General features: G+C 44.3%; 1 protein-coding gene across 2 annotated transcripts; it reads left to right on the forward strand.

Annotated features, from left to right (window-relative positions):
- Positions 1 to 40,805: 40,805 nt before the first annotated feature.
- Positions 40,806 to 243,504, forward strand: LOC124619451 (loricrin-like). 2 transcript variants are annotated; one of them, XM_047145841.1, is made up of 3 exons: positions 40,806 to 40,911; positions 121,614 to 121,913; positions 243,324 to 243,496. In XM_047145841.1, exons 2-3 carry the CDS (start codon positions 121,649 to 121,651, stop codon positions 243,359 to 243,361), a joined length of 303 nt encoding a protein of 100 aa, XP_047001797.1. In that variant the 5' UTR covers positions 40,806 to 40,911; positions 121,614 to 121,648; the 3' UTR covers positions 243,362 to 243,496. The 2 variants fall into 2 exon arrangements, with proteins under 2 accessions (XP_047001797.1, XP_047001798.1); XM_047145842.1 differs by lacking the exon at positions 40,806 to 40,911 and adding an exon at positions 67,959 to 68,033 and having other exon boundaries at positions 243,324 to 243,504.
- Positions 243,505 to 260,823: the final 17,319 nt, after the last annotated feature.

Below are 260,823 nucleotides of genomic sequence, written 5' to 3' on the forward strand. Positions count from 1 at the left end.
AACTTGGTTTCCAGCAATGCGAACCCCCGCCCTCCGTGGCTATCGGGGTTATTTTAAGAACCGGGCAACTTACGAAAGGGTGTCTGGTGGCGTCTGCATATATGTCCTGAACTCTCTTCACAGCGAGTTTGTACCTCTACAAACAGCTTTAGAGGCTGTCGCTGTTCGGGTGTGGACGCCACAGGCTATCACCGTCTGCAGTATTTACCTTCCACCTGATGGTACTGTCGCGCAGCATGTCCTGGCTGCTCTGATAGCACAACTGCCGCCACCTTTTTTGCTGCTGGGCGATTTCAATGCCCACAACCCTCTATGGGGTGGGACTGTCTCCGATGATCGTGGTCGGGCCGTGGAGCATGTGTTGGCTCAGCTCGACCTTAGCCTCTTGAACACTGGTGCTCCCACGCATTTCAGTGTGGCCCATGGCTCGTTCTCGGCCATCGATCTCTCTATTTGCAGCCCTGGACTTGTCCCATCCCTCCACTGGAGGGTGCATCCTGACCTGTGTGGCAGTGACCATTTTCCCATCTATTTGTCACTGCCACAGTGTCATTCTTCTGGGCGCTTGCCCCGCTGGGCTCTCCACAGGGCTGACTGGCCAGCTTTTACTTCCGCTGTAACCATTGCGTCTCCCCCACAGGGTGACATTGACGAGGTGGTCCGTGTTTTCACCACGTCCATCATTTCGGCGGCCGAGGCTGCTATCCCCCGTTCCTCTGGCCTCCCTCGGCGGAAGGCTGTCCCCTGGTGGTCGCCGGAGATTGCTGAGGCTATTCGCGACCGTAGGCGGGCTCTCCAGCGTCATAGGCGGCACCCGTCTCTGGAGACCCTCATCGCCTTTAAGAGGCTCCGTGCCTTCGCCCGTTGTCTTATTGCACGGCGTAAGCAGGAGTGCTGGGAGAGGTACGTCTCCTCCCTGGGCTCCCGTGTCTCGTCCTCGCACGTGTGGTCCCGGATCCGGCGGATTTATGGCTCCCAGACCCCTATGGGTGTCCCTGGGCTCTCCTTGGACGGCGCTGTCTGCACGGACGCTGCCGCCATTGCTGAACGGCTAGCCGCGCACTTTGCTCAGAGCTCTGCGACTGCATCCTATCCCCCCGCCTTTCGCTCTCTAAAGGAGCGAGCCGAGCGGACGCAGTTCTCATTCCACACGCGTCGTTCTGAAACATACAATGCACCTTTCAGCGAGAGGGAATTCCTCGCCGCCCTCGCCGATTGCTCTGATACAGCACCAGGCCCAGACTGCATCCACGCGCAGATGCTGAGGCATCTCTCCAGGGACTGCCAGAGACACATTCTCGCGATATTTAATCGCATTTGGAGCGAAGGCGTGTTCCCGTCGCAATGGCGGGAGGGCGTTATTGTCCCCATCTTGAAACCCGGTGCGGACCCACTGGCGGTGGACAGCTATCGTCCCATTACCCTCACCAACGTTTTGTGCAAATTGCTCGAACGTATGGTGGGGCGGCGTTTGTGTTGGGTCCTTGAGTCGCGCGGTCTCCTCGCTCCATCCCAGGGTGGCTTCCGTCGGGGCCGGTCTGCAGTGGACAATTTGGTGCGGCTGGAATCTGCTGTCCGTACGGCTTTTGCCCGACGTCAGCATCTTGTTGCTGTATTTTTCGATCTGCGGAAGGCGTATGACACCACATGGAGGCATCACATCCTCGCCACGTTGCATGGGTGGGGTCTTCGTGGTCGGCTCCCGGCTTTTCTTCAAAACTTTTTATTGCGCCGCTCTTTCCGGGTGCAAGTCGGTGCCACCTCTAGTTCCTCTTATATACAGGAAAATGGGGTCCCGCAGGGCTCGGTGTTGAGCGTCTCCTTATTTTTAGTGGCCATTAATGGTCTGGCAGCAGCAGTGGGGTCGTCGGTGTCTCCTTCTTTGTATGCCGACGACTTCTGCATCTCATTTAGCTCCACGACTACGGGAGTCGCCGAACGCAGGCTGCAAGTCGCCGTTCGCAAGGCAGCATCATGGGCACTGACTCATGGCTTTCAGTTCTCTGCTGCCAAGACTCGAGTAATGCACTTCTGCAGGCGTCGGACGGTCCACCCTCATCCTGCACTTTCCCTCGACGGCCACCTGCTTGACGTGGTGGACACTTGCCGCTTCTTGGGACTCGTGTTTGATGCCCGGCTCACATGGGTTCCTCATGTTACTCAGCTGAAGCAAAAATGCTGGCGGCACCTCAACGCCCTCCGCTGCCTTAGCCACACGTCTTGGGGTGCAGATCGCCGCACGCTGCTGCGGTTGTACAGAGCCCTTGTGCAGTCCCGGCTTGATTATGGGAGCCTGGCCTATGGGTCTGCGTCCCCCTCAGTGTTGAAGTTGTTAGACCCCATACACCACTGTGGGGTTAGGCTTGCCACTGGCGCTTTTCGCACCAGCCCCGTGGATAGTCTACTGGTGGATGCCGGGGTTCCCCCACTGCGGATTCGCCGCCATCGTCTGCTTGTCGACTATGCTGTCCACGTTCATTGCTCGCCAGATCATCCCAATCGTCGCCTGCTTTTCCCTGCTATGGTCCTCCATCTGCCCGAACGGCGCCCTAGGTCTGGGCTTTCCATAGCTGTCCGTGTCCAGTCCCTGCTGTCAGAACTGGGGTCATTCCCTCTTCTGCCTCCCTTCCGGGTCCATACACCTACGCCTCCCTGGTGTTTGTCCCGGCCGTCCGTCCGTCTGGACTTGGCACAGGGACCCAAGGACTCGGTTCCGCCTGTGGCCCTCCGTCGCCGTTTTCTTGCTCTCCTCGCCTCATTTTCGGACTGTGAGACTGTCTACACTGATGGTTCCCTGGTTGATGGTCGCACTGCCTACGCCTTTGCCCACTCTGACCATGTTGAGCAACGCTCCTTGCCGGCTGGCTGCAGTATTTTTACTGCAGAGCTGGTGGCCATCTTGCGCGCTCTTGAGCACATGCGTTTCTGCTCAGGTAGGTCCGTTGTCATCTGCAGTGACTCCCTGAGCAGCCTTCAGGCCATCGACCGCTGCTATCCCTCCTCTCCTCTGGTGTCCTCCATTCAGGAGGCTGTTTCCGCCATTGCCCATTCTGGTGGTTCAGTGGTCCTGGTTTGGACGCCCGGTCATGTTGGCATCCCAGGGAACGAACGTGTAGACAGGCTGGCCAAAGGGGCGATAGACGCCCCAGCTTTGGAGATCGGCCTTACGGCTCGCGACCAGCAGCTGGTGTTGCGCCGTAAGGTACTTGGGTTGTGGGCTGCTGAGTGGCGTGGCATGACAGCCCCGAATAAACTGCGGGCTGTCAAGGAGACGACCGATGTGTGGCGTTCCTCCCTGCGGGCTTCTCGCAGGGACTCGGTAGTCCTGTGTCGGCTGCGCATCGGCCATACGTACCTGACGCACGGCCATCTCTTGCGTCAGGAGGATCCCCCCTTGTGTCAGTGTGGGTCCCGGCTGACGGTCGGCCACATTTTGCTGGAGTGTCCTCGACTGCGCACACTCCGGCAATCTTTTAATCTCCCGGGCACTTTGGCTTTGGTTTTATCTGACGATGCCTCCATGGCTGATGACGTTTTAAATTTTATCCGTGGTAGTCCTTTTTATGGTTCGATTTAGGGAGGTCCTGCGCCTTTCCCTTTCTGTGTCTTTTGTCCTCGTGTCTGTTGCTGTTCTGGTAGGCCGTGAGATGGTTGACTCTTTCCCTTTTTTGATCTCGTGGTCAGTCAACCAGTCTCCGGCCCTCTTCCTTTCTTCTGTTTCTTTCTGTCTGGTGTTCCTCTGTCCTGTTCTTGTCTGTAGTGTTCGTTGCTGCATTTGTGTTCTTTTAGCGCCTGGGGGGACGTCTCCTCCCCTTTGGTTTTTATCTGCTCCGTAGATTTCCGGCTCGCCTGATTTTGGAATGGGGGACTGATGACCTTCGCTGTTTAGTCCCCCTTAAACATCCAACAACCACCACCTAGTCTGTTCACGATGTGTCATTTGTTCTGATCTCTTATTGTGTTTCCTAGGTCTCGTTTATATTCAGTCTTAGGTGTGTTTCTGTGTTGCAGTGGAGAACCACATATTCAACAGTGCCATATTCACCACATTCACAATGTCAGTTTCTTTTAGACCTACACGATGGAGATTGGCAGCATATGGGCCATGCCACGTCAGGAAATGGGTTGTTCCTTTTGTGGTATCAATGTATTTCAGTCTTATGCATTCTCGTATATTATCGAAAAACGAGTAGAGACGCCATCCTTTGTCTGTCTGATCGCATTCCTCCTGCTATCTCTGAGTCCACCATATGTTAAGCTATATTCGATCTGTTATGTTGCGTCCATTTATGTCTTGCGTTTCTTGTCGTCTACCTTTCTTTAACCAGTATGTCGCTGCTCGGTAACGAATAGTGGTATCAACGGAGCACAAACTCATGACCACACTCAGTGCCCCTATGAATAGTGTTCTAAACGCTCCACTTATTCTGATGAGCACGCTCCTTTGTCCGCGTCTTACAATGTTTTTATAGGTTGGCAGCCTGAGGCATTGAGCCATGAAGCTCGCAGCGTTTTTCTGGCTTCTCAACAGATATCCCTCCGTTGTGGTTGGACCTACGGTACGGCTATTTGTCCCCCCTGCGGGTTCGGGGGTAAGAATAGGCCCGCGGTAGTCCTGCCTGTCGTAAGAGGCGACTAAAAGGAGTCTCAAACGTTTCGGCCTTATGTGATGGTCCCCTCTCGGGTTTGACCTCCATCTATCTAAATTATTCCGAAGAGCGAGCCAATTGGGGAAGGGCACCTTACATGGTGCACTGTATCCTTCGTGCAATTAGACCTCTAGCCGTCTTTCTCGTCGTTGCAATGGTGTCCCGCTCGTTTTCGATCTCTTGGGCGATTACCACGCTGCACTCTGCAGTGTTTCTTTTAACTGTGACGACGACCTTGGCCATTTTTGCACCTAAGATCCAGCACGGTAGCCAGTCCGTTGTGGTGGGGTCGCCATGTACCCTCTTGGTTGTAGCCCCCTGACAACACAGGGATCGCTCTACTGATGCCTGCGCCGTTCACTCCCCACGTATGCCAAGGAGTAGATGCCCATCTCCCTGGGGCATCAGGACTCCCGGCAATGGCCATCCTGCCAGGTGGCCTTTGCTGTGGCTGGGTGGCGCCCGTGGGGAGGGCCCTTGGTCGGAGTAGGTGGCATCAGGGCGGATGACCCGCAATGAAGCGTGGTACATCATCTGTCGCTGGCGGCCAGCCGTCAGCAGTCTCTAAGCGTTCGAGAGCCCATTTTAAAGGTAATGTTTATGACCCAAAATCGTTCCCCTCCCTCGCCACACCATGGGAGGAACGACAGGCATTGCGTGACACTGAGACGTATACGCCCAGATATCTTGTCTGTACCAGAGCTGATGGGGAATCTTTTCTATCCGTGAAGCCTCAGTTCTTTGTAGAGCATTTAGAGGACAAGTTTGGGGAGGTGGAGGGCTTGTCCAAGATGCGGTCCGGATCGGTGTTGATAAAAACGGCATCCTCCGCCCAGTCGCGGGCCTTGCTCGCTTGTACTAAGCTGGGGGATGTCTCCGTCACTATCACGCCCCATAAAAGTCTGAACATGGTCCAGGGCATTATCTTTCACAGGGATCTGCTTTTACAGTCCGACGACGAGCTGCGCGCCAACTTGGAGCGCCGAGGTGTCCATTTCGTTCGCCGCGTCCACCGGGGTCCGAGGGATCGTCAAGTTGCCACCGGTGCCTTCATCTTGGCCTTCGAGGGTGACACGTTACCTGAGAAGGTCAAGGTGATGGTGTACCGTTGTGATGTCAAGCCGTATATCCCTCCCCCGATGCGGTGCTTCAAGTGTTGGAAGTTCGGCCACATGTCTTCACGCTGTGCTTCCGACCTCGTCTGTCGCGATTGCGGTCGACCTTCCCATCCTGATCATCCCTGTGCGCCGCCTCCAATCTGTGTGAACTGTGGTGCGCACCATCCGCCTTGCTCGCCAGACTGTCCGATCCTGCAGAAGGAGCGGAAGATCATGGAAATAAAGACTATCGACCGCCTGACGTACACTGAGGCGAAGCGGAAATATGATCGGCTTCATCCGGTGCGCATGCCAGTTTCTTATGCCGCCACTGTCACTCCTTCTCCACTTCCATCCGCTCTGGTCACCTCTCAGAGTCGAAGTCCCACACCTGCCCCCTTTATGGTGGGGGGCACTAAACCTCCTGTTGCTCCTGCTCCATCTACTTCAGGAGCAACACCCCCCCAACCATCGGGGACATCAGTCCCCCCTTCCCAGCCGGAGAAGCGTAAGACTTCTTCGGCTCCTCTCGTACGGAAGGGGTCCCTTGGGGACCTTCCTTCGCACGCTCCAACAGGTTCCAAAACCGACGGCCGCAAGTGGCTCAAACAACCGCCAGTCCCTGGTCGTCGGGACACACGATCATCGTCTGTCCCTGAGACTGACCCTGTGACGCCCTCCAAGCCTGAACCACCAAAGGCACAGCGCGCGAAGCAGCAGAAGAAGAAACTCCCCAAGGCTACCGACGTTGCGGTGGCACCCATTCCACCGCTGCCTACAAGCTCTGCGTCTGAGGACGAGGTGGAGATCCTGGCGTCCGCTGAGGACCTCGATCTCGCCAGTCCCTCCGACGCCATGGAAAGCACTGGCACAGGTGCTCACTTGGAGGCAGCGGGTGACCCAGTGGCGTAATCTGCCTTCCCTGTCCCGTCACGCCTTTCCCAGCAATGGCCAGTACCATCCTCCAGTGGAACTGCAGCGGTTTCTTCCACCATTTAGCTGAGCTCCGCCAACTTATCAGCCGTCATCCTTTCCTTTGCATTGCTCTGCAGGAAACTTGGTTTCCAGCAATGCGAACCCCCGCCCTCCGTGGCTATCGGGGTTATTTTAAGAACCGGGCAACTTACGAAAGGGTGTCTGGTGGCGTCTGCATATATGTCCTGAACTCTCTTCACAGCGAGTTTGTACCTCTACAAACAGCTTTAGAGGCTGTCGCTGTTCGGGTGTGGACGCCACAGGCTATCACCGTCTGCAGTATTTACCTTCCACCTGATGGTACTGTCGCGCAGCATGTCCTGGCTGCTCTGATAGCACAACTGCCGCCACCTTTTTTGCTGCTGGGCGATTTCAATGCCCACAACCCTCTATGGGGTGGGACTGTCTCCAATGATCGTGGTCGGGCCGTGGAGCATGTGTTGGCTCAGCTCGACCTTAGCCTCTTAAACACCGGTGCTCCCACGCATTTCAGTGTGGCCCATGGCTCGTTCTCGGCCATCGATCTCTCTATTTGCAGCCCTGGACTTGTCCCATCCCTCCACTGGAGAGTGCATCCTGACCTGTGTGGTAGTGACCATTTTCCCATCTATTTGTCACTGCCACAGTGTCATTCTTCTGGGCGCTTGCCCCGCTGGGCTTTCCACAGGGCTGACTGGCCAGCTTTTACTTCCGCTGTAACCATTGCGTCTCCCCCACAGGGTGACATTGACGAGGTGGTCCGTGTTTTAACCACGTCCATCGTTTCCGCGGCCGAGGCTACCATCCCCCGTTCCTCTGGCCTCCCTCGGCGGAAGGCTGTCCCCTGGTGGTCGCCGGAGATTGCTGAGGCTATTCGCGACCGTAGGCGGGCTCTCCAGCGTCATAGGCGGCACCCGTCTCTGGAGACCCTCATCGCCTTTAAGAGGCTCCGTGCCTTCGCCCGTCGACTTATTGCACGGCGTAAGCAGGAGTGCTGGGAGAGGTACGTCTCCTCCCTGGGCTCCCGTGTCTCGTCCTCGCACGTGTGGTCCCGTATCCGGCGGATTTATGGCTCCCAGACCCCTGTGGGTGTCCCTGGGCTCTCCTTGGACGGCGCTGTCTGCACGGACGCTGCCGCCATTGCTGAACGGCTAGCCGCGCACTTTGCTCAGAGCTCTGCGACTGCATCCTATCCCCCCGCCTTTCGCTCTCTAAAGGAGCGAGCCGAGCGGACGCCGTTCTCATTCCACACGCGTCATTATGAAACATACAATGCTCCTTTCAGCGAGAGGGAACTCCTCGCTGCCCTCGCCGATTGCCCTGATACAGCACCAGGACCGGACTGCATCCATGCGCAGATGCTGAAGCATCTCTCCAGGGACTGCCAGACACACATCCTCGCCATCTTTAACCGCATTTGGAACGAGGGCGTGTTCCCGTCGCAATGGCGAGAGGGTCTTATTGTCCCCATCGTGAAGCCCGGTGCGGACCCACTGGCGGTGGACAGCTATCGTCCCATTACCCTCACCAACGTTTTGTGCAAATTGCTCGAACGTATGGTGGGGCGGCGTTTGTGTTGGGTCCTTGAGTCGCGCGGTCTCCTCGCTCCATCCCAGGGTGGCTTCCGTCGGGGCCGGTCTGCAGTGGACAATTTGGTGCGGCTGGAATCTGCTGTCCGTACGGCTTTTGCCCGACGTCAGCACCTTGTTGCTGTATTTTTCGATCTGCGGAAGGCGTATGACACCACATGGAGGCATCACATCCTCGCCACGTTGCATGGGTGGGGTCTTCGTGGTCGGCTCCCGGCTTTTCTTCAAAGCTTTTTATTGCGCCGCTCTTTCCGGGTGCAAGTCGGTGCCACCTCTAGTTCCTCTTATATACAGGAAAATGGGGTCCCACAGGGCTCGGTGTTGAGCGTCTCGTTATTTCTAGTGGCCATTAATGGTCTGGCTGCAGCAGTGGGGTCGTCGGTGTCTCCTTCTTTGTATGCCGACGACTTCTGCATCTCATTTAGCTCCACGACTACGGGAGTCGCCGAACGCAGGTTGCAAGTCGCCGTTCGCAAGGCAGCATCATGGGCTCTGGCTCATGGTTTTCAGTTCTCTGCTGCCAAGACTCGGGTTATGCACTTCTGCAGGCGTCGGACGGTCCACCCTCATCCTGAACTTTACCTCGACGGCCACCTGCTTGACGTGGTGGACACTTGCCGCTTCTTGGGACTCGTGTTTGATGCCCGGCTCACATGGGTTCCTCATGTTACTCAGCTGAAGCAAAAATGCTGGCGGCACCTCAACGCCCTCCGCTGCCTTAGCCACACGTCTTGGGGTGCAGATCGCTGCACGCTACTGCAATTGTACAGAGCCCTTGTGCAGTCCCGGCTTGATTATGGGAGCCTGGCCTATGGGTCTGCGTCACCCTCAGTGTTGAAGTTGTTAGACCCCATACACCACTGTGGGGTCCGGCTTGCAACTGGCGCTTTTCGTACGAGCCCCGTGGATAGTTTACTGGTGGAGGCCGGGGTTCCCCCGCTGCGGTTTCGCCGCCATCGACTGCTCGCCGACTATGCTGTCCACGTGCATTGCTCGCCAGGCCATCCCAATCGTCGCCTGCTTTTCCCTGCCCTGGTCCTCCATCTGCCCGAACGGCGACCTAGGTCTGGGCTTTCCGTCGCTGTCCGAGTTCAGTCCCTGCTGTCAGACTTGGGTTCATTCCCTCTTCCGCCTCCCTTCCGGGTCCATGCACCTACGCCTCCCTGGTGTTTGTCCCGGCCGTCCGTCCGTCTGGACTTGGCACAGGGACCCAAGGACTCGGTTCCGCCTGTGGCCCTCCGTCGCCGATTTCTTGCTCTCCTCGCCTCATTTTCGGACTGTGAGACTGTCTACACTGATGGTTCCCTGGCTGATGGTCGCACTGCCTACGCCTTTGCTCATTCTGACCATGTTGAGCAACGCTCCTTGCCGGCTGGCTGCAGTATTTTTACTGCAGAGCTGGTGGCCATCTTGCGCGCTCTTGAGCACATGCGTTTCTGCTCAGGTAGGTCCGTTGTCATCTGCAGTGACTCCCTGAGCAGCCTTCAGGCCATCGACCGCTGCTATCCCTCCTCTCCTCTGGTGTCCTCCATTCAGGAGGCTGTTTCCGCCATTGCCCGTTCTGGTGGTTCAGTGGTCCTGGTTTGGACGCCCGGTCATGTTGGCATCCCAGGGAACGAACGTGTAGACAGGCTGGCCAAAGGGGCGATAGACGCCCCAGCTTTGGATATCGGCCTTACGGCTCGCGACCAGCAGCTGGTGTTGCGCCGTAAGGTACTTGGGATGTGGGCTGCTGAGTGGCGTGGCATGACAGCCCTGAATAAACTACGGGCTGTCAAGGGGACGACCGATGTGTGGCGTTCCTCCCTGCGGGCTTCTCGCAGGGACTCGGTAGTCCTGTGTCGGCTGCGCATCGGCCATACGTACCTGACGCACGGCCATCTCTTGCGTCAGGAGGATCCCCCCTTGTGTCAGTGTGGGTCCCGGCTGACGGTCGGCCACATTTTGCTGGAGTGTCCTCGACTGCGCACACTCCGTCAATCTTTTAATCTCCCGGGCACTTTGGCTTTGGTTTTATCCGACGATGCCTCCATGGCTGATACCGTTTTAAATTTTATCCGTAGTAGTCCGTTTTATGGTTCGATTTAGGGAGGTCCTGCGCCTTTCCCTTTCTGTGTCTATTGTCCTTGTGTCTGTTGCTGTTCTGGTGTGCCGTGAGATGGTTGACTCTTTCCCATTTTTGATCTCGTGGTCAGTCAACCAGTCTCCGGCCATCTTCCTTTCTTCTGTTTCTTTCTGTCTGGTGTTCCTCTGTCCTGTTCTTGATTGTAGTGTTTGTTGCTGCATTTGTGTGCTTTTCGCGCCTGGGGGGACGTCTCCTCCCCCTTTGGTTTTTATCTGCTTCGTACCTTTTCGGCTCGCCTGATTTTGGAATGGGGGACTGATGACCTTCGCTGTTTAGTCCCCCTTAAACATCCAACAACCACCACCACCACCACGGCTATTTGTATCGCTGAGGCACGCAAGCCTCCCCACCATCGGCAAGGTCCATGGTTCATGGGGGGCATTTTCACTACCCTCATTATTAGTTAACTCTACATTTCCAGAGAAATGATTCATGGATACTTCAGAATTTTCAATATGATTATTGATTATTAAATTTGCTACTCGGTATTCATCACCGAAGTTTGAGTTTGCAATTTCGTTTGGGTTACTTGTGACTACATTTGAAATATCACCGAACCCATATCTAGCTTACTTGCCATTTTACTAGTATTTGACCCACCGGATCGCCCCTACAACAGTGAGATTGAACTCCTTCCCTACTTCTAAGACCGTATCTCACTTCCTTTACCCAGACATATTACCAAAACTAACGTTCCATTTACAAATCTTAGACTTCTATAGGCAAGCGCAACACTTAGACTATTTGTTTTCCTCGACGTACAGCTGCTGATTCGTGGCCGAACGGTTCTAGGCGCTTCAGTCTGGAACCGCGCGACCGCTACGGTCGCAGGTTCAAATCCTGCCTCGGGCATGGATGTGTGTGATGTCCTTAGGTTAGTTAGGTTGAAGTAGTTCTAAGTTCTAGGGGACTGATGACCTCAGATGTTAAGTCCCATAGTGCTCAGAGCCATTTGAACCATTTTGAACAGCTGCTGATTCTCGTAGCTGTGGGCTGCACCGCCGGCTGCAGCTCCGCTTTTGTTGTGTGCTGAAGCTGGTCTGGCACTTCAAACAAGCCGTGAAGACTGCTAACTGCACCGACCGCCGCCGCACCTGCTGTCTTTGGCTCTGCACGCTGCGCCGTCTCGTAGCATTAAAGCCTAGTTTACACGACGACATTGGGTTGCGCCACTCGTTGCATCGAATGAGTTGCACGCAGATGGATCCGTATTTGACTGTAGACACGGCGACAACAGTATACACTTCAGTTTCGTCGTTTTGTGGGTCCCTGAGTCGTGTCTGAAATGAAAGTTTTGGCAGCTGCACTTCGCACGAGCTGTGATGGAGTTAAAGCTTGTTGCGTGGAATCGCTGCATAAAAAAAAAAAAAATAGAAACATGTTTCGATTCGTGACTGTATGAAAAAAAAGACGTCAGCTCGGTTGCTCAGCATCCTTTCTCAAATAATTTGTAATGGATGACCGAAGAAATTCTTTTAATTATCTTAGAATGTCACCACAACTGTTCAAGTTTCTTCTAAATAGAGTTTATTATAGGTACTGTAATGCATGAAGCACTGTCGCCAAAACTTAAATTACACATCACATTGAGTGCATTACAATCGCAAACACTCAGCATGCTATAAGATGCAGATTTAGTTGGTTATGACGCTTTTCCATTAACACCAATTATTATTAACATTAACAGTAATAATTATTAACAGTAACAGCAGTAATTATTCGAAACAGGCCGCATTAAGAAGACAATAGTTTGCAAACTGCTCTCTTGAAGTTAGATATGTACAGTGGCAATATTTCACAATTCAAACATATGTGAATGGGGAGCACTGCTGCTACGTTTTAAATAGATGGACATTGAATAAAAACTGCAGCTTCTTGATTTGTCTAGCCTTGCCGCCTGTTAACAACATTCCTTTAAAAAAAAAAAAGAAATGAGTCGGCCTACTCGAACGATGGGATTTTAGTCTTGTAGACAAGAGCATTTCCACAGCTACAATTAAATTTGGTTGTATTTTTCTTAATTCAGTTGTGTATGTGCTTCTAATTCAATAAATTTTGCCCTGCAGCTCAGATATTGTCACACTATCTGTGTTCTGATCGCACGTGAAGGTCTCAGGAGCAGCAATATATTGCTTATTTTTGTAATCAGCATCATTGAAATCCCACACCTACGCAAAGCAGAGATATCCAAAATGCGAACATTATTCTCCGTTCCTCACTGCACATTTCAGTTTGTCTACACTCTACGACCACACATAACATCAAAACTCATGCAACTAGTATCGCCAAAGTTGGAACACGCCGAAAGTGTTTAGTTTCACCGACGAGTTGCGCAAACGCGCGGCGGGCATGAGCAGTGGCCGGTAGCGCAGTTGCCTGCAACCTAGTGTCGTCGTGTAAATTAGGCTTAAGAATCTTGAAGTGATGTGTAATAACGTGATCCCATGGACCGCACAAGCAACGTTAACTTTTATTCCCGTTGCACTTCCGCACTTCCCATTCCTACAATATACTGATACTACTTTCATGGTCACAAAAAACTTGATTTCGCGGCATCAGCTATTACAGTCCAACAAATGATCAAAACCAGCACAAACACATTTCCAAGCCTAAGTATTACAGTTCTTACGCAGCTCTCTGGCCCTTTACAGTTCACATGTATCACAGTTATGTCCGCCTCCGGTAGCTGAGTCGTGCCGGCACGGTAGCTCAGCGTGTTCGGTGAGATAGCCAGTGGCCCCCTGTAATAAAAAATCGGAGTAAAGGAATCAACAATCGACTTGAGCGGCTGTCATGTGACGTCCGCCAAGACCACACGGAACGACCTATAGCGAACAAAACTAAGTTTAAAAAAATAAAAAAAAAGTGGTAAGCGCGACAGAATTTCAAGCCTAAGGACCCAGGTTCGATTCCCGGATGGGGTCGGAGATTTTCTCCGCTCAGGGACTGGGTGATGTGTTGTCCTAATCATCATCATTTCATCCCCATCGACGCGCAAGTCACCGAAGTGGCGACAAATCGAAAGGCCTGCACCGGACGAACGGTCTACCCGACGGGAGGCCCTAGTCACACGACACCACAGTTCTTACACATTTCGCTGGTCGGTTATAGTTCACAGTTCTCGCTAATAAAATTCCAAAGCACTTCGAATTCAAAGATCATCCCCGCAAGGGATGCCATTTACGGCAAGTTCAAAAAGAGAAGCGGAAGAGAGAGATATATCTGTTTCTCTCTTGCGCTTCTTATATCATATGAGAAGCGGAAGACAGAAATATATATATATATATATATATATACAGAAATATATATATATATATATTTCTTTCTTCCGCTTCTCATATATATATGTGTGTGTAGGTGTGCGTATGATAAACTCCTTCTCTCGAAAATTTCTCTCCTTCATGCCTCCTCTGTATTACCACAGATGACGTGTCACTGACCTCATTTGTACTAAGATTGCAGCACACGTGAGATGCCTTTATGCTTCCATCGCCCCGAGTGGAATGCATAGGTTCTAATACATGTTCTCGAAGCTGTAGTCTTCTACAGTTGTCGCCTGCGCAGAAAACATCACGTCGGTCGTGAATCCGTTATCTTGAGGCCGTAAGAAACTCTTAGCGATGGATATATATTCTGTGAATAATGAAATTTCCAATTAGTTTGTTTATATGGGGTGCCACTCGCTTTTTATTGTCAGAACATGAGAACCTGCTCAATTACATTCCATCTTAGAGTCACAAATAATTTCCTTTCTTCAACAAAATAGCGAACTGCGTACTTCCATAATTACTATCGCACTGTTCTCAACTACATGTTCAAATAACCAGAAATTGCTGATAAACTCTTAACTGACACCGATCACGGCAGACAACGTCTGTCTTCCGAGACTGGCGAACCAGTTCTCTTTTACAAACCAGTCATTGCTCATTAAGTCTTGACTGCTAACCGCGGCGGACAACATTTCCGTCCTCCGAGACTGCCGAACCAGCACTCTTCTTACAGCCGACCATTTCGACCCGCCAATCCAAGACAGGCGCGATCCGAAGATCTTCGAAGTGCTTCGTCTGCCTTTTCGTTTAGTAGTTGTTTATTATTCTGCTGGTTATTAATACTTGTGAAGTAATTAAATGATAGCACACTACTGCGAGATGCATTAATATGAAATGCAGGTAAATACACTGCTTAATTTTTCTAATATTAATGACAGAAGACTATCATTTTGACCCGCAACTTCCGAATGCAGCAGCCAGTCGCGGAGAAGGACCACAATTTAGGCGATCTTTCTCACGATTACCCGTATCGAACAAACCGTCTGTCATCGGTACTTCACACCTCATTACGTCAGCTTACCGCTGCTGCCTTGTCAACTGCTCTAAAAAGAGCTTTTAGTAGCTGAATATGATGGTTGTAAAGCCAGAAATATTACGCAGGAAGTGGCTCAGTTTCTTAAAGAACTAATGCTTTCTTTTGTATGGAGCGTCAGTTTATAGTATGAGTGAGAAAACTATGTCGTCTGCGTTGCTGTTCACTGCACACAATTATTTATGTTAATGGAAATGAAATGAAATGAGCGTTTGACGTCATTGGCCGTGAGGCCCCTTGCGGAGCAGGTCCGGCCGCCTTGGTGCAGGTCTTATTACATTCAACCACACACTGGGCGACCTGCGCGCCGGATGGCGATGAAATGATGATGAAGACAACACAAAACCCAGACCCTGAGCGGAGAAAATCTCCGACCCAGCCGGCAATCGAACCCGGACCCTTAGGACGGCAATCCGTCACGCTGACCACTCAGCTATCCGGGTGGACATGTATGTTAATAAAATTGATATTGGTAGAGAATGCATTATTCCGCTAACTAGTTAGTTAAAGTAACAGTTCTGCAATAAGTCACTTTATATTTAAAGCCTCGCCTTTAAGGATTAAGTTTTCCAACTACTCAGAACACGAAAACGTCACGAAATACTTTTCTGCTGTATATTTTCACTAGACATAAATGGCTCACACGAGAACGTACATTTGACAAGGAGCAATGCTAGCAATCGTACCAGTAACCGTGATAGTAACTGTAGCGAAACAGTAACAGTAATAACGGTAGCAACATAGGCTTATACAGTCCTCCAAAGAGTTTTATATTCCATACCCGGTTGTTTTGAACTTCATCAGTTTTGGTGATAGCTGTGTTCTTATCACTAAAATATTACCAAAGTCGTTCAAAAATGAAAATTAAATCAAACGGAGGCCGATGTTTGTTAATAGAAGTCTTCTTTTGACCTAGAATGTCCTCTTTGCCTGTGCTAGTCTGCTTTTTGTGTAATCCTTGCTTCATCTGTTACGGGTTATTTTGCTTCCAAAGTAGTACAGTTCCTTCATTTTATCTACTTCGTGGTCACCAATTTTTATGTTTTTCGATAGTCTAATTTCTGCTATTCCTCATTACTTTCGACCTCCTTCGGTTTATCCTCAGTCCATATTGCGTGCTTATTGGACTCTTAAGCCCATTCATAGGCTTTATAATACTACTTCACTTTAACTGAGGATAGCGATGTCATCAGCGAATCTTATCATTGACATCCTTTCACCTTGAACTTCAATCCACCTCACGCACTTTTGTTTTATTTCTGTCATTGCGTCTTCAGTATACACGTTGGTTTTTGAGTTAACAAGTCGAAACCTAAGTCCACTATGCAAAACTAGTAAACAACCACTGTTGTTTTTCGTTTAACATCATATAGTAATGCTTTAAATATACTTACTCTACTGTAATCTGGATTTTCTTGGGACGGCCACAACCACTCAGATGTGTATTTTTTTAACTCACCGTGGGTAGAAACATTTTGGCTTGTCTGTGACGGCTATACTTTCATAACACAGGTAACAGAAGTTGGAAGAGAGTGATTCACCGACGTATTCGAGTCGAACGTGCAAGCAATATTTCATATTATTATAACCTTTGTACGATAAGTATCAGAAAATGAGAGGAAATTCTCATGAGTTACAAAGATAAAGATTTTACTGTATATGTGACTAGAGGCTGCTAACCCAAGACAATTCTGACAAAAATGTTACAAAATCATTGTTACATAGAGTGGTCCCTTTGTGTCATTTATAGTTTCAGTTACGTATCACAAATGTTTGTTTTGTTTGGCTTCCAATATTTAATGATAAACTTGAGTCTCGTCGTAGTCTGCCCGCAACGAAGATAAGCTGCAGCTCCTCCTTCGTAACGAGGAAGTGCTTTCACATTTCTCTGAGATACTGCCAGCCGCTCATTCATATGATTCCTGGTAGGAAGTCCAGGAAGACATCACGTGAAATTTCGATGAACTGCAACTCACTTGTAATGCCCATGTGCGTACTTTCCACTGGTGACTCAGACCAAAAGATGTGTTTCAACCAGAAGCCCAGTCCCACACTTCGGTGACTAACTGCATCAGTCCGGTATAGATAGGAGAGGGAGACAACTTGTTACTCGTACTTCAGAACCTTCCTTGTGCTTCTAAGAAATACTCGCCTTGGATTTAATACGACTCTTAGTGCCTTGCTCCTTCATTTCACTTGAAATCTTTTTCACTGGAATCCTGATGACGACACGTTGCGCAACTTCTCTCTTCTGCTGTTGCTCTTCAGCTGCTAGAAGAATGCAGCATAGATGCGCCCTCAGCCTCAGACAGTGGCGGGTATCGCCTTTGGAGCCCATTCACACATAGCATCATATTGTTCCATGATATAATTCTTATAAAATGACTTTAATATCCAAGCACGTCGTCGTTCACAACTGAAAAGTACTCTATTCTACAATGCATCTGGTAATCTACTTATATCTTGTTTCAGGTCTAGCTCTGCAAGTGCGACCTGGAGAGTTTAATTTCCGTGGTGCTAGTCGGCGAGAGTAGTGGTGGGGGAACCTCACTCTTAAAAGGCAGGCGCACACAAATCTCAGCTGTGCTCCAGATGCGGAGAAAGTTAGCTGTCTTACAAGAGTAGACGCTGCCTGGAGTTAAAGTGTGTGATATATTTTTTTCAAATCGTATACAACGTGCGTTTGAAAAGTTCGATGAATGCTCGCAGAAAATAAAGGAAACAGGAATTGCAAGCAAGACAACTGTACTGACTTTCGAAGTGAACACCTTCAGCTACAAGACACTTCTGACATCGGCTGTAAGGCTCTTCGAAACGCTCGAAGCTCCCTTTATCACGTGTTGTTGGATATCCGATTATTACAGGAGATGTGATCCGAAGACGAAGTGACAGTTAATGGTATGGTGTTCATGGTCTCCCCTGGAGCTCTCAGGTTGGTTTTATCTCCTGTAATGATGCGGATATCCGACAACGCGTCACCAGGGTGTTTTGAGCGATTCCACAAAAAAACGTTTGCTGACAGTTTCCAACAACTACATAACCGATGTCAAAAGTGCGTTGTAGCAAACAGTGATTGCTCTGAAGAACAGAAAAGTACATTAAAAGGTTTTCCAGCTTTGCTGTCGTAGCAAAAGAGCTATTGAAAGTAATAGCAATATAAAGTAAATAAAAAAAATTTGGTTTATAAATTCCAGCTCTTGAGTGCCCTGATAGCTATTCGAACTATGACAAACAACTTACTGTTCAAATGACGAACAGACAATTAGGTCACACCCATTTCTTGTTGTTGTTGTTGTGGTCTTCAGTCCTGAGACTGGTTTGATGCAGCTCTCCATGCTACTCTATCCTGTGCAAGCTTCTTCATCTCCCAGTACTTACTGCAACCCACATCCTTCTGAATCTGCTTAGTGTATTCATCTCTTGGTCTCCCTCTACGATTTTTACCGTCCACGCTGCCCTCCAATGCTAAATTTGTGATTCCTTGATGCCTCAGAACATGTCCTACTAACCGGTCCCTCCCCCTGCGGGTTCGGGGGTTAGAATAGGCCCGCGGTATTCCTGCCTGTCGTAAGAGGCGACTAAAAGGAGTCTCAAACGTTTCGGCCTTATGTGATGGTCCCCTCTCGGGTTTGACCTCCATCTATCCAAATTATTCCGAAGAGCGAGCCAATTGGGGAAGGGCACCTTACATGGTGCACTGTATCCTTCGTGCAATTAGACCTATTGCCGTCTTTCTCGTCGTTGCGATGGTGTCCCGCTCGTTTTCGATCTCATTGGCGATTACCACGCTGCACTCTGCAGTGTTTCTTTTAACTGTGACGACGACCTTGGCCATTTTTGCACCTAAGATCCAGCACGGTAGCCAGTCCGTTGTGGTGGGGTCGCCATGTACCCTCTTGGTTGTAGCCCCCTGACAACACAGGGATCGCTCTACTGATGCCTGCGCCGTTCACTCCCCACGTATGCCAAGGAGTAGATGCCCATCTCCCTGGGGCATCGGGACTCCCGGCAATGGCCATCCTGCCAGGTGGCCTTTGCTGTGGCTGGGTGGCGCCCGTGGGGAGGGCCCTTGGTCGGAGTAGGTGGCATCAGGGCGGATGACCCGCAATGAAGCGTGGTACATCATCTCTTGCTGGCGGCCAGCCGTCAGCAGTCTCTAAGCGTTCCAAGGCTCAATTCAAGGCTAATGTGTATGACCCCAAATCGTTCCCCTCCCTGGCCACACCATGGGAGGAACGAAGGGCTATGAATGAGAGCGAAAGATACTCGCCCCGGTATCTCGTCTGTACCAGAGCTGACGGGGAATCTTTTATGTCCGTGAAGCCTCAGTTCTTTGTAGAGCATTTAGAGGACAAGTTTGGGGAGGTGGAGGGCTTGTCTAAAATGCGCTCTGGGTCAGTACTGATACAAACGGCATCCTCCGCCCAGTCCCGCAGGTTACTTGCTTGTGACAAGTTGGGGGATGTTAACGTTTCTATTACGCCACATAAGAGATTAAATATGGTCCAGGGTGTTATTTTCCATAGGGATCTCCTTTTGCAGTCTGATGACGAGCTGCGCGCCAACTTAGAACGTAGAGGTGTTCATTTCGTCCGGCGCGTTCATCGGGGTCCGAGGGACAATCAGGTTGCTACCGGTGCCTTCATCTTGGCCTTCGAGGGTGATACGTTACCGGAAAAGGTCAAGGTGATGGTCTACCGATGTGACGTCAAGCCCTATATCCCTCCCCCGATGCGGTGCTTCAAGTGCTGGAAGTTCGGCCATATGTCTTCCCGCTGCACTTCCAGCCTCACATGTCGAGATTGCGGACGCCTGTCTCATCCCGATACTCCATGTGCCCCGCCTCCCATCTGCATCAACTGCGGGGAGCACCATTCACCTTGCTCGCCTGACTGCACAGTCTTTCAGAAAGAGCGCAAAATCATGGAATATAAGACCCTGGACCGGCTGACCTATACTGAGGCCAAACGGAAATATGACAGACTCCATCCTGTGAGAATGACGTCTTCGTATGCAGCTGCTACAACAACTGTGCTAGCTCCATCAGTTGCGAGACTTCCAGCCAGCTCGATAAGCAGTACGACTCCTTCTGCCCCCTTGCCCGTGGGGGGCTCTCCCCAACCGGTTGCTCCTGCACCAACTACCTCAGGAGCAACCTCCTCCCACCCGTCGGGGACGTCCGTCCCCGCTTCTCAGCCAGAGAAGCGTCTAACTTCTTCGGCTACTCTCGCCCGTAAGAGTTCCCTTGGGACGCTCCCTTCCCAGGGTTCCCCCAGCGGGAAGGATGACGGCCACCAGTGGCATAAGTCCTCACCAGCAGCCGGGCGTAGGGCTTCGCGATCCTCCTCTGTCCCGGAGACTGAATCGGTGAAGCCTTCCCAGCCGGTGAAACCCAAGGTTCAGCGAGAGAAGTCCAAGAGAAAGACCTCTAAGGCTAAAGAACTTGCGGTGGCACCAACCCCACCGCACCTTTCGCGCTCTGCGTCTGAGGATGAAGTCGAGATTCTAGCGTCCGCTGAGGACCTTGATCTCGCTGGTCCCTCAGACGCCATGGATGCCTCTCGTCCAGGTACTGAATCGGTGGCAGTGAGTGAACAAGCGGCGTAAATTGCCTTCCCAGTCCTTTCACGCCTTTCTCAGCCATGGACAATACCATCCTCCAGTGGAACTGCGGCGGTTTTTTCCACCATTTAGCTGAGCTCCGCCAACTTCTCAGCCTTCGCCCTTTCTTCTGCATTGCTCTCCAGGAAACTTGGTTTCCGGCGATGCGAACCCCCACCCTCCGTGGCTATCGGGGTTATTACAAGAACCGAGCAGCTTATGAAAGGGTGTCTGGTGGCGTCTGCATATATGTCCTTCACACTCTGCACAGCGAGTCTGTCCCTCTCCAGACGCCTTTAGAGGCTGTCGCTGTACGCGTGTGGACGCCACAGGCTGTTACCGTCTGCAGTCTTTACATTCCACCGGATGGTGATGTCTCGCAGCATGTCCTGGCTGCACTGGTCGCCCAATTGCCGCCACCTTTCTTGCTATTGGGCGACTTCAACGCTCATAACCCTCTGTGGGGTGGGTCAGTGGCAACAGGTCGAGGCGCCATCGTTGAGCATTTATTGTCGCAGCTCGATCTCTCGCTGTTAAATGATGGTGCCTTCACACACTTCAGTGTGGCGCATGGCACCTACTCCGCCATTGACCTTTCAATCTGTAGCCATAGCCTCTTACCGTCTGTCCAATGGAGTGTGCATGACGACCTGTGTGGTAGTGACCATTTTCCGATCTTTTTGTCACTACCACAGCGCCACTCTTCTGGGCGCCCTAGCAGATGGGCTATGAATAAGGCTGACTGGGACTTGTTCTCCTCCACTGCCGCTTTTGAGCCTCTCTCTACCGATGACATTGATGCGGTGGTTCAATCGGTCACCACCGGCATCGTTACTGCCGCCGAATCTGCCATTCCCCATTCCTGTGGGTCCCCTCGGCGGAAGGCTGTGCCTTGGTGGTCGCCTGAAATCGCTGAAGCGATTAAAGATCGCCGGCGGGCGCTCCAGCGTCACAAGCGACACCCCTCCCTCGACCACCTTATCGCCTTCAAACGGCTGCGTGCGCGGGCCCGCCTCCTTATCCGCCAAGGCAAGAAGGAGTGCTGGGAGCGGTATGTGTCCACCATTGGCCTCCATGTCACTCCCTCGCAGGTCTGGGCCAAGATTCGACGCGTCTACGGCTATCGGCCACCTGCCAGCGTCCCTGCGCTCTCACTGAATGGAGCAGTTTGTACTGACTCCGACGTCATTGCCAATCGCTTAGCAGAGCATTTTGCTATGAGTTCCGCTTCTGCGAATTACCCCCAGGGCTTCCGCTCCATTAAAGAGCGGATGGAACGTCGGAGCCTTTCGTTTCGCACCAACCACCCAGAATCTTACAATGCTCCATTTAGTGAGTGGGAATTTCGCAGTGCCCTCGCTGCTTGCCCTGATACCGCTCCTGGGCCAGATGGCATCCACTGTCAGATGCTGAAACACCTTTCAGTGGACTGCCAGCGGCGCCTTCTCGATCTTTACAACCGTCTTTGGGTCGAGGGGGAGTTTCCGTCGCAATGGCGGGAAGGCATTGTCATCCCCGTTTTGAAACCTGGAAAGAACCCTCTGGAGGTGGACAGCTACCGTCCCATTAGCCTCACCAACGTTCTTTGCAAGTTGCTTGAACGGATGGTGAGCCGGCGCTTGCATTGGGTACTGGAGTCTCGGGGCCTTCTGGCTCCGTCTCAGGGTGGGTTCCGTAAAGGCCGCTCCGCCACCGACAATCTGGTGAGCCTGGAGTCGGCCATCCGTACTGCCTTTTCCCGCCGTCAGCACCTGGTCGCTGTCTTTTTCGACATGCGGAAGGCGTACGATACGACGTGGCGTCATCACATTCTTTCTACGCTCCATGGATGGGGTCTTCGGGGTCCTCTGCCGATTTTTATCCGCAATTTTCTGTCGTGTCGTACCTTCCGCGTGCAAGTCGCGTCCTCGTATAGTTCCTCTCACGTCCAGGAGAACGGTGTGCCACAGGGCTCTGTTTTAAGTGTCTGTCTGTTTTTAATAGCCATTAACGGGCTTGCTGCGGCCGTGGGAAATTCTGTCTCCGCCTCCCTGTATGCTGACGACTTCTGCCTTTATTACAGCTCTACTGGCATTGCAGCTGTTGAACGTCAGCTACAGGGGGCTATCCGTAAGGCGCAGTCTTGGGCTGTAGCGCATGGGTTTCAGTTTTCGGCAGCCAAGACCTGCGTTATGCATTTCTGCCGGTGCCGAACAGTCCATCCTGAGCCGCGGCTTTATCTTGCCGACGAACTCCTTGCTGTGGTGGAGACCCACAGGTTTTTGGGGGTGGTTTTCGATGCCCGGTTGACTTGGCTGCCTCATATCCGGCAGCTGAAACAGACGTGTTGGCGGCATCTAAACGCTCTGCGATGCTTGAGCAACACCCACTGGGGCGCCGACCGCTCTACACTGTTGCGGCTCTACCAGGCGTTAATCCAGTCCCGTCTGGATTATGGGAGCCTGGCTTATGGCTCAGCATCCCCATCTGCGTTACGGGTGCTGGACCCGATTCTCCACAGCGGGATACGCCTTGCCACTGGTGCTTTCCGCACCAGCCCTGTGGACAGCGTACTAGTGGAGGCAGGTGTACCTCCACTGCGGTTCCGACGCCAACGTTTGCTGGCCGCTTATGCTGCCCATGTACTAAGCTCGCCCGGGCATCCAAACTATCGCCTCCTGTTCCCGCGGTCGGTCGTCCGTATGCCAGAACGTCGGCCGCGGTCTGGTTGTACAATAGCGGTCCGCGTCAAAGAGCTTCTCTCTGGGCTCCAGGGTTTCACTGTTCCACCTCCTTTCCGGGCTACTTTGCATACACCCCCATGGTGTGTTCGTCGCCCTAGCCTTCGGCTCGACTTGGCACAGGGCCCTAAGGACTCAGTCCCTCCTGAGGCCTTCCGCCGCCGCTTTTATTCCATCCTGGCCACGTATCAGGGCTCTGGTGTTGTTTACACTGACGGTTCGATGGTTGCTGGTCGTGTCGGATATGCGCTCACTCTAGGGGACCATTCCGAACAACGTTCCTTGCCGGATGGCTGCAGCGTTTACACTGCTGAACTGGTCGCCATCCTTCGTGCCCTAGAGTATATCCGCTCCTGCTCAGGTGAGTCCTTCGTTATCTGTAGCGATTCCCTGAGCGGTTTACGAGCTCTCGACCAGTGTTTCCCTCGTTCTCGTCTGGTGATGGCTATCCACGAGTCTCTGCATACTCTCGCCTGTTGCGGCCGCTCTGTGGTCTTTGTGTGGACCCCCGGTCATGTCGGTATCCCGGGTAACGAACATGTTGACCGCCTGGCGAAAGAGGCCACCAGCAAGCCATCTCTGGACGTTGGCCTCCCAGAGACTGATTTGCGGGCAGTCTTCCGCCGCAAAATCTTGGCGCTATGGGACGCTGAATGGCGGGAACTGACAATGCGCAATAAACTCCGTGCTGTCAAGGAGACGACGGCTGTGTGGCGGTCATCCCTGCGAGCCACTCGCAGGGACTCAGTAGTTCTTTGCCGGCTCCGCATTGGCCACTCCCGGCTGACACACAGTTATCTACTGCGCCGGGAGGACCCTCCTCTATGTCGCTGTGGGGCAGCTTTGACAGTGGCCCACATTTTGCTGGCCTGCCCCCTTTTAGCTGTGGTCAGGCAGACATTTGCGCTGCCTGCTACGCTCCCTGCCCTTTTAACAGACGACTCCACTATGGCTGACTCAGTTTTACGTTTTATTCGGGCAGGGGGATTTTATCATTTACTTTGAGTGTTTCTGTTTTCTTTTAATGATTTGTGTTGATTCTGGCCTTTGGCCTATGGTTTTACACTGATTTTTTAATGTGTTTCTCAGTGGTTGGCCTTTCCTTTTTATGTCTATGGTCGGCCAACCACCGTCACACTCTGTGTGGTTTTAGTTTGTTTTGTCTTGTCTTTGTCTCAGTATCTCTTGTTCTGTGTCGTCTGTGATCTCTTCTGTTCCTTGTTTTTATTCTCTGTGGGTGTTCTTTGTCTTTGGAAAAAGGGACCGATGACCATGGCAGTCTGGTCCCTTTAATCCCCCAAACCAACCAACCAACCAACCTAGCCATCTCCCGAGCCTACGTCCATACTTTGCTGCACGTGTGGAAAACCCCTGGTGTGTTCCATATTTGGGACACGTTCCCTCAGAGCAATGACATTGGGTGCGGGAGTCGAATACGCCAAGGATTTTAAATATGCCCAAAGGAAAAAAAAATCAGTTGAATTCAAATATAGCGATCGGGTAGGCCTGGAGCAATCCACTCACTCGGAAACTGGATATCAAAATACTGATGAACTATACCTGTAAAGTGAAGCGGAGGAGCATCTTGTGTAAGACACATTCGTTGGATGACGTCCAAAGGTGCATCATCAAGTAAATGAAGCAACTCATCTCTGAGAAACTGCAAATACGTTTGCCCACGCTGTGGGAAGAGATTACGCCCCATACGCTGGGGCTGAACTTTTATTGATGTCCATGTTGTCACACTGCATGAGGGTTTTCATAAGCACAGACGTGCTTGTTATGACAACTGAAGATTTCATCACGTGAAAACCGAGCCTTATCAGCGGATAAAGTAGATGCTGAGAACTGCAGAAGCACAGCACACTGCGTTAATAGAAAGTTGTTCTTGGAGGAAAGTACGCCGTATTTAATCTTATTTTGGATAAATGGCAGCATCGGTCGTAATTATTGAAATCCTTTATTTACAGAACGATTTTGTTCACTGTGTGACCATCTTCAGTGCAAATTATTCGAACATCGTAGGCCCATATGATAATAGCACAACATTTTCTATGAGGTTATAACAGTACCTCACAAACAGTTATCATGTCGCGCGCTCAAAGTATGATCTTTTTATTGCTCAACTAAAAGGTCTTTAATGTGGCAGGTATTGCTACATCAATTGATTACAGTCACTGAAAAAAATTAACAATAATATCACTTTTCTTGTATTTGCAATCCAATGACGATCTCGCTCTGGCTTTGGCTCGTAATTAAAAATGTTAAAAATGTTGTCTATGTAGTCGCTGTTGGTACGAAAGGCACTCGGGTGTTACTTACGCCAACTTGAAGAACTTACGAAGACAATCTTTCAGGATTAATTTGATGATTTATGTTTTTCATTGCAATGTGCTTCATACTTTTTTAAACAATGGTCACTTGAAAATAATTCTTGACGCTCACTTTTCACAAAAATTCACATTTATTAAACTTTTTATACTTTCGCATGTTCAAAACATCACTTCATCATACAATTTCGCAGCCGTTACTGCTCTTAATAAAACTCACAACATTTTCCGTTGTCCACAACTCCGACTCATCTTTTCATTTCCAACACAAAGTCAAGACTGTTCATAATCAACACAAAAACTTCACTACTCTGTACGCTTCGGTGCCAAAAGTCACAAGCCAAGCTCAAAGATAACAACAAGTACAAAGATATTCACACTAGATATTGCATCGATTTCAACATCTCAAAATATCGACGTACATACATATAAAAATGAAACCGAATTTGAATAGAGTGAAAAATATGAGACATTACGTAGAAAAAATATTCATTAATCTACGGTATCGAAAAATAGGGTTGGCGAGTGGTAATGGTTTCGTAAATAAAGAACCATTACAAGGTGTAACAAGTACTTTGATGATTACTTACAAAGGTATCTTCACTTTTACTGCATACAATAATTTTTAAATTTGCAGAAGAGCCTATTTTGTAACCTTGGCAGTTAACAGTGGCAGTTGCCGATCCAGAGTACAGTCCAAAGTACATCGATCTGTAGATGAAGGATTTCAGTATTCACGACCTATGCTGCCATTTATCCAAAATATGCTGACAATAATACGGCCGTGGAGCACACTGTTCCTAATGGAATTAGACATTAGGAACATTTAATCCTTGCACCCATTGAACGAGATACGGAAAAAGAAGATTTTCATGCAGAATGTTCCAGATCGCCAAGTGATTAACATCTTCCCTTCTCGCATTTCTCCTTGATTCTCAATTGATGGAAGAATCCATCGTGCAAGCTCAGGCGTTCGTACATCATCTGTTCTCCCACCACCTGCAACTCTCTTCTCAAATGAGCATGTCCCTCACACGTGTTGATGGAGTCGTACAAACGTTCTTGAATAAGGTGACTGCCTCCCAGGGTAATGTCCAGCATAAAGTTGTGCTGCGTCCGCTTTCCCGCCTGTTAGGTCGTACATGTAGCGCATTCCGTCTTTTGCGACACGATATACCTAGTTATGTTATGTTGTGATGGAAGGTATTCTTGAATATAACTGTCACTCAAAAAAAGAAAAAAAATCTGTGACCAATTGTGAATAAGAAGTGCGTAAAAATGCACATTTGAGGTACGTTACGCAACCAGGAGTTACTATTTGGAACACCTTTCACACCTCCCTACCGAAGGATTTTTCGAACCTTGTACAAATGAACTTTTTGTGATGTTTTGATGTGAAGAATAAACCAAAGTTCCTGACACATTCTTTGTACGCCATGTATTTTGTAGTGAACTGGGTGTTTCGTATGAACTTTGTGCTAATTTTCATACGTATGAAAGTTTTTGAAGCATCGGAATGCCCATCTGTATCAGTCACTACAGTGGCTGTCATGAAAATAAGCAGGTGACGATCTGATGTGCTCAGACTCGAAGCAGCTTTGTTGCCACACACACACACACACACACACACACACACACACACACACACTGTAGTAGCGAAATAGGTCGGCGCCTGGTTCAGTGATTCCGTCCTATATCATGGGTTCACGTGTGGCTTCAGTCTTCCATGGAAAGCTGCACTGACTTGTGTTTTGTAGTGACCGTAATACAGGAGCAAGAGACTACATGTAGTGCTACATCACCGAACGTGCGTAAAGGGCGTCGAGACATTCGAAAACAAATTAAAATAGTCGTATTAAACGTACTGAACGCTCTTCACTGATCTGGCCTACAGTGAAGAAGGCAGGTATAATATAAATATTACACAACTGCATAAACTTATAGCAAAAACTTGTGTTATTTCCACGGAATTCGATAGTGTTAACAAGAAGTTAAATAGTTAGTAACTAGAAGTGTACTTGGTTGCTACGACAGTGGAGGGTGTCCGACGCCTAGAAAAATACACGGTGATCTCCGTGGTCCATTGATCGTGACCAGGCCAAATATCACGAAATAAGCATCAAACGAAAAAACTACAAAGAACAAAACTTGTCTAGCTTGAAGGGGGAAACCAGATGGCGCTATGGTTGGCCCGCTAGATGGCGCTGCCATAGGTCAAACGGATATCAACTGCGTCTTTTTTCTAGTAGGAACCCCCATTTTTAATTACATATTCGTGTAGTACGTAAAGAAATATGAATGTTTTAGTTGGACCATTTTTTCGCTTTGTGATATATGGCGCTGTAATAGTCACAAACGTATAAGTACGTGGTATCACGTAACATTCCGCCAGTGCGGACGGTATTTGCTTCGTGATACATTACCCGTGTTAAAATGGACCGTTTACCAATTGCGGAAAAGGTCGATATTGTGTTGATGTTTGGCTATTGTGATCAAAATGCACAACGGGCGTGTGCTATGTATGCTGCTCGGTATCCTGGACGACATCATCCAAGTGTCCGGACCGTTCGCCGGACAGTTACGTTATTTAAGGAAACAGGAAGTGTTCAGCCACATGTGAAACATCAACCACGACCTGCAACAAATGATGATGCCCAAGTAGGTGTTTTAGCTGCTGTCGCGGCTAATCCGCACATCAGTAGCAGACAAATTACACGAGAATGGAGAATCTCAAAAACGTCGGTGTTGACAATGCTACATCAACATCGATTGCACTCGTACCATATTTCTATGCACCAGGAATTGCATGGCGACGACTTTGAACGTCGTGTACAGTTCTGCCACTGGGCACAACAGAAATTACGGGACGATGACAGATTTTTTGCACGCGTTCTATTTAGCGACGAAGCGTCATTCACCAACAGCGGTAGCGTAAACCGGCATAATATGCACTATTGAGCAACGGAAAATCCACGATGGCTGCGACAATTGGAACATCAGCGACCTTGGCGGGTTAATGTATGGTGCGGCATTGTGGGAGAAAGGATAATTGGCCCCCATTTTATCGATGGCAATCTAAATGGTGCAATGTATGCTGATTTCCTACATAATGTTCTACCGATGTTACTACAAGATGTTTCTCTACATAACATCCCCCTGCGGGTTCGGGGGTTAGAATAGGCCCGCGGTATTCCTGCCTGTCGTAAGAGGCGACTAAAAGGAGTCTCAAACGTTTCGGCCTTATGTGATGGTCCCCTCTCGGGTTTGACCTCCATCTATCCAAATTATTCCGAAGAGCGAGCCAATTGGGGAAGGGCACCTTACATGGTGCACTGTATCCTTCGTGCAATTAGACCTATTGCCGTCTTTCTCGTCGTTGCGATGGTGTCCCGCTCGTTTTCGATCTCATGGGCGATTACCACGCTGCACTCTGCAGTGTTTCTTTTAACTGTGACGACGACCTTGGCCATTTTTGCACCTAAGATCCAGCACGGTAGCCAGTCCGTTGTGGTGGGGTCGCCATGTACCCTCTTGGTTGTAGCCCCCTGACAACACAGGGATCGCTCTGCTGATGCCTGCGCCGTTCACTCCCCACGTATGCCAAGGAGTAGATGCCCATCTCCCTGGGGCATCGGGACTCCCGGCAATGGCCATCCTGCCAGGTGGCCTTTGCTGTGGCTGGGTGGCGCCCGTGGGGAGGGCCCTTGGTCGGAGTAGGTGGCATCAGGGCGGATGACCCGCAATGAAGCGTGGTACATCATCTGTCGCTGGCGGCCAGCCGTCAGCAGTCTCTAAGCGTTCGAGAGCCCATTTTAAAGGTAACGTTTATGACCCCAAATCGTTCCCCTCCCTCGCCACACCATGGGAGGAACGACAGGCATTGCGTGACACTGAGACGTATTCGCCCAGATATCTTGTCTGTACCAGAGCTGATGGGGAATCTTTTCTATCCGTGAAGCCTCAGTTCTTTGTAGAGCATTTAGAGGACAAGTTCGGTGAGGTGGAGGGCTTGTCCAAGATGCGGTCTGGATCGGTGTTGATAAAAACGGCATCCTCTGCCCAGTCACGGAGGTTGCTCAGTTGTGACAAGTTGGGGGATGTTTCCGTTAGCATCACGCCGCATAAGAGTCTGAACATGGTCCAGGGTATTATATTCCACCGGGATCTTCTTCTGCAGTCCGACGATGAATTACGCGCCAACCTCGAACGACGAGGTGTTCACTTCGTCCGGCGCGTCCATCGGGGTCCGAGGGATAATCAGGTCGCCACCGGTGCCTTCATCTTGGCCTTTGAGGGTGATGTCTTACCCGAAAAGGTTAAGGTGATGGTTTACCGTTGTGATGTGAAACCATATATCCCTCCTCCGATGCGGTGTTTTAAATGCTGGAAGTTCGGGCACATGTCATCTCGCTGTACTTCCAGCATGACGTGTCGGGATTGCGGACGTCCTTCGCATCCCGATACTCCATGTGCCCCGCCTCCTATCTGTGTTAACTGCGGAGAACACCATTCCCCCTGCTCGCCGGACTGTAGGATATTGCAGAAAGAACGGAAGATAATGGAATATAAGACCTTGGACCGGCTGACCTACCCCGAGGCTAGACGGAAATATGAGAGGCTCCATCCTGTGGCAATGCCGTCGACCTACGCCGCTGCTGCAACGACGGTTCTCCCGTCATCACGTATCGGCCCTAAGATCGGTCAGCATCCACCGGCCCCCTTGCTTGTGGGGGGCACTTCACACCCTGTTGCTCCTGCTCCATCTTCTTCAGGAGCAACACCCTCCCAACCTTCGGGGACATCAGCTCCCCCTTCCCAGCCGGAGAAGCGTAAGACTTCTTCGGCTGCTCTCGCCAGGAAGGGATCCCTTGGGGACCTCCCTTCGCAAGTTCCGACCAGTGGCAAGGCGGACGCCCGCAAGTGGTTGAAACAACCGCCAGTCCCTGGTCGTCGGGCCTCGCGGTCGTCGTCTGTCCCAGAGACTGACCCAGTGAAGCCCATGCAGCCTGAAGAGCCGAAGGCACAGCGTGATAAGCAGAAAAGGAAGAAAGTCCCCAAGACCAACGGTAATGCGGTGGCACCGATCCCGCCGCTCCCTACAAGCTCTGCCTCTGAGGACGAGGTGGAGATTCTGGCGTCCGCTGAGGACCTCGCTCTTGCCGGTCCCGCGGACGCAATGGATGGCATTTGCACGGATGCTCCATCGGAGGCAGCAGGTGCCCCAGTGGCGTAATCTGCCTTCCCAGTCCCGTCACGCCTTTCCCAGCCATGGCCAACACCATCCTCCAGTGGAACTGCAGCGGTTTCTTCCACCATCTAGCTGAGCTCCGCCACCTTATCAGCCTTCACCCTTTCTTCTGCATTGCTCTCCAGGAAACTTGGTTTCCAGCAATGCGAACCCCCGCCCTCCGTGGCTATCGGGGTTATTATAAGAACCGAGCAGCTTATGAAAGGGTGTCTGGTGGCGTCTGCATATATGTCCTTCACACTCTGCACAGCGCGTCTGTCCCTCTCCAGACGCCTCTAGAGGCTGTCGCTGTACGCGTGTGGACGCCACAGGCTGTTACCGTCTGCAGTCTTTACATTCCACCGGATGGTGATGTCTCGCAGCATGTCCTGGCTGCACTGGTCGCCCAATTGCCGCCACCTTTCTTGCTATTGGGCGACTTCAACGCTCATAACCCTCTGTGGGGTGGGTCAGTGGCAACAGGTCGAGGCGCCATCGTTGAGCATTTATTGTCGCAGCTCGATCTCTCGCTGTTAAATGATGGTGCCTTCACACACTTCAGTGTGGCGCATGGCACCTACTCAGCCATTGACCTTTCCATCTGTAGCCATAGCCTCTTACCGTCTGTCCAATGGAGTGTGCATGACGACCTGTGTGGTAGTGACCATTTTCCGATCTTTTTGTCACTACCACAGCGCCACTCTTCTGGGCGCCCTAGCAGATGGGCTATGAATAAGGCTGACTGGGACTTGTTCTCCTCCACTGCCGCTTTTGAGCCTCTCTCTACCGATGACATTGATGCGGTGGTTCAATCGGTCACCACCGGCATCGTTACTGCCGCCGAATCTGCCATTCCCCATTCCTGTGGGTCCCCTCGGCGGAAGGCTGTGCCTTGGTGGTCGCCTGCGATCGCTGAAGCGATTAACGATCGCCGGCGGGCGCTCCAGCGTCACAAGCGACACCCCTCCCTCGACCACCTTATCGCCTTCAAACGGCTGCGTGCGCGGGCCCGCCTCCTTATCCGCCAAGGCAAGAAGGAGTGCTGGGAGCGGTATGTGTCCACAATTGGCCTCCATGTCTCTCCATCGCAGGTCTGGGCCAAGATTCGACGCGTCTACGGCTATCGGCCACCTGTCAGCGTCCCTGCGCTCTCACTGAATGGAGCAGTTTGTACTGACTCCGACGTCATTGCAAATCGCTTAGCAGGGCATTTTGCTTTGAGTTCCGCTTCTGCAAATTACCCCCAGGCCTTCCGCTCCATTAAAGAGCGGATGGAACGTCGGAGCCTTTCGTTTCGCACCAACCACCCAGAATCTTACAATGCTCCATTCAGTGAGTGGGAATTTCGCAGTGCCCTCGCTGCTTGCCCTGATACCGCTCCTGGGCCTGATGGCATCCACTGTCAAATGCTGAAACATCTTTCAGTGGACTGCCAGCGGCGCCTTCTCGATCTTTACAACCGTCTTTGGGTCGAGGGGGAGTTTCCGTCGCAATGGCGGGAAGGCATTGTCATCCCCGTTTTGAAACCTGGAAAGACCCCTCTGGAGGTGGACAGCTACCGTCCCATTAGCCTCACCAACGTTATGTGCAAGCTTCTCGAACGGATGGTGAGCCGGCGCTTGCATTGGGTACTGGAGTCTCGGGGCCTTCTGGCTCCGTCTCAGGGTGGGTTCCGTAAAGGCCGCTCCGCCACCGACAATCTGGTGAGCCTGGAGACTGCCATCCGTACTGCCTTTGCCCGCCGTCAGCACCTGGTCGCTGTCTTTTTCGACATGCGGAAGGCGTACGATACGACATGGCGTCATCACATTCTTTCTACGCTTCATGGATGGGGTCTTCGGGGTCCTCTGCCGATTTTTATCCGCAATTTTCTGTTGTGTCGTACCTTCCGCGTGCAAGTCGCGGCCTCGTATAGTTCCTCCCACGTCCAGGAGAACGGTGTGCCACAGGGCTCTGTTTTAAGTGTCTGTCTGTTTTTAATAGCCATTAACGGGCTTGCTGCGGCCGTGGGAAATTCTGTCTCCGCTTCCCTGTATGCTGACGACTTCTGCCTTTATTACAGCTCTACTGGCATTGCAGCTGTTGAACGTCAGCTACAGGGCGCTATCCGTAAGGCGCAGTCTTGGGCTGTAGCGCATGGCTTTCAGTTTTCGGCAGCCAAGACCTGCGTTATGCATTTCTGCCGGCGCCGAACAGTCCATCCTGAGCCGCGGCTTTATCTTGCCGACGAACTCCTTGCTGTGGTGGAGACCCACAGGTTTTTGGGGGTGGTTTTCGATGCCCGGTTGACTTGGCTGCCTCATATCCGGCAGCTCAAACAGACGTGTTGGCGGCATCTCAATGCACTCCGGTGTTTGAGCCACACACGCTGGGGAGCCGACCGCTCTACCCTGCTACGGCTCTACCAGGCGTTAATTCAGTCCCGTCTGGATTATGGGTGCCTGGCATATGGCTCAGCCTCCCCGTCTGCGTTGCGGGTGCTGGACCCAATTCTCCACAGCGGGATACGCCTTGCCACTGGTGCTTTCCGCACCAGCCCTGTGGACAGCTTACTCGTGGAGGCAGGTGTACCTCCGCTGCGGTTCCGACGCCAACGTTTGCTGGCTGCTTATGCTGCCCATGTTCTCAGCTCGCCCGGGCATCCAAATTATCGTCTCCTGTTCCCGCGATCGGTCGTCCATCTGCCAGATGGTCGGCCCCGGTCTGGTTGTACAATAGCGGTCCGCGTCAAGGAGCTTCTCTCTGGGCTTCAGGTTTTCACTGTTCCACCTACTTTCCGGGCTACTTTGCATACACCCCCATGGTGTGTTCGTCGCCCTTGCCTTCGGCTGGACCTGGCACAGGGCCCGAAGGACTCAGTCCCTCCAGAGGCCTTCCGCCGCCGCTTTTATTCTATCCTGGCCACGTATCAGGGCTCTGGTGTTGTCTACACTGACGGTTCGATGGTTGCTGGTCGTGTCGGGTATGCGCTCACTCTAGGGGACCGTTCCGAACAACGTTCCTTGCAGGATGGCTGCAGCGTTTACACTGCTGAATTGGTCGCCATCTTTCGTGCCCTAGAGTTTATCCGCTCCTGCTCAGGTGAGTCCTTCGTTATCTGTAGCGATTCCCTGAGCGGTTTACGAGCTCTCGACCAGTGTTTCCCTCGTTCTCGTCTGGTGATGGCTATCCACGAGTCTCTGCATACTCTTGCCTGTTGCGGCCGCTCTGTGGTCTTTGTGTGGACCCCCGGTCATGTCGGTATCCCGGGTAACGAACATGTTGACCGCCTGGCGAAAGAGGCCACCAGCAAGCCATCTCTGGACCTTGGCCTCCCAGAGACTGATTTGCGGGCAGTCTTCCGCCGCAAAATCTTGGCGCTATGGGACGAGGAATGGCGCGAACTGCCATTGTCCAATAAACTCCGTGCTGTCAAGGAGACGACGGCTGTGTGGCGGTCATCCCTGCGAGCCACTCGCAGGGAATCGGTAGTTCTTTGCCGGCTCCGCATTGGCCACTCCCGGCTGACACACAGTTATTTACTGCGCCGGGAGGACCCTCCTGTATGTCGCTGCGGGGCGGCTTTGACAGTGGCCCACATTCTGTTGGCCTGCCCCCTTTTAGCTGTGGTCAGGCAGACATTTGCGCTGCCTGTTACGCTCCCTGCCCTTTTAACAGACGACTCCACTATGGCTGACTTAGTTTTACGTTTTATTCGGGCAGGGGGATTTTATCATTTAATCTGAGTGTTTCTGTTTTATTTTTGTTTTGTGTCGACTCTGGCCTTTGGCCTATGATTTTACACTGATTTTTTAATGTGTTTCTAAGTGGTTGGCTTTTCCTTTTTTATTTGTATGGTCGGCCAACCACCGTTTATCTCTATGTGGTTTTCGTTCGTTTCGTTTTGTCTTGTCTTTGTCTCAGTCTCTCCTGTTCTGTATCGTCTGTGATCTCTTCTGTTCCTCGTTTTTGTTCTCTGTGGGTGTTCTATGTCTTTGGAAAAAGGGACCGATGACCTTGGCAGTCTGGTCCCTTTAATCCCCCAAACCAACCAACCAACCAACCAACCGGTGTGCCACAGGGCTCTGTTTTAAGTGTCTGTCTGTTTTTAATAGCCATTAACGGGCTTGCTGCGGCCGTGGGAAATTCTGTCTCCGCTTCCCTGTATGCTGACGACTTCTGCCTTTATTACAGCTCTACTGGCATTGCAGCTGTTGAACGTCAGCTACAGGGCGCTATCCGTAAGGCGCAGTCTTGGGCTGTAGCGCATGGCTTTCAGTTTTCGGCAGCCAAGACCTGCGTTATGCATTTCTGCCGGCGCCGAACAGTCCATCCTGAGCCGCGGCTTTATCTTGCCGACGAACCCCTTGCTGTGGTGGAGACCCACAGGTTTTTGGGGGTGGTTTTCGATGCCCGGTTGACTTGGCTGCCTCACATCCGGCAGCTCAAACAGACGTGTTGGCGGCATCTCAATGCACTCCGGTGTTTGAGCCACACCCGCTGGGGAGCCGACCGCTCTACCCTGCTACGGCTCTACCAGGCGTTCATTCAGTCCCGTCTGGATTATGGGTGCCTGGCATATGGCTCAGCCTCCCCGTCTGCGTTGCGGGTGCTGGACCCAATTCTCCACAGCGGGATACGCCTTGCTACTGGTGCTTTCCGCACCAGCCCTGTGGACAGCTTACTCGTGGAGGCGGGTGTCCCTCCCCTGCGGTTCCGACGCCAACGTTTGCTGGCCGCTTATGCTGCCCATGTTCTCAGCTCGCCCGGGCATCCAAATTATCGTCTCCTGTTCCCGCGATCGGTCGTCCATCTGCCAGATGGTCGGCCCAGGTCTGGTTGTACAATAGCGGTCCGCGTCAAGGAGCTTCTCTCTGGGCTTCAGGTTTTCACTGTTCCCCCTACTTTCCGGGCTACTTTGCATACACCCCCATGGTGTGTTCGTCGCCCTTGCCTTCGGCTGGACCTGGCACAGGGCCCGAAGGACTCAGTCCCTCCAGAGGCCTTCCGCCGCCGCTTTTATTCTCTCCTGGCCACGTATCAGGGCTCTGGTATTGTCTACACTGACGGTTCGATGGTTGCTGGTCGTGTCGGGTATGCGCTCACTCTAGGGGACCGTTCCGAACAACGTTCCTTGCAGGATGGCTGCAGCGTTTACACTGCTGAATTGGTCGCCATCTTTCGTGCCCTAGAGTATATCCGCTCCTGCTCAGGTGAGTCCTTCGTTATCTGTAGCGATTCCCTGAGCGGTTTACGAGCTCTCGACCAGTGTTTCCCTCGTTCTCGTCTGGTGATGGCTATCCACGAGTCTCTGCATACTCTTGCCTGTTGCGGCCGCTCAGTGGTCTTTGTGTGGACCCCCGGTCATGTCGGTATCCCGGGTAACGAACATGTTGACCGCCTGGCGAAAGAGGCCACCAGCAAGCCATCTCTGGACCTTGGCCTCCCAGAGACTGATTTGCGGGCAGTCTTCCGCCGCAAAATCTTGGCGCTATGGGACGAGGAATGGCGCGAACTGCCATTGTCCAATAAACTCCGTGCTGTCAAGGAGACGACGGCTGTGTGGCTGTCATCCCTGCGAGCCACTCGCAGGGAATCGGTAGTTCTTTGCCGGCTCCGCATTGGCCACTCCCGGCTGACACACAGTTATTTACTGCGCCGGGAGGACCCTCCTGTATGTCGCTGCGGGGCGGCTTTGACAGTGGCCCACATTCTGTTGGCCTGCCCCCTTTTAGCTGTGGTCAGGCAGACATTTGCGCTGCCTGATACGCTCCCTGCCCTTTTAACAGACGACTCCCCTATGGCTGACTTAGTTTTACGTTTTATTCGGGCAGGGGGTTTTTATTCTTTAATCTGAGTGTTTCTGTTTTTATCTTATTGTTTTGTGTTGATTCTGGCCTTTGGCCTCCGGTTTTAAACTGATTTTTTAATGTGTTTCAAGTGGTTGGCTTTTCCTTTTTATTTCTCTGGTCGGCCAACCACCGTCACACTCTGTGTGCTTTTAGTTCGTTTTGTCTGGTCTTTGTCTCAGTTTCTCTTGTTCCGTGTCGTCTGTGCTCTATTCTGTTACTCGTTTTTTATTCTCTGTGGGTGTTTTTTAGTTCTTGGACAAAGGGACCGATGACCGTAGCAGTCTGGTCCCTTTAATCCCCCAAACCAACCAACCATCTACATAACAGAATGGCGATGTACTTCCATAATGATGGATGTCCGGCACATAGCTCGCGTGCGGTTGAAGGGGTATTGAATAACATATTTCAAGGCAGGTGGATTGGTCGTCGAAGTACCATACCGGATTTCTTTCTGTGGGGAAAGTTGAAGGATATTTGTTACGGTGATCCGCCGACAACGCCTGACAACATGCGTCAGTGCATTGTCAAAGCATGTGCGACCATTACGGAAGGCGAACTACTCGCTGTTCAGAGGAATGTCGTTATACGTATTGCCAAATGCATTGAGGTTGACGGACATCATTTTGAGCATTTGTTGCATTAATGTGGTATTTACAGGTAATCACGCTGTAACAGCATGCGTTCTCAGAAATGATAAGTTCACAAAGGTACATGTATCACATTGAACAACCTAAATAAAATGTTCAAACGTACCTACGTTCTGTATTTTAATTTAAAAAACCCACCTGTTACCAACTGTTCGTCTAAAATTGTGAGTCATATGTTGTGACTATTTCACCGCCGTCTATCATATAGCGAAAAAATTGGTGCAACTAAAACATTCATATTTCTTTACCTACTACACGAATATGCAATAAAAATGGGGGTTCCTATTTAAAAAAAGAAACGCAGTTGATATCCGTTTGACCTATGGCAGCGCCATCTAGCGGGCCAACCATAGCGCCATCTGGTTTCCCCCTTCAAGCTAGACAAGTTTCATTCTTTGTAGTTTTTTCGTTTGACGGTTATTGATATTTGGCCCGGTCACGATCAATGGACCACCATATATATATATATATATTTCTGTCTCAGTGACCTCCGTTCTTCGTCTTCCCTCTCAATCAGTTTTCGGGTTAGAAAGTGTAACGATGGACGAAAATTTTTAATGTAATGTAGAACCAATGCAGTAGCAAGAGCGAAGCTTTTGTCTACAACGCACTTACTGCGTTCTGAGGACGCTTATAGCATACTTAGATAAACTTTTGGGTCACAGAACCATCCGAGCACACAGTTTTTGCTCGACTTCAACAGAAATAGTGGCCTGAACGCAACTATAGTTACTTTTGTATAGCGAGTATCGACGATTTGTGAGATGAGTGCAATAACGAAGGATCTGTAGCAGCTGCAAATAAAAAAAATTATCCGGGGGTATGGAATGTTCTTCCTCGTATTAAGACGAGCCGGCGAAACAATAATTCTGGCGTAGACATACAAATACTTGGGCGCTGCACATACGCATAACTAAAATGCGTTCATAAGTGACACGGTACAATAATGATGTTGCAGATGTTACCAAAATTAATTTAATTTCTTTCTAAACAGGTTTATAGCTGGAAATTTCCACGAGGCCCAACGTAAATTCATCAGCGAGGACATTTTTCGTTACACAAGCAAAACAGTTTCACACTTCTTACGGTATTTTTTTTTTTTTGGTCGGAATGCTTTTATGTTTTCACGATAAAACACGTGTAGCAAGCATCTATGTTCTTTTTTTTTTTTTGTTCAATAGTTCAGAGGTTCTGTTTTTACACGGGTTGAAGTGACAAAATTATTTTTCTTGAAAATTTCTTGTAATTTGGAAATTCGTGGTAAGGTCTTATGGGACCAAACTGTTGAGGTTATCGGTCCCTAAGCGCACACACTTCTTAATCTGACTTAAAGCAGCTTAAGCTATAGACAACACACACACCCATGCCCTAGGGAGGACTTGAACCTCCCACGGGGGGAGCCGCACGGACTGTGACAAGGCGCCCTTAGACCGCGCGGCAACCCCGCGCGGCCAAAATTTCTTGTAACGTTAGTCTTTTTTTCGTAAGAACTGGCAACAATTCTCTTTTTGAAAGTACTGCATCATATTCTAGACTACAAATGAGATGTATGATATTTCTTCGGAAGTTTTAATAACGTTTGAAATTATCAATAATAGGCGCTGCTGTAAGACGGTGCGATGTCCGTCCTTCATTAACCAATCTTCATGCCGTCCGCTGGGTAATCCACGGCTAAAGCGGAAAGAGCGGATTCCGAGAACGTGCTGACAAGGGACTGTGGGCCAGGGTTGTTGCGAGTGCGGAGCTTTCGATTCCAAGAAGGTTATCAGCGCTCGTACTTGTCACACAGTCTCCTGAATTATGTTAAGAGCTAGCAACTAAGCAATAAGGGTCGCAGCTGTTCTACATCTACATCTAAATTTATACTCCGCAAGCCACCCAACGGTGTGTGGCGGAGGGCACTTTACGTGCCACTGTCATTACGTCCCTTTCCTGTTCCAGTCGCGTATGGTTCGCGGGAAGAACGATTGCCGGAAAGCCTCCGTGCCCGCTCGAATCTCTCTATTTTTACATTCGTGATCTCCTCGGGAATTATAAGTAGGGGGACGCGATATGTTCGATACCTCATCCAGAAATGCACCCTCTCGAAACCCGAACAGCAAGCTACACCGCGATGCAGAGCGCCTCTCTTGCAGAGTCTACCACTTGAGTTTGCTAAAGATCTCCGTAACGCTATCACGCTTACCAAATAACCCTGTGACGAAAAGCGCCGCTCTTCTTTGGATCTTCTCTATCTCCTCTGTCAATCCGACCTGGTACGGATCCCACACTGATGAGCAATACTCAAGTATAGGTCGAACGAGCGTTTCATAAGCCACCTCCTTTGTTGATGGACTACATTTTCTAAGGACTCTCCCAATGAATCTCAACCTGGCACCCGCCTTACCAACAATTAATTTTATATGATCATTCCACTTCAAATCGCTCCGTACGCATACTCCCAGATATTTCACTGAAGTAACTGCTACCAGTGTTTTGTTCCACTATCATATAATCATACAATAAAGGATCCTTCTTTCTGTGTATTCGCAATACATTACATTTGTCTATGTTAAGGGTCAGTTGCCACTCCCTGCACCAAGTGCCTATCCGCTGCAGATCTTCCTGCATTTCGCTGCAATTTTCTATTGCTGCAACTTATCTGTATACTACAGCATCATCCGCGAAAAGCCGCATGGCCCCTGTGGCACGTCAGAGGTTACTTTAACGTGTGTAGAAGTCTCTCCATTGAGAACAACATGCTGTGTTCTGTTTGCTAAAAACTCTTCAGTCCAGCCACACAGCTGGTCTGATATTCCGTAGGCTCTTACTTTGTTTATCAGGCGACAGTGCGGAACTGTATCGAACGCCTTCCGGAAGTCAAGGAAAATGGCATCTGCCTGGGAGCCTGTATCTAATATTTTCTGGGTCTCATGAACAAATAAAGCGAGTTGGGTCTCACACGATCGTTGTTTCCGGAATCAATGTTGATTCCTACAGAGTAGATTCTGGGTTTCCAGAAATGACATGATACGCGAGCAGAAAACATGTTCTAAAATTTTACAACAGATAGATGTCAGAGATATAGGCCTATAGTTTTGCACATCTGCTCGACGACCCTTCTTGAAAACTGGAACTACCTGTGCTCTTTTCCAATCATTTGGAACCTTCCGTTCCTCTAGAGACTTGCGGTACACGGCTGTTAGAAGGGGGCCAAGTTCTTTCGCGTACTCTTCGTAGAATCGAATTGGTATCCCGTCAGGTCCAGTGGACTTTCCTCTGTTGAGTGATTTCAGTTGCTTTTCTATTCTTTGGACATTTATTTTGATGTCAGCCATATCTTCGTTCGTGCGAGGATTTAGAGAAGGAACTGCAGTGCGGTCTTCCTCTGTCAAACAGCTTTGGAAAAAGGTGTTTAGAATTTCAGCTTTACGCGTGTCATCGAAGGCCGGACCATGCTGAGGTCATCTGACGCGTCACGTCGCCTCCGTCAGGCGTGGTTTAGGTACCAATATGAGGTACTGTTGTTGTTGTTGTTGTTATGAGGTGGGTGTTGTGATGCGGTCTGCATGCGACGGTTACCTCATACTGGTTCCTAAACCCCGCCTGAGGGAGACGACGTGACGCGTCACATGACCTCAGCACGGCCCGGCCTTGATGCGTGACGTCGCAATCTGTGACATTCCGCTACGCCGACGCCAGCTGGCGCAGCAGCACGGCACAACGCAGTAGCAACCAGGACTGCAGCGCTGCTGGGTCGTGCTGCAACGTGAGAGCCGCCGTGTTTGGGTGCTAGCGAGGCAAGTGTATAAATTATCTTCTGTCTTACTAGCTGCCTGCTACCTCTTTGTGTCGCGTCTCACTGTAGATTGTTGTGTTCTGCGGTGAGGAAAGAGACTCGAAACGCCACGATCAGAATTCATGGTGTGTTGTCGCGCTAGGAACTCGTGCTCGTTCCGGTACTCCGAAAACAGCTCTTGAAACTGTGTGTAAAAAAAAAAATGGGTTCAAATGGCTCTGAGCACTATGGGACTTAACATCTATGGTCATCAGTCCCCTAGAACTTAGAACTACTTCAACCTAACTAACGTATGGACATCACACACATCCATGCCCGAGGCAGGAATCGAACCTGCGACCGTAGAAATCTGAAATTGGTGCAGAGTATGAACATTCAGAAATTCCCGCGATTTGTGATTGGCACGACTCATCTTGTGGAAGGTTTATTATTTGATTGCTCCTTACAGAAGTTGCTCCAGTAGTGGCAGAAAAATATGCTGTTAATTTTGGTAACTTTTCAGTTAATTCCTTCTGAGATACAGCTTTTTTCCTTTTTGCGGATCCACTAGGATATGACCGTTTCGACATTTAGTATTGTAATTCAGTATTTATTTTTACACCGAAAATAGTCGCTAACACAAAACAAATCAGGCAAACGACTATTTAATCAAAGAATAACTCAGAGCACAGTCAGTAATAACTTCAAACAAAACAAACGTCACAACACCGCAAAAATGCTGTAGAATCGTCGAGTCGGTTTATTTAAATCGGTCGGTCACGTTTAATTTTACGTCACTATTCGCTCCGTGCAGAACTGTGCACTGTGCAACGCTAATAAGCAAGTAGGTATTGTAGTCAGTCATTATTCTGCGATTTTCGAAATAAATTTCCTTTTCGATAATAAATATCGGTTATCGTTTGGTGATCCGGCAAGAACTACGGGGCCCCTATCGATCGTGGGGCACTGGACACGTGCCCCTGCCCAGTGGGAAAGAGAGACCTGAGAATGACCTCCTCAATGCCAACCAGCACTGGATACTGAGAACATTGTTTATATGAAACGAGACTTGCGCTTTTCTTACATATATCTTGAAGGGCACAGATCAAAGTAATTGTGTAGATGCAGTATTACTTGATTTCCGAAAAGCGCAGAAGATAATTAAAAAGAAGTATGATCATATGGAGTTTCAGGCTGTTTAAAATATTTTCGCATCTCTGTTACGTTGTGCAGGAACACCGTCGTTTCTGTCTTACAGAAGAGGACAAGTACGAGTTTCTGGTAAACTGTGCGTCCACTGCCAGTGAGCTGATGGATTATAATGATACGTCACAGCGAAAGGAAACATTTCGTGATCGGAAAAACTGTTGCACACCAATACGTCACAACAAGCAACTACTTTATAATGAGTGCAGTATTATTAGTTTCGTGTATGAGGCAAATACTAGCTAATATCGAAGCCGGTCGCTAGTTCTCTTCCGCCCCCTCCCCCCCCCCCCCCCCCCCGTCTCTCTCTCTACAGCCAACACGATATCTCCATTTTACTTGATATCACTGAACACTGTTCAGTGTTGGTAGTGTGTGTGATATGACTAACCTAATTTGTGACTCACTCGTCAGGATGTTAATGATTCGTGAAACACAGAATCTCACATTTCTGTAAATAAAGTACGAATTGCCTCTCTTTGCACGAGGTTGGAAATTTGTACTGACACTATTGGATATTACTACAGTTATTATGATAGATAGATCGATATTCAGCGATCACAGACCCTGCAGACCACGCGCTGCTTCCACAAACTGCCTCCATTCCTTCCTGTTTTGTGCCCGGTTCCTCCAGGTGTCTTCAATTCCCAGGGCTGCTAGGTCCTACGCCAGGTCGTCCATCCAGCGCTGTCTTGGTCTTCCAATGGGGCATTTGGTGTTTGGTTTCCCCGCTAGTGCCATCTTCGCCTGTCTTCCATCTGGCATACGGGCTACATGGCACACCCATTGTATTCTTTTGCTCTTTATCTTCTGTAGGGTAGTTGGTTGTCGCATCAGAAGGTAGATTTCCTCGTTTTTCCTCCTCCTCCATTCTCCATTATCTAAAACTGGTCCCCATATCTTCCTCATTAGTCTTCTTTCAAATATTAATAGTTCGTCCCTTTCTCGCTTAGTCATGCTCCACGTTTCTGAACCGTACATTACTGCTGGGCACTTCACTTTGTGAAGTAGAGACGATATCAAATCTAGACTGGCAATGGCAAGGTGTTCACTGAGATCGATTTAGAACCAAGCGTCTCTCTGAGGGAATGCATGCATTTCGTTCCCACTGCTATTCTTTCCTTGAAGTCTATTTTTATGCTGTTGTCCGTGGTAAACCAAGGTCCCAAGTATATGAACTGGTGTACTCTCTTGAACGTCACCACCTGCGATCAGTTGCCTTGAACAGCCACTGCCGGTCCCAAGCCCGGGTAAAGGAGGAGGGTTGGGCTTTGGGCTAACAACCCAATCCTGTAAAAAACTCTTTGTTACGAAAAACAAACTTGCCTCGGACGTGGTTGGATGCAGTTATTATATGCTTTATTATTTACTTTAACGACGGCGGTGCCTGGATAGTTACATCAAGGAGATATGAGTGGAAACGTTTCTCTTAGGCACCGTCGTAAAGTTACCATCATTAATCGAAGGTAACAAAGTGTAGGACGATACGAATGGACGACTATGTGAGTTCGGATGTTTTCTAACGCAGTGACTCACATCACGTCCAGAGTGGCGAAATCCCTGCTCGGCCGGGCAAATCTTGCGCAATCCGGTCAACCGTGCAGCTGTGTAGTCGGCGCAGGAACGAGAGGAGAACAAAAATATATTCTTTCAGCCGCTGCAGACCGGTTCTGTCAGTCGGCAGCTCAGTGGGGTTCTACTGTCGTAAGGTCGGAGTTCGATCTCTGTCGCTGTCTGAATGTTTTATGAAATGAGACAGACATTCACCAAGGACAGTGGCGAGGCTTCCTGGAGGAAAGGTCACAATGACTAGCATTAAAAATAAAGTGCTAAGTTCGCAACAAGGTAGGAGATTCAAGAATGTGATTTGAACCATTCCTCTCGCAAATAAAATGCTAGGCTTCACTGCAGCTCCACCTCATTGATCTGAATGCATTCGTGATTACCAAATTGTGTAATTCTTCCTGGCCTCGTGTAAGATGCTTAATTTCAGAAAATATATCACATTTTCCGTAGCGGCTCACATTTCTAGAGGAACAGCTTCCGTATAGATGCTCCATGTAAACTCGTAATACACTACTTGCCATTAAAATTGCTAAACCAAGAAGAAACGCAGGTGATAAACGGGTATTCATTGGACAAATATATTATACTAGAAGTGATATGCGATTACATTTTCACAAAATTTGAGTGCATGTTGTTGTTGTGCTCTTCAGTCCTGAGACTGGTTTGATGCACCTCTCCGTGCTACTCTATCCTGTGCAAGCTTCTTCATCTCCCAGTACTTACTGCAGCCTACATCCTTCTGAATCTGCTTAGTGTATTCATCTCTTGGTCTCCCTCTATGATTTTTACACTACACGCTGCCCTCCAATACTAAATTGGTGATCCCCCGATGTCTCAGAACATGTCCTACCAACCGATCCCTTTTTCTAGTCAAGTTGTGCCACAAGCTCCTCTTCTCCCCAATTCTATTCAATACCTCCTCATTAGTTATGTGATCTACCCATCTAACCTTCAGCATTATTCTGTAGCACCACATTTCGAAAGCTTCTATTCTCTTCTTGTCTAAACTATTTATCGTCCAGGTTTAACTTCCATACATGGCTACACTCCATACAAATACTTTCAGAAACGATTTCCTGACATTCAAATCTATACTCGCTGTTAACAAATTTTTCTTCTTCAGAATCGCTTTCCTTGCCATTGCCAGTCTAGATTTGATATCCTCTCTACTTCGACCATCATCAGTTACTTTGCTCCCCAAATAGCAAAACTCCTTTACTACTTCAAGTGTCTCATTTCCTAATCTAATTCCCTCAGCATCACCCGACTTAATTCGACTACATTCCATTATCCTCGTTTTGTTTTTGTTGATGTTCATCTTATACCTTCCCTTCAAGACACTGTCCATTCCGTTCAACTGCTCTTCCAAGTCCTTTGCTGTCTCTGACAGAATTACAATGTCATCGGCGAACCTCAACGTTTTTATTTCTTCCCCATGGATTTTAATACCTACCCCGAACTTTTCTTTTGTTTCCTTTATTGCTTGCTCAATATACAGATTGAATAACATCGGGGAGAGGCTACAACCCTGTCTCACTCCCTTCCCAACCACTGCTTCCCTTTCATGCGCTTCGACTCTTATACTGCCATCTGGTTTCTGTACAAATTGTAAATAGCCTTTCGTTCCCTGTATTTTACCCCTGCCACCTTTAGAATTTGAAAGAGAGTATTCCAGTCAACATTGTCAAAAGCTTTCTCTAAGTCTACAAATGCTAGAAACGTAGGTTTGCCTTTCCTTAATCTTTCTTCCAAGATAAGTCGTAAGGTCAGTATTGCCTCACGTGTTCCAGTGTTTCTACGGAATCCAAACTGATTTTCCCCGAGGTTGGCTTCTACTAGTTTTTCCATTCGTCTGTAAAGAATTCGTGTTAGTATTTTGCAGCTGTGACTTATTAAACTGATAGTTCGGTAATTTTCACATCTGTCAACACCTGCTTTCTTTGGGATTGGAATTATTATATTCTTCTTGAAGTCTGAGGGTATTTCGCCTGTTTCATACATCTTGCTCACCAGATGGTAGAGTTTTGGCAGGACTAGCTTTCCCAAGGCCGTCAGTAGTTCCAATGGAATGTTGTCTACTCCGGGGGCCTTGTTTCGACTCAGGTCTTTCAGCGCTCTGTCAAACTCTTCACGCAGTATCTTATCTCCCATTTCATCTGCATCTACATGCTCTTCCATTTCCATAATATTGTCCTCAAGTACATCGCCCTTGTATAGACCTTCTATATACTCCTTCCACCTTTCTGCTTTCCCTTCTTTGCTTACAACTGGGTTTCCATCAAAGCTCTTGATATTCATTATTCATACAAGTGGTTCTCGTTTCTCCAAATGTCTCTATAATTTTCATGTAAGCAGTATATATACTACCCCTCTACATCCTTACATTTGTCCTCTAGCCATCCCTGCTTAGCCATTTTGCACTTCCTGTCGATCTCATTTTTGAGACCTTTGTATTCCTTTTCGCCTGCTTCATTTACTGCATTTTTATATTTTCTCCTTTCATCAATTAAATTCAATATGTCTTCTGTTACCCAAGGGTTTCTACTAGCCCTCGTCTTTTTACCTATTTGATCCTCTGCTGCCTTCACTATTTCATCCCTCAAAACTACCCATTCTTCTTCTACTGTATTTCTTTCCCCCACTCCTGTCAATTGTTCCCTTATGCTCTCCCTGAAACTCTGTACAACCTCTGGTTCTTTCAGTTTATCCAGGTCCCATCTCCTTAAACTCCCACCTTTTTGCAGTTTCTTCAGTTTTAATCTACAGTTCATAACCAATAGATTGTGGTCAGAGTCCACAGCTGCCCCTGGAAATGTCTTACAATTTAAAACCTGGTTCCTAAATCTCTGTCTTACCATTATATAATCTATCTGATACCTTTTAGTATCTCCAGGGTTCTTCCATGTATACAACCTTCCTTCATGATTCTTGAACCAAGTGTTAGCTATGATTGAGTTATGCTCTGCGCAAAATTCTACCAGACGGCTTCCTCTTTCATTTCTTAGCCCCAATCCATATTCACCTACTATGTTCCCTTCTCTCCCTTTTCTTACTACCGAATTCCAATCACACATGACTATTAAATTTTCGTCTCCCTTCACTACCTGAATAATTTCTTTTATCTCATCATACATCTCTTCAATTTCTTCATCATCTGCAGAGCTAGTTGGCATATAAAGTTGTACTATTGTAGTAGGCGTTGGCTTTGTGTCTATCTTGGCCACAATAATGCGTTCACTATGCTGTTTGTAGTAGCTTACCCGTACTCCTATTTTTTTTATTCATTATTAAACCTACACCTGCATTACCCCTATTTGCTTTTGTATTTATAACCCTGTATTCACCTGACCAAAAGTCTTGTTCCTCCTGCCACCGAACTTCACTGATTCCCACTATATCTAACTTTAACCTATCCATTTCCCTTTTTAAATTCTCTAACCTACGATTAAGGGATCTGACATTCCACGCTCCGATCCGTAGAACGCCAGTTTTCCTTCTCCTGATAACGACGTCCTCCTGAGTAGTCCCCGCCCGGAGATCCGAATGGGGGACTATTTTACCTCCGGAATATTTTACCCAAGAGGACGCCATCATCATTTAATCATACAGTAAAGCTGCATGCCCTCGGGAAAAATTACGGCTGTAGTTCCCCCTTGCTTTCAGCCGTTCGCAGTACCAGAACAGCAAGGCAATTTTGGTTAGTGTTACAAGGCCAGATCAGTCAACCATCCAGACTGTTGCCCTTGCAATTACTGAAAAGGCTGCTGCCCCTCTTCAGGAACCACACGTTTGTCTGGCCTCTCAACAGATACCCCTCCGTTGTGGTTGCACCTACGTTACGGCTATCTGTATCGCTGAGGCACGCAAGCCTCCCCACCAACGGCAAGGTCTATGTTTCATGGGGGGAGGGTTGGGTGCATAGATCCTGAGAAATTAGTACCCAGAACAACCACCTCTGGCCGTAATAACGGCCTTGATACGCCTGGGCATTGAGTCAAACAGAGCTTGGGTGGCATGTACAGGTACAGCTGCCCATGCAGCTTCAACACGGTACCACAGTTCATCGAGAGTAGTGACTGGCGTATTGTGACGAGCTAGTTGCTCGGTCACCATTTTCCAGACGTTTTCAATTGGTGAGAGATCTGGAGATTGTGCTGGCCAGAGCAGCAGTCGAACATTTTCTGTATCCAGAAAGCCCCGTACAGGACCTGCAACATGCGGTCGTGCATTATCCTGCTGAAATGTAGGGTTTCTGAGGAATCGAATGAAGGGTAGAGCCACGGATCGTAACACATCTTAAATGTAACGTCCACTGTTCAAAGTGCCATCAATGCAAAGAAGAGGTGACCGAGACGTGTAAACAATGGCACCCCATACCATCACGCCGGGTGATACGCCAGTATGGCGATGACGAATACAAGCTTCCAATGTGCGTTCACCGCGATGTCACCAAACACGGATGCGAGCATCATGATGCTATAAATAGAACCTGGGTTCATCCGAAAAAATGACGTTTCGCCATTCATGCACTCAGGTTCGTCGTTGATCACACCATCGCAGGCGCTCCTGTCTGTGATGCAGCGTCAAGGGTAACCGCAGCCGTGGTCTCCGAGCTGATAGTCCATGCTGCTGCAAACGTCGTCTAACTGTTCGTGCAGATGGTTGTTGTCTTCCAAACGCCCCCATCTGTTGACTCAGGGATCGAGACGTGGCTGCACGATCCGTTACAGCCATGCGTATAAGATGCCTGTCATCTCGACTGCTAGTGATGCGAGGCGGTTGGGATCCAGCACGGCGTTCCGTATTACCCACCTGAACCCACCGATTCCATACTCTGCTAACAGTCATTGGATCTCAACCAACGCGAGCAGCAATGTCGCCATACGATAAACGGCAATCGCGATAGGCTGCGATCCGACCTTTATCGAAGTCGGAAACGTGATGGTACGCATTTCTCCTCCTTACACGAGGCATCAGAATAATGTTTCACGAGGCAACGCCGGTCAACTGCTGTTTGTGTATGAGAAATCGGTTGGAAACTTTCCTCATGTTAGCACTTTGTAGGTGTCGCCACCGGCGCCAACCTCGTGTGTATGCTCTGAAAAGCTAATTATTTGCATATCACAGCATCTTCTTCGTGTCGGTTTAATTTCGCGTCTGTAGCACGTCATCTTCGTGGTGTAGCAATTTTAATGGCCAGTAGTGTAAGATTCTTCTGTTAATATGAAAGATTCAATTTGCTGTATCTACTACGAAGATTACACTCATGTGCTGTTTTTCACTTCAGGGACTGAATTGCTATTCATACATGTAATCATGTGAAATGAATTAAATGGTGTAGTAATTTGTGTCGATTACATGCCGATACTTTCTGTTAAAGAGAGGAGGAAAGAAACGGGAAGGATAGGAAGCGGGGGTCCCAGCTTCCGCGAAACCGAGGCGAGCGTAACAGGCTGGTGCGTGGCTAACTGCAGACAAAATAGGAAATTGCGACATCGCCTCTTCTTTGAGCGGTGACTGGAAACGGGAAACTCGCCGCTATGCCGATAACTCACAACCTGTTGCGCGATGTTGGCTCGTCACGTGCTTCCTGCCTCTATTGTCACGACCAGTACGGCCACGTGATGCAGCGTTGTGCGAGTTACGCTGTTGGAGTTATGTGCGCTGCGATGCACAACGATCATACTATAGTTTAAAGCTGCGTCGTCAGTATCAGTAATCAGGGAGAGGTACAACAACCTAATTCGAGGGGCAACAGCTACGATTATTTTAAAAGTGTTTTCGGAAGAAAGAAAGAGAAGAACAGAAACAGAGTGCGAATGCTGGCAGCAATGCAGTAAACTCAAAATGCCGCGATGGAAAAGTACTTGTGGGAAGTTTTACCACTAACTGTTAACCACCGATGGCGAGGACATTCGTATGTAAAACTGTACTTTGTATAAAGACATTTTGTATGAAATTCTGAAGACAGACTTCGTCCAAAACGCGTCAAATATAATTTGTTGAACAACGAGTGACTTGTTCATTTCAGTACTCTCGAATCGTAGTCTTTGATTTGCCTTACCTACAGGTGAGTCCAAAGGATGGTTCCACTTGATATTTCTACACGTTTTTACTTCCACATAGTGTATGACTCCACTATTGCTCTTCCTCATTACTAGCATTTCTCGCTCTCGATCCACTAACCTCGTAAGGGATTCATTGATTACATTTTTGTAACTTTGATTTTAACTGTTGTTTCATAGCTTGTAAACTTGACATTGATCACTAGTGTACTCCTTTGTCCCGATTTCATTGCTTTTATCCCGCAGTTGACACAGATGGGAGGCGGGGCACATGAAGTATTGGGATGGGTGGGACATCCACAGTCTCGACAGGCGGCGCTGGAAGTACAGCGGGAAGACATATGACCGACTTTCCAGCACTTAGGGCGCCGCATCGGGGGAGGGATATATGGCTTGACATCACAGCGTTAGACCATCACCTTGACCTTCTCGGGTAATGTGTCACCCTCGAAGGCCAAGATGAAGGCACCGCTGGCAACCTGATTATCCCTCAGACCCCAATGGTTGCGCCGGACGAAGTGAACACCTCGTCGCTCTAAATTGGCGCGCAGCTCTTCATCAGACTGTTAATGAAGGTCCCAATTGAATGTAATACCCTTGACCATATTTAAGCAAACAGAAACATCCCCCAGCTTGTCAGAGACGAGTAGTGCCCGTGACTGGGCAGATGATGCTGTTTTTATTAAGACTGACCCAGAGCGCATTTTGGACAAGCCCTCCACCTCCCCAAACTTGCCCTCTAAGTGCTCCACAAAAAACTGAGGCTTCGTTGACATGAAAGATTCCCCAACTCTCGAACAGACGAGGTACCGGGGTGAATAAGCTTCACTGCCATCCTTAGCCATGTGTTCCTCCCATGGTGTGGCCAGCGAGGGGAACGATTTTGGGCTGTAGTTTCTTGCACTGAAGTTAGACCTCGATCACTTAGAGACTGCTGGTGGAGGTCCACCAGCTGAAGATCACATACTACCCTTCATCGCATGTCATCCGCCCTGATGCCACCCGCTCCGACCAGGAGCCCTTCCCAAGGGCGCCACCCAGCCCCAGTAAGTGCCACCTGGCAGGGTGGGCATTGCCGGGAGTCCCGATGCCCCAGGGTAATGGGCATCTACTAGTTGAAAAACGTGGGGAGTTAACGGCGCAGACATCAGCAGAGCGATCCCTGTGTTGTCAGGGTGCTACAACCAACAGGGTACATGGCGGCCCCACCACAACGGACTGGCTACCGCGCTGGATATTAGGTGCAAATAAGTCCATGGTCATCGTCGGCGCAGAAAACGACACTGCATATTGGATGGAGGAAAACGCACCCAGGAAGGTGTCCTCGCCCAAGAGGTGGAGAATGAGCGGGTCTGCAGTGCCACGACGAGAAATTGGGCTAAAGATCTCAATGCACGATGTACATGATGCACCATGTAATGCGCCCTTCCCCAATTGGCTCACTGTTCGTAAAAATTTGGAAATATGAAGGTCAAAAGCTACAGGGGACCATCGCATAAAGGCCAAAACGTGTGAGACTTCTTTTAGTCGCCTCTTACTACAGGCAGGAATACTTCCGGCCCATTCTAATCCCCGGACCTGCAGGGGGTAACACGTTTGGTTTCCGGTAGCACATATAAGTTACGTTGCTCCCTTTAATTTTTTGCAGGAAGCCTGTGTAAAATCCTAAACAAGGGAGACACGAAAGTGAAGCGGTACTTCTTGATTTGATATTTTAACAGTCGCTGTTGCCAGGATTGTGTATTCCAGAGAAATTTTTCCGGCTTCGCAGACTATCCCTTAACATTGCTTGAATATCCGAATATTATGGATGGACCCCGTAGCAATAAACTGGCAAGCCACTAGTGAATGACAGATTTATCTACAACTACCGACCAGTATAGAGCTTCTGAGTACAATAAGTCTCAGAACCATCTACAGATTTTGTGAACACGAGTAATTGTTAAACCATAGTTTTTAATCAGGACATGAAAAGACACATCTGCATCGAAGATGATACGCAGCCCTGCAGAAACAGATGAAATGATTTTTTCGATTATAGTGAGTATGTTGCATTAAGAAATAAGGTCATGGATACTCTTAAGCGAGGTGGTATTACTGTTATTAAAATATTTCTGGTTATTATATCGTGGAGTATTTTATGGCGCACTAAATGTGACTGTTGCTGCTGGCTGTAGCAGGAAACTGGAATTATTTTATTCGTGGCAGCTTAGTTCCTGCTGGCCGAACTCTGACCCGAGACGACGTCACGTGAGATGCGGTAAACGAAGGGCAATGAGGTCACGCCCACATGGGCTGGCGGCGGCAGAAAAGACACTCGAAAACAGTCGGAGCAGCTTTTCCGTGCGTCAACGAAGTCGGGAAAGACAATGTGTTTGACACATAATAGTATAAATTTCACGGGGACTAAGAGCAGAGAAAAATCTAGTGAACAAATCTTGTTAACTTCGGGATAACAGCCCCTTGAACACTTATGACATAGACTGACTTGCATAATGAGAATGTTTTTAAGAAGCTTACACGAGTTTATGGAGCTAGAAGATAATTTTATTTGGAACAGGATGTCTATGTGTACAGTTTGATGTTTGTTACCTGCTGCGTCAGTCTGATACGCCATCGATTTGATTTGGAGAGGTGAATACTTGTTGTCTGCACATGACAATGCCACAGTACACAAATTCAGAACTGGCATGTGTGTTGTAGTGTAGTTCCGTGTGCCACTAGTCCATTCTTGGGTGGTGCCTTTCAAGGCCGTGTTGGGCTAGTAGAATGACCATAGCGATCACTATGCCGATTCTTTCTTGTCATTTGTACAAAGCTTCTGAAAGCCAAATTGTAAATTTTATTTACTTCTGAGAAAATGTCAGAGTTTCGACACCATAGGCACAAGATACTGCATGTTTAATAGCGTTATTATACACAGGATGTCACAGAATTAAACCGGTAATGTAGTATCGTAAGATGCCTATTCTGAGGTGTGGAATTAATGATAGAAATAAATGTTTAGTTTTTTAACTGATCTTGTGAGAAGAATCTAAGATCAGAGCAACTATTCAAAGTTAAAGCCTCCCGTCTCACTGTATTCATTGCATTGCTAAGCTATGCGATGAATCCATATCGTTCTGCATGTGGTAAAGCGTTAAGAGAGCTTTTTTAAATGCGAGAGAGTTAGCGGTAGACTGGAGACATGTTGAGTCCCAACTTTCGTTACCCAGCTACGTCACAAAGAACACTTACCGCGATGTTTCACAATTTTTAGGGCAAAAATGAAAGACCAAATACTGTCTTTGTGGACTATGTCCATTGTTTTGTACCATAGATGTAGCCTCAAACGAATCAGAGTGATAAGTGTAGAAATACGAAAAATAGTCACTTTCACAGCATCGAGCACACCATAGAAATGTAACATTTTTACATTTGCCATTGTACTATTACGATATGAACCCAACAGAACTGATTTGGACCCAAATTAAGGGATTTTTCAGAGAAATTGTTAAAGCTGCCAGACGTAATGGAACCAATGCACGCAGCTTTTTTACATGCCACTGACGAACGCCGGCCGGTTACAGCATGGCACGTCATAACAGAAGAGGAGAAAGTGTGTTTCGTGGATTCTGATGTTGACCGACTCGTCATCGTAGCAGATGACAGTTCTAGAACTGAAATGTATTTCTCGGATTCGGATGAGGAAGGTGCTAAGATTGCCAGGCGATTGAGTGTAATTAGTACCTGCAGTGGTTCAAATGGCTCTGAGCACTATGGGACTTAACACCTGAGGTCATCAGTCCCCTAGAACTTAGAACTACTTAAACTTAACTAATCTAAGTACATCACACACATCCACGCCCGAGGCAGGATTCGAACCTGCGACCGTAGCAGCAGCGCGGTTCCGGTCTGAAGCGCCTAGAACCGCTCGGCCACTTCGCCCGGCGTACCTTCAGTGGCTTCCGTATTTAACAACACGATGAAATCGTTGCAGTATGCTTCTGCATCGCACATAGCTCGTTCAGAAAAATTACTGTGTTTAAAGTAGGAATTTTCATCACTCTTGTTTGTAACTAGAATACTACGTTAGGTGAGACCAAGAGCATTTTATGCTTTCCGTCTGTTCACCTAAGAAGCGTGCGTTGGCACTGGAGTTTTGTCGAATATTATGTCACGCTCTTTAAAAATTAAATAATTTTCGAAGCTATATTGTTCTCTGCTCGTCTCTTTTTACGTCTCAACTACAACTGCTCACATCATTGCAGGTTAGTTGGACTAGCTAGCTGACCAGTGCTGTTCAAGTTAATGCGCCGGTAAAGCGGTTGCCCCGCATTATCGCTCAGTCTGTGTGCGTGTAACACAGCATAAAACGTATCCTTATGATCGTACTTGACTGTCCTGGTCACAGCTTGGCTTCTGCTCCACGTGAGACGAAATCCAATGATTCAAGCAAACGCGGAAGAATACACGGTGTAATGTCAGGTTCGTTTAAACTGTTGCCAGACAACTTGACGCGCATGCACAGAGAAGCAGATCCTCTTCCCGCGTCTGGCTACTTGGAGTTTGGCTGTTTGGTGTATAAGCGGTGAGAGAAAGCAGCCAGGACCTACTCGGAAAATTTTTCCAGCGCTGACAACCTGCCTTATTCGCGCATGCGCATGGCTCTCTGCGTAGAGTGAGGGTACACTTCACGAAACGCGTGTTTTGTTTGTTGCACGTTTTTCAATCGTTTCGAAGCTATTGCAGGTCCTGCAATCTGCTACTTCACGTTTGCACGTCACTGATTATAGTAAGGTTATCGAATCAGATGTTTATCCACCACTATGGGCGGGAATCTAACCAGAAATGTGACTAGAAGCTTTTATGTAGTGCAAAGAGCAAACACGGATTTCTTTGTCATCTTAGCTGCGCATGCGCACTAAGGCCTGTTTTTTAGCGCTTGAAAGTAGCAAATCTGGCAGCTGCTTAAACTAACCTGTTTACATCAGGTTTATTCTTTTGATGAGCGAAGTATAGAACCGCGTTCCCGAAATCGATATGGAGTATTTACATAACCAACGAGACGCGCAGTTAGGAAATCGCTTTACGAAATGCGGTTTTGGGAGCTACGTGTAAGCATAGTTAATGCGCGGGACATTTGAAAGGGGCAGCTTTATTTGGTGGGTGTTTTGAACTACTGTATGGTAGCATCGGATGCCGCTAGAGATCGACCCTCAACTGCCTTGTTCACTACACTGCCAACCAATGCAACCAACTGCGCAGCAGCCGTTACCGAAAGCTATGTGTTATGTGTTGCTTGTTGTTTTCGTTTCTTATTTGGAAATAAATGAAAAGACTGATCCCAGTCCATCACAGAGTTCCATTACGACCCTCACAAAGCAAGAAGGGGTCCGGCCATCTCTTCTGACGAAACATAATTCTAGGGTTTTTCACTATAGCGACAGGAAAACGAAAGCTATTCCGAGGATCGTTTCAGGTATGCCGCAGATATGGTCTCGATATATCCCAATGCGATTTCCGTATTTCTGGAGCACTGAGGAAGGACACTCGCGGCTGTCGATTTACTTCGGACGAAGAGATGCATGCCTGGATACAATCGTTGTTTCATTGGTAACTGAAAACATTTTTCCATGAAACCACTCACCGCCTTGTCTCACAGTGGAGTAAATATATTAACAGTTGTGGTGATTAATTTTGAAATGATAAGCAGTTTACTTACTTTTTCCCAAATGTTTCGTCTTCAGCTGTCTGACTCTTATGTAATTTCGAGATGTCTAGCAAGTGGAGCAGATTCCGAAGATTGTATCCTTTACTGCAGCTAATACATAGCTCATTAGTGTCAAAATACTTCGCGACACGATATGCAGAGCGCGACAGCTGCTTGAAAAGCGAAGTAAATTTGACAAAAAGACTGATACACCTGCGCACTTATTTGACAAACACTTAGATAGCAAACAGCGAATTTGACTAACAAATCTGATCGTTTATATGAGTCTTTAAGGCTGTTGTCCGTCATGCTATAACAAGGCTAGGCTACAGCACTATAGTGTTTTCCTTAGCGTTCAACTCCCTGTTGACGCCGAAGTCATTAGAAGCAGTGTGCTGCATCAGGACAGTTTGCCATTATGTTTCTGAAGGAACAGTCGAGATATTCTGAACACAGCTCAAATGATTTCGTGTGGAAAGTAGTTATAGGTATCCTCGACCTTCAGTATCAGTCCAGAGTCTAAATTCTGCGCAACCTCGCTTGCAGTTGTGATTTTAATTACTCCTTGAGGCAATGTGAGACGACAGCTTCTAATGTTTGTCTTGAAAATGTATGGAATGCTGTTGGCGGTTGGAAGGATGGCTCTCATGGTGAGAAGAGGAAGTTGCTCAGGTGCCCGCATGTATGACGAAGGGCCGTTGAGTGAACGGCAGCCAGGGAGAAAAGTGTGTGTCCCCGCTGAGAGGCGAGTTAGCCATACGGATTCCAAAATCTTCTGACGTGGTAGCCGACAGTTGTATCAGAGCAGAAGTGTGGAGTAAACGATTACTTTAACTGAGAAACTTGTGCTCATATAAATACGTTCGTAGCTTTTTTATTTTGCGTGTTGGTATTATACGTCAGCTGTGAGCAAGATGTATGAAACAGGCGAAATACCCTCAGATTTCAAGAAGAATATAATAATTCCAGTCCCAAAGAAAGCAGGTGTTGAAAGATGTGAAAATTACCGAACTATCAGTTTAATAAGCCACGGCTGCAAAATACTAACACGAATTGTTTACAGACGAATGGAAAAACTGGTAGACGCCGACCTCGGGGTAGATAATTTTGGATTCCATAGAAATGTTGGAACACGTGAGGCAATACTGACCCTACGACTTATTATAGAAAATATATTAAGGAAAGGCAAACCTACGTTTCTAACATTTGTAGACTTAGAGGAAGCTTTTGGCAATGTTGACTGGAATACTCTCTTTCAAATTCTGAAGGTGGCAGGGGTAAAATACAGTGAGCGAAAGGCTATTTACAATATGTACAGAAACCAGATGGCAGTTATAAGAGTTGGGAAGGGAGTGCGACAGGGTTGTAGCCTATCCCCGATGTTATTCGATCTGTATATTGAGCAAGCAGTCAAGGAAACAAAAGAAAAATTCGGAGTAGGAATTAAAATCCATGGAGAAGAAATTAAAACTTTGAGGTTCGCCGATGACATTGTAATTCTGTCAGAGACAGCAAAGGACCTGGAAGAGCAGCTGAACGGAATGGACAGTGTCTTGAGAGGAGGATATAAAATGAACATCAACATAAGCAAAACGAAGATAATGGAATGTAGTCAAATTAAATCGGGTGATGCTGCGGAAATTAGATTAGGAAATGAGAGGCGTAAAGTAGTAAATGAGTTTTGCTATTTGGGGAACAAAATAACTGATGATCGTCGAAGTAGAGAGGATATAAAATATAGACTGGTGATGGCAAGGAAAGCGCTTCTGAAGAAGAGAAATTTGTTAACATCGAGTATAGATTTAAGTGTCAGGAAGTCGTTTCTGAAAGTCTTTGTATGAAGTGTAGCGTTGTATGGAAGTGAAACGTGGACGATAAATAGTTTGGACAAGGAGAGAATAGAAGCTTTCGAAATGTGGTGCTACAGAAGAATGCTGAAGATTAGATGGGTAGATCACATAACTAATGAGGAGGTATTGAATAGAATTGGAGAGAAGAGAAATTTGTGGCACAACTTGACTAGAAGAAGGGATCGGTTCGTAGGACATATTCTGAGGCATCGAGGAGTCACTAATTTAGTTTTGGTGGGCAACGTGGTGCACAGGATAGAGTAGCATGGAGAGCTGCATCAAACAACAACAACACGTGAGTTTATTTACCGATTGTGATTTTTTATTTGTGATTCTGTGTTGCTATTTGAATTTACATATTGTCATTTAGAGATATTCGAGTAAGAAGAGCTTTGGCAGCAAGAAAATGGAGTACCAATTGCAGAAATCGTAGCATTTCCGACATATTCTTCCGTTTGAGTTCAGTAGAGGGGAGGTAGCCACACTCGTTTGCATCGTGTATGGAGATATTCCATTGCACAGAGGACGGCAAGAAAATGGTTTTCTCGTTTTAAGGAGTGTCATTTTGACATTTGTGAGTCTTCATGTCAGTGGAAGCCTTCGGAGTTTGGTAAAGATCGCTGAAACTCATTAATACACAAATGATCCACGTCAGTGTACTCAAGGCTGCCAAATCTGATTAACTGTGATTACCGCATCATTGTGCGACATTTGCATGCAATGGGAATGGTTCAAAAATCGGGTGTATGGCCACGGCATGCTCCAAGCAAAAATCACAAAAATCATTGGGTGGACATATGTGGATCTCTGCTTGCTTGTCATCAATTGGCAATTGGCTCGTGAACAACATCGATCATTCCTATCCCGTATCGTTACTGATGACGAGAGATTATGTCTTTATGCCAACACAAGAAAACAAATGAATGGTCGAGCACAAACAAAGCAGCATCTCCCCGTACAAAGACCTACGCACGTCCACAAAAGATAACATTTTGCCTCTGGTGGAACAGCGACGCTGTAGTGCAAAACGAATTGCATTCCCGAGGTGTAACCACCACTGCTGACTTGTATTGTCAACATAGATCCGTGCTGAGGAGATCGTTGTGGATGTGGAACATGTCAATTTTTTTTTCTAAGCTGAAATAACAATACCAATAGTATGAGTATATACAACACATCATTTGTTTCTATTAAAAAAATCGTCAATGGAGTAGAAAGAATTGGCCACTAGTAAGTCTTTCAGGCTCCTTTTAAACTGATCTTTATTTGTAACTAAATTTTTTAAGTTTGCTGGCAAATTATTGAAGATGAGTGTTCCTGAGTAGTGGACCCCTTTTTGAACTAAAGTAATTGCTTTTAAGTCCTTGTGCAGATCATTTTTGTTCCTGGTATCGTATATATGAACTGAGCTGTTTGCTGGAAACAGAGATATATTATTTAGGACAAATTTCATTAATGAGTAAATATACTGAGAGGCAGTAGTTAGTATACCCAGTTCTTTGAAGAGGTTTCTACAGGACGTCCGTGAATTTACTCCACAAATAATACGTATTACACGCTTTTGGACTCTGAAAACTTTTGTTTGACTTGAAGAGTTACCCCAAAATATTATACCATATGACATTATGGAATGAAAGTAGGCAAAGCATGCAAGCTATCCGAGAACAACGACCAGGAAGACTGCGTGAAGTGATGCTACCCCACGATAATGTACGCCCGCATTCTGCTAGATTGACAGAATACACTGTACAGGAGTTGGGTTCGGAAGTCATTCCTCATCCACTTCATTCACCTAAACTTGCGCCCCCAGATTTCCATCTTTTCCGCTCTTTATCGGAAAATCTTCAAGAACTTCCATTCCTGATGAAAATGCGCTTCGAACATGGCTCGACGAGTTTTTTCACCTCGTAACCAAATGATTTCTACAGTCGCACAATCGAAAAGCTACTCCAGGTTAGCAGACTGTTCTAAACAGTTACGGAGAACATATTATTGATGACTAAAGTCTCTGTTATGTGTATCTGTCGTGTTTATTAAAATTATAGAAAACAGACGCAAAATCCCCAAGATTGGCCATCTTTTACAGGAGCTCGAAATTTTGCGCAGACTACTGTGCGAGATCCTTATAACAATTTCCACAACGAAACTTTGTCTCGAAATCTGGCAGAAAATCCGAAGAGGTTTTGGTCGTATTTGAAGTATGTTGGCGGCAAGAAACAATTATTGCCTTCTCTGCGCGATAGCAATGGAGATACTATCGAAGACAGTGCTGCCAAAGCAGAGTTACTAACACAGCCTTCCGAAATGCCTTCAGAAAAGAAGACGAAGTAAATATTCCAGAATTCGAATCGAGAACAGCTGCCAACATGAGTAACGTAGAAGTAAATAGCCTCAGAGTAGTGAAGCAACTTAAATCCATTAATAAAAGCAAGTACTCTGGTCCAGACTGTATACCAATTACGTTCCTTTCGGAGAATGCTGATGAATTAGCTCCATACTTAACAATCATATACAACCGTTCGCTCTACGAAAGATCCGTACCCAAAAAGTGGAAAGTTGCACGGGTCACATCAATATTCAAGAAAGGTAGTAGGAGTAATCCACTAAATTACAGGCCCATATCGTTAACGTCGATATGCAGCAGGATTTTGAAACGTATATTGTGTTCAAACATCATGAATTACCTCGAAGAAAACTGTCTGTTGACGCACAGTCAACATGGGTTTAGAAAACATCGTTCCTGTGAAACACAACTAGGTCTTTATTCACATGAAGTGTTGAGTGCTATTGACAAGGGATTTCAGATGAATTCCGTATTTATGGAGTTTCGGAAGGCTTTTGACACTGTACCACACAAGCGGCTTGAAGTGAAATTGCGTGCTTATGGAATATCGTCTCAGTTATGTGACTGGATTTGTGGTTTCCTGTCAGAGGTCACAGTTCGTAGTAATTGACGGAAAGTCGTCGAGTAAAACAGAAGTGATTTCTGGCGTTCCCCAAGGTAGTGTTATAGGCCTTTTGCTGTTCATTATCTATATAAACGATTTAGGAGACAATCTGAGCAGTCATCTTCGGTTGTTTGCAGTCGTTTGCTGTCGTTTATCGACTAATAAAGTCATCAGAAGATCAAAACAAACTGCAAAACGATTTAGAAAAGGTATCTGAATGGTGCGAAAAGTGGCAGTTGACCCTAAATAAGGAAAAGTGTGAGGTCAACCACATGAGTGCTAAAAGGAATTCGTTAAACTTTGTTTACACGATAAATCAGTCTAATTAAAAGCCTAAATTCAACTAAATACCTACGTATTACAATTACGAACAACTTAATTTGGAAGGAACACATAGAAAATGTTGTGGGAAAGGCTAACCAAAAACTGCATTTTATTGGCAGGGCACTTAGAAAATGTAACAGACCTACTAAAGAGACTGCCTACACTACGCTTGTCCGTCCTGTTTTAGAATACTGCTGCACGGTGTGGATCCTTACCAGATACGTCTAACGGAGTACATCAAAAAAGTTTAAAGAAAGGCAGCACGTTTTGTATTATCGCGAAATATGAGAGAGAGTGTCACAGAAATGATACAGGATTTGGGCTGGACATCATTAAAAGAAAACGTTTTTCGTTGCGACAGAATCTTCTCACGAAATTCCAATCACCAACTTTCTCCTCCGAATGCGAAAATATTTTGTTGACACCGACCTACATATGGAGGAACGATCACCACGATAAAATAAGAGATATCAGAGCTTGTACGGAAAGATTTAGGTGTTCATTCTTTCCGCGCGCTATAAGAGATTGGAATAAAAGGGAATTGTGAAGGTGGTTCGATGAACCCTCTGCCAGGCACTTACATGTGTATCCATGTAGATGTAGATGTAGATGTTACGCATCGACCCAGTATCTGGTAGCTGTGTCCGCATGTTGTATTAAAGAGAATTGAAGGTAGTCAATGAGACTATCAGAAGTTATATGAGGATTCGTACTAATACTTACACGACAGGTTTCTCGCAGCGTTTGCTGTGTTGTGATTTCAAGAAGGGAAGCAACATTCTCTTTAGAAACGGAACTTTCGCGCTACAATAAGTGCGTCTTCAAACAGCCTGTTAATGTTTCGTGTATTGCTTGGCGTATCGTATCAATAACCCGCCTCCGTAGCTGAAATCGCTAACGCACGCCTGTAGTGTGGCGCTCGACTCGGACGCACGTAGTTTCTAATCCTGGAGGTGTACGATCTTCTCGCTGCCAGTGCTCGGACAGCAACCGGAAAAGACGTGGTGGCGTGAAGTTCATGCCCATCAGTCTCTGCGCCGACGTCCTGGATTAAATTCCAAACTTATTCGCTTGTGGTGAGATCAAGGGACACGTTTGATGATGATCGTGTGTCGCGAATGGGTACATTAAGCTCGGCGGCTCCCTTGGTGCTATTTGGAAGGAGAACTCAGTGTGCTGGTATTGCGTTTCATCCTCTCCCTTACCTTCGTTCATAGCAATACAGAACTGACTCTACAATCTACAAGCACCCATCACAGTCATTCACAAAATACAGACGCACACTTCCCACTTCGTAACAGGTCAGAGGTAAGCAATGCCAAACCACTTCTACTAGAACCACGACCAGAATGTTGATGCAAGATTCCTGCGGCTGCTACCCTATAGTCATTCCCTGACTATGGGATTGCATGTACGTTATAAATTGATATTGTTAAACTTCAGTAGCTTGTAACCGTAGTGTTCACTAAACGGGTGCGTTATGTGACGATCCATTGTTCATGACTTCTCTTGGGTGGACTACGATTCTCCTCCTGGCTGGTTGATTTCGTCACTGGCGACGCTTCCCCTTTCCCAAGGTCGGCAACCTTTCGAGACGGAAGACTCAGAAACTACAATTTATAAAATTTCAAAGTTTTTAAAGAGCCACAAAGTTTTCTTGCCAACAATAAATAGTACTTGCATTAATAAAGTTTTTTGACGAAAAAAACTAATCTATTCACTCATAAGAAAAATATATATTTATTCACATACTATAAGTAGTGTTTTTCACAACAAATTAGATAATATATAATGCTATTATTACATAATCACTTATTATTTAAGTAAATAGTAAAACAATTAAACATTCACTTACAACACTAACTGCTACTTCAATAACAAACAATTGAGCAAACAAATTCAGTGGGAGCGATGGCTTTGCATGTTTATTCTAGTAGAAAATTTGAACTTTACTAAACAATGTAACATGTACTTAAAAATGAAAAAAAAAGATAACATACATTCGAGCGAACAAATTCAATGGGATCGCTGGCTTTGTATGGTTTTAGAAAGTTTGGATAAATTTGGCTCATAACTTGCTTTAAGTTTCAAACACGACTAAATTTTCATTCGTTAGTTGGCTCCTTACTTTACTTTTAATTGTATTCATGCAAGAGAACGCTTGCTCGCACGAATATGTCGATCCGAAGATAGTCACCACTCCAAATGCCAACTTCTTCACCTCACTGTAGCAATCTGGAAGACTATTCCATGCGTCGAATATAACTGCCTCAACTCGCGGCATTTCTTTTAAAGCTGTCCACTTTTCCTGCGTTACGTACATACGTTTCTGGACTTTAACTCTTCCAACTCCGTGAATTTTCCACTCCACAAAGCTTTACTTTTTAAATCGACCAATTGCATTTCTAGAGATCCACTATCAACTCCTAATGGCTCAATGTGGATTTCGTTACTATTTGTGTCGAGAGGATTTACTATGAATGCTAGAGTGGATTTGTTGGCTTTGAATTGCTGAAATCTGTCAGCAAATTCATCTTTCATTTTTTTAATAACTGTGCTGAAGTAACTCGAGTCAACAGTTGCACTGGTTTTATCGCGATATTGCTTTAGAAATTGAAAATGAAGTAATTTACCCCTCTGAATATCTCCTGCAAAAATAATTAATTTTTCTTCGAAACAAACCAATTCTTCTGCAAAAATATAGGCTAGGTTTCCCTTTCCCTGCAGTTTTAGATTCAGCTCATTTAATTTCGCCGTCATATCCACCACAAAGTAAAATTTTTGCAGCCGTTCGCTGTTCTCTAATTCAGGGTGATTAATGCCTTTTTCATTGAGGAATGTATTTACTTCATTCAAGCACAAAGCAAAACGTTTCAACACCTTACCCTTGGAAAGCCATCGCACTTTATTGTGAAGGAGGAGGTCGGAATATTGAGTCTCCATTTCGTTTAAGAATTCTTTAAACTGACGATGGTAGAGTGCTTTTCATAAGATGCTGTTAAGAATCTTGATTACAAAATTCATGACAACTATTTCGGGCGGAAATGTTTGCGCACAAAGCGCTTCTTGGTGTATTGTGCAGTGAAACGTAAGAATTTAGTGGTTTATTTTGCACTGAATAATCGTTGTTGTCCCTTTATTTTTTTCTGTCATACTTCTGGCTCCATCAGTTGCTATTGAAATGATTTTATTTGAATCAATCTTATTATCGTCGAGGCATTTCTGCACAGCGCTCACTATGTCTTCCCCTCTAGTTTGTCCCAAGAGCGGTAGCAGTCCTAGAAGCTCTTCTTTCGGACCTTGGGAAGACATATACCTCACAAAAAGGGCAACTTGTACCGTGTCTTTTATATCGCAAGACTCATCGATAGCAAGCGATAAGGCAGAAGCCAGTTGAATGTCTTCCACATGCAAATGTGTTACATTTGAAGACATTTTACTTATTCTATCTTGTACTGTTTTGGCGGATAGTGGCAGATCTTTGATTTTTTTCAAGATTTCTGGTTTGTTTTTGAAATCACGAAATGGTTCTTCAGATGCACGTATGAAGCAATCTTTGACATACCCGCCATCTGTGAATGGTTTGCCTTTTTTTGCAATGTCTAGTGAAACCATGAACCTTGCCAGATTAACATTACTTGTAGATTTCTTATTGTGTGCGAGTTTTTCGTGGAAAATGAGTTGCATATGAAAGAGAAAGACTCCTTCCAATCCCGACTGAATTCTCGATGCTCTTCTTCAGTTTTCTCTCTCTCTCTCTCTCTCTCTCTCTCTCTCTCTCTCTCTCCCTCTCTCTTTTTTAGGTGCCATGCTTGCGGTGAACCTGCGATAAGGAATTTTTTAATCATTATTCAGGTATCCAAAACAGCAGATGAGAAGTTTTGCAATTACTTACTATGTCAACGTATACCTACGTAAATGCATACGAAAAGTTGGGCTTTAAAACGTAATGTATCAAAAAACATTTTAGATCGATACTTCCCAATTACAAATACTTACCTTGATAGAATAAATAATTCTCCAATAACTGAATTTTTAAAGTGAATAATTCAGACACGAAACACTGTTTGTCTCAATCTGTGGTCGCCTCCCGTGTGCGGTGATCGCCGACTGGCATTAACGGACACGTCAGAACTCAGAACGTGCTTATCGCGGTGCGACAGTGACGAGTGTCACGGGGGAGGGGTGCGGTAAAAAGCGAGAACAATGAGCTGATTGTAAGGGACAGAAATGGTGCCTAATACTCGTTAATGGATTCAGAACGATTTAATTTTTTTCTTGTAAAATATGCGTATGGAACTAAAGAGCCGCAGCTTCACATCCAAAGAGCCGCATGTGGCTCGCGAGCTGCAGGTTACCGACCTCGGCCCTATCCGAACGCGAGAGCACTGCGACTAATGCTAGGTCGATGACGTAAGCACGACGGAAGTAGGGCGAGCGTCCCCGAGGCCGGCAGGTGGTGTGCCAGTTGGCGCTGTCGCCGCTGTGAGGAAACTGTGGCCGGAGCATGCCCAGCATTTTGCGCTGATTTTGTTTGCCACTGCTATATAGAGGAACAAGGTTCGATCACAGTTAAAGCCAGGAAATTGGCGATTGTCTCGGAATTCGCGTGCTCTAATCGTTCAAGAGCAGAGCAGGGCTGAAGGTGAGCTGTGCTACTAGGCCAATACCTCGCACCCGACTTCTGACAAGGGAACCTCCCCATCGCACCCCCCTCAGATTTAGTTATAAGCTGGCACAGGGGATAGGCCTTGAAAAACTGAACACAGATCAATCGAGAAAACAGGAAGAAGTTGTGTGGAAATATGAAAAAAATAATCAAAATATACAAACTGAGTAGTTGATGTGCAAGATAGCCAACATCAAGGAGACGGTGAGCTCAGGAGCGCCGTGGTCCCGTGGTTAGCGTGAGCAGCTGCGCAACGAGAGGTCCTTGGTTCAAGTCTTCCCTCGAGTGTCAAGTTTAGTTTCTTTATTTTCGCAAAGTTATGATCCGTCCGTTCGTTCATTGACGTCTCTGTTCACTGTAATAACTTTAGTTTCTGTGTTTTGCGACCGCATCCCAAAACCGTGCGATTAGTGGACGAAAGGACGTGCCTCTCCAATGGGAACCGAAAACATTTGATCGCAAGGTCATAGGTCAACCGATTCCTCCACAGGAAAACACGTCTGATATATTCAATACGACACTGGTGACGGCATGTGCGTCACATGACAGGAATATGTTGTCGACCCACCTAACTTGTAAACTTGGCGAATGGGTAAAAAGATTCTTCTACCTTGCCCGACGTGGGTATTCTTGTGGATGTGATAATCACTCCCAAAAAAGTCATGAAAACATAAGAGTTTGTCACATAAACTGCAACAAATGAATGCAACAGTTTCACAGTCGTTAGCAGGATTACTCCCTCGTCCGTGCGCTGTAGTCGACTGACGTCGTGTGTTTCGATGTTTGTTTAGGTGTAGCGTCCCCATACTACGGCGCACTTACCTCACATCGGACGGACGGACGGACAGATAATAATTGTCTGAAAATAAAAAATTAAACTTTTCACTCGGGGGAAGACTTGAACCAAGGACCTCTCGTTGCGCAGCTGCTCACGCTAACCACGTGACCACGGCGCTCCAGAGCTCACGCTATCCTTAATGTTGCCTATCTTGCGCAAGGACTACTCAGTGTGTATATTTTGCTTATTTTTTTCATATTTCCACACAACTTCTTCCTGTTTTCTCGATTGATCTGTGTTCAGTTTTTCAAGGCCTATCCCCCACCGAGCGAGGTGGCGCAGTGGTTAGCACACTAGACTCGCATTCGGAAGGACGACGGTTCAATCCCGCGTCTGGCCATCCTGATTTAGGTTTTCCGTGATTTCCCTATATCACTTCAGGCAAATGCCGGGATGGTTCCTTTGAAAGGGCACGGCTGATTTCCTTCCCCATCCTTCCCTAACCCGAGCTTGTGCTCCGTCTCTAATGACCTCGTTGTCGATGGGACGTTAAACACTAATCTCCTCCTCCTCCTATCCCCTGTGCCAACTTATAACTAAATCTGAGGGGGGTGCGATGGGGAGGTTCCCTTGTGAGTATGCTTGTGGTGCTGCAGACCTGACGCTACACGTTGTACAAGCACCCATCACAATCGTCCACACACTTGACACTTCATAATAGATCAGAGGTAACAGTGTGTGTGTGTTTTTTTTTTTTTTTTTTTTTTAGAAAGGGACGGGGCCCCTCCACGCCCACACCAACGTGGTGACCAAACCAAAAGTTCTACTGTCACCTCCGTATAACATGTTAGTTTTTTTTTTTTTTTTTTTTTTTTTTTTAATCAGGAGTCACAGGATGCGGGCTGTGATGTTATCCATGCGTCTGGGTAAGGTTACTCATTAACATGGTCCATCAGGAGATAGAAGGTGGACGAAAGCGATCGAAGGGTAGCGGTTGTAAGGGCAGAGGAAAAAAAAGTGCCAAGGCAAGCGCCAAGGAAAAAAAAACCTCTGCAACAGTAGGACCGGTAGTAAGGGCAGTAGCGGCTTGCTATCTGCGACAGTGCATGCAAGGTGTGGTTATGTTAGTGCGAGGTATCGTGCATCGTTACCTTTGTCATTGCGGAGGCTCGTCGCGGGGCTTGCTGCAGTTGCTGCGTCCCTGCAACAGTTCAAGGTCGTTGTACATTAGTGGGCGATCGGTCATAGATCGGCTCACAGACAGTGTAGGGGGTATGTATGGCTGGTTTGCGTGCTGTGTACAGTACGGTTTCCATGCGGTTGCCTGTTTTTCGGCGGGTCGAGCATCTGGGGTTACTAGTAGAAGCTGTGTTGCAGGGGCTCGCCAGTACTGTCGTGTTAGCGTGCTATGGACCATAGATGTTTAGTTACTTGCCAGTAGTGTCTTTGGTCTGTTATGCTTTCATCTATGGTTGTGGTCGTAGTCACCCAGAGGAAGGATAAACGGGTTGCGCGAGTGTCTCGTGTTATTGTACAGTCGTGTGGAGAGTTTTTGGAATACCTGCAAGATGGTATCTAGCCGATATTCCCGGTGAAGGTCTGCGATGCGTGTGGTAGCGCGGAGCGTTGCTTATGATTTTGATTACTTTGTTCTGTATGAGCTGCAGACGGCGCAGGCGTATGGGCGCAGCGTATCCCGAGACAGGGGCTGCGTACGTCATCAGGGGTCGAATAAGTGTAATATACACTCCTTGACATAAAACTCGACCGGCGGCCGGCCGCTGCAGAGGCTAAGTCCGCGCCGATCGCGACGTGGGACAAATAAACTGGCCAACTCGCTAATTCTCTAAGTCCGGTTATCTGCACAATCTGGCAACACTGTAGACTGCGGCACTTCCTGGAGGAAGTCTTGTCCCATGTTAGTCAAAAGGTAGCATATATACGCTCGTGGTCTAGCATTCGCTGCTCGGCCGCCGAGCCGGACGGACGTAAGGCGGCAGCGCTAGGAGGGCTGGCGTAAACAGCGGCTTTGTGGCTGTTACGAAGGTCAGTAGAGTGCTTTGTTTACTTTGCATCTTTCAGTGATTTAAAATGACAAAATGAACGAAATTAACTGTGAAAGAAGAGATACGGTTAGATTCACTTTTGATTGGACCTGTAAAAGACCAAAGGCTTTTGAGATCAAAAGGTGGTTTTCAGAAACAGTTAAGATCACAGGAGACGAAATTATTGGCGTTCATCTTTCTTTTGTTTCCAATTCTGTCTTTTTTAAATTGATTTCCTCTGATTTATGCTCCTCGATAGTTGACAAGTGTGGTGGCAAAATGAAATTTAATCATGCAGACGGAACCGTTAGTGACGTTCTTGTTTCCCATGCTGGGCTAGGCACTCGAACAGTGAGAGTTTTCGAACTGCCGTTCGAGGTCCCTGCCGGAGCAATCAATGCCGCTCTTCAGCCCTATGGTAGGGTTATATCTAATATTGCAGAAAAATGGTCGGAGCAATACATGTGTCCGGTTTTGAATGGAGTTAGACAGATTAAGATTGAGCTCTTACGACATATCCCATCTTACTTGAATATTTGTGGCCATCGCGCTCTCATAATTTATGATGGGCAGCCACGGACTTGTGCGTTATGTAACGCCACAGGGCACGTCAGAAGTGAGTGCAGTAGAAGGCGTGTTCCTCAGTTACCGACTAACGAGGCGGCTGTCCCAGGACAGGTTGTTAGCATGCAAGCTAGCAGCTAGCCGGGCCCCCTATCAACAGAATATGGCCGAGCAGGCGGGACCTTCCGACGCGCGCACGGAAACGGGAAGCACCGCGGAGTTGACTAATGATGACAATCAGAATCTGGCCAGTAATGACGTCACTGAGGACGCACTGCGCTTGCCCTCTGAGTCTGACAACTGTTCCAACGAGCGACAAGCTTCATCGATAATACCTGATGTAGACATGGTAGAGTACGAAGCGGTAGTTACACACGAAAGGGCCAGCATCCCAGAGGGAACTACAGTGGATGGACATAAAGAGGAAGTGATACAACAGAAAACTGGCAACCACACAGATGACAGGACACCACAGACAGGTTCAGGAAACGTCAAAGGAAAAGGAGGGGCGCAAGAAGACGAACCAATGACACCACCCGTCTCACGTGTCGTAGAAACAGCAGCAACGGCCGACTGAAATTAATGGAGCTCAAAAATCTTCCGCCACGAAGGCGGGACAGGTGACTTCTCCTCGACCTTCCATGGAGTCGCCAAAAGGTTCACCAAAGGTTTCACCGACGATTTCACCGAAATCATTAAAAAATAAAAAGAGACACAGAGCACATCAAGCTGCAGAGAATTTGGCCCCTCCTTTAAGAGAGCGGCTGAGGAAGATACAGGAGACCGAAAAGGACGAAGATACACAAAAGGAAGCGGTCGGCGAGTCTTCGGATCGGAACAAGGGACAAGGACGGGCTGACACGCCACACGGAACATATGAACCCTTGCATGACAATACGACATCAGATATGGACAATGAAACCAGACTTGGACAAGGACATGGACACGACATCACCGGGCCACGATTTAACTGGGCGGACGAAAAGGAGGATCAGACCGATGCAATGGGGGCGGAAGGGGTTTCTGAGGAAGAATTTTTTTATTAAAAATTGTCACAGCGAACTCTAAGAAGAAAGAAAAAAAGAAAAAAGAAGGAAAACCGCCAATGGAATAAAAGTAAAATAAAATAACACTATATATATCTAACCCGAAGTTACCACCTTAAACATAAACAAAATTCAGACTCAAGCAAAGGTAGCTGCACTGAAGGACTTTCTGTATCAGTCAGATACAGATATCGCCTTCCTGCAGGAAGTTAATGTCAAATTGTATGTTTCAGGGTACAAAGAGGCGTTGAATGTGGCTCCAGAAAACGCGTGTGGAACAGCCATCCTTGCTAAAGAAGGGATCGAGATGACAAACGTGTGCCTTTTGGAGTCGGAGATGGGAATTAGCTGCAAAATTTTTAACACCACTTTTATAAACCTATACGCACCTTCAGGCAACAATGCGAGACGAGAGAGGGCAGCCTTTTTTAAAAGTAACATTTTATTTCCACTCCAAGAAAACCCTGCAGAAATTGTCATTGATGGAGATTTTAATTGCGTTTTAAATAAAAAGGATCAGCGACCAAATTTTAACTTCTCGCAAGAACTGCAGGGATTACAAGTCAAATCACACACTAGGACGACGGTGGAGGCAGAAAACACCTCCATCTACCACTTGATACAACACACAAAAAACAGAAGAAGAAATTTTATTGCCAGCCTCAGAACGGAAGATAACAGAGTCCTGACAGAACAAAGGGATATCTTAACTGAAGCACATAGATTTTTTCAGCAATTATATTCTGGAAATGCTACTGACGACAACTCAGTACAAGAGATTTTACAGAACTCCGGAATAGAGGCAGTTGGTACAGAGGAGGAGAACAGAGGTTTAACGTTAGAAATTACGAATGACGAGGTTTTTGATATACTCATATCTTCACCTTCACGTAAGTCTCCAGGCCCAGACGGCCTGCCTGTGGAGTTTTATAGGACCTTTTGGCACCTAATAGGTTCCCAATTCACGGAAGTAGTTAATGACGTTTTGAGGAGAGAGGAAATTCCTGCTGCTTTCAAGGAAAGTGTAACTGTACCACTTCCAAAGGGAAGGAGTACGGACACGAAAGATATTACTAAAATGAGGCCGATCAGTCTAATGAACTCAGATTACAAGGTAGTTGCACGTGTAATTAAAGAACGAATGATACCGATTTTAGAAAAAGTCATTGGATGCCACCAGACGTGTCTCCCTCGACGTACCATTTTTAAGACTGTATGCGAATATCGAGACATTATTTCTATTTTCTCATCATCGTTAGCGAATGGAGGCATTGCCTTCATTGATTTTGCTAAAGCGTTTGACAAAGTCAACTACGGATATCTGTTCAGAATCTTGAAACACATAGGTTTCAATGATGGCAACTTAGCGGTTTTAATGAACATCGTCAGAGGCATACGAACCAAAATCTCGATCAATGGACAATATACTAATGAAGTATTGATATCTAGTGGAGTTCCTCAGGGAAGTCCCCTGTCCATGTTGTTTTATGTGGTTTCTCTGGAGCCCCTTTTACGGCTTTTGAACACAACCTTAGAAGGCGTGACAATAGCTGGGCTGAAGACGGTTACAAATGCATACGCTGACGATGTGGGAGTTCTAGTAAGGAGCGATGATGACTGTGCCCAGCTAACAGACAAGTTATTGCTTTATAGCACGGCCACTGGTGCGAGGATAAATGAAATGAAAAGTTCCTTTTTAAATTTACAGGGTCTTGACAATGTGCAGCTACCGTGGGCAAACAGGGTGGAGCGTCACACTGCTTTGGGCATAACTTTTTACAGTTGCCCATTAAGAACAACATCTGCTAATTGGAAACAGGCGTTAGGAAAAATCAGAGGCAGCTTAATACTGCATGAAACGAGAGACTTAAATATCAAGGAAAGAATTAAACTAATAAACTGTGCAGTTCTTTCGAAAGCTGCATATGTCGCTCAGATTTTACCAACACCTCCAGACATAGTGAAATCTATAATGAGCACAATCTGTCGATACATATGGAAAGGCCATATTTTTAGAGTAGCAGTAGGAACGACTACATCGAGACCCGAAAACGGAGGCCTAGGGCTGACAGACGTTCGGAGGAAAAACACTGCCCTCTTCATTAAAAGAACGCTACAACTTATAGAGACACAGCTGAACAGCATAACTGCCGCTCTATTTGACCTTCTCAAACCCGGAAGCATGCAGTCGCCAGTAGATGTTCACAACATAAATTACAACCTGAAGCATATTAAGGATTTTTATGCAGAATTAAGCTACTTGACATGCATTTTAACAGACAAAAATAAGAGGACAAGTAAATATATATTAGAGAAGTTACGATCACGCAAAAACCAAAATAAAATGGATCTGAAGTATCCCAACAAAAACTGAGAAAAAATATGGACTAATATAAATAACAAAACACTGACTACGGAAGTGCAAGCGTCATGGTACAGAGTTGTCAACAACATTATTAGTACCAATGAAAAACTGTATTCAATAGGACTACAAGCAACCAATGTGTGCCAAAAATGTCATAATTTGGACTCCTTTAAGCATCGCTTCATCTGTAATGGATACAAGAATATTTGGAATGACATTGTATTGCAAGTCGCTTTTCTCAAACGGACCGATGGAAGAGAAATCACATTAAACGGTATACTCTTCCCAGAAGAAATTCCCTTTCCACCACAAAAAAACAATGTCATCTTGTGGCTATTTGGTAATTCTGTCAATTATGTTGTTAGCAACAAAGGCAATGATAATCTACAAGAATATCGAGAATATATGAAAGACGAATACTTCAAAATATACCGGAACAAAGACCATAAAAAGAAGTTCGGAAATATGATGCAAATTTTGTTTAAGAAACAAGGCATCGGTTAATACCTAAATAATATGAAATCGACCGAACAAGATAGACTGCCAAAGTAGGGGATTGCTGTTGAGGGTGAAGTACAGTGGGGACTTCGTGTGTCCCGGGACCGATACGGTAGCCGTGAAGGCCTCAACAGAACCCCGAAAAAGCAAGTTTTCCCAAGAAGTAACAGGAGCCATGCCACAGCACAAGAATAGTAAGGAAAAACTATTCTCATGCAAGAGATGTGCATCACTGAAGAAGTTTAATTTCCTATCTTACTTTTTATTTTTGCTTCTCTCTCACTTTTGTTTAAATTCTAATGGAAGAATATTTTGCGTTCCGTTAATGCAGTCAATAGTATTATAGAGAGAGTTATTTTCACCGTAATCAATTCGGATTACAGTTTACAATTTTCTAACATTGTCTTCAAGATGCAATTCAGTTTCATAACCCATTAAAAACAAAACAAAAAACAAAAAAGTGGGGCATTGAAGCTCGCCGAAGAAGGCGCATGTTATAGCCTCTTCTCTCTGAATGCTGAAGACGTGAACGTAATGGTAGCGCAGATTCAATCTATTTCACTTTCTGACACACCGATAACAACATTTTATCCAGTAACAATTCTGCGGCATATTTCTGGTCGCCGTATGCGGCAAAGCTCCGGGATCCATTTGCTGGCTACAGGCAGCGGCCGTGGCGACCCGTTCTGTATCGAAAGCGCCTGCTACCGCTCATCGCTTTTGATAATTTAAAACGCTTTATTATTAAATGTTGCTCCACAGAAAATTTCTACGATTTCCATTCTCGCTCGAAAGCAACGGACACAGACGCCCCGATTAGTAGTTGGGTACTATATTACATTAATCTTCAAGATATGCCGCACATAAGGACAACCAGGAAGTCTGCGTCTTCATACGTTTCGTCCTTGAAATATGTATGGCCAGAAATTAATTTTACAGACTGGGTCGAAATCAAATCACCTCACTACATTCGATGGTAGGCGAATGTGAGAATACTATGTCGCGACCGCAAAAGTAACTTGAAAGTTAACGGAATTTGATATTTAGTTTGAGTAATCCGGCGAACGGTAAAGTGTTAGAATTCAATTGTAAGGAAGGTACGACGCAAATAGGATGCTTGTGACGAACCATTATAGCCTAAAGACCTGGCACTGACCACAAAGGCCTGATGAAGAAAATGATGAAGAGTGGATGACTGAGTGCTAGGAACCATTACTTCATAAGTAGGAATGTGTTGATTTACCATAATTCTTTTTAGTAATGGTCAATTTACATTTATGATTTTGGTTAGTTTGTTTCAAAATCTGATCTGGAAGTGTAGGAAAATACTATCTCGTGGCTTTAACTGATCGAGCTGCTAACAGAAATTCATGGTAGAAAGTAATGCTCTTAATTTTGATTTGAAAGAATTAGTTTTCAAAGAAGTCATTTGTAGCTTTCGTGTGTTTCAATTTGTAATTTGACGAGTTTCTGAAATTCATGGATAAAGGCAAGGTTGCTAATTTAACATGAAAGATTAAGAAGTCACCTTTTGTGAAATGAGTCAGTAGAAATTTACGTGTGAAGCTGATTCTTAGAACAACGGGATTTGAAAGATTCGTGGGAATCAGTGAGATCGCTTTCCTGAATTTAATAATGGGGAAACAGCGTAATAGTAATTCGTGTAGTCCTACTACGCACGCTATACAAGAACTGTAAGTATTGTGAAATGTTCTGTGTGTGTATTTAAGTATCTTTTGGACTGGTGGTTCTGGATGGTATATTATTTAATGGTTCAGAGGTATAATTATGAAATCAGTATAGGTAACTCGTGGATGTTTTTTTTTCAGTTGCAATAACGTGCCGCGCACGAATATGAGGGGAACGTAAATTTCGGAGTCGCGACCGCGCGAACTTTCCAACCACACGAGAGTTAGTTAACGTCGAGGCACGTCAATAAATGAGAGGTGTTTTTAGGATCAGACAGTGATTGAAGAAGTTACAGAATACCATCATTGCTTTGCCCAATGGTATTAAGAGTGATAGTGTGTTGCTGTGACGTAATGAATCAAGCATTGTGGGCTATCCTTCATTCCTTCCCGTGGGTGAGTTTATCTTCGTAAGAGACCATAGGAAGTAGAAATATCTTTATATGTGCTGTTACAAGATCAGCTGTTAGGCAATTTTATCCTGTATGTTACTGGTAATACCGTTAGTATGTTTTGAGAGATGAAAGTAAGACAGAATGAAAAAAAAGAGAAGAAATAGCTAACAGAACGGAGGAGGAGTTATTATGCAGGCCCAATTACAATTCCAGTTACTTACGCATTTTCTTGAAAAACAGTCGGGTGATTAGCAGTGTACGAAATTTGGGGTTAACATTTCAAAATCAAAGATTTATCCGTTGCGCATACATTTGTTTATTTCTTTAAGTAAAGAATTTAATTATTAGTTACTATGTGTAACATCCACGCAGTGACACATTTAATGAGAATACACAGGGACCATTTAGCTTCAGTAGGTTTCCGGAACACTTTAGGCCCTCACAACTGGTTTGGCCTTTATTTTTCTTTCTATACCCTACCCATCCTCCCTCGTTTTCTATAATTGTTCGAAGGCGTCGGCGAAGTGAGAGAGATTGTGATGATCATTTATCTCCCACCATGTATTCTCTATATTTTCCCACAGAGTTTCTGAATTCCTTGACCCAGGTGGTAACGAACCCGTAACCGCCGCCCACACATTTTCAATGGGGTTGAGGTCCGGTGATTTTGGCACGGAAGGAAGAAGTTTTATTCTCTGCTGACCTTGGAGCCAGTTCTGCACGGCTCTGCTATTATGAATCGGGCTATGGTCCTGTAAAGAAATGATCATCCATTAACACAGAAATTAAATACTTCCGACTAATACTATGAAAACATAATTTCCGTACTGTGAAAAAATTCGACAACTGCAATGGCTCTGTAGTGTAAGCTACAGGTTTATAAATTATTCGGAGAATTCAACATTCCAAAATACTTTGCTAATAGCTGTTGACAAGAATCTACATTGACAAGGGGAGGATGCTGGGACGGAGATCAGAATACAGAGTGAATGGTAATATAGTTTAAGGCGCCAGTTATAACACGCAGGTAGGCCTTATTTCAGAATATACCGTCCTCCTATGCTTTGGTAATGATGAGGTGGGGTGTAAGTTGATCAATACAGTGCAGCAGTCTGTTGAACTGTTACACTCTGTTGCATGGTTGTAAAGCTAATTTGCTTCGCTTATTCAAAACGATTGCTAGCCTTCACTATGCATTTCTTTTTTATATCTTTCCACTGACAAAGATATATAGAAGAAACAAGTCTGTTTTGTAGCGAGATATTCTCCACGGACTTTACACGTGCTCGTTCGCTCAATGTGTTGCATTTACCGAAGGCGACTGTGCCCGCTGACGTTGTCTGATCACACCTCGTGTCTACGCGGCCCCGCGCTTGGCGTAAACGCCTACAGTTGAGATAAACAGCTGATTTCAGGAATGTAATGAAATAAGTCTTCCCTTCGCATTAGTGAGAACTAAATACGACTACGAGAACGTATCTTCATGTAATGCTCATTGATCAAGGACAATTCGTGTATGCAACGTTGCTGTTATGACTAAGATCATGTTGTTGTTGTTATGGTCTTCAGTCCTGAGACTGGTTTGATGCAGCTCTCCATGCTACTCTATCCTGTGCAAGCTTCTTCATCTCCCAATACCTACTGCAACCTACATCCTTCTGAATCTGCTTAGTGTATTCATCTCTTGGTCTCCCTCTACGATTTTTACCCTCCACGCTGCCCTCCAATGCTAAATTTGTGGTCCCTTGATGCCTCAAAACATGTCCTACCAACCGATCCCTTCTTCTAGTCAAGTTGTGCCACAAACTTCTCTTCTCCCCAATCCTATTCAATACCTCCTCATTAGTAACGTGATCTACCCACCTTATCTTCAGCATTCTTCTGTAGCACCACATTTCGAAAGCTTCTATTCTCTTCTTGTCCATACTAGTTATCGTCCATGTTTCACTTCCATGCATGGCTACACTCCATACAAATACTTTCAGAAACGACTTCCTGACATTTAAATCTATACTCGATGTTAACAAATTTCTCTTCTTCAGAAACGATTTCCTTGCCATTGCCAGTCTACATTTTATATCCTCTCTACTTCGACCATCATCAGTTATTTTACTCCCTAAATAGCAAACCTCCTTTACAACTTTAAGTGTCTCATTTCCTAATCTAATTCCCTCAGCATCACCCGATTTAATTCCACTACCTTCCATTATCCTCGTTTTGCTATTGTTGATGTTCATCTTATATCCTCCTTTCAAGACATTGTCCATTCCGTTCAACTGCTCTTCCAAGTCCTTTGCTGTCTCTGACAGAATTACAATGTCATCGGCGAACCTCAACGTTTTTATTTCTTCTCCATGGATTTTAAAACCTACTCCGAATTTTTCTTTTGTTTCCTTTACTGCTTGATCAATATACAGATTGAATAACTTCGGGGAGAGGCTACAACCCTGTCTCACTCCTTTCCCAACCACTGCTTCCCTTTCATGCCCCTCGACTCTTATAACTGCCATCTGGTTTCTGTACAAATTGTAAATAGCCTTTCGCTCCCTGTAGTTTACCCCTGCCACCTTCAGAATGTGAAAGAGAGTATTCCAGTCGACATTGTCAAAAGCTTTCTCTAAGTCTACAAATGCTAGAAACGTAGGTTTGCCTTTTCTTAATCTTTCTTCTAAGATAAGTCGTAAGGTTAGTATTGCCTCACGTGTACCAACATTTCTACGGAATCCAAACTGATCTTCCCCGAGGTCCGCTTCTACCAGTTTTTCCATTCGTCTGTAAAGAATTCGCGTTAGTATTTTCCAGCTGTGACTTATTAAACTGATAGTTCGGTAATTTTCACATCTGTCAACACCTGCTTTCTTTGGGATTGGAATTATTATATTCTTCTTGAAGTCTGAGGGTATTTCACCTGTCTCATACATCTTGCTCACCAGATGGTAGAGTTTTGTCAGGACTGGCTCTTCCAAGGCCGTCAGTAGTTCTAATGGAATGTTGTCTACTCCCGGGGCCTTGTTTCGACTCAGGTCTTTCAGTGCTCTGTCAAACTCTTCACGCAGTATCGTATCTCCCATTTCATCTTCATCTACATCCTCTTCCATTTCCATAATATTGTCCTGAAGTACATCGCCCTTGTATAAACCCTCTATATACTCCTTCCACCTTTCTGTCTTCCCTTCTTTGCTTAGAACTGGGTTGCCATCTGAGCTCTTGATATTCATACAAGTGGTTCTCTTCTCTCCAAAGGTCTCTTTAATTTTCCTGTAGGCAGTATCTATCTTACCCCTAGTGAGACAAGCCTCTACATCCCTACATTTGTCCTCTAGCCATCCCTGCTTAGCCATTTTGCACTTCCTGTCGATCTCATTTTTGAGACGTTTGTATTCCTTTTCGCCTGCTTCATTTACTGCATTTTTATATTTTCTCCTTTCATCAATTAAATTCAATATTTCTTCTGTTACCCAAGGGTTTCTACTAGCCCTCGTCTTTTTACCTATTTGATCCTCTGCTGCCTTCACTATTTCATCCCTCAAAACTACCCATTCTTCTTCTACTGTATTTCTTTCCCCCACTCCTATCAATTGTTCCCTTATGCTCTCCCTGAAACTCTGTACAACCTCTGGTTCTTTCAGTTTATCCAGGTCCCATCTCCTTAAACTCCCACCTTTTTGCAGTTTCTTCAGTTTTAATCTACAGTTCATAACCAATAGATTGTGGTCAGAGTCCACATCTGCCCCTGGAAATGTCTTACAATTTAAAACCTGGTTCCTAAATCTCTGTCTTACCATTATATAATCTATCTGATACCTTTTAGTATCTCCAGGGTTCTTCCATGTATACAACCTTCCTTCATGACTCTTGAACCAAGTGTTAGCTATGATTGAGTTATGCTCTGCGCAAAATTCTACCAGACGGCTTCCTCTTTCATTTCTTAGCCCCAATCCATATTCACCTACTATGTTCCCTTCTCTTCCTTTTCTTACTACCGAATTCCAATCACCCATGACTATTAAATTTTCGTCTCCCTTCACTACCTGAATAATTTCTTTTATCTCATCATACATCTCTTCAATTTCATCATCATCTGCAGAGCTAGTTTGCATATAAACTTGTACTACTGTAGTAGGCATGGGCTTTGTGTCTATCTTGGCCACAATAATGCTTTCACTATGCTGTTTGTAGTAGGTAACCCGCACTCCCATTTTTTTATTCATTATTAAACCTACTCCTGCATTACCCCTATTTGATTTTGTATTTATAACCCTGTGATCACCTGACCAAAAGTCTTGTTCCTCCTGCCACCGAACTTCACTAATTCCCACTATATCTAACTTTAACCTATTCATTTCCCTTTTTAAATTTTCTAACCTACCTGCCCGATTAAGGGATCTGACATTCCACGCTCCGATCCGTAGAACGCCAGTTTTCTTTCTCCTGATAACGACGTCCTCTTGAGTAGTCCCCTCCCGGAGATCCGAATGGGGGACTATTTTACCTCCGGAATATTTTACCCAACAGGACGCCATCATCATTTAATCATACAGTAAAGCTGCATGTCCTCGGGAAAAATTACGGCTGTAGTTTCCCCTTGCTTTCAGCCGTTCGCAGTACCAGCACAGCAAGGCCGTTTTGGTTAATGTTACAAGGCCAGATCAGTCAATCATCCAGACTGTTGCCCCTGCAACTACTGAAAAGGCTGCTGCCCCTCTTCAGGAACCACATGTTTGTCTGGCCTCTCAACAGATACCCCTCCGTTGTGGTTACACCTACGGTACGGCCATCTGTATCGCTGAGGCACGCAAGCCTCCCCACCAACGGCAAGGTCCATGGTTCATGGGGGGGACTAAGATCATAAAATCTGTAAATCTTAACCCAGTTCATATTTTTGCATGCGCCTATGGAATATTAATCATGAAAACAATTTGTTTCTTTGTCATACAATTTTTAATCAAGGCAATGCAGGCAGTTGTCAGATGATATCAAAATTGTATGTAAATGAGGAATAGAGAAAAAGATATACGAGAAACAAATCTCGAACCCATGAACAACTGTGTACTATCCTGGCAACGTGCTGATGCGGCTATCTCACAATTTCAAAGGATGAGAAAGCCATCCTGTCCACTTTCCGAGGACGATATTTCCTGACAGAAACCACACCAGGGTGAACGGCTTTAGGTTGAGACACGGGGAACCTCAAACTACGTTACCAGTACGTTCATTCTCTGATTCCTTGCCCCGTCATCAAGCACTTCCCACGTCATATCGATCACATATTGAGAGTAATCGCCACAGGAGGAGTGGTTTTGAGTTAGGAAACGTATTTCAGATCAAAATGGTCGCTTCATGCAAAAGGTGGCCATATACGTCAGCTACGATTATGGTGAGGGCAGTGTTTACTCCTGTGCGAACAAGGCACTGCTGCAGTAAAGTGCTCAGTTTATATAACTACAGATGTTTTCTTCATTAGTTCCAGTATTTCTGCAAAAGCTTTATCTTATCAATTCCTTCCGCTACTGCTCTTTTTTAAGTTCTAATGCCTAAGGGACCAAACTGCTAGGGTTGGCGTCTGGCAGCGCAGCTCCACTACGGCTGACACAAACAGGCTGTGGATAGCAGTGAGGCCTTTCTGATCTGTCCAATGTTTTCTTCATATTGCTACTGTTTTTGGTACTTGGAAGACGTTTTGAAAGTGTTTGGCATACCTGTGCTCATTCACTCTCTTTCAGTATTGGTGCCGAGGGACCATGCTCAATTCCCATAACATTAACTTTTCACATTGACGAGTAATCTGGATAGTCGTCACGTTCATGTGCCACCTACATCGCAAATTTAATATTACGGTCCTAGGAACTACCCTGCAATACAATATGTTTTGTGTTTCATAATCGGAACTATCTGCATTAACGGTCATCAGAACAATGTCAGGGAACAGATTGCAGCATTGCCTTGGTAGCTACTTGGGGACCTCTTTGAGTCATGATCTAAGGAAAGGGTAGTTGCTGGTTAACATTATATTGCACTAGCGAGAAGTACCGAATTTTTCTTTTTCTCTGCAAACTTCCAGAACTAAAGCAGCAAAATGCTAAGAAGATATTTGCATTGTGCCAACTCAACGATCAACCTATTTTTATAGGTTTTTATTTTCACAGCCATTCTCATTCTGCATTGCAATAAACTTCATTCATTATTTGCTTGTTCTCGTTGCGATTATAATGGTCATCCTCTCACTCGCAAGAGTTTTCACATCCCTATTTGGTATCGATGCACATGAAGAGTTCCTATGAAAGAAGGGAATACTGAATGTTACGTCATGCAGAATACACTCATTTACTTCGGCACCTCGTGATCAACGCTACAGGAGAAGTGAGATATATAAAGTTGACAATGGGAGGACAGATATGGTGGCACAACTGTGCAACTACTCCTGTTGATTTAACACAGTGTTACCAGATAAACTGATGCTCCGGAATCGAAAATGTAGTACGGACTTTGCCACAGTACCAGAGAGCTGCTAATTTCGGACCATGACAGCGGATTACTCTTGGGTTAGCTGCTTATTAAAGTGTTGCAACTGTAAATGCAAGGCTTTGTTTGATAGTCTTGTGCTGATGCTGACTGAATAAATTATGCCAGTGGATAAAAAACGGTTTAGTTTTGAGACCTAACCCTCAAGTAGGGGGGGGGGGTGGGGGGGGGGGGGGGGGCGGGAGGCACAGCGGTCTGCTTCATGAACTCCAAGCAAAAAAACACAAGAAACAACCCAGGAAGTGTTCGAACAACTACTTTCATGCAGAGACATGCGTTTGGAATCTGTTCATCGTTTAAGGGGCCAAACAAGATGGTAACATTACGGGAACAATGATCAGGCTACTTTAGCATATAATAGAGCATACAGTTTCCAAGGAGGAAAGGTATGAAGACGCAGACTTCTTCATTATCCATATGCGCGGAATATCTTTCGTGTTGACGAAAATAATATCTCGCTTTATTTCTTCTTAAATCTTAAATGAAATGTATGCCATGAGGAATCGAATATTTGTCGATTTCATCTCTTCTTGCTTCCATCCCTACCAACATATTTCTTCATTCTCGTGGTAATCATGACATTCTATATGTATGATGCAAAGGATTGCACGTGGACACATTCGACATCGATGTGCAAAGCGTTTGATATCTTACATTATATTCAATTCGAATAAGCTTTCGATGTATTTTTACTTCCTTTGTATTTTGAGATGATTATGAACGTTACGGAAAATTATCTCACGTGCTTTATGCTGAATGAGAAACAGTGAATCATCCGTTTTGCTTTCCCTACGTTGAAATGATAAAATGTCGGCGTCACAGCCTTCTTCCACGCCAGAAGCAGAAACTTGGATCATTCTGCATTAATGATAATTGAATGCCTCAGATGTATACATAGCCGACAAGGCGACGTCAGAAACTATCAGGGGAGAACGCCGTAAAGAAACCAAACGTGCGCGCGCGTCTCCCCTCTGAAGAACCGTATCGGACAATCACGACAAGCACTTCGCTAAATATCTGTCTCGTAAGAGAGCTGAGAATTGGCAGCGTCTTAGCAAGTATTTGTCAACACTGTGAGAGTGCATTTACTTCCGCCATTGCCCGTTCTGGTCGTTCGGTGGTCTTGGTTTGGACGCCCGGTCATGTTGGCATCCCAGGGAACGAACGTGTAGACAGGCTGGCCAAAGGGGCGATCGACGCCCCGGCTTTGGAGATCGGCCTTACGGCTCGCGACCAGCAGCTGGTGTTGCGCCGTAAGCTGATGGGGATGTGGGCTGCTGAGTGGCGTGGGATGACAGCCCCGAATAAACTGCGGGCTGTCAAGGGGACGACCGATGTGTGGCGTTCCTCCCTGCAGGCTTCTCGCAGGGACTCGGTAGTCCTGTGTCGGCTGCGCATCGGCCATACATACCTGACGCACGGCCATCTGTTGCGTCAGGAGGATCCCCCCTTGTGTCGGTGTGGGTCCCGGCTGACGGTCGGCCACATTTTGCTGGAGTGTCCTCGACTGCGCACACTCCGGCAATCTTTTAATCTCCCGGGCACTTTGGCTTTGGTTTTATCCGACGATGCCTCCATGGCTGACAATGTTTTACATTTTATCCGTAGTAGTCGTTTTTATGGTTCGATTTAGGGAGGTCCTGCGCCTTTCCCTTTCTGTGTCTTTTGTCCTTGTGTCTGTTGCTGTTCTGGTGTGCCGTCAGATGGTTGACTCTTTCCCTTTTTTGTCTCATGGTCAGTCAACCAGTCTCCGGCCATCCTCCTTTCTTCTGTTTCTTTCTGTCTGGTGTTCCTCTGTCCTGTTCTTGTCTGTAGTGTTTCTTGCTGCATTTGTGTTCTTTTAGCGCCTGGGGGGACGTCTCCTCCCCTTTTGGTTTTTATCTGCTCCGTAGATTTTCGGTTCGCCTGATTTTGGAATGGGGGACTGATGACCTTCGCTGTTTAGTCCCCCTTAAACATCCCAACAACCACCACCACCATTTACTTCCGGGTGTAGCCCGGCATTACGTCGCTAAATTCACTTGGCATTAGCTTTTGACATCGAAGACTCATACGATATAATCCACTGGAAGATGAGACTCTAAGAACGGCTTTCTTCACATAAGGAACACCTATTTGTGTGTTTAATGTTGCGTTTTGAGGCTCAGGCAATATCGCAATGACTATAGTCCACCTGTTACCGCCAGTGTGTCGTTAACTCAGTGGTTCCCTTATGAGTTGCGGTGTTAGTGCTATATCAGATGGCAGTTCCAACCTCGGTGAAAGCTGCTGAACGTAACCTTTTATTTTCCATTTTAATTAATGGAGTTGCAAACTGCTAGTAAAAATTCCTTATAAGAAATCTCAAGAATGCCTTTACACATAAATCTTCGTACAATTTCGAATTATGTTAATATCATGGATGTCTGCTTTATAAATGCCAAGGTGCTTTGTTCGTCATATAGGTCTAACATGTCAGGAGGTTGTTTATTAAGTGAACATGTTGAGTAATATAGTTCCTCTCTTCTAAATTTTTGCAATAGCATTTAACTGTAGACGTTTTATGACGCCGGCGTTAGCAATTTCTTTCCGTTTTGTGAAACCTCAAAAACGATAAATTTTTCTGGTTTAAATATGATGGCCTTAACAGTCACTTCTGATCAACGTTAAATACCTTTTGAATCCATACATGGAACTCCAAAGGTTCAGTGTTCCTGCACTGCTACAGAGCATGCATTGCAAGGTATTCACACAGTTTATCGCATAGACTTACCATAAGGAACGAAACAAAAACTGTAATACACTTTACACCACAGACGCTCACTCTGGCTTGACGAAAGCATCCGAATATTGGCCAAAAGTTGCACAAATAATTGACTTTGAAAGGAAAAGAAGCGAGATAGGAAGCATTTATAAATTCATAGAATGTAGTGAGGTGGTTTGATTTCGTCCCAGTCTATAAAATTAATTTCGGGCCATACTCAGCTCTTGCCGATTAATGTAATATAATACCCAACTACTAATCAGGGCGTCTGTATCCGTTGCTTTCGAGCGAGAATGGAAATCGTAGAAATTTTCTGTGGAGCAACATTTAATAATAAAGCGTTTTAAATTATCAAAAGCGATGAGCGGTAGCAGGCGCTTTCGATACAGAACGGGTCACCACGGCCGCTGCCTGTAGCCAGCAAATGGATCCCGGAGCTTTGCCGCATACAGCGACCAGAGGAGAACAGTCTGCAAGAAATATGGCGCAAAATTGTTACTAGATAAAATTTTGTTATCGGTGTGTCAGAAAGTGAAATAGATTGAATCTGCGCTACCATTACATTCACGTCTTCAGCATTCAGAGAGAAGAGGCTATAAAAAATTTGTGCGTCAGCTGGTCTCGATCCACAGACATTGTAGACAGACACAACGGATGCTACCGCTAGACCACGGGCGTATATAGTCTACCCTTTGACTAACATGGGACAAGACTTCCTCCAGGAAGGGCCGCAGTCTACTGTGTTGCCAGATTGTGCAGATAGCCGGACTTAGAAAATTAGCGAGTTGGCCAGTTTATTTGTCCCATGTCGCGATCGGCACGGACTTAGCCTCTGCAGCGGACGGCCGCCGGTCGAGTTTTATGTCAAAGAGTGTACGTGGACCTAGACACCCTCCTATTCAGTGCGCTACGCCTGTTAAGCATAGGGTAGAGCTGTTTGAGCCTCGCGATTGCTTTGTTGGTCACGTGTTGAATGTGGTCTCCCCAGAGTAGTTTCCTGTCCACCCAGACACCGAGGTATTTGACCTTCTCGCTGAAACGTATTGGGCGTGCATGTAGTGTTATTGGGTTGCAGTGCTGATGTTTGCGCAGTAGCTTCGGTCTTCTAGTGAAAAGAACGGCTTCGCATTTGTCGACGTTTACTCTAACACGCCATTTCACCAGCCCTTCTGCCGCTCTGAGTGCAATCTGTAGTCGTGAGTTAATGTTAGACGGCTTCCAATCTTGCGCAAGGATGGCAGTGTCATCCGCGTAGATTGCCACCGTCGTGTTGTGTGTAGCTGGGAGGTCGTTAATGTAGAGGTTAAACAGTGAGGGCCCTGGGATGCTTCCTTGGGGTACTCCTGCCTGGATACCATGTCGTGTCGATTGTTTGCCCTGCACGTCGGTGTTGAAACTCCTGTCCGTGAGATATGGGTGTATGAGACGTACGAGCCCGTCGGGGAACCCTGTGTCGCTGAGTCTGCGTATTAGGCCGTTGTGCCATAGACGATCGAAAGCCTTTTCGATGACCAAGAACACCGCCCCATTTGCTTTGTTTGTGTTGTATCCGTGTGTTATGTATTCAACGACGCGGAGGAGTTGTTGTGTTGTTGAGTGGTGATTCCTGAAACCGAATTGCTCCAGTCTCAGGGTGTCGTTTGTGATATGGTGCCTGGTGAGTCGTTTTAGTACTACCTTCTCAACGATCTTTCTGAGCGCGCTCAGCAGACTGATGGGTCGGTAATTTTGTGGCAGGGAGTGGTCTTTCCCCGGCTTCCTGAACATCAGGACCTTGGCCGTCTTCCAAAAGGCGGGGAAGTGTTGGTGTTTGAGTGTGGCATTCGTTATGTGTGTTAGGTAGTCTACTGCTTTGTCCGTGAACTCCTGGAGGACACGGTTTTGGATGCCAGCGTGACCAGGGGCCTTCCTAGCGGTGGTATGCATGATGGTCCATTTGACTTCAGCTGTACTAGCTTGTCGGATGATGTTGCGCGCTGGTTGCGCCAGGATGCGTGTGACCTCCTGGTCGGTAGCAAGTGTGAACGCTGGGTCTGAGGGATCCAGGTTCGGTGTGAATGACGCTGCGAGTGTGAGGGCCATCAGTTCCGCTTTTTCTTCCGCACAATATGCTGGTCCGTCGGGCCCTTGTAGCGTGGGAGTGTACAGTTTCTCCCTGGTGAAGTGTCAGGCCCTCCGCAGAATATGCTGGTCCGTCGGGCCCTTGTAACTTGGGGGTGTACAGTTTCTCCCTGGTGAAGTGTCAGGCCATCTGCCACACGCCAGGCCGCGTGGTGACCAGCTCTTCGAGTTTCTGGTCCCACTGTTGTGTCTTAAACGTTTGTGTTTTGTCCCGGATTACACCCTGGAGCCTGTTCATGTGCTGTTTGAAGTGCTGGCGCCTGGTACGCTGCCAATGTCTCCTGAGGCGGTTCCTCATTGATATAAGGCCCAGGATCTTCTGGGACAGGGCAGCACTGTGTTGTTGTGGTGTGCGGATCGGTATGGCGTCGGTTATTGCGTCTTGGACGGCGCTGGTGACGGTTTTAACTGCCTCATCAATTTGAGCTGTCTCGTTAATCGTGTGGGTGGGCGGGATGCGACTGTCAAGCGTTTCCTTGAACAGCGTCCAATTCGCGCGCCTGTAGTTCAACATCCTGCGTTGATCCATGTGCTGCAGTGTTTCTTCAATGTACAGTATAACTGGTTGGTGATTTGAGGGCAGATTGTTTTCAACGGTAACGTAGTGTCGTTGTTATGCCCTTGATGAGGGCCATGTCTAACACGTCTGGCCTGTGTCCCCTGCGGTATCACTGCGTATGCGCTACTTAACACATCAAGGATGGTGTCACCATGGGAGGAGGGAGGGGGATTGGGGGGGGGGGGACACACACTGAACATTGTGCTCCAAGGTCGATACCGTAGTGCCTCGCACCAATCCTGTTCACGCAGCGTGTGTAGAGGGAGTTGCTTTGGGCACCTAATGCAGAATGGCCATTTCCGGCCAGCCCATTGTGTTTCGAAGCTTTGCACCTGTTCGTATAGCAGTGCAGAACCTTACTCCTGCGGTGCGATTATTAAATAATTTGGGCACTCATAACCCTCGTGCCTCTAGTAGATCGATGGAGCGTTTTGCAACTTATCCTCTTCACTCTGCCTCATCGTCTGCTCCCCATGCACTTTAATTACGGCTAGTTAAATGACCTAATAGGAGTTCCCTCTCACAGGCCAGAGAGTTAATTGGTTCGTCGTCGTCCTGAATGCAAGTTCAGCTCCATCTCTCACCATCTCGCTAGGCCCCTTCCGACAATAATTCCACTTGAGGTCTGAAGTACAGTCGCAACAATCACAATTAAAATCTGCCTGTAAGTATTAGCTGTTATAATTAAGTCTCTGGTTTATGGACTTGCGCAGAGATTTCGACAATTCTATAAATTTTACGCTGCAGGTTACTACCAAATGAGGTACTATAGTATAGTAGTTAAGGCACTGCAGGGTGGCCAAGCGGTTCTAGGCGCTGCAGTCTGGAACCGCGCGACCGCTACAGTCGCAGGTTCGAATCCTGCTTCGGGCATGGATGTGTGTGATGTCCTTAGTTTAGTTAGGTTTAAGTAGTTCTAAGTTCTAGGGGACTGATGACCGCAGAAGTTAAGTCCCATTGTGCTCAGAGCCATTTGAACCATTTTTTGAAGGCACTGTACTAGCACTCCGGGGGAGTACGTTCAAATACCCCTCCAGGAACACTAGCTTGTCTAGAACAAGTTTCGGTAGCAAAGCAAGGAGTACGAAAGCGGCACTCAGTCCTTTATTTTTCTTTTTTTCCTGGTCTTATCACGCATCTTCAGGAAGTCAGCATGTTAATCTGTTGTCCATGTTTGTTCAGTAAAGCATGCTCTAAGTCCTGTTACATTTTTGCACGCACTTCCGGAAACACCCTGCATACAGATGACGGTAGTATAGCGTACACAAGGTGTAAAAGGGTAGGGCATTGGCGGAGCTGTCGTTTGTTCTCATGTGATTCTTGTGAAAAGGTTTCCAACGTGATTATAGCCGCACGTCGGGAATTAACAGAAAGGGAAATGGTACCTGGAGTTAGACGCATTCAATTTCGGAAATCGTTTGGAAATTCAATATTCCGAGATCCACAGTGTCAAGAGAGTGCAAGCATACCGAATTTCAGGCACTATCTCTGACTACGAACAACGCAGTGGCCGATGGCCTTCACTTAACGACGGAGAGCAGGGGCATCTGCGTAGAGTTTTCGGTGCTGACACACAAGCAACACTGTATGGAATAACCGCAGAAATCAGTGTGGGCCATATGACGAACTTTTCGCTAGGGAACTTCCAGTTAGGCCGGTATTACACTATCAAATTTCTTTGTCAAAGATTTGATCAAAGATGTGATCAAATATTCGTCAAATATATTTGACAAAGATCTTTGACGTGGCGCTAAAAAGGGGTATTACACTGTCATCATATTTTTCGTCAAAGTTCAAGATGGCTGACACAACAACTTGTTATTAACCGCAGCAGTTGCATGTACCACAATTGCACTGTGTGCACATGTGGAAGAGAAGCGGGGAAAAAAAGGAAACGTACCTGTGGGTTTTGCGACGAGACGATAAAAGCATTCAACAAAACTTGTTACGTGAGCTTGTAGTGGAGGACGTCAAGTCGTACATAAATTACTTAAGAATGGATGAGCATATATTTCTGTATGTGCTCAGTGAAGTGTATCCTCATATCACAAAGCACAATACTCACTTAAGAACTGCTATATCTGCAGAAGACAGGCTCACTGTAACACTCAGATTCCTTGTTACAGGAGAGAGTTAGGTTTGACTAGGTTAGGTCAGGTCTCCAATCTTCTTAATCTATTTTTGCATTCAGGGTGCCTCACGTTGCAAAGCGCCTCATCAGCTTCATACATCTCTATGAATGTTGTAGTTGTCGGTGCACACCAACTGTATTTACCAGCGCCGGACGAAGTGGCCGTGCGGTTAAAGGCGCTGCAGTCTGGAACCGCAAGACCGCTACGGTCGCAGGTTCGAATCCTGCCTCGGGCATGGATGTTTGTTATGTCCTTAGGTTAGTTAGGTTTAACTAGTTCTAAGTTCTAGGGGACTAATGACCTCAGCAGTTGAGTCCCATAGTGCTCAGAGCCATTTTTTTTTTTTTTGTATTTACCAGCAATGTTTATAAAAACACTACAGATGACAGAACACTGCAGCGATGCTAGCGCTCCGCGTGGTAACATGTCACACTGCGGGGAACAGAAGACAAGCGACTTCTTTGATCAAATCTACAGCGAGGCCCTAGATTTGATCAAATATTTGACGACATTTGAAAAAGTTCCCCATTACACCATCAAATTTCTTTGAGAAAGATATTTGACAAAGATATTGGACAACGAAATTTGATAGTGTAATACCGGCCTTAGGAAAGTGCTGCGAAATTTGACGTTAATGGGCTTTGGCAACTGACGACCGACGAGAGTGCCTTTGCTAATAGCACAACATCGCCTCTCCAGGGCTCGTGACCATATCGATTGGACCCTAGACGACTGGCAAACCGTGGCCTGATCAGATGAGTCCCGATTTCAGTTGGGAAAGTCTGATAGTGGGGGTGAGTGTGGCGCAGGCTCAACGAAGCCAAGACCCAAGTTGTCAACAAGGCACTGTGCATGCTGAGGGTGGCTACATAATGGTGTGGGCTGTTGCATGAAATTTAATGGGTCCTTTCGTCCACCTGGACCAATCATTGACTGGAAATGGTTATGTTCGGCTACCTGGCGACCATCTGCTGCCATTCATGGACTTCACGTTCCCAAACGGCTATGGAGTTTTAATAGATGACAGTGCACCATGTCACTGGGCCACAATTGTTCATGACTGGTTCGAAGAACATTCTGAACAATTCGAGCAAACGATACGGCCATCCAGATCGCTTGCCATGAATCCGATCGAATATTTAGGAGACTTAATTAGAGGCCAGTTCGTACACCAATTTCTGCACCGGCAATCCTTTCGCAGTTATGGACGACTATAGAGGTAGCACGGCTCACTACTTCTGCAGGGGACTTCCAACGACATGTTGAGTGCATGCCACGTTGAGTTGTTACACTAAGCCGGGCAAGAGGAGGTCCGACGCGATGTAAAGAGGTATCCCACGGTTTTTGTCACTTCAGGACCCAGAGAGGCGATGTCATTCGGCGAAGATTGACAGTTCAAATGACTCTGAGCACTATCAGACTCAACATCTGAAGTCATCAGTCCCCTAGAACTTAGAATTACTTAAACCTAACTAACCTAAGGACATCACACACATCCATCCCCGAGGCAGGATTCGAACCTGCGACCGTAGCAGTCACGCGGTTCCGGAATGAAGTGCCTAGAACCGCACTGCCACGGCGGCCGGCAGATTGACAGTGATGGGGGTTATAAAGGTTGAACGGCTTCGAAAGTTTGTAAATCTGTTTTGATGTCCCAGGTATAGATTCAACGCTCCGAACTCGCGAGCAGTATTATGGCTGCACTCTCTTCTCATTTACCATGCCTAAATGGAGCAGCCAGAGTGCGAAATGATTCTGGTGCACTGTGTACTGTGGTTCGCACGGCAGGGAGAAGTAATTTTCTTGTCGTTCTCACGAGAGTGAAGTAATTTGAGGTGAGGTGTACACTTTTAAAGAATGTTTTGTTTCACTTAATCGAGTAGCACTAGCGTCAGCGCGTCGCTTCCGGGATTCGGGAGGCGTACTGGCCGGATCGAATCTGTCTTTCGGATTTTTAGGTAGTTTCCCACGTCCCGCTACGCGAGTAAACTGCTATTATCCACGTCCCGCCTCAGTTACACCAATCGCAAACATTTCGATAATGTTTCACACCTCTACATGGGACGAGGACGCAAGCAGACGGGGGACACAAATTCCGACCATTGTGGCCGAGCGGTTCTAGGCGCTTCAGTCTGGAACCGCGGGACCGCTATGGTCGCAGGTTCGAATCCTGCCTGGGGCATGGACGTGTGATATCCTTAGGTTTAAGTTGTTATAAGTTATAGGGGACTGATGACCTCAGATGTTAAGTCCCATAGTGCTCACAAGGGAACCCCCCCATCGCACCCCCCTCAGATTTAGTTATAAGTTGGTACAGTGGATAGGCCTTGTAAAACTGAACACAGATCAATCGAGAAAACAGGAAGAAGTTGTGTGGAACTATAAAAAAATGAGCAAAATATACAAACTGAGTAGTCGATGTGCAAGATACGCAAGATCATGGAAAATGTGAGCTCAGGAGCTACGTGGTCCTGTGGTTAGCGTGAGCAGCTTACGGTGTCCAGTAATAATAAAACATAATATTTCCTACAAAAAATTCTAGCTCGAGCAACTACTGAGCAGCAGAGTGACTGAAAGAAAGGAAGAACGAAAGGTCATTGGTTCAAGTCTTCCCTCGAGTGAAAATTTTAGTTTCTTTATTTTCGCAAAGTTATGATCTGTCCGATCGTTCACTGACGTCTCTGTTCACTGTAATAAGTTTAGTGTCTGTGTTTTGCGACCGCACCCCAAAACCGTGCGATTAGTAGACTAAAGGACCGAAAACATTTGATCGCAACCGATTCCTCCACAGGAAAACATGTCTGATATATTCTACACGACACTGGTGACGGCATGTGCGTCACATGACAGGAATATGTTGTCGACCCACCTAACTAGTACACTTGGCGAATGGGTAAAAAGATTCTTCTACCTTGCCCGATTTAGGTTTTCTTGTGGATGTGATAATCGCTCCCAAAAAAGTGATGAAAACATAAGAGTTTGTCACATAAACTGAAAATAAAGAATTAAATTTTTTCACTCGCGGGAAGACTTGAACCAAGGATCTCTCGTTCAGCAGCTGCTCACGCTAAGTACGGGACCACGGCGCTCCTGAGCTGAGAATAACCTGGATGTTGCCTATGTTGCGCATGGACTACTCAGTTTGTATATTTTGCTTATTTTTTTCGTAGTTCCACACAACTTCTTCCTGTTTTCTCGATTGATCTGTGTTCAGTTTTTCAAGGCCTATCTACTGTGCCAACTTACAACTAAATCTGAGGGGGTGCGATGGGGAGGTTCTCTTGTCAGACCCATTTGAACAATTTGAGATAGGGAACCTTGATCAGAGAAGCCAGCTTAAGCAGATAGGGAAGTAAACTCGGTTACCGCTTTGTGTAACGTTACTGTTTTCCAGCTTAAATACAACAAACATGCGTACACGTTTACACGTACTATGTTGTTTATTTACATTGGCATTCTTCGTCTCTCGCAAGGAAACAAGAAGGACGAGCCTGATTACTAGGAAATCATGATGCAGGTTTTCTTTACTTTACTTGTCCGGAAGGGAGCTTTGTTGTATCGCATTTACATCGTAACATGACAGAACATGCTATGAATCAACCACAGACCCATTCATGGAGTAGTACCGGTACATTTTCGCAGAAATAGGTGACGTGCACCTTGTGTATGAGGAAGTACGTTGCAATGGCCTTGCTGCTGAAAGGCTGTGCAGGGAAAGATTTCCTAACGGACATCATCCGTCACGGCGTATGTTTATTTCTCTCGATCATTGTGCCAATGATCGTATTGAAACGTCCCCTTAGAAAAATTAATGAATTACTGTGCTGATAAACCTCTTACATTATTTGATTTTCAAACAGCTGAGCAGAAGTGAACATACTCAAGACATTTCGCTCTTTACCTATTCTGATCAACACTAAATTGACACACAATATTTTTAGCGCAACGCGATCTGACTTTCAATAATCCCTACAAAAAAATGTCCCTGACTAACAATAACCTATACCTTTCATGAATCACTTACCTCACAAAAATCTTCATTACTCGAACTACTGCAATACAGCATTCGCCAATACTGCCAGCTAAATAAAAGATTCTAACTACTGAAGTCAATAACTACTGATAGGCATAGTTAGCAAATGAAAGATTTTGATAGAGAACAAATAATGTATTTACCTTCTTCAAAAGTCATAATATATATATAGCAGTTCATGACATCCAGTCTTACAAATTTACTGTCTCTGATGGACACAAGTCCAGATCATCCGCTCTCAAAACTCCGCCATCTCTCTCCCCACATCCACCACTGCTGGCGGCTCACCTCCAACTGCGCAACGCTACGCGCTGTTCACATCCAGCTGCCCAACACTACAATAGCAAACAACAATGCAAACACAGACTGCACACAGCACAGCCAGTGATTTTCATACAGAGCGCTACGTGGCGTTACCAACATAAAAACCTTAACAGCCTACTTACAGTATTTGCAGTTAACTGTAACTAATGGCCGGCCGGGGTGGCCGAGCGGTTCTAGGCGCTACAGTCTGGGACCGCGCGACCGTTGCGGTCGCAGGTTTGAATCCTGCCTCGGGCGTGGATGTGTGTGATGTCCTTAGGTTAGTTAGATTTAAATAGTTCTAAGTTCTAGGGGACTGATGACCTCAGACGTTTAGGTCCCATTTTTTTGTAACTAATGTAAATAAAAAAGTACGCAGTAATGTGATTTTATGCACGTCATCTCCTTGAGATGGATTCTCCCACCCTCGATCCCCTACCTTAAACTGTTCACTGGAGCTTCCTTTATGTCCTGTTAAATTTTTGCACACTGATACGGAAGCTATCCCATTACTTGTGTGACGTCCAGTGTACACTAAAGACACACGGCGCGCCGTGCCAAAGACTAGATTTCGTGTGGAAAGTTCGCCTGTCACAAGAAGCAGCTTCAGTTTCAGATGGACAAAGCAGTGAGTGCTGCGACTGATCTGTTGGTTCTGATTTTATACCCAATGTAGCTATCAGTCATAGTGACGTGACCATGAATCGATACTGCGAGAGAGATTCAAATACCTGCAGAGCAATTACGTTTGGATTTTCTGTGGTTTCAAAGTTTTAAAAACTCATCAAACATTATTAATGTTCAACAATAGTATTTATTTTACATTTTCTCCAAAGCGACTTTCTAATAAGGAAACAACTTAAGACTGAAGTTTATTTGGTGTTTGGGGAACACGTTTTATATCATAAGAATTGAATTTACTCAGAACAAGCAGATGAAGAATAAGAAAGAATGAATTCACCTGCGTGCTCTATGCTCTGAATGAATGTGTTAATTAACCTTTAGATATACTGATAACTTGCAACACTTAAAAGTAGAAATACATATAGTACACCACTTTTGGAAACCACTTCATATTAAATGAATCACTACTCTACTGACATAAAACGCCAGTAAGCAGTAATAATAATTTGTAGACAACCAATGACAACCTACGACAAAAAAGATCAATTACAGTAGTTATAAGCATATAAAATATTCACTTGAACAAGTTATTTTTTGAGGTTATAATCTATGCCTAAAATTTCCAATAAAGATTTTGTCTATTTGAGATTTCAATCCTCCTCAGGATGCCACAGACTCACTCACAAACTGATCTGAATTTCACAGATTGTCGTCCGAAGTCTGTACATTCTGGAGACAGGATCGGCTGTAGTGTGGCCGCGCACGTAGCGGCGTACTAGTTTGAAAAGATCGGCCGTCTCCGGCCGATGTCGGTCGGCGGCGGAATCCGCCGACATCGTAGCCACTGTGATCGCAGCCTTGGGTGTGCGCAGGATTGCCTGTTCAGCGGCGGCGCTTGCAAGCTCCGCGCTCCATCGTGGCAGGAGCTATTCAAAAAGAAAAACTTGTAGACCCAGAACACGAATGGCCAAATCACTTGCCGTCTTGGCCTCTCTGGCTTCCCATCTCAACTTGGGGCTGTGCTCACGTTCTTCCCTCGCGGTCAGTCGTAGGGCAGCCCCGAAACGCTCTTCCAATTACAGCGAATTACAGTGAACTTTTGCCTCTCACTAGAATGGTGCCGCTGGACCAACCAATCAGCAACTTCTGAACAAAGCAGCAGTCGGGTGGTCCGACTTCCACGGTGCGACGGTGGTTCGGCCTGCTCGTAAGATTTCTGGAAAGAGAAACGGAAAATTTTGACGGTCTTCGTTTACATGGAACGCTCTCAATCGGAATATAGCGGAGTATTGTCGAGGCTACAGTCTTTTGACTAGAGAGTGGTGTACAGCTGCCTTCCAGCAGAGTGTTTGTTTGCTCTTCAGGTCAGCTGTCTCTTACTCCACTTTTGATCTGATTAATCGGGATCGCTCGTTTCGACCGGCCTCGCTATTGTGCGGACCGCATTTCACCGAAACTGGGATCAAAGGTCCACTTTGTTTCCGCTTTTAAGTGGCTTGGCCTTGATCCGGTGAGCGCCAGACTCTTGTGTCTGTCCCGGAGATCACCCGCGAAAGGATGTTATGAAGGTCCACCTGTGTCAGAACCTATCAGAACACAAAGTTCAGAGGTCCCCTCACGGAGCACCAAAAACTGTTCCGTTAAGGAGAAATGTTAGATAGAGGAAAGAATGTAGTACTGAAAACATGTTAAAGAAGGATGTAACCAAGATAAAGCTAAGTACAGCACCTATCGAATTTCACAACCACTCATGTTTCACGTCCTCATTAAAACTGGAATGCAAGATTGAAATATTTACACGTGATGTCGTTCTATGTTGATTAAAAAATTTGAGTAAAAGGCCAACACCAGACCTACGCCTCGACTAATATGATGCTCTTGTGACCGTATTTTCACATCCGATTTAACTACACTCCTGGAAATTGAAATAAGAACACCGTGAATTCATTGTCCCAGGAAGGGGAAACTTTATTGACACATTCCTGGGGTCATATACATCACATGATCACACTGACAGAACCACAGGCACATAGACACAGGCAACAGAGCATGCACAATGTCGGCACTAGTACAGTGTATATCCACCTTTCGCAGCAATGCAGGCTGCTATTCTCCCATGGAGACGATCGTAGAGATGCTGGATGTAGTCCTGTGGAACGGCTTGCCATGCCATTTCCACCTGGCGCCTCAGTTGGACCAGCGTTCGTGCTGGACGTGCAGACCGCGTGAGACGACGCTTCATCCAGTCCCAAACATGCTCAATGGGGGACAGATCCGGAGATCTTGCTGGCCAGAGTAGTTGACTTACACCTTCTAGAGCACGTTGGGTGGCACGGGATGCATGCGGACGTGCATTGTCCTGTTGGAACAGCAAGTTCCCTTGCCGGTCTAGGAATGGTAGAACGATGGGTTCGATGACGGTTTGGATGTACCGTGCACTATTCAGTGTCCCCTCGACGATCACCAGTGGTGTACGGCCAGTGTAGGAGCTCGCTCCCCACACCATGATGCCGGGTGTTGGCCCTGTGTGCCTCGGTCGTATGCAGTCCTGATTGTGGAGCTCACCTGCACGGCGCCTAACACGCATACGACCATCATTGGCACCAAGGCAGAAGCGACTCTCATCGCTGAAGACGACACGTCTCCATTCGTCCCTCCATTCACGCCTGTCGCGACACCACTGGAGGCGGGCTGCACGATGTTGGGGCGTGAGCGGAAGACGGCCTAACGGTGTGTGGGACCGTAGCCCAGCTTCATGGAGACGGTTGCGAATGGTCCTCGCCGATACCCCAGGAGCAACAGTGTCCCTAATTTGCTGGGAAGTGGCGGTGCGGTCCCCTACGGCACTGCGTAGGATCCTACGGTCTTGGCGTGCATCCGTGCGTCGCTGCGGTCCAGTCCCAGGTCGACGGGCACGTGCACCTTCCGCCGACCACTGGCAACAACATCGATGTACTGTGGAGACCTCACGCCCCACGTGTTGAGCAATTCGGCGGTACGTCCACCCGGCCTCCCGCATGCCCACTATACGCCCTCGCTCAAAGTCCGTCAACTGCACATACGGTTCACGTCCACGCTGTCGCGGCATGCTACCAGTGTTAAAGACTGCGATGGAGCTCCGTATGCCACGGCAAACTGGCTGACACTGACGGCGGCGGTGCACAAATGCTGCGCAGCTAGCGCCATTCGACGGCCAACACCGCGGTTCCTGGTGTGTCCGCTGTGCCGTGCGTGTGATCATTGCTTGTACAGCCCTCTCGCAGTGTCCGGAGCAAGTATGGTGGGTCTGACACACCGGTGTCAATGTGTTCTTTTTTCCATTTCCAGGAGTGTATGTTCTTCCAGATATTTGATCCCGTCTAGCTGAAAAATGATGCAACAGTTTCAACACTATTTCAGGCGCTTTCCCTTTCCGTATGAGTGTCAATGCACTTGCCCATAAAAAACCGTTTAAGGAAAGGATGTAATGGTCAATCGAATTTAAATGTATTCTTTTTGGTGTATTTAATCAAATAATGCAATAGCGAGTGCTAAGCTACTTGGATGGATAAAAATTTTGTTTAGGAAGTAAAAACATATAAGTATAAATTAGTACATTTTACTTTCAATATCCTAGCGTGGCCAAATTAAGATTAATCCTAATTTCAGGAAAAGAAAAACGGTGTGTGGTGTCATTTGCCCTTTCCCCCTGTGACGTCGTATACAAAAAATTATTACACATATATATATATATATATATATATATATATATATATATATAATATTTTTATTTTTAATTTTCAGCAAGCTTCTTTTTCTCAGGGATATTGTCTTTTCTTATCACTTTTCCTTACGTGCATAAGTAAATATGAAACGGATTCTTGAAGGGTCTCAGTTATTCATGTACCAACTTTAGATTTTGAAAGTGATGACTAAAATATAGTTGCCGTTAACGGAATTGAATGTAAATTTGTTTCTATTTATTGATTGCAAAGCAAGGCTTGAAAGAATTTCGATTGTTGCCGTGGAGCGGCCAAGATAAAACTTACTGAATTCATGGAATCTGTATAGTTTAAAAGCTTGAACTTTAACGTAAATTAATTATCTGTTGCAATTTAAAAAGTTTCTTATAACGAAATCTCTCGCATTTACAGTTACTGTTAATACTTTGAAAAATAAATTAATACTTCTGCGCGTAATGGCCGACCAGAGGCTGCATCGGAACTCTTTCGATCCTTTTTTTTATTTTCATAGACGTTAAATAAAGATGCTATCGCTGCATATCAGTTGTTTCAAGAACATTAACTATATCTTTTACACTAATTATATTCATAAAATACGTAAACTATGATTTTCAGCCGCTAAAAATGTCAATATTTATGTGACGTACCGGCACACCCCTTAATCGCTTCTTCCATTTTTTCTTTCTCGTATGAAACGCATACGTGTCGATGTTCGTGCTGTTTTGTAATCTTTCTTTCATTCTTCTTTTTTTGTTTTTGTTTTTAGTCTTCAGTCTTGTGAGTGATTTGATGCAGGCCGCCAAGAAATTCAGCTCGGAGTAGCATTTACACCTTACGTCCTCAGTTTCTGTCTTTCTCTACCTGTTTTACCTTCCACAGCTCCCTCTCGTAACAAGAACGTTATTCACTGATGTAACAAACGTCCTATCATCTTGTCCCTTCTTCTTGTCAGTGTTTTCCGAATGTCTTAACCGATTCTGCAGAGAACCTCCTCATTCCCGATCTTATCAGATTACCTAATTTTTGACGTTTTTCTGTAGCATCATATTTCAAATGCTTCGATTCCCTTCTGTTTCGGTTTTTCCACTGTCAAGTTTAAATCCTATAGTCTCTCGCGTGGCGATTCCGTTCTTAATTTTTTGACTTGTGTCAGTATTATCTACACTGCGCACTGTGTGTGTGTGTGTGTGTGTGTGTGTGTGTGTGTCAACTTCAACTTCTGAGTCTTGATCGTAGAGCTCATGCGGAGAACGACCATCGGGTGGGGTGAAGTGAGTGGCATACATTCAGAACGTGAGCTACGCGGTAAATGAACGCACTCCTATGGCGCAAGGGGAGGATGCGGTAGTCCACACAGGGCTGAACGTCTGCGGCTGCGGAATTCCGCCGTTTGTCAGCGCCATCGCCCGTTGCGAGGCGGAAATCGCACAGCGGCAGCCGCAGTGTAGTGGACCACGAGGATCAGTTGGCCAGTTCAAACAGGCGGTGCGGCAAGTGTGCGAAGAGTGGTCAGCGGACAACAGGCAGTCAATGCTGGGACCGGATCGGAGTGGCCGGCTGACAGACAATGGGCAGTGCTGTGTTCTCCGTGGCTTCTGTATGTGTGTGTGAGGGGGGCTACAAAGCGTTTTCCACAACGTGTCCTGTTCATCTACATCTACGTGATTACTCTGCTATTCACAATAAAGTGCCTGGCAGAGGGTTCAATGAACCACCTTCAAGCTGTCTCTCTACCGTTCCAACGGGAAGAACGAGTACTTAAATTTTTCTGTGCGAGCCCCGATTTCTCTATGATAATTTTCTCCCTATGTGGGTGGGTGCCAACAGAATGTTTTCGCAATCGTAGGAGAAAATTTCATGAGAAGATCCCGTCGCAACGAGAAACGCCTTTGTTTTAATGATTGCCACTCCAATTCACGTATCATGTCTGTGACACTATCTCCCCTATTTCGCGATAATACAAAGCGAGCTGCCCTTCTTTGTACTTTATCGATGTCATCCGTCAGTCCCACCTGATGCGGGTCCCACACCGCACAGCAATACTCCAGAATAGGGCGGACAAGCGTGGTGTAAGCAGTCTCTTCAGTAGACCTGTTGCACCTTCTAAGTGTTCTGCCAATGGCCGGCCGGTGTGGCCGAGCGGTTCTAGGTGCTTCAGTCTGGAACCGCGCGACCGCTACGGTCGCAGGTTCGAATACTGCCTCGGGCATGGATGTGTGTGATGTCCTTAGGTTAGTTAGGTTTAAGTAGTTCTAAGTTCTAGGGGACTAATGACCTCAGATGTTAAGTCCCATAGTGCACAGAGCCATTTTTTTTTGTTCTGCCAATCAATCGCAGTCTTTGGTTTGCTCTACCACAATATTATCTATGTGATCAATCCAGTTTAGGTTATTTGTAATTGTAATCCCTAAGTATTTAGCTGAATTTACAGCCTTCAGATTTGTGTGTCTTATCGCTCATACTCATGTGAATAACTTCATACTTTTCTTTATTCAGGGTCAATTGCCACTATTCGCAACATACAGATATTTTATCCAAAGCATTTTGCAAGTCTTTTTGATCATCTGATGACTTTACAAGACAGTAAATGACAGCATCATCTGTAAACAATCTAAGACACTACTCAATAAAATGGTTCAAATGGCTGTGAGCACTATGGGACTTAACTTCTGAGGTCATCAGTCCTCTACAACTTAGAAGTACTTAAACCTAACTAACCTAAGGACATCTCACACATCCATGCTCGAGGCTGGATTCGAACCTGCGTCCGTAGCGGTCGCGCGGTTCCAGACTGTAGCGCCTAGAACCGCTCGGCCACTCCGGCCGGCACGGCTACTCAGATTGCTTCCTATGTTGTTAATATAGGTAAGGAACAATAGAGGGCCTATAACACTTCCTTGGGGAACGCCGGATATTACTTCTATTTTACTCGAGGACTTTCCGTCTATTACTACGAACCGGTGTCGAAAGCCGTCTAGAAATCTAGACACATGGCATCAATTTGACAGCCCCTGTCGATAGCACTTATTACTTCATGAGTATAAAGAGCTAGTTGTGTTTCACACGAACGTTATTTCTGAATCCGTGCTGACTATGTATCAATAAATCGTTTTCTTCGAGGTACTTCATAATGTTCGAATACAGTATATGTTCCAAAACCCTACTGCAAATCGACGTTAGTGATATAGGCCTGCAATTAAGCGGATTACTCCTACTTCCCTTTTTGGGCGTTGGTGTGACTTGAGCAATTTTCCAGTCTTTAGGTACGGATCTTTCTGTGAGCGAGTGTTTGTATATAATTGCTAAATATGGAGCTATTTTATCAACTCACTCTGAGAGGAACCTGACTGGTATACAATCTGGACCGGAGGCCTTGCCTTTATTAAGTGATTTAAGCTGCTTTGTTACACCGAGGATATCTACTTCTATGTTTCTCGTCTTCGCAGTTGTTCTTGATTGGAATTCAGGAATATTTACTTCGTCTTCTTTGGTGAAGGAGTTTCGGAAAACCGTGTTTAATAACTCCGCTTTAGTGGCACTGCCACCGTTGTTGTCGCGCAGTGAAGTTATTGATTGTTACTCTGGGTTATAAAATCAGCCGGAATCACAAAAGAATTAGCGTTATAGTATCCCGAAAAGTGTTACCCATTTACATTTAGAAATTCGTTAAAGTGACAGGTTTTGAGAAACTAAATTTTTCTTGATGCTAGCATGTTACATCTTGCTGCTTCCGACACCATCTAGCAGAAATACTAATCAGCACCAGTTATGATGGAATCCTGTAACGAGATTTAAAAGCAAAGAAATAGAAAACTAAGGGCAATGCAGATAAAATATTCAAATTCGCATTAGTGTTATTTCTGACGCACTGATCGGTGGTTGGATACTGGGAAACATGACTAATATACATATTGTTAGCGTGAAGATACAGGTCTAATTTGTAAATTATTTTATACTAAAAATGCACAATAAATGCAATGAATGAACGTTAATAATCAAGCATGGATGGCAGTATGCATTAGAGTTTCTTAGAAGGTGTGGCAAAGACTACTGTTCCCACTCTTGGTTCGGTCAGCAGTAATGGTATCGATTCCTTTGCCTCTTATAAATTAAGTCACATGATTGTCTTGGAAAATTACGTTATTGGACAGAGTGATACATGACTAAAAATAGAACATGAAACATTCCACTTTTAGTAAACAATGCTCCAAAACGGATTTCTGGAGAGAGTAATAAAGAGCCAACAGTAACAGATTAGTTTTTTTATTATCTCTCAGGTAAATTTACAGGTACAGCTACCGACAATAGCAATCAAATTAATAAAACTGTACGTATAAAGGAAAATGATTACGAATGCTCTTATTCTGTTTCATGTAAAACATCAAATTTTGCTGTTTTGCCAAGTACTTTACCAGCATTTACTAAAGAATTAGCAATTACATCTCTGTTTACTATTGTTGACACATTTGTTGTTCTTACATCTAAGTTTGTGGCAGACTCACATCAAAAATGGTTCAAATGGCTGTAAGCAGTATGGGACTTAGCATCTGAGGTCATCAGTCCCCTAGACTTAGAACTAATTAAACCTAACTAACCTAAGGACATCACACACATCCAAGCCCGAGGCAAGATTCGAACCTGCGACCGGAACAACAGCGCGGCTCCGGACTGAGGCGCCTAGAACCGCTCGGCGCCTACGGCCGGCAGACTCATATCCTTTAACAGTAAATATGTCCTGAATTTGATGCCCATCTCTTAAATATACACAGTTATGCAGAACACGACATGATTTTGTCATGCCAACAGCAAAATGGGATTCCCGTTTATTTGACAATATTCCGAAGGAACATTCACCGTACCTACTAGCCACTGACAAACGGTAGTGAAAATTCTTTTGTCACGCGCAACATTCTACCTACACGTGACAGTAGTAAGTGTTCTGAGAGCCAAAATGCTTCCTCACCAACAAACACATTCGGCGTAATTATCTCACTAGTATTTCGCAAGTCAGAGGTCTCAGTATGTAAAGTGTATTTACGTTCAGACGTTTTCCACAAACAGTCATTTTTTAAACACTGTTCCGTCTGAATCTTTTTCAAACGAACCATTGTTGACAAAAACGAATCTGTAAACTTGGTCACTATTAGAAAAAAAAATGGAAAAGAAGACGTTTTAATTGTAAAGCAATAACCCACTCGTATTTGGTTTCACCAGTCGTATGAGTTTATCCATCGATTGCCCCTACGCAGTTCGGGACATTCGCAGGTTTTGGAATCCGTTTGCAATGCTCTTCCAGTCGTCCTCTGTCGGCTGAGGCAGACACTTTTCACTCACGCAGCCCAAAATCGAACATTACTCGCTTCTCACTATGTCACTGCCTGTGGCCGGGTTGTGTGACCGAGCGGTTCTAGGCGCTTCAGTATGGAACCGCGCGACCGCTACGGTCGCAGGTTCGAATCCTGCCTCAGGCATGGATGTGTGTGATGTCCTTAGGTTAAGTTAGGTTTAAGTAGTTCTAAGTTCTAGGGGGCTGATGGCCTCAGCTGTTAAGCCCCATACTTCTCAGAGCCATTTGAACCACCACTCGCTGTTGACTCGCCAATTCTTTACGTACAGTACAGCTCAACAAAGTAACAACAAGTAGCCAAATAACCTTAAACCAAAGAGATATGTAAAACTTGTGGTCAACATTTATCATTATTTAATGATGTTACAGATTTTGACGTTGATTGTGGTTGGCAGGAGAGCCAACACCGTGTTACTAGAGGAGGCCGAAAGGCACGCGTTTTAGCTCAGGCAGGCTGGCGTGAGGTCTGGAACAGGACAAGGAAATTAGAATTCAGAAAAACGGACGTAGCTGGTGGAATACTTAACATTAATCCATTAATGATGAACGTCGGTCTTGACGGTACATGATTCTCAATATCAATAGTAACTGAATATGGCGCCTTGCTAGGTCGTAGCAAATGACGTAGCTGAAGGCTATGCTAAACTACCGTCTCGGCAAATGAGAGCGTATTTTGTCAGTGAACCATCGCTAGCAAAGTCGGTTGTACAACTGGGGCGAGTGCTATTAAGTCTCTCTAGACCTGCCGTGTGGCGGCGCTCGGTCTGCAATCACTGATAGTGGCGACACGCGCGTCGGACGTATACTACCGGACCGCGGCGGATTTAAAGGCTACCACCTAGCAAGTGTGGTGTCTGGCGGTGACACCACATTGATGTTGATTTTCCGTTTCGTTTTTTTATCCTGTAGGCCAGGAGGTTCAACAAAAGTGACGAAACATTAGGGACTGTTGGCGCAAATACACAAAGAAAGTGAAGATATATTTTTCAGAAGCAGTGACAAGATTGAAGTAGGTGTACGCAACTAACTGGGTTCTTGGCACTTGTTTTAGAAGAGACACAACACCACACGGTAAGTGGCGATAGACTCAAGTGTGGTGCGTCGTAGTCCGTTGCGGCCAAAAACCGTTGGTACGCCGCATTATATAGTCTAAAAAGCACCAAACGTAAATTGGCCAGCGACAACGATTTCAAAATAAGCGCTGTGTCTTATTTTCTTCGACGAATCACAGTAATTATGGGCAATAACGAATAGAAAGCCAGTTTATTATCAAGCTGCGTCGTAAGACTATAAGATTCATAGGAACATAGTTTCCTCACAATGGAACGAGGAAGACTGCATAGCACAGAAAACGCGCTAGTCCAAGAACCTTGCCTTATAATTTTTTACGCGTAAAATAAAGGTTTTAATGAGCAACTGACTACACAGTCTGATACAGCGTTGATATTTTACATAAGACAACTTTTTGAGAGGCACAGCATATGACTCGAAGTTTAGCCATCCGCATTCCATTCTGCAGCCACTCGCGTGGCTGCAGAAACTCCGTCTTGCAAGAACGCAGCGGCCGTGTGGCCCCAGCCTCGTTGGCCTTTGCCGGCTTACACAGAAGTAGGCGAGGCGGTGACGTCACAGGTGTAATCGTACCGGACGTGCTCGGCTGTGTCCCCGTGGAACCACTCGCGTGGAGCACTCTTGTTTTTCCACTTATACGCCTTCTCCGCTTTCTCGCAGTGGACGTACGTGCAATTCGGCACGTAACATCATTTCTCTCTCCCTCCTCGATGAAACAACACTTCTTTCCGTACCACATTTTCTCCAAACTCAGCACCGTCAATGTCAAGATTAAACAGACCCTTCACATTCATATTCACCAGTGATCAGTTATTCGTTCTACTAACTCCAGATTATCCGTAATTTCGTAGTCGGTTTGCGAATTAAAAATTTTATTTTAGAGTTTAATTTGAAATTGCGTCAGTTTTCTAATGTTTTTGTTTCCATCGCTTGACAACCTTCTTCAAATAGATACCAGTTACAAACTACAAACAGTAAATTGCTCCCCTGGATGAATGTTGATCAACTGAATTTCTGACAAGTGCTACACAGCTCCCACTACAATTTTCACTATGCACACTTCCCTCCAATATTAGGTTGATGAAAAATGTTTCAGAATGTGTACTATCAACTGAATTCTTCTTTTAGTCAAGCTATAGCACAAATCTGTTTTCACCCAGTTCTATTCACTACTTTCTCATTAGTTGTGCAATCTACCCATCTAATGTTCAGCGTAATTGCCGTTCCGTTTCTGTACAAATTGTATACAAGGTGTGATTCAGAAGTTTCAAGACTGATTCATTTGTGAGTAGGGGAGCGCGCGCGAACCGGTTCCGCCAGGTGGGGGAAATAGTGGGGGGTCTCAGGGAACGAACTGACGCTGCACCAGTTGCCTCCGGAACCCTAGAGGGTGCGCATCGCTTGCAGCGTGAGTGCGTGTCATTGACCTCGGTCGAAAAGTGGGAGAGGCGAAAATGCAGCAGCGTTATGCGATTAAGTTTTGCGTGTGACTGAACAAAACCGCCACGGAGACTCTCGGTATGATTCAAGGGGCTTTTAAGGAAGAGGCCATGTCCCGTGCAATGGTTTTCATGTGGCACAAACGTTTCAAAGATGGCCGCGGGAATGTTGAAGACGACGACCGCTCTGGGAGGCCATCATCAAGCCGAGCGGATCAAACTGTAGGGAGAGTGCGGGAACTTTTAAACAATGACCGTCGCCTTAGTACTAGATTAATTGCCGACGAACTGGGACTCAGTCAGAGTACGGTAGTTAGGTTTAAGTAGTTCTAAGTTCTAGGGGACTGATGACCATAGCTGTTAAGTCCCATAGTGCTCAGAGCCATTTGAACCATTTTTGAACCATCCTTTCCCAAGTGGCACGAACTATAAACAGAAATTTGGAAAAGGTGGAGGTCAAACCCGAGAGGGAACCATCACTGAAAATCGATAATGTTGGAGACTCCTTTTAGTCACCTCTTATGACCGGCAGGAATACCGCAGGTCAGTTCCAACCCCGAACCCGCAGGGGGGGGGGGGGGGGAGATCTACTTCTTGGCATAGTCAGGGAGTTAACAGTGCAGTCATCAGTAGAGCGATCCTTGTGTGGTCAGGGGTCTAGAACCAACAGGGTACATGGCGGCCCCACCACAAGAGACTGGCTACTGCGCTGGGTATCAGGTGCAAACGAGGTAAGAAGTCCAATATCGTCGTAAGTGCAGAAAGTGATACTGCTCACTGGAAAGAAGAAAACGCTCTCAGGAGGGTGACCTCACTCAACAGCTGGAGAATGAGCGAAAATGCAGAGCCACATCGACGAAGGATGCGAGATGGACACGATGCACCATGTATGCGCCCTTCCCCAGTTGGCTCGCTCTTTGGAAAAATTTGGAAGTGTGGAGGTCAGACCCTACAGGGGACCATCACATAAAGGCCAAAACGTGTGAGACTCCTTTTAGTCGCCTCTTACGACAGGCAGGAATATCTCAGGTCTATTATAACCCCAGGGCCTGCAGGGGGAGAGGAGTGTTCAATAAGTAATGCAACGCATATTTTCGTCTGAAAGAATGTTGGTTTTATTCAGGATTCCAATAACCTTATTATGCGCCACTGTTTTGGTTACAAAACCCTATTTTTCAACATAATCTCCTTTCACTGCAACGATCTAACGCCACCTTACTGGGAGGGCCTATATTCCCTCACGGTACAACTCTACTGGTCGGTGCCAGAGCCATCAATAACCTCCCCTTCATCGACCTACTGCTTCTCCCGGAGTTCATTGAGGCAAAGAGATGGAATCGGAAAGTGCGAGGTCGGTGCCTGTAGAATGGATCAGGAAGAATAGTCCAATGAAGTTTTGTGAGTTCCTCTCGGGTGCGCAGCCTTGTGTGAGGCGTTGCGTTGTCATGGAGTAGAAGTTTGCATTTCGAGGCTTCAGTTTCCGAGGGTAGCGCAATACACTTTACAGTTGATCGTTGCACCAAATGGGAGCATATCAAACAGAATAACCCCTCCAGAGTCCCAGGAGACAGTCGCCGTGACTTCATCGGCTGAAGGTACGGCTTTGAACTTTTCCTTCGGAGGAGAGGTGGTGTAGCGCCACTCCACGAATGATGTTGTTTCCAGTACGAAGTGATGAACCCTTGTTTCTTCGCCTGTGACGATGTTCGACCAAAAATTGTCTCGATCAGCCGCGTAACACGCAAGCGATTCCTCCTTTGCTACAAGAGCGTCACAACTACCAAGAGAGACGTCCAGTTGAGCAGCGAAGTATTAATTTTGATCCGACGATCACCTAAAACGTCAGCGTCCACCCGTTCCAATATTGTAGTAGTCACAGCTGTGGGCGGCCATCCGGCACGTGGGATTTCGGATAGGTTTTCGTGACCTACTTGCTATGATGACAGACGCCTCGCCCAACGACTCACCGTGCTTTTGTTCCCTGCTAGGTGGTCTTAAACGTTCTGCAAGCGGCCATAAATTTCTGCCGTGCTCTGGTCTTCCGACAAAAGAAACTCAGTGGCAACTCTCTGCTTGGAATGCATCTCCGTTACAGACGCATTTTGAAGACTACTTATTGCGCCGGCACCTGTCGGAAATTTATGAAACTATAGAGCAGGGGTCTCCAAACTGCGGCCCACGGACCGAAACCGGCCCGCGAGGGCCGGTAAGCCGTCCTGCGTTAGCTGGCCGGTCAACCCCGGTATCCGGCCCGCCAAATATTTGGCAACAATTGAGTTTTCGAGGTCTATCGCGACCAATACACCGCGACATTGTCGGAGCTCTATCTTGACAAAGCGGAAGGTCATGGTTAAACTTGTGGCTATCCACAATAAACAGACAGACCATTCTCCCTGCGATAGTGAAAAAAAAAGAACGGTTAACAGACTAGTTTGGCGAAAACATTTTAAGTAAAAAAATTCTTTGCATTTTATTCTATTCACGAGTCTGGTGCAGTCTTTCAAATGGACGCCACTTCGGCGACTAGCCTTATTAATCAATCATTATGGAAGATGCTTCTTAAGCGAGGTTTCACTTTCTTTTGATTACGTTGTAAAATACGTACAGAAAGTGCAATGACTTACTTTTCTGTCGGTGAAATTCGCCAGAATAAAATACGCCAGAATTTCTGTCAGGTACGTCCACCAATCAAAATTATGTAATTAAATAAAAATCGTAGTTCGTTTCAGCGCTAGCTATTCCCACAACCTTAGATTTTTGTGATTTCATCTTTCCTCTAGCCTTACATTACGGTGATCATGGAGTGCTTGGGTGCTTTAATCCCACTAGGTAGATCTTGGCCCTTATGACTTCGTGGAGGAGTCAATGTGGCCCGCGGACTAAAAAGTATGGAGACCCTTGCTATAGAGGATGAAGCGGGAAATTTCCACGATGTGCCACAACAAATTCAGTATTTTTTCAACCGACACTGGCCGAGAAAAAATGTTTTGCATTACTTATTGAACGCCCCTAGTATTTATTTGTACTGAAACACCCTTCATCTATAGGCGCATTTTCTTCATTCGTATAGTAGTTTTCTACCCTCATCTATCACTTTTTCCGTAATCTCAATGTTTTTGAAGTGTTGGCAGAAGAGCCAACACTGTGTTGCTAGAGGAGGCCGAAATGCACGCGTTTAATTACACGCAGACTGGCGTGAGGTCTGGAACAGGTCATAGAAATAAGACTAGCAAAGCAGGAGGTAACTGGTATAATACTTAACTTTAATCCATAATCGGTGTACATCGCTCTTGTACAGATATAATCTCCATTTCAATATACACTGGTAATGGCGCCTTGCTAGGTCGTAGCCAATGACTTAGCTGAAGGCTATGCTAACTATCGTCTCGGCAAATGAGAGCGTATTGGTTAGTGAACTGTTGCTAGCTACGTCGGCTGTACAACTGGGGCGAGTGCTAGTAAGTCTCTCTAGACCTGCAGTGTGGTGGCGCTCGGTCTGCTATCACTGACAGTGGCGACACGCGGGTCCGATGTATACTAATGGACCGCGGCCGATTTAAAGGCTACCACCTAGCAAGTGTGGTGTCTGGCGGTGACGCCACAGTTTTCATTGTTATCCATCCGTCATTGTGATTCATCTGCATAAAGTAATTAAAGAAATTGAGGAATGGTTGATCAGTTTTTTCTGTATTGTACCAAATTAAATGATTGGTTATTGTGTCTACTGTCTACCGAACATAACTTCAGATTACAGCGCATTACTGAGACGTTTCTGAAGCTTTGGTATACTAGCGAAGTATTAGTCTCTTTGGTTTTCATTTAAGAGTTTAGAGATAGATGTCCTGAACTATCTTGTTCAATAATTACCACGCTATCGCTCTTTTATGGGGGAACAGAAAGTAGCTGAAGAGTAAGGCAGATAACATATCAGAGAAGACAGAGTTAACATCAAAAGCGGAAGAGTTTTTTTTTTTTTTCTTCCAGCACGGTAAGCAATCCCTGCTGCAGATCTCTCCCTGAGCGCTTTGTGCCCAGCCGATGGGCGTCTGAGACACGTAAAGGGTCTGGAGGCAGACCTCAAAGGCGACGGGAGGCGGTCGATAAGCTCTGTGGAGAGGAGGACAGGATCGGCTGCGGACTAGGGAGTGGGTTTCCGTGTAGCGCAGCAGCTGCCAGTTTCCGACACCTCTCCTCACCTCTTGTAACACAGCGCCGTCTGCTGTATGGACCCCACTGTGTTGTAGCAGCCCCCCCCCCTTTCCCCCCTCCATGCCCGTCACCAATTCCATCTCCCGCAACCCAACTCGGCTGCTTGACTGTCGTAAGCCGTCACACGCGGGACCACGAACGGTTTCCAGATCAGCGACCACACACGGCTGCCACAGCCTGGGATAACAAGATTCCGGCTGACGTGTCTGATGTACTGTCTTGAATTACTTTCATCACTTCCGAAATTCCATTCAATCCTGTGACGGGAAGCCATTTTCAACTCATCGATGCAGACATCAGTCCCTCTTTGTAGGGTACTTCTCGAATGTGATAAATTATTAACACTCTTGAAGTCACGCCCTTTCCAGCGAAGTTCTTATCAGTATGAAGATATCTTTATTCCACTGAGATTCTTTTTGTCTGACCTGCTATAAGACTTACTTCTCCGAATGTAAGAAACAAGGTGGTTATAATTAAACTGTTGCCACTTGAGCCAGTGTAGACGGGAAACTATTTACCACATGGATGTTTATTTATTAATTTCATTAACAGTACAGAGTAACCCACCGCCTTGAAATGTAAGGTGTGTCGGATGCTTATAAATCTAACAGCAAAGACATCTCACTGTTACAAGCTTAATGGTATACAGTTGTTAATGCTTTTTTAAAAATAAAATAGAGAACATAATATATAAATATTTCTCTAAGGTTACTGCGAATTGAATGCTCAGCACTGTTAAAATGGTTCTATATACTTTGTTTCTGTCTAGTTAATGAGAATATAGTTTACATAATGCAAATGTCTAAGAAAAAGAAAAAAAAAGAAAATGTAATAGAATGGGTATCCAACTTTATAGGGATGGTCTTCAGACTGTGCGCTGCAGGATTTGCGTCGTTAGTACACAACTGGGCATTAAAATTGCTATACCAAGAAGAAATGCAGATGATAAACGGGTGTTCATTGGACAAATATATTATACTAGAACTGACATGTGATTACATTTTCACGCAATTTGGGTGCATAGATCCTGAGAAATCAGTACTCAGAACAACCACCTCTGGCCTTAATAACGGCCTTGATACGCCTCGGCATTGATTCAAACACAGCTTGGATGGCGTGTACAGGTACAGCTGCCCATGCAGCTTCAACACGATACCACAGTTCATCAAGGGTAGAGACTGGCGTATTGTGATGAGCCAGTTGCTCGGCCACCGTTGACCAGACGTTTTCAATTGGTGAGAGATCTTGAGAACGTGCTGGCCAGGGCAGCAGTCGAACATTTTCTGTATCCAGAACGGCCCGTACAGGACCTGCAACATGCGGTCGTGCATTATCCTGCTGAAATGTAGGGTTTCGCAGCGATCGAATAATGGAAATGTCGTGTGGCTAGGGCCTCCCGTCGGGTAGACCGTTCGCCTGGTGCAGGTCTTTCGATTTGACGCCACTTCGGCGACCTGCGTGTCGATGGGGATGAAATGATGATGATTTGGACAACACAACACCCAGTCCCTGAGCGGAGAAAATTTCCGACCCAGCCAGGAATCGAACCCGGGCCCTTAGGATTGACAGTCTGTCACGCTGACCACTCAGCTACCGGGGCGGACAGCGATCGAATGAAGGGTAGAGCCACGGGTCGTAACACATCTGAAATGTAACGACCACTGTTCAAAGTGCCGTCAATGCGAACAAGAGGTGACCGAGACGTGTAACCAATGGCACCCCATACCATCACGCTGGGTAATACGCCAGTATGGCGATGACGAATACACGCTTCCAATGTGCGTTCACCGGGATGTCGCCAAACACGGATGCGACCATCATGATGCTGTAAACATAACCTGGATTCATCGGAAAAAATGACGTTTTGCCATTCGTGCACCCAGGTTCGTCGTTGAGTACACCATGGCAGGCGCTCATGTATGTGATGCATCGTCAAAGGTAGCCGCAGCTATGGTCTCCGAGCTGATTGTCCATGCTGCTGCAAACGTCGTCGAACTGTTCGTGCAGATGGTTGTTGTCTTGCAAATGTCCCCATCTGTTGACTCAGGGATAGAGACGTGGCTGCACGATCCGTTACAGCCATGCGGATAAGATATCTGTCATCTCGACTGCTAGTGATACGAGGCCGTTGGGATCCAGCACGGCGTTCCGTATTACCCTCCTGAACCCACCGATTCCATATTCTGCTAACAGTCATCGTATCTCGACCAACGCGAGCAGCAATGTCGCGATACGATAAACCGCAATCGTGATAGGCTACAATCCGACCTTTATCAAAGTCGGAAACGTGATGGTACGCATTTCTCCTCTTACACGAGGCATCACAACAACGTTTCACCAGGCAACGCCGGTCAACTGCTGTTTGTGTATGAGAAATCGGTTGGAAACTTTCCTCATGTCAGCACGCTGTAGGTGTCGCCACAGGTGCCAACCTTGTGTGAAAATGCTCTTAAAAGCTAATCATTTGTATATCACAGCATCTTCTTCCTGTCGGTTAAATTTCGCGTCTGTAGCAAGTCATCTTCGTGGTGTAGCAATTTTAATGGCCAGTAGGGTATTTTAATGTCATAACTTGCCGTTAGGCGCGAGTACTGGAACGGAGACGTAGGGTTGAAAGACATGCATCAGTTCACTGGACACAGGAACAGTGGTGATGGCCCGTGCCGATAGCCACTGCAGGGGCTGGGGCAGTAGGCTTACACACGAAGATAGTGATGGCTTCCAGTGAAATTGTTCCAGTGGTAGCCAGTAGCTAGCGTGTGTGAGGACGTGGTGAGTGCAGCATTGTTCGACGATGTGTGAGATCGTTTAGGAGATTGATGAAGAATCTGTTATTGAGGCTGTGAGTGGAATTGTACATTGTTTAAGTTAAGAGCTTCAGGAAATATTAAGCAAAACTTGGTCGTGCTGCGTTAAAGACTAGGTGTGTGTTAGAGTTCTCCAGGAGCTTTGTCTGCAGTACTTGGGGAACTTGTCGAGGAGGACCCTCTAGAGAATCTATATGAGAATGTGTGGCAATTCAACGAACTGTATAACTTACCTGAACACAAAATATCAAAACCAGATACGCGGATGAGAAAATCAATTCCTGGTCGTTCAAAATAATACGGTGCCTTACGATTTTTAGTCAGTGGAGGCAGTTACGAAACTCACATTCAAGAGGTCACCAGTGTACTTTGAGCTTATACCTTTTATAGGAGCTCCAAAAAAGCACATATTGAGAACTGCGGCTCCTAGTCCCACAGAGTTACTCTCTAAATTCATCACAGAACTCTCCCACTTCACCTTGTTGGCATAATCATAATAAAATATGTTCCATAATAGTTGATAGTTTACGTAAATTTCTAAACATATACGTATATGGTCGGTACGCACTTTTTCGGATGACGCTGCAATGGCAGACTTAGTTTTGAGTTTTATTCGTGCAGGGGGCCTTTGTCGCACAATCTAAGGGTTCGTCTTTTTTTGTGTTGAGTCTGGCCTTTGACCTACGGTTTTAGATTGTGGTTTTTAGTGTGTTTCTTGGTGGTTGGCTTTTCCTTTTTTGTTTCCATGGTCGGCCAACTACTGCCACACACTATGTGCTTTTAATTCCTTATGTCTGATCTTTGTGTCTTTCTTGTTCTGTGTCGCCCTTTGTCATCTCCGTTGCTTGTTTTTTATTCCCTGTAGTATTTTATGGTCGTGGAACAAGGAACCGATGGCCTTAGTAGTCTGGTCCCTTCAACCCCCCACAGACCAACCAACGTATTGTCGGTACTCTATTTTAACTAACAGTTGGTTTTTACTGTACTTCACCAGATACTGAAGACATTTTGCAAGGGAAGTATAATAAGCGCAACAGTAGTTCCTCCATCAACAGTTTAGCACAGCAGAAACTACCGACTTTGTAATTAGGACTCTAAAAACCACTTACAGTTGGTGGGTCTAATGGGCTAATTAACTTTACGAAATTTAATTTGGGAGTGTTGCGTAGACCTATTTGGATTCGTCACATTAAGGGGAGTACGTACGTCCTATACCCACAATGTTAAATTTGCAATATTGATGACCCATTATCTTAGAACCTGTGACAGATAGAGGTCTGAAATGTTTGGAATGTATAGTATCCCTCCTTTTCTGATTACTGAACCAGAATCAAATTGTACAGATAGATAATTAGCAAGTTATGATTTTTTTAAAAGTTGTTCAATATTTTCTTTTAAAAGTCCGTAAGTAAAAAACCGTTAGAGGTAGAGGTGTTTTGGGAGGTTCAGTACCTGCAGTATACTAAGTGGTAACAGTGTAAAATTAGAGATAATGGGTCAAATAATTTTAAAAATGTCATTTCCGGCAAATCAAGTTCAAACATTTTATTTGATATTAACTTACACATGGAGGCATGCCAGCTTCTAGAAACAGCCAGGCCCATAATCAGCATTATCTGGATCCTGTTCTTGACTACCCTGCAAACCTAGAAGCTTCCTTCTTTTCCTGCCTCTTGCTTCTTTAGTCATTTCCTCTGCTGCACGCTGGGCTTTCATGATCCCAAGTCGATCCATTCGCTGAAAGGCTTGCAGTGTGTTGGCACCTGGAGTGATACCAAGTTCCTCTAGTACCCCGATTCTTCCATTTATACCATCATCAAACATTGTCACAGCATCACAAACACCCAAGCATAGAGTTTTCCTTCCTACAAAGACATTCTTTGGTATGCGGGTCCAAATTATATTATTGAAAGACTCATTCGGGTTATGTGTTCGACTATGGAGACATTTTGAAAGAAGGTCAGGATGAGCTATTTCTCTATATATTGGTTTAATATCTTCCATCACTGCAGAAGGTATGCTATTTTTGTGCCTAAATTGTTCCTCGCTACCCGCTGCCTGAGCTTTGCGGTACTTGCACCATGAATCAGCACCCGGTGAACAAAGACCATGTATAGGTGTATCATCAGTGCAAGATTTGTGGAAGAATGTACTCCTACACTGCTCGTTTCATCCCTTGTAGGTCATATGTATTGTTTCTTATTGCCATTCCATAATAATGTTGGAGTTCATCAATGTTTTTGTCTGTAAGTCTTCCTTTACCATTTAGAGTCTCTCCATCTGATAACTTCTCTTTTCCTTTTGTCTGCTTCAATTATCGGACACGTGTTTCCATCCGTTTTTGAACGTGGCCCACACATTCAGTCTTAACAATCTGCTTATTACGATAAGGTTGGCTTCCCACTACTCATTTGTAAGCTTTTGAACCACCACCCCCCAGGTACTCAGTGTAACACACACCTCTCTCCTGTTGTGAACGTCTGAACATAGAAACAACTGCAGTAGCCTCCATACCCCCACTAGTTCCCTCATACTTCTTAGCACAATTTGTTTTATGGCTTTCACTTGTTTCATCAACAGTTTTGCACTGATGACAGCATTTAGTTAGCACTTCATTGTCTAAAACTTTACCAGTGTCAACACTAGTGACAGTTCCAACTGCATTTTTGATGTCTGACCTCTCTTCTGCCACGTGCCATCAACTGCCACAGGTAAGTCTGTTGTGTTATTTAATTCTACTGCTTCTTTAGCAGCAGCTTTCATAGAAGCAACAGCAACAGATTCGACACATTCACCAATTACTTCTGTGTACTTACTTGATCTGGTTGGTGGGTTTGGCAAGTTCAGCGTTGCACATAATACTTCAGCTGCAGTCAATCCTTTCCCAATGAACCTTATTCCATACAGGAATCTAACATTGCTCTCAAACAAGTAATTCTTGCACTTTTCAGAAGCCCAAAATGATGTAGAGAGCGTGCAAACTTCGCACTGACTATCAAGTTTGTTAGCCAGTCCAGTACTCGCAGATGAGTCCTCAGAGATGCTAATTTGCCCACCACAAACCTTACATGACACAGCATCTTGCAAAACTTGTCCTAACACACTCAAATCTAAAACAACATAACCTAAACTATTTTGATCTTTGCCAATAAATAAATCCTCATGGTCTCCAAGTTTTCTCTTCGATGCACTAGCAGGCGTGTCCTTATCACGGGTCCGTGAAAAATTTTTTTCAGGATCAACTTGATATGCTGATTTCTATGGAAACGTCGCTTCTTAAAACAACCCTATCTTTTCGGCATGTTGAAATGAGGTATAAGAGCGTATAATAACACACCAAACCACTATGTTTTCAGTTCAAAACTTATCAAACACGACAACCACAAAATAAATAAACAAAATGCATGTGCTATACCGCCATCTATGTTTACACAGTGCATCCAACCTCTTAACACGAACAGTAACATGATTTCAAGGAATAAATAGCTGAAAACCACAGCCTTCTAGATTGAATAGTTCAAGAGATAGAGATACTTAGGCAAGTCAGTGCAGAACGACCGGATAATTTTACACACTTACTATTAACTTTGAAATGATAACAACTACACTTCCAATTGGAATTTTTCGACAAATAATGCATCAAATTATTCAGGAGAGATCAAATATTAAGAAGAGATAATAATCCGAAAATGTCACTTTTTGATCAATTCCGCCATACGTATTCCCCTTAAGCCTTTTCTTACTGAACTCTGATTCAAATAAGAAATGAGACTCGTTTACATACTTATTAAGGTTATTATTAAACTTATGCAATGGATTATTTGTTACTTCACAAATGCGATCGGATTTCAAAAAATCTAAGGTTTTAAGGTTTTACTGATATTATCTCAATCGTATATCAGCACAATGGGTTCCCGTCCTCAGCCTTAATACCAAATACTTTATTCTCATGTAACTTAACATTAATATTGCTCAGTGTTGCACCAGTAACATTTTGAGTACGATCTCTACACCTGTCTTTTTGGACGACCTACCAAGTCTACGCTGCCGTTTCTGTTTGTAAGAACTTCGAGATGTTTCTTTGTTGATAGGCACTTGTGACTTCAGTTGTTGTTATTGTTACTTCATTGACAATACCACACGTACTTGATGGCAGATCAAAAATAATATCTGAATGTTTCTCTTCCAAACGGTAATCCGACATGTGATCCAAAAACTCAACGCCAATTAAGACTGCAGTATCGAAACCTTCCATTCATAGAGACGAAGCTCAGTGACGAAGAAAATGTGATGAGTACAGGGAATATGGATCACTTACGATTGAGGAAACATAACTTACTACAGCAGCGCGTATTCGCCTATGCAGACTCGTGTTCACTTGCGCATTTCTTAAAGTGGCTTTATAGCTATGGATAAATTTCATTTACTGTCACGCAGACATTGTGGTGGTAGCAGTTACTTTGAACAGCTATAAGCATAAATTCTAGTTGCAGATTTAAGTTGTTTATGTGGATAGAAACCTAAATATTCATTTCCGACAGTTACTTCCTTTCTTAACAGCAGTCAGTATCTGTAATTCTAGTTCTGAATCGTTGGTGCTGATTTGCGTGACGTATGACGTTTTGTGATACTATTCGCGAATGATACTCTTGCATAAAATGCTGTCATAACGCCGAAAAATTGTAGTGAAACGTAGCATACCTGCAGAGGAAGGACACTTGGAGGAACTGGCAGTTGTTCCTCAACAAAAACGAATATAACGTGTCTTGCATAAATAGCAGAAAGGTCGATTACTGTTTGAGTACTCAATTAGTGATAAATCACTGGAAATCGCATTCGTTAAATATCTAGGAGCTTCCAACAGGAACGGCCTGAAGTTGTCCGACGACGTAAATCTAGGTGCAGTAAAGGTAGTTTCCAGTCCGTGATTGATTAATAGTTTGTTAAAGTAATTTATTTCACCTACGAAGTACTTAGCAAACAATTCCACCGATCGACGGATTCTTGAGCCTTGGTCGTCACTCTGGGATCTGGTTCGTCATCATAGCATCACGGAGATATCCATCCAGCTCAAAGGGACAAGAAGAGAGGAACTTTATATTTCGAGAATATCTGCTGTTGAAATTCCCACAGCATAAGTTCCGAGGTCACACAGTAAATTACGTCCTCCAACATACGCCCTACAGAATGATCATGCAGATAAATGAGATCAATTGAGCTATTTCGAATGCTTAACAGAAGTTCACACGAAATACAGTGACACACACAGACACATCAACACTCATACACACATACATACATACAGGGTGCTCCATTGATCATGACCGGACCAAATATCTCATGAAATAAGCGTCAAACGAAAAAAATACCAAGAACGAAACTTGTCTAGCTTGAAGGGGGAAACCAGATGGCGCTATGGTTGGCCCGCTAGATGGCGCTGCCATAGGCCAATCGGATATTAACTGCGTTTTTTTAAATAGGAACCCCCATTTTTATTACATGTTCGTGTAGTACGTGAAGAAATATGAATGTTTTAGTTGGACCACTTTTTTCGCTTTGTGATAGATGGCGCTGTAATAGTCACAAACATATGGGTCACAATTTTAGACGAACAGTTGGTAACAGGTAGGTTTCTTAAATTAAAATACAGAACGTAGGTACGTTTGAACATTTTATTTCGGTTGTTCCAATGTGATACATGTACCTTTGTGAACTTATCATTTCTGAGAACGCATGCTTTTACAGCGTGATTACCTCTAAATACCACATTACTGCAATAAATGCTCAAAATGATGTCCGTCAACCTCAATGCATTTGGCAATACGTGTAACGACATTCCTCTCAACAGCGAGTAGTTCGCCTTCCGTAATGTTCGCACGTGCATTGACAATGCACTGACGCATGTTGTCAGGCGTTGACGGTGGATCACGATAGCAAATATCCTTCAACTTTCCCCACAGAAAGACATCCGCGGACGTCAGATCCGGTGAACGTGCGGGCCATAGTATGGTGCTTCGACGACAAATCCACCTCTCATGAAATATGCTATTCAATACGGCTTCAACCGCACGCGAGCTATGTGCCGGACATCCATCATGTTGGAAGTACATCGCCATTCTGTGATGCAGTGAAACGAAACATCTTGTAGTAACATCGGTACAACTTTACGTAGAAAATCAGCATACATTGCACCATTTAGATTGTGATCGATAAAATGGGGGCCAATTATCCTTCCTCCCATAATGCCGCACCATACATTAACCCGCCAAGGTAGCTGATGTTCCGCTTGTCGCAGCCATCGTGGATTTTTTGTTGCCCAATAGTGCATATTATGCCGGTTTACGTTACCGCTGTTAGTGACTGACGCTTCGTCGCAAAATAGACTGCGTGCAAAAACTCTGTCATTGTCCCCTAATTTCTCTTGTGCCCAGTGGAAGAACTGTACACGACGTTAAAAGTCGTCGCCATGCAATTCCTGGTGCATAGAAATATGCTACGGTTGCAATCGATGTTGATGTAGCATTCTCAACACCGACGTTTTTGAGATTCCCGATTCTCGCGCAATTTGTCTGCTACTGACGTGCGTATTAGTCGCGACAGCAGCTAAAACACCTACTTGTTCATCATCATTTGTTGCACGTTGTGGTTGACGTTTCACATGTGGCTAAACACTTCCTGTTTCCTTAAATAACGTAACTATCCGGCGAACAGTCCGGACACTTGGATGATGTCGTCCAGGATACCGAGCAGCATACATAGCACACACCTGTTGGGCATTTTGACCACAATAGCCATACATCTACACGATATCGACCTTTTCCACAATTGGTAAACGGTCCATTTTAACACGGGTAATGTATCACGAAGCAAATACCGTCCGCACTGGCGGAATGTTACGTGATACCACGTACTTATACGTTTGTGACTATTACAGCGCCATTTACCACAAAGCGAAAAAAGTGGTCCAACTAAAACATTGATATTTCTTTACGTACTACACGAATATGTAATAAAATGGGGGTTCCTGTTTTTAAAAAACGCAGTTTATATCCGTTTGACCTATGGCAGCGCCATCTAGCGGGCCAACCATAGCGCCATCTGGTCTCCCCCTTCAAGCTACACGAGTTTCGTTCTTTGTAGTTTTTTCGTTTGAAGCTTATTTCATGAGATATTTGGGCCACTCACTATCAGTGGACCTCCCTGTATATTCGACGACGGAAAAAATATCGCAACACCAAAAAAAAATTAATTTAGAGTAATGAAATTTCTGGAATGCACTTATTTAAGTCATGCAAGATTACAAGTTTAAATTCGCGGACGACAAGCCATTGTAAATGTGTAATGCTGGTACATTAATAAGCGGTGTAACCGCCAGAACGTTGACTGAAGACATGCAAACGTGCAAGCATTGTGTTTTCAGGCGCCGTTTGCCATTTTGTGGGACTAAGTTCGATGCGTGTTGCTCTTGGTCGGTCAATACAGGCACGGTTAATACTTTCTGTGAATGACGCAGGGTGTGTGTTCCGATGATGTCGCACACATGCTGGACTGTAGACATTTCCGGTGATTGAACAGGCCAAGGCAACATTTTGGCTCACAACAGCGATATGTGGGCGAGGTTAATCTTGTGGGAAATACCCCCTGGAATGCTGCTCATGAATGCCAGCACAACAGGTCGAATCACCAAATTACTGTACGAATTTGCAGTCAGGGTGCGTGGGATAACCCCGAAGTGCTGCTGCTGTCATACAAAGTCACAGCGATTCCATGGGTAGGCCCAGTGCGAGTAACACCCAGACAGATTGGTTGTAGGCCCTCTCCTAACCAACACACGGCCATCACTGGCACCGAGGCAGAACTAGCCTTCATCAGAAAAGACAACAGCTCTCAACCCTGCCCTCCAGTGAGCCCCTGTTTGGCACCACTGTAACCACAAATGGCGGCGTATTGGGGTCAGTGGAATGTACGCTACAGGGCGTATGGCTCGGAGGTGTCCTTGAAGTAACCGATTTTTTAACAGTTCGTTGTGTCTCTGTGGTGTCAACCGCTGCTCAGATTGCTGCTTCAGATGCAGTACGTTGTGCCAGAGCCATACGCCGAACACAATGATCTTCCCTCTCTGTAGTACCGTTTGGGTTGGCTCTGAGCACTATGGGACCCAACATCATAGGTCATAAGTCCCCTAGAACTTAGAACTTCTTAAACCCAACCAACCCAAGGACACCACACACACCCACGCCCGAGGCAGGACTCGAACCTGCGACCGCAGCAGCCCCGCGGCTCCGGACTGCAGCGCCAGAACCGCACGGCCACCGCGGTCGGCACCGTTTGGGCCCAGTCTTATTGCGACCGTACATTTCCGGTACCACCGCTGCAAGAAATCATGTACAGTTCTACAGTCTTGCCAATTCTTTGTGCAATATCACAGAAGGAACATCCAGTTCTCGTAGCCCTATTACACGATCTGGTTCAAACTCAGATGTTGATAATTGCATCTTTGTCTCCTTAAAGGAATTCTTGACTAACATCAACTCATCATGTAGAATCTCAAAGGTATTTAAATCAGACCTGATTTGCGTCCTCATTGTGGACGTATGTTGCAAGTGCTACTCTTAACATGAAGAGGTTGGTACAGTAGAGGAATTCACGGTGGGCCGCACCAAACCAGTCAGAACACCACTCTTATGCAACTGGTGAGAAATTTGGATAGACATCATCTTCCCTATGTAGAAACATGCCTACCAATTTTCGTTTGAGTTGCACAGTTCCTCCTTGGTGTTGCGTTTTTTTTTTTTTCATCAATGTACGTACATACAGGTAAACGTAAGTTTAATTTTTTCTGGGATAATGGACAGTACTGTCGCAGAAATGTATTAAAATAGGTATAGTTCTCCGGATTCGACGAAGATCTTCAGGAGGGTTCTCTGTTTATCAGGTGACTCTGGAACTGGAAATACCCTCACAAATACCACCACTCGGGAACCCCACTTCCAGGCTTGATTGAAAAAAAAGTTCTACAACGTCCCGGCCAGCTCTCGTGTATCGGAAATCAGAGACTTAAAAAAAAGTTTGCTTTTTCTGTTTGCAAATTTTGAATGGGAAGGTAAATTGGACTCGTACACAAAATGCCATTGACAGCACACTTTTCTTTGCTTCTGAATGTAGTCGTAGAATCATTTTATGACGTTGTGCATCCTTTCCAAAAAAAACACTTTGTTGTTGTTGTTGTTGTTGTCTTCAGTCCTGAGACTGGTTTGATGCAGCTCTCCATGCTACTCTATCTTGTGCAAGCTTCTTCATCTCCCAGTACTTACTGCAGCACACATCCTTCTGAATCTGCTTAACTGTATTCATCTTTTGGTCTCTTAAGACTATGTTTTCTGCCCTTTTCAGGTTATTGCTGAGATCACTTTGCAGTCAGCAGCTCGATGAGTGACGGTTGTGACAGTGGCGGTGGGGACACCGGCGGAGGTTGCGACAGTGGGGGTGGCTTCTCCGGAGGCGGAGACTCCTCCTGGAGCGGTGGGGGCGGCGGTGGAGACCACGGCAGCAGCGACAGTCACCACCACTCGTCCAGCCACTGGGGCGGTGGCGACCACAGCTCCAACCACTGGGGCAGCGACAAGACCGAGTCCGGCACCGACAACAACGACTGGTGGAAGTCGTATGGGGCTGCAGCCGGAGCTGACACAGGTGAACTGAGCTGTCTAATGTGCGCGTCATTTATGACGGCGGCCGAGTTTAGGTTCGTTCTGCGCATCTGACGTCACAAAATACAGCCAGCCAATGAACAGAGGACGACGTTGCCAGAGCTCGACTGCAGGGCAGAGCACGGACGAGTGTCTTCAGTTTTAGAAACGTTCAGTCATAAATAAAGTAATTCAACAAAAGCAATGTCTTGATAGCAGACTTTCTTTTATAGAAAGTTTGGAAAAAGCATTCTTTATACCAATTGCTTCATATTCTATTAATTAATTAAACCAAACAAGCAACAAGCCTCCAAATTCAGGCGATAGCAAGGAAAGGTGTTTGTATAATTCTCACTAACCGCTTTTTCGCAATAAAGAAGAGCGGTAATTGTTTATTTCCTATTGTACTTCGATGAAACGTGAATAATTCATAATCATACCAACAGTGTTTGTCGGTGTTTTGCGTAATGTTTTAAAGTCCTCCGGTAGTAATATTGAATGACAAGCTGCATTAGCGTAATGGTTGAAGTGCATGGCTGCGAAGCAAAGGGTTCTGAGTTCAAACCTCGATCAGTGCTTAATATCTTCTTTATTTTAAAAACAATATCGAAGTGTCTTACTCCATGAATTTTATTCGTTTGAATGTAATTTTTTGAAATTTCTAGTGGCAACTAAAATCGACTATACGGAAAGTATACGCTATAGACTTTTGCCTCTGCAAACTCTTCAAAATCTCGTGCAATGGTTTACTACATCTACTGCTGCACAATAACTGCGTTGAACATCGAAACAAAATTAAGTCATTTATGGGGGGAAGGTATCAGTCAAGAAGATGTGTAAAAATCAAATTTTTGGGGCCAAGTAGTTTTTGTGAAATCGAACGATAAAGTGTGTCAAAGCAGTCGGAACACCATGTGTCTGCACAGGCGAGCAGTGCAATGATGACAAAATCGCGCACATCGCGGAATGCGGGGAGCACGTCTCTGTAGCAGCGAAAGGGTTAATGCGGCCGTGGTGGCTTTACTTCATAAACAGCGCGCTCCCCCCTAAACGTAAGTTTGCGAACTATATTATGGCGCTGCTTCTCTTGGCACGTACAACTGGCAACGCAGCAATTTCCCGCGTCTGGGCGAGCATGCGTGAACCGCCAAGATAAAAGAATTGAACTACACTCCTGGAAATTGAAATAAGAACACCGTGAATTCATTGTCCCAGGAAGGGGAAACTTTATTGACACATTCCTGGGGTCAGATACATCACATGATCACACTGACAGAACCACAGGCACATAGACACAGGCAACAGAGCATGCACAATGTCGGCACTAGTACAGTGTATATCCACCTTTCGCAGCAATGCAGGCTGCTATTCTCCCATGGAGACGATCGTAGAGATGCTGGATGTAGTCCTGTGGAACGGCTTGCCATGCCATTTCCACCTGGCGCCTCAGTTGGACCAGCGTTCGTGCTGGACGTGCAGACCGCGTGAGACGACGCTTCATCCAGTCCCAAACATGCTCAATGGGGGACAGATCCGGAGATCTTGCTGGCCAGGGTAGTCGACTTACACCTTCTAGAGCACGTTGGGTGGCACGGGATACATGCGGACGTGCATTGTCCTGTTGGAACAGCACGTTCCCTTGCCGGTCTAGGAATGGTAGAACGATGGGTTCGATGACGTTTTGGATGTACCGTGCACTATTCAGTGTCCCCTCGACGATCACCAGTGGTGTACGGCCAGTGTAGGAGATCGCTCCCCACACCATGATGCCGGGTGTTGGCCCTGTGTGCCTCGGTCGTATGCAGTCCTGATTGTGGCGCTCACCTGCACGGCGCCAAACACGCATACGACCATCATTGGCACCAAGGCAGAAGCGACTCTCATCGCTGAAGACGACACGTCTCCATTCGTCCCTCCATTCACGCCTGTCACGACACCACTGGAGGCGGGCTGCACGATGTTGGGGCGTGAGCGGAAGACGGCCTAACGGTGTGTGGGACCGTAGCCCAGCTTCATGGAGACGGTTGCGAATGGTCCTCGCCGATACCCCAGGAGCAACAGTGTCCCTAATTTGCTGGGAGGTGGCGGTGCGGTCCCCTACGGCACTGCGTAGGATCCTACGGTCTTGGCGTGCATCCGTGCGTCGCTGCGGTCCGGTCCCAGGTCGACGGGCACGTGCACCTTCCGCCGACCACTGGCGACAACATCGATGTACTGTGGAGACCTCACGCCCCACGTGTTGAGCAATTCGGCGGTACGTCCACCCGGCCTCCCGCATGCCCACTATACGCCCTCGCTCAAAGTCCGTCAACTGCACATACGGTTCACGTCCACGCTGTCGCGGCATGCTACCAGTGTTAAAGACTGCGATGGAGCTCCGTATGCCACGGCAAACTGGCTGACACTGACGGCGGCGGTGCACAAATGCTGCGCAGCTAGCGCCATTCGACGGCCAACACCGTGGTTCCTGGTGTGTCCGCTGTGCCGTGCGTGTGATCATTGCTTGTACAGCCCTCTCGCAGTGTCCGGAGCAAGTATGGTGGGTCTGACACACCGGTGTCAATGTGTTCTTTTTTCCATTTCCAGGAGTGTATATTATGGCGCTGCTTCTCTTGGCACGTACAACTGGCAACGCAGCAATTTCCCGCGTCTGGGCGAGCATGCGTGAACCGCCAAGATAAAAAGAATTGAACTATAATAGAATCACGGGAAGGGCGGGGCGGGAGCCACGTGGAAAGCGACCACATCCCACGTGACCTGTGGTCCCTGCTCCACTAGACTGCGGCTGCTAAATACAGAAGGGTCCAAAAAAATGTATCCACTGTTTAAAAGTCCATAACTGGCAAACTAATTGACGAAGTTGCCTCATCTTTAGTAGTGTAATAGTTTGTAGTTCTGGCAATAGCTACACAAGCGTTGTTTTGCGTTGTTTTGTTTTGTCAGATGACACAAGCCAGAGAGTCAGTGTTTTGTTCTTAGTTGCACGTAGCCGGCCGGCCGGTGTGGCCGAGCGGTTCTAGGCGCTTCAGTCTGGAACCGCGCAACCACTACGGTCGCAGGTTCGAATCCTGCCTCGGGTATGGACGTGTGTGTTGTCCTTAGGTTAGTTAGGTGTAAGTAGTTCTAAGTCCAGGGGACTGATGACCTCAGATGTGAAGTCCCATAGTACTCACAGCCAGTTGAACCATTTTTTTGCACATAGTTACTCGAGTAAACATGGCTGGCGCAAGGCTTACATTCGACGGAAGGAAGTCAGTTTTGAAGTGGTGTTTTAAGTACGAAAACATTAATGAGGTTCAACGGCAATGGCGAAATGACTACCAAACAGAGCCACCGACACGTTTAACGATTCATCGCATTCGAGACAAATTTGAAGCCGAAGGCTGTGTTAAAGATGTACACAAACAACGATCTGGACGACCTGTAACAGTAACAACTCCAGCTAACTCCCATCGTGTGTTACAACAATTCACTCGCTCACCACAGATGTCTCTGAGACAATGTGCCTGTAAAACTGGAGTGAGTCGCTCAAGTGTTCGGCAAATTTCGAAGACAGCAAAGTGGAAGTGCCACATCCCACGATTGCTACATGCAATGAACGAGGACGACCCAGATCGTAGAATGGAGCACTGCGAGTGGTTTACTAACATGGTGCTCAAGGATGAAGAGTTTGCAGAGATGATTGTGTGGTCTGATGAGGCACAGTTCAAACTCAGTGGTACAGTAAAGCGCCACAATTGCATCTACTGGGCCGCCGAAAATCCGAACGTCCATGTAGACAAAGCCGTGAAGTTTCCAGTAGTAAATGTGTGGTGTGGGTTGTCTTACCGGGGCTTGATTGGGCCATTCTTCTTTGACGGCACAGTTACCGGTGAGGTGTACCTTCAGAAGCTTCAGACATCCATTTTACCTGCCATCCAAGAGTTGTATGGAGACGGAAGAGTTTACTTTCCACAAGATGGTGCCCCAGCCCACTACCAAAAACGTGTTAGGGCGTATCTCGACGAAAATCTACCAGGAAGATGGATAGGCCGTAGAGGTGCTGTGGAGTATCCACCACATTCCCCAGACCTAACCCATCTGGACTTTTACCTGTGGGGAGCACTAAAGGACGTCGTTTATCGAAAAAAGCCACGCACATGGGATGAACTTCGAGAATCCATCGTACATTCATGTGCAAATATCCAACTGAACACGTTGCAGTCAGTAGTTCGTGCTGCAGTGCGGCGGCATCGTTTGTGTATGGATGTTAATGGTGACCGTTTCGAACACCTACAGTGATATCTTTAAGTTGGCCTTTAAGCTACACTTTCACCAAAAATGAGACAACTCCGTCAATTCGTTTGCAAGTTATGGACTTTTAAACAGTGGATACATTTTTTTAGACCCCTCTGTATTACCTGTAGAGTTAGAAGTTCCTGTACACTCCGCGCTCAGGGGATGTACTACAACCCCCTATGTATCGCTCACACGGGGATCGTGAGGATAAGACTAGAATAATTACTGCACGCACAGAGGCCTTCAATCATTCTTCCCACGCTCCATACATGAATGGAACACGAAGAGAACCTAATAACTCATCCAATGGGACGTATCCTCTGCCATGCACCTCATGGTGGTGTGCAGACTACATGGGAGATGCAAATGTAGATGAAGGGGCAACAGATCCTTCAACTTGGCCAGATCAGCCGTGTTCATATCGATGAAGTGCCGTGGAATGTGTAAAAAAGAAGCATTCATATGGTGTGCTGGATGCTATGAAAATTATTGGTTTTCATGTTTCTATGACGTTTATAACTCTGGCTAGTGTGAGACCACATCTGTGGTATAAAATACCCGATAGTCTAAATAAAGGGTATTTGAAATTCATTTTTGCCCTAATAATTCAATTCGTTATGTTTTATTCACTTAAACAACCTTTACTTACAGTCGATCATTAAGAATTCGTATTTGCAATGAATGCGTGCAGTGCATAATTAGAAACAATGTGAATTTTTCATAACAATGATGCTTAGATATGTGTCAGTTAGCATAAATTTGATGAATTTTATATTTAAAAGGTGTAGGTGTTCCGAAGAGAGCGAAAAAAAGGAAGATCGAAGTGAGATTTGAACCATCGATCCACGGAATGTATCATAACGCTACTGGTTCAGCTACGAATCCTTAACTGTAGTAATGCAGTTGCTTGGGAAGCTTCAAAGCCGAATTCTTCTGTAAACTTGAGAAAAACAATGAGAACTTCCACGCATGTTTTTCACTACGGAGCACGAAGCAGCGTCAACCATTTTCACACAGCGCGACACTCAGAACACAGCAGAACAGAGACTGTGACTGTAAACGATTCTTGAAATAAAAACCACGTAGCTAACGCATGATCGAGAAAAACTTTAATGGCTGTTAATACATTATAATATCTTAAATTTCATTTAGCTTTACTCAGTAATAAGATGTCTAATACATAAGTAGGACCTACTTACAACAGCGTAACAATACCAGTGTACCTGTACTACGGCTGCTGATCAATCATCACGTTTGTGTTTGTTTATGTTATGTTGATTCTTATAATGAACAATGCATAATTCAAAACAGTGTATTGTGTATTGGAGTATTTACATGTAAAAATCACAGATCCAGCGTACCTGTGTGTTCACCAACGTGCGTTTCTCGCAGACCTATTCATCTCCGTGTCCTCCATGACATTGTGCGGAGCATCTGAGGATTTACGATTCCAAAGGCTTTTTCGATGCTTCAGAAATTTGATATGCAAATGGTGTCGTCTAATATTGGCCCCAAAATATAGGAATCTGAAACATACGAATGACTGAAAATGAGGCTCTCCTCTTATGCTCTCAGCCTAATCCTGATCAGACTCGGTGCCTGATGTAGTCTATTTTCCTGACGCTCGGCGCCTGTTGCCTGTGCTAATTGTCTTGTAGAGGTGCGGTCTGTTTAATATTTGGCGATCGGAAAGAGAAGTGCAGAGGGTGCTTAAATATTCGAGCATCGGACCGCGAGGAAGGTCTATTCGACGTGGAAGTTAAACTGTACCTTACACTATCCTCCAGGGCGCTGAAATTCCCGTCATTTCATCTTTCAATTAGCGAGCTCAATTTGTTACCCCCCCCCTCCCCCCCCCCCCAATCACGTTGTGTAACCACGCCTCCCAGTCTTCGTACAGGGTGAAAATTTACGAACTTGCAGCGGCTGACGTGTAACTTGGAAACTCCCCCTTCACTACCTGGTATAGCATCTTTAGAAAGAACGCACACCAAGTTTCATCCATATTGGTCTATTTCTTTGTGTTTGGCATTCGTGTGAATCAAGGAAGTCGAGTGAGTGTCAAAAAATGGACGAAGAAGAATTTTGTGTGGTGATTAAACATTACTTAATGAAAGGCAAAATGCCTCAGGAGACTAAAGAGAAGCTTGATAAACATTACGATGACTCTGCACCTTCGATTAGAACAGTTTATAAGTGGTTTCAAAATTTTCGGAGTGTCAATATGGGCACAAGTGATGTTGAACGTTCTGGACGCCCTGTGGAGATTACGACTCCAGAAGTCATTGATAAAATCCATGATATGGTGGTGGATGACGGAAGAGTTAAGGTGCATGAGGTTGCTAGTGCTGTGGGCATCTCGATTCAACGGGTACATAATATTTAGCATAAACATTTGGACATGAGAAAGCTATCCGCAAGATGGGTTCCGCGATTGCTCGCGCTTGACCAAAAACGGAATCGTGTGAAGTGTTGCAAGGATGGTTCGTAGCTGTTCAGGAAGATTCCACAGGACTTTAAGCGTCGTTTCGTCACTGTGGATGAAACATGGATACATTTCTATACTCCTCAGACCAAACAACAATCTAAATAATGGGTTACCAAGGGAGAATCTGCACCAAAAAAGGCGAAGACCAGTCCTTCGGCCGGAAAGGTTATGGCGACTGTCTTTTGTGATTCGCAAGCGATAATCTTCATTACTATCTGGAAAAGGGTAACACTGTTACAGGTGCAAATTATTCATTGTTATTGGGCGGGTTGAAAACCGAGCTGCAAGAAAAACGCCGGTGATTGGACCGCAAAAAAGTGGCCCTCTTGCTATCTGTCAGACTTTAGACTGGCTAGCCTTTTCTGAACACTTAAATCTGTTAAGTTTCACATACAGGTTGCAGGTGAAGCGTCCTCTCTTATTTTGAGCACCTGGTCGCGAAGAATTATAGATCTTTTGTACAATTCTTCATTAGTCTTGTACCGAGGTTAAGTCACATGGAACTAAATCATTCCCCATATTGAGCTGTCTGGTGAGGTAAGGTCTGAACATCGTGTTGGTCGTCTCAGTGGGTGTAGAGGGTCTTATGAACACGCTCCATCCCGCAGCCTAAAAATTATCCATTAAGGAACTCACACACATGTTTTGTGAAGTTTACTGAAGCTCAGTCTTGTTGTAATCATATGTGATCCGTGACTTCCTTGTCTTTGAGCTAAGGCATTAACCACGTTTGCATTTCCAAATAAGAATTACCATTCACATACCCGTAAAAAAATATGGCCAGAAAGGGTGTTACGACTACATCCAAGCCCATATAATAACATGAAATGAGTTATTTCGCAACGTAACATTACACACACTATCCTATTGTGACTAAATATGAGTGTACATAGAAAGTGACGAATACACTTCATGCCGTGAAATTTGCCACCAGAAAGTGAATGTGAGCCAAGTATAACAGATACTGACGATTTCACTAACGATAGGAGATGGCAAACTTACTCAAAGCGCAACAAAAGGGGAAAATTACTTGAAAGTGACACAATTAAATTTGAACACGTTCGTGACACAGTTAACTATATACAACACGACCACCAAGTGTTCTAAATCGGAGCTCCGAGTGTTATAAATCGCACCTTATAAGTCAGATTTCTCCAGAGAGAAAAGCCTTTGCCATCTGTAAAATAATTTGCCTAATAAATCATAAATATTTAGCCTGTGTGGTGAACCCAATGGTCCACGTAGTCTCAGCAGCAAGAAATCTCTGAATAACTGCATCCTCTTTAACTTTACAAAATTTTATAAAACGAGAAATTCTAACGGAAAACGCATGTACATTGTAATCTTCAGTTCAGCTCCAAGCAAAGGCAATAAGCACACCACTCCTTCAAAGTGCATGAGAATCCTAACTTACAGCCAACTAAAGCACACCATCTCTTGAAAGTATATGAGAATGCTACCATGGAGCCAACTATATGTGGCTGAAATTAGTCTTAAATTGGTAATACGAGGAAAAGGCATGAATTAATAAATTTGTGAAATCTAATTGCAATAAATAAACAGTATAATATACCAGTAGATCATTAATGCAACTTCGTCATGGTGGCGACGAATAATTATCGACTAAGAATAGTTAACATCTTTTCTAACAACATCTCTGATTACCAAAGACATAATGTCACAAAGCGCGTGGAACCTTGGCAATGAGTGGAAAAATACTATTAAGTCACTTGAGTTTACAGAGTCCTAATACGGCGAGGGAATCCGGTCACCGTTTGTTCTGAATGGAGTAAAATGCGAACGCAGACAAAATATTTTGCAAAAACACGCGAACCGGTGTCTTTACCTAACGTGATGCCTACCGTAATTTCTAGTCGTATGAAGGCAATCACAATGCTTGCGGCTGGCTGTAATCTCACCACAATACCGATCCTTGGTGTTCGAAAGTCTTCATTTGCACTCTAGATAAATGTCTGCGAAACTACTTGCTACAGCGTGCTGCACCGGACGACGAGCAGAATAGCATGACGGGACAGAATCGAATTCTACCGTCTAGCGTTCCCATTGGCTCAGATGACTCTAAGCACTATGGGACTTAACATCTGAGGTCATCAGTCCCCTAGACTTAGAACTACTTAAACCTAACTAACCTAAGGAGCAACAGCGCGGTTCCGGACTGAAGCACCTAGAACCGCTCGGCCACAGCGGCCAGCTGCTGGGGAGAATGGTTCAAATGGTTCTGAGCACTATGGGACTCAACTGCTGTGGTCATTAGTCCCCTAGAACTTAGAACTAGTTAAACCTAACTAACCTAAGGACATCACAAACATCCACGCCCGAGGCAGGATTCGAACCTGCGACCGTAGCGGTCTTGCGGTTCCAGACTGCAGCGCCTTTAACCGCACGGCCACTTCGGCCGGCAGCTGGGGAGAGATTCGCCGATTATTGTGTATGTAAACTGACGAGCGAGCAGTTCTGGAGGTGGGGTAACTGACCTTTACCCAGGAGAAAGTCAAAACAGTCATACAGGATGACTAGCAGAGCAAGGCAGTGTGCGGAGATTTACGTAGACTCTCTTCATACATATGTGTAGCCTCATTAGTCACTAATTTCTGTATTCCAATTAGGGTTAACACATTTTGTGGAAAATAAATAATTCCTAGATGCGTCTGTGTACAACGCATTTTGTGGAAAATAAACACTCTCGAGGTGTGTCTGCACAGTGAAACACTAATGATTTGCAAGGCGTGCTGCGGAAGAGTCGTTATGATTTTGAAATAGTATGTAGTAGCTTCCCATGACATAGTGAAGTAGAGAGAATAGGGACATAGTTGCTCACTCTTCATTTTGCAGTCACACAAATGAGCGAAGTTAGTCATCTCATTCTGGCGATCTCCCTTCCCTCACATTTCTACCCTCCACCGCCACTCCTTTCCAACACTAGCAGTCACAGCCCAAGAACACAATTTATACCTCAGTGGGAGGGATATTGTACATACACTTAAGTCTTGAATAGTCGTGCGGGTGTCACCCAGCGATTTTCTTTCTGTTATGTTGTTGCCTGTACGGGTTTTCCACAGATGTGAATTTGTAAAGCTTCGAGTTCCACTTTAAAGGTCAGTATTTCACTATTGATGTTTGAACGTGGCTATTGTTGGGGAGTGTAAAAATACGTTTATCCACATTGTGTGCTATTGTTGTCAATTATCACCAACACAACCATTGGTGTTACCACTTCCGCTTCTATGTCAATAGCTAAGTTATTTATTTTTCAAATTTTTGTTCAGTAAAAATGGAGATAAAGCCATGAAAATAACTACTTTCCTAGCCAATAATGCATTGGAACTTATAAAGCCCCTGATATAAAGGAGATATCAAGCACCACAGGTACCTAAGATCAGGAGGCATGGCCTTGCATTCCATGGAACGGAGAAGACTGTAAACATGACACAAGAGTTTGATATAATAGTGCTTCCGTCCAAGATCAAAGCAGGATATGAAATTATCACAGTCCGGCTGTGTATTCTGAACCCAATGCACTGCTACTAGTATCATCACCCAGCCAAATGTGTCACCTATGGTAGGGATGCACACGAGGGCGATTGTCCGTCTCCTTCTCCCCACTGTATCAACTGAAATGGCGGCCATGCCACCTCCTCACGGGATTGTCCCTTGTATCTTTATGAGCGAGCTGTACAAGAAATCCGAGTAAAGTAAAAAGTGCCCTACCCAGTAGCTCGTAAGTTACTGGCTAGTTGCAAACCATGCATTCTCCCATCTGGCACATATAGTCATTTTCTTGTTATCTCTCGCTCCATGAAGGACATGGCCACACAGACATGCCACCTCAAATTCATCTCTGAGGTTGTGAAGTCGCCCAGTGTCAAGGTAGCATCTTCATCCCCCGTCCAGCTGTGCAACAAGCCGTCAAACTCTGGCCTCAAGGGCCGAAACCACCAGCTACACAACCAGTAGGCCGGTAAGGACAGAAGGAGTACTCCCTTGAAGACTTCCTTTGTCCCTCCAGCCAAACAACACCCGAGTCATCCCCTAACCGGTAAGGCTCGAAGAAGTCCACCAAAGGCAAACGGTCTTCTCATTCGCCAACTCGAAGATCCCCTTTGACAGTGTCGCCACATGATACCTTAGCCCGGCTGGCCTCCATGTCGTCTGTTCGCACCACCAACCGTTTTTCAGCGTTGCATTCCACAGAACAACAGGCCAGGCAAGCCAATGTGTCCGTGCACCCCATGGAGCAGGATCTTCCTGCTTCTGTGCCCTGTAGTAGCGACTCTTCACCGGCTGTCACTCAGCAGCCGCTGATGTGATACCCCTACACCTCTTCCACATCATAACTCTCCTCCAATGGCCTTCGGTCCCACAAAGGGGGTTTATGGCTGCTTTTAGCATTGCAGCGTCCCCTTGTAAACAGGAAATTTGAGGTCGTCGGTCCGTAGGCTTATGCACTACTTAATCTAACTCACCCATGCTCGAGGGAGGACTCAAATCTCTGATGGGAGATGTCTGAGACTGCACGTCTACCCCGCACTGCCATCCCCTTGTACTCTGCCTTCAGGAAACGAAATTGCGCCCTCACGACCACTTTGCACTTTCACATTTCCTACTGATTCGTTTTGACCGTCCCCCTGAGGTCAGCTTTCCGTCTCTGGGAGGCATCATGCTGCTCATACGGGATGACAATCATAGTCAACCCATCTCCCTGTTTACCCGTTTTCTAGCTGTTGCAATTCGCCTTTTCCTTCCCCACCTGACTTTTTCCCTGTGTACCATATATGTCCATCAATCAGTATCACCAGGGCGGACTTCTTTCAGCTTATTGGGTAGCTACCCCCCCCCCACCCCCACCCCCAATTTTACTGCTCGGTGACTTTAATATGCATCATCCCCTTTGCAGTTTCCCACGACATGACAGAGAGGTGCCCTCTTGGTTAACCTTCTTAACCAACCTAACCTCTTCTGCCTTAACACTGGAGGCCCTACTTTCCTTTCCGACTCCTTGCACATCTATTCCCATTTGGACTTATCCTTCTGCACTGCCCAGCTTGCCCATCGTCTTGAGTGGTCCGTTCTTTCTAACACATACTCGAGCCACGATTTCCTATGTGCTAACAGTTTGCTGACTCCTACGCCATCTGTGTGCACGCCCAAATGGCAGCTTACTAAGGCTCACTGGCAGCTTTACTCTTCCCTGGCTACCTTTGACGAACAAGATTTCCCCACTTGTGATGACCAGGTGGAATATCTCACAAACCTTTTTCTTACTGCTGCAGAACGTTCCATTCCTCACACTTCCTCTTTACCACGTCGTGTCCCAGTCCCTTGGTGGACTGACGCATGCCACGACACAGTTCGCTCACGGAGACATGCTCTCCACGTTTTTAACCGTCATCCTACGATGGCGAACTGCATTCATTATAAACAGATGCTTGCAAAGCGTCGTCACGTTCCACGGGACAGCAAAAAAGCTAGCTGGATGTCATTCACTAGTTTTTTTTAACAGTTCCACCCCTTCCTCTGTCGTATGGGTCAACCTCCGACAGCTCTATGGGACCAAGATCCGTTCGCCAGTTTCCGGCCTGACAGTAGCAGAGTCGTCGTGTACCCTATTGCTATCTCCAACACATTGGTCCGACATTTTGCGGAGGTTTCGAGCTCTTCCCACTATCGCCCTGTCTTCCTCCATTGGAAACGAGTGGAGGAGGCTCAGGCTATATCCTTTTCTTCTCTGAATCGTGAGTGCTACAATGCCGCCTTTACTATGAGGGAGCTAGATCATGCTCTCAGTCCATCCCAATCCTCCGCCCCAGGGCCAGACGCCATCCACATTCAAATGTTGCAGCATCTTTCTCTTGTGGGCAAGCACTTTCTGTTTAATACATACAACCACATCTGGACAGAGGTCACATTTCCCGGGCAATCCACCGTCATACCCATACCTAAGCCCGGTAAGGAAAAAAAAGTTCCTTCTAGCTACCGCCCTATCTCTTTTACCAGCTGCGTTTGCAAGGTGATGGAACGTATGATTCATGCCCAGCTTGTATGGTGGCTCGAGTCTCGCAATTTACTGACGAATGCACAGTGTGGATGTCGCGTGCAGCGTTCTGCAGTTGACCATCTCGTTACTTTTTCCACCCATGTCATGAATGGTTTCCTGCGGAAATCCCAGACTGTAGCCACGTTTTCGATTTGGAGAAAGCCTACAACACCTGCTGGAGAACTGGTATCCTCCATACTCTTTACACGTGGGGCTTCTGTGGGCGCCTGCCGTGTTTCCTTCAGGCATTTTTAAAAGACCGAGTTTTCAAGGTGCACGTGGGTTCTGCCTTGTCGGACACCTTTATCCAGGAAAACGGTGAACGTCAGGGTTCCGTCCTGAGCGTCGTCCTATTTGCTATCACCATAAACCCTATAACAACCTGTCTCCCGCTGTGCATCTCCAGCTCCATTTTTGTTGACAATTTTGCCATCTATTGCAGTTCTCCACGAACCTGTCTCACTGAGCGGCGTCTTCAGAGATGTATTGATCGTCTTCACTCCTGGAGCACCGACAACGGCTTTCGCTTTTCCACTGACAAAACCGTCTGTGTGAATTTCTGGCGACGCAGTTGGTTTCTCGCACCATCTTTACATCTTGTGCCGTTGCCCTTCCACTCGTTGAAACTAAAACATTCCTGGGGTTCATACTCGGCAGGAAACTCTCTTGGTGCTCCTATGTGTCTTAGCTGGCAGCCCACTGTACGCAGTTCCTCAATGTCCTACGTGTCCTCAATGGTACTTCATTGGGTGCCGATCGAACCACCCTCCTCCGTTTGTACTGGTCCCTTGTCCGTTCGAAACTCGACTATGGGTGCTTCGTTTATGCGTCTGCACGTCCATCCATCTTACACTGTCTCAACACTACCACCGTCATGGCATCTGTTTGGCCATGGGCACCTTTTACACTAGCCCGGTTGAGAGTCTGTTTGCTGAAGCTGCTGAACAACCACTGTCCTACTGCTGTGGCTTTCTTCTCAGCAGGTATACATGCTGTTTGTCTGCCATGCATGGCCACCCATCCTATGCCTCCTTCTTTGATGATTCCTTTGATAGCCAGTATCGGGTGCATCCCGCTTCTCTGTTACCTCTTGGAGCCCGTTTTCGACACTTGCTACAGCAGCTTAACTTCACACTACCTGCACCTTTCCTGGTGGGTGTGAACCCTTCATCACCTTGGCTTCGTGAAGCGGCCCATGTTAACCTTGGCCTTCATTCGCTTCCCAAGGACACCACTCCAGCCTCAATCTATCGCCTCAGTTTCATGACCTTCACATGGAACTTCGCGACAGTACCTTTGCATACACTGGTGGCTCTCATACTGACATGGGTTCGGGTGTGCCTTCGTCATTGGCACCCGTGTCTTTCTATATTTGCTTCCGGCACGCTGCTCAGCATCTACAGCTGAGCTCTTCGCCCTCTATCAGGCCACGGAGTACATCTTGCGACACAGACTTTTCCATTGTGTCCTCTGCTCAGACTCATTCAGTGTCCTTCATAGACTATGTGCGCTGTACATCGCCCATCCCTTAGTGCAGCGGGTCCAGGAAAATTGCACTTGCTCACTCTTGGTGGAGCCTGTGTGATTTTTCCGTGGGTGGTCATGTCAGTCTGCCAGGAAACGACGCTGCTGACGTTGCTGCCAAGTCTGTAGTCCACTTACCTCAGCCCACGAGATCCTATATTCCCTCTGACGATCTCTGTGTTGCCATCTGTCAGGAGGTGGTGTCCCTTTGGCATTGCCAATGGTCCTCGCTTCACGGGAATAAACTCTGGATTATTAAGCCTCTCCCAGTGGCTGCTACGACCTCCTCTCGACCCTCCCGCCATGAGGAAGTCATTTTAAGTAGGCTGCATATTGGGCACTGCTTTTTTAGCCATTGTCATTTGATAAGTGGCGCTACAGTGCAACTTTGTACGCATTGCGCCCAAGTTTTAACCGTCCGCCACTTCCTGGTGGACTACCCATTTTTTAACCGTTTACGTTCCCGCTTGGGTTTGCCGTCTGAGTTATCAGCCGTTTTAGCAAATTTCGCGCGGGCTGTCAACCACGTTTTACTTTTTATCCGCCACAGCAATATGGCGAGGGCCATTTAATTTTTAGTCTTGGACCTCTGTTTCTGTATGGTGTCTTTTGTTAGCCCTTTTCCACGAACCTATTTTTAGCTGTCTTCTATTTAGTCAGTTGGGACCGACGTACAGTCGTTTTTCAACTACTCACTGTCTTCATATTCTATAGTCTTGACTTGGGCGTGTATGACTCCAGTGGTTTTTTGCGCCCTAAAGCAAAAGAAAAACCAAAAACAAAAGCCACAAGAGGAAAGAAAGGGCAAAAGAGGAAGGTGTTACGAGTGTGGTCGGGCATGGGGTAAATAAATCAGGAAGTGGTGTGTTAGGTGTGATAAATGGACATGCCCTGATCAGCTGAAGGGTGTTTGCTTCAAATGTTTGGACAATGTGGACTGATATAATATATGCGTCAAAAAGTAATTTTCGGAATACTGATTTAACTGTTGTATTACTGAGCTCGTATAAAGGTTCAGTGACTACACTTCTTATTCATTTTTACTGCAATGTAAGTTCATTATTGTCTGCTTTCATTAAAATAGGTTATTTGCGGATATTATGATACATATAGCACATTCATGTGTGGAGTTGAGTAATTAATTGAATTATGGATTTATATATTCAATTTTGTTTTTTTAGTTGTTAAAATAACGTTGTAGACAGTGGTGGGTGACACCCACACAACCAATAATGTAGCAGAAATTCACGTGACTACTGGATGGTTAATATTTAGTCTTAACACTTCATTTAATTGTAAACATTAATTTCTACCATTAAATGACAAATTTCAATAATATGCGATTTTTCCATTCCCTGCAATGTAGAAACTATTAGTCCAAGGAAAAAAAATAGAGTAAGGCCTTTCTTGTAGATAATTTAATGTAGTTTAATTTTGTACTAGGAAATATTTTCGATAGAAGTCGCTGTTTTCGAAATATTAAAGAAAAACATGAAGCAGTGATCTTTAAACCCACCCCCCCTTTCCCCTTGCCGCCAAAGTGAGGTTTTCAGTATGTCGTTCATGACACTCGTCCTACCACTGTACAAAAATAACGAGTACACGATTTTGACCCATATTCGCCCTTTTTTACTTCTGTTGACTGGACTACCTCGCGCCCTCTCTCGAACTACTCCCAAATCATAGCCAGCTGAATTCTACCCAAGATCGCGAACCAGCCCGCGAGCAATATATCGATTCAAGTGCCATGGCTCAGCAGCCCTCTCAGGAGGCGACAGTCTAATTATAACCACCCTGTATCCATTCTATGCATAATTAGACGTTTGAAGCTTGTTGTGGTGAAAAGTTTCCAGTGTTGATGAGTGGCTCCAGTGCACATCTAAGTAGCAGTACTTGAACATATGTTCTTCTGTTGTCAGGAACGGCTGACAACGCTAACTGGTCCAGCACCACCAACTACAACGATGACAGCAGCCAACGCAAGCGTGATAATCGTACGGGAGGGGGAGGCGGTGGCTGCTGCAACCTGTTATAGCAGCAGTCTCAACCCCACTGGACAGCAGCGCCAAAGGATGTCATCAGCGCTAACCAACTCCTGTTCTTGGGAGTTTTGATTTTGCCACATCGAGACATGGAATATGTGGCTGGGTCCGTTTATAAACTTTCGTCTCCGATTAGGGAGACAGAACAATTTTATACAAATATTTCGTCTGTGGACAGTCGAATTAACATAGAACATTTGTCTACGTTTGGGAATTCAAATTAACTACAGCAAAAACAAAGGACCAAATTATTTTAATAAAAAAGAGCTGGTGGTCACCAGATTAATAGAAATGAGTTGTTTTGTATTCAGAATCACTTAATCCATCCATTCTGCTATTAGACTTCTTCGATAGCAATGTCACTTTCTACAAGCAAGTAGTTTAACTTGCTGCAGTCCAGGCACTAATCATCATCCTTGGTCAGCTCAGACTGACTTCCTCATTCTGTTAAGACTTCCTCTGTGCCTGTACTGATTAAGATTTGTGTCTGTGATTGCAAAGTTAGCTGAGTGGCTGCCAAGTAACCTGCTACAGTCATAGTTTATATTTCTGTTTCTTCGTGAGGGTAAGTGCTGTGTTCATTTATGCTATAACCAGCCAAAATATGTACAGTGATTTGTGGAACTTATGAAGTAAGCCATATTTCACGCTAGCTTTTAGTGGTAATCTCCGCTGTCAAAGTTTTCTGTCCTTACTGTAGTTTGTCACTTGGCTTCATTCAGAACAAAAAAAAAGTTCATTTAAGCGCAGATCATCAGTGTTATGACATTAAAGCTGTTGGAGGCTCATAACTGACAGAACAATTAGTCTGTTTCAGTTTTCGTCTGGCGTTTTTGTGCTTCGTCTTTGCACAGAGATGTGTGTCTACTGTCTACTGCGATCAGTCTCAAAGAAAGAACAATCCTTTCTGTCATCACCATATGTAATAATTCAAAGTTTCCTAGTAGCTTGTCAGATATTATCATTTCGAAGGAACTAGACCAGACATGATAATTACGAAATTTGGAAGTTGAATTCCTTGTATGAAACTAAAAAAAAAAATGCGCTTTGATCCTGCTGTGGTCCACTCTGAAATATTAATTTTTTGTGAGAAAATTAGCTGTAGTTATACAATTATATTAATGACCAATGTGTTTCACTCCTTTTGAAGAAAGAAAGTTGTCTGGAATCATCAATATAGCGAAATTTTGACCCTTTCGTTCAACAGCAACATGAACTAGTTAAGACACAATATTTCTGAAGCATGACACTGGCAGTATTTTTCTCATAATTAGATTATTTTCACTTTACTATGTAGCTATAATGTGATTTGTATAAAATCATGTAATTCTTGCCAAAGTACCAGTCCAAGAAAGTGAGTATGACAATGGTGTGGAAGCTCCAGGTGACTGTACACTTATTTCAGGATGTGTATCATTAGCTGTCGTGGTACCTGTCGCTTTTCATAACCTCAGTAAACTCGTTTTCTTTTATTGTCATAGATTATCGATAGATGTTTGATCTAATCACTGTGAAGTAATGTTGTAAGACAAGAAAAAGTGCAATTTTTTTCTTGGAATGCTGGCTAAGGGTCTTCTTCCATATGTTATTGTTTCTTCATGTATTTTGGTCTTTGTATTTATGTATTTTTTGTGTATCTAACAGTGTTCTTTACATGTACTATATGATATCTTCGTGAATTCTCATCTTTCATACACTAAATTCATGTAATGTGTCAATTTGCATCAGCAGCTGAGCGAATGTACACAGTATGTCACTCGCTTGCAGCTGGAACATGTATATCAGTAATAGTGTTTGACTGAATTGTTCAACCCAATGCACCTTCAATGAATGAATTTGCAATGATTTGTTATAAATGTTCTAATTGGCAATGTCAAAATAGAAAAATATACAAATGATTTTTATTCTGAATCAAAGTTAGGTTCTGCACTGTCTTTATACCCTGCTGAATTTACCTTCATCCTGCTGTCAGCAGTTTGGAAAAAGAGGTAACCAGTATAAGCCAACGTCTGTCAGTGCCTATGCTTGTTATTACTTGCATTTCACTTATCTTTGGCTAATGTACTACCACAGAATGTGCATTATTTTAAAGACATATACTCTGGTTTACACTTTATGTGCTTTAACGAAATAAATTGATGCAACTATTAAACTACCATCTGAAATATTGTTCTCTGAATTAGACTTCATTAGATAATGAAAGGCGGCTCTTACTGTTTATTAAACGATTTGTTCTGAACATCATGAGCTGCATTTGAAATATTTACATGCCAAATCAGTATTTGGGTGTATACCCATCATCAGTGGAGTCTGATACAGAGTGACAGACAACTCTATGTACATTAATTTCTACAACGTGACAACTGTACACATAATAGCAGAAATGCAAGTCTACTTACATCATCTATCAGTATAGCAGTGGCATACGTGCCAGTTATAAATTTTAGGATGTTCAGCTTGGTGTGCATCTAGAAAGCTAAGAACCGTATTTATACCTAGAACCCAGTTACAACAATATAAGTGTTAATACGATAGGTTATGAATTTCATCCTACCTCATAGTACACAGATTATCATGTATGCTAATGCAGTCAAATCTTACAGTAGTAATTCCTGATCATGTGTAACATAGGTATCATATAATGTAAACATGGAACTGACAGATCAAATAATCTATGTTGTTGTTGTTGTTGTGGTCTTCAGTTCTGAGACTGGTTTGATGCAGCTCTCCATGCTACTCTATCCTGTGCAAGCTTCTTCATCTCCCAGTATGTACTGCAGCCTACATCCTTCTGAATCTGCTTGGTGTATTCATCTCTTTGTCTCCCTCTACGATTTTTACCCTCCACGCTGCCCTCCAGTACTAAATTGGTGATCCCTTGATGCCTTATAACATGTCCTACCAACCGATCCCTTCTTCTAGTCAAGTTGTGCCACAAACTCCTCCTCTCCCCAATTCTATTCAATACCTCCCCATTAGTTATGTGATCTACCCATCTAATCTTCAGCATTCTTCTGTAGCATCACATTTCGAAAGCTTCTACTCTCTTCTTGTCTAAACTATTTATCGTCCACGTTTCACTTCCATACATGGCTACACTCCGTACAAATACTTTCAGAAACGACTTCCTGACACTTAAAATCAATACTCGATGTTAACAAATTTCTCTTCTTCAGAAACGCTTTCCTTGCCATTGCCAGTCTACATTTTATATCCTCTCTACTTCGACCATCATCAGTTATTTTGCTCCCCAAATAGCAAAACTCCTTTACTACTTTCAGTGTCATTTCCTAATCTAATTCCCTCAGAATCACCCGACTTAATTCGAATACATTCCATTATCCTCGTTTTGCTTTTGTAGATGTTCATCTGTTTCCTCCCTTAAAGACACTGTCCATTCCGTTCAACTGCTCTTCCAAGTCCTTTGCTGTCTCTGACAGAATTACAATGTCATCGGCGAACCTCAAAGTTTCTATTTCTTCTCCATGGATTTTAATACCTAATCCGAATTTTTCTTTTGTTTCCTTTACTGCTTGCTCAATATACAGATTGAATAACATCGGGGAGAGGCTACAACCCTGTCTCACTCCTTTCCCAACCACTGCTTCCCTTTCATGCCCCTCGACTCTTATAACTGCCATCTGATTTCTGTACAAATTGTAAATAGCCTTTCGCTCCTTGTATTTTACCCCTGCCACCTTCAGAATTTGAAAGAGACTATTCCAGTCAACATTGTCAAAGGCTTTCTCTTAGTCTACAAATGCTAGAAACGTATGTTTGTCTTTCCTTAGGGTCAGTATTGCCTCACGTGTTCCAACATTTCTAAGGCATCCAAACTGATCTTCCCTGAGGTCGGCATCTACCAGTTTTTCCATTCGTCTGTAAAGAATTCGCGTCAGTACTTTGCAGCTGTGACTTATTAAACTGATAGTTCGGTAATTTTCACATCTGTCAACGCCTGCTTTCTTTGGGATTGGAATTATTACATTTTTCTTGAAAGCTGACGGTTAATCGGTCTCATACATCTTGCTCACCAGATGGTAGAGTTTTGTCAGGATTGGCTCTCCCAAGACTGTCAGTAGTTCTAATGGAATGTTGTCTACTCCCGGGGACTTGTTTCAACTCAGGTCTTTCAGTGCTCTGTCAAACTCTTCACGCAGTATCATATCTCCCATTTCATCTTCATTGACATCCTCTTCCATTTACATAATACTGGTCTCAAGTACATCACACTTTGTTAGACCCTCTATATACTTCTTCCACCTTTCTGCTTTCCCTTCTTTGCTTAGAACTAGGTTTCCATCTGAGCTCTTGATATTCATGCAAGTGGTTCTCTTTTCTCCAAAGGTCTCTTTAATTTTCCTGTAGGCAGTATCTATCTTACCCCCAGTGAAATCAGCCTCTACATCCTTGCATTTGTCTTCTAGCCATGTCTGCTTAGTCATTTTGCACTTCCTGTCGATATTTTTGAGACATTTGTATTCCTTTTTGCCTGCTTCATTTACTGCATTTTTATATTTTCTGCTTTCATCAATTAAATTCAAAATTTCTTCTGTTACCCAAGGATTTCTACTAGCCCTCGTCTTTTTACCTATTTGATCCTCTGCTGCCTTCACTATTTCATCCCTCAAAGCAACCCATTATTCTTCTACTGTACTTCTTTCCCCCATTCCTGTCAATTGTTCCCTTATGCTCTCCCTGAAACTCTGTACAACCTCTGGTTTAGTCTGTTTATCCAGGTCCCATCTCCTTAAATTCCCACCTTTTTGCAGTTTCTTCAGTTTTAATCTACAGTTCATAACCAATAGATTGTGTTCAGAGTCCACATCTGCCCCTGGAAATGTCTTACAATTTAAAACCTGGTTCCTAAATCTCTGTCTTACCATTGTATAATCTATCTGATATCTTTTAGTATCTCCAGGGTTCTTTCATGTATACAACCTTCTTTCATGATTCTTGAACCAAGTGTTAGCTATGATTAAGTTGTGCTCTGTAAAAAATTCTACCAGGCGGCTTCCTCTTCCATTTCTAAGCCCCAATCCATATACACCTACTACGCTTCCTTCTCTTCCTTTTCCTACTGTCTAATTGCAGTCATTCATGACTATTAAATTTTCGTCTCCCTTCACTACCTGAATAATTTCTTTTATCTCATCACACATTTCATCAATTTCTTCATCATCTGCAGAGCTAGTTGGCATATAAACTTGTACTACTGTAGTAGGCGTTGGCTTCATGTCTATCTTGGCCACAATAATGCGTTCACTATGCTGTTTGTTGTAGCTTGCCCACACTCCTATTTTTTATTCATTATCAAACCTACTCCTGCATTACCCATACTTGATTTTGTATTTATAACCCTGTATTCACCTGACCAAAAGTCTAGTCCCTGCTGCCAGGTAGGTAGGAAAAAGGAATCTATATTACCTGTTTTTTATTCTTTCTGAGATCATTTATTTATTTATTCGGCCTCAGGGAGCTAATGGCCACTCAGCCAGTTAAAAGTTAAATAAGAGACGTGTATTACAAACCATAAATTGATACATGTAAAACAACAGTAACAATTAACACTGTTGTAGTTGCACACATATATATATACACTTAAGAAAAGTGTTGAACATGCTCTGTATAGACTTTACATGGCACCACAAGTTAATGGATGAAATGAAAAAATTGGAGCACAATAAATACAAATATTCAGAAACTAAATTGATATAATTTTACATAAAAATATATATTAACATATCAGTTAACATAGTTCCCAGTGATCGTATTTCTACACATATTTATCCAGGGTGAACCAGAAACATTTCCACTGCAAATATTTTGGAAGTGGAAAGTGCTATTGATGTGTGGTTTTCACAGAACGAATTGGTAGTCGGTCACCCCATATTGTTAGCCATTAAACAGATTGTAATACTACTTAGGAAGTCCATTTTTTGTGCAAACATTCACATTTTTAAATGGAACAATGTCTATTGGCATTAGCAGACTAAAATTAGGATAAATAAGAATGTCAGTAGTGTTTGTTGCAGGGTTCTAGTATGATTGTTTCATGAGATATATTCTGAAAAGTCCCCATACTACCACTTGTCCAATACCTGTGGTCGTACACACTAAAGAACTGACCAGTAACTAGACAACTGATCATCACATGTTGTGTTCAAAATGGCCACTGGCAGTGGCAATATGTCCTTCCAGTATGGTATGGACGACTGATGCACATGGCGCATTTCAGCGGAGAGGTCTGAGCAGGTTGCAGTAATTCATCGTTGCAAATCACTGGGTGTCGTTGGTATTGTCTTTTAGACAGCGTCTTTCAGCTTTTCCCACAGAAACAAGTCTACAGGCATCAAGTACAGGGAATGGGCAAGCCAAGGGACAGATCCTGTGTGTCCAATCCAACGATCTGGAAACAATCATGAAGACATGGTGTAGTACTTAGTGTACTATGGGCTGGGCGGCCATCATGTTGGTACCGTAGGCTGTCTGCAGAGGAACATCTTCTAGCATCTGTGGAAAATGGTCTGTTAGGCGGCTGTGGTACCTGTGCACGATCAATGTTCTGTCTATAAAAAATGAAACTATGAACTGATGGTTTACTACCCCGCACCACACGTTTACACTCCATGGACACTGACATTCCACCTGAGGAAGCCAATGAGGACCATCAACAGACCAGTAGCGCATGTTTTCGTTGTTTACCTGGCCATGGTTGGTAAATGTGGCTTCATCACTAAATAAGAGACATGTTGTTGCTGCTGCTGCATTTGGAGATCGCTCAATATCGTGATCATTAGCACTGACTGCGTGAGGCGAATGGGGCTATAACACACGAAATGAGGGTAACTTAATATACAACATAGTACCACATATGCTTACTTGTACTCTTTTTTTTACATGAACACACACGACTCCTCTGAACGGTACAGTGGAGCAAGCGAGTTAAGGCAGACCATTACAAACAATGGTATCTGATCTGGACAGCCACTAACAGACAAGTCCAGAAAATAAGATCAGCGGATCATAAAAATAGTCGTTCTCTAACATACTAAAAGCGTCGACCTAAGAGCTTAAGTAGAGGTGAAGGCAGAACACAGGCTCGTAACACATGCCACATTCAGCTCATTATCACCTAATATTGAGGGAAGGCCTGCCGGAAGACCAGCTGGAACCCTCTTGGCATTATAGAAAATATAGTCGATTAAAATTAGGCGAACCGTAATCAGCACACGACATGCATCGCTAACTGGCGGTTCTTCACATCTGAAAAGGAAACCATGGGTCAGGGGGCTGTGTCCTATCCAGAGTCGTGTTAAACAGACTTCATCAATCCTAAGAGTCCGGAAGGAGGTGCGCCATGACCTCACAGTCGCTTTTATTGACCGCAACCTATTTTCTGTTATGCCCAGCCACTCTTCCTCCTTCCTTCGCAGCAATGACAGCGCAGCGTGCAGAAGGATCGGGCAGTCAGTTACGTGCTTCCTTGGTTGCGGCATCGATCAACTCATTCCCGTGGATACCCACGCGTCCTGGTACCCAGCAGAATAAGACCTCCTTTCTTTGTCTGTGCAAGTGGAGGAATGGCATCGTGTATGTTCTGGACAGTTATATCGGGTGGGTGCGTAGACTGGATCGTCTGCAACGCAAATGGTTGAAATGGCTCTGAGCACTATGAGACTTAACATCTGAGGTCATCAGTCCCTTAGAAACTAGAACTAAATGTGAGTGTATGCTTTCCCGGCGTATACAGCTGGCGAAGAGTTCTCGGGCTTCCAGCCGGGTGGCAGTGTCTTCAAACTGCGACGTTTCGACGAGTGACATACTCATCATCATCTTCGCCAGAAGATGATGAGTATGCCACTCGTCGAAACGTCGCAGTTTGAAGACACCGCCACCCGGCTGGAAGCCCGAGAACTCGTCCCCAACCTAGAACTACTTAAACATAACTAACCTAAGGCCATCACACACATCCATGCCCGAGGCAGGATTCGAAACTGCGACCATAGCAGTCTCGAGGTTCCGGACTGAAGCGCCTAGAACCGCTCGGCCACCGTGGCCGGCTCTGCAACGCACTAAGCGAGTCAGAGGATATGAGGAATTCACGCTTCGTCTGATCCACAGCTTTAAAAATCGCATAAAGTTCGGTGTCAAAGATAGTGAACGCTCAAGGCAGACGGAATCTGAAGACAAAGGCAGCAAAAATGGCAGAACAACTGACAGCATCCCCCTCTTTGGACACATCTGTGTATACCACGTTAGAGTCCTGGGAATCAAAATGGTAAGAAATTTATCTTTAAAAACGTAGTCTGGAGTGAACAATTTGTTGTGCTCGGTCAAATCTAAAATCATTGTAGGTTTCAATAACAACCAGGGCGGAGCTTCACACCAACCCTCCTCTGTATGTTTGGCGGAGATATTCCCATATCCAACAAAAGCTGCTTTGCCCGTATACCGAATGGTTTCGTCCCTCGTAGACAAGTGCGATAGAGTCGCTCTAAGGATTCGCAGATGTTAATAGCTGCAGGGAAAGCCAGCGAGGTCGGAAACGACCGGATCTTAGGCACCTGTTTAGCCACAAGGAAACGCCGCCGAGTAGTTAATGGTGGCTCCCCTGCCTCTGCACACAAGCTCGGTATAGGGCTCGTCCTGTAGGCTGCTGTGGCCAATCTGATGCCCCCGTAGTGTACGGAGTCCAGCGTCTTTGTGTATGTTGGTCGTACCGAGCCATAGACTGTACAACCATAATACAACCATAATCAAGACGCAATTGCACGAAACACTTACAGGACAGGAGCAAGCAGGATCTACCTGCACCGCAGTTCTTCCCAGTCAAGCAATTCATGTCATCCAACACTTTAAGGGCTGGTGTTTTGAGCTCCTTGAGATGTGGCAGCCAAGTGAATTTGCTGTCAAATAAGATACTTAAAAACCACTGTAATGGATCATATTATTATAAAACTTCCTGGCAGGTTAAAACTGTGTGCCGGACCGAGACTCGAACTCGGGACCTTTGCCTTTCGCGGGCAAGTGCTCTACCAACTGAGCTACTCGGGTAGAGTTCGAGTCTCGGTCCGACACACAGTTTTAACCTGCCAGGAAGTTTCATATCAGCGCACACTCCGCTGTAGATTGAAAATTTCATTCTAGATATTATTATAATTTTTTCCTCTCGTTCTTTTCTTTGTATATGCGAGAGCAGTTCAATAAGTAATGCAACACATTTTTTTTCTCGGCCAATTTTGGTTGAAAAAACCGGAAATTTCTTAAGGAATATTTTCAAACATTCCCGCTTCGTCTCGTATAGTTTCATTGACTTCCGACAGGTGGTAGCGCTGTACGAAGTTGTTAAAATGGCGTCTGTAACGGATGTGCGTTGCAAACAACGGGCAGTGATCGAGTTTCTTTTGGCGGAAAACCAGGGCATCTCACATATTCATAGGCGCTTGCAGAATATCTACGGTGATCTGGCAGTGGGCAACTCACGGTGAGTCGTTGGGCAAAGCGTGTGTCATCTTCGCCACTAGGTCAAGCAAGACTGTCTGATCTCCCGCGTGCGGGCCGGCCGTGCACAGCTGTGACTCCTGCAATGGCGGAGCGTGCGAACACACTCGTTCGAGATGATCGACGGATCACCATCAAACAACTCAGTGCTCAACTTGACATCTCTGTTGGTAGTGCTGTCACAATTTTTCACCAGTTGGGATATTCAAAGGTTTGTTCCCGCTGGGTCCCTCGTTGTCTAACCAAACACCATAAAGAGCAAAGGAGAACCATCTGTGCGGAATTGCTTGCTCGTCATGTGGCTGAGGGTGACAATTTCTTGTCAAAGATTGTTACAGGCGATGAAAAATGGGTTCATCACTTCGAACCTGAAACAAAACGGCAATCAATGGAGTGGCGCCACACCCACTCCCCTACCAAGAAAAAGTTTAAAGCCATACCCTCAGCCGGTAAAGTCATGGTTACAGTCTTCTGGGACGCTGAAGGGGTTATTCTGTTCGATGTCCTTCCCCATGGTCAAACGATCAACTCTGAAGTGTATTGTGCTACTCTTCAGAAATTGAAGAAACGACTTCAGCGTGTTCGTAGGCACAAAAATCTGAACGAACTTCTCCTTCTTCATGACAACACAAGACCTCACACAAGTCTTCGCACCCGAGAGGAGCTCACAAAACTTCAGTGGACTGTTCTTCCTCATGCACCCTACAGCCCCGATCTCGCACCGTCGGATTTCCATACGTTTGGCTCAATGAAGGACGCAATCCGTGGGAGGCACTACGCAGGTGATGAAGAAGTTATTGATGCAGTACGACGTTGGCTCTGACATCGACCAGTGCAATGGTACCGTGCAGGCATACAGGCCCTCATTTCAAGGTGGCGTAAGGCTGTAGCATTGAATGGAGATTACGTTGAAAAATAGTGTTGTGTAGCTAAAAGATTGGGGAATAACCTGGTGTATTTCAATGCTGAATAAAACAACCCCTGTTTCAGAAAAAAAATGTGTTGCATTACTTATTGAACTGCCCTCGTATATATGTTCAAATGTATGTGAAATCTTATGGGACTTAACTGCTAAGGTCATCAGTCCCTAAACGTACACACTACTTAAGCTAAATTATCCTACGGACAAACACACACACCCATGCCCGAGGGAGAACTCGAACCTCCGCCGGGACCAGCCGCACAGACCATGACTGCAGCGCCCCAGACCGCTCGGCTATATACATATATATAATAAGTTATTTTGTACCAGCGATAATCTTGCCATACAAACAAAACAATTAGAGATCTGCTCTTCAATTGATTAACTTGTGTATCTTCACGTCTTTGTCTCTATAAGTGGTAGCGGGCGGACGTATGATGAGTTCCGCCGCATGAACATTGTTAAAAAAATGTGTATTTTAACTGCACATTAAGGAAGTGTTATAAAAGTTATTAGGGAGACGAAATTTATTAATAAACACATCTGGTCATCATTTCGCCCGCGCTTGGAATCCTGCATCAAGAGGATCGAAGCAGACAAGAGGAATTTGGGAGAGCAGAGGAGGGGCTATCCGGAACCAGTATTGTCGTACCACTCTCTATGCACAGTAGCGATAACAGGAAATAGAAGGACGTACATTTACGATTGTTAATCTAGAAATGTATTGACTTCAAAGGTCTGTTGATATTAAAGTTCACTCAGGATATGTGTACCTTCCAATTTCTTTCTGATTATTTTAATTATTCAAGTAGCAATTATTTATCAGTTTCCATTACATATTATATTTTTATCCTCGTCCCCCTATTCTTGCCACTATTCAATGGCGACCGTTTAAAGGACTGCGCCGAGCGGAATATAAACTGACCTTTCAATTGTAGAGATACAATTTTTTTTGAGATTAATGATCCATTTTATCGTTACAATAAACTAATGAGACATTTGTTGCATGTCCGTGAGAGTGGGTCCAATAAAATCTTGAAGGAGCAAACTAAAATCAGATTCTACCTATAAGCGAGACGCGCCGGTAATGCTGATTTCAGCGGTTAAGGTAGGAAGCTGCTACACTGTATGCTTATACGGCCAGCTTGGATCCGTCTCTCTCGCATTAAATAATATCTTTTCCTTCCTTCCAATTAATATCCTTCACGTAAAGTGCATTTCTTTAGGAAAGACGAAAATTTGTGTAAAGTCAACATTAAAGTGCAAAATAATTCATTCAAATTCACTAAGACTGTGTCACTAAGACTATGTCAGAGAATAACCAGGTTCATTAATGAATACGCACATAAAACTGCTTTAATTGAAAAGTACCGATACAAACAAAATTTCGTGTTTGAAAAATTTTTTTCATAGTTCTGTTAAACACTGTTCACAACGGAGTCAAAGGAAATGTCCATTGTTGAAAACTCATTACAGAACGCAATATGCCAAGATTTCGGATGTCCGAACTTGGCAACAGTTGAAAGTAACGCGCCAACTCGTGAACTGGCTGATGGCTACCAAAACAACCAGGTCGGCGTCTAACTATTAAAAAATTGTGACACTGGCAATATAACTAATCATGATATCACTTTTATGACGATCGATGAGACAGTTCCTCAGTTCTCACCGGGAAACATTTTTTCAAATAGTGAAACTGAAGCGCACGATAGCGCAAGTTCCTTTGATTATTTGCTCACGACGTCGTGAACGCAAGAACAGGAAACAGTTCATTAAAGCAATGCAAATACTAGCGAGACACACAATTTGACACAACTCATGCAACTAAAAACACAACAGTTAACACAGAAAAATCAGGATTTAAGGATTTCAAGAATAGTATTAGTCACAGTTCAGTAAGGTGAGCAAAACTATACGCACTGAATTATCTGACGAATTATCCGAGAAGTTGACAGAGCTCGGTAAACAACTAAAACAAGAAATAATTACCGAAATGTCCCGCAGCATAAATACACTAACGGAAAAAGTAACGTCCGGAGACTATAAACAGGAACAACTTGCAGGTGAGTTACAAAACCTTAGTGAAGCATATTCCCAGATTAAGGAGACGTAGCCCCAAGTGGATGCATCGGTAAAAAATGTGACGAACGCACTCAGCGAGCTGCAAGACGTACACAAATATCTAACTACAGAAATACGCAAGTTGAGTCTAGGAGTAGACCAGTTAAGATTAGAGTCAGAATTTGCCAGAAAACAAAGAGATAAATTACGAGCAGATGTAAAGGAAATAACAGAAAAAGCTGAAGCCGGGATGTTTGATAAGGGTAGCACCCTTGCTGAAAAGGTAGCTTCAGAGTGCAAAATTTATGTAGATACTGTAGAAGAAGCTCTAAAAGAGGAAGAAAGCCAACTCCTATCGAAAATAGATTCGGGTTTAAAGGAAGCAGAGGAAAGGTTACGAGGCAGTGTTGCTAAGACTACTGACATTTCAAAACAACATACGACAGAAAACAAACCCATGTTTTTAGAGAAGTTAGATACTTTCACTGGTTACCCACAATACGGGGCTAGCCCGTTGAAGGAAAATAGCGAAGTTTGCACAGTCCACACTTGCCAGCAGTTGCACCTGTCGAGCAAGCGCAGTTGCCCTACGCTACGCCACAATCTAACATAAACACGCCTGTCGCTGACAGCGCGGCGTGTTTGTCAACATTACTTGCAGATGGATTACTTAGTCATCGGCAATTTCCGATATTTACCTCTGACGGGAAAAGAACAGCCCTGTTTTCTTTATAAGAGCATTTCGGAATGTTTTACGTCGTGCCTGGACCGAAGCCCAGAAAAATTGGATTTGTTGTTGGATACGCACAGGGTGACGTTCTGCTGTGGGCTACGGACATGGCGGAACTTACCACTATTATGAACAGTTTTAGAGAGCACGTCTGGGCAAGTATTGATCTGAGGCCGTACAAGAGAGGCTAAGACGCGAAGTATTCAACCCAGCTCCGTTCAGTAGCGAGTATGGAAGCTTAAGGGGCTATTTTGAAAAATATTTGAATAAAACCAGATACTGGACAAACCCGGTATCTCAAGTAGACATACTGAAAATTTTAAAGCGCCGTCTTCCGGCCAAAATTAGGGAGAAACTCATCCTCATCCTGTAACACGGCACCGAATACTTTATAACTGTACTGGACTCAGTAGATCTGATATACGAAGAGAGACCAGTACAACTCAACCTTATCATATACGCCAATAGCACCACGAAGATTTACGGACCAACACGTAAACAATGGGTTCGTAGTACAACATTAATGGCAACCTTACCCCACACAGACCTATAGAAATGGTAACGGTAATCACAATGGCAATGGAGAAAGCCTCAAATTCAAAAAATGGTGCAAATGGCTCTGAGCACTATGGGACTTAACATCTGAGATCATCAGTCCCCTAGAACTTAGAACTACTTAAACCTAACTAACCGAAGGACATCACACACATCCATGCCCGAGGCAGGTTTCGAACCTGCGACCGTAGCGGTCACGCGGTTCGAGACTGAAGCGCCTAGAACCGCTTGGCCACACAGGCCGGCTCCACAATTTCAAAGGCGCATATAAAACAAATGGCAAAAATTTGTCAAAAACAACTATAATGGGCGAGTAGCATGTGGCCAGCCTGTACAGTATGTACAACACAAGCTACCGGCAATAATCAGGCGATGCTTGGGAAACGCAGAACAGCATCAGACAACCGAATAATCCACAGACAGCAGAGTTCGAGCAGCAAAGTAACACACATATGCCGAATAACGCGCAGAGGCAAAGAGAATTTCAGTCGAGTGCCTCACAGAATACTAACTGGCGTAATAAACACCAACAGTCCACATAATGGAAGTTAGCATAACTCAGAGACCGATGCCACCGCGACGTCGGAAAACTTGAACCGGTCACGGTAGGCCCCCGTTCTGTGACCTTGGAGGTGAGTGGGAGCACGAGCTTCATCGACACTTGCTTTATACAAAACGATCGTGGTAGTGATGTGCCAGATGACGTATCAAGGTAATGAGGGTACGCAGAAAAACTTGACAGAGGACAAGGTACAAACTAATATTAAAGCCAAAATATTTGACCTTGCTGTACCCATTGTGCTTGACACAGGTGATATGACTAATTTGATGTCACAGGGATTCTTTCAAGAGTTGAAGAAACGTGGGAGTATACCAACACTGCTGGTGCAACATTGCAAGGTACAATCTGCCACTGGTCAGAAATCGAAAGGAGTCAAGACACAAGGCTTAATTCCCATACAATTAGGGTAGTTTTCTGTGTAATGCAATTTTCGACAGTAGAGAAATTAATAGTTGATTGTTTAATCGGAATGGTTCAAATGGCTCTGAGCACTATGGGACTTAACATCTATGGTCATCAGTCCCCTAGAACTTAGAACTACTTAAACCTAACTAACCTAAGGACAGCACACAACACCCAGTCATCACGAGGCAGAGAAAATCTCTGACCCCGCCGGGAATCGAACCCGGGAACCCGGGCGTGGGAAGCGAGAACGCTACCGCACGACCACGAGCTGCGGACGTTTAATCGGAATGGATACATTTAGGACATATGAAGTACAAACTGATACAGGAAAAGGCCAATGTCATTTCACTGTAAATAACCAATTATTTGTAATAGACCTAATCAGGGGAAGTACGAGCAGATGTAAAACTGAAGTTACTTACGACTTTGAAGTTCAATTGGTAAATCCCATAGTTATGTTTGTCAACACATACAATAACGAGCAGTCGTCAGCAGAAGCAGTAAACGTCGGCACAATAAGCACAAAGCTAAGTGACTCAAAGTGTTTGTCTCAAGAACAGAAAGCGGAACTTAGGGAACTTATACTTGCTTATATACAAGTATTTGAAAAAAGACCAGAAATCATTAAGGAATTTATGTACAAAATGGAAGTGTATCCTCACGAAACTTGTTGTTCTACCTCTTCTTGTTCTACCTCATACCCTATATCATGGACAAAGACGGAAGCAGTAAGGAAAGAGATTAACAGGATGCTTGAATGGTGCATAATACAACCATCATTTTCCGCTTATTGCAGTCCTGTTTTGATCGCGAGTAAGCCAGATGGCAAGGCGCTCTTAGTCCTCGACACACGTAACATTAACAAGATAATTGTACCCGTCCGAACACGTCCAGACAGTTTAGAGGAACAGCTTATGAAATTCCATAATGCTAAATTTCTTACTATAATCAACCTCCGGTCTTCATATTGGCAAATAAAACTACATGAAGAAAGTCGGAAGTATACCGCCTTCGTATGTGTGGGCAGAAGCTTCGAATTTCAAGTATTACCGTTTGGGGTTGTGTTGCTTTGGGGGAAGAGACCAAACAGCAAGGTCATCGGTCTCATCGGATTAGGGAAGGATGGGGAAGGAAGTCGGCCGTATCCTGTCAGAGGAACCATCCCGCCATTTCCCGAAAGCGATTTAGTGAAATCACAAAAATCCTAAATCAGGATGGCCGGACGCGGGATTGAACTGTCGTCCTCCCTCCAGTGTCCTAACCACTGCGATTACCTTTTGAATTGAACGTAAGTGCAGATATATTGATCTCTCCACTTGACAGAGTGCTCCGGCACTTTTGAGTAAGGTAACTGTGGTGTCACCGCCAGACACCACACTTGCTAGGTGGTAGCCTTTAAATCGGCCGCGGTCCGGTAGTATACGTCGGACCCGCGTGTCGCCACTATCAGTGATTGCAGACCGAGCGCCGCCACACGGCAGGTCTAGAGAGACTTCCTAGCACTCGCTCCGGTTGTACAGCCGACCTTGCTAGCGATGGTTCACTGACAAAATACGCTCTCATTTGCCGAGACGATAGTTAGCATAGCCTTCAGCTACGTCATTTGCTACGACCTAGCAAGGCGCCATTATCAGTTGCTATTGATATTGAGAATCATGTATCGTCAAGAGCGACGTTCACCATTAATGGATTAAAGTTAAGTATTCCACCAGCTACGTCCCTTTTTTCTAAGTTCTAATTTCCTTGTCCTGTTCCAGACCTCGCGCCAGCCTGCGTGAGCTTAAACGCGTGCCTTTCGGCTTCCTCTAGTATTCCTGGGTTGGCTCTCCTGCCAATCCACAACAGTAACAGTATACGTGGACGACCTTTTAGTCGCTACGCCCACTTGGGTAGAACATTTAAGATTAAATGAACAAGAATTGAGCCGCTTTTCCGAATATGGAGTAATAACAAATCTCAATAAATCTAATTCCTGACAAGAAAGGGTAAAATTTTTAGGACACATAATCTCTTCGGAAGGCATACTGACAGATCCTAAAAAAAGCTTAATGCAATTAGGAACTGCTATGTTCCTCAGAACAAGAGACAATTATAGACATACGTATGCCTGGTGTCAATTTTCAGGAAATTCATCCCCAATCAACTTATTAACAGTGATGCTTTACTCAATTTTCTCCGGAAAAACAGACCTCGGTTATAGGACAAGCAATGTCAAACCGATTTCGAGAACATCGAACAAGCCTTATTAAATGCTAATATTTTATCTCAACCAGACATGAAGAAAGATTTTTGTTTATGCACCGATGCGTCTTCTCACGGTCTGAGTGAATGTTTTTTTCAAATCATAGAATAATAGGGAAATCTCATCCCTAAAGTAATTAGCATCGCCAGTCGCACCTTATCCGAAGCTGAACGTTCATATTTAGTTACGGAGTTGGAGGATTTGGCTGTAATTTGGTCCTTTAAAAACATTAAATATTTCCTTTGCGATAAACTCACAAAAGTATACTGTGACCATCAGTCCCTATCGTTTTTGTTAACTTGCAAATTGCTACGCTGACGGATAACCAGGTGGTGTATGTGTCTTCAAGAATTCGATTTTTAAATAGTATACATAAAAGGAAATCAAAAAACAATAGCTGATGCTCTTTCTCGACTATCACAAGGCTTAGAGGAATTCAGCGATCTTTTAGAGCAGGAAGGTGAAATAAGAGCTATGTTAATGGAGGACAAAACACTCCGACCGTACTATGACAACATGGAGCAATTACAGCAGGAAGACACACGCTGGAGTAAGGTAAGAGTAAAACTTAGTCATAACGGTGATTAAATATTAAAAAGGTTTTACACTATTCACAAAGGTGTTCTGTTCCATAGGAATCATGCCGAACTAGAACAATGGCGCCTGTGTTTGCCAGAGGAATATGTGGATGATTTTATCTCATACAGACACAGTACTTGGATCCATTATGGCACTGCAAAATGCAGTGATAAAATAGGTAAATATTGTTATTTCCCCAACTTTGGACAAAGAGTACTACAGGTGGTAGTAAATTGTATTGTTTGCCAGAAAGCAAAACATTCTAACATCTCCAAACGTGTAGAACTACTTCCCATTGGGGCTAAGAAACCTCTAGAAAAGGTATCGTTAGATGTGGCTGGACCCTACCTCAGAGGTAACGGAGGAGTTAAACATATAGTAGCCCTGTATGATATTTTCACAAAATACGTAAAACTGAATGCTGTGCAGAACGTTACAGCCAGTTCAACTATAAGACGAATTAAAGATGATTATTTTGCAAGAGTAGGAAAACCAGAAGTCATATTAACAGATAATGCCTTATATTTTATTGGTTGTAAATGGAAAGAATTTGTAGATTCCAACCAAATCAAATGCATTTTAGTATCAAAATTTAATCCTGAACCTTCCCCCATAGTGAGGGTGCTTAAGGAATTCAACAGGTTTATGAGGACCTATATATCTCGTAAACATACGAAGTGGATTAATATGTCACTTTTCTTACAAGTTGTTAACAACCTTCCCCATACATCAACTGGATTTACACTAAATGAGCTGATGTTTAATTGCAAACAAGTAGACGAGTGGGAAAAATCTTTGCCCAGGATACTGATACCGGAATTATCACTAGATGATAAAATATGACAAGCATTAATCAACCTGAAACCTGGGCTAAATATAGGAGAGGAATTTACGACAGAAAGCTGAAATGTACAACACAATTTTGTATAGGATAAAAGGTGTTACCTAGAACGCATCCCAAATCCACAAAAGTTGGAAAACTGAACCGTAAGTAGCAACTACTGTACACCGGACCGTACATAATTACTAAAATCCCCTACCCAGGAGCATACAGATTGGTTCACACGAACACAGGTAAAGACATAAGGCCTTTACCCACACAAAGACCCGAGAACGTTTATATATTGAAGAAGGACTGTATACCCTCTAAATTGTATACATGTATAATAATATTAGATTTAGGATGCTGGAAAATCATATTCCAGAATTTACGTTGTTAGTTGATAAGGAAAATTTTTGTTTGTGTTTTTTCTTATGTGTCAAATGTGTAAATGATAAGGTGAGTGGATGTAACAATAAAGATTTTTATTTTTGTATGTCTAGAGGCGACGATACCTTAAATACAACGCTTCGCCGTGCGCGTGTCCCAGTTGTAAATGAATAAACGAACTTGTGAAACGCATGGTAGCGCGCAATGCAGTGCACAACTCGCCGCGACGTTATAGTGGTAACAAAGCGACACAGCGCATGCGCATTGGGGAGGCAGATAGTCAACAAACCGCAAGCGCTTGCTCGCCATACACAGCTGAAAGTGTTGGAGCACCCATAGCAAACCGACCCTATGAGCTACAGCCTACACTAGCATTTGTAAAGCCTGTTGCATAAACAGGAACATAGAAAATTGAAGGGAGTCTATACTACAACTACGACTACTTACATAATACACACAAACAAAGATAAGCTAAGGGATTATATACACGGAAAGGGGCCCTAAACTACGAGATATTTGCTGAAATTACGCTACTATATACATTATATTTATAAATATTTACATGTTTACGTATTGAAAGTACACACACTAATTATATTTGAGGGACCAGAAAACTCTTGCTGCAGGTAAACAAGCCAGTACAATATAAATGGCAAACTGAATAAGAGGTCGCATGACGCCAATAATACGCTCTACCTTTCAGATTAAAAGGTAAGTAGAGACGCGCACATGACATTAAATGAGTTTGTGATAGCACGACTGCACACTGAAGTAAATGAATATATGGTTAAATATATGAAGAAGATATTAGTAGCCATCGAGCCACTATACACTTATCTATGGAGATTTAGTTTTAAGTTAGTATTAAGCTTTTCTTCCATGGAACGATGCATCAACAATGAAGACTGATAAATGCTTGCAGAGGGTTAAGTACCATATAAAAATAAGGAGGATCGCACCACGAGACAAGTACAGTTATAAGTTTATGATACGTGTGAATGTGCTAGTGTGAAAATGTGTAGAAGAAAACAGTTGCAGTACGTCACATATCACGATGCTGAACTACGGTTGAGCAGTACCAAACAATCAAGGGGGCGAAACCAAACTACTGTGAACTTCGACTACCCATGAAAGCGTCAAACACCTGGTTTACGTCGAACTTTTATTGCAGGTTTATTACTTACGTAGACACTGTTTTAGGGTTCTTGTACATAACATATAGTACTGATGATACAACTCTGTATACCTCAGCTCATGAAATGGTTATCCTTCATACAATGAACATAATAAGTAAATACTGAGCTGCACTTTGAGCACTGAATAAGTATTTGATACGATTGGTATCGTCGGATTTAAGATTTGTTTATAAACAACAAAATATTTTGTTCTTTGGGTCACAGTTGAGACCAGTAACGAGACATAACTGAGCACATAAGTGCCTTTCCGTGAAAATTCCTCAACCTTGTAGTGTGTAGATCCTTTCTGGAGAATACTAGAGAGGCGAGGCCACGCGTAGTTATTTGAGCAGCGCATAGAATCTATTGTAGCGACTATTGTTTACTTCTTTAATTCTTTGAAATTGATAAATATTCTCCGACAAGAAGTCTCTCACAACTGGAATAAAATGTAAGTCAGTTTATGTCATAAAGGAAAATAGAATCTATTATTGTATGAATGTTATGTAAACAATGTGAAACCAAATGAAAATAAAAAGTGTACTCATATAAATGGAACCGAACAATGTAACGAAATTATAAGTTAACAAAATGTACTAAAACCAAATGACAATCAGACTATAATGTATATAAGCAACGAATAATGGCATGTCAGCAAATGAAGAGGATACGTTTATTTTTCTAATTACATTTGTATTTTTTTGTATATAGTATGTGGAAAGGGCACTACAGAAACTTTGTGTAATGCAACGGGATGAAAGACGCTCAAAAACAAAGCGCAAAAACATACGAAACCTGCCTGCAAAGTGTTAAGTGTGCGTGTGAGATACTTGGGTGTGCGCGTGATAAACTAAAGATGAAAATATGTGGTGTAATATGAATTTTCTGTGCTCGACAAAGTTGTAAAAACGTGAATTTTCTGTGCTCGACTACGTCTTAAAAGCGGCAAGAAACGTACCTTGTCGACAGACGTCGGATGCTCGGCTGGTGTCCCCACTGAATAAGGGAGATGAAATAAATTCCTCGGACCGCTGATATGGAAACGAGTTGTCACCGCATCGAAGATTTCACAAAGAATCACGCCACTGGACAGGAGCTTCATGTATTTGTGCAGTGAAGGCTACTATGAAAGCTCAACCCAGACAGTCTGAATTTGTATTAAACATATAAATGCGAGTTGGGACAGTAACAGACGTCGAGCTGCGCACGCATGCTTCGCAATCTAAACACCATATTGACTGACAGTAACGAAACTATGCGGTTACAACAAGCACTTTGTTACGAAAGAAAACTTATGTATGTATGTGTTAAGGGAAGCTGACATGCCCATACAAACCGATAAACATATAGAATAACTCCAATGGCCGAAATATAAAGGCTATGCCCATACCTGCCAGGGTTATCAACCCTCAAAAAGGGGAATAAGCCCAGACACTGGGCACCTCCGTATGACGTCAGTCCACAGTGGAGGGTAATTGAAATGGATCATATCATTATCATTATTATTATTCCTGTCGTTCCTTTCTTTTTATACATATAATATATGTATATATAAATAATCAGTTATTTTGTTCCAGCGATAATCTTGCCATACGAACAAAACCAGTAGAGATACGCCCTTCAATTCATTAAATATCTGTATCTTCACTTGTTTGTCTCTGTAAGTGGTAGCGGGCAGACGTATGAAGACTTCTGCCGCATTAACATTGTTCAGAAACTGTGTATTCTAACCGCACATTAAAGAAGTGTTATAAAAGTTATTAGGGAGACTAAATCCATTAATAAACACATCTGTTCGTCATTTCGCCCGCGTTTAGAATACTGCATCAAGAGGATCGAAGCTGACAAGAGGAATTTGCGAGAGCAGAGGAGGGGCGACCCGGAATCAGTATTGTCGTACCAATCTCTATGCACAATAGCGGTAACAGGAAAAAGAACTGTGTAAATTTACGAATGTTAATCCAGATATGAATTAACTTCAAAGGTCTGCAGATATTAGTGCCAGCTACAGTTCACTCAGGATGTGTATACCTTCCGATTTCTTTCTGATTATTTTAATTATTGAATCAGCAATTATTGATCAGTTTCCATTATATATTATGTTTTTATCCTCACCCCCCCCCCTCCTACTCTTCCCACTATTCGCCATACTGTTTCCTTAAAATGTAAAACATTATCCCACAGCAATAGTTCCGGAGGAGTAAAAAGAGAGCGATCACGATTAAAATCAATAAATACTGTTTTCTCTGGTGAAAAATTAAAGCCTGTTCGAGCAGACCATTCTTCTAGTCGCTTAATTGTTAACTGTAACTTACGAGAGGAAGATGTGGGACTAGAAGTGGAACAGAAGATAGAAAAATCATCCGCAAATAATGAGCACTGCACATGTTGGTTGGTTGGTTGGTTGGTTGGTTTAAAAGATGGAGGGAGGGACCAAACTGCTAGGTCATCGGTCCATCGTTCCTATTAAAATAATTCCACAAGGGTGGTTGTAAGATAATCAAGACATACAAAACACAGCTGGAAGAAAGGAGAAAACCACAAGAATGACAGAAGGGCAACAAACACTAAAATGGACAAAATCGGACAAGAAAACCACAGAGAAACGCAAGAAACATGTAGAAGAGATCAAAGCAAGAGATCAGATTACAATGGCGAACTGACCATGAGAATAAAAGAGAGAAACCAGCCACTCTGCAACACATTAAAACCTCCACCCTAAAAGCACTAGGGTGGAGGACGCAGAGAGACAAAGAACACACGCTAAAACTTAGATCAAATGATAAAACCCATCCTCACGAATAAAACGCAAAACTAAAGCTGCTGTTGAGGTATTGTCACCCAACACCGAAGGTAGGGTGCTGGAAAAGTTAAAAGTTCGCCACAGAGCGGCTAAAGTGGGCAGTCCAGCGGGAGATGGACGACCGTCAGTTGTGAGCCACGGCGACACCTAGGTGGGTCCTCGCGATGGAGGAGGTAACCATCCGTTAGCCACGTATGGCCAATGCGGAGCCGGCAGACGACAACTGATTCCTGCGAGAGGACCGCGTGGAAGACTACCACACATTCCTTGTCTCCTTAACGACACGCAGTTTGTTGTGCGTACTGTTATACCATTCCATCTCCCAAAGCTGATGAACCCTGTGGCGTAAGACAGAACGCAGGTCAGTTTCGAGATGCCCATCTCCAGAAGCGGATACCAAGTAGCCTGTTTGGCCAGCCTGTCACTAAGTTCGTTGCCTGGGATTCAGACGTGTGTTGGGCTCCACACAAACACCACGGAACAACGGGGCTGTTCCAGGGCATAGATGGACTCCTGAATGGACGCTACCAAGAGATGGCGAGGGTAGCACTTGTCGATAGCTTGTATGCTGCTCAAGGAGTCGGTACACAGGAGAAGTGACACACAGGGCATGAGCGGATGTGCTCAAAACAAGAGATATGGTCGCCAGCCATCTGGCAAGGAGTGCTGTCCAATATGTCCTCCATGAACATACACAAAGTGTACGTGACCAGTTCATGGCCCCAGTACCTGTTGAGAATCGAGAGGAAGTGATATTGGAGAGCTGCAGGGATAACTGAGTCCTTAGGGCCATCTAAAAGGTCCAGACGAATCTGCGGCCCAGGTGTACACCATGGAGGTGTACTTGAATGGACTTCGAGGAGAGGTGGTAATGGGAAGGACTCCAGTTAAGACAGAAGGTACCGGACGCAAACTGCAATCGTAAGCCCCGACCTGGGCCGCCAATGCAGGAGGTAAACCGCCTTGGTTAGGGAAAGGAGATGGTAATTCGGATGTGCAGGAGAACTATGAAGGTGTGCAACATAACTGGCGAGCAGTTGTGCTCGCCTAACGATTAATGGAGGGACTCTGGCATCCAACAGGACACTGGTCACCAGACTCGTTCTAAGAGCTCCCCTTGCTAGGCAACACCACAGTGGTGCACTGGGTTGAGTAAATTCAACATTGAGGGTGCCGCCGAACCATAAATCAGACTCCCATAGTCAAGGCGGAATTGAACAAGGACTCTGTAGAGCTGCAGCAGCGTAGAGCAATCTGCACCCCAGTTTGTGTTGCTCAGGCAGCTGAGGCCACTGAGGTGCTGCCAGCACTTCCGCTTAAGCTAACGAAGGTAAACTAGCCAAACCAATCGGGCATCGAAAACCAGTCCTAAGAATAGATATGTCTCCACTACAGTGAGTGGGTCGTCATTAAAGTAAAGTTCTGGTTCTGGATGAATGGTACGAAGCCGGCAGATGTGCATAATGCACGACTTTGCGACCAAGACTGGAACCGTGGGCTAGAGCCCACATTGCGCCTTGTGGATGGCTCCCTGTAGGCGCTGCTCAGCAACACCATAACTGCTGCAGCAGTACGAAATGCAGAAGTCATCTGTGTGCAGAATAGGTGTGACGGACGGCCCTACAGCTGTTGCTAGACCATCAATGGCCACTAAAAATAGAGATACACTCAATACAGAGCCCTGCGGGACCCCATTCTCCTGTATATGGGGGAACTACTGGAGGCACCAACTTGGACACAGGAAGCACAAAGTGGCAGGAAATTTTGGATAAAAACATGGAGTGGGCCTCGAAGACTCCAATCATAATATATGGCAAGGATATGATGTCGCCAGGTCGTATCATATGCTTTTCGTAAATAAAAAAAACGGCAATCAGATGTTGGCATCTGGAAAAGGCTGTTTGGATGGCAGACTCGAGGGACACAGCTTATCAGTGGTAGAACGACCGTGGTGGAAGCTGCCCTGACATGGAGCCAGTAGGCCACGTGGCTCCAGGACCCAACCCAACCGCTTACACACCATACATTCCAGCAGCTCGCAAAGAAAGTTGGTGAGGCTGATGGGCCAGTATCTATCAACTTCAAGCGGTTTTTGACTGGGTCTGAAAACCAAAATTATGGTGCTCTCCCGCCATTGCAATGGAAAGACGCCATCGCACCAGATCTGGTAGAAGGTGACAAGGAGATGTCGCTTGCAGTCAGACAAGAGATGTTTAATCATCTGACTGTGGATCCGATCTGGCCCAGGAACTGTGTTGCGGCAATGTGCAAGGCTGTTGAGGAGCTCTTACTCTGTAAATGGGACGTTATAGGGTTGACTGTGGTATGTAGTGAACGAGAGGACTTTCCTTTCCATCCGCTGTTTTAGGGTACGAAAGGTTGGGGGGTAGTTCTCCAACACAGAGGCTCGAGCATAGTGCATCGGTAGATAAGACTCCATTGATGTTAATGCCAGGGACACCTGTTGGGGTCTGTTACCCAAAAAGACACCTGATATTCGTCTAGGCTTTGGAAGCTGATGTATGACACCCAATGGTCGACACGTACCTCTCCCAACACTCCTGTTTCTGTCGTTTTATAAGCTGGCGAACGCGGGCATGGAGCTGCTTAAAGGCTATTAGATGCTCTAGCGAAGGGTGCCGCTTATGTCGCTGTAGAGCTTGCGACGCTCTTTAATTACCTCAGCTACCTCCGGCGACCGCGAAGGGACTGTCTTTCGCCGGGGGCCCCCGAAAGAACGAGGGATCGCGTTTTCCGCCCAAGAAACGATATTTGTAGTGACCTGCTCAACGACAACGACTATGGCACCATGTGGGGCAGATTCAGCGGTGACAGTAGAGGTGAAGGTTTCCCAGTCTGCCTTGTTTAAAGCCCATCTGGGTAGGCGTCCGTGGGCAGGACGCCGGGGCAGTGACAGGAAGATGGGGAAGTGGTCACTACCACACAGGTCGTCATGTGCTCTCCAGCAGATAGATGGGAGAAGGCCAGGACTGCAAACCGAGATATCAATGGCCGAATATGTGCCATGTGCAACACTGAAATGTGTGGGGGCACCTGTATTTAAGAGGCAGAGGTCGAGTTGTGACAGTAAAATTCGACATGCCTACCTCAGCCAGTATGCTTGACGCCATCCCACAAGTGGTTATGCGTGTTAAAATCTCCCAAAAGTGGGAAAGGTTCAGGGAGTTGATCAATGTGCAGCCAATACCTTCAGGGGTACTGCACCATCTGGAGGAAGATATACATCGCAGACAGTTATGTCCTGTGTTGTCCTTACCCTGACAGCCACAGCCTCAAGAGGGGTTTGAAGGGGCACAGATTCATTATATACAGAGTTCAGGACATAAACACAAACTGCACCTGACATTGTATTATAGTTTCTACGGTTCCTGCAATATCCCTTATAGCCGTGGAGGGCAGGGGTCCACATTGCTGGGATCCAGATTTCCTGAGGGCAGTGCTGAAAGCAGGTGTCAAGCTTAACAGTTGCTGTAGCTCAGCCAGGTGGTGGAAAAAACTGCCGCAATTCCATTGGAGGTTTACGTGATCGTGAGATTGAGAAGGTATGAAACAATGAGGCAGTCTACGCCTCAGGGTCATCTACTGCTACCAGATGGGTACCTATGAGATCGACATCCATTGTGTCTGAGGGCCCAACGACATCTAGGTCCTCAGTGGACGCCAGAATCTCCACCTCATCCTCAGACACAGAGCTTGTAGGTAGTGGTGGCGTGGATGCCACCGCAGTGCCTTCATTCTAGGGCATCTTTTTCTTTTTAGGTTTCTCTCCCTGCTCCTTAGGTTTGTCCAGCTGGGAGGGCTTCAGTGATTCAGTCTCAGGGACTAAGAAGAACGCGAAACCCTATGGATGCTTCAGCCACTGGAAGGTGTCAGCTTTGCCACTGGTAGGAACCTGGGAAGGGAATGACACAAGAGATCCCTTCCTGGCGAGAGGAGCCGAAGAAGACTTACGCTTCTCCAACTGAGAAGTAGGGACTGACCCCCCCGATGGTTGGGTGGGGAGGGGGTTGTTGCTCATGTAGTAGAATGTGCAGGAGCAGGGAGGGAAGTGCCCCCACCATCAAGGGGGCAGGTGGAGTCTGACGGCTCTGAGAGCCAATTGTACGTGGCGGAACACAAGATGGTAGAACCGCTGTCGTAGCGGCGGCGTAGGCTGACGTCATGTGCACAGGATGTAGCCTCATATACACTCCTGGAAATGGAAAAAAGAACACATTGACACCGGTGCGTCAGACCCACCATACTTGCTCCAGACACTGCGAGAGGGCTGTACAAGCAATGATCACACGCACGGCACAGCGGACACACCAGGAACCGCGGTGTTGGCCGTCGAATGGCGCTAGCTGCGCAGCATTTGTGCACCGCCGCCGTCAGTGTCAGCCAGTTTGCCGTGGCATACGGAGCTCCATCGCAGTCTTTAACACTGGTAGCATGCCGCGACAGCGTGGACGTGAACCGTATGTGCAGTTGACGGACTTTGAGCGAGGGCGTATAGTGGGCATGTGGGAGGCCGGGTGGACGTACCGCCGAATTGCTCAACACGTGGGGCGTGAGGTCTCCACAGTACATCGATGTTGTCGCCAGTGGTCGGCGGAAGGTGCACGTGCCTGTCGACCTGGGACCGGACCGCAGCGACGCACGGATGCACGCCAAGACTCGTGGGGTATCGGCGAGGACCATTCGCAACCGTCTCCATGAAGCTGGGCTACGGTCCCGCACACCGTTAGGCCGTCTTCCGCTCACGCCCCAACATCGTGCAGCCCGCCTCCAGTGGTGTCGCGACAGGGGTGAATGGAGGGACGAATGGAGACGTGTCGTCTTCAGCGATGAGAGTCGCTTCTGCCTTGGTGCCAATGATGGTCGTATGCGTGTTTGGCGCCGTGCAGGTGAGCGCCACAATCAGGACTGCATACGACCGAGGCACACAGGGCCAACACCCGGCATCATGGTGTGGGGAGCGATCTCCTACACTGGCCGTACACCACTGGTGATCGTCGAGGGGACACTGAATAGTGCACGGTACATCCAAACCGTCATCGAACCCATCGTTCTACCATTCCTAGACCGGCAAGGGGACTTGCTGTTCCAACAGGACAATGCACGTCGCATGTATCCTGTGCCACCCAACGTGCTCTAGAAGGTGTAAGTCAACTACCCTGGCCAGCAAGATCTCCGGATCTGTCCCCCATTGAGCATGTTTGGGACTGGATGAAGCGTTGTCTCATGCGGTCTGCACGTCCAGCACGAACGCTGGTCCAACTGAGGCGCCAGGTGGAAATGGCATGGCAAGCCGTTCCACAGGACTACATCCAGCATCTCTACGATCGTCTCCATGGGAGAATAGCAGCCTGCATTGCTGCGAAAGGTGGATATACACTGTACTAGTGCCGACATTGTGCATGCTCTGTTGCCTGTGTCTATGTGCCTGTGGTTCTGTCAGTGTGATCATGTGATGTATCTGACCCCAGGAATGTGTCAATAAAGTTTCCCCTTCCTGGGACAATGAATTCACGGTGTTCTTATTTCAATTTCCAGGAGTGTATTTTCTCTTAGCCTCAGTGTAGGTCAGTCGTTTCACGGTCTTGTATTCCATTATTTTTCTTTCCTTCTGGAGAATCCTGCAAACTGGCAAGCAAGTCGAATGATGCTCTCTGCATACGTAGGCATCAGCAGAGCGATCCCTGTGCGTTAGGGGGCTACAACGAACAGGCTACATGGTGGCCGCGCCACAGCGAACTGGCTACCGTGCTGGATATCAGGCGCAAACGGCCCAGGAAGTCCATTATCGTCGACAGCGCAGAAAACGATACTGCACAGAGGATGGAGGAAAACGTACCCAGGAGGGACCATCACATAAAGGCCGAAACATGTGACACTCCTTCTAGTCGCCTCGTATGACAGGCAGGAGTACCTCAGGCCTATTCTAACTCCAAGACCTTCAGGGGGCAGCAGAATGGGAAGGCCGCCACGAAAGGCCCATTCATTTTCCTAATAAAGTATATTGTGTCTCCATGTAGTGTCGTACGTTTTTTCAGTGTCAAAAATATGGACATTAAATGCTGTTTCCGTAGGAACGCCTCCTGTACAGCCGCCTCTAGTAGGATGAGATTATTAAGAATGAAATGATGTCTTCTAAATTCACACTGGAAACGACTGAGGAGATTTCGAAATTCCAGAGTCCAGACTAGGCGGGAGTTGATCACCCACTCTTATTTCATTCCTACACAGCTTGCAAGAGCGACATTCCAATAGCTGTCTGGGAGTGTGCAATCCTTCCATGGTTTAAGAATGGGGACCATTACTGATTCCCTCCAAGGGGTAAGGATATTCCCCATCTCTCCATAACTTATTAAAGAAAGCAAGTAAGATTTCTTTGGATGCAGCGTTAAGGTGCCATAACATACCATAATTTACAAAGTCTGGCCCGGAAGCTGCCTCGCGGGCTGCAGCTAATGCTGTGCCCAATTCCCACATGGAGAACGAGAGGTTATAGGCCTCATCATTCTTGCAGGTGAAAGCAAGACGTCTCCTCTCCCCAACTTCGCGACTGGACTAATGGACGATATTACATCGTGAAAGTACCGCGCCATGGTGTTAGTGATATCGGCAGGCATTTCTTTCATGACTCCATTGTCCTTTATGACAACTAATGGACAGGAATTTTTAGACAATATAGTTGCGTGGAGATAGCAGCGATTGGTTTACTTATAATCAATTAATCAAAATGACAGTCAAAATCGAATTATTTATTTTGTTGCCAACCGGTCTCAACCCACGATGGGGTCATCTTCAGGGCAATTTACACTATGCCATAGTTACCAACCGTGCACAGGCAGGGTGACGACTCCAGCGAGCGACAAATGGTGTAAATTGCCCTGAAGATGACCCCATCGTGGGTTGAAACCGGTTGGCAACAAAATAAATAATGCGACTGTGACTGTCATTTTGATTAATTGATTAATGGACAGGACATCCTTTTCCCAGATATCTTCCTTACAGATTCCCATACTGCAGTGGCGGAAGGTGACGGGTTAATGGACTTCAGAAACTCGTGCTATTATTGCTTCTTGCTCTCCATCAGCGTGTGTCGGGCTTTGGTTCTCACTAAGAAAAAGGCTCGAAGGTTCTCTGCAGTTGGACTATGCCAGAACCTGTGCAGCGCTGCCGGCCGAAGTGGCCGTGCGGTTAAAGGCGCTGCAGTCTGGAACCGCAAGACCGCTACGGTCGCAGGTTCGAATCCTGCCTCGGGCATGGATGTTTGTGATGTCCTTAGGTTAGTTAGGTTTAACTAGTTCTAAGTTCTAGGGGACTAATGACCTCAGCAGTTGAGTCCCATAGTGCTCAGAGCCATTTGAACCTGTGCAGCGCTGCCCGCCTGTCGCGTACAGCGCAACGACTCTGATCATTCCACCAACGAACAGGTTGTCTTTTGTGACGGACTGACAATTTAGGTATAGATGCATCAGCGGCAGCCTGGATTACATCAGTCGTGGACTCTTTTCTTTTATTTTTTTAAAAATAAATCTTATGGTACTTAACTGCTAAGGTCATCAGTCCCTAAGCTTACACACTACTTAACCTAAATTATCCTAAGGACAAACACACATACCGATGCCCGAGGGAGGACTCGAACCTCCGCCGTGGACTCTGTCGCTGTGCTCAAGAACAGCAAGCTGGTTATAAAGCGTCAAGTTCACCTTGAATAACAGCCACTTGGATGGTGGTCCCTCAGAATAGACTCATTGTAAAAGGCGGACAGTAATAGAAATGTGGTCATTTGAGTCGAGGTCGTCTGTCACTTCCCAGTCGACAGAGTCTACGAGAGCAGGAGAGCAAATTGTCAAATCAAAAAATGTGTCATGGAGCCCATATTCAGGAGACATCAGTCCTATATAAAATGATCTTACAAGGAAACATAAACGTATAGCAGCAGCGCCAGACATGTGAAATTACAAGTCATGCTGCCACTAACTCTGTAAACAGCACATCTGTCAACCACATGTATACAAAGGGGATCGCAGTGTCTCACAAACACCTATCGTCAACTTAGTTGTGAAACGTAAGTATCGATTTTACACCCAAGATGCGACAGGGGAATGGAGTACATCATATACATCTTCGTTGGTTTAGAGGAATGTGTCACGTTTCATCACACATGAGTTGTAATCTGCAGGAGCCGCCGCAATACGACGTGGCGCCAGCTTCGTCGATAGCGGTGCCCTTATTGCACTAAACAGCGCCGCAAGTCAGGCATCATCCCCCTTCCGTGAATTCACGTGCCTGCTGAGAGAAGCGCTCATATCCTTACGCTGAGCTGGTCCTTAGGGTGCTGCCCGGCCACTCTGTAGCCAGTGCATACATCGGGTTTACGCCGGCCGCAACTAGCAGCCCACCAATCGGAGTTCACGCTCGAACTCTCGCCTCGCGGGACTCCAACTCTGCCGTCCTCGAGTCCTCGCCTTGCTGGACCTTGTCTCTGCCGTCCTCGAGCTGAAGTCTCACTGGACCACATCGTCAATCATCTCACTGGTCTCTAAATGTCAGTGACAAACTTCCAGCCAAGAATACTCCAGAGCAACGTCACCGTTCGCTGTCAGTAAAACTAAAGTCTTCAAACGTCAGTGACAGACTTTCAGCCAAGAATATTCCAGTGCAACATCACTGTTAACTGTCAGTCAAACTAAATAGTATGGAACTTCATACCAAGGAAATGTGTTGTCGTACTTTGTTCATTACACTTAAACATATCACTGCTACTGGGTACATGGATATGTCCATTGTAGCATATTCCTCCCCTCGGTCGCAAACGCAAAAAAATTACAGTTGGGATTCCCTCCATCCCACCTTCAGTCTGCTGGGATCTTTGGCTGAAAGCAACAAGGTTCTACAACGGCCCATCTTGCCCTAATGAGTAGGAAATCAAGGATGTAAAAATAAAAAGAAAAAATCGCTTTTGTGTTGCACTTACCCACTCATGTTTACACACACACACACACACACACATACACACAGTTGCTCTTCTTCTAATTTTAATGTAACCAATGGACGGCATCGCCCCATAAATGAATTAAAAATTGTTCCAATTCCCTAGTTCCAACCAAGGTTTTCGAGAGATTCCCTTGGTTGTAAGGCTTCCCAACTGGGAAGCCTCCCACAGTACTCCCAAATGACTTGGCAATAGACTACTCCTCGTAGAAGAGAGTGAAAAGTAGAACAGAAATTAATATTGATTCATTGATCTGGATGTTGTACATATGATGATTGTATATGTATTCTAAAGACAGTAATTGCCGACTACATCTACTTGATTATTAATTCTCATTTTCGATGTATATATATTGAGGTATGTGACACTGAACAAAAAACTGTATAGCAGAATTGTTAGAATCAATAAACCTCCGTTTTAAAAGGAATTTCACTCTCTCCCTATCTCTCCCTCCCATCTCACTACCTCCCTCCCTCCCTCCCCCCTCCCTCTCTCCCCCTCCCTTTCCCCCTCTCCCTTTCCCTCTCCTGCTCCCTCTCCCACTACCCCTCCCCCTCCCTCCCCCCTCCCTCTCTCCCGCTCCCTTTCCCCCTCTCCCGCTCCCTCTCCCACTACCCCTCCCCCTCCCCCTCCCTCTCCCACTCGCTCTCCCTCTCCCTTGCCCTCTCCCTCTCCCTCTCTGTCTCTTTTATTCTCTTTCTCTCTCTCTCATGTTTCACCTTCAGTTTTGGTACTGACATTTCTGTGCTACTTGTATATGTTGCTTTATGTATAAAAGAGAAGCGAATGTAGAGAAACAGAGGAAAGATTCGCTGAATTAAAATCGAAGTTGAAAATTATGCGAAACTCATGGGGTAACGGATTTTTAATCTTCCACACAGAATGTCGAGAGCTGGTTATCTTGCTTAAAACATGCATATGACCTACTTTGAGCAAAATTCCACAAGAAATATTTCTTGTCATGATATATCTCTTAGAAAATTAACCATTTAAAAAAAAAACATTGAAAAAAGCAAAAAAATTGAATTAAGTGGAGGTGGAGGGGGTATGCTCACGCTCCACTACATCTCCAGTGAGTGTTTTCCCTTGATTTCAAAATTTTATCAATTATATCCCCATTTTTCCTAATTTGCCTAGGTACTTCCGGAAAAGCATGAGACAAAAATTTCCGAGAAGACAGATATCGTGGCGAAACTAGGGCAGTCACAATCAGAGTTGAAGGAGAGACTGGAAGTATAGCAGAGCCGAATAAACATTGAAAGAGGTCACATGTGAAGTAATTTCAAACCTCAATGGGACCTTCCAAGTCAGAGACGCAACAAAAGATTTTTTTATGTAATGCATTCGTAAATTGCGGATACAATTATAGAGCAGCTATACGATTTACTAGTAACATATGAAAATTTGTGCTGGACCGGGATTTGATCCCGGATTCCTGCCTTACGCTAACGATTGCCTTAACCCCCTTGGACATCTAAGCACGCCTCCAGGACCTATTCAATCTTCCGTACGTCCTAGTGTCTGTGCCTCATACTGCTCGCATTCAAATCGTATGATTTCCGCACGGAGAGAGACATTGTTCTGTTCATCCGGTTGCCTTGCTTTGGCACGAAATAGTAAGGCATGTCCGAAGGAACACTGCATCCAACCATGCAAACTAACTAACTCCGTCTGAAGGCCTTGGAAATGTCCAACGGTACCGACCGGCCACCGTGTCATCCTCAGCCCACAGGCGTCACTGGATGCGGAGGTTGAGGGGCATGTGGTCAGCACACCGCTCTCGCTGCCGTATGTCAGTTTACGAGACCGATATAACTGTGCAAACACTGTAAAATACAGACACGGCCCTACTGTAGCTTTTTTTCAGTCCTGAATTGTCTCCTTTCGTTGTGACAGTTTCAACTCGGTGTCAGTCGACGTGCATATATATTTGAGACTTGCCAGGTGTTGTCGTGTACTAGTAGGTGTTATAGTTAATGAGATGTTGAGCTTTCCATTCCCTACAAGCATCAATCGCCAACCTATTCAGTGAAAATCACAGTCTTCCTCATGAACAAAGAATGATTCACTGGAAGTTCAAGTTAAATTTTATCGAAAACTAAGAAAATTACTGCAATTAAGAAAGATCGAATCGACGACGTTATTTGGGCTGAATTTTTTGGATCAAATCCATATTCAAATGGTGGTATTTGTCTTCTTTGATATACAGTCCATCATTACAGCAAAGGTGGCAAATTAAATTTTCCCTGAGACATTTAAGTCTCTAATTTATCTACGGTAACCTTGGAAGCTGAAGAAATGAATTAAAATTTGTGCTGCGGGCGGGACTCGAACCCGGGTCTTGGGTAGTTCGTGCAGCTATGTTGACCATAATGCTGTGATAGTGTAATGGTCAACATAGCTGCCTAGTAAGCAAGAACGGATAACCAAAAATATAAAAACGAAGTTTTGAAAACAGACAGCACTTATTTGTAATACTGTATTGCCTGATAAAAAAAGGGGACACCGAGAGAAGGAGAACGGAAAGAAACGAAACTTTGCAGGTTGAGAGGATATGTTATGTTATTTCAGTGATCACAAAATCGAGTCTCAATTTAAAGAACTTGAAATATGATCCCATTTGATATCCTGTGTACTGACAGTGAGATAGCACTGATCCCACATTTGTTCTATCTGGGTCAGGTCTGGGGATCTTGCTGGCCACAGGAGTGTCTCAGCTCCAGGCTGGAAGTTCACAGACACACGTGCAATGTGTGGACGAGCATTGTCCTGTTGAAATATGCCACCACCTTACTCACATGAGGGGTAACAAGTTAGCATGCAGAATGTCAAGGCGTACTGTTGTGCTGTCAGAGTTCCCTCAGTCACTACCATCCATGACCCGAAGTCATACCCAATGGCTTCCCAAACCATAAACCCAGAGTAACACCACTGTGTTTCTCCAAATCATTGGAAGGAATGGGGTCTCTCCACAGTCGCTCTCTGAAATGAGAGCTAGCTGTACACATAAAAAGGCTGATGTGAGGATTTGGCATGTTTCAGGTGCCTGTTGGACAAGGTGCAAAGCCATCTTCTGTGCTGAGGTTGGTGAGCCAACACTATACACATGTTTGCAGCTCCTCATGGTATAACGATACATGTTCCTTAATGATTCACAATTGTTAGCATTTTCTGCTTCCTTACTGTATTAGTAAAATGAGGTTACAATACCCACACACAAGCTATATAGGGTTTGTACCTAGCAAGTGACTCTCTGGATCAAATTCCATTCCTTATTCAGGGTGAAGCTAACTGTCCCACTGGATACCCAGAATAAGTTTAAGACTGCACATATACAAGGAGAATACTGCAGGTCTTTTCCAAATACTTATTTACAAATGTTATATGCTAGAACTATTTAAGTGCCAGTCTACACTGATGGTCTAAATAGGGGACAACCTTGCTTGCTCTGTGGTTTGCCCCAGCAGTTTCTCAAGACCCACTTGACTTAGGTATTAAATGTCTGCATTGTAGAGGTATATGCTACCTTCATACTACTTTAGCAGATGACTAGATCTGAGTGACCTAAAATGATTAATCGCCTGTACCAAGTAGAGAAAACAGAACTCCTTCCTCAGCTTCCAAAGATTGAGAAGGGTGATGATTCTGATTTGTGCCAGGACTTACATGAAATCCAAGAATGTGTGGGATTATTTAGTCTCCACCACACCCGCCGAGGATGGACATCTGGGGTAGTGCAGAACTGTGATTGATCGCTGAACATCACCAGACCATGCTTCCTGGTCACATCACAACTCCACAGCCGTTGTGCCGTGGTATTATTAGAAGCTTCTATTCTCTAGTCCAGATGCTGCTAGTCTCTGACCAATAAGTGGGATGATACACAAGTGGTAAGGAGTCCATTACTTGGCATTGGACTCCGCAGTTTTCGGTTACAATGTGCTTGGCGCACAATACGGCAATTCCCCTGGTGGTGCTCAGACGTGGTCGACCGGAATCTTCACGACGAAAATGCCTGCCTTCACTTTCCCATAGTCCAACATCGGGCCGCTGTCCTATCCGAATGCCGCAAAAATCTGTACATTGCACAATTCGAATAGCCACCCAAATGGATACCCACAATGAAGTCTCTTTCAAACTCTGTCAGGTGCAGATAAAGCTGTCTCACATGAGTACGCTTTATCTCCATATCCTTCACAGTGATCACTCAACAGCTGGCGCTATTCTCGTCCGTTGCATAAACTACTAGGCTCGGTAACAACACAATACACGAACGACACTAATGCAATCTGGTAACCTTTGTACCTGTCACAGAGAATGGCAACTCGAATCATTAACATTCCCGCCAATAGCGTGTATGCGTACGACATTACACTGAGATTCGCTATGTTTTTTTATTTATTTATTTACACGTCAAGTTCCGTAGGACCAAACTGAGGAGCAAACCTCCAAGGTCATGGAAGTGTCAGTACATGAAATTACAACATAAAAGTAAGAATAGATAAAAATAAAATGTTTATGAACCCAAAAAAGTCAAGCCATATGTTTAAGTAAGCGCAGTCAACAATGTAACATAAAAATCAGCTTAATTTTTCAAGGAACTCCTCAACAGAATAGAATGAATGATCCATGAGGAAACTCTTCAGTTTAGATTTGAAAGCGCGTGGATTATTGCTAAGATTTTTTAATTCTTGTGGTAGCTTATTGAAAATAGATGCAGCAGTATACTGCACACCTTTCTCCACAAGACTTACGGAAGCCCGATCCAAATGCAGGTTGGATTTCTGCCGAGTGTTAACTGAGTGAAAGCTGCTTATTCTTGGGAATAAGCTGATATTGTTAACAAGAAAGAATATATATATTGAGTGGCCAATGTCAAAATACCTAAACTCGTGAACAGGGGTCGGCAAGAGATTCGTGAACTTACGCCACTTATTTCCCGAACCGCCCGTTTCTGAGCCAAAAATATTATTTTAGAATGGCAAGAGCTACCCCAAAATATAATACCATACGACATAAGCGAATGAAAATAAGCAAAGTAGACTAATTTCCGTGTCGAACGATCACTCACTTCAGATAACTTTCTAATAGTAAAAATGGCAGCGTTAAGTCTTTGAACAAGATCCTGAACATGGGCTTTCCAGGGCAGTTTACTATCTATCTGAACACCTACAAATTTGAACTGTTCAGTTTCACTCATCATATGCCCATTCTGTGAAATTAAAACATCAGGTTGTGTTGAATTCTATGTTAGAAACTGTAAAAACTGAGTCTTACTGTGATTTAGTTTTAGTTTATTTTCTACAAGCCATGAAGGTTGGTCATGTACTGCACTATTTGAAACCGAGTCAGTGTTGGACACAACATCTTTACTACCAAGCTAGTGTCATCAGCAAACAGAAATATTTTAGAGTTACCAGTAATAATAGGGGGCATATCATTTATATAAATAAGGAACAGGAGTGACCCCCCCACCCACTTGACCGTACCCCCCCTCAGACCCCAAATCACAGTCATTCTTAACACTATGAATGATGACCTTTTTCTGTCTGTTGCTAAAGTAAGAGGTGAACCAATTGTGAGCTACTCCCCGTATTCCGTAATGGTCCAACTTCTGGAGCAACATTTTCTGATCAACACAATCAAATACCTTAGTTAAATCAAAAAATATGCTTAGCGTTAGAAACATTTTGTTTAACCCATCCTGTACCTCACAGAGAAAAGAGAATATAGCATTTTCAGTTGTTAAACGACTTCTAAAACGAGCTGTACGTTTGAAAGCAGATGGTGTGATATAAAATGATCAATTATCCTCACATACACAGCGTTTTCAATACTTTAGCAAACACTGGTGGCATAGAAATAGGTCTAAAATTGTCTACATTATCCCTTTCTCCGTTTTTATGAAGCGGCTTTACTACTGAGTACTTTAATCGCTCAGGAAACTGATTATTCCTAAAGGAAAAATTACAAATATGGCTAAATACAGGGCTAACATGTACAGCACAGCAGTTTAATATTCTGCTAGGCACTCCATCATATCCATGAGAGTCCTTAGTCTTCAGTGATTTAATTATTGACTTAGTCTTCTCCTTGTCTGCATCACAGAGGAGTATTTCAGACATCAATCTGGGAAAGCCATTTGCCAATAGAGTTGTATGATTTCCTGTAGAAACTAAATTTTTAAAATTCATCAGCAATGCTCAGAAAATGATTCTTAAGTACTATACATGTATCTGATTTATGAGTAACAGAAGTATTTTTACTACGAACTGACTTTATATCGTCGACCTTGTGCTGCTGACCAGACACTTCCTTCACAACTGACCATATTTTATCAAGTGAATTAGCTATTCTATTTGTATACCACATACTCTTTGCCTTCCTAATAATATTTTAAGCACCTTACAGTACTGTTTGTAATGGGCTACTGTAGCTTGATTATGACTACTTCTAACATTTTGATATAACTCCCGCTTTGTTCTACAAGATATCCTTATCCCACTAGTCATCCACCCGGCCTGTACCCCATATAGAACGTTCTAATGGAAAGCAACTCTCGAAGAGCATGAGAAATGCGTTAAGGAAAGCATTGTATTTATCATGTACGTTATCGGCACTGTAAACATCCTGCCACTCTTGTTCCTTGACAAGGTTTAAAAAACTCTCTATTGCTGCTGGATTAACTTTCCTACATATTTTGTAATTAAATATGACATTGGTTTGAGTAAAAAAGCCTTTTAGTGTTAAAATTTGTACATCATGGTCTGAAAGGCCATTCACGCTTTTACTAACAGAATGCCCATCTAGTAATGAAGAATGAATAAAAATATTGTCTATGGCTGTGCTACTGTTCCCCTGTACCCTAGTTGGAAAAAACACAGTCTGCATCAGATCATATGAATTTAGGAGACCTACCAATATCCTTTTTCTTACACCATCACATACAAAATTAATATTGAAGTCACCACATATGGGTAATTTCTGGTGCTTCCTACAAAGTGAATCAATAACCCTCTCTAGCTTGAGCAGAAATGCTCTGATGTCGGAGTTAGGGGACCTATAAACAACAATAAGAAGTTTAGTTTCACTAAATTTAACTGCCCCTGCACAACTTTCAAATATCTGTTCAGCGCAGTGTCGTGATACGTCTATGGACTCAAATGAAATACTGTTTTTTATGTACACAGCCACTCCCCCACCCTGCAAGTAACTCCTTGAAAAACAGCCAGCTGATCTGTAGCCTGGTAAAGGAAGCCTCTGAATTGTCAAATTATTTTAGTGGTGCTCTGATATACCAATAATTCCAGAGTCAACATGTATAAGCACTTCACTAACGTTATCTCTAATACCTCTTATACTTTGATGAAATTTGCTAATTCCTTCTCTACTTGGAAACCTTACATCCTCAGAACGTGAGCCCTTAGTTAGAGGGACTTCCTTTAATCAGGTATACTTACCAGCTGACTTCAATCTAAAAAAGTTGCAGCTCTAACACCAACTACTACAGGAATTTTTCTATGAGTGACCCCACCACCATCCACTACACTGTCATCTATAAGCTTTGCCAGCCTCCCCTTCCCATACCTATTGAGGTGCAGGCCATGCATAGTGAAACTCGATCTACTGATAGACTCAACTGGCACCACTGAAATGTGACCTATGCCCTCTGCCATCAGCGCCTTCTCCAACTCCATGTTAACGCACCTAACAACCGCAATTAGATAAGGCCGATCATGACGCTGAAACAGTTGCACGAAATGCACATTAATGCCACCAGTTTGAGTAGCTATCTTTACCAGGTCACCGCCTACATCATATTCTCTGTCCCTATCAAGACTGTTCCCTGCTCCACCCACTATCACTACTCGATCCTCCTCTGTAAAATTCCTACACAACTCCCCTATGCTATCAGTCACCTGAGCCAATCCTGCACTAGACTTCACAATGATGGTGACCTGGTACTCACTCCCCAACACTTCCTGCAACTGCTGGCCCCCACCTCTACCATGCAAACTACCTAGTAACAGAACCTTCTTCTTTCTGTTAGACTTTGCAACTGACCTAGGCATCCTAACTGCTGAGGACTGCTGCATGTGCCCCACCTCTATAGCTACAAGAGGCTCCTCTCCACTCAACTCTGACAGTTGGTCAAATCTATTGCATATCCGCAAAGTACAATTGTCTGAATACCTCCTCCTCCTAGCTGCCTTCTTGCCAGCTGTCAGTTACCATTCCCCAACACCCTTCACTCTCCTCAACCTATCTAGTTCCTCCTTTGCGCGTTGTAACTGCACCTGAAGGGCACAGATCTTACGCTCCTGTTCTACTATCAACTACAGATCCTGCATTACCAGGAGAGGATCTCGTTAGAATGGCCACTGGCTTCCCCATTGGATTCCCCCAATGAAAATACTTTGAACAAATGCCTCACCATAACCCACTATTCACAGACCTACGACAGAGCCCAAATCTCTCACTCATGGTACAATTTTACAGTTACTGAAAAAAACTATACACGTTACCTAGGTTCAATTACACCAGCAGAACTATTTATAGAACTAACAATAGCGCTCTCGAAATTCTCTGTCTACTAAAAAAGCAACCACTTTTATTAATACTAGAACACCGCAACTAATACCAATACCAACAAAATTTCACAAAATTATTAGCTAAATCCAAAAATTCGAGCGGCCACTGGAACACTCAACGAAGTTAAAACACTGAATGAAAGTTTTAGTGAAATATTTCACTAGAAACAATAAGAAACGTCAGCTGAAAACTAAAGCACGACTTCAACGCACAGAAAACTGAAAAACACGGCGAGCGAGCGTTTCCTGAAGTTTATTAAATCGTTATTTCGCCACAAACAGCACGAAACACAGCTGAAAACTATTAAATTTGATAACTGTATAACAGTGCACAAATAACTTTGTCAGTACTTAGCTTTATAACGGCTACGGCTGCAACTGCACGCCGCAAAATACAAACACACTTTGTCTACTCGGTACTTCACTTTTTTTGTCAGGTATTGTATAAAGTAGACTAATGTCATTCCTACGAGAACAGATTCCAGTTAAAGGTGGAACTTCACAAGATCTTACTTAAAATAACACAGGAAAACATAATGAAGCAATACCCAGAAAGGCAAATTCAAGATTCAAAAAAAGGCTTTTAAAATACCGACTGCCTCGGGCTAGAATTCTTGTAGAGAACAAATTCGGTATTAGAGCTTCAGCATTTCGTGTCATCCGGAAACATATGCTGCTGCAACCAGAGAAGGCGCAAACAGTCACGATTACAGCTGTGTGTCTGTACGGTTTTTCAAGGAGAAAATCTCAAGCAAGGAACCAATATACCGCACAAGGAAACTTCGATTCGTATAATTTACATACGCGTGGGATGATCCCAGGCAATTCGAGATGCAACGACACTGCATGGATTGTTACTGCGCCCCAAAATATACCACAGAAAGCTTCTAACAAACAAACAGATCAAGAACTAGTTTGCCGACTATTTTTTATGCCCATAAGGACGTTTACTGTGGCAAAATAACTGTGGGTAAATGTTGCTGTACGCTACAAAATACAAATAAAGACAAGCAAGCATAGTTTTTGTACCTCTTTCTCCACAGTGTCTGCAGTTTCTTTTGGCTCATGAAGGTCATCGAGAAACTTCAAAAGTGGGTAACCAAACCATGTAGGTGTTTGTAGTGTCTGCACCACTGCCCGACAGTTTGTTTGACACTACCTAATCTTTTCCCGTAGATAAGCGACAAGCGACAGTTTTTTTCCCTCTCTCTATGCTTTTGCTGTCTGTCCTGAGTGTAGCAGCAATTGTCTGCAGAGCATCATTTTGGTTGTATTAGTATCCTTGTCCTGCTTGCTTAATATGTTCCACAACCAAACCTCAGGCTGTTCATTAAATACAGAATTTTAACAGTTATTAATTTATATATTCTTGGCAGCGTTAACTACAAACTTGCTGAACTACCTAATTTATGTGTAACAAATCAAAGGCATGACTACTATATAAGAAACTGTACTTCTCTGCTGTTGCCACAAAATAAATTAGCTGAAACTAACAATAGTGATAAGTATATGGCAATTAAAATATATAACAAATTGTCTAAGAATGCGTCAATCAAGACTGACAAAGTATTTAAAGAAAATGTACATTAAGTCTTGTTAACTAATCCATTCTATCCACTAGAAGAATTTTTAGAAATGCCCAATATCAATTTAAATATGTAACAAGTTATTTTGTAAAATTAATAGTTTAAGTGAACTGACGAAGTCTATTGAACGTAATAATGCTGAATGACCAATAAAGAATCTGAATCTCGTCCAAAACAACACAACCCGACCACGATATTATTGCACTTGGCCTCCCGTTGCCGTTATCAGAAACACGCAGCGACAATTACAGTAAACAATTGCAGTGGTGGCTACAGAAAACGCTTCGTATTGTGAATGATTTCAAGAACGTTGTGCGTATACTATCAAGTGGTTGAGGCTGGCCTCGTTAAAAATCACAATGAAAATCTACGATAAACCGACCATAGTGCCCTCATTCCTAGATGGGATAAGGATCAAGGCAATCAGCTAGAGGTTATATTTCTTGATTTTCGAAAAGCATTTGACTCAGTACCACAACTACGCTTATTGTCAAAAATACGATCATCAAGTGAAATTTATGACTGGATTGAGGACTTTTTAGTAGGGAGGACACAGAGTGTTATCCTGGATGGAAGGTCATACTCACATGTAGAAGTAACTATGGGTATGCCCGAGAGAAGTGTTATATGTTAATCGGGTTGCAGATAATATTAATAGTAAAATCGTGCTTTTAGCAGGTGTTGCAGTTATCTATAATGAAGTCCTGTCTGAAAGAAGCTGCGTAAATATTCAGTCATATCTTGATAAGATTTCTGTCTGGTGCAGAGGCTGGCAACTTACATTAAATGTTCATAAATGTAAAATTTTGCACTTCCAAAACGAAAACATGTAGTATCATATGACTACAATATCAATAAGTTATTGTTGGAGTCGGCCAACTCATACAAGTACCTGGGCTATGAAATGGAATGATCACCTAAGTTCAGTCGTGAGTAAAGCAGGTGGCAGACTCCGGTTCATTGGAGAAGTGCAATCAGTCTACAAAGGAGATTGCTTACAAATCACTTGTGCGGCCCGTTCTACAGTATTGCTCAATGTGTGAGTCCTATACCAGACAGAACTAACAGGGGCTATTGAACGTATGCAGAGAAGAGCAGCACAGATTGTCACAGGTTTTTTTAATGTGCCACAGAGATTCTGAAGGAACTGAACTGGAAGACTCTTGAAGATAGATGTAAACTATCCCGAAAGAGTCTATTAACAAAATTTCAAGAACCGGTTTTAAACGATTGTTCTAGGAAAATACTACAATGCCCTACGTATCGCGCACATAGTGATCGTGAGGATAAGATTAGAATAATTACTGCACACACAGAGGCATTCAAACGAACATACGTGAACGGTACAGCAAGAAACCCTAATAACTGGTACAATGCGACATTCCATCTGCCGTGCACCTCACGGTGGTCTGCTGCATATACAGGGTGTCCCAGCTATCTTGTCCACCCAAAATATCTCTGGAACAATAACAGCTATTGGAAAACGACTTTCACCGGTATCAATGTAGGGCTGGGGCCCATGAATGTACACATTTGGAAACAGCCTAAAACGAAAGCATATGTGTTTTTTAACACAAACTTATGTTTCTTTAAATGGACCTCCTATATTTTTTCTTCAGCAATCCATAGCATGACAAAGCACATACACAATGGCGTTGATTGCATCGCAATATTCCCATTTCATCCCGAGATACTGAGACGCGAAGTTGACGCTTGAAACACCCGACATGCGCTGCTAGCGCACGTCCTGAGGCTCAGGCGTGAACCCCATGCTGCCCGTAATCGCGATGTGATTGACATGCGTAATCACACTTCCATACTTATCAAGAGGTCCGAAACGAATAATACGGTCTGCTGCCATCCTGCATTAACGTCGTACATTCCAGCGGGTATTTATCCCATAGGCTAGGGGTGATGCGGTTCTGTAACATATCTGTCAACCGCAACGTTAGTCACAAAGTTAACTTCGCTTATCGTTAATCCGTTACTAAAAAGGTAATGCCGTTCAACGTTAAAACTTAACTTTACTGTAGATCTAGCGCAAGTGACAGTTAATCATTCACTCGTAATAGTAAAACTCATGTTGATGGTTTTAGTGAAACGAGCAAGTGGACTAAAAGTTTTACCGTTGTTTAGATAAAAATGTTTTGGGGTTCAAATGGCTCTGAGCACTATGGGACTCAACTGCTGAGGTCATTAGTCCCCTAGAACTTAGAACTAGTTAAACCTAACTAACCTAAGGACATCACAAACATCCATGCCCGAGGCAGGATTCGAACCTGCGACTGTAGCGGTCTTGCGGTTCCAGACTGCAGCGCCTTTAACCGCACGGCCACTTCGGCCGGCTAAAATGTTTTGATTTGGGAAGTTCAGGTAGGACATAGAAGATGAATGTAAACATGTTTAACCAATTAGTTTTATTATCACATAATTATCAATGTTATGATGCGTTAAATGACAAATTGTTGCAAACAAATGTTTCTTAACATCACTGGATAAAATGGCCCTTTGTAGAAACTTCCACTGTGATACTAGCACTACATACTAAACATAGCGTTCACATCTCATGCTCAAAGTGATGCCCATTGGCTTGCATACATAGGGTCACTCTGCGGATGAAGGATGCCCAACTTCCTGCTACTGTTTCCTCTTTGATGGCTGTACAAGCATCAATAATGCGTTGCTTCATGTCCTCTGGTGTTGTTGGTTCATGTTGGCAAACAGCATCCTTCACTGCTCCCCAAAGAAAATAATCCAGCGGTGTAAGGTCCGGAGATCGGGCAGGCCGTCTAACTGGGCCACCTCCTCCAATCCACCTACCAGGGAACTTACGGTTCAGAAGTCGTGGTGCTCGTAAGGCAGGGCATCCGTCATGCTGATACCACATGACCATTCTCCGATTCAGAGGTACTGTGTCCAAGAGAACAGAAAGATTGTGTCGTATAAATATGGAGTATTGTCTGCCATTTTGGATGCCATTTATAAAGAAGGGTCCGATAATTGTATCTCCAATAGTCCCACACCAAACATTAACTTTCCACGGACGTTGATGCTCTACCTGACAGAGCCATTTTGGATTGTCTGCGGACCAATAATGCATATTCCTCATATTGACAATTCCTTTGTTGGAGAATGATGCCTCGTCGGTAAAGAGAACATCTGCAAAAAAAAATTGGATTAGTCAGAAGTTTTTGCTGAGCCCACCGACAAAATGTTACCCTATTGCGGAAGTCATTTCCATGAAGATCCTGGTGTAAATGAACATGGTAAGGATGAAATTTATGACGTTTAAGAATACGCTGTGCACTTGATTTCGACGCACCAACTTCACGTTCAATTTGACGTGTGCTGATTTGAGGATTCACAGCTATGGTAGCGAGCACAGCAACTTCAGCACGTTCATCTGTGCGTGTTCTAGGACAATGTCGAGGTCTTGGATTTAAGCTTCCCGTTTCACGTAGACGAGATGTGAGACGACCAAACATCCGGCACGAAGGCGATGGCTTGTCAGGGAATCGTCTTCTGTACAGTCGTTCTGCCTGAACAGCATTTCGTCCACCTACAACAGGGTACAGTACAGGTATGTAGAGTAGGGTAGAAAACAGACATATTAACTTAATAATCATAATGTCCGCTAACAGTACTATCAACAAACAAGCAATCTCATAACGTATTTCCCGTCAACGTACATTCTCCATAGATCAGCAGCATTTCTACCATATCTTCATGTGTGTACATTATACTGTACAGTGGAAGTTCCACAACACAACGTTTATTCACAATGTGTACTACCTCCGTGCCGTCACTAGATTACTCTGATGCACGACTACACTGGCAAGCGGTGTAATGCACGCCAAAGCAACAACAAATGGGACGCTCGGAGGGTGGTGGAGTACAGGAATTTGCATGGGTCGCAAATCATAAACAAGGCGAAGTGGTAACTGTGGCAGTAGTGGGAACTACGTTGGACACTTGACTAGGTAGAGCCAGGCCCTGCGCGACAGGCACAATGGGTCATACAAAGCATTAGATAAACCTTATTTTGGGTGTGCAGGATAGATAAGACAAACTGACGGGTGTACACCGATCGGTACTGGTTCATATTGTGTACGTAGATACGTAAAACATGCAAGAGGGAAACCATTATGTGCTTATGAGAGTTGATGGCAGCAGACCGTATTATTCGTTTCGGACCTCTTGATAAGTATGGAAGTGTGATTACGCATGTCAATCACATCGCGATTACGGGCAGCATGGGGTTCACGCCTGAGCCTCAGGACGTGCGCTAGCAGCGCATGTCGGGTGTTTCAAGCGTCAACTTCGCGTCTCAGTATCTCGGGATGTAATGAGAATATTGCGATGCAATCAACGCCATTGTGTATGTGCTTTGTCATGCTATGGATTGCTGAAGAAAAAATATAGGAGGTCCATTTAAAGAAACATAAGTTTGTGTTAAAAAAACACATATGCTTTCGTTTTAGACTGTTTCCAAACATGTACATTCATGGGCCCCAGCCCTACATTGATACCGGTGAAAGTCGTTTTCCAATAGCTGTTATTGTTCCAGAGATATTTTGGGTGGACAAGATAGCTGGGACACCCTGTAGATGTAGATGTTGATGTAAATGCAGATTGTGGTCGACTAATACACTACAGTCTCGCGAATTCGTCCATTTATTGTGCATGTGGGTGCCGGACTAGCGAAAGTGCCGGATTATGAAGAGTGTCTTAAATTTTGTGTAAACACGTAAGGATTATATTTCATTGAATCCCAAGATACATTCATTTTCATGACAAACTTGGTCCTTGAGTGAGTACATATACAGTAGTATCACTTACTATGGAAGAATTTTTTAGTTGTCGGAATGACGATAGACGACGGCATTTTGTTTCATCACACAACAGCTTTACGAGCATTACATCGGTACTGCATGCTTATGGTTGTTGCATAATGTACTCCAGGAAGATGTCTGCAGCTTCAGCACCAGCAACGTGAGATATCTTCATGTTCTCCCCTCCTACGTACTCTTCTTCATCACTTTTATCGTAACTTTGCTGCATACTTTTGGTCATAAACTGATGCTCGTCCATCACTGCACTCAGCAGCAATGGCTTTCTGTGAAGAACCTCAGTCCAGCTTTACTTTAATTTCGACTTTCTGCTTGAAATCCAGCTTAAAGTGTTTCCTTTTAGAAACCATGATACCGAACAGCTAAGAAAGCCACAATATCAACCATGTATAGTATTGCTTAACATTATAGTTAACTACAATGCTCCACGTGAGGATTCGTTATTGCGAGCATCATTTCTGCTTTAATGACTAGAGGCTGGATGTGGGCCGGATTACTAAGAGGCCGGACTACTGAGGGTCAGATCAGCGAGACTTTAGTGTACTACTCTAAACATCAAATGACTCAACGCTTCATTCAAACATATGCTAGCGCCGTGCAGCGATGGCATGTCGTAGTTGGCAACACTGTGTCATTTGAACTGCAAGGTCACTACTACGGGTGTTGTTTCCCAGTTTCGAAACATGATTCCAAACGGTGTCCACATCAAGCAAGCTTCAGATAACAGACGCTTAATTGTAATATGTTGTAAATAAAGTCGCCATTCCGTCACAATATAGCAAAACGATTGTGATGCGCTATGCTGTAGATTTCAGTCGTAATACAGTTAAAACGTTCACGAGTACCTTTAACTCACAAGTGTTTTACTTAATATTTCAGGCTTTCTACATTGCTGGGTAGATTGTAGTATAGTTTTATCAACATGTTGTTATTGTTGTGGTCTTCAATTCTGAGACTGGTTTGATGCAGCTCTGAATGCTACTCTATCCTGTGCAAGCTTCTTCATCTCCCAGTACCTACTGCGACCTACATCCTACTGAGTCTGCTTAGTGTATTCATCTCTTGGTCTCCCTCTACGATTTTTACCCTCCACGCTGCCCTCCAATACTAAATTGGTGGTCCCTTGATGCCTCAGAACATGTCCTACCAACCGACCCTTTCTTCTAGTCAAGTTGTGCCACAAACTCCTCTTCTCCCAAATTCTATTCAATACCGCCTCATTAGTTATGTGATCTACCCATCTAATCTTCAGCATTCTTCTGTAGCACCACATTTCGAAAGCTTCTATTCTCTTCTTGTCTAAACTGTTTATCATCCACGTTTCACTTCCATACATGGCTACACTTCGTAGAAAAACCTCCAAAAACGACTTCCTGACAAATCTATACTCGATGTTAACAAATTTCTCTTCTTCAGAAACGCTTTCCTTGCCATTGCCAGTCTACATTTTATATCCTCTCTACTTCGACCATCATCAGTTATTTTGCTCCCCAAATAGCAAAACTCCTTTACTACTTTAAGCGTGTCATTTCCTAATCTAATTCCCACAGCATCACCCGATTTAATTCGACTACATTCCATTATCCTCGTTTTGCTTTTGTTGATGTTCATCTTATATCCTCCTTTCAAGACACTGTCCATTCCGTTCAACTGCTCTTCCACGTCCTTTGCTGTCTCTGACAGAATTACAATGTCATCGGCGAACCTCAAAGTTTCTATTTCTTCTCCATGGATTTTAATACCTACTCCGAATTTTTCTTTTGTTTCCTTCACTGCTTGCTCAATATACAGATTGAATAACATCAGGGAGAGGCTACAACCCTGTCTCACTCCCTTCCCAACCACTGCTTTCCTTTCATGTCCCTCTACTCTTATAGCTGTCATCTGGTTTCTGTACAAATTGTAAATAGCCTTTCGCTCCCTGTATTTTACCCCTGCCACCTTTAGAATTTGAAAGAGAGTATTCGAGTCAACATTGTCAAAAGCTTTCTCTAAGTCTACAACTGCTAGAAACGTAGGATTGCCTTTCCTCAATCTAGCTTCTAAGATAAGTCGTAGGGTGAGTATTGCCTCACGTGTTGCAATATTTCTACGGATTCCAAACTGATCTTCTGTAAAGAATTCGCGTTAGTATTTTGCAGCTGTGACTTATTAAACTGATAGTTCGGTAATTTTCACAGTAGCAGAGTACGTCCAACATCATGGAAGTCGATGGTTTTCGCGGACTAAAGACGCGATTGAGATGTTTTGTTTCTTTCAAGGTTTGCAGTGTTTCGTTAGACAGTATTCTTTTTAAACTTCTGAGAGCAATCATTCCATATTGACGTATAAAAACCCAAAATATTCTTCTTTTCAACAACAGTTTCTTTTCAAAAATATGTTTTTAATTCCGCGTGAATGTAACATCAAAGGTAAGCTCTAAATAAGAATCAACGTTAGCGTATGCAGGCAGCACAATCACATTCCGCGGATTTTAATTTGGCGTTCCGGGCAAGGAGAAAATTGCCACTCGAGTTTCGCAATATTCTGCTCTGTAGCACAAAGTGAATACCAGAAAACGAGTAACATTTTCTCGTAATCTTGCGGAGCTCTCTATCCTTATAAATCGAGATGTTTAACTGTTCTTACGAAACAAGGCCTACTGTAGAATCTCGTTTTCGCTTTTGGCACTGCCCCATCAGAAAAAAATCCAAAGGGATTGACACTTTTAATTTGAGTAGCGCCCGTAAGGACAAAGGAATGTGTTTCTACCGAAAACTGCTTTTTTGTCATTGACATCAACGATTAAACATATTGGCATGTTCTGCCACAGACTGCTCACTCCGTCTTGTCGAAGGATGGCCAGTATCATAAGCCAGCGAAATTTTACTTTTTTCCTTTAACTGGCATGAAACCAACTAATCCATATGTTTTCGGGTGTTCTGATAGTTAAAATGTTAATGAAAATACTAAATTAGCTCTCGTTTTGAAGTTATGATAACTTTACTTTATTGCCTACATGGCCTTATGCGTGTATTATCTTGGTGTTATCCCTCCGAGGAAAGTCTTTGAAAGCGCAACCGCTTTGCGTGGCGTTTGTAGTTTCCTGCTGGTTATTCCCTGACTACTGTCCAGCAGTAATCGGCTAACAATGATGCATGCCACTTTCCTTGGTGCGAGGAGTGTTTTTTAAGTAAGTACCGTTTTGTAATTTAAAAAAAGACATGCTGAGACATCTCAATAATTTTATTTTTACATGAAAGCCTGTACCTTAATCTACTTTTCTACATAAATTCCGTCAATAGTGAGGCACTTGTCATAACGGCGTACCAGTTTTTGAATACCCTCCTCATAGAAGTCTGCCACCCGACTTGTTAACCATTGCATCACCACTGTTTTGACTTCGTCATCGTCTTGAAGATGCTGACCGCCCAGGTGTTTCTTCAAGTGCAGGAACAGATGATAGTCACTGGGCGCAAGATCAGGGCTGCACGGAGGATGATCTAGAGTTTCCCATCGAAAAGATGTGATGAGATCTTTGGTCTGATTCGCCATATGCGGACGGGCATTGTCTTGCAGCAAAACGATGCCCTTGCTCAACTTGCCACGTCTTTTGTTCTGAATTGAATGGCGCAGATTGTGCAATGCCTTACAGTAAGCTGCTGCATTGATTGTCTCATTGCGAGGCAGAAATTCCACAAGCAAATACTCCTTTTCTGTCCCAAAAAACTGTGCACATGATTTTCCAGGCAGAAATTGTTTGCTTAAACTTCACTTTTGTGGGTGAATCTGAATGCCGCCATTCCATTGAGTGTTGCTTTGATTCTGGTGTGATGTAGGCCACCCATGTGTCATCGCCCATAACCATTTGGCTTAAGAAATCACCACCGTCGTTGTGGTACCACTCAAGGAAAGACAATGCACTGTCTAAACGTTTGGTTTTGTGCACATCCATCAACATTTTCGGTACCCAATATGCACACAATTTGCGGTAATTCAAGTGCTCGGTCACAATGCCATACAAAACACTACGAGAAACATTAGGAAAGTCATCCCACAAGCAGGAAATTGTAAAGCGTCTGTTTTCTCTCGCCTTATTGTCCACTTCCTGCACCAAACTTTCATTACTGACTGAAGGACGCCCATTCTGTTGTTCATCATGCACGTTTTTGCGGCCATCTTTAAATGCTCTCACCCACTTTCTTCCCATTCCATCACTCATAATGTTTTCTACGAAAACTGCACAGATCTCATGATGAATATGGATTGCTCTTAGGCCTTTAGCACTAAGAAATCTTATAACAGCCCGTACTTCACAGTGAGCGGGACTCGCGATTATCGGAGGCATCTTAAACGCTCAGAACACAAAGTAAACAAGGAAGAATCAGACTGTAATGGCATCAGTGCGTATACAACAGATGTAGGTACCCAGTGCGCATGCGCAGAACGCCGACCGCAGCGCTGCGGCCGCGGTGTGGCAAAACGGTACTTACTTAAAAAACACGCCTCATATCTCATTTCCATGTGCGAAATTTGCTGGTGGAAGCGTTCTCCGAGTTCGTCGGTTACAGAACCACAGTTGTCAGAAAAGCAGCCCAAGTTGAAACTAGGCAATGTAACTTTTAGGGCATGTTGCATCCCAGTCTATTGTAGCAGTGCAGAAGATTTGCCACAAGGTCCTTATAGTTTCCTGCCCTCTTATTTCCTAGAAAGTTTGTTGATACTTGAACAAAGGCATACGAACTAACTTTTCATCGTCTGACAGGACGAAATGCTTATCTCTATACAATTTGCATATCTGGGGATCCACGAAAATCTCCTCGTTTATTTTCACCTCATTAACACGTGAAAATTTCTCGCGCAAATAGAGAAATGTCTCCCCGGTCGTGTCCATTGTCTTAACGAGGTTTTCAATTACGCCCAGTTTTATATGTAGAGGAAGGAGAATTATGTTCTTGGAGTTAGAAAGTGCGTCGTGCATAACAGCGTGAGATCCTGGTTCAAGCGACTGACGCTTAAGCTAATCTTTCTTTCTTGCCGCAGCTATCCCAGAGGCACAGGAAGCCACAGAATATGGTGTAGCCGTTTTGTAGCCCAAGTAACATGCCTATGACTTTCTAATCCCCGGAAATCTGCCATTTGAATTTGTCACAGTTCAATCGCAATAACAATTGTTTCCTGTTATCATATATTTCATTCGTGTAATGTGAATACCCAATCGCAATCGATGGTAACACGTTGCCATTATGCAGCACCACATACTTGAAACTTACTCTCGAGGAGTAAATGAACAACCTCCACTGATCACTTTTATAGCCAAAGCCCATAGCTGCCATTAGTCCCTGTACATCACTACAAAATACCATGTTCTTTTCACTTTCAAAAAATGGAAAAAAATGGCATGTGGCTAGCTGTTATGGAACACAGTGATATTTACAGTCTTATTTATTTATTTATTTATTTCATGTTCCCAGTGGCCCCAGAATTGAGTCTTGAGGCACACCACAACTAATAGAATTCCATTCAGATTGAGCGGAGGTATCCCTTGACTCATCTGAGCTGCTTAAAATTACTTTCTGTTTTCTTTCCTGAAGATAAGATTGCAGCCAGTTACCTGCGACACCCCTTATTCCAAGTAGTTTGGCTTTCTGCATGAGAATGTGGTGAATATTGAAGCGGTACGAGTTGCTGTACAGAGAAGTCCCGGGAAATCGTGTAGCAAGCCAGCAGTGCAACTGGGAATATCCAGACGCTCCGTTCAACGCATTCTTAAAAGTGACCTCCATATGTACCCATACAAGATGACCTGTGCACAGAAGCTCACTGAAGAACACAAGCAGCAGAGACTACTGTTTGCTCAGTGGGCGGAGGATAGAGAAGAAACTCTCAACAACGTTTGGTTTTCAGACGAGGTGCATTTTCATTTAGACGGTGTGGTTAGCAAACAAAATGTACGCTTTTGGGCCACTGAAAACCAACAAGTGCTTCATGAACGACAACATTATGCTCCGAGGATTACAGCATGGGCAGCAATTTCCAGTCACGGCCTTATTGGACTCTTTTTCTTTGAGGAAACTGTGAACAGCGAGCGTTATTTGAGTATGCTTCGCAATAGCTTAATTCCACAGCTTCTTGCTACTGCCTTGCCCTTCAACACGCAGTGGTTCATGCAGGATGGAGCAAGAGCACATACTGCAAATACTGTGTTAGAGTTTTTACACGAGCATTTCGATATGTGGATTATTTAACTCAGATTTCCAGGTCGTTTCAATGACGGACAAAATTGCCCCCCCCCCCCCCCCAATATCCCAGACCTCAATCCATGTGACTTTTTTCTAAAGGAAAAATTTTTCCCGAAACATCCACGTGATTTATTGGAGCTTAGAAGACTTATTCTTCAAGCTTGCAGTGAAATTACGGAAGACATGTGCTGTAGGGTAATCACTAACTTCAGTGTTCGTTTGAAGGAAGTTGTTGTTGTTGTGGTCTTCAGTCCTGAGACTGGTTTGATGCAGCTCTCCATGCTACTCTATCCTGTGCAAGCTTCTTCATCTCCCAGTACCTACTGCAACCTACATCCTTCTGAATCTGCTTAGTGTATTCATCTCTTGGTCTCCCTCTGCGATTTTTACCCTCCACGCTGCCCTCCAATGCTAAGTTTGTGATCCCTTGATGCCTCAAAACATGTCCTACCAACCGATCCCTTCTTCTAGTCAAGTTGTGCCACAAACTTCTCTTCTCCCCAATCCTATTCAATACCTCCTCATTAGTTACGTGATCTACCCACCTTATCTTCAGCATTCTTCTGTAGCACCACATTTCAAAAGCTTCTATTCTCTTCTTGTCCAAACTAGTTATCGTCCATGTTTCACTTCCATACATGGCTACACTCCATACAAATATTTTCAGAAACGACTTCCTGACACTTAAATCTATACTCGATGTTAACAAATTTCTCTTCTTCAGAAACGATTTCCTTGCCATTGCCAGTCTACATTTTATATCCTCTCTACTTCGACCATCATCAGTTATTTTACTCCCTAAATAGCAAAATTCCTTTACTACTTTAAGTGTCTCATTTCCTAATCTAATTCCGTCAGCATCACCCAATTTAATTTGACTACATTCCATTATCCTTGTTTTGCTTTTGTTGATGTTCATCTTATATCCTCCTTTCAAGACACTGTCCATTCCATTCAACTGCTCTTCCAAGTCCTTTGCTGTCTCTGACAGAATTACAATGTCATCGGCGAACCTCAAAGTTTTTACTTCTTCTCCATGAATTTTAATACCTACTCCGAATTTTTCTTTTGTTTCCTTTACTGCTTGCTCAATAGACAGATTGAATAACATCGGGGATAGGCTACAACCCTGTCTCACTCCTTTCCCAACCACTGCTTTCCTTTCATGCTCCACGACTCTTATAACTGCCATCTGGTTTCTGTACAAATTGTAAATAGCCTTTCGCTCCCTGTATTTTACCCCTGCCACCTTCAGAATTTGAAAGAGAGTATTCCAGTCAACATTGTCAAAAGCTTTCTCTAAGTCTACAAATGCTAGAAACGTAGGTTTGCCTTTTCTTAATCTTTCTTCTAAGATAAGTCGTAAGGTTAGTATTGCCTCACGTGTTCCAACATTTCTACGGAATCTAAACTGATCTTCCCCGAGGTCCGCTTCTACCAGTTTTTCCATTCGTCTGTAGAGAATTCGCGTTAGTATTATGCAGCTGTGACTTATTAAACTGATAGTTCGGTAATTTTCACATCTGTCAACACCTGCTTTCTTTGGGATTGGAATTATTATATTCTTCTTGAAGTCTGAGGGTATTTCGCCTGTCTCATACATCTTGCTCACCAGATGGTAGAGTTTTGTCATGACTGGCTCTCCCAAGGCCGTCAGTAGTTCTATTGGAATGTTGTCTATTCCCGGGGTCTTGTTTCGACTCAGGTCTTTGAGTGCTCTGTCAAACTCTTCACGCAGTATCGTATCTCCCATTTCGTCTTCATCTACATCCTCTTCCATTTCCATAATATTGTCCTCAAGTACATCCCCCTTGTATAAACCCTCTATATACTCCTTCCACCTTTCGTTAGGAAACGAAACAGTGGACATATTGAGCATGTGCTGAATTAGAACAAATCTCTATGGACGGCTCTTCATTCTAGTATATGTTGCTTTCAGATTGTATTGACAGTAAAGTTTATATTCAAAAACAAAGTGGTAACACATTTCGTGCGTCACCCTGTATATGGCGTTATTGGCCTCCTTTGCGGTTTCAGTGTAGCCTGTCCACAAATGTAGCAAAATTTGTCAGTAATGTTCACGCATTTGCGAGGCATATTGAATCAAAGGAATTACAACGACCACACGCACTAACTACACTTCAATAACAAGTTCTTGCAGCACACGAACAGAACACAGCTTGTATCAGTCTGAAACTATGCTTTCCGTTCCTCCCTTCCTGTCTCCTTCCCCTGTTGCTATGAGCCCCGGCTAAAAATAGCGGTCAGCCAGCCACTTCCATCTGCTGTATTGTTTTAGCTCCCTCTACCACTTTCTTCCTGTTGCCCATGTTTTACTGCCGACGGCATGCTTCGTCCTAAGCTTCGGTGTGGGTAGGCACATATTTTCCAAGCTTGTTACCCGTGTTTTACATTCTGTTTTATCTTACTGTTCTGAGTATTTTCTTAACACCCGTCTCAGTTTGTTACTGAGCGGGCGCTGAAGACCTTGCCGTCGTGCGCCCGTAAAACCCTCTCCATCCATCCATCCATCCTAAAAATTGCGACAAAATACACACAGCTGTTGTTGCCTGAAACTTCATCACTCTGTCTATCAGCAGGATTTCGAAGCCTATATGGGAATGAATTGACAATTAATGCTTCTTCTTCATGTGCCGTCTCCTCTAAGAAGGTTGGCTGTCATCATGGCAATTTCTGATCTTGATTTGGCTGATCTAAGGAGTTCTGACGTTGAACAGTTGTACCAATTTTTTAAATTGTCAATCCAGGATGTCCGTCTTCTACCCCTCGTTCTCTTCCCACAAATTTTCCCTTCTAGTATTATTTGCAATATTTTGTAATTTACTCCCCTAATAACATGGCCTAAATATTGTAGCTTCCTTACTTTAGTAATTTTAATTAATTCTTTTTCCTTTCCCATTATTCTTAGGACATCTTGATTAGTAATCCTCGACACCCAACTAATTCTAAGTATGCTTCTATATGCCCACATTTCAAAAGCTTCTAAACTGTTCATGTCCTTCTTTTTCAATGTCTACGCTTCCATTCCGTATAATAATTTTGAGAATACATAGCATCTTAGCAACCTCATTTTTGTGTTTAAACAAATGTCTCTCGAACAGAATGCATTTTTCATCTTATTAAAGATACTTCTGGCCTGTCCTATTCTCGATTTAATTTCTTCTGAGCTTTCAATCTCCTCATTTACAATTGTTCCGAGATATTTAAATTTACGTACTTGATCGACTCTTTCCCTATTGATTGTAAGATTTTCTTGTTGGTGTGTTTTAGATATCACCATGAACTTAGTCTTGCTTACGTTAAGAGTCAAGCCAAATTCTTCACTTTTTTCTGCGACTTTGTCAAGAAGTAATTGTAGATCTTTGAGGTTTCCAGCTAGTAGTGCAGTGTCATCAGCAAACCTAACATTGTTAATGTTTAGCCCATTCACTTTAATGCCAGCTATTTCATCTGATAGAGCTGCCTGGATTATGTCTTCTGAATACATATTAAACAATAAGGGTGAGAGAACGCAACCTTGTCTCACACCCCTCTTTATTTCTATATCATTCGATAACTCATTTTCTACCTTCACGGTTGCGGTTTGATTGTAGTAGAGGTTATATATAATGCGGATGTCTTTCTTATCAAGTGTTTTCTTTTCTAACAATTCTATGAGATGATCATGACGAACTTTGTCAAATGCTTTATTATAATCCAGGAAGCACACATATAGTGGCTGGTTAACCTCCATACATCGTTGCACTAATATGTTAAAAGCAAACAATGCTTCTCTTATACCGAGGGAACTTCTAAAACCGAGTTGTGTTTCACTTATACCTTCTACTTTTTTGTATATTCGTTGGTGTATAACTTTTAGAAATATCTTTAAGGTGTGACTCATTAAGCTTATTGTACGGTGATCATTACAAGTTTTGGCATTAGCCTTTTTGGGTAATGTAACAGAGGTAGATGTCAACCAATCCCTAGGAATAATTCCCGAATTATAAATATCATTAAACAATTGTACAAATATATCTATATGGTCTATTCCTATGAGTTTCAGGATGTCATTTGGTATCTTATCCGGTCCAGGGGCTTTTCCTGTCTTTGATTTGTTGATAACATGTAATATTTCTTCTTTCGATATGCTTGGTCATCGTTCTCCGATCATGTTATCATAAAATTTTTGATCATTTCTTGTATCTTCAAATAGTTCTTTGACATATTCTGTCCACCTGTCCAGTTTACCTTTAACATCAGTAATTATTTTGTCATTTTTATCTAACAATAAACTTGTACTTTTCTTTTTATTAAGTCCAGCTAAATCTTTAACTTTTTTGTGTAAGTTGAAACTATCATGTCTTGTTTCATAACTCTCAATTTCAGAGCATTGTTCCTTGTACCATTCTTCTTTTGCTCGCCGTGTTTCTTTTCGTATTTCTGCATGTAATCTTTTATACTCACTTTCATCTCTATTTTTAAGTATTCTTCTTTGTTCCATCAATTGTAATATCTTCTCTGTCATCCACTTCTTTTTCATGTTGTCGTGTTTGGTCGCCATTGTGTTTTTACATGCATTATTTAATGTGTCTTTTATAAGTTCCCATTTGCCATCAATGTCTTCTGTTTGATTATTCTTTATCCTAACTAATTCCTTATTAATCTCTTCAGAAGTCTTTTGTTTAGTCAAGGGGTCTCTTAGAATAGTTGTATTTATATAGTCCTTCTTTTGTTTCTTTTGTATGGCATTCAGTTTCACATGGAACTTTGCTACTAAAAGGTTATGATCAGAAAATATATCAGCTCCTGGATATGTTTTCACACCATGAATAGAATTTTTGTACCTCTTGTTTATAAGTATGAAATCAATTTGATTTCTGCAAACTTCTTCATTACAGTCTCTTGGTGATTTCCAAGTATAAAGTCTTCGTTTAGGGAGTTTAAAAAATGTGTTTGTAATAGACAGATTGTTTTCCTGGCAAAATTGTGACAGCAAATCTCCTCTTTCATTTCTTGTTCCTAAACCAAAAGGTCCGATAAGATCACCTTCACTTCCTTCACCTATTTTGGCATTAAAATCTCCCATGATGATGATAATGTCTCTGCTTTTTGAGGTTCCTATTGCTTGTGTTAATTCTTCATAAAATTTTCCTATTTCTTCTTGGTCTTTGTCGGCTGTTGGAGCATAGATTTGGATTAAATTAATATTTGTTTGTTTCGTTTGTAAATGTAGACTGATTACTCTATCTGAGATTGGTAAAATGCTTTTGACAGATTTACTAGCATACTCATCTAAAATTATTCCTACCCCATTCCTGTGCTGGCTATCAGAATTTCCCGAGTAATATACTTTCATGTTGTCAATGGTCATTTCTCCTGAGTCAGGCCATCTTGTTTCACTTACACCCAAAATGTTAATTTTTAGGCGTTTCATTTCTTGTATAACATTATTTACTTTGCCTGGTTGGTATAATGATCTTACATTCCAAGTTGCTATTGTTGCATTGTTTTTGTATTTACTTGTGGCATTGTTCAAGGCTCTCCCCCCCCGGAGATCCGAGTGGGGGAGTTGAAACTCCGGATAATTTGACATTGAACCCTGCCATGATGAGTTTTCCTGGGGATATCCATTGGATCTTTAATGCTGTGGTTTCCCGTTGCCTTCAGCATCCTATGCCGTTGACCACCCTTGGTGATTCTTCCGTCTTTAGGAGTGATTTCTCACTCCAAGGACAAGAGGGTGCCCTTGCTCTACCAGCTCATCCGCCCTCTAGAAGGTCGTTGGCTTAGTAGAGGGTTCTCCTTATCCCGGGAGAAACTCGGTCGCCAGAGCCTCGTTAGCGTAGCAGGGGATACCACGTGCCGGAGAGGTAGACATTTGTGTGGGAGAGGCTATTGGTGACGCATCCCACACCTTAATGCTAATAGATTATAATTACGATTAATTATAATTAAATGCATCCCAACTTTAAGTTGGAAACGAGAGCTAATTCAAGTTTTTCATTGTCGTTTTCGTTTTCAGCGTGGTCGATATAGTTATAAGTATTTCTTTCATCCCAGTAACATTTGCACGGCTGGCTAGTGCATTTTTTTTCCCTCTGGGATTATATGGCAAAGCAGTTTTAGTGGTTTTGTTGCCTTCCATATCTTGTACGTGATGCCTTCGTTTTATTCTGTATCCTTTTTTTATATATCAGTAACTGGCTCCTGGTTTAATTCCTGTCTAATATTAACATTATTCTCATCATATTGTAGCGAGAATCATAGCGGAAAACGTCATTTCAGACTGCTTCCCTTTCTTAGTAACACCTTACCAGTCAATTCTGTCCTCCTTAACCCTCTTACTATGAACACTGAGCATGCACAGGCCGTTGAGCCCGGCGCCGCCAACAGTACATAGTTTCCACGCTTTGACACGCAATTCGTAACATACTAAATGAACATTCATTACTGCACGTTGTCGCTGGAATAGGCCAGTCTCCACAGCTCGCACACAACTGGGTAAAATGGTGTGACGTGATCAACCAGATCTGCGTGCTCCATGGACTTATTTAAGATCACATCACTCACATCATTTCCTTTAAACCAAGGGCACCCATACCCGAGGGCAAGGGGGACGCGCCCTCCGCCCCCTACCCCTTACCATTCAGGGAAAGGAAAAAAAATAGTGTGTAATCATGTGTTTTTATTTTTAAAAAAAGTCGACATTATGCAGATTTTTAATAGGATAGGAACTGGATTGGAACTGGAACTTTATTAATGCTACTTGCTACTCGCCCCTCGTCTTCGAAATTATTAAGATTACTTTACATCCCTCCCCCGTTTGCCCCCCCCCTCCCCCCACGGCACTATTGTATGGGCGCTCTTGCCTTAAACATTTCATACCACGTGATGGCCCCGGGAATAAAACTCTAAAAAAGAGCTTCATAGAAGTTCTGTGTGTCTTCTGCAATGAATAAAGATGAAGATTTACTTATACAGGGTGTACATAAAGTCCGGGAACACTTTCAGTTATTTATTGCACAAGAACCAAATATTGTACAGATATCATACATATGTCATTTTGAAGAGAAACCCTGAAAGTTTTTTTTTCATGTATGCCACCACAGCAGAATTTGATAATTTGTCGATAGTCAGCGATAGTCGCAAACATGGTAAGTTCAGGAGCGGAGCGAGCTGTTTCATGAAATGGCCTCCCCGACCACCAGATGTCACTCCGTGTGACTTTTTTTCTTCACATTAAAGGTCTGGCGTATGTACCGCCTCTACCACGTGATGTAGCACAGCTCCGGGAGAGAATACGGGAAGCGACTGCCACAGTCAGCGATGCCATGCTGGGACGGGTATGGCAAGAATTCGATTACCTTATTGACATCTGCCGGGTCACTCATGGTTCGCATATCGAATGTTTGTAAAAAACACTTTCAGAGTTTCTTTTCAAAATTCCATATGTATGACATCTGTACAATGTTTAGTTCCTGTGCAATAAATAATTGTAAGTGTTCCTGGATTTTATGTACCCCCTTTATTTTCAGGGTGGAGCTGCATAAGTGAACATTCTTTTTTGTATGTATACTCCTGGAAATTGAAATAAGAACACCGTGAATTCATTGTCCCAGGAAGGGGAAACTTTATTGACACATTCCTGGGTCAGATACATCACATGATCACACTGACAGAACCACAGGCACATAGACACAGGCAACAGAGCATGCACAATGTCGGCACTAGTACAGTGTATATCCACCTTTCGCAGCAATGCAGGCTGCTATTCTCCCATGGAGACAATCGTAGAGATGCTGGATGTAGTCCTGTGGAACGGCTTGCCATGCCATTTCCACCTGGCGCCTCAGTTGGACCAGCGTTCGTGCTGAACGTGCAGACCGCGTGAGACGACGCTTCATCCAGTCCCAAACATGCTCAATGGGGGACAGATCCGGAGATCTTGCTGGCCAGGGTAGTTGACTTACACCTTCTAGAGCACGTTGAGTAGCACGGGATACATGCGGACGTGCGTTGTCCTGTTGGAACAGCAAGTTCCCTTGCCGGTCTAGGAATGGTAGAACGATGGGTTCGATGACGGTTTGGATGTACCGTGCACTATTCAGTGTCCTCTCGACGATCACCAGTGGTGTACGGCCAGTGTAGGAGATCGCTCCCCACACCATGATGCCGGGTGTTGGTCCTGTGTGCCTCCGTCATATGCAGTCCTGATTGTGGCGCTCACCTGCACGGCGCCAAACACGCATACGACCATCATTGGCACCAAGGCAGACGCGACTCTCATCGCTGAAGACGACACGTCTCCATTCGTCCCTCCATTCACGCCTGTCGCGACACCACTGGAGGCGGGCTGCACGATGTTGGGGCGTGAGCGGAAGACGGCCTAACGGTGTGCGGGACCGTAGCCCAGCTTCATGGAGACGGTTGCGAATGGTCCTCGCCGATACCCCAGGAGCAACAGTGTCCCTAATTTGCTGGGAAGTGGCGGTGCGGTCCCCTACGGCACTGCGTAGGATCCTACGGTCTTGGCGTGCATCCGTGCGTCGCTGCGGTCCGGTCCCAGGTCGACGGGCACGTGCACCTTCCGCCGACCACTGGCGACAACATCGATGTACTGTGGAGACCTCACGCCCCACGTGTTGAGCGATTCGGCGGTACGTCCACCCGGCCTCCCGCATGCCCACTATACGCCCTCGCTCAGAGTCCGTCAACTGCACATACGGTTCACGTCCACGCTGTCGCGGCATGCTACCAGTGTTAAAGACTGCGATGGAGCTCCGTATGCCACGGCAAACTGGCTGACACTGACGGCGGCGGTGCACAAATGCTGCGCAGCTAGCGCCATTCGACGGCCAACACCGCGGTTCCTGGTGTGTCCGCTGTGCCTTGCGTGTGATCATTGCTTGTACAGCCCTCTCGCAGTGTCCGGAGCAAGTATGGTGGGTCTGACACACCGGTGTCAATGTGTTCTTTTTTAGATTTCCAGGAGTGTAGAAGAGACTTGATCTCTCAGAGAGGAAATTATGAGGTCTAAGTATGGAATGAAGACTGCTCTGAATAATTCTTCAGACGGTTGATTTAATCAGTAGGTCTGCCTCGCTACCACCAACATCCCGTTCTTCACAAATTTTTTGTAGCTTTCTCGAAGATGACTGCGAACTCCGTAAAGGCATTAGTTCGGTGTGATCGAAGCACACCCGTTAATTTATTTATGTGGTCGTGAACGGTCTTTATGATTAATTTACTTGTTGTAGTTCGTTGCAGACGTCGAATTTGGCAGAATACGTAGCAACACGAAGAGCGTCATAATATTTGTTGGACTTGCTGCACTCATGTAGAGCTGATATGCTTTGATTTTCGTTTTCGAGTTTGATGCGTTGTGCGAAAGCTTTCTTTGTTATCCCAGTAGTATTCCTCACTTCACTGATATCTGTCAGGTCATTGTATGGCTTACACAGTGGAAGAATAGGGCTGTAGGATACTTATCTTTAATAATGTCTTCGATACCAACTATTTGACAAGCCCTCAGGGACTCAGCATTCGTTTCTTGAGTACGGGCTTGGCGACCCCGGGGTTCCTGAGCTGGGGACTGGTCAGTGCCTCCAGTTCTGCAGCCGTAAGCTCTGGGCATGCTTCAGCAACCACTGTGCAGCTTGCGGTGGAACGTTGTGTGTCACAGGCAATGGGAATCCTAGCTTGACTGCCACGGTAGCGAGGATGGAATAAACCTCTATTTAAAAAAATCTTCAATCTCAAGATGTGCTGCACTCTAATTAGTTGTATGGCTGTTGAGACGGAACAAACGTTAGCAGGTAACCTCTGGGGAACCTGCCGCACCTCAGTTGTATAGGGCTTAGCTAGGCACAAGGGGCTCTGTCTAGGTGGACTTGTATTTTCCTGGTTGCTCGTGGGGCCAAGATGAACCTTTGAAATTTTCCCTTCCTCATCCCAGCGGAAAGGGTGGCCCACTGGAAGGAAACAACACCCAGTCTCACAAGAGGACTCGGGTATCCAGTCCTTAAGATGTGGGAGTAAATCAGAACAATGCAGTAAAGAGTAGCAGAACACAGACTAGCAGAGTGTGTTTTTAGTAATAAAAAGGAAAGCCGGAAGTTTCGAGAGAGTCTCGCCTTTCTACATCCAAAAGGGCTTAGAAGGAATTGCTAGGACTCTCAAATCTGTAAAGCGGTTGCGAAATGAGACACTGTTGGTTGAAGCATCCTGTTACCAAAAACCTGTTAATCAACAACGAGCTAAGTGCCTTGGGGAATATGCAATCGACACAGGGCTGCACAGCGCCTTAAACTTCAGCAAAGGTGTTGTATCATGCTAGGACCTAGTTACTATTCCGGTAGAAGAAATGAAGGGTGATTGGCCTCCAAAGGGAATTGTTAATGTTCAGAACATGATGAAAAGGGTGGATAGAGACCTGGTGAAATCCGACTCCTTCATTCTTACCTTAAATACCAACAAACTCCCAGACTCTGTCAAGGCAGGCTTTCTTCTCCTAACTGTACAGCCGTATGTCCCAAACCCAATGTGCTGGTTTAAATGCCATTGTTTTACACATACCACCCTAGGTTGTAAGGGAGAAGCGACTTGTGGAAACTGTGGTAAGGCTTCTCATGAAGGAGTTGGTTGTTCGTCTCCTGCCAAATGTATAAATTGCTCTTGAAACCGCCCTGTTTGGAATAGGGACTGCAGAATCTTTCTAGAGGAACGTAAAGTGCAGGAAATGAAAATGGCAAAGCGTATGCCCCATGGAGAGACCAAAAAGATTTACAAGTCCATGCAGCCTCCAACATTTGCTACATCGTTTGCATCAATCCTTCAAAAGCCTACTCCAAAAGCTGATGCCGCTACCCAGACGGGGGTTGTGAGTGTCAGCACTAACACATGCATCTGTCAGTGCACTTGCAGTATAGCATGTGTTTCAGAGCCTACAGCCTCCCTAGAATGGCAGGTAAAGGTACAGTGCCAACCTGGGAGAGCCCCAGACACTTTCAACGTCTGAGGCTATTAAGAAGCTCAGCACAGCCGTTGCTACTCCTAGTCCAGAATCAGCAAACCCCTCCAAACAGAGAAAAGCTAATGTCAAGCAGCAACAACAGGTTAAATCGAATAGTAAACCGTTGGACCATGTCGATGTGATTCTCCATGATGCTTCACCTGACTCTTCTTCAGAGCTTTGATACTGAACGGGCGCTGAAGACCTTTCTGTCGTGCGCCCAAAAAAACCCCTCTACTACTACTCTTCAGAGCTAATGCAGTATGAGGTATATGTGGGGCAATCATCTCGCCCCACGACTGAACCTCCACCTGCTGTACTCTCCCCACCCTAACAGAGAGATAGGATGAAGGTGCTACCTCCTTGATAGATGGCTCCCAAACGTCAATAGATCTTGCAGGGGTCCATATTCCATGTCTCCAGGAGACCAGTTTCCATCCATCATACACCCCTGAGCTATGAGGCTATGCACTCTAGAAAAAGGTTGACCTGAGTGGAGAGAGAGCTAGAGGAGGCGTAAGTATTTTCGTCAGTACCGACTACCACTCCTCGCCTCTCTCCCTTACAACAAATTTACAAGCAATCAGTGCTGGTGCATCATCCATTAATAGTGTGCTCCCTTTACCGCGCTCAATGAAGAAGCTCTCAACGACCTTCTCACCCAGCTCCCCCATCCCTTCATCCTCTATGGTGATTTTAATGCACACACTGAGGTTTGGGGCTCTGCCACCACCTGCGCTGGGGGTCGAGCAATTGAGATAAATCTTGTGTCATACTGTGCATATTTTCTAAATATGGGAAAGAGCACACACTTCTGCACTACAACTGGATCGTTCGTTGCCACTGCGTTCCAGCCGTAACTCACACTGCTCAATGAGAAGTGGTAACTTCCTGATCTGGATTCACCTGCCAGACGGAGTGGAGCCTGAAAGAAAACTGCTGCAGTGGATACTCAGTAGGGCAGACTGGACACTTTATGGTCAGCTAACCCAGTTTGACCATTGTGCCAATTTTGAGGCATGGGTGGATTGTATTACCAAAATGATCCATTGTGCTGCCAATGCATCATTCCACAGTCCACACGACAATTGAAAAGGCAGCCTGTCCTTTGGTGGAGTGGTGAATGCTGCTCTGCAATCAGGACTATGCATGCGGTTCTGCACAGGTTCAAGAGCCGGCCAACTACAGAGAATCTTGCAGCCTTTTGGGTGGCGAGGGCAAAGTATCGCCGGATTATTTGAGAGAGAAATAAAAGGTTGTGACAATAGTTCCTGAACACCATTAATCATTCCACGAAGAGTTCCATTGTATGGGGGACTATTAGGAGACTTTCTGGGAGAGGAAGAAGGTGTCCCAAGGCTGCTGTAGTGGGGAATGGCACTCTGCAAACCAGCTCACGAGACATTTCCCAGACGATGGCGGCCTATTATGACACAGTTACTGCAACCGCCAGTCAGGATCCACGTTTCCAGCGTCATAGAGCGGTTGCTGAGAGGAGCAGTTTGGACTTTGCTCCATTTTCCAAGTGGAAGCTGGATTCTGCATAGTCTGCAGCTCGTGACACATCCCCTGGTCACGACAGAATCCATTATAGTATGCTGCAGCATCTCATAAGGCGGAACAAAGATATCCTCTTCGCACTTTTTAAAGCCATTAGGGCGTCAGGTCACTTTCCCAACTCGTGGCGTGAGGAATTTTTAATTCCTCTTTTAAAACCTGGGAAAGGCCATATATGCCCAAGTAGTTACCATAGTGTTGCCCTCACTAGCTGATTGGGAAAGACCTTGGAGCAGATGGTTAGCTGCCACCTTGACTCCAGGACACTCCTTAGTCGCTCTCAGTGCAGCTTCAGGAGGTATCGTTCCACCTTTGATAACCTGGCCCTCCGGGGGGTGGCTATACAACGGACTTTCCTGCGTCAGCATCACCTTCTAGGTATATCTTTTGACATCGAGAAGGTCTACAATACTGCTTGGAGGCATCGTATCCTTGAGTAGCTTTGCGAATGGGGGTTTTTGTGGACACTTCCCATTTTTATTCTGTCCTTTCTCTCGCCACAGTGTTTTCGATACCGAGTCGGTGACGTCCTATCTGATTGCTTTGAGCAGGAGAACGGTGTCCCTCAGGGTAGCGTTTTAAGTGAGACTTCCTTTGCTATAGCTATTTATAGCATTATGTCAGTAGTGAGAAGTCCTGTGCAGTGTGCTTTGTTTGTGGATGACTTCTCTGTGTTTTGTTCTTCTTCAAGCCTTGCAACGACATTGCACCAGTTGCAACTAACTCTTTGGCATTTGGATGCATGGGCGCAGAACAATGGTTTTCAGTTTTCAACTGAGAAGTCTGTGTGCATTCTCTTTAGTCCTTCTTTTTCCATTTTAAACTTCCTCAAGTTGTGGATGAGAGACATTGTTCTTAATTTTAAAGACACGGCGTGGTTTCTTATATTTGACTGTAAATTCACGTGATTGCCGCATCTTAAGGACCTGAAAAAAGGTCACTTAAGGCTCTAAGTATTTTAAAATGTCTTAGCCACAGTAAATGGGGAGCAGACAGGGCTCGTATGCTCCGATTTTACAGGGCATATGTGTGATCTCAGCTCGATTACTGGTGTACAGTGTATGTGTCTGTGAGACCCTCTTATTTAAAGATGTTGGACGAGATGCACCATGAGGGAATTCAGCTGGCCACTGGGGCATTCAGAACAACCCCCATACCAAGCCTCATGTGTGGAGGCTGGCGAACCACCACTTCATATCAGGCTGCTAATGGTGCGCCAGGCATATAAAACACTGTTCACCAAACACACCTGCATTCCATACCATTGCTCGGCCTCCGATGGCATGGCTTTTTCATAACCGGCAACGAGCAACGAGGCCCTATGTGATTCGCACAAACGACTTTTAGAGAAAGGTGTGGCTGGTCTTAATGTTTTACATCGAGGCTGGAGCAGATTTCCACCTTGTCTCCTCCGAAGACCTGGACTTATTTTAGACTTGAATAATTTTAAGAAAGATAGTACACCAGATTTTACATTCCGATTTCTGTTTTTTAACATTTTAGATATGCATCACAGTTTCACAGTAGTTTAAACTGATGGCTTGAAACAAGGGAATTCCCTTGGCTACTCTATAGTGTTCCCTGACCATGTCACCAGGATTAATATTCCTGACGAGTATACCATTTTCGCAGCGGAGCTCCACGTGACCCTGAAGGCACTGGAGCAGATGCGTCGTATTCAGGGCAGACGGTTTTTGATCTTCTTTGATCCCCTTAGTGCTTTGCAATCGCTACGGGACCTGTACCCAGCTGAGAAGGTGGCCCAGCTGATATATGACCAATTATAGTTGTTCCAACGGCAGGGTAAGGTCATGTAGGGATACAGGGAAATGAACAGCCCGATTGGGCTGTCAACAAGGCCTGCAGGGAACAAGAGGTGGCACAGTGACCTATTCTCTTGCAGACTGTCGTTTCTGCACTACACAAGAAATGCTTGCAGTCGTGGGACGAGGAAATGCTGGTGGTGACAGCCAGTAAGTTGCGGTTGGTGAAGTAACTACCTGGCTGTGGCTTTCCTCCTGTCATTTCCTCAGGTGGGATGAAGTGACCCTCACATGTCTTCGGATTGGGCACTGCCCTCTTACACACAGCATTTTACTACGGCGAGGGAACTCCGTTTTGTGATGCTTGTGCCGTGCACATCTCTATCCGCCATTTTTAACATAGGCATTTTATACCATGATGCAAGGGCAGAAGCAGCTATTGGTGGGGATCTGTCCCCAATTCTAGCTGATGATGAGACAAGTGTCCTGAATGATATTTTCACTCTGCAGCGGAGTCTGCACTGATACGACACATCCTGGCAGATTAAAACTGTGTGCCGGACCGAGACTCGAACTCAGGAATTTTGCCATTCACGGGCAAGTGGTCTACCAACTGAGCTACCCAAGCACAACTCACACCCCATCCTCACAGCTTTATTTCCGCCAGTACCTCGTCTCCTACCTTCCAAACTTTACAGAAGCTCTCCTGCGAACCATGCAGGACTAGCACTCCTGAAAGAAAGGATATTGCGCAGACATGGCTTAGCCACGGGGTAGCTCAGTTGGTAGAGCACCTGCCCACGAAAGGCAAAGGTCCCGAGTTCGAGTCTCGGTCCAGCACACAGTTTTAATCTGCCAGGAGGATTCATGAGACAAGTGTTACTTAGGGTTTTAAAGTTTTGTGATGTCTGTATTCTGGCCTAAAGTGGAGGTTTTAGTGCGTTGCAGAGTGGCTGGCTCCTCCTTTTTTGACAAACAAACAAGACTCACAATGCACAACTAAACAAAATTAATCCTTCCGCCTTCTTATTGTCCAGCGACACTCTCTACAATTGTGCGCTGCGTGACCAAACCGTCTACAAATTGAGCATTCTACTGGTACAAACTTCGTGAATGGCTCCCCATGCCCTGTTAAATTACACACAGTACATCTGACTGGTACCAAGTACGTTTCCCAGCTGTTTCCCTTAAACTCAGATAAATCTACTGTTTCCGCAGGTCCCACAAAGTGCACTCCCAACAAAGAACGTGCATCCATAGTTATTAACAAAAATCGCCTAGTGCACTTACCACAAGGCTGCGTAGAGTCGACAGTTCTGACCGCAACTCTGTGGTGCCAGTCCTACAGTGGCGGTGTCGACGACTCCAGATACCAGATCTGCAGGCCAGTGCTGTAGTGGGCAGTTCGAACACTTCTGATACCAAATCCGTAGGCGGTGGGCGCGAGGACTTCTGACATCAAATCTGTCAGCCAGCCACATCCATCTGCTATAGTTTATTACCGTTATAGACATACAACAGAAATGCATGTACCAGTACAGAGTACAATATTGTCCATAGTGAACTGAGCAGGACAGTGTCAAATACATTCCTCCTTGTGGAAGGGTTAAACTCATATCGCTGCCAAAGAGTCTTATTTATGTAATACTAGCTGCGACGCAACGTCTTCTGTTATACTCGCTCTTTCTGTCTATCTTCTCCTCCCCCCCTCTCTGTCTATCTCCTCCACTACTCACGGCCTGTCCAATGTCTCCTTCCTTCCACATCGCAACTAATATGTTTACCAAATTTGGTTGAAATCATTCCAGGGTTTTAAAATCAACTTTCTACCTGCAGCTTCATACGTCACATATATGTAACATACACTGCTCAATTTAATTACAGGACTATTTTTCGAAATCTATAGATGCTTCCCACTGTGACGAGTAGAATTTAAAATTTGGCTAAAGGTTGCCTTAAGCCTTCCTTTGTAACACGGCAAAAGCGTGGCGCTCTGTGACATCACCCTCATGCTTGACGATGTTACAAATAGCAGGGTGTCAATACATGCAAAAAAGGCCACAGTTCAGAACTTCACGTGAACTTTAAGGTGGGTTAATGACGTCACATTAACACTAACACCACAGTGGACAAGTCACACTATGGGGAGGTCGTCACAGCCCACATTTCATCCCTTCTTTTGATGTCAGAACCACGACACCCAGCATTGAAATCAGGCGGTTTTCCAGTAGGTGGCCGAAGATAACATTTCAAACACACCATCGCTCCGCCTAGGGAGGGGGGAAGGGGGGGGGGGGGAGAACATAAATAGCGTCAATGAACCACTGCTTTCCCTGGGGCGTAGGTTCCCCCACATTTCGCGTTCGCAAACGACAGCTAGCAGTACTGTGAGCAACAGGATGTCAGCGTTTGACACTATTGATACCCTCGGACATTTCAAACCCTTCTCTAAGGACGTTGTGGGGCTGCACCCCATTGAACGTGATTGCACCTCTTTGGAGCGCAGCACGACCACAATTTTTGCTCTCATGTACAGGCCGGAACCACCAGGGATTGTTCAAAAGCATTTGACGAAATATGCACGTGATCCTAAGCAGCAAATGGTACTTACCCTTTTACTGCCCTCCATTTTCCCGAAAACGGAGGACAGGAAAAACATAAGTGCCGTTTGTTGCGTAGGATCATGTGCAAATTTCATCGAATGGTTTCGACTGGTAGGTATGTTCAGTGGTATATGTGGATACTGCTTGCCGAAAGTGTTGCAAGTAGAATTAGTAGCAAAGAAGCAATAAATTTAAACGTCTTACAGTATGCGGAAGTTTTACACGCATCTCAGTGTTTATGACGTCATGTCATCTGAACTATGTGTTGTACAATGATATAGTTTTACTGGAACATTCAGTTGTATATGTGATTGCTATCTGCAAAATGCGTTGCGAATAGACTTCGTAGTGAAGAAGTAATCAATTAAAACGTGTTGCTTCAGTGAGACAGTTTTACTGCATGCACAGCGAAAATGTAGTAAGCAATGAACTTTTCTCCTTTGGTTGGTTGGTTGGTTTTGGGGAAGGAGACCAAATAGCGAGGGCATCGGTCTCATCGGATTAGGGAAGGACGGGGAAGGAAGCCGGCAGTGCCCTTTGAAAGGAACCATCCCGGCATTTGCCTGGAGCGATTTAGGGAAATCATGGAAAACCTAAATCAGGATGGCCGGACGCGGGATTGAACCGTCGTCCTCCCGAATGCGAGTCCAGTGTCTAACCACTGCGCCACCTTGCTCGGTGGAACTTTTCTCCTTTCATCATTTTGTGGGGACTGTCAGCGATAAAAAGTTTCTTAAGAGTTTGAAATTATGTGTAATGTTTGTTGCAAATCAGTAAGTGCTCTCATTCTCAAATACTGGATGAATTAAGTATGGGTATTCATGCGTCATTGGTTACACTGATTTTTCACCCCATGCACAGCCCTTTGATAGGTAGGTGATTCTTACTCCACAGAGATTCTTTCCAGACAAGTTTGGTTGAAATCAGTGTGGTGGTTTAGGAGGAGAAGTGGAATATACGTACTTACACACACACACACACACACACACATATATATATACACACTCCTGGAAATGGAAAAAAGAACACATTGACACCGGTGTGTCAGACCCACCATACTTGCTCCGGACACTGCGAGAGGGCTGTACAAGCAATGATCACACGCACGGCACAGCGGACACACCAGGAACTGCGGTGTTGGCCGCCGAATGGCGCTAGCTGCGCAGCATTTGTGCACCGCCGCCGTCAGTGTCAGCCAGTTTGCCGTGGCATACGGAGCTCCATCGCAGTCTTTAACACTGGCAGCATGCCGCGACAGCGTGGACGTGAACCGTATGTGCAGTTGACGGACTTTGAGCGAGGGCGTATAGTGGGCATGCGGGAGGCCGGGTGGACGTACCGCCGAATTGCTCAACACGTGGGGCGTGAGGTCTCCACAGTACATCGATGTTGTCGCCAGTGGTCGGCGGAAGGTGCACGTGCCCGTCGACCTGGGACCGGACCGCAGCGACGCACGGATGCACGCCAAGACCGTAGGATCCTACGCAGTGCCGTAGGGGACCGCACCGCCACTTCCCAGCAAATTAGGGACACTGTTCCACCTGGGGTATCGGCGAGGACCATTCGCAACCGTCTCCATGAAGCTGGGCTACGGTCCCGCACACCCGTTAGGCCGTCTTCCGCTCACGCCCCAACATCGTGCAGCCCGCCTCCAGTGGTGTCGCGACAGGCGTGAATGGAGGGACTAATGGAGACGTGTCGTCTTCAGCGATGAGAGTCGCTTCTGCCTTGGTGCCAATGATGGTCGTATGCGTGTTTGGCGCCGTGCAGGTGAGCGCCACAATCAGGACTGCATACGACCGAGGCACACAGGGCCAACACCCGGCGTCATGGTGTGGGGAGCGATCTCCTACACTGGCCGTACACCACTGGTGATCGTCGAGGGGACACTGAATAGTGCACGGTACATCCAAACCGTCATCGAACCCATCGTTCTACCATTCCTAGACCTGCAAGGGAACTTGCTGTTCCAACAGGACAATGCACGTCCGCATGTATCCCGTGCCACCCAACGTGCTCTAGAAGGTGTAAGTCAACTACCCTGGCCAGCAAGATCTCCAGATCTGTCCCCCATTGAGCATGTTTGGGACTGGATGAAGCGTCGTCTCACGTGGTCTGCACGTCCAGCACGAACGCTGGTCCAACTGAGGTGCCAGGTGGAAATGGTATGGCAAGCCGTTCCACAGGACTACATCCAGCATCTCTACGATCGTCTCCATGGGAGAATAGCAGCCTGCATTGCTGCGAAAGGTGGATATACACTGTACTAGTGCCGACATTGTGCATGCTCTGTTGCCTGTGTCTATGTGCCTGTGGTTCTGTCAGTGTGATCATGTGATGTATCTGACCCCAGGAATGTGTCAATAAAGTTTCCCCTTCCTGGGACAATGAATTCACAGTGTTCTTATTTCAATTTCCAGGAGTGTATATATATATATATATATATATAGAGGGAAACATTCCACGCAGGAAAAATATATTTAAAAACAAAGATGATGTGACTTACCATACGAAAGCGCTGGCAGGTCGAAAGAAACACAAACAGACACATACATACACACAAAATTCAAGCTTTCGCAACAAACTGTTGCCTCATCAGGAAAGAGGGAAAGACGAAAGGAAGTGGGTTTTAAGGGAGAGGGTAAGGAGTCATTCCAATCCCGGGAGCGGAAAGACTTAGCTTAGGGGAAAAAAAGGACGGGTATACACTCGCACACACACACATACGGACGGGGCGTGAGTCGTGCTTGGGTAGCTCAGTTGGTAGAGCACTTGCCCATGAAAGGCAAAGGTCCCGAATTTCGAGTCTCAATCCAGCACACAGTTTTAATCTGCAGGAAGTTTCATATCAGTGCACACCCCGCTGTAGAGTGAAAATTTCATTCTATGCTTCCTTTTTATTCTTTATTACATTTTAATTTAATCATTCCAGGTTCCCAATCTTCTTTGGAAACATTCCTTTTTCTTATTTTCTACCAGCAGCAGTATGACTGTTATTTCTTTGATTCTAACTCATTCTGAATTATACTGCAGGAAAAACATCAGAGCATGTAACAAAAACAGGAATGATAATGATGCAGGGGTCACTAGCCTTTAATACAAGGTTTTGTAAATGAAGTATTGATGAGGCCAAACAAGAAAAATTATCATATTATATTCTGTGATCTTGCCAAAGCTTTTGACTGCATCGATCACAGAATTCTACTCAGCAAATTAAAGTCTTATTGCATTAATGACAGCCCTCTTGCATGGATGGAATCTTATCTCCATAACAGAAAACAGAGAGTTCGTAAGTACACTCTGTCTCAGGCATGAAAACAATCTCAGTATGGGAACATAAAAGGTAGAGTGTGACAGAGATCAGTCATGGGCTCACTCTTGTTTCTAACCTACATAAATGATGTTCCAATAACTTTAAATGGCAGTTCAAAAGCTGTAGTGTTTACTGACAAGACATGTACACTTCTCAAGGTCTAGAGTTAACCCTAGCAGACACAGCTGAGATAATAGCTGAACAGACCCATAAGTGATACAGGGCTGACATTTTGAGTTTTAATCTCACAAAGAAACATATTATGCAGTTTCAAGCAGGCAGTAATGACCTCTTAACACCAGAAGTAGACACTGAATGAAGCACAGTGTGTAAAATTTGTTAGGGGTTGAAATAAAACAGTCAGGATCTTACCGCTTCTTTAAAGTTTTTTACCAACAATTTCTCACTCACATTAATTAAAGGTAAAGTTAATAGCTTGTCAACAGCAATTCTAAGCATAGTAAAATATGGGCAATATCAGTAATGCTATACTTTGAAAAGTTTGATCATGAAATAAACCTACACAATGTGCTCCTTACATCTCACGTAGACAGTGTAATTGGTAGGAATGTTTAAACCCCTTCTATTTGCTTAAATTACTAAAATTCTGCTACCATCTGTGTTGATAATGCATTTAAAACAAAAGTAATTTGAAACTAATTAGAATCAATAAAATTCAGTAATAAACATTATCAATTATTCATAGTTTAAAACTAATGTAATTCAAAAACAAAAACAGAATCTAATTAACATGTGAGTGAAACTATGTAATTACAAAGCATTATCCTGTCTGTAGACTCGGTTTTGAAATGAAGTAATTTTTTTAAAGCTAGGAAACATCCTAGGAAGAATTTGTAGTCTATATTTTATGAATAACGCAATAAAATGTAATTATTTATGCATCTGAATATTTTACTGTAAATGATATTGCTCTATAACAAAATTCATATATTGTGTAATGTCATTTTATTTCATGATTTATTCAGTGTTATTTAATGTACTGTTATCTCTCAAAATCTATTCTAATTGTCTAGTTTTCTGTTTTTAACAATCACGTCATTGTAGCAAAATGTATATAAGGCCCATGTGGAGCCATTGTTATATGCCCAGTTTGGATTGAAGTATTGACATAGCACCTATGCTGATCATTTTAATAAGCATGTAATCAATTCTAAATTGCACACACTGTGCCAATTTTGTACAGTTGTACCTTGAAATAAATACGATAGAAACCCAAAAGTATGTGTGGCACGAATTAATGTGGGTGTTACTACCCACTTGGACACTGTGACCAAGACTTCTGTCTACTCTTGTCTTCTACAGCAACAGCAGCAAGATCAACTGTTCTAAGCAAATGACATATGTTAAGTATTTGACCCCAGCCAAAGAACTTTTTATGGGAATCTTTTCAGGGTCCATAACAATTTAAAATGGAGTCAAATATTGGTAAACTAATTGAGAAGCCCTCTTGGAAGCTCCTCCCATTGTGCTGACATAAAGACAAAAGTGTTGGTTTATTTTGCATATTTTCACTCCCTGTTTTCTCATAGAATTATTTTTAATAGCAGTACACCTAGAGTAAATAAAGTACAAGTTCAGTAGAAGCAAGCAGTAAGAATGCTTAGTAAAGTAGATAATCGTACATCTTTCTGAACCCTTTTCAAGAATCTCGGGATTCTTGCACTCAGTTCCCAAAACATTTACTCCTTAATGGATTTTTCTGGTGATAGTACAGGGGTGGACAAAAACAAAGAAACAGCAAAAACATGACACATTATCACCCGTAGTATGATATAGGACACCACTGACATTTCAAAAAGCTTCCAGTCATCTTGGAATGGATAAATGCAAGTCCTGTACAGTTTCCAAGAAAATCTTCTGTCATTGTTAATGTAAAATAGTGGCCGGTAATTATAATGAAGGTGGATAGCAATCACGCATCCTTCTCTCCAAAGTAGACTGCAGAAGCTTAGTAATATTCAGATATGGTGGCTAGTGGCCAGGGGAGATGCAACAATTCATCCTCATGCTCACTAACCTAGCACTGGACAATAGGAGCTGTGTGAAAAGGCCTTCTGTCATCTTGGAACACAGTATTACCATTGGGGAATAAACATTAGTACCATGGGATGGACCAGATCAGCCAAAACAATAATGCAACCTGGCAATGTAACCATAGGACACTTAGAATACCATGATATAGCTGCCCAAATCATCTCCAAACCCCCCACCTCCAATTTTCACTGTTTAGACATAAACAAACGTGTGGTTCCTGAAGAGGGGCAGCAGCCTTTTCAGTAGTTGCAGGGGAAACAGTCTGAATGATTGACTGATTTGGCCTTGTAACACAAACCAAACCGCCCTTGCTGTGCTGGTAATGCGAACGGCTGAAAGCAAGGGGAAACTACAGCGGTAATTTTTCCCGAGGCATGTAGCTTTACTGTATGGTTAAATGATGATAGTGTCCTCTTGCGTAAAATATTCCAGAGGTAAAATAGTCCCCCATTCGGATCTCCAGTCGGCGACTACTCAAGAGGTCGTCGTTATCAGGAGAAAGAAAACTGGTGTTTTATGGATCGGAGCATGGAATGTTAGATCCCTTAATCGGGCAGTTAGGTTAGAAAATTTAAAAAGGGAAATGGATAGGTTAAAGCTAGATATAGTGGGAGTTAGTGAAGTTCGGTGGCAGGAGGAACAAGACTTTTGGTCAGGTGAATGCAGGGCTATAAATACAAAATTAAATAGGGGTAATGCATGAGTAGGTTTACTAATGAATAAAAAAAATAGGAGTGCGGGTAAGCTACTACAAACAGCATAGTGAACGCATTATTGTGGCCGAGATAGACATGAAGCCCATGCCTTCTACACTAGTACAAGTTTATATGCCAACTAGCTCTGCAGATGATGAAGAAATTCAAGAAATGTATGATGAAATAAAACAAATTATACAGATAGTGAAGGGAGATGAAAATTAAATAGTCATGTGAGACTGGAATTCGGTAGTAGGAAAAGGGAGAGAAGGAAACGTAGTAGGTGAATATAGATGGGGGGTAAGAAATGAAAGAGGAAGCCATCTGGTAGAGCAAAACTTAATCATAGCTAACAGTTGGTTCAAGAATCATAGAAGAAGGTTGTATACATGGAAGAGGCCTGGAGATACTGGAAGGTCTCAGATAGAATATATAATGGTAAGACAGAGATTCAGGACCTAGGTTTTAGATTGTAAGACATTTCCAGGGGCAGATGTGGACTCTGACCACAATCTATTGGTTATGAACTGTAAATTAAAACTGAAGAAATTGCGAAAAGGTGGGAATTTGAGGAGATGGGACCTGGATAAACTGGCTAAACCAGAGGTTGTACAGAGTTTCAGGGAGAGCATTAGGGAATGATTGAAAGTAATGGGGGAAAGAAATACAGTAGAAGAAGAATGGGTATCTTTGAGGGATGAAGTAGTGAAGGCAGCAGAAGATCAAGTAGGTAAAAAGACGAGGGCTAGTAGAAATCCTTGGGTAACAGAAGAGATATTGAATTTAATTGATGAAAGGAGAAAATATAAAAATGCAGTAAGTGAAGCAGGCATAAAGGAATACAAATGTCTCAAAAATGAAATCGACCGGCAGTGCAAAATGCCTAAGCAGGGATGGCTACAGGACAAATGTAAGGATGTAGAGGCTTATATCACTAGGGGTAAGATAGATACTGCCTACAGGAAAATTAAAGAGACCTTTGGAGGAAAGAGAACCACTTGTATCAATATCAAGAGCTCAGATGGAAACCCACTTCTAAGCAAAGAAGGGAAAGCAGAAAGGTGGAAGGAGTATATAGAGGGTCTATACGAGGGTGATGTTCTTGAGGACAATATTATAGAAACGGAAGAGAATGTAGATGAAGATGAAATAGGAGATTTGACACTGCATGAAGAGTTTGACAGAGCATTGAAAGACCTAAGTCAAAACAAGGCCCCAGGAGTAGACTACATTCCATTAGAACTACTGACAGCCTTGGGAGAGCCAGTCCTGACAAAACTTTACCATCTGGTGAGCAAGATGTATGATACAGGTGAAATACCCTCACACTTCAAGAAGAATATAACAATTCCAATACCAAAGAAAGCAGGTGTTGACAGATGTGAAAATTACCGAACTATCAGTTTAATAAGCCACAGCTGCAAAATACTGACGCGAATTCTTTACAGACGAATGGAAAAACTGGTAGATGCCGACCTCAGGGAAGATTAGTTTGGATTCCATAGAAATGTTGGAACACGTTAGGAAATACTGACCCTACGACTTATCTTAGGTTAAGGAAAAGCAAACCTATGTTTCTCGCATTTGTAGACTTAGAGAAAGCTTTTGATAATGTTGACTGGAATACTCTCTTTCAATTTCTGAAGGTGGCAGGAGTAAAATACAGGGACCGAAAGGCTATTTACAATTTGTACAGAAACCAGATGGCAGTTATAAGAGTTGAGGGACATGAAAGGGAAGCAGTGATTGGGAAGGGAGTGAGACAGGGTTGTAGCCTCTCCCCGATGTTATTCAATCTGTATATTGAGAAGCAGTAAAGTAAACAAAAGAAAAATTTGGAGTAGGTATTAAAATCCATGGAGAAGAAATAAAAACTTTGAGGTTCGCCGATGACATTGTAATTCTGTCAGAGACAGCAAAGGACTTGGAAGACCAGTTGAACGGAATGGACATTGTCTTGAAAGAAGGATAAAAGATGAACATCAACAAAAGCAAAACGAGGATAATGGAATGTAGTCGAATTAAGCCAGGTGATGCTGAGGGAATTAGATTAGGAAATGAGACACTTAAAGTAGTAAAGGAGTTTTGCTATTTGGGGAGCAAAATAACTGATGATGGTCGAAGTAGAGAGGATATAAAATGTAGACTGGTAATGGTAAGGAAAGCGTTTCTGAAGAAGAGAAATTTGTTAACATCGAGTATAGATTTAAGTGTCAGGAAGTCATTTCTGAAAGTATTTGTATGGAGTGTAGCCATGTATGGAAGTGAAACATGGACGATAAATAGTTTAGACAAGAAGAGGATAGAAGCTTTCGAAATGTGGTGCTACAGAAGAATGCTGAAGATTAGATGGGTAGATCACATAACTAATGAGGAGGTATTGAATAGAATTTGGGAGAAGAGGAGTTTGTGGCACAACTTGACTAGAAGAAAGGGTCGGTTGGTAGGACATGTTCTGAGGCATCAAGGGATCACCAATTTAGTATTGGAGGGCAGCTTGGAGAGTAAAAATCGTAGAGGGAGACCAAGAGATGAATACACTAAGCAGACTCAGGAGGAAGTAGGTTGCAATAAGTACTGGGAGATGAAGAGCTTGCACAAGATAGAGTAGCATGGAGAGCTGCATCAAACCAGTCTCAGGACTGAAGACCACTACAACAACAACAGACATAAACTCTGCCAGAATTTAAAAACAGTGTGAAATAAGAATTGTTCTACCAAATGACATTCTTCTACTGCTCCACAGTCCAGGTTTTATGGCTTCAGCAACATGTTTTTCTATTATGAACATTTGTATCAATGATGAGGCATTTTGGAATTCCAGCTCACCCTGTAGTCCCAGCTTATGGAGCCACTTCATGTTGTTTTGGTGCTGACAGGGTTCATGAGTGAGATATTCAGTTCTGCTGTGACTTTTCCAGCTGTTGTCCTCTTATTTTTCATCAAAATTATCTTCCATTACAATCACTCAAAACACAGTACCTTCTGCATTGTGACTCAGTGGATGGTGTTTTGAGAACATTGTTTTGGTGCCATGGTCAAATACAGGCGTGCAACCTGCACGCTTGGCTAAAAACTGCATTTATGTGCAAGTAAGTGTTTCCCATGTTGTTTGAATTAAACTGTGATACACAGTCACAATACAAGAATCAAAACTAATTTTCAAGTAGACTTTGCATCCTTATCCAGGGTTCAGAATGGAGTTTTGTACCCTGGTGATGAGGTATTCAACAAGTTCCCATCTAACATAAAGCAAGAAGCTAGTGATTCCTATTCATTCAAAATACAATTAAAAACACCTCAATAGCCACTTACTTTGCAAATTATCTGAAAACTTAGATTCAGGTTTTTAAAATTTATGATATCTACATGGCACACAGTATTATTTGTTATAAAGTTGTATGACAAGTAATAATGTACTACAAACAGGAGTCAGAACTTCTTCTTCTTATTTTCCTTCAGCATTTGTCCCGTGTGCCTGCGGGGTCCACTTGATGGGTCCATTGTCTCCATTTTGCTCTATCACGGGCTGCATCTGCATGGATGTTCATGCATCTTTATGAATCATATCAGCACAACGTTGCTTAGGTTGTCCTTTGGGTCTTCTGCCGATGACTTCAAGTATGTAACCTGCTTAGCCAACAGAGTCATCACCTGCCTGTAAAACATGCCCAAACCATCAAAGATGACTCTCACACATCTTGTCTTGGATCGGTGCAACACCAAACTGTTTCCTAATGCTTTCATTGGACATGAGATCTAATTTAGTGAGGCCTGCAGTCCACCTTAGCATCTTCATTTCCATTACACTTAGGCAGCATTCTGTCTCAACTGTAGTTGGCCAGCACTCACAACCGTACAAGGTGACTGGTTGGATGACAGTGCGACAGATTTTTTATTTTAAATTATCTGTCATCCTGCAGTCGCAAGTGACTCCGGTTGTTGTTCACCACTTCATGCTGGCTACGTGAGTTCTGGTGTTGACCACTTTGGTGAGTTGGCCATCAACAGTGATCGTGGAAGCAAGGTACTTAAACTTACATGAGTCAGATCTTCAGCATTAATTATGATGGTTCCCATTTCATGTCTGTCTGATGTCATGTACTCAGTTTTCTTCAAAATAAGGTGCAAACCATGTTGTGCCAACCAGTCACTCCATTTTTAGTTTGACTTTGCAGATCAAGCTTGTTTTCTGCTGCCAGCATCACGTCGTCAGCATAAAGTAGGGTCCATGGTAATGGCTGGTGCAGGTCAGCTGTCCCTGTGTCCGTTATGAGAATGAACAGAAGTCGTGATAATGCAGAACTTTGATGGATGCTGACTGTGATGGGGAAGTCCTTGGATAGTCCTAAGGTTATACGGACATAACTTCTTGGCTGTGCATTAAGTAATTGCACCCAGCTAATAAGTTGCTCCGGCACATCTTACTGTCAAAGTGCTAGCCATATGAGATTGTGTAGCACCCAATCAAAGGCATTTTTGAGATCCAGGAATGCTAGATGCAGCGGCTTGGCTTTCTCATGATGTTTCTCGACTAAGAGTCTTGCAGCATGATTCACATCAGTTGTGCTGCAGTTCTCACAAATCAAGCTTGGTTTCTGGAAATCTGTGTGATCTCATGGATCCTATGGACCAGAACATGCTTAAAGATTTTCATGGTGTGGCAGAGAAGTTGAACTGGATGGTAGTTGGTGCACTCAGTGTGATTTCCCTTCTTAAAGGTAGGCATAATGGTGCTGTGTTGCCATTCAGTTGGTGGAATCAGAACTTACTGATGAAAAAATATTTTCTTTGAAAAATACCGTTGCAGTCAGGTTAATATTAAGCTACCAAGCTCCCACACTGATGGTTTTTGTGGACAAATCCTTTGCAAGGAAGAATGAGGTTAGTGGTGTAATGAAAATACTCTTAAGGAATTAAATATCTACAACATTTCGCAGCCCTGTCAGCAAAACTGTATAAATATTAATTTTAATAACCAACATCCTCAGTTGCACCATTTACCCAGAATTTACCTAGGTAGGTAACAGAATAACAGTAACTACCTTTTGTCCATAGTGGACATCGTCAAGCTAAAACTGCAAATCCATAAATCATCGTCAGACCGTAAAAGCTTATCTGAAACTGCCTCTGCCCCACTTCGCAACCATGATGCGGCAGCCACGAGTGCTGTACTGGAACTGACCGTAGCGTCATGAGGCCCGCCCAGGTGGACACAGTACCTTGCACCTGCACATAAGCTGTACGATAGTTACTTGTTGGGACAAGATGCGAACTTAACTCCTGACCTTGAATTTACTAGTAATGTGAAATGAAAGGTATAGCTGAGGAAAAGGGCATATATGTTATCCTGTGGAGAACATAATTAGGTTGACTGTTGTAACATTTATGAAGTATTCATTGGTCACGATATGAGGAAGACATCATGTGCTTACAAGGTATGGCCTGTCTAGGAAAATTTTTTGTGCTTAAGCACAAAGTTTAATCATCTAAAAAGAACTTAGGAGGCGGAAGGATAATATGAAGCCAACATCGTCGTTATTATGACTAGGTCTAGAAATTTTTAAGACATAATTATTAAGCACTTGCTTAACTATGGTTACAAAGCATGAACATCCTATTGACTTAGCACACAAATGGTCATGATTGAACTTATGAACAAGTCTATATCTAATCTGTAACATCAGGCAATACAGGCCGTATAAAATAGATGGTCATTATTCAAGATTAGTATATTTGACCTGAAATGGTCTAGAATCAAGTAAACAACTTTGGATTTGTAGCTTTACCTTGACAATGTCCACTAAGGACAAACGGTAGTTACTGTTATTCTGAAGAAGGTTGGGTTATCCCAACTGAAACCTAGGTAAATTCTAGGTAAATGGAGCAATTGAGGCTGTTGGTTATTAAAATTAAAATTACTCTTAAGGAACTCTAATGTTGACGTAAAAATAAGTACTGGTAATCAAATAAATTGCAGCAACAAAGGTCTTTCTATTTGCTATCAAAATATTCAGTCAATAACAAAAGAAATTTTAGATGTAGAGATTTTACTAAACGTAGAACTCCACTTCGTCAGTATCCTGTACATTATAGATCACTGGCTAAACATTGACCAGGTTGTCTCTTTTTCTATTCCAAGGTACATATTAGCAAATTGTATCTGTAGGAACAGTTACAAAATGGAGGTACAGTAGCTTTCATCAAGAGAGGTCTGAAATATAAATCTATTAAAAAGTTTCAACATCTCAGTGCACGAAGGGACTCTGATCTGACACTCACTGGAGTCAGAGAGGCAAATACAGTTGAAGCATCTGTTTATTGCTCCCCATATGAAAGTTTTGAGTCATTTCTAAATATTATTGAATATATACTAAATAGACTCCATCTAGAAAAGAAATTGATAGCACTGTTTGGGGATTTCAACACTGATTTTCTTGGAACCAGCAAATGAAAAAAAAAAAAAAAAAGAAAAAAGAAAAAAAAGCTACTGCTCAACCTCACATATACTCTGAACTTAAAACAGACTATAACCACCCCAACAAGAATCACAAAAACTACTGCTCCTGCCCTGGATCAGATATTTTGTAATACAAACTGTACTGCAAAAAACAAGAGTTCAAGCCTTAGTGAAACTTCCTGGCAGATTAAAACTGTGTGCCCGACCGAGACTCGAACTCGGGACCTTTGCCTTTCGTGGGCAAGTACTCTACCATCTGAGCTACCGAAGCACAACTCACGCCCGGTACTCACAGCTTTACTTCTGCCAGTACCTCGTCTCCTACCTTCCAAACTTTACAGAAGCTCTCCTGCGAACCTGGCAGAACTAGCAGTCCTGAAAGAAAGGATATTGCTTCTGTAAAGTTTGGAAGGTAGGAGACAAGGTACTGGCAGAAGTAAAGCTGTGAGTACCGGGCGTGAGTCGTGTTTCGGTAGCTCAGACGGTAGAGCACTTGCCTACGAAAGGCAAAGGTCCTGAGTTCGAGTCTCGGTCGGGCACACAGTTTTAATCTGCCAGGAAGTTTCATATCAGCGCACACTCTGCTGCAGAGTGAAAATCTCATTCTGGAATCAAGCCTTAGTGATCATGAAGCTCAAGTTGTTACCCTCTAGAGCTACTTGCTGCCCATCCAGAACTATAAAAGAACTATAACAGCAAGAAGTTTCAACACACAAAATAGAAAAACATTCAATTCCTATTTTTGGAAGAAAGGTAGGAAGAAGTTTTACAAACAAATGATTCCAACAAAAAATTTGAGAAATTCTATAGTATTTTCAGTGATTATTTTGAAATTGCATTCCTTCTCAAAACACAAGTAATAAGAAGCACAACTCCAAAACCAAAGAGATGGATAACAACAACAAGTATCAGAATCTCAAGTGCGAGGAAAAGAGAATTACTCAGATACAGCAAAAAAAAAGCATGCTCCCACTTCTGAACAGCTAAATTCAGAAATACATTCAAATCTACAAAAGAGATACCCCAGGCAAAAAAATGGCCAATGATAAGTTCATAACAGTGTCAACAAATAAAACCCAAGCAGGAAGGAAAGTAACAAAGAAGTAAGCAAATAAAATGTCAACTAAAGTGGAAAATATCACTCTGAACCATGAGAACAATAGTGTAACTGATCGCCAATGCTTTGCAAGTCTCTTCAGCGTTACTATGCAGATATCACAAATAATTTAATAGTCAGTGACAAAACAGATACTAAAAAGAAACAGAATACCAAAGTGCAGTCATGTTCCTCTTCATTCTGTGTTTGTGGAACAACTCTAGATGAAATCATCTGTGTTGCATCTCCTCTTAAAAAAATGTCATCAGGACTTGATGGTATTCGTGACTGTATCATAAAGCAATGTATTAGAATCATGTCACTGCCTCTTGCAGATATAGTCAATTCATCTTTTCTGACAGGTACAGTTCCAGACTGTTTAAAAATTGCTAACACAGTTCCTGTTCACAAGAAAAGAGACAAATCAAACATAGAAAACTATGGACCAATTGCCTTATTATCAGGTTTTATTAGAATCACAGAAAAAGTAATGTATAATAGGTTAATGAATTTTTTTGGGAAAAACAAAATTCTCAGTGCCATCTATGATTTATACACAATGTCCTGCAAGCAGTGGACAAAAAACAAAGTGCCACTGGCATTTTCTTAGACTTAAGTAAAGTTTTGACACACTGGATCACAACATACTGTTGTATGAGCTGGCATTGGAGGCACTGCACTAAAATGGTTCACAACATACTTGACAAACAGGAAATACAAATAAAACAGGAACTAAAGGAAAGTACTTGGATATGTCTTTCAGCTGCAAAGATTCTAAAAAAATAAAATAAAAATAAAAGGAGTTTCTCAGGGATTCATTCTGGGCCAATTCTCTTCCTATGTAAATGATTTAGACCTAAACACTGAGTAACAAACAAACACTCTTTTTCCAGAAGACACAAGAACTCATATTACAGGAAACACCCCAAATCAGCTACAAGCAGCTGTAAAGAAAACTACAGCACAGCTAAACTGATGGTTTTAGCGGAATAAACTACTGATAAACATAAAAACCACATTCCTAAATTTCCATTGAAAAGGTAATGCAAGCAATACCGGTGTGATGATAAACTCTAACAAAATTTCATCTTCTCTGGAAACAAAGCTTGTAGGCATATGGCTTCAAAATAACTTCAGATGGCATGCACCTATAAACAATGTAAATTTAACGGTAAATAAAGTATGCTACAGCCTGCAATTACTCTCTGTCAAAGCAAATTTTAGCACTGTCCAAATTGCCTGCTTTGATAAATTCCATAGCATCATACTCTATGGAATTATATTCTGGGGTAATACGCCACCTAGTTCATTCATTTTCCTAATCCAGAAAATAAATGTAAGAGTAATGCAATATGTTAAAGAAACAGATTCTTTGCAAACCACTCTTCCAAAAGTTTTCGATCCTCCCACTTCCCTGTGTGTACCGGTACATACCAGAAACATGTATGTATGTTAGAAAGAATTTAGAAGACATAAATTAAAATTTTAATATCCATGAGCATGACACAAGACAAAAGGAAAAGCTTCATGTCCAGTCAGTAAGGACATTAGACTACAAAACTTCCACAACAAACAGTGATACACAAATTTGCAATAGTCTTCGACATAAGGTAAAACTGAGAGAGGTGGTTAGCACACTGGACTTGCATTCGGGAGGACAATGGTTCAAACCCAAGTCTGGTCATCCTGATTTAGGTTTTCCATGATTTCCCTAAATTACTTCAGGCAAATGCTGGGATGGTTCCTTTGAAAGATCACAGTTGATTTTCTTCCCCATCCTTCCATAACCTGGTGGGACCAATAAGCTCACTGTTTGGTCCTCTCCTCCAAATCAACCAAACATAAGGTAAAAATCATATCATCATTCACACTCTTTTGTAAATCCCTAAGGGCATTCTTATTCAATCACAACTTCTATTCAGTAGCAGAATTTTTAGAACATTCGAAATACATGAGTCTTGAAAGAACAGGTAATGCAAGTAGTGCGAGCTCTTTTGTAGCTAAAGCTAAAATTTATTTACCTACTGAAATAATACTGTAGTTTTACTGTGTTGTGTTGCTATTTTGTTTTGTGTTTGTTTTGTGTGCTACAATCTGGGAAGATTTTTGGATGAATAAATAAACCAATAAACAACCAGCAAAATAAATAAATAACAGATAAACAGCAGCTGTGGAGGCAGTAGCTTTTTTCTCCAAGTAGCACCTTCCTTACTGATTTACTTGATTAAATTTAGATCACATAAGCATAAATACAGTTCATGGAGTACAGTATGCAGATTAAGTTTCTATGATGCCTTTGTCTCATGTTAATGTATACCTCGACTCATTTCACATCCTTGAAGGTTCTCCTTCTTGACAGGATCCATGGAACACAACGAATGTATGACTGAGTGAATGAATATGTTTGTGTAACACAGACACTGAGAATATATCCAACATAATGTAGCTCAGCATATATGCTTATTCCTACACAGAATCTTTGGCAATTACAGTTACAAATCAATGATATTGCAGTTCTTAGATTCACATGGTTTGTGAAGATCATTAATTTATAGGAGTGGGGAAGAGGGAAGGAAGCAGCCAACCTTGCACAACCCTCCTGAAGGGTATGCCGATAAAGCCAAACAACTCACATGCATACGACAACAATAGTAACACCAAGCATGTTACTGGTGACAATTCATGAAGCTACCACTGTGACTCCGCAGGTGGCAGCAGTATTGCTATTAGGTTGATGGGATATTCTCCAAGTAGCTTGGAATTAACAGCTTCTGTACCTTGGAACCGTAAAAGTCTCCAGCAGGAGAGTAACATTCTGCACCTTCTTAATAGATCTTAGTTGCTCTGCAAGTCCCTTGGGAGATTTATCGATAAAGAATGGTGACAATTTTTAAAAGGGCTGTCTACTTGGCAGAGGTAGAAAGTTCAACAGTGAGCTACACACTGGGTTAGTGTTAAAGGTGTTTTCACGTGCTGAGACATTATGGATATGGATACAAAAGAACTGCATAGGAATGGGAAAGTGCAAGAGAGACTGAAGTCCAAAGAATTATGAAAAGGGTTAATGGGGAACTCCAAAAGACGGCATCATTTATTCTGACATTTAATCTGCTGAAGTTGCCAGAGTATACTGTAGCAGAGTTTCTCCACCTTAAGATTAGATGTTATATCCCAAATCCAACGCACTGCTTCAAGTGCCAAAGCTTTGATCACACCACCATGGGTTGTAATGCTCGGGCTACATGTGAATGACTTGGCAGCATGCCAAACAAACAAGGTTTTCAATGCAATGCTCCACCCAGGAGTTTTAACTGCTCCCAGGCCCATCCTGTTTGGAGCAGGAACTGTACTGTCTTTGCTGAAGAAAAGAAGATTCAGGACATTAAAGTCACCCAATGTGTCTCATAATCTAATATGGAGAAGGAATTTAAGGCCACTCAGCCACCAGGTTTTGTCAGGTCTTTTGCCTCAGCATTGAAGCAGCCTGTCCAGGTCAGTGTTAGCACCCAGACTATGATAGTTGAGCCAGGAACATCTACCTGCACCCATAAATGCAGCTACCAGCCTGGCTGCTGGTCTTGCAGCCCAGTCATCCTATTGCCGAAGCATTGATAATGTGAGTGTAGATAGCAGACTCTCATGGCAGTCATTGGAGGAGATTCAGCAGAGTGTTTCTGTCACAGCAGCCTTGCCACTGTCCCAAAAATCCAAGCTACAGACAAAGGCCAACTGGCCAAAGCAGTCCACTCCGAAGCCATCAGAACATTGTGACCTTGTTGCTTTCTGAGGGATCTGACTATGATCGTATCATGTCCCCTGTGCTTGTGTTTGCACAAAACACATTTTAAAGCATCTAACACCCCTATCCTAAGGGACTATACATTCTGTCACAAGGATGATTTGACTGGGGAAAGGGTCAAGGGAGGGTTCACTTTGTTTATCAGTAACAATGCACCATTCCTCTACTCTCCCACTAGCTACTGACCTGCAAGTGGTAGCAGTTGAAGTTCATGGATGTCAGAGGTTCATTGTTTGTTCACTATATTTATCTCTGCATGATGTGACTGACCCTCAGGCTCTAACAGGTCTTACTGAACAACTCCCCTGACCATTTCTCCTTCTGAGAAACTTCAATGCCCGTCATATATAGTGGGGTTTGACCTTCACTTGTCCTTGGGGTCGTGTTTTGGAGAGCCTCATGATGTCTTACAAGCTGTGCATCCTAAATGCAGGCACACACACTAATTTCTGTGTTGATACTGGGTCATTCTCATCCACTGAGCTCTCCTTCTGCTCTCCAGCTCTTGTGGACTCTGTTCAGTGGCAAGTCACTGATGACCTTCATTCCAGTGACCACTTCCCACGCTGTATTCACATAATGGATGGAGCTCTTTCTGAAAGGATATAGCCACAATAGATGATAAACAGAGAAAATTGGATGCTGTTTGACCAGCTGGCTGTTTTTGAGTGCATGACGTCATCCAAGAGTGGGTGGACCACATCACACAAGTAATCTACCGTGCTTCTGACCTCTCCATCCCAACTCATCATTCTAGGAGGCCACCTGTGTCTTGTGGACTGATGAGTGCCATTTGGTCATTCAGCTCTTTGTTGGTTTAAGGGCTGCCCAAAGGAGGGAAAGCTTGCAGTCTTTTGATTAGTGAGGGCAAAGGCTTGGCACATGATCAGAAAGAGCAAGAAAAGGCCATGGACTCCATCAACCATTCTCCTTCTTTTACTATAGTATGGGAAGCCATCAGGAGGATTTCCACTAAAGCCAGTCGGTCACCTACAGCAGTGTTATTAAATCAGGGATGTCTCCAAACAATATGTGGGGAAATTTCACAGGTGATAGCAGAGTTTACTGACATTGCCAGCCAAGATCCAGTGTTTCATTGTTACCGTGCCATCATGGAATGGGATGAGCTGGACATCAGGTCTAACAATTTGGAATCCTGTAACTGCCCATTTGCCATGTGGGAGCTAGATTTGGCACGGTCTGTGCCCTTTGATACTGCACTCAGTCACGACCAAACCCGATATAGCATGCTGTGGAACTTGAAACCAGCGTCCAATAAAATGCTCTTACAATGTTTCAATTTGATATGGCAGACAGGTAACTTCGCCAACTCATAGAGGGAGGCAATTTTGACCCCTCTCCTCAAACCATGGAAGGATTATATGTGTCCCAGTAGTTACCGGAGAGTTGCCTTAATGAGCTGTGTGGGAATAACCTTGGAAAAATGGTTAACTGTCGCTTGGTCTGGGTGCTGGAGACCAGATAGCTCCTAAGTCATTCTCAGTGTGGATTCAGAAGAGTTTGATCCACTGTGGCCAACTTGACCTTCCTAGAAGCAGCTCTTCAGGAGGCTTTCCTATGTAAACAGCATTGTGTAGGTATATTTTTTTATATCAGTAAGTCATACAATACTACTTGGAGTCACCTTGTTCTAGGTCAGCTCCACCAATGGGGCTTCCATGGCAACCTCCACATCTTTATTCAATCCTTTTTGTCAAAGCACATTTTTCAGCCCTGAGTTGGTGAGGTTATGTCAGCTAGTTTTGAGCAGAAGAATGGTGTTCCTCAGGGCAGTATTTTAAGTGTTACACTCTGCCATATCCATAAACAGTATCACGTCTGCCGTAAGAAGACCTGTACCATGCTTCTCATTTGTGGTCGATTTTGTAGGTTTCTGTTCCTCCTCCAGTATTACAACAACTCATCAGTTGCAGCTCACATTAAAGAGGCTGGAGGAGTGGAATAATGCACAGACTGGTTTCATGTTTTCTGTGGATAAATGTGTGTGTGTGTGTGTGTGTGTGTGTGTGTGTGTGTGTGTGTGTGTGTGTGTGTGTGTGTGTTCTTGGGGAGTGACCAGGGTGCGTCTGCTCCAGTTTTAAATGTGCACCACAACCATGTAGCTATCTTCACAGACAAGTCTACACACTGGAACTCTGTTGGTTGCTCTGTTGTTTCCCTACATTGTGTCCCACAGGTTCGATTGTCTCCAGAGTTCACTGTATTTGATGCCAAATTATCCATGAACTTGAGGGTGCTGGTGCAGATGAGATCTGCCTTTCCTGCTAAATTCCTTAACTGTTCTGACTCCCTGAGTGCCCTAAAATCTCTGCAATGCTTGTATCCAGCTGATAAAGCAATTGAAGATATCCAGGATGCCCTCCTCCAGCTATAATGGCTCGGGAAGGAGTTGTCTTCCTGCTGGATGCCAGGGCACCTGGCAACAAAAGGGCAAATGTAGCAGCTACTGAGATGTGTCTTGATCTTCAATTAGTTCAGTGCACCATCCCCCTGCATGCTCTTGCCTCACAGTTGAAGTACAGTGTTGTACATTGACGGGAGGATGAGTGGCTGGAAGTGACAGATGACAAGCTCTGTCCAGTAAAGCCTATAATGCCACAGCCGTGTACCTGCTTCCAAACACCATGAGGTTCTCCTTACTTGTCTTTGCATAGGCCACAGCCCTATGATATATGGCTTCTAGTTCCAGTGAGAGGGCCCTCCAATGGCTGGTGATTGTAGTGTAAAGATCACTAAACCCTACATTCCATTTGACTGTGTTTTATTTCACCTTCAGGCACGTGAGATAGAGTGATTGTGTGACTCAGGGCAAATGAGGTACAAGTGAGTAAATGAGTGTTATTTTAAGGATTTCCTCCTCACTGTGTACAACAATTACAGACACTTTATCCACATTTGTTTGTTTTAATGAGGGTGAGAGTGCTGATAACCTCACCATTGCGCGACCATAAGCTACAAAACACACACACACACACCCTAGAGTAGCACTTCATCGCTCATGAAATATCAGGTGATACCCGGCAACATGCTTTTCTGTTCACTTATGCAGGGGCTGAAGTCTGTCGCCTCTTTAAGCAGTAAAATCCACAAGAAGAACTGCATGCTTTGACCAATGAACATTTGAAAATGTTCTTCTTAGAATATTTTGATTCACAAGTTCATGTGGCGGCCAATACGCACAAAATGTGTGGTTGCCACAAACGGAACAGACAGTCCTACTGAGAGTAGATAGCTCAATTGCAAGTACTTTCCCAGTAGTGCTGTGTTTAGTTTGCAGTGCTAAGTGCAAACAGTCCTATACCAAATCACTGAATAGGTATATGATTCTGGTTCATTCCCAAATGAAGGGCTCTGGAATGACCTCTTTATACCAAATTACCCATCTTTAGAAACTTGCCTCCCACTCATTTGGGCTTTCAAACAATCTGTCCAGTCTTTGGCAGAACTCCAATACTCATCACAGATGTTTGCAGCCTGCCCCACATGCAAGGTCGAGGCTCAGTTCCACACCTTAAACCTACTGGTTCCACCTGATAAGTCTCCCTCTAGACAGTATGTCCCGGGTAGCTGACACAACAGAAGTTACTATTGTGCAGCAATTGTTTCACCACACATTAGTGCCAGCAGTGCTACTTTCACTGTGAAAAGTGCAAAGCCTGTAGTAAAATTGGACATAAGGCAGAGTTTTGCCAGTCCACACTTAAAATGAATGTTGATAGTGCCTGTCTGGACCTCTGGACTATGACTCAGATGAAGCAGACCCTGTGCACAGCTCAGATGTCCTACATGTGCAAGCCATTCTGCCCATCTTTGATCAACTGATGACATCAGACACTGTAATCAACACCATCCCCATCATTTTCAAATATATACTGGCTCCTCCATCACCATTGTTAATTGGGACACATATAGATGCCTTGGTTCAATGTCACTGAAAAACTTCACAAAACAACTGAAAAGCCACAGCATGATACCACTCAGGTAAATGGCCAACTCAGCACACAAGAAACAAATATCTTGGGTTTAAATCTGTTTAATGCTCTGGGTCTGGAAATCTATGATTTGTTGAACCATATCCAACCTTTTGATGACACCACCTGAAATACTCCCCACCCAGAGATCCAAATGGGGAAGTAGTTTATCTCTGGAATATTTTACTCCAGGAAACACCTTCATTATCCTCGAACATTCAGGAAATATAATAATGTGGTAGTCTTTCCACTTCCTTTCCACATCGCAGTATCATGGCTGAAGAACCAGACTATGGTTGGTTTTGCCCATGAGTCTTCGATCTTGATCCATCTGAAGCATCATTTGCTCTGTGCACCAATTTGATACTGGTGCCCACTGCTGTCTGGTACCAGAGGAAGTATAAGATTGGGAAAAGAAAGACCCCTAGCCCTCAAAACCTAATAGCGTAAGGGTCGGAAAAAACAAGAGTTGGCCTAGGATGGCCAGACAGGAAAGATAAAAGTGAGGAGCCTGAAATAAGTAAGTGGAAGCAATGCCAGGACTCAGCTCGGGGCCCTGTGGTTGCCAGCCAGGTACTCACTAGGTGCGAGTCCCCTGGAGTGTGGAAATAGGAAGCGGAGTGAGACAAGGATGTTGTCTGTCGCCAAGTCTCTTCAACCTGTATGGAGAAATGCTGGCGAGAGAAGCGCTGAAAGGATGCGGAAACTTCAAAGTAGGAGGACGTCTCATCAACATCCTGAATGTTGGAAGACGGAGGATAATGAAGGTGTTTCCTGGAGTAAAATATTCCAGAGATAAACTACTTCCCCGTTTGGATCTCCGGGTGGGGAGTATTTCAGGTGGTGTCATCAACTATGCAGACGACCTGGTAGTGCTCGCCAAAAATCAAGAGACAGCTGCAACACATGATGAACAATTTGGTGGAAATGGGAAGAAAATACTGCATGGAAATCAACATCGAAAAATCAAAAGTGATGTGCATATCAAAATGTGAGAAACACTTGAAGATAAGTGTTGACAATCAGGAACAGGAAAATGTGAATCAGTTCAAGTACCTGGGAAGTTTTATCACAAAGGATGCCCACTGCACCAATGAAATCCGAGCAAGAATCACCATGGTCAAAGCTGCTTTCAACAAGACGGGGACTCTGCTGACCAGCAAGCTGAGTTTGGCATTGAGGAAAAAACTGATAAAGTGCTACATTTGGAGCATTGCACTGTATGAAGCAGAGACATGGACCAAGAGAAAGAAGGAGAAAAAATACTTAGAGAGCTTTGAAATGTGGTGCTGGAGGAGAATGGAAAAGATCCAGTGGACAGATTGCATAAAATATGACGATGTACTGCGAAGAGTAGGAGAGAAGTATTCTGCGTACAATTCTTTAGAGAAAGGCCAACTGGATTGGACATGTACTTAGACACAAGGGACTCATACATGATGTCATCGAAGGGAAACTCGGAGGAAACGCAGGATGAGGAAGAAAAAGAATTCAACATCTGGACGATATGAAAGATGGAAGGAGATACAACAGACTGTAGGAAGAAGCTGAAGACATGGAACAGTGGAATCATAAATTCTCCGTACAAAGACATGGACCTGCCACTAGGCAGAATACTACATAATAATAATAATAATAATAAACCCCGTGGAGGCCCGGGAAAAGAATCGGCCTCTGGTATGTTCTGCCAGTCGTAAAAGGCGACGAAAAGAACAAACCACTAATAGGGCTAACCCCCCTTTTAGTGTGATTAGTTGGTTCAGAACAGAACTAAAGAAGCCTCGGACAAGCGCCGTCATGGTCGGGGATGACGCTTGAACCCTATGCCCGCCCACAATGGTAACGACACTGCTAGCCAACTGGAAAATGATTTAAATCCAAATAGAGGTGTTTTGCAGGATGTGCTTCCTGCAACCACTCTAGAAGGAAAACAAAGACAGAGGATGAGATGGTCAGATGAAGTTAATCGACACCTCATGTTCTGTTATTACCAAGCAACAAACCTAGGAACCAACACAACTGGATACAGATCACAAGTATACACAACATTTATTACCAGATACCCAGAATTAAAATTTTTAACAGAGCAACGATTAGCTGATCAGATCCGTGTAATAATAAAAAATAACAGGATACCCCAGTCAGAATTAGAAAACATCAAACAACAAGTACAACAAATACTGGAACAAAATAATGTGCAATCAGAAGAAGAAGAAAATACAGTAATGGACTCAAACATCCCAGAGCAAACAAACAAAGAACAACATGCACCAATTAAACAATCAGAGGAAAACGAAATCTTAAGACAGCCACCAGAACAAGCACAAATAGAACACGAAGTGACACAGATGTTAGATACAGAAGAAAAATTTCAGCTAACATATATAGAATACAAAGACACAAATACAGACATTAGACCATTCTTGCATAGACCACCAAATAACCCACAAGTCAAAATAACAATAAAAACTATCAACACAATCATACACAACAAAATAAATGAAAACACAACTATGGAAGAGTTACAACTACTGGTTTATATAGGAGCATTCACTACACTAAATATACACACTAGGCAGAGATCAGAACCAACCAACACACAGAAGAAACCCACAAAACCAGCATGGCAACACAGGCTACAGATCAAAATAGAAAAACTGAGAAAAGACATCGGACAGCTAACACAATTTATAAGAAATGAAATCTCGGAAAAAAACGAAAAAAGTTAGGTAAAATCTCACAACAAGAAGCGATAGAGCAATTAGACGAAAAGAAGCAGAAATTACAAGCATTAGCCAAATGACTCAGAAGATACAAAAAAAGTGAAAATAGAAGGAAACAAAACCAAACATTCAACACAAACCAAAAGAACTTTTACCAGACAATAGATAACACACACATTAAAATAAACAATCCACCAAACATAACAGACATGGAACACTTCTGGAGCAACATATGGTCAAACCCGGTACAACATAACAGGCATGCACGGTGGATACAAGCAGAAACAGACACATACAAGATGATACCACAAATGCCTGAAATGATAATTTTGCAACATGAAGTCACCCAAGCAATTAATTCTACTCACAATTGGAAAGCCCCTGGAAATGATAAAATAGTAAATTTCTGGTTAAAGAAGTTCACCTCAACACATTCACATCTAACTAAATTATTTAACAGTTACATTGCAGACCCATAAACATTCCCTGATACACTTACACATGGAATAACATATCTGAAACCTAAAGATCAAGCAGACACAGCGAACCCAGCTAAATATCGCCCCATAACATGCCTACCAACAATATACAAAATATTAACTTCAGTCATTAAACAGAAATTAATGACACATACAACACAGAACAAAATTATAAATGAAGAACAAAAAGGCTGTTGCAAAGGAGCACGAGGATGTAAAGAGCAACTGATAATAGATGCAGAGGTGACATATCAAGCTAAAACTAAACAAAGGTCGCTACACTACGCATACATTGATTACCAAAAAGCTTTTGATAGTGTACCCCACTCATGGTTACTACAAATATTGGAAATATACAAAGTAGATCCTAAATTGATACAGTTTCTAAACATAGTAATGAAAAATTGGAAAACCACACTTAATATCCAAACAAATTCAAATAATATCACATCACAGCCAATACAGATTACGCGTGGAATATACCAAGGAGACTCATTAAGTCCTTTCTGGTTCTGCGTTGCTCTGAACCCACTATCCAACATGCTAAATAATACAAATTATGGATACAATATTACTGGAACATACCCACACAAAATCACACATTTGCTATACATGGATGATCTAAAACTACTGGCAGCAACAAATCAACAACTCAACCAATTACTAAAGATAACAGAAGGATTCAGCAATGATATAGGTATGGCTTTTGGAACAGACAAATGTAAGAAAAATAGCATAGTCAAGGGAAAACATACTAAACAAGAAGATTACATATTGGATAACCACAGCGACTGCATAGAAGCAATGGAAAAAACGGATGCCTATAAATATCTAGGATACAGACAAAAAATGGGAATAGATAATACAAATATCAAAGAAGAACTAAAAGAAAAATATAGACAAAGACTAACAAAAATACTGAAAACAGAATTGACAGCAAGAAACAAGACAAAAGCTACAAATACCTATGCCATACCAATATTGACCTACTCATTTGGAGTAGTGAAATGGAGTAACACAGATCTAGAAGTACTCAATACACTTACACGATCACAATGCCACAAATATAGAATACATCACATACATTCAGCAACAGAAAGATTCACATTAAGCAGAAAGGAAGGAGGAAGGGGATTTATCGACATAAAAAACCTACATTATGGACATGCTGGCAGGTCGACAGACATACAAACAAACACAAACATACACACAAAATTCAAGCTTTCGCAACAAATTGTTGCCTCATCAGGAAAGAGGGAAGGAGAGGGAAAGACGCAAGGATGTTGGTTTTAAGGGAGAGGGTAAGGAGTCATTCCAATCCCGAGAGCGGAAAGACTTACCTTAGGGGGAAAAAAGGACGGGTATACACTCGCACACACACACATATCCATCCACACATATACAGACACAAGCAGACATATTTAAAGACAAAGAGTTTGGGCAGAGATGTCAGTCGAGGCAGAAGTGCAGAGGCAAAGATGTTGTTGAATGACAGGTGAGGTATGAGTGGTGGCAACTTGAAATTAGCGGAGATTGAAGCCTGGTGGATAACGGGAAGAGAGGATATATTGAAGAGCAAGTTCCCATCTCCGGAGTTAGGATAGGTTGGTGTTAGTGGGAAGTATCCAGATAACCTGGATGGTGTAACACTGTGCCAAGATGTGCTGGCCGTGCACCAAGGCATGTTTAGCCACAGGGTGATCCTCATTACCAACAAACACTGTCTGCCTGTGTCCATTCATGCGAATGGACAGTTTGTTGCTGGTCATTCCCACATAGAATGTGTCACAGTGTAGGCAGGTCAGTTGGTAGATCACGTGGGTGCTTTCACACGTGGCTCTGCCTTTGATCATGTACACCTTCCGGGTTACAGGACTGGAGTAGGTGGTGGTGGGAGGGTGCATGGGACAGGTTTTACACCGGGGGCGGTTACAAGGGTAGGAGCCAGAGGGTAGGGAAGGTGGTTTGGGGATTTCATAGGGATGAACTAAGAGGTTACGAAGGTTAGGTGGACGGCGGAAAGACACTCTTGGTGGAGTGGGGAGGATTTCATGAAGGATGGATCTCATTTCTGGGCAGGATTTGAGGAAGTCGTATCCCTGCTGGAGAGCCACATTCAGAATCTGATCCAGTCCCGGAAAGTATCCTGTCACAAGTGGGGCACTTTTGTGGTTCTTCTGTGGGAGGTTCTGGGTTTGAGAGGATGAGGAAGTGGCTCTGGTTATTTGCTTCTGTACCAGGTCGGGAGGGTAGTTGCAGGATGCGAAAGCTGTTGTCAGGTTGTTGGTGTAATGCTTCAGGGATTCCGGACTGGAGCAGATTCGTTTGCCACGAAGACCTAGGCTGTAGGGAAGGGACCGTTTGATGTGGAATGGGTGGCAGCTGTCGTAATGGAGGTACTGTTGCTTGTTGGTGGGTTTGATGTGGACGGACGTGTGAAGCTGGCCATTGGACAGGTGGAGGTCAACATCAAGGAAAGTGGCATGGGATTTGGAGTAGGACCAGGTGAATCTGATGGAACCAAAGGAGTTGAGGTTGGAGAGGAAATTCTGGAGTTCTTCTTCACTGTGAGTCCAGATCATGAAGATGTCATCAATAAATCTGTACCAAACTTTGGGTTGGCAGGCCTGGGTAACCAAGAAGGCTTCCTCTAAGCGACCCATGAATAGGTTGGCGTACAAAGGGGCCATCCTGGTACCCAGGGCTGTTCCATTTAATTGTTGGTATGTCTGGCCTTCAAAAGTGAAGAAGTTGTGGGTCAGGATGAAGCTGACTAAGGTAATGAGGAAAGAGGTTTTAGGTAGGGTGGCGGGTGGTCGGCATGAAAGGAAGTGCTCCATCGCAGCGAGGCCGTGGACGTGTGGGATATTTGTGTATAAGGAAGTGGCATCAATGGTTACAAGGATGGTTTCTGGGGGTAACGGATTGGGTAAGGATTCCAGACGTTCGAGAAAGTGGTTGGTGTCTTTGATGAAGGATGGGAGACTGCACGTAATGGGTTGAAGGTGTTGATCTACGTAGGCAGAGATACGTTCTGTGGGGGCTTGGTAACCAGCTACAATGGGACGGCCAGGATGATTGGGTTTGTGAATTTTAGGAAGAAGGTAGGGGTGCGGGGTGTCGGTGGGGTCAGGAGGTTGATGGAGTCAGGTGAAAGGTTTTGTAGGGGGCCTAAGGTTCTGAGGATTCCCTGAAGCTCTGCCTGGACATCAGGAATGGGATTACCTTGGCAAACTTTGTATGTGGTGTTGTCTGAAAGCTGACGCAGTCCCTCAGCCACATACTCCCGACGATCAAGTACCACGGTCGTGGAACCCTTGTCCGCCGGAAGAATGATGATGGACCGGTCAGCCTTCAGATCACGGATAGCCTGGGCTTCAGCAGTGGTGATGTTGAGAGTAGGATTAAGGTTTTTTAAAAAGGATTGAGAGGCAAGGCTGGAAGTCAGAAATTCCTGGAAGGTTTGGAGAGGGTGATTTTGAGGAAGAGGAGGTGGGTCCCGCTGTGACGGAGGACGGAACTGTTTCAGGCAGGGTTCAATTTGGATAGTGTCTTGGGGAGTTGGATCATTAGGGGCAGGATTAGGATCATTTTTCTTCATGGCAAAGTGATACTTCCAGCAGAGAGTACGAGTGTAGGACAGTAAATCTTTGACGAGGGCTGTTTTCTCAGGCTTGTCTGACATTTGGCATAACCCCCAAAGGCCTCACACTTAAAGTTCCCATCTCTGGCTGCAACCCTTCTTTCCATCAGTCCTATACCAGTTCCAAACTGAACAATCCATTGCCCTCACCCACCTAATCCTTCACCTACACATCAACTCAGCCAATGAACACACCCGTCAACTCCTATCCTTAATAAAAGTCCTCAATCTTTCGTCTCCCACATCCACACCGGCTATTCAGAGCATCCTCCTACAGGCCAACTGCAGATTAGAGCAGCATGCCACTCTTCACCTCAAAAAACTATCCAATCTCCTGGTTTCCCACCTCCGGAAAGGCAACTCACTCACCCTTCACAACCTTTCCAGCAAACCTCAACCACCTCTCATTGCACACAAACCCAGTCTCTCCCATCTACTCAGTCTCCCACTTCCAGCTCCACTCCCTCCAAAACCTCAAAATTCCAAGCAACACAATCCGGCACCACAACACCCTAATTCAGTAGTTAACCTTTCCCCCAAACCTCTCTCCCAATCTGAAACCTCTGTCCTATCCAAAGGCCTCACCTTCAGCCCCACTCCCAGATTCAACCAAACAGCCCTCGTCAAAGATTTACTGTCCTTCACTCGTACTCTCTGCTGGAAGTATCACTTTGCCACGAAGAAAAATGATCCTAATCCTGCCCCTAATGATCCAACTCCCCAAGACACTATCCAAATTGAACCCTGCCTGAAACAGTTCCGTCCTCCGTCACAGCGGGACCCACCTCCTCTTCCTCAAAATCACCCTCTCCAAACCTTCCAGGAATTTCTGACTTCCAGCCTTGCCTCTCAATCCTTTTTAAAAAACCTTAATCCTACTCCCAACATCACCACTGCTGAAGCCCAGGTTATCCGTGATCTGAAGGCTGACCGGTCCATCATCATTCTTCCGGCGGACAAGGGTTCCACGACCGTGGTACTTGATCGTTGGGAGTATGTGGCTGAGGGACTGCGTCAGCTTTCAGACAACACCACATACAAAGTTTGCCAAGCTAATCCCATTCCTGATGTCCAGGCAGAGCTTCAGGGAATCCTCAGAACCTTAGGCCCCCTACAAAACCTTTCATCTGACTCCATCAACCTCCTGACCCCACCGACACCCCGCACCCCTACCTTCTACCTTCTTCCTAAAATTCACAAACCCAATCATCCTGGCCGTCCCATTGTAGCTGGTTACCAAGCCCCCACAGAACGTATCTCTGCCTACGTAGATCAACACCTTCAACCCATTACGTGCAGTCTCCCATCCTTCATCAAAGACACCAACCACTTTCTCGAACGCCTGGAATCCTTACCCAATCCGTTACCCCCAGAAACCATCCTTGTAACCATTGATGCCACTTCCTTATACACAAATATCCCGCACGTCCACGGCCTCGCTGCGATGGAGCACTTCCTTTCATACCGACCACCCGCCACCCTACCTAAAACCTCTTTCCTCATTACCTTAGTCAGCTTCATCCTGACCCACAACTTCTTCACTTTTGAAGGCCAGACATACCAACAATTAAATGGAACAGCCATGGGTACCAGGATGGCCCCTTCGTACGCCAACCTATTCATGGGTCGCTTAGAGGAAGCCTTCTTGGTTACCCAGGCCTGCCAACCCAAAGTTTGGTACAGATTTATTGATGACATCTTCATGATCTGGACTCACAGTGAAGAAGAACTCCAGAATTTCCTCTCCAACCTCAACTCCTTTGGTTCCATCAGATTCACCTGGTCCTACTCCAAATCCCATGCCACTTTCCTTGATGTTGACCTCCACCTGTCCAATGGCCAGCTTCACACGTCCGTCCACATCAAACCCACCAACAAGCAACAGTACCTCCATTACGACAGCTGCCACCCATTCCACATCAAACGGTCCCTTCCCTACAGCCTAGGTCTTCGTGGCAAACGAATCTGCTCCAGTCCGGAATCCCTGAAGCATTACACCAACAACCTGACAACAGCTTTCGCATCCTGCAACTACCCTCCCGACCTGGTACAGAAGCAAATAACCAGAGCCACTTCCTCATCCTCTCAAACCCAGAACCTCCCACAGAAGAACCACAAAAGTGCCCCACTTGTGACAGGATACTTTCCGGGACTGGATCAGATTCTGAATGTGGCTCTCCAGCAGGGATACAACTTCCTCAAATCCTGCCCAGAAATGAGATCCATCCTTCATGAAATCCTCCCCACTCCACCAAGAGTGTCTTTCCGCCGTCCACCTAACCTTCGTAACCTCTTAGTTCATCCCTATGAAATCCCCAAACCACCTTCCCTACCCTCTGGCTCCTACCCTTGTAACCGCCCCCAGTGTAAAACCTGTCCCATGCACCCTCCCACCACCACCTACTCCAGTCCTGTAACCCGGAAGGTGTACACGATCAAAGGCAGAGCCACATGTGAAAGCACCCACGTGATCTACCAACTGACCTGCTTACACTGTGACGCATTCTATGTGGGAATGACCAGCAACAAACTGTCCATTCGCATGAATGGACACAGGCAGACAGTGTTTGTTGGTAATGAGGATCACCCTGTGGCTAAACATGCCTTGGTGCACGGCCAGCACATCTTGGCATAGTGTTACACCATCCAGGTTATCTGGATACGTCCCACTAACACCAACCTATCCGAACTCTGGAGATGGGAACTTGCTCTTCAATACATCCTCTCTTCCCGTTATCCACCAGGCCTCAATCTCCGATAATTTCAAGTTGCCGCCACTCATACCTCACCTGTCATTCAACAACATCTTTGCCTCTGCACTTCTGCCTCGACTGACATCTCTGCCCAAACTCTTTGTCCTTAAATATGTCTGCTTGTGTCTGTATATGTGTGGATGGCTATGTGTGTGTGTGCGAGTGTATACCCGTCCTTTTTTCCCCCTAAGGTAAGTCTTTCCGCTCCCAGGATTGGAATGACTCCTTACCCTCTCCCTTAAAACCAACATCCTTGCGTCTTTCCCTCTCCTTCCCTCTTTCCTGATGAGGCAACAATTTGTTGCGAAAGCTTGAATTTTGTGTGTATGTTTGTGTTTGTTTGTGTGTCTGTCGACCTGCCAGCACTTTCATTTGGTAAGTCACATCATCTTTGTTTTTAGATATATATTTCCTACGTGGAATGTTTCCCTCTATTATAACCACTACATTATGGACAGGTAGACAATTTAAGAAAATTCTTTCTAGAACGAGCAGAAACTAGCAAAATACACAAGGCAATCACTCATATAAATACATTGGCTACACCACTGCAATTTCATAACCACTTCTACAACCCTTTAGATCACATAACATCAACAGACATGAAGAAAGTAAATTGGAAAAAGAAAACACTACATGGCAAGCACCCGTGTCATCTAACACAGCCACACATCGATCAAGACGCATCCAACACATGGCTAAGAAAAGGCAATATATACAGTGAGACAGAAGGATTCATGATTGCAATACAGGATCAAACAATAAACACCATGTATTGCAGCAAGCATATTATTAAAGATCCCAATACCACAACGTATAAATGCAGACTTTGTAAACAACAAATAGAAACAGTAGATCACATCACAAGCGGATGTACAATACTAGCAAATACAGAATACCCCAGAAGACATGACAATGTCACAAAAATAATACATCAACAGCTTGCCTTACAACATAAACTTTTAAAACAACACGTTCCTACATACAACTATACACCACAAAATGTACTGGAGAATGATGAATACAAATTATACTGGAACACAACCATTATAACAGATAAAACAACGCCACATAACAAACCTGACATCATACTCACCAATAAAAAGAAGAAATTAACACAACTAATCGAAATATCCATATCCAATACAACAAATATACAAAAGAAAACAGGAGAAAAAATTGAAAAATACATCCAACTGGCTGAGGAAGTCAAAGACATGTGGCATCAGGATAAAGTTGACATCATACCAATTATACTATCAACTACAGGAGTCATACCACACAATATCCACCAGTACATCAATGCAATACAGCTACATCCAAACATATATATACAGCTACAGAAATCCGTAATTATTGATACATGTTCAATTACCCGAAAGTTCCTAAATGCAATATAACACATACCGTACAGTTACAAGGAAGTGACGCTTGATCAAGGTCCGCGTCACTCCATTTTTAACCAGACTTAACGTCTGAGAAAGTGAAGATAATAATAATAATAATCCAACCTTTTGTGACTGGTACTTATCTTCAACAATTTTTTTCAAATATACCTCAGTGTTCTCCAGTCAGATGACGACCTGTGTTCTGACTTGGAAGTGCACATCACCTTGAAGCCCTAAGCAACACTTAGGTTTTCAAGGCCCAAAATGCCTATTTCACCTTAAGGGACAAGCTTTGCATCGAGCTACAATGACTGAAAGAAGAAGGAATACTGACTCTGGTAACCAAATGTCTGTGGCCTATTCTTATGGTAATAGTTGAAAAATCAAATGGGTCTTTGTGAATTTGTGAGGATTTTAAGTCCATTGTGAATGCATAGTCTGTCATCAATGGCTATGCTGTCCTGAAGAAAGATGGTAAAAGTTGCCAGATTCATACTGTATGCAAAAACTGACCTGAAAGAAGGCTACTTAAAACTACATTTGGATGATGTCTCCATGTGTGTCTTAGTCATTAATACCCCATTTGGCATTTTCCAATACAATTGCCTGTCCTTTGGCATTGCTAGTGTGTTAGAAATATTTCAACAATATTTGGAGCACCTGATGTTAGGAGTTCTGAGTACAGCTAGTTATCTTGATGAAATCCTTGTCACTGACAGAACTGTGAAGGAATTTGCAGCAAATTTGGAAGTCTTACTCACAGTTGTTGAACAACTTAACCTGAAATGTAACAAAGAAAAATGATCTTTTCTTGTGCTACTAGAAAAATATCCAGAGCACATTTTCAGCGCTTCAGGGAAACACACCGCTTCACACAGTGTAGAGGTGATGCAAAAGCTGCTGATTCCTAGTGATATTGGTCAGTTGAACTACAACCAAAAATTAATTTCCCACACAGCAAAAATTGCCAAACTGCTCCATCAGCTACTTGATTAACACGTTAAACAGCATTGTTCCCCCAAATATGGTAAAGCTTTTGTGGACTTATAAGCAGAATTCCTCAAGCCATTGCACCTGATGACTCATGGTCCTACAAAGTTACAGTTCTTTGTGACAGATGCGTTGGACTATGGTATTGGGGCCTTTCTTTCTCATGCAGTTAACAAGATGGGACACATTATTTCATTTGTCTCAAAAACTCTCATATCTGCACAATGCAGCCACAGTCAAATAGAAAAAGAAGCTTTGGCAATCATCTATGCTCTCAAAAATTTCTTGGCAATGTATACAGTAAGTGTTTTGTTCTTTTAACATGTCATAAGCCACTTCTGCCATTGTTTAACTCTCATACTAATGTAACTAACAACAGAGCCCAATGCCTGCAACATTTGGCATTGTTCCTCTTTCCATTTATTTTATTTATTTATTTATTGTTCCATGGGACCAAATTAAGGAGAAGTTTCCATGGTCATGCAACGAATCAATACATGAAATTATAACATGATATTAGAAACAGATAAAATGGAATATAAGAAACATATTCAGGCAACAAGTTGTAAGTTTAAATAAAGAAAATCAACAATGTAACACTGGAATTTGCTTAATTTTTCAGTTCTTCCAGGAGCTCCTTGACAGAATAGAAGGAGTGAGTCATGAGGAAACTCTTCAGTTTAGACTTAAAAGTGTTTGGGCTACTGCTAAGATATTTGAGTTCTTGTGGTAGCTTCTTGAAAATGGATGCAGCAGAATACTGCACTCCTTCCTGCACAAGAGCCAAGAAGTGCATTCCACATGCAGATTTGATTTCTGTCTAGTATTAACTGAGTGAAAGCTGCTAACTCTTGGGAATAAGCTAATATTGCTAACAACAAATGACATTAAAGAAAATATATACTGTGAGGGCAATGTCAGAATTCCCAGACTATTGAATAGGGGTCAACAAGAGGTTCTCAAACTTACACCACATATAGCTCAAACAGCCCATTTTTGAGCCAAAAATACCCTGTTTGAATCAGAAGAATTACCCCAAAAAATAATACCATACGACATAAGCATATGAAAATATGCGAAGTAGACTACTTTTCATGTTGGACTGTCACTTATTTCAGATACTGTTCTAATGGTAAATAACGCAGCATTTAGTTTCTGAACAAGATCTTGAACATGGGCTTTCCACAACAGCTTACTATCTATCCGAATGCCTAGTAACTTGATCTGTTCCATCTCGCTTATAATATGCCCATTCTGTCTGATCAAAATATTGGTCTTTGTTCAATTGTGAGTTAGAAACTGTAAAAACTAGGTCTTACTGTGATTTAGCATCAAATTATGCTGCTACAACATCCTTTACCACTCAACAACACAACATAAAAACATGAACACTTTATCATGTGTCCAAGTAGGGCAGAATCCCAACAATGCTGTGCCATAGATCTGCTTCCACACAGATTCATCCTTCCAGCCCTGTGGCTTAACTGTAATCAATATTCCCCTTAGGACAGTGCATGGGTAAGATGTTCTCCAGGGTCTGCCAACAATAGGTGCTCACTCACATCATATGCCTCCTCAGGATGGCCATGGTCAAGGTCCAACTGACAGATAAAACCCACTGCTGCAAGCATCTCAATCAAGTACGCCTTCACAAGGCTCATGCGGCCCCGACAGAAGATTTCTCCTCAACTTTTGTTTCAGATCTGGTCTGCCTAGCATCTGGGAGCAACAGCCACTGACACTCTCAATATCCAGCAGCCTTGGGTCTCATGGACACCAGTCTCAGCAGCTGATGAAGTCAACCGGGTTCAACACTTCCTCCAGGCATCAGCAGCAGTGATGCTGACATCTGATGTGCCAAGATGTGTCATCATCTTTCCTCCAGCAGAGGCAGGGGAGGGATGTTATGTCTTGGTACACAAACCATTGATATAACAGTACAGTGCCATGAGTTGCATACACAAATTCAGGGGCCATGACCAATGTACCATAAACAAGTGCACCTGTACATCATCTGTAACACCAGGTGTGAAGACAATTCAGGATGCCACCAATGTGACTCAGAGCACTCACCTTGCCAGCTAGTAGCAGCAGCATTGTTCCTAGGTGGTGCAGCTAGTGTGAACCTATTTGCCTCCACTACAACACAATGTCACAAACAGTCAGCTACAGGTTCATCCACCAGCTGATACTTAAGCCATTGTGTGCCCCACATCTGGCAGCTGAAGCCAGCTTGTCAACTTGGAGCCACCAACAGACTTCTTGCTATACTGAGACTTGGCCTCTTGACACTCATCCTTCTGGACTTTGGTATCTCACTGTTGTCTCACTTTGTGGTCTTTAATACGTAGTCTTCATCAACTAGTCAATCTAGACGAACTGTCTAACCATTGCTTACTGTTAAACTGAGATAGTTACTCTGGCTGCTAAACTGTTCTGTTCTTTAACGCTCCAGGATGGAGAAGACTGAATTTATATTGATATTAACAAACATACTGTTTGTGGTCTACCTAAGTGTAAATTCTTCCACACAAAGCCACTTCAGAATGTGCAAAGTCAATGACTATATTTTGATAAGTCGACATACCAACAATATCATAATTCTCCACTTCCTCTACATTATCTCCCTAACTTGTAGTTATTTTAAGCAAAGTCTTTGATGGTATGGTAAGACAACAGTTCAAAGAATTAGCTGCAGGTATTCAAAGTTGACTGAAAATTAGGAAGGTTGTCAGTAAGTTGGTGAGCTTGGCGTATTTCTATGCAAACCAGGTATAGAAGCTTGCAGCTCACTGTAGAGGCTAGAACCAGGCATAGACCATGCACAGCAGGCTCAACCATGGCATTCAAGCCCCCTTACCACTGCATTCTGATGCACTGTAATCCCTTATAGAAGATTAATGGAATAAAAAGTCAGAGAATTCAAGTTGTCTCACCATCAGTTTTGTGGGTCAGGCTTTTATTCTAATCTTCTCAATATTCCAAGTATTGCTTGCTGCAGTACGTAATGAAGACATAATTACTTCTCAACAATTAACAACTAATTAATTATCTGTCAATACTAGACATTTGTTTGATCACGTCTTTACTCTGTCCAAAACACAACTGGAGTAATACTTTTCTACAAATAAAAAAATATTCAAAACCAAACTTTTAATGCCTAGACTGCAATTTTCCTATCACAATTAAAGGTCAATAACTAGCTTTGGTTGCTATCTGCAACCATCTTCAGATCTGTAACACATATAGGAAACATAGCCTAAGAAAATGATGAACAATCAAGTGGATACAAAAACACTGGACAAAACCTGAGCAAAAATAATCGTGAGCCAATTCCAGATGTAAAACTGGACATTTGATAAAGCCATTTAACAGTGTAGTGTGTTGTTGTTCTGGTTTTCAGTCCAGAGACCGGTTTCATGCAGCTATCAAGGCTACTCTATCCTGTGCAAGCTTCTTCATCTTCCAGTACCTACTGTAACCTACATCCTTCTGAATCTGTTTAGTGTATTCATCTCTAGGTCTCCCTGTATGATTTTTACCCACCACACTGCCCTCGAATACTGAATTGTTGATCCCTTGCGGCCTCAGAATATGCCCTACCAACTGATCCCTTCTTCTAGTCAATTTGTGCCACAAATTTCTCTTCTCTCCAATTCTATTCAATACCTCCTCATTAGTTATATGATCTACCCATCTAATCTTCAGCATTCTTCTGTAGCACCACATTTCAAAAGCTTCCATTCTCTTCTTATCTAAACAATTTATCATCCACATTTCACTTCCATACATGGCTACACTCCTTACAAATACTTTCAGAAATGACTTCCTGACACTTAAATCTATACTTGATGTTAACAAATTTCTCTTCCTCAGAAATACTTTCCTTGCTATTGCCAGTCTACATTTTATATCTTCTCTACTTCGATCATCATCAGTTATTATGCTCCCCAAATAGCAAAACTCATTTACTACTTCAAGTATCTCATTTCCTAATCTAATGCCCACAGCATCACCCAATTTAATTAGACTACATTCCATTATCCTCGTTTTGCTTTTGTTGATGTTCATCTTATATCCTCCTTTCAAGACACTGTCCTTTCCATTCAGTTACATTTCCCCACATTCACAGGTCCTTTGCTGTCTCTGACAGAATTACAATGTCATCGGTGAACCTCAAAGTTTTTATTTCTTCTCCATGGATTTCAATTACTACTCTGAATTTTTCTCTTGTTTCCTTTACTGCTCGCTCAATATACAGATTGAACATCGGGGATAGGCTACAACCCTGTCTCACACCCTTCCCAACCACTGCTTCCCTTTCTTGCCCCTCGACTCTTATATTTGCCATCTGGTTTGTGTACAAATTGTAAATAGCCTTTCGCTCCCTGTATTTTACCCCTGTCACCTTCAGAGTTTGAAAGAGAGTATTCCACTCAAAATTGTCAAAAGCTTTCTCTAAGTCTACAAATGCTAGAAACATAGGTTTCCCTTTCCTTAATCTATTTTCTAAGATAAGTTGTAGGGTCAGCATTGCCTCACATGTTCCAACATTTCTACGGAATCCAAACTAATCTTCCCCGAGGTCGGCTTCTACCAGTTTTTCATCTGTAAAAAATTCGTGTTAGTATTTTGCAGCTGTGGCTTAGTAAACTGATAGTTCGGTAATTTTCACATATGTCAACACCTGCTTTCTTTGGGATTGGAAGTATTATTTCTTCTTGAAGTCTGAGGGTATTTCGCCTGTCTCATACATCTTGCTCACTAGTTGGTAGAGTTTTGTTAGGCCTGGCTCTACCAAGGCTGTCAGTAGTTCTAATGAAATGTTGTCTACTCCCGGGGCCTTGTTTTGACTTAGGCCTTTCAATGCTCTGTCAAACTCTTCACGCAGTGTCAAATCTCCTATTTCATCTTCATCTACATTCTCTTCCATTTCTATAATATTGTCCCCAAGAACATCACCCTCATATTGACCCTCTATATACTCCTTCCACCTTTCTGCTTTCCTTTCTTTCCTTAGAACTGGGTTTCCATCTGAGCTCTTGATATTCATGCAAGTGGTTCTCTTTCCTCCAAAGCTCTCTTTAATTTTCCTGTAGGCAGCACCTATTTTACCCCTAAACGTATGTGCCTCTACATCCTTACATTTGTCCTCTAGCCATTCCTTTTTAGCCATTTTGCACTTCCTGTTGATCTCATTTTTGAGACATTTGTATTCCTTTATGCCTGCTTCATTTACTGCATTTTTATATTTTCTCCTTTCATCGATTAAATTCAACATATCTTCTGTTACCCAAGGATTTCTATTTGCCCTCATCTTTTTACCTACTTGATCCTCTGCTACCTTCACTATTTCATCTCTCAAAGCTACCCATTCTTCTTCTACTGTATTTCTTTCCCCCATTCTTGTCAATCATTCCCTAATGCTCTCCCTGAAGCTCTCTACAACCTCTGGTTCTTTCAGTTTATCCAGGTCCCCTCTCCTCAAGTTCCCACCTTTTTGCAGTTTCTTCAGTTTTAATTTACAATTAATAACCAATAGATTGTGGTCCGAGTCCACAGCTGCCCCTGGAAATGTCTTACAATTTAAAACCTGGTTCCTGAATCCCTGTCTTCCCATTATATAATATATCTGAGGCCTTCCAGTATCTCCAGGCTTCTTCCATGTGTACAACCTTCTTTTATGATTCTTGAACCAAGTGTTAGCTATGATTAAGTTATGCTCTGTGCAAAATTCAACCAGGCGGCTTCCTCTTTCATTCCTTACTCCCATTCCATATTCACCTACTACGTTTCCTTCTCTTCCTTTTCCTGCTATCAAGTTCCAGTCACTCATGACTATTAAATTTTCGTCTCCCTTCACTATCTGAATAATTTCTTTTATCTCATCATACATTTCATCAATCTCTTTGTCATCTGCAGAGCTAGTTGGCATATAAACTTGTACTACTGTGGTAGGCATGGGCTTCGTATCTATCTTGGCCACAATAATGCGTTCACTATGCTAATTGTAGTAGCTTACCCGCATTCCTATTTTCCTATTCATTATTAAACCTACTCCTGCATTACCCCTATTTGATTTTGTATTTATAACCCTGTATTCACCTGACCAGAAGTCTTGTTCCTCCTGCCACTGAACTTCACTATTTTCCACTATATCTAACTTTAACCTATCCATTTCCCTTTTTAAATTTTCTAACCTACCTGCCCGATTAGGGAATCTGACATTCCACCCTCCGATCCGTAGAACGCCAGTTTTCTTTCTACTGAAAACAATGTCCTCCTGAGTAGTCCCTGCCCAGGGATCTGAATGGGGGACTATTTTACCTCCAGAATATTTTACCCAAGAGGACACCATCATCATTTAACCATACAGTAAAGCTGCATGCCCTCAGGAAAAATTATGGCTGTAGTATCCCCTTGCTTTCAGCTGTTCGCAGTACCAGTACAGCAAGGCCGTTTTGGTCAATGTGACAAGACTAGATCAGTCAATTTTCCAGACTGTTGCCCCTGCAACTACTGAAAAGACTGCTGCCCCTCTTTAGGAACCATACATTTGTCTGACCTCTCGTCACATACCCCTCTGTTGTGGTTGCACCTATGGTATGGCTATCTGTATCGCTGAGGCACGCAAGCCTCTCCACCAATTACAAGGTCCATGGTTCATGAGGGGGCAGTGTAGTATAAACTATGTTAATGCTTCTCAGATAACATACCATTCAAAATATGTGAATAAATACCAGAAAGCATCATTAGCTGTAGTCGTGCAATAACACGCATTCGTAAGTACCAAAACATAACAATACATAGTGGAAAAGGTCACTGTCAGCAAGCCATGCACTCTAAAGAATTGTAGACCAGAAATCTCAAAAAGCTTACTCTATATCCAAATTGTGTCCTCTGAACGTGTTTATGCGCACCACCAGTCCTTCTACCTGGTACTCTGAATGTGTGTATGCATAGACACATTCAGAGTACCAGGTAGAAGGACTGGTGGCATGCGTAAACACATTGATAAAAACATCAAAGTACAGAGTAGCACTAACAAATGTAAATAACAGAATAAAATATAGATCATGCATAAGACTCAAATGAGAAAAACATCAAAGTACAGCATAGCAGTAAAAATATGAATAACATACTGTAATTTCACAGGTTGATGGTCACATAGGAAATTGTCCAGTTGCATGAGCAGATGTTGGATCAAAAGCTCATTACTTGTAATAGTATAACAGGTGTTATCATGAGAGCAGTATATACAACAATGCCAAAAACTGTCAGTTGTTCTGTAACTGTAAATATACAAGCCATACAGTTCTTATTAATGGTTTCTATGCTTACAGGTATGGGACAGCTGACAGTTTTTGGAACCATTGTATATACTGCTCTCACAATAATACCTGTTGTACTATTGCGAGTAATGAGCTTTTCAGTCAACGTCTGCTCATGCAGCGACAATCCCCTATATGACCGTCAACCTGCAAAATTACTGTATGTTATACATATTTTTACTGTTATGTTGTACTTTGATGTTTTTATCATTTGACTCTCATGTATGAGCTGTCTTTTATTCTGCTATTTACATTTGCTCGCACTACTCTGTACTCTGATGTTTTTATCAATTTAGTCTCACATATGATCTATCTTTTACATATGGCACGTTTCCAGTTAGTTAAAAAAGACAGCTTCCTTGTCTTGTAGTTTTTAACTTCATTTCCCTGTTCCTTTTATAGTTTTAAAATTAGTTGGCCTTAGGCACAAGTTTCTTGGATTTTACTCATTAATTAATGCCAGTTACATAGGATCTGCTTCCTACTAATGGCATGTTGCCTGTTCCAGACATAATAGAGATCTCTACCTTGTAATCTTAACTTTGTGTCATGTTATCTTTATATTTTAAAATCCATTTGGAAGTAGAGTAAGCCTTTTGAGATTTCTGGTCTATAATTGTTTCGACAGGTCTACAAGATGGCGTGCTCACAGTGACCTTTTCACTACGTATTATTATGTTTTGGTATTTACAAATGAACGCTGCTGCTTGACTACGAGTAATGATGCTTTCCAATGCTTATTCACCAGCTTTTCATATTTTGAATGGTGTGTTATCTGACAAGCATTAACTTAGTTAATAATCCACTGTTCAATGGCTTTGTCAAATGTTTACTTTTACACCTAGAACTGGCTCCCCATTATTTCTGCTCAGGTTTTGTCCAGTGTTTTTATATTCTACTTGATTGTACATAATTTTCTTAAGCTATGTTTCCTACATGGTTGCAGATCTGAAGAAAGTTGCATATAGTAACCAAAACTAGTTATTGACCTTTAGTTGTGATAGGAAAATTATGTTCTAGGCATTACAAGTTTTCACTTTTAAAATTTTTTTATGTAATAAACCACATTAAGTCCACTGTCTCTCTCCCCTACCCATGATAGCTTCATTGACTCTTCAGCAAAGTTAATAAGACACCATAAACAATGAGTAAATGCACAGCATGTGGAATTTATATCAGAGCTACATTGTAACAATATAATGAAAAGGATAGTGCTACTCATCATATAGCAGAGATGCTGAGTCACAGAAAGGCACAACAAAAAGGCTGTCAGAAATTTAGCTTTTGGCAACAAGGCCTTTGTCAAAACTAGACAAAACACACACACACACACACACACACACACACACACAAATGCAACTCACACACATGGCCACAGTCTCTGGTAGCTGGAGCCAGACTGCGAGCGACAGCACATTATGGGAGAGGCAACAGGATGTGGTAAGGAGGAGGCTGGGGCACAGAGGAGAGGGTAGCAGGGTAAGGGTGGGGGACAGTAAGGATCTGCTGAGAGTGTGCCCAGGGACATGGTGAGTGGAGAGTGGGGCAGCTAAGTGCAGTCAGGAGGTTAGATGGGGGTGGGAGAGAGAGGCGAGTGGAGGGGTGGGAAGGGGGTTAGCAGGAAAGGAGAGCACTAAAAGAACTGGGTGCATTGGTGGAATAGAGGGCTGTGTAGTGCTGGAATGGGAACAGGGAAGGAGCTAGATAGGTAAGGACACTCACTGATAAAGGTTGAGGCCAGGAGAGTTATGGAAATGTAGGATATATTTCAGGGAGAGTTACTACCTGCTCAATTCAGAAAAGCTGGTGTTGGTGGGAAGGATCCAGATGGCACAGGTAGTGAAGCAGTCACTGAAATAAAGGATGTCATGTTGGGCAGGGTGCTCTGCAACAGGGTGGTCCAGTTGTTTCATGGCCACAGTTCATCAATGACCATTCATGCGGTCAGACAGCTTATTAGTTATCATGCCCACTCTAGAATGCAACACAGTGGTTGTAGCTTAGCTTGTAGATCACATGACTAGTTTCTCAAACAGCACTGCCTCTGTTGGGGTAAGTGATGTCTGTGAGCAGACTGGAATAAGTGGTGGCGGGATGATGTATGGGAGAGGTCTTGCATCATCTAATGCAGGGATATGTGCCATAAGGCAAGGGATTGAGAGCAGTGGTTATGTAGGGGTGGACAAGGATATTTTGTGGGTTCAGTGAGCAGCAGAATACCACTGTATGTGAATGGGAAGGATAGTGGGCAGGATATTTCTCATTTCAGGGCACCACAAGAGGTAGTTGAAATCCTTGCGGAGAATGTAATTCAGTTGCTCCAGCAGTTCTCGGTGGTACTGAGTCACAAGGGGAATGCTTCTCTGTGGCCAGACAGTAGGGCTTTGGGAGGCATTGGATGACTAGAAAGATAAGGCATGGAGATCTGTAAACAAAAATGGACATCTTCAGATATGAAAGAATATTACCAAAAACTTTTAGTTTTGTTATTCATGCCAGTTGTTATGCATATCATTTACATACAAAGACCATTGTGCTACTCAGTATAGCGAATGATCACTTTGTCATGGGCATATTTGGGAATAAGTGTAATGGAAGTAAAAATAGTTATGGAAAATACAAGATCAAAAACATGAAATATAACATGCCGGAGGTGCAACTACCTCATTGAAGATGATGTTCCATTGTAACATTATACATTGTACAATACCACCATGACTGTGCCAAACATGCACAGAAATTTCTGTTCAATTACAGTAGGCTGTAGGATATTGCCTGCTGAGTTCATATTTACAAGTGATTGCACACTGCCGGGCAGTAGACGAACGGGCTATTTAGTGATTAGAAGTGCCACCATGTGGTAGCAGTCTTTTACATGATAACTTAGAAACATAATAAATAAATATTTTCAATGTTTGTATAATATGTATACAAAATTTAGCGTAGATTTTGAAAACTGAATGAAAGTCAAGAGTAGATTTCTAAAATTGAATGCCAAATTGGCATTTAGAATATCAAGCACCTTGAAGTTGAGGTTATGCCATCACCTAGGTGATAATAAGAAAGACAAGATTGAGCATAAATTTCGAAAATCAAATGTCAAATTAGAATTTAGAACATCAAACACCTTGAAGTTGAAATTATGCCATCATACACATACAGGCAATAAGATAGATATTGCCTGCTGAGTTCACATTTACAAGATAGATATTTATACCAGTTCAGTAGTTTACAAATTGGTGTATGGTAATTGCAAGAAACTCTACATAGCAGACAACAGGTTAATTTTTAGTGAGATTCCATGGACATACTAACATACAAAATAAAACTGCATACAGAATACACATAAAAACTACTAAACAAAAAATCGTGGACCTACATCAAAACATGAAAGTGCTAGGTAAAGCTACAAAAGGAGTGTAACAAGATCTGTTACAGAAGCTGCAGATATATAGTAATAATACTCGAGCACCAGATAAGATATAAAATGATCAAATTGAACTTAATCATGAAAGTGTTTTCAACATCTTCAACAATATTTATGATATAACATTGGATTGCCAGTGTTTCCCCTTGTTAATATGCAAATAACAGGTCAATGTTACTTCCTAATGTTGTGTGCTACCTATGCCTTTTGATGTTTATAACTCATTGTTGTTATTTTTCTTGATCACAATTCCTTACTAAATATCACCTGGGCAAGAGGCTATGGTATGTATCATATTTAAAAACCAGTACAGCTTACATCTGAACTATGGCAATATATTATCCTGTATTAATGATGTAGCTATTTTTACATAATGTCAGTGTTACACCAACCATGGCCTAGACATGGGGCTACATATAATGTTGTGTGATATGGTACATCAGATTAAACTTAAATTTTTATGCTTACAGTTTTCATGTTATTATAGTACACTCTCTCAATACTGCTGATAGTTAAACAGACATTAGTATATATCTTTGAATATTTGTAATTCTTACTGCATAGTTCATATAATGAGAGCCTATTCCAAATTAAGGCATGCATTATATAACAGAAAACATCATATAATACTCAACATGCTAGGTCCTTTAAATGGCAATAATGGTACATAGCATAACCTAGACATCGAGCTAGGTATCATATCATGCTACGTATACTCAACTTTGTACGACTGTACAATATGATCATCACTAGTTTCCTATAGAAGCAGTTACTTTTCTTATAAGTCGGTAATTGTACGAGGGGCGTTCAGAAAGTAAGCTCCGATCGGTCGCGAAATGGAAACGACTATGAAAATCCGATAAAGCTTTGCACAGATGTGTTGGGTAGTGTCTCTAGTATAACCCCAGTTAGCATCACGTCGCTCTTCTTATTTCTGAGCTCGCAGTGAGTGCGTAAAGATGTCTAGAAAATAGTGTCTGCCGCCAAGTATGAGGGCCTGGTGAGAAATTTCGCCTGAAGCTATGCAGCTAACATTACATAACTGTCGTGCTGTTTCGTCTTCACGACAATTTTCAGCCGCATTCTGCAGGGGCAATGAAGATGCTCCTGCATCGTTTTCAAATGGAAATGTTAGATTACCCACAATACAGTCTGCAATTGTCTCCCCCTGAGTTTCATCTCTGGTCACATGAACCGCTGTCTTTGAAGACAACATTTTGACACAGACAACGAGGTGTAGGCCAGCGTGGAGAATTGGCGGAAAGCACTGGCGGCTGCCTTCTATGATGAGGCTATTGAAAAGTTGGTACAACGCTATGACAAAAGTCTAAGTCAGAACGGCGACTACGTAGAGAAGTAGCTGAAAGGTGTAGCTAATTGTTACAAGTAAAACATTTCTGATGTTCACTGTGGTTTCAATTTGGCAATCAATCGGAGCTTACTTTCTGAACAGGCCTCATATTTACCATGACCTAAACATGGGGCTTTCCATCATATGTTTACACTGTAGCACAACAAAAAAATTAAATAAAACTATAGCTTACAATTTATATGCACTTGTTATACACCACCTCAATAATGCTGTATATGACAAGGACAATAACATGTTTCTGAGTATTATGTAGACCTTAGTATATAATTCATACCCCTTAGCTCCACCCTAATTAAGACCTAAATCATCTATCAGATGGTATCCTACCAAGCTTAATATTAATGTACGTTGTGATTATCACATAGTTCTTTACATATAGTTTGTATTATGTCCTAGACCCAGGGGCTAAGTATTCCACATGATGGTTTGTATTATCATCTAGACCATGAGTTACACATCATTCAGTGCTCAACAAGCAATGCTACTGTGTTGCACAAGATAACAAAATTGCAGAATGTAAATGACATAAGAGTATTTCTAACAGTTTCTTAAACAGTGTGTACTATGAAATTGGTATTTTCGATATTACAAAGATTCATTCTGAAATATATTAGTGGATGTAACATTGTTACATATGTCATTAATAGTATTACATAACTAATACTCTCTATAGTTTTTGCGATTATTCTGATTGTATAATGGTTCAACATTTTTTCAAGGTAGCTCACAGCATAAGTTTTAATTCGGCTGATATAATCTGTTCACAGTGTCCCACATGTGGAGTCAGGAGATTGGCCAAGTACTTCATCAGCTTGTATGTTGGTGGACAAATGGTGGATACCATTTTAATCATCTGTGACTTACTGAGGGTGACGTTATGGTAAGCTTGATGTGGTGGTGTTGTTTATGAATGTGACTATCAAAGATTCTTTGATCTAGTGGTCCAGTTCTGTGCAAGTGACTTGGTGAAGCTATACGGGCACACACTTATGTATTCTTATCTTCTGTACAATGTCAAGTTTTACAATCAAATGGACAGCATTACAATGGACAGATCATTAGTTCTAGCAGTTCCAGACCTCTTCATGGATAATTTTAAAGATATTGCTTTAGACATGTTACCATTAAAGCCTAATTGATTCTTTTGATAGGTTGATGAAATTTTTGTCATTTGGCCCCATGGATGTGAGAAATTTAATGAGTTCTTGGCACACCCTAATGGCATTAACAGTAGTATGTAGTTCACTGTGGAGGTAGAAAAATACAATGCATTGCTCTTCCTTGACGTCTTTATCTGCCACAAATAAACTGGATGCCTTGGCTATAGCATCTATAGAGAACCTACCCGTACTGATCTGTACTTGCATGCCATCAGCCGTCATCACCCAGCACAGAAGCCCACTGTTTTCAAACATTGGTGCATCATACAAGAATGATATCTGATGCTGATAACCATGAGATGAGCCATCTATGCAATGTCTTCAGAAACAATGGCTACAACATTCATCAAATAAATGATGTGATTTCAAGCAAGAAACCCAATAAGATCACCTACAAGGAGCAGGCAAAGAAACTTGCTTTCTTGTGATTCTGTGGCTATGTGTCAATCAAGATAAGCCACCTGCTGAAAAGATACAAGATAAATATATCTTCAGCCCTCTGACAAAACTTGGTCAATTAAAGACATAGCAGGTTTCAGAACACCTGGGATCTAGAAAATACCTTGTGAATGTGGCCAGACATACATCGGACAAACATTATGCACTGTGGAACAATGCAGGAATGAGTGTGAGAGGTTGTATCACATATGCTACCATGAGAAATCTGCTTTGGCTGAGCATGTATAAGAAAACAGTCATCAGATGATATTTCATGAAACCTCTGTTGTTGCTCGCATTAATGGCTTCTAGGACTGTGTAATTAAAGAAGCAGTTGAAATGAAAATCACCGATAACACACTTAATAGAGATGGCAGAGTGCAGCTCAGACCAACATGAGATTCAGTGACCATAAAGTTAAAGCAAACAAATTGAATGCTGAGTCAATATACACCCATATATGAAGATTATATGAGCACCAATGGCGTTACAGCCGACAGCTAGTGTTTATAAGAGAAAACCAGCAGCCCACTGGCAGTAATACCACTTGACAATGGCCAAGGAGTGCTTGGCCAATAGCTAGTGTAATTTTAATTACTTGATGCAGCTGGAAACCTAAGAACTTTTCATTCTATTGTATCAACTATTTCTATTGTAACTTGTACGTATGACATTTTGAGGTAATAATGGGTCATGTAGCATTGAAATGGGTTACAGGTCTTAAAGATTCAATTAGTCACTTGACACACTGGGCTTTATGGCTAATTGAATTTTATTTTGAGGTTGTGCATCAGCCAGGGAAATCACATGATGTTGTGGATGGACTAGTTTGCAATATTCATGCCATTGAACATGTCGGGCGGGGAGCATGGAAGAATGACACAAACCTCAAGCCCTGATCTGGATTGTCAGCAGTTTGCAAGGCAAGCACAATTCAGAACTGCTGACAGAGTGCTGTACAAGCAAAATGAGGTGCGGTCATTGCATGGTTGTACCAGCAAGTTTGCAAAACGAGATATTGAAGCAGGCTCATAATACCATTTTGGCAAGAGATAGTGGCTGATCTGCAACAGAGTGCCGAGTTGCAGAAAATTATTTGTGGAAGATGCATAAACATGATGTAGAGGACTACAAGTATGTAATTGCTTGTGCACAAACAGTAAAGCTGAGTCATCAGTGGGTTCCATTACATAGGTTACCTGAGACAGACCGACCATCCCAAATGTATGATGTGGACATTTGTGGTCCCTTTGTACAAACAGCAACAGAAAATCGCCACATTTTAACTACAATGGATCATTTCTCATGTTTTGTGGGCATGATGGTTGCAACAAATCAACAGCCAGAAACAGTGGATACTGAAGTTCAGAATGCCAGAGACCATGATAACTGAGCAGGACACTAACTTTATGTCTTACTCAATTAAGAACCTGCGTTGACCATCACACATAAAAAAGTTACAGACCAGTGCACTACACCACAGGGGAAGACTGAGAAACTAAACAGGACAGAAAGAAGAATACAGAACTATAAATGGTAATAGTCATACTAGTGATAGGGATGCTTTACTTAACTATGTAGTAGCAGTGTATAACTAAGAGATCCATAAGAATACAGGCTTGTTTTCATATGAAGCTGTTTTTGATTACATGGTGACTTCCTCTTTTGAAACATGCAGTCCACCTCAGGAAAAGATATATTCTCCATTCTAAATTTTGCTGAAAGATTAAAAAGGTAAATATGAGGGGTGTCCTAAAAGTAAGTTCCAATTGGTCATGAAATGGAAAACACAGTGAAAATCCTACAAAGCTTCACACACATGTGCTGGGCAGTATCTCCAGTATACCTGTCAGTCACATTATTTCACTCTTTACAGTTCTGAGAGCATAATGAGCACATAAAGATGCCTCGAACAACAGTGTCTCCCACCAAGTATGGGTGCCTGATGAGAGATTTCGCCTGAGTTTATCAACCCCAGATAACTTACCTGTCAAGCATTTTCTTCTTCATGACAACTCTCAACCACAAATTGCAGGGGCAATGAAGACACTCCTGCAGCATTTTCACTGTGAAATGTTTGATCACTCACCATACAGCCCAGATGTGGCTCCCTCTGATTTTCGTCTCTGCTCACATGAACGTGAAGATAACATTTTGGCACAGACAATGAGCAGCAGACCAGTAGAGAGAATTGGTGGAAAGCACAGGCAGCAGCCTTCTATGACAAGGCTGTGGGGAAGTCGGTACAACGCTACAGCAAATGTCTAAGTTTGAGCCACGAGTATGTAGATAAGTAGCTATATAGTGCAGCTCTGATTTTCACTATGGCTTCCATTCATGACCAACATGAGCTTAATTTCTAGACAACCCCCATAGAAATGTCCTAGAATGGTAGGAAGGCACCCACAACCGGAAAGCAAATTCCCCAAGTACTATGGTGGGCAGTGGTTAATGTTAACTAACCCATACATTCCAAGAAGTTAATTTCACATTGCCAAGGACCTTATCAAGTAGTCAACATGCCATCTTCACTTAACATGAAACTGCCTCTCTCAGCCTATACCACAGGTGTGCATGCAGGATGGATTCGCCCATTTCAGTGTGCTCCGGAAGCAGTGCCTCAGTTCCTGGCAGTTTCTTTCGAAGAGGAATGAGGGCTGGCTGACAACCTTGAGGCATGAAAGGGAGAGGTAGGCTAACAGAGGATTTGCTCTTCCCATAGGGAGTGGTCCAGATCCAACCCATGACTAGTTCACAGAGAACAGAGGGCAGCAGCTCTAGCTCCAGTCACTGAGTGCAAGAAAAAGGAGAATGTAAAAGCTGTTAACAGTGGTGATCCTGAGCCTGTTGGGCAGAATCAAAGTGGCAGAAGCTCTTAAGGAATGTCCTTTTGATTAATGGTGTACTATTCATGGAGTAAGCAGCATAGTAACAGTAGAACTTTACTGCACATTGAGGATGGACTTTAACATATGGGTAATAGAAAATGAAATTCATGAACTGAAAGCAATCTTTGGGAAATTTCAATTCATGATGCAAGACAAAATGAGGTTTAATGACAATCAGGGGAATATCAGTATTGCAGTCAGCCTTAGTATATTTACAGGATCAGCTACACCAGACTATGAAGTTGGTCCTGTGTGTCTGACAGAAGAAGAGCTGGTTAGATTCAGGAAGCAGAATCCTGAAAACAGTATTTGGTACTGTTGATGCAGAAGACTTAGAAAAGATAAACATGTTGCTGTAACAAGTAGATGTTAAAGATAACCAGGGGAACATTGAAAAAAATGCCATGCAGCTTGTGGGTCTCACAAAGGACGTAGTAAATAATACCCTGAAAATACATACCATTGCTGCCACACTCATGACTCACATATGAGAATCAGGAGATGCAGTGAACCATGACTTGGGTGTTCTAACGGACTCTTTGGACAATGTTGCCCCCTAGTTGGCTATCAAAAGCTCCTTCAGACTATCACTGATAGTATCTACATGTGTTGAGACCACAGAATTGCAGGAAATGCTTCTCCATGCTGTCTAAGGGGCACCTAACCCTAATATTCATATCTCTTGTTCAGTTCTCAGAGGAGTTCCATAAAGTTTGAGATGAGTTAATGGCACTGTTGGAATTACTAACAGAAGCAGAAGAAGAATCCTTACCACTGTACTACCATATGTCCAACATCACCAGCATGCAAGAGGTAACCAGAGTGAAGGCTTAAATGCAGATACCGCTAACATGTAAGGACTGCTGGCTTGAGCACTTCACCAACCACACCTATACACTAGGTTTGGCAGTTCTGCAGGAATTTGTGTGCTAAAGGGTACATACAGTGTTACACAGTACCTGGGTTACGCAAATTAACCCTGATTCGGTCTGAGAAGCCTGCGACCAAGTGCCTTAGGGAAGTGATTTGAATTCGAACTGAGTTATTTCAAAACATATGGTCAGTTAAAGGTACGAGTGGCAAAACCAGCAGTGATCATTTGCACCGGCTATGAACAATATTATTTTCATGTTGACGGCAAACAGAACTGCCGGGGCAAGTGTTGTTGATTAATGGCACCCAATGTGACATTTCAGAACCTATCTTTCCTCTACACAAAATGGCCATGTGATGATGGAGTATCTGCTCGATCATACAAAAAAAAAAAAAAAAAAATCAGACTGAACATAATCACCAAATCATCACCATTGAAACTACTGCATCAGCAGCTTGTACAATTTTGGTGATAATAGATCTGTTTACTGCCATCTCAGGTGTAGAGTTGCCCAAATCCCACATTTCGCATTCTTCAACTTGCTCATCCATACTGGTTGTGTCAGCACCAGCAAAGAGATGACAGCTGCAGGCAGTTAGAGTAAAATAATGCAAAACATTCCCAAAAACTCAGTGTCTCAGTATTGTAGGAGTGAGACAGTGAACATACTGTAATATAGAAAAATGAAAAAGGACACCAGGAGCTGATGCTTATTCTTGAACAGTTTACTCCAGGTGCAAGTAGGAGAACACATAGTGGGAAAGCAGTTTTAGATATGTTTATGCTTTTGTTGCAGAAAATTTCTCAAGATATATTTATGCTTTTGTTGCAGCAAATTGCTCAAAACGTACCACTGACACAGCTGTCTTCATTGCAGCCAGGTTGCAAATCTACAAATGCCTTCAGGCTGCCAGCACTCTGCCTCCATCTTCGCAAGACAGTACACCAGGGTTCCTGTTGACACCTCATAGTCTGAGGCAAGAACTGAGGTCCTCCCAGCACTGCACCAAGGAGTTTCGATGCTGCTCACTGCCACCCTCCAACTTGTAGTGCCTACGGTCCCATGTACATCAACCTTGATAGATCTGCCATCTTCTGCTCGGCTGGCCTGCCTTGCTCTGACTATCTGAGCCAGCCACTGTTACACCATTCCTGACACAACAACAGCCAGTGCTTCAAATTCAGTGGTGGTAGCTATAATTGCTTGCCACTGGGCCACTTCTCTGATAAAATATGCATCCAGACTTTTGCATCTGGGTCCAGGGTTCAATGTCTGTCGCCTTTCATCTGTTGACTCTGTGTGCATTGCTCTACATTTATTTAGGATTGGAAATAAAGAACTTTAACAACAAACTGGCTGCTATCATTATCTGCACCTCCATTCACCTCCAACAGAGAGCAACTTACCCCCTCCACCCATCCTGACGCTTATTACCCACACAAATAGAACATTTGCAGAAACTTCCTTAATATTTGACCCTCACATTGTCATCCTTGACAGGTATTGCAGATCACAATTAAGAAAAAAATTTCACGTGATTCAACAATTGGCAATCCATATTAGCTATGTTAGATACGAAATTGGAAATTTGTGACGTTAGTTCTGACGTGTGTTAGATATGTAATTGTGAATTGTGGATTGTGGTTTATTAGTCTCATAACATACATAATCTAAATCATTTGATTTAGGTACAGGAGACATGTCAAAATA

The sequence above is a fragment of the Schistocerca americana genome, chromosome 6 (assembly GCF_021461395.2).
Source record: "Schistocerca americana isolate TAMUIC-IGC-003095 chromosome 6, iqSchAmer2.1, whole genome shotgun sequence".
Taxonomy (NCBI): domain Eukaryota; kingdom Metazoa; phylum Arthropoda; class Insecta; order Orthoptera; family Acrididae; genus Schistocerca; species Schistocerca americana.

Coding starts and splice junctions, on each gene's coding strand:
- LOC124619451 (XM_047145841.1), top strand. CDS start 121,649: ATGAGTGACGGTTGTGACAGTGGCGGTGGGGACACCGGCGGAGGTTGC. Junction 121,914..243,323: donor TGCAGCCGGAGCTGACACAG/GTGAACTGAGCT, acceptor CTTTTGTTTCAG/ATCTGGTCTGCCTAGCATCT.